General features: G+C 39.6%; 1 protein-coding gene and 1 long non-coding RNA gene across 3 annotated transcripts, besides 10 other annotated features; one reads left to right on the top strand and one right to left on the bottom strand.

Annotated features, from left to right (window-relative positions):
* Nucleotides 1–32,994: 32,994 nt before the first annotated feature.
* LOC105377144 (uncharacterized) lies at nt 32,995–225,336 on the bottom strand. The gene is made up of 4 exons (XR_940939.2): nt 225,263–225,336; nt 132,429–132,512; nt 33,755–34,063; nt 32,995–33,601 (listed from the first exon to the last, which is right to left on the bottom strand). It is a non-coding gene; the product is annotated as an uncharacterized LOC105377144 (long non-coding RNA).
* Nucleotides 51,199–51,749: an enhancer, noted in NCBI's record as "OCT4-NANOG-H3K27ac-H3K4me1 hESC enhancer chr3:66848705-66849255 (GRCh37/hg19 assembly coordinates)". NCBI's record gives its function as "activates a minimal SCP1, AML or CMV promoter by ChIP-STARR-seq in naive H9 embryonic stem cells {active_cell/tissue: H9 hESC(naive)}" and the evidence as "EXISTENCE:reporter gene assay evidence [ECO:0000049][PMID:30033119]".
* Nucleotides 95,598–96,136: an enhancer, noted in NCBI's record as "NANOG-H3K4me1 hESC enhancer chr3:66893104-66893642 (GRCh37/hg19 assembly coordinates)". NCBI's record gives its function as "activates a minimal SCP1, AML or CMV promoter by ChIP-STARR-seq in naive H9 embryonic stem cells {active_cell/tissue: H9 hESC(naive)}" and the evidence as "EXISTENCE:reporter gene assay evidence [ECO:0000049][PMID:30033119]".
* Nucleotides 96,137–96,673: an enhancer, noted in NCBI's record as "NANOG-H3K4me1 hESC enhancer chr3:66893643-66894179 (GRCh37/hg19 assembly coordinates)". NCBI's record gives its function as "activates a minimal SCP1, AML or CMV promoter by ChIP-STARR-seq in naive H9 embryonic stem cells {active_cell/tissue: H9 hESC(naive)}" and the evidence as "EXISTENCE:reporter gene assay evidence [ECO:0000049][PMID:30033119]".
* Nucleotides 240,869–241,618: an enhancer, noted in NCBI's record as "OCT4-NANOG-H3K27ac-H3K4me1 hESC enhancer chr3:67038375-67039124 (GRCh37/hg19 assembly coordinates)". NCBI's record gives its function as "activates a minimal SCP1, AML or CMV promoter by ChIP-STARR-seq in primed H9 embryonic stem cells {active_cell/tissue: H9 hESC(primed)}" and the evidence as "EXISTENCE:reporter gene assay evidence [ECO:0000049][PMID:30033119]".
* Nucleotides 241,619–242,368: an enhancer, noted in NCBI's record as "OCT4-NANOG-H3K27ac-H3K4me1 hESC enhancer chr3:67039125-67039874 (GRCh37/hg19 assembly coordinates)". NCBI's record gives its function as "activates a minimal SCP1, AML or CMV promoter by ChIP-STARR-seq in primed H9 embryonic stem cells {active_cell/tissue: H9 hESC(primed)}" and the evidence as "EXISTENCE:reporter gene assay evidence [ECO:0000049][PMID:30033119]".
* Nucleotides 242,369–243,118: an enhancer, noted in NCBI's record as "OCT4-NANOG-H3K27ac hESC enhancer chr3:67039875-67040624 (GRCh37/hg19 assembly coordinates)". NCBI's record gives its function as "activates a minimal SCP1, AML or CMV promoter by ChIP-STARR-seq in naive H9 embryonic stem cells {active_cell/tissue: H9 hESC(naive)}" and the evidence as "EXISTENCE:reporter gene assay evidence [ECO:0000049][PMID:30033119]".
* Nucleotides 243,124–243,183: an enhancer, noted in NCBI's record as "active region_20044". NCBI's record gives its function as "activates an Ori minimal core promoter by ATAC-STARR-seq in GM12878 lymphoblastoid cells {active_cell/tissue: GM12878}" and the evidence as "EXISTENCE:reporter gene assay evidence [ECO:0000049][PMID:35858748]".
* Nucleotides 250,883–250,982: an enhancer, noted in NCBI's record as "active region_20045". NCBI's record gives its function as "activates an Ori minimal core promoter by ATAC-STARR-seq in GM12878 lymphoblastoid cells {active_cell/tissue: GM12878}" and the evidence as "EXISTENCE:reporter gene assay evidence [ECO:0000049][PMID:35858748]".
* Nucleotides 251,225–264,128, top strand: KBTBD8 (kelch repeat and BTB domain containing 8). Of its 2 annotated transcripts, NM_032505.3 has the most exons (4): nt 251,225–251,289; nt 251,899–252,109; nt 256,113–257,227; nt 260,840–264,128. In NM_032505.3, the coding sequence occupies exons 1-4, from the start codon at nt 251,274–251,276 to the stop codon at nt 261,301–261,303; spliced, it is 1,806 nt and encodes a 601-aa protein (NP_115894.2). In that variant the 5' UTR covers nt 251,225–251,273; the 3' UTR covers nt 261,304–264,128. The 2 variants fall into 2 exon arrangements, with proteins under 2 accessions (NP_115894.2, XP_005264828.1); XM_005264771.4 differs by lacking the exon at nt 251,899–252,109.
* Nucleotides 251,323–251,642: a silencer, noted in NCBI's record as "silent region_14509". NCBI's record gives its function as "represses an Ori minimal core promoter by ATAC-STARR-seq in GM12878 lymphoblastoid cells {active_cell/tissue: GM12878}" and the evidence as "EXISTENCE:reporter gene assay evidence [ECO:0000049][PMID:35858748]".
* Nucleotides 252,946–253,045: an enhancer, noted in NCBI's record as "active region_20046". NCBI's record gives its function as "activates an Ori minimal core promoter by ATAC-STARR-seq in GM12878 lymphoblastoid cells {active_cell/tissue: GM12878}" and the evidence as "EXISTENCE:reporter gene assay evidence [ECO:0000049][PMID:35858748]".
* Nucleotides 264,129–270,890: the final 6,762 nt, after the last annotated feature.

Below are 270,890 nucleotides of genomic sequence, written 5' to 3' on the forward strand. Positions count from 1 at the left end.
AGATATCATATGTACACGTTTTATTGTATTATGATGAGTTGTTCACTGTTACGGCCCTTTTGATGGGTCACAAACTCTCTGAAGGCAAAGATCATGGTCTCTTCAGCATCAGACTTCCTACATCCCATGGTGCAGTGTCTGGCCATGTGGTAGGTGCTCAATAGACATTTGTTAAATTGTGCAAAAACGCTAGGCTTAGAGACAAAGGGAATGCTCCCATTTTTATGCCCAAATGAAGATGGGAATGTAGAGAATGTTATTCTTTGAAAAAAGAAATCTCAGGGGCTTACTTGAAAACAGGCTTGAGTGCTTACAAAAATGAGTGCCAAAAGCAATGTATAAGCAACTCAGGCCTAATGCAGCCCCAATGCGAGAAAACATCCCAGCCTCTTTCTTTGACTCAGCAGCTGCACAACAGATGGGAACGACCGTGGCTCAGTCACGCTGCCATGGGACTAGGGAAAAGGGACCAGGCTGCAAAAGGAAGAGAACATTTTCTCCCATTTGTTCATTTGAAAATACAATGTCCTTTAAAGTTCACCAGCACTATACCAACATAACTTGACGTGAGTTTTGGTGCTCACGGGGAAAAGGGGGTCTAAAATGAAATCCATGTAACCCTCATGGCCCTCATGAGGATGAGATGTGAGCCATCTTGTCTAAAGATGTCCTTTCTTCTTCCCCAAGGTCTTGCATTTTTTTCAACCCACAGAGTGACGTGATTGGGACAAATGTAGCCAGAGTGGCGGGAAGGATCTGAGCAGAGAGCTTTGGTCCAGAAAATGTCTGTTTATGGGGCTGAGTTTGCAAAAAGTGCAATACTTTGGCCCAAAGCCACTGCCACACAAGCAAAATTCCAAGCGTCTGTGTATCCTCCACCACCCCTTCCCACCCCCCGACTGGGAGAATGGTCTCCACCTCTCCTGCCTGGCTGCAAGAGAATTCTCCCAGTTAGCTGGCTTACCCACTTCATCCTGGGCCCTATCCCTGTTCCCCCAAACAAAAAGCAGCTTTTCTTCTTTCTCTGATAATAAACTCATTGATGTATCCATTTAACATCAACCAGGACGGGTACCAGGCATGGCGTGAAGTGAGGTGACAAAGTTGCAGAAGTGATTGTCCTCAAAGAGCTCCCAGTTTTGCTGGGGACAGGGACTGTAGACATGCAATTATAACACAATTTTGATAAGTCCTCAAAGAAAAATATGTTCAAATAATTATCAACAAGGGTACCAGAAAGGTAGTTATGTTTAACTTTCCTGGGAAATTGGTAAGATGAGGGTCTTTTGCCTTTCAAGTTAGAAAGATAAGGAGCTAGCACCACCTATGGATTCTAGAAAAGGAACTTGGTATCAGAGTAGAGGCCATTTCTTTATAAACTGTTCAAAGAGTTCTCAATTATACGATAGATCTTGGGGAAATAGCTTGTTTGCACTGAGCTGTCCCTTATAAAAAGGGGTGAGTGGTTTGCAGAATTTTAATGCTTTTTGTCTAGAACTATCACAGTCTTAATTGCCTCCAGGTATTAAATCCTTGCACACATGGTTCCAATCCATAAATTTTTTTGCCATTATGATAAACATGTGCCTGAGCCTCCCATTCCTGGCATAGCTCAGCAGAAAGCACTTCTAAGCTTGATATTACATTTCCATGCATTCTGAACGGCCACTTGTTCTAACTCTGTGAAGGTACTTCAGGCCCTGTAAAAGATCTATATCCCTTGAGAAACAAGTGGCCAGGGCAGAGCAGATTCAAGGCAATTGATAGGAAGAATGAGTTGTTTTGCCCTCCAAGCACAAACCCTGCTGGCATAACACACAGGGAGGGAGGGGAATAGAAGCTGGTCCATGAACAGAAGAGTTTGAGGACCTAGCTTAACCTCTGGGGCAGGTGCCAACTATAATAGGTTTGTGGAAATTGTAGATTCTTGGGCCCACCCAAGACATTCCAGATGCACACAGCTCTGTGTCTTTCAGAGTCTTTAGACTGAGTCTTCTAAGACAGATATATCTGTGGTCAGTAAGAATCATTTTTTACTGAAACATGCTGATGTACTGTGATGTTGCCATGTCTTCATTTTGTTTTTCTGTCTTATCAAAAAACCCTTTCTCTTGGCTGGGCATGATGGCTCACACCTGTAAACCCAGCACTTTGGGAGGTTGAGGCTGGAAGATCACTTGAAGTCAGGAGTTCAAGACCAGCCTGGCCAACATGGTGAAACCCTGTCTCTGTTAAAAATACAAAAATTAGCCAGGCATGGTGGCACGCACCTATAATCACAGCTACTGGGGAGGCTGAGGCGGAAGAATCACTTGAACCCGGGAGATGGCAGTTGCAGTGATAGATCATGCCACTGCACTCAAGCCTGGGTGACAGGGTGAGACGCTGCTTCGGGAAAAAAAAAAGTTTTGTCTTTACTGGGGATGTAGAGTGGTAGGCAGAAAGGGGTAGGATATTGGAAAAGAGAGAATGAAGTGGGACAAGAAAGAGAGGCAGAGGGAAAGAGGGAGGGAGGGAGACAGAGAGGAAGATAAAGTCATGAGAGGGGACAAAAATTCCACACTGCCACAAATGTATTACATGAGGAAATTTACCAGCAGCAGATATATCTCAGGAGGTTTTATTCTTTTCTTTTTTTGAGATGGAGTTTCACTCTTGTTGCCCAGACTGGAGTGCAGTGGCACGATCTCGGCTCACTGCAACCTCCACCTCTCGGGTTCAAGTGATTCTCCCGCCTCAGCCTCCTAAGTAGCTGGCACTACAGGCACCTGCCACCACGCCTGGCTAATTTTTGTATTTTTAGTAGAGACGGGGTTTCACCATGTTGGCCAGGCTGGTCTCGAACTCCTGACCTCAGGTGATCCATCCACTTTACTCTTTAAAAGTAAAAACTAAAAGTGAAGATGACAAAATTCTGACAACTAAACATTAATACAACTTATAGGTAAAATAAAATTTCACAGGGTTGGCAAACTTTCTCTGTACAAGACCAAATATCCACAGACAATATATAAATGAATGAGCATGGATGGATTTGGCCGTCTTGGCAGTAGTTTGCGAACCCATGCTAAAAGATAGGTTAACAGCTGCAATCTCACTAGTGCAATGCATCTTTTGATCCAAAGGAGGAAGGTGTCTTGGGATACATTTCCCATCACTTTTCTGCTCTTTGTAGGCCACAATTTTGTGTTAAGTCAGAAAATATCATGTTTTCTCTTTGGGATAGAAACTCTGGGGCATGAATCTTTCACCCAACTTCCCACTAGTTCCATAAATTTGGATCTCTTTTGTCTTTAAAAAAGAGGTAAGTAGTATTCCGTGGTGTACGTATAACACATAAGGGACTTAGGGACTTGTGGGGAAGGATGGGAAGGGGAGTGAGGGATAAAAGCCTACACATTGGGTACTGTGTACACTCGGGTGACAGGTGCACCAAAAATCTCAGAAATTACCACCTAAAGAACTCATCCATGTAACCAAAAACCACCTGTTTCCCCAAAACAATTGAAATTAACAAAAGGGAGACAGCTTTATGCCTCAAGAAAAAAAAAAAAAAGACCAGATTTTACACCACTTCCTAGAAGCCCAGAGCAAGACACTGTGGCCATGTTGATGGTTCTTTTCCAGAAACACAGCTAAGAACTTGGGGCACATTAGATATAATGGGTTCAGAAGATGGACGGTCTAGTTTCTGTCTCTGCAAGAATAACTTATACTGTGGCTTTTCATCAACTAATTAAAACTGTTAACCTTCAAAGTACATTGGTTCATACATTTCTGTTCATGTACATCTTGGAGCTCATTGAAATCCTGGGTCAGGCACCAAGTTACAGAACCAAGTTTGCAAATGAATAAAATAAAGGGTGGGAAAGTTAAGAGAATTTCCCTTTAGGGAATTCCAGAAAAATAATGTCCCAAGTATATTCCAAACCATTCAGCACCGTGTCTTTGGTCTTTGCTTTTCCCTTAGCAGAGATGTTAAAATAGAATGACTTAGATGTCAGATAGGTTAAGTTACAATCACCACTTTGCAAAGATAATTCCCAAAGAGCTAAAATGTTTCTAAGCTCCAGCCACTGGTCTATTTATTTAAAAAGATGTTAGATAAAGCAAAATTCCTGCTCAAGGAAAGAACCCAATGAGGCCCTCAGAGGTCATTTCAATAGGATTTTTGGGCCCTGACAAGTTTAAAGGGTCCCAGTGTATCTAGAGACATTTCAGAGAAGGATATGTGTGTGTGTGTATGTGTGTGTGTGTGTGTGTGTGTGTGTGTGTGTGTGCAGTCACAGCAATGACTCACTGGGAGAACAGTGGGACAACAGCAGCCCAAAACCTGACAGTTACCATAGCAAGGAAGGGGACTTTGACAAACGGAACCCTTTCATGATAATCTCAACAATGTAATCTGTAAATGTGTTTGAAACTCCACCTTAGGGGCTGGCTGCCAAGTTTAGGGGCTGGCCAGAGGACGTGTGGGTCCAGAACTTTGTAGAACACTCACTTCTATTTTTCCATGACTTTTCTCTCTAAAGATGAGCTGAGAAATTTCTTGTCTAAGCTACATTTTGTAAAATCTTACAAAAACTTCAGAAACAGCAACAAGTGTTGAGACATAAACCTATATTATTGGAAAATGTTGGAATAGTGTACAAATTCTTTTACCAGCCCAAAACCCTTTGCCCCATCAGCTGTTGAAATTTCTTTTCCCTGTTTTTAGAGCTCTGTTCTTTTTCTTCCAAATAAACTTTATGCACACAGAGAAGCGCACAGAATGTATTTTACTCAATAAAATTTTAACTAAGTGAAAACACAAATTAGCTAGCACCAAGATATAAATGTATTACTAGTACTCTGGAAATTCCCCTTGGGCTCCTTCTCTGGCACTATCCACTCTTCTGACACCATAGGTTATTTTGTATGAGGGGTACTTAACCCAGAGTCATCTCACCCTGCCCCTGGGCATTTGGCAATCTCTGGAGACAGTGTTGGCTGTCACTACTGTAGAGTGGGTGCTACTAGCCTCTTAGTGAGGCCAGGAGTGCCAGTAAACATACTGCGATGCACAGACAGCCCTTTACAACAAAGAATTTTCTGATCCCAAATACCACTAATGCCAACCTCAAGAAACCCTGCTTTACGTAAATGTAGCCATGCAATATGTTTTCTTTCTTTCTTTTCTTTCTTTTTTTTTTTTTTGTTGATATGGAGTCTCACTCTGTTGCCCAGGCTGGAATGCAGTGGCGAGATCTCAGCTCACTGCAAGCTCCGCCTCCTGGGTTCACGACATTCTTCCGCCTCAGCCTCCCGAGTAGCTGGGACTACAGGCGCCCACCACCACGCCCGGCTAATTTTTTGTATTTTTAGTAGAGACGGGGTTTCACCATGTTAGCCAGGATGTTCTCGATCTCCTGACCTTGTGATCCACCCGCCTCAGCTTCCCAAAGTGCTGGGACCCATGCAATGTGTTTTATTTTGTGTTTGTCTCCGTTTGCTCACCATGATATCTGTGAAATTCATCCACATTGTTGTATGAATCAGTACATTTATTCTCATTGCTGCAAGGTATTTCCCCAATAAAAGCTGGGATTTTTTTTTTTTCAGAATTTTACTTGAAGATATTTATCAAATCATATTTAGTCTTTTTCAAAATTTCAAATCTTAATTCTATGCTTTTGCTTTAGGTTTCCCTTAAAAATTGAAGTGCTGGTTTGTTATGACAAAAATTAATACATTATTTGCTTGCTCATTTGGCTGAGTGACTGGTTAACCTATTCCTTTGCTTTTTCATTCATTCAATAGCCAATAACCATCCAGTTTCCTGCCAGGATCTTGGAGGTGCTGGAGGATTCTGGCATTTTCTTTGGGTGCTTACAGAAGTACACTCAGCTTCTAGCATGCAGCAGGATGGTCACTCCTGGGAGCAGAATCAGGCTGGGTTGGGGGGCAGCAAGTTCATGAAAGGGGTGCCACCTTTGGTTACCATCTCCACCTGTTGCCTGGATTTGTTTTCACACTGTTTTCCCCAAATTTCATCATCGTCTAACAAACCATCTTAAAATTATTGAAAAGACAGCACTTTTGGAGTATGTGCTTAATTGGAAGCAGCTACCTCCCACAATACAACTCCTATGCCCTCCCCCATGCTTCTGAGTCCACACAAAGGATTTTGCCTGATAGGCAAAGTCCATTTGGTCCTTCAGTCACTAAATGGCTAGAGGGGATTCCAAGTTAGCCTGTCCTCACTCAATTTTATGTCAGTTTCTAAGCAAATTGCATCACCATGATGTCCTAGACTAGGGTTTTTCAACATTGGCACTGTTGACATTTTGGGCCACTGAATTCTCTGTTGTTGGGGGCTGTTCTGTGCAGTGTAAGATGCTTTGTGGCATTCCTGCCCTCTACCTACTAAGTGCTGGTAGTACCACCCCCTCTCCCCAGTTGGGACAACCAAAAATCTTTTACACTGCCAAATTTCCTCTGCAAGGGGAGGGGTTGTGTGTGCAAACATCATCTTCTGTTGAGAACTACTAGTGTGTAGGACATATTTCTTTACCAGGAAAACATTTCTAGTATAATATTTAATAAATAGCCCAGCTTAATTAAATCACTGGGCCTTGAATGCAAGCAGAGAGAGAGTATCTTTGGTATTCATTCTATTTAAGACACAAAGCAGATTTAAGAACTGGAATAAACATGCCAATCAATGAAATGACCATGTGAAGGTCAGATTCAAAACAGCTATGGCCTGGCTTCTTGGTTCTGTTTTCACACAGGCCTTCAGAATGTTTAAAGGTTTGCTTTCAAAGATAAACCTTTCAATTCATAGCCTCTGTTTTGGCTTGGACACAGGTTGAGTCTGGGATGGCTGGAAGACTGATATCTGAGGGCATTTCCCTTTTGCTTAACATTTGGTAGATAATGTTTTATTATGCTTGAATATTCCATCCCAGGATCATGGTTCTCAAGGTTGAGGTTATGCAGCCTCATAACATTGGAGGACATTCTGCTCTTGAGATAGGGAAGGAAACGGTTAGGATTTGCTGAACACTGACTATCTTACTGGCACTGAGCTAATCACTTTACATGCTTATCTTATTTAATCCTTACAACAATCTAATAGGGGTAAATATTATAACTTGCATCTTGCTAATGAGAGAACTGAGGTTAAACAATTTGTCTAAGACAAAATACTTATTATGTAGTGGAGCTGGGGTTTGAACCCAAGGGTGGTGGAACAGAGGGCTATAGATTCTTTGCCTCCCTTTGAGAGCTGGGACAGGTTTCCCCGACCTTGAATCTTGGCTGGCTCTGTGACTAGTTTTGATCAAGAGAATGAGGCAGGTCTTAAGAGATCTACAGTCCCCACTTTTTCTTCTTTAGCAATGCTCCCTCACACTCGAGGGAGCTTAATGCCATGTGAGATGCTGGATTATCCTGAAGCTTCTATATTGGGAGTGATAATAGGAGTTAAGAAGAAATTACTTAGGCAGATAGTGAGGGTACTGGAGTCCTCCGTAACAAAGAGCAGCCTGTGAAATCAAGCTGCAGATGAAGATGCTGGCAGTTATGCCAATCATGTTCAAAATGGCAGCTCCATCGTCCCTTCTCTCTCTGCCAGCCACATGTACAGCAAAAAGCAAACAAGATGGCCCTGGTCAAAGCGGAAAGTCCATTTGCATAATAAGATCAGGGTGGGGTGGCCAGCCTTCCCCACGTGCTATGTAAATGTCACATGTGGTAGAACCAATCTGTGGGCCCTACGTAAATCAGACACTGCCTCCTCAAGCCTGCCTGTAAAATCCAGGGCATCCGTCGCAGGCCAGCCTTTTCCTCTTGGAAACCCCTCTCTCTCACTAGAGAGAGAGCTGTTTTCCTTTCTTTTTCTTTCTCTTTCTATTGTCTATAAGCCCCCACTCCTAAACTCCTCGTGTGTGTCCATGTCCTAAATTTTCTTGGCACAAGATCATGAGTCCTGGGTATTTACCCCAGACAACGAAGCCTCTTTAGGAGGAAGCCTAAGCTAGCCATGTGGAGAGAGAGAGGCCATGTTGAGCGGCAGGCATGTGCCAGGAATGTGAATGAAGCTTTCATGGACCTCCAGCCCAACCTGGTCTCTAGCTGAATGAGGCTGGATGACTCTAGTTGATTCCATGTGGGGCAATAGCATCATCCCACCAAGCCCTGCACCCTTTCCTCACCCATAGAATCGTGAGGAAAAAAAATGGAGGCTGTTTAAAGCCGCTGAGTTCTGGGGTGGTTTGTTACAGAGCAGTAGAGGAGTAAAACACTAGGCCTGCTTGACTCCAACATACCTGGTAGGTTATAGGAAGACTAGAGGGCAAAGGTCAGTAAAACTGACTTTGTTCTATTGCCATCTACCTATGAGGGGAACAGGCCACACTGTCTTTCTCCAGGCACTCAAGTTCTATGGTGAGGTTAGATTACATTGTGTTCACAGCTCTAAGAGTCTACTGTTCTAAATGTGTGCACATCTAGATCTACAGACTACCAAGCATTGTCAGTGTGTTGGGTCAATTTCTCTGTTCCACCAAACTGTAGTTCGGGGAGCCTAGCAAAGCCTGCACTTTTGACAACTTTCTTTAAAGCTTATCTCTCTGGTGGATATCTTCAGAATCCAGAGATCCCACTAATAATTGAACACTGTGGAATCTCTAGACAATTAAAGCAATATTTCCCAAACTAGGAAAAATATGTTATTTAACACACTTAAATAATTAATAGTTATTATTTATTTTTACAATACCTTCTAGTTATAGCAAGTGATGGTGGCTTTTCATTTATGTCACTGATAGAAGTTTTAAGGCAACTTTAAGTTAAAACAGTGAATTGACTTAAAAAATAGTAAATAATAGTAGCTGTGGCATGAAAACATGGCTAAAATAGTGAAGGTAATAGATAAATGACTGAAGTTTGGGAAACACTCGAGACATAGGAAGATAAAATGCCACTGTAGACCGTCTTTCTGTTTCTCCCTTTTTGGCCGGGTTATTCACACCTAGGGCTGGCATATTTTGCTGATCATGCAAAAGGAAGGCTCTGGCTGCGCAAATCAATACTCGCCATGGCAGAAATACATGCATCACTACATTTAGCTCAACAAAATTCAGAGGAAGAAGAAGTAGCATACGAAGACCAAAGAGAGAGACAGAGAGAGATTATGGAATATTAGAAATTGGCCTGTTGTGGGGTGGGGGGAGGGGGGAGGGATAGCATTAGGAGATATACCTAATGTTAAATGATGAGTTAATGGGTGCAGCACACCAACATGGCACATGTATACATATGTAACTAACCTGCACGTTGTGCACATGTACCCTAAAACTTAAAGTATAATAAAAAAAAAGATTAATAATAAAACCACAAAGCACACACACAAAAAAAAGAAGTTCAACTTGGAAAGCGATATGTTTTAATAGTAGTCTTATGTTTCACTTGGAAGGCTTGAATAATAATGAATATGACAGGTCTTGGCTACAGGGGTAGAGAGAGACATGGAGAAGCATTGAGTCAGAAGTCAGGTAGCAATCAGGCTCCGATGACATGCGGGCATGAACAGGCTGCTCTCTAGGACTGGTTTGTAGACACCGTTTTGTTACCACTCTTGGGTAATCTCAGTGTGGATACTACAGCTGCTAACCTGCAGTTGCATGGTGATTCAGGCTCTTTAAATTTATGGTAATATAAGCATAGAAATGAATCTGCATATATAGGCATCGAACTCTTCACAGTAGTTACCCTAGGGGTGGGAACAGGTAGGACGTTCGCCTCCTAACGTTTGACTTCTTTAGAGTGAGAATGCATTGTGTGTCTAGAGAGAAAAATTTTAAAAGATAAATACTAAAGAAAAAATTAGGAAGATAAAAAATCAAAAAGGTTAAGAGTTGAGTTCTAAGATCAGGATTCAATCCAGGATTGAATTCCAGCTCTGCTACTTACTAACTGGCTGACTTTGGGCCACTTAATTAACCTGTCTAACATTTAGTTTTCTTGTCTCTGACATAGGGACAGTAACAGTCCCCACCTGATACAGGTGTTGTAAGGATTGAATGAAACATTTCACAGTAGTCATTCAGCACAGTAGTAAGGTAGGAAGGAGCCAATAAACAGTGATTGCTATTAAATTAGTAAATTATTATTTAATACTTAGAATTATACAAATAATGGCTATTAATCATAATGATAGTAAGAATTGATATGTTTCAGTAATGTTTGACTTTTTACTATAAGTGTGCATTACTTTTGTAAGACAGAAAATGCTAATGATCAGTTTTAAAAAATAGTTTATACAGTTAGTTATAGTTGACCCTTGAACCACATGGGGGTTGGGGTCCCAGCCCACCCTGTAGTCAAAAATCCAAGTACAACTTTTGACTACCCTAAAAACTTAACTAGCCTTCTGTTGACTGGAAGCCTTACTGATATCAGAAACAATTAACATATATTTTGTATGTTATATGTATCATATAGTGTATTCTTACAATAAATAAGCTAGCCAAAAGAAAATGCTATTAAGAAAATCATAAGGAAGAGAAAATATATTTACTATTCATTAAGTGGAAGTGGATCATCAAAAGTCTTTATCTTCCTTGCTTTCATGTTGAGGAGGAAGTAGAAGAGTTCGTCTTGCTGTCTTAGGGGTAGCAGAGGTGGAAGAAAATCCACACGTAAGGGGACCCACGCAGCTCAAACCTGTTTTCTTCAAAGGTCAACTATATTTTCACAACTGTGATGGTTAACCTCATGTGTCAACTTGGCTAGGCTATGGTGCCCAGCTGTTCGGTCAAACATCCATCTAGATGTTGCCGTGAAGGTATATGTCAGATGTGATAAGAAATTAAATCAGTAGATTTAAATCTACATTGAGTAAAGCAAACTACCATCCATAATGTAAGTGGGCCTCCAACAATCAATTATTTGAAGGTCTTAGGAGAAAAGACTGAGATTCTCCGAGAAACAAGGAATTTTGCTTCTAGATTGCTTTCAAACACAGGACTGCCATAACAACTCTTCCTAGAATTTTGAGCCTGTCCCACAGATTTCAGCATTGCCAGTTCCCACTGTTACATGAGCTAATTCCTTAAATTTCTCTCTCACTCTCTTTACACACACACACACACACACACACACACACCCCATACAACCACATCCTACTGGTTCTGTTTCTCTGGAGATCTCTAATAGAACAACCAATTACAAGTGCTAAAAAAAATGCTAAGTTCTTCACTGAATTTGCCCTTCACTCCAAGTTAGACAGGATCACCAATATTATTCCCCTTTTTTGGGTGAGAAACTTGAGGCCTACAAAAGCCAAGTGCCTTACCCATAGCCAAAAAAAATTGTTCATAGCACAATTGAGGTACGAACCCTTAGGGCAGCTGATTCTAGTTCCTGTAGAACTGGTAACGTGGTACCACAATCACCTTCCAGCTCATTAATATCTAGCTCCAGGTAACTCTGGGGGCATCAATGGCCAAGTGTTATGAGGTGGGCTTCCTAAGGAAGGCTCCTGTACATCTTCTGAGAGCATCCCACTCATACGCAGGTGTAACCTATATATCCTCTCTCCTTTCTCTTGAAACCTGGCCTCTGGATGTTCTTCATCTACTCTCTATCGTTATTCTGGACTCTCTAAGAAGTGGATGGGTGGCTGGACTCTCTAAGAAGTGGATCACGCCTGTAATCCCAGCACTTTGGGAGGCCGAGGCGGGCATCATGAGGTCAGGAGATCGAGATCATCCTGGCTAACATGGTAAAACCCCATCTCTACTAAAAAAATACAAAAAAAATTAGCTGGGCGTGGTGGTGGGTGCCTGTAGTCCCAGCTACTCGGGAGGCTGAGGCAGAAGAATGGCGTGAACCTGGGAGGTGGAGCTTGCAGTGAGCCGAGATTGCGCCACTGCACTCCAGCCTGGGCGACAGAGCAAGACTCCGTCTCAAAAAAAAAAAAAAAAAAAAAAAAGAAGTGGATTGGTGATGTGTTTAGGCCTCCAGCAAAACTGGCTACTTAAGAGGGAAAATGAGAATACAGGCAAATTTTGTGTTTATACATGCACATACACACATACACATAATTTTTCTCTCACTTTGTCTGTAAGGTAAAGGAGTAGGGAAACCATAGTCTTGTAGCGTGAAAGGTTCTTAATGCCTACCTACTACTGTGCCATCTTGCTTAGGAACACATTATTTTCCTCTAGGTTACTATAGAACAGTCTATGTTGTGCAAAGAAATCACAAACAGGCATGTGTCACAACTCAGTCATAACACATCCCTCTGGTTTTCTGGAGCTGTTAGATCTAGCTCCATTTCCTTCCTCTGTCCTTACCTTACTTCAAGGTCAAACAGTCTGGGTTAGAGCGCTTGGTGACAGAGTAAGAAAGAACCGTGTTTGAGGTGGACTTGGGTTTTAGTCTCAAATTCAGCATCTACTCCAAGGCATTTGTCCTCCATTATATTTCAGATCTGAAGGTCATTTCACAGTTTCTGAACATCGTCACACAAATTCGTGTTTGAAATTCACAAGATAGTAAAGTTAAGGTAAAGATTATTTTCTCCAATATGTATTATTGTCTTCAATACGTATTACTCTAAGATTATTTCTCCAATATGCTAAGATTCAAAGAGATAAAGTGGTCTTGACAAACAGCACAGCTAGGGGAGTGGCAGTCGATGTCCGAGGATTCTAAATCCAAGGCTTTCCCTTCGACACCACATTGTGTCTTTCAATCAACAAATGCTTTTTCTAAAAAACATCTAACATGTGCTTGATACAGCGATGAACAAAGCCGACAGTTCCTGCTCTCCTGGAGCTTACATTCTACCGGGGTCACTTTCTGAATGAGTTACATCAGTGGTTCTTTTTTTTTTTTTTTTTTTTTTTTTTTTTTTGACAGGGTCTGGCTCTATCGCCCAGGCTGTAGTGCAGTGGCATAATCTTGGTTCACTGCAACCTCTGCTTACTGGGCTCAAGCCATCCTCTTACTTCAGCCTCCTGAGTAGCTGGGACTACAGGCACACACCACCATGCCCAACTAATGTTTTGGTATGTTTTGTAGAGATGGGGTCTCACTATGTTGCCCAGGCTGGTCTCAAACTCGTGAGCTCAAGCGATCTGCCTGCCTTGGCCTTCCAAAGTGCTGGGATTTCAGGAATAAGCCACCACACTCAGCCAGTGGTTCTTAACTAGGGGTGATTCTGCACCCTAGAAGACACATGGAATGTCTGGAGGCATTTTTGGTTGTCACAGTGGGAGGGGAGGTGCTACTGGCATCCAATGGGTGGAGGGCAAGAATGCCACTGAAAATCTTACAATCCACAGGACAGTCCCATTCAACAAAGAATTATCCAACCCCAAATGTCAACAGTGCTGAGGCTGAGGAATTCTGAAGTGAATCAACGATTCTCTTCAATCTACGTATAAAGAATAGAATCTAAAATTCAGTTTAAAGTAAGAAACACCAAATATACATGATGTTGGTTCTGTCATGTAGAAACTGTATGGTGAATTGAAATAGGAAGTTGAAGAGATTTCTCCAAAGGAAAAGTTTTAAAAACACTAATTCAGGCAATGTGAAAGAAGATTTGTCCAGCTACAAGCGAGACTGATAAATTGCTGTAATAACAACAATACGCTACTTGTAAATACTGTTTTCACGTTATTGTGGCCTCTGAATTTCCCAGTAGTCCAGTCAAGGAAAATGAGAACCACATACTCAGATAACTAAAGACCTGCTCTTTGCATGAAATTAAAACATCACCATTGCATATTCCGGGAACCGACTTTTTTTTTTCTCACTTTGTGGCCCAGGCTGGAGTGCAGTAGTATGATCTCGGCTCACTGCAACCTCCACCTCCTGGATTCAAGAGATTCTCCCACCTCAACCTCCAGAGCAGCTGGGATTACAGGTGTGAACCACTGCACCTGACTAATTTTTTTGTATTTTTAGTAGAGGTAGGGTTTCCCCATTGGGGCCTGATTTTTTAACTTAAATGTCTAACTTCTGCAAAAGCAAGGAATCCTTGCAGGTAAAAAAAAAAAAAAAAATAATACAAGTCTTAGTAAGACAGTGGGATAGCTAATTCTAGAGTTTTCTTTTCCAAGCCGAGAGAGTAAAGTGGAAGTGAGGTTACTGTCCTGAGCCTTGCAACTATGACCCTCAGGGCTATCTGGTTACCCGAGGTGGCACTGTTTACCAGGGCTTGGAGCAACAGCTTTCTCAGGCCTTGACAGATAGAAAATGGCTTGTCCAATTGAGTCTTCCCTTCTTTTTGGTAGTAACGAGCCAGGCTTTTCCTTAAACACAAATTTTTGGACGCTAATCAACTCTCATGGAAAGAATGAACAGGAAATTGAATAATAATAAGCTAACCAGTAGCTAGGAATAAGTTTTAACATTATATTTGCACCCATAAACATGTGTGACCTTAGACAAGTTATTTTGGCCCTCAATTTCCTCATATGTAAAATGAGAAGGGTGGATTAGATGTCTTATGAAATCCTATGAATCACAAGTTGAGAAAATAAATGATGCTCGTTGCGATTAAGAAGTGTTCACGATGATTCCATTCTCCTCTTCTTGCTCCGTCTCTCTCTTCTGCTTGATTTTCAATACAAAGTTTTGCTTTGTTTTGAGACAGGGTCTCACTCTGTTGCCCAGGCTGGAATGCAGCATTGCGATCTCGGCTCACTGCAACCTCCACCTCCCAGGTTCAAGCAATTCTCCTGCCTCAGCCTCCTGAGTGGCTGGGATTACAGGTGCATGCCATCATGCCCAGATGATTTTTGTATATTTAGTAGAGACAGGGGTTCACCATGTTGTCCAGGCTGGTCGTGAACTCCCGACCTCAGGTGATCTGCCCACCTCGGCCTCCCAAAGTGCTGGGATTACAAGCATGAGCCACTGCGCCCGGCCAATATAAAGTTTTAAATAAAATAAACAGAATGCCATTTTTTTTCTGAAAAAAAGTGAACTGATAACACTAGGCTGCATGAGCTCTTATCTTGGAGTCAAGTGCTAAAAATCTAAATCAGCAATAAAAATACATAAATAAAAAGCTGGGAGTTTACAGAGCAAGGGCAGAGGTTGTGCCCCTGTCTGATTTTACTCTGCTTGTGGTCAAGGTTGCCTTTTGTTACAAGTGAGCCCAATTACAATCTCTGGAGGGCCCTGCGCAACCCACTTATTGTGATTAAAAGGTCACTTGAAGCCCTGTCTGAGTTGTTTATCTTACCAAAGGTGGTAGAGGTTGCAGTTAAATGTACAGGTATTCTCAGGATCTGGAATCTTTATTTTCTTTGGGTGTTTGTGTTTTGGGGGCTGGTGGCTAGGTTGATCCTGTCAGTTTAGGAGGGTGTGTGTGTTTGGCACAGGCCTCAAATCAAAACCAGCAACTTTGGTTTACAGACTTTCAATCTGCAAAGTTTTTCTGAAGACACTCAGCTTTCCAATTTATCCTAAGTTCTAGGGGGATTCCAATAAATGACTAGCAAATCCAAGAGCGATGCTGTCACTCTCTCCGGTGAAGACGATGACAGGGCCCTCCTTGGTTGTCTGGCAACCTGATGACTTCCCTTGGCCCTGAAACTCTCCCACCAACTTGAATGAAAGAGGTAACTTTCGGGAAATCCTTGGACCCTGGGTCTGTTGCACCCCAGCTGGCTTCCAGAGCCTTGGTTTTCATACCTCACTGTGGTCTGGGAAATTCCTCAGAAAAATTTGTTAAGACAATGTTTTTATCAGTGGATCGTATCAGAAAGTAGGCAATTTTCATTTCAGGGATGAACAAGACAAATGGAGCGTTCCTTACCCACGGCAGGAATAAAATATGCAACTTATTATCCAGTAATAAGGCTCAGATTAGAAAAATTGGTTATTATTTTATGGCCCTTAATGAACCAGGTCAAGCAAACTCGATGCTCCCAAGTAACCCTGAAACCAGGTGGTTCTAGCTCTTTAGGCTCCCTTCCCAAAAATCTGTACAGCAGCTTCCTGGAGCTGGCTGGAAGGAGTTGAGACTGTTGGAATTTGGCCTGGGTCTGTAAGTCTTTAGCTAACAGGGGCCTAATTCAACACTTCTTCAAAAAATCAAAAAGACAACGAGTGTACTTTTAAATCACCCTGAGGTTTGCAATCTTTTTGATGTCTTACTCTCTCTGCAGAAGAAGACCTCCATTTTTCTTATCATCTGCAGCACCTCTCTAGGTGAGCTATAGAATGTGTCGTGCCTTAAAAAAAAGTCTCATTGTCTGAGCCTCTCATACTTGTCTTTCAGCATGCTGATTTGCTCTGGCTACACTTCTGGAAACTGGCAGCCTTAGGGAGGATTTTGTGACCAGTATTATGATTTTGTTGTGAGCTTGCCAGTCCTCTTCTGATTCCGGTTGAGTCAGTCTTGTTGAGTCTTGATGCTTATTCTCTCTTTGTTTACTCCACAGGAGATTTCATCACAGTGCCTCCGGCAATGGACTGCATACAATTTTCTGTATAGATGATGGGACTCGATCTTAAAATGTATTCCAAGTATTGGGCAATCCCTTTTCAACCTCCTTCCCAAATAGTACTTTTTAAAAATTATTATACTTTAAGTTCTGGGATACATGGGCAGAACGTGCAGGTTTGTTACATAGGTATACATGTGCTATGGTGGTTTGTTGCACCCTTCAATCAGTCATCTAGATTAGGTATTTCTCCTAATGCTATCCCTCCCCTAGCCTCCCACCCCCTGACAGGCCCCACTGTGTGATGTTCCCCTCCCTGTGTCCACGTGTTCTCATTGTTCAACTCCCACTTATGAGTGAGAACATGCAGTGTTTGGTTTTCTGTTCCTGTGTTACTTTGCTGAGAATCATGGTTTCCAGCTTCATCTATGTCCCTACAAAGGATATGAACTCATCCTTTTTTATGGCTGCATAGAATTCCATGGTGTGTATGTGCCACATTTTCTTTATCCAGTCTATCATTGATGGGCATTTGGGTTGGTTCCAAGTCTTTGCTATTGTGAATAGTGCTGCAATAAACATACATGTGCATGTGTCTTTATAGTAGAATGATTTATAATCCTCTGGGTATAAACCCAGTAATGGGATTGCTGGGTCAAATGGTATTTCTGGTTCTAGATCCTTCAGAAATTGCCACACTGTCTTCAACAATGGTTCAACTAATTTACACTCCCACCAACAGTGTAAAAGCGTTCCTATTTCTCTACATCCTTTCCAGCATCTGTTGTTTCCTGACTTTTTAATGATCATCATTCTAACTGGCATGAGATGGTATCTCATTGTGGTTTTGATTTGCATTTTTCTAATCACCAGTGACGATTAGCTTTTTTTTTCATGTTTGTTGGCTGCATAAAGGTATTCTTTTCAGAAGTGTCAGTTCATATCCTTTGCCCATTTTTTGATGGGGTTGTTTTTTTTCTTGTAAATTTGTTTAATTTTCTTGTCGATTCTGGATATTAGCCCTTTGTCAGATGGATAAATTGCAAAACTTTTCTCTCATTCGGTAGGTTGCCTGTTCACTCTGATGATAGTTTCTTGTGCTGTGCAGAAGCTCTTTAGTTTAATTAGATCCCATTTGTCAATTTTGGCTTTTGTTGCCATTGCTTTTGGTGTTTTAGTCATGAAGTCTTTGCCCATGCCTATGTCCTGAATGATACTGCCTATGTTTTCTTCTAGGGTTTTTATGGTTTTAGGTCTTACATTTAAGTCTTTAATCCATCTTGAGTTAATTTTTGTATAAGGTGTAAGGAAGGGATCCAGCTTCAGTTTTCTGCATATGGCTAGCCAGTTTTCCCAGCACCATTTATTAAATAGGGAATCCTTTCTCTATTGCTTGTTTTCGTCAGGTTTGTCAAAGATTAGATGGTTGTAGATGTCTGGCGTTATTTCTGAGGCCTCTGTTCTGTTCCAATAGTCTACATATCTGTTTTGGTACCAGTACCATGCTGTTTTGGTTACTGTAGCCTTGTAGTATAGTTTGAAGTCAGGTAGCATGATGCCTCCAGCTTTGTTCTTTTTGCTTAGGATTATTTTGGCTATATGGGCTCTTTTTTGGTTCCATATGAGATTTAAAGTAATTTTTTCTAATTCTGTGAAGAAAGTCAAAGGTAGCTTGATGGGGATAGAGTTGAATCTATAAATTACTTTGGGCAGTATGGCCATTTTCATGATACATGGATACCTATCCATGAGCATGGAATGTTTTTCCATTTGTTGGTGTCCTCTCATTTCCTTGAGCAGTGGTTTGTAGTTCTCCTTGAAGAGGTCCTTCATATCCCTTGTAAGCTGTATTCCTAGGCATGTTATTTTCTTTGCAGCAATTGTGAATGGGAGTTCACTCATGATTTGGCTCTCTGTTTGTCTATTATTGATGTATAGCAATTCTTGTGATTTTTGCACATTGATTTTGTATCCTGAGACTTGGCTGAATTTGCTTATCAGCTTAAGGAGTTTTTGGGCTGAGATGATGGGGTTTTCTAAATATACAATCATGTCATGTGCAAACAGAGACAATCTGACTTCCTCTCTTCCTATGTGAATACCGTTTATTTACTCCTTTCGCCTGATTGCCCTGGCCAGAACTTCCAATACTACGTTGAATAGGAGTGGTGAGAGAGGGTATCCTTGTGTTGTGTCAGTTTTGAAAGGGAATGCTTCCAGCTTTTGCCCATTCAGTATGATATTGGCTGTGGATTTGTCATAAATAGCTCTTATTATTTTGAGATATGTTCCATCAATATCTAGTTTTATTCAGAGTTTTTAGCACGAAGCGGTGCTGAATTTTATCAAAGGCCTTTTATGCATCTATTGAGATAACCATGTGGTTTTTGTCACTGGTTCTGTTTATGTGATGGATTAAGTTCATTCATTTGTGTATGTTGAACCAGCCTTGCATCCCAGGGATGAAGCTGACTTGATCATGGTGGATACACGTCTTGATGTGCTGCTGGATTCGGTTTGCTAGTATTTTATTGAGGATTTCTGCACTGATGTTCATCGGGGATATTGGTCTAAAATTCTCTTTTTTTGTTGTGTCTCTGCCAGGCTTTGGTGTCAGGATGATGCTGGCCTCACAAAATGAGTTAGGGAGGATTCCCTCTTTTTCTATTGATTGGAATAGTTTCAGAAGGAATGGTACCAGCTCCTCCTTGTACCTCTGGTAGAATTTGGCTGTGAATCCATCTGGTCCTGGACTTTTTTTGGTTGGTAAGCTATTAATTATTGCCTCAATTTCAGAGCCTGTTATTGGTCTATTCAGAGATTCAACTTCTTCCTGGTTTAGTCTTGGGAGGGTGTATGTGTTGAGGAATTTATCCATTTCTACATTTTCTAGTTTATTTGTGTAGAGGTGTTTATAGTATTCTCTGATGGTAGTTTGTATTTCTGTGGGATCGGTGGTGATCTCCCCTTTATCATTTTTTATTGTGTCTATTTGATTCTTCTCTCTTTTCTTCTTTATTAGTCTTGCTAGCAGTCTATCAATTTTGTTGATCTTTTAAAAAAACCAGCTCCTGGATTCATTCATTTTTTGAAGGGTTTTTTGTGTCTCCATCTCCTTCAGTTCTGCTCTGATCTTAGTTATTTCTTGCCTTCTGCTAGCTTTTGAACGTGTTTGCTCTTGCTTCTCTAGTTCTTTTAATTGTGATGTTAGGGTGTCAATTTTACATCTTTCCTGCTTTCTCTTGTGGGCATTTAGTGCTATATATTTTCCTTTACACACTGCCTTAAATGTGTCCCAGAGATTCTGGTATGTTGTGTCTTTGTTCTCATTGGTTTCAAAGAACATCTTTATTTCTGCCTTCATTTTGTTATGTACCCAGTAGTCATTCAGGAGCAGGTTGTTCAGTTTCCATGTAGTTGAGCAGTTTTGAGTGAGTTTCTTAATCCTGAGTTCTAGTTTGATTGCACTGTGGTCTGAGTGCAATTATAACAGTTTGTTATAATTTCTGTCCTTTTACATTTACTTAGGAGTGCTTTACTTCCAACTATATGGTCAATTTTGGAATAGGCATGGTGTGGTGCTGAAAAGAGTATGTACTCTGTTGATTTGGGGTGGAGAGTTCTGTAGATGTCTATTAGGTCTGCTTGGTGCAGAGCTGAATTCAATTCCTGGATATCCTTGTTAATTTTCTGTCTCGATCTGTCTAATGTTGACAGCAGGGTGTTAAAGTCTCCCATTATTATTGTGTGGGAGTCTAAGTCTCTTTGTAGGTCTCTAAGGACTTGCTTTATGAATCTGGGTGCTCCTGTATTGGGTGCATATATATTTAGGATAGTTGGCTCTTCTTGTTGAATTGATCCCTTTACCATTATGTAATGGCCTTCTTTGTCTCTTTTGATCTCTGTTGATTTAAAGTCTGTTTTATCAGAGACTAGGATTGCAACCCCTGCCTTTTTTTGTTCTCCATTTGCTTGGTAGATCTTCCTCCATCCCTTTATTTTGAGCCTATGTGTGTTTCTGCACATGAGATGGGTTTCCTGAATACAGCACACTGATGGGTCTTGACTCTTGATCCAGTTTGCCAGTCTGTGTCTTTTAATTGGAGCATTTAGCCCATTTACATGTAAGGTTAATATTGTTATGTGTGAATTTGATCCTGTCATTATGATGTTAGCTGGTTATTTTGCTCGTTAGTTGATGCAGTTTTTTCCTAGCATCGATAGTCTTTACAATTTGGCATGTTTTTGCAGTGGCTGGTACCAGTTGCTCCTTTCCATGTTTAGTGCTTCTTTCAGGAGCTCTTTTAGGGCAGGCCTGGTGGTGACAAAATTTCTCAGCGTTTGCTTGTTTGTAAAGGATTTTATTTCTCCTTCACTTATAAAGCTTAGTTTGGCTGGATATGAAATTCTGGGTTGAAAATTCTTTTCTTTAAGAATGTTGAATATTGGCCCCCACTCTCTTCTGGCTTGTAGATTTTCTGCCAAGAGATCAGCTGTTAGTCTGATGGGCTTCCCTTTTGGGTAACCGGACCTTTCTCTCTGGCTGCCCTTAACATTTTTTCCTTCATTTCAACTTTGGTGAATCTGACAATTATGTGTCTTGGAGTTGCTCTTCTCGAGGAGTATCTCTGTGGAGTTCTCTGTATTTCCTGAATTTGAATGTTGGCCTGCCTTGCTAGGTTGGGGAAGTTCTCCTGGATAATATCCTGCAGAGTGTTTTCCAACTTGGTTCCATTCTCCCCATCACTTTCAGGTACACCAATCAGACATAGATTTGGTCTTTTCACATAGTCCCATATTTCTTGGAGGCTTTGTTCATTTCTTTTTATTCTTTTTTCTCTAAACTTCTCTTCTCACTTCATTTCATTCATTTGATCTTCAATCACTGATATCCTTTCTTCCAGTTGATCAAATTGGATACTGAGGCTTGTGCATTTGTCACGTAGTTCTTGTGCCTTGGTTTTCAGCTCCATCAAGTCCTTTAAGGACTTCTCTGCATTGGGTATTCTAGCTAGCCATTCGTCTAATCTTTTTTCAAGGTTTTTAACTTCTTTGCTATGGGTTCGAACTTCCTCCTTTAGCTGGGAGAAGTTTGATCATCTGAAACCTTCTTCTCTCAGCTCGTCAAAGTCATTCTCCATCCAGCTTTGTTCCATTGCTGGTGAGGAGCTGTGTTCCTTTGGAGGAGGAGAGGCACTCTGATTTTTAGAATTTTCAGTTTTTCTGTTCTGTTTTTTCCCCGTCTTTGTGGTTTTATCTACCTTTGGTCTTTGATGATGGTGACGTACAGATGGGGTTTTGGTGTGGATGTCCTTTCTGTTAGTTTTCCTTCTAAGACTCAGGATCCTCAGCTGTAGGTCTGTTGGAGTTTGCTGGAGGTCCACTCCAGACCTTGTTTGGCTGGGTATCAGCAGCAGAGGCTGCAGTACAGCAAATATTGCTGAACAGTGAATGTTGCTGCCTGATTGTTCCTCTGTAAGTTTCGTCTCAGAGGGGTACCCAGCTGTGTGAGGTGTCAGTCTGCCCCTACTGAGGGGGTGCCTCCCAGTTAGGCTACTCGGGGGTCAGGGACCCACTTGAGGAGGCAGTCTGTCCGTTCTCAGATCTCAAACTCCGTGCTGGGAGAACCACTACTCTCTTCAAAGCTGTCAGATGGGGACATTTGTCTGCAGAGGTTTCTGCTGCCTTTTGCTCAGCTATGCCCTGCCCCCAGAGGTGGAGTCTACAGAGGCAGGCTGGCCTCCTTGAGCTGTGGTGGGCTCCACCCAGATTGAGCTTCCAGGCCACTTTGTTTACCTACTCAAGCCTCGGCAATGGCGGGTGCCTGTCCCCCAGCCTCGCTGCCACCTTGCAGTTTGATCTCAGACTGCTGTGCTAGCAATGAGCGAGGCTCTGTGGGTGTGGGACCCTCTAAGCCATGCACGGGATATAATCTCCTGGTGTGCCGTTTGCTAAGACCATTGGAAAAGTGCAGTATTGGGGTGGGAGGGACCCGATTTTCCAGGTGCCTTCTGTCACAGCTTTGCTTGGCTAGGAAAGGGAATTCCCTGACCCCTTGTACTTCCCAGGTGAGGCAATGCCTCACCCTGCTTCAGCTCATGCTTGGTGCGCTGCTCCCACTGTCCTGCACCCACTGTCCAACAAGCCCCAGCGAGATGAACCCGGTACCTCAGTTGGAAATGCAGAAATCACCAGTCTTCTGCGTTGCTCATGCTGGGAGCTGTAGACTGGAGCCGTTCCTATTTGGCCATCTTGGAACCGCCCCCCCGAAAATTCTTTTATGAATGTTGAATATTGGTCCCCACCTCTTCTTGCTTGTAGGGTTTCTGCAGAGAGATCCGCTGTTAGTCTGATGGGCTTCCCTTTGTGGGTAACCCAACCTTTCTGGCTGCCCTTAACATGTTTTTTGTCATTTCAACCTTGGTGAATCTGAGGATTATGTGTTTTGGGGTTGCTTTTATCGAGGAGTATCTTTGTGGTGTTCTCTGTATTTCCTGAATTTGAATATTGTCCTGTCTTGCTAGGTTGGGGAAATTCTCCTGAATAATATCCTGAAGAATGTTTTCCCACTTGGTTCTATTCTCCCTGTCACTTTCAGGTACACAAATCAAATGTAGGTTTGGTCTTTTCACATAGTCCCATATTTCTTGGAGGCTTTGTTTGTTCCTTTTCATACTTTTTTCTCTAATCATGTATTCATGCTTTATTTCATTAAGTTGATCTTCAATCTCTGATACCCTTTCTTCCACTTGATCAGTTCTGCTATTGGTACTTGTGTATGCTTCATGGAGTTCTCACGCTGTGTTTTTCAGCTCTATCAGGTCATTTATGTTCTTCTCTAAACTGGCAATTCCTCTAAACTTTCTTCAAGGTTTTTATCTTCCTTGCATTGGGTTAGAACATGCTCCTTTAGCTCAGAGGAGTTTGTTATTAACCACTTTCTGAAGGCTACTTTGGTCCGTTTGTCAAACTTCTTCTCAGTTTTGTTCCCTTCCTGGCGAGGAGTTGTGATCCTTTGGAGGAGAAAAGCCATTCCAGTTTTTGGAATTTTCAGCCTTTTTGCACTGGTTTTTCCTTATGTTCATGGATTTATCTGCCTTTGGTCTTTGATGTTGGTAACCTTCGGATGGGGTTTTTGTGTGGATGTCCTTTTTGTTGATGTTGATGCTATTCCTTTCCATTTGTTAATTTTCCTTCTAACATTCAGGCCCCTCTGCTGAAGGTCTGCTGGAGTTTGCTGGAGGTCCACTCCAGACCCTGTTTGCCTGGGTATCACCAGCAGAAGCTGCAGAACAGCAAAGATTGGCCAGGCGCAGTGGCTCACGTCTGTAATCCAAGCACTTTGGGAGGCCAAGGTAGGAGGATCACCAGGTCAGGAGATGAAGACCATCCTGGCTAACACAGTGAAACCCCATCTCTACTAAAAATACAAAAAAAAAAAAAAATTAGCCAGGTATGGTGGTGGGTGCCTGTAGTCCCAGCTACTCGGGAGGCTGAGGCAGGAGAATGGCGTGAACCCAGGAGGTGGAGCTTGCAGTGAGCTGAGATCGCGTCACTGCACTCCAGCCTGGGCGACTGAGTAAGACTCTGTCTCAAAAAAAAAAAAAAAAAAAGAACAGCAAAGATTGCTGCCTGTTCCTTCCTCGGGAAGCTTAGCTTTGTCCCAGAGTGGCACCTGCCAGATGCCAGTCAGAGCTCTTCTGTGTGAGGTGTCCGTTGACCCCTGCTGGGCGGTGTCTCCAAGTTAGGAAGCATGGGGGTCAGGGACCCACTTCAGGGGGCAGTCTGTCCCCAGCAGAGCTTGAGTGCTATGCTGGGAGATCTGTTGCTTTCTTCAGAGCTGGCAGGCAGGAACATTTAAGTCTGCTGAAGCTGTGCCCAGAGCTGCCTCTTCCTGTAGGTGCTCTGTGCCAGGGAGATGGGAATTTTATCTGTAAGCCCCTGACTGGAGCTGCTGCCTTTCTCTCAGGGATGCCCTGCCCAGAGAGGAGAAATCTAGAGAGGCAGTCTGGCTACAGCAGCTTTGCCAAGCTGCGGTGGGCTCTGCCCAGTTCGAACTTCCCAATGGCTTTGTTTACACTGTGAGGGGAAAACCACCTACTCAAGCCTCAGTAATGGCAGACGCCCCTGCCCCCACCAAGGTCGAGCATCCCAGGTTGACTTCAAACTGCTATGCTGGCAGCGAGAATTTCAAGCCAGTGGATCTTAGCTTGCTGGGCTCCGTGGGGGTGGGTTCCGCTGAGCTAGACCACTTGGCTCCCTGGCTTCCGACTCCTTTCCAAGGGAGTGAACAGTTTTGTTTTGCTGGCATTCCAGGCGCCACTGGGGTATGAAAACAAACTCCTGCAGCTAGCTTGGTGTCTACCCAAATGGCCACCCAGTTTTGTGCTTGAAATCCAGGGCACTGGTGGTGTAGGCACTGAGGGAATCTCCTGGTCTGTGGGTTGCGAAGATTGTGAGGAAAGCATAGTATCTGGGCTGGAATGCACCATTCCTTACAACGCAGTCCCTCACGGCTTCCCTTGGCTAGGAGAGGGAGTTCCCCGACCCCTTGCACTTTCCAGCTGAGGCGATGCCCCACCCTGCTTCAGCTCGCCCTCCGTGGGCTGCACCGACTGTCTAACCAGTCCCAGTGAGATGAGCTGGGCACCTCAGTTGGAAATGCAGAAATCACCTGCCTTCTGTGTTGATCTCCCTGGGAGCTACAGACCAGAGCTGTTCCTATTCAGCCATCTTGCCAGTCCAGTAATCCAAAATAGTACTTACATTCTCTCTCTTTTTTTTTTTTTAACCTGCTTTCGATGTCAGGTTTTGCCTCCCCTGCATATAAAAGAAGTTTGTGCTGGATTTTCTGGCCCTGAATTAAGAGTGACGTGGTTGGAGGGGTAGAGAGTGCCTTTCTTGGGAAGTTTGTTTCCCATCCTTTGGGTGAGTTGATTCCATCATGAAGACGGTAGTCTTGTGACCAATATGAGAAGGAACCATTCCAATTTAACAGCTGGACTCAAACAGTACGGATGTGGTGACGTGAGTGCCATTGGCTAGCCCTTGGGTTAGATTCTCCAATCTAGGTCTCCATGAGAGCTGGAATCTTTTACCACTTGAGGGTCTCCAGTATAATAAAGAATAACTCTTCCAGCCAGCAGATCAGATCTCCAGAGACAGGGGTTTTCCTATACTCAAAGGAAGAGAACAGGGAGGCCTCTTACCATTAATCAACATCAAGTGTATTCTGGGAAGTCCCAGTTAGTGTTTCGGGGCCTACAAATCCCAGTTCTGGGCTAATTCCAAACCCCAAGGGATCTTGGAGCAAGGTTGCTTCAGTCCATTTGAAATATTTTCCAAGAACATGAAGAACGTCTTCAGGTGAGTCTAGTCCCCCTTTCTTGAGCTGCAGTTGTGAAGATTGATATCTTGGACTTGGCTCATGCTCCCATTTTTCTTTTCTGCTGTTATTATTCTTCTAGGAGAGATTCAAGTTCTCTTTTCTGGTTTTGGAAACAATGATGAGTTCAGGCTATCTCTGCATTTTAGTTTAAAAATACAGTATCTGAGAATGAATTTACAGGGTAAAAATTCCTAGCATGTGTCAACAAAGGGGAGATGCACTGTTATTTCTCGGTTCTAAATTCTGTGACTCTGTGATGGTTTCCTACTCCACTCAGGGTAAAAGCTAAAGTCCTTACAGGGAGTTCAAGCTCAATACTCCTGACCTTGTGCATTCTGACCTCATCGATGGATTCCCGCCCCTGTACCCCCGCTTATCCTTGCTGTTTCTTGACCATACCAGGGATGTGCTTGCCTCAGAGCCTTTGCTTTAGCAGTTCCCTCTGCCCCCAGATATCCACATGGCCCACTCCTTCATCTCTAACAGCTCACTTTTCAATGAGGCCTTCCCTGACTCTGTTTAACACTGCCACCTGCCTTTCCAGTCCTCCCAGCACTCCTGACTGCCCTACTGTGGTGTGCTTACTTTTTTCCAAAGCACTTAGAAATATAATGTAACTTAATTATTTTTATGTTGTTGTTTTTCTCCATTATGCCAGAATGTAAACTCCATAGAAGAAGCAATTTTTGTCTGCTGTGTTCACTGATAAATCCCACATGCCTAGAACAGTGTCATTGTGCAGGGTACACAGAAGGGTCTCAACAAATATATGGTAGGTCTTCCCTTAACATCACTGATAATAGGTTCTTAGGAAATGACTTGATATAATTTTATCATAGGCCAATTGATAAACAAGAATTAAGTTTCTACAGCTTATTTCTGGTCGCAAAAACATCACCAGATTTATAAATAAAGACCAAGACACCTCTGATATTAAACATTGAAATAAATGTGAGTTATACATACATTTAGGAAAGATTCATAAAAACAAGTAAGATAATGATTTACCCACTTATTCCAATTGAGGGTCTTGGGTGGCCAGAGCCCATCCTGACAGCTCAGAGCAAATGACAGGAACCCACTCTGGACAGGCTGCCTTCCCATCATGGGGCACACTCACACACCCATAGTCACACACCCACATTCACTCACACTGGGACTATGTAGATATACCACTTAAGCTAACATGCACAGGTTTGGGAGGAAACTGGAGGGCTCGGATAAAACCCACACAGACCCCACACAGTGGCCCTGGCTGGGATGTGATATTTTCTCATTGACATCCTAGCTAAATGACATTGAACGGAATGACATTCGAGGATTTGGTGTGTGCATATATGTATGTGTATGTAAATACACAGATATGTGTGTATATTTACATACATGTAAGTGTATATTTACATATGTACAAATATATGTGAATATATTCACATAAATATTCACATAAATATATGTGACTATGTATATATATATGTGCATATAGATTTATGTGTATAAATATAAATATATTTAAAATAATTCAGTTTCTTCAAGCTAGGTCTTTTACCTTAAAGAAACCTCTTCAGTGGTAGGAAAATTCAGAACCCTGGAGATTTTAAGGGCAGAGTTGTGTGGTTCAGATTGGGGCTAGCCTGGCTAAAAAAGAGAAAGAAAAAGAAAAGCCTTCTGCATTTGTTAAGAGGATAATGTGTCAAGAACACATAGTAAATACTGTTCTTAATAATGGAATTGGCATTAGGGGCACCCACTGAAGACCCAGTCCATTTTAGGGATAGTGTGGATTATGGTAGTTCATCTTGGGAGCGTGTATTGGGATATAAGCAACAGAAAACTCAACTCACACTAGTCTTTAGAAATAAAAAGATTTAACCACTGGCCCATTTAATCTGTAGGTATTTACCCAAGAGCAATAAAAACACATGTCCACAAAAGACTTGTACAAGAATCTTCATAGCAGTTTTCTTCATAAAAGGCAAAAACTGGAAACATCCCAGGTATCTATCAGTAGAAGAACAGCTGAACTGTAGTCTCCTCATAAATGGAATACTTCTCAGCAACAAAGAGGAATAAGTTACATGTAACAGAATGAATGTATCTAAAAACTACTATGCTAAGAGAAACCTTACACAAAAAATACATACTATGTGATTCCACACATATGAAATTTTAGAACAGACAAAACTATGGAAAAATATCAGAAAAGTAGTTGCCTCTGGAGGTTTGGGATGGGGGATGATCAAGAGGAAACGTTCCAAGGTGATGGTAATGTTCTGTATCTTTGTAGGGGTTTGGGTTACATAGATGTACACATTTGTCAAAACGTAGCAACTTGTAGGCCAGGTGTAGTGGCTCATGCCTGTAATCTAAGCACTTTGGGAAGCCACGGTGGGAGGACTGCTTGAGCCCAGGAGTTCAAGACCAGTTTGGGCACTAGACCCTGTCTCTACAAAAAAAAGTTTAAAAAATTAGCCAAGCATGGGCCGGGCATGGTGGCTCACACCTTTAATCCCAGCACTTTGGGAGCCCGAGGCAGGCAGAGCACGAGGTCAGGAGATCGAGACCATCTTGGCTAACACAGTGAAACCCCGTCTCTACTAAAAATACAAAAAATTAGCCAGGCGTGGTGGTGGGCACCTGTAGTCCCAGCTACTCGGGAGGCTGAGGTAGGAGAATGGCGTGAACCTGGGAGGCAGAACTGGCAGTGAGCCGAGATTGCGCCACTGCATTCCAGCCTGGGCGACAGAGCAAGACTCCGTCTCAAAAAAAAAAGAAAAAAAAAATTAGCCAACCATGATGGTGCACACCTGTAATCTCAGCTACTCAGGAGGCTGAGGCAGGAGGATCACTTGAGCCTGGGAGGCTAATGATGCAGTGAGCTGTGATCACGCCACTGCACTCCAGCCTGGGCAACAGAGACACTGACTCAAAAACAAAAACAAGAACATTAGCAAATTGCAACTAAGTTTTGTGCATTTCGTGGCATATAAATTTTACTTCAAAAGATAAAATTATAAATAAATATTGATCTCCACTGAATCATATGGATGCTAAAGTATTTAGTTAGTGATGTGGATGCTGTAGTATTCCTGTCAGACACACCGTCTGAAGCACAATAGCATATAGCATAATAATTTTCAGATGCATCCACGCTGTTACATGGAGCTCATTCCTTTTTATTGCTGAGAAGGGTTCCATTTTATATATGGTAAACTGTATGCAATTTACTTTGAAATGTATCAAAAATAAGTTGGATTGATGGATTGAGAGAAGGATGGACATGTGGACAGATATATGATCATGAAAGTATGGCAAAATATAAAAGATAGCCTCTAAGTATTCACTGAAAACGTCTTTAGACTGCTGTACGTTGAAACGATTCATAATATAATACTGAAAAAAAGATAAAGTAAAATTACTTGCTCTTGTAACCAAGAAGCTGAGAGGATAACCAGGCTGCTGGCAGGAATGAAAACCACACCCTTTTCACAGAGCTATAGGTGCCCCCAGCAAGCCCCAATTTCTCCCAACAATATTAACAAGCTCACCACTGCGACAGCCTGAAGAACCATCAGGACTAATTGCATCCTATCCCGTATCTCAGTTTCTGTCAGACACACCATATGAAGCTGACTAACTGCAGAAAAGCTCTCACCATGCGGGTCCTGCCCACCCCTCCCCTACACGTAAACTCTTCTGCGCCCCTGGAACTCATGCTGCATTCTCAGCAAAGCCCCCGCATCTTCCACCTCTTCCCTGAATGTCCTTTCACCTTCTTGCTCCAACTGAAAACTGACTCTCCCTTAAGGATGCCACTTCCTGGGCAACCCTCTCGAATGTGGCTTGTTTTTTCACAGCTGCTGGACCTGGAGGGCACAGATATCCTCCTTGCTTGTTGCCTCTTCCTGGTCATTCTTCTCTCCCCAAGCTTTGCAGCTCATGCCATCACACCAGACCATTTTCCCCCAAGAGGAGTAGCCTAGATAACTAGTTAATACCTTCCTCTCTTGCTAACATGCATCCCATGCTTGTCACTGTTGGCTGAAGACTGTGAGTCCAGTTTGACTGAGAAAATATCTACTCACCTATCTTTTTGCTCTGTGCTATTACTTTTGTGCTGTTACTATGGATAAACCATTCCCGTTCTTTTCTAGGATGGATTTTTCCACTTTGTACTGAATCCCACGTACTCTCATCATTCACAAACATTGCTCAAGAAATTGCTCCCTGTCTATTGCTCCCCCTCCCCACACTTGGCTCTCTCTATCCCCCTTTGTGTTATTTTCCTATATTACATTTACCAACGCCTTGTACATTATTTATTTACTACCAGCTTTTCCACAAGGGGCATTTACCTGGAGTTAACCTGGGATTTCAGGAGGTCTTTGGCTAGGAAAATAATCGTATCATTATTTTGACTATCTTCTAACTGAAATTGAGCATTTCCTTTAATTATGAGAAGAGATGGAAAACCCCATGACTTAGCAGTGTCTGTGACTTGTTATCAACAAGAAGTTACAGATGTGTTTCCTGATAGGAATTGTCACATTACAGTTGTTGACAATACCTTGAAATATAATTTGTGCTGATTGCTTTGAAATTGTGGTAGTCATTAGGCACATGCAGGTAGATGGCGTGTGACTGCAGCTTTCCTTTTTAGAGATCCTCACGAGGTGCAGCTGGCAGATTAGAGAGCGGCTCTATGCCTGGTTGTCATTCAGTCACCAAATCGTGTTGGTGACCCAGACACCTCATTGCTTTTTAATATTTCCTACTTACAATGTTTATCAATACATTGAAGGAATGAGTTGTTTCTATTGTTTGTTTAAACTGAAGTAAGACTGGGCATTCAAATGAGAATTCTTAATTCTCTATAAGGGCACATGGCATTTTACAACAAGGATAGGTGTGCAGGCTAAGAATAAAAACCAGACACATTCAAATACATTTGATGGTTGAAATAATTACTGAAGTATGCTCTTTAAAATAACATTGCTAACACACTGCACAGTAACACCGGTCAAGCACAGTGTGGCAAGTTACTGAATTTGAATATAATTTGTTTTCTGTGAATTCTACATATTTTATTTTACACATGTGAAAATATTGTTTTAAGAAAGGATCTATAGACTTTATGAAACTGCCATGGGAGTCCATGGCGCAAGAAGAGGTTAAAATCCCGTACTAAAACGCAAGCTCCAAGACTTTTTCTCTTATGTTCTTTGCAATTGCTCATCTCTTCTGCTCAAGAGTCTACCACGTGGTGGGATTTGATTAATTTCAAGAATAACCTAAGGCCAGATAGGACTTGGTTATTTACATCCTCTCCTCACCCTGGCATTCAGCTCCTCACTTTCCCTGAGGGCCACCTTTCCTTTATTCACCATAGGTGGCATATTCATTAAAGGAATTGCATCCCTTCGAATGACTGAAGATAACATTCCGGAAAATCCTGCCAACAGGTAAGGGCTTTTCTAGACACAATGCCAAACCTTCAATACGTCCCTGTTAGGAGGAAACAGCATTAAAAAGCAAAAACCCCAAACTGAAACATTCTAACAAGAAACAAACCTGACAATAACAACTCATGCTTTGGAGACTTCCATGTTGTTTTTATACCCCCCCTCCCCCAATGAAAGAAACATCACATTGCATTCTGAATTGACATTTTCGCCGTTTAAAGAACACTGAGACAAACTACCTTCTCAGAACAGATCTCAAGACTTCCAAAATGACGAATTTTTCTCTACTGAAAAGTCCACCCTTCTGGCACCAGAGGAAGGCTGGAAAACCTCTGGCACCAGAGGAAGGCTCTTAGGGCGCCCCTTGCTCTACTAGTTGGATTTTAAAAAATGTGACTACTTCCTCTATTGAGAGAAAAAGTCATAGAAAAAAACATAGTTTTATACAGTGTGGTTCATTTCAAGAATTGCAACCAAAATAAATGAATTAACATGCTGCAGCAAGTCTTAAGTGGTGACCACACCACTACTCCAGCTATGTGTAGGCTTTCTAATGTACATGTCATCTTCCCAACCTCTAGAAAAGGCACAATAAGCACTTCCAAACAGACCAAAAGGACCCAGTAATGGCAGTACTCTTTTTCTTTCTTTTTGAGTCACAGTTTCACTCTATCGTCCAGACTGGAGTGCAGTGGTATGATCTTGGCTCACTGCTGCAACCTCTGCCTCCCGGGTTCAAGCGATTCTCCTGCCTCAGCCTCCTGAGTAGCTTACAGGTGCTTGCCACCACGCCTGGCTAATTTTTGTATTTTTAGTAGAGACAGGGTTTTACCATGTTGGCCAGGCTGGTCTCAAACTCCTGACTTCAAGTGATCTGCCTGCCTCGGCCTCCCAAAGTGCTGGGATTACAGGCGTGAGCCACTATGCCCAGCTGGCAGTACCTAGTTCCTTATGATGGGAAAAAATGATGGGAAAGGGGCTTTTCTAAAGAAAATCACATTAAACCTGATAAATATCTGATTAATAGTGTCCTGATATCTGATTAATAAATTCCCTAGGGTCTATTTTTTAAAATACCTATATTTTCTTATAAACATTTCAAGAAAAGAGAACTAACATCTACTGATTTTGTATTACTTCCAGGTGGAGGGCTTGTTGCCTGACAAATATCCCATTTGAATTTTCCCAACAACCCAATGAAGGGTTGCAATATTAGGGAGGGTCAAGCTTAGAGGGGTTAGGTGATCTCCCCAAAGTCACATCCTTTCCATCATAATATGCAGCTCGTGAGCTCATGGAATTTCCCCAATTTTAGCATTTCATACCATCTTTATGATTCTATTATTTGCTCAATATTATTCTTTAAATTGGCTGACTTAAAAGATGAAATAAATTTATTCAAAAAGCAAACTTTGCATTGTTGCTAGTAATGAAGAAATAATACCACTTGCCATGGATTGAAGGTAATTGGAAATGTAAATACAATGAAAAGAGGAACATGTCAGCACATTTTGGCCAAATGTGGTTGTCAGTAAATATCTGGGGCCCAAGGCTGACTCTCTGCTTAAACTGGAAGCTTGCAAGGATTGGAGGTATAATAAAGCCATAATTAGTACCAAAAAGAGAGGTTGTCTTTGGATAGTCAGAAGGATTGAGAGAGAAGTGAAAAGAAAAGAACTCCCCAACCATGTAATTCAATGTTATTTAATTCCATGACCCAGAACCACCTAAAATCATCTCCTGAACCACTGGTGGTACTTGTCTCATGCTTGGGAAAACATGATACAACGTACTGTATTGTAGATAGCTTTGACAGATGTTGTTGGCAGATTCCTTTGGCCTATGCAGGATGTCATCTGAAGTTTTTGTACCATTCCCTTGCATGCAGCTGGCTTCTGAACTCTTGAGGTCTTTCTGTGGCCCATAAGAGCCTGCGTGGCTAACATGACGGAGGGCCAGGCCTGAAGTGGAGAGTTAAATCCCCAAGAACAGCCATCACATCATGAGTTGGTGGATAAATACCCTGCTTCCTTATGCTTTGTTGGGCCGATTGTAAGGATTGTTCTATGTAGTCTCTCAAAGAGTCTTCTGCAAAAATGAGACCCCGATGCCCACAGCAGCAACCTGCTCATTCACATTTTCTATATTACCTTTCCTCATTTCCTAGTCTCATTCTCTGACTTCTTCATTGTCTTGCCTGGGATTTCCTCCCCAGATGAATTGCTTTCACCTGAACCCTTTCCTAAGGGTTTGCTTTTAGAGAATACAACCAAAGAGCATATCTTCCGGTTTTGTATCTAAAAATGAAAAAAACAAAGAAAGAAATAACATAAAACAAAGCTATCTACTTGCTATTGTTTCCAGATAATCACATCCAATCCTGTACTACTCTTATTCTTAAAATGGTAAGGTGAATCCAGATGTAGAAGCAGCCAGGGAGAAGGACTAACCTCTTAGAAACTTTCCAATAATGAAGACTTTGTAGACTCTTAGTGCAAGCCCCCATAGTCATCTTTGATGATTCAACCTTTCTTCTCATTCCGGAAAATCAAAAATTGATGTTTAATATGGCCTAGTAGCCACAGTGGATATGCTGAGATCTTCTTTTCATTCTGGTCTTTAGACAATTTGGGGGGTAGTTTGATTACATCTTATCTTTCTTATGTAGATTGAACTGGTTGTTGAGTGGATTTTCTGATGATAAATTTCAAAGAAACTCCTCTGCCAGGAAAGGGAGAATAACCGATTGTTCATTTTACCTAAAATGGGAGAGCTTTCGTGACAATGTGTAGACTTGACTTCAGAGTAAAATATGAACAGAATTTCATACATACCTTTAGAATATTGTCTGCAGAAGTTATATAACAAGTGTATTACTAGATCCACAAATAAGACCACAAGCCATATGAGCTCACGGAAGCTTATGACTCCCATTAAGCTTTTTAAAAAAGTATGTCAGCAGAAAAGCATAATGATATATGGACTGCTCACTTACCCACAGCAAAACTTGATGAAATCGTAACATTTTGACATAGCACCCCTTTTCCTTTTAAAGAAACAAAACATCACAAATATGCTTGAAACTCTCTTTTACTTCCTTCATTCCTATTCCCTTTCTTTCCCAGATGGACTTCGTTTTTCTCCTGGATTTTATTTTTGTCATTCTTAAGGATGTTTTAATACTTTTACTACACAGATGGTATCACAGACTATAGTATTGCTTTGAATGTCTTTAAACTTTATAGAAGTGGATTATTCTGTTTACATCAGTCTGCAACTTGATTTTTGACTCGATATTATAGAGACTTACCCATGTTTATATGTAGAATTTAGCTCCCTTATTTTAACTGCTATAAAACATTCCATTGTATGAACAAACCAAAATTTATTTTTCCATTCTCCAGCCGATGAACATTTAGATTGTTTCCAGTGTTTTCTTATAATAAAAAATGCCTCTACAAAATATTCTTGAACATGATGCTTTGTGCATATATGCAGAAATTTCTTGTAAGGTACATGCTTAGAAGTAGAAATGCTAGGTATATACCGTGTGCTGCTTCAACTTTATTAGAGACTGCCCAGTTGCTCTGTAAAGAACTATTTATAATCCATCAACATATTTGAAATTTCTCTTTCTCCCACATTCTTGCCTACATTTGGTGTGGACAGACTAAAATTTTTTGCCAACCTGAGGGCTCTGAATAGTATTTTATCTTTGTTTCAATTTGCATTTTCCTAATTCCTAGTGATGAAAAGGGATTATTTATATATCTTGGATGATAATTATTTGTGGGTTTCATATACATTGCAAATATTTCCTCCTAGTCAGTGAGCTTCTTTGCATCTTATTTTTGGTGTCCTTGGAGGAGTGGAAGTTCTGAATTTTAGTGTAGTCAATTTAATCAACCTATTTATAGTTAGTGCATTTTGTGTATTATTTAGGAAATCCTTCCATATCCCGAAGGCATTCATACATCCTTCTACATAATATCCTGAAAATTTTATAGTTTTACCTACAGTTAGGTCTAAAATCCACCTGGAATTAGAATGGAGAACTTGTATTTAATTTTTTTCCTTACGGATACCCAAATGTCCCAACACTGTTTATTGAAAAGATTGTCATTCCCCACTGCTCCGTATGGCCACATTTATCATAAATCAAGTGTGCATATGTCCAAGGGGATATCTCCAGATTCTCAAGTCTGTTTTGTTGGTCTATCTATCTGTGTCTTAATTACACAATGTTTTTATTACTTTAGCTCTATAATCTTATTATTTGCCAGTGCAAATACCTCCTTCCCTGCCTTGACTTTACATAGCGGTTTCCTCATCCACATGAACTTTAGGATAAGCTTGGTTTGTTCTATGAAAAGTCCCTATTAAAACGGTACTTAAAATTTTTGAATTTATAAATTAATTTGGGGATAATATACATTTTGATGACATTGAGGCATCCTATCCATAAATATTTCTTCATTTATTTCAGTATTCTTTTAAGCATTTCAACAACAGTTTATCATTGCTTTTATATGGGTGTCATGTTTCTCAAGTTCTGTCCAAAGGGAGGAGAAATAGACCCCACCTCTTGATGGCAAGTGGCAGGCTTCTGGAAAATTATGTGGCTCCGGAAATACTTTTGTTGCTATTCTTGGAAAATACACTTTGCTATTGTCTATCCTCTGGCCACAATAATTTATGTCCTTGTCATATGCAAAAGAAAACCCCCACCTTCTTCCCTAGAATCTGCAAAGCTCAGGCTCACAGTCTAAGATCTTGCCATTAAGATCACGTTCACGTGCAACTGAAGCTCCTTAAGCTTGGCTCCTCAAAGAGAGCGTCTGGAGATAGTTCCTGCTTATCTTAAGATTTGTCACCTCAAGAAACAATTTGCAGCCAGGCGTGGTGGCTCATGCCTGTGATCCCAGCATTTTGGGAGGCTGAGGTGGGTGGATCACCTGAGGTCAGGAGTTCGACCTCAGGAGTTGGTCAGGAGTCTGGCCAACGTGGTGAAACCCTGTCTCTACTAAAAATAAAAAATAAAAAAATTAGCTGGGCGTGATGGCGGGCACCTGTAATCCCAGCTACTTGGGAGCCTGAGGCAGGAGAATCACTTGCACCTGGGAGGCGGAGGTTGCAGTGAGCCGAGATCTCGCCACTGCACTCCAGCCTGGGGGACAAGAGTGAAACTCTACCTCAAAAAAAGAAACAATTTGCTTTCTCCCTAGAGATGCAACATGTAATGGTGAAACAGGCATAGGGTAACTACCACCCAGCCTCCTCTTCAAAAACAGGAGGCACTCAGGAATCTGTAACCATTTTGAAATCCAGCAGGGTTCCCGTTGCCAGTTCCTTGGTGAGGGTGCAGTCCTACTGCCTGGATATAATTCACTGTGGCTCTGCGTTATGCCCTCCATATCCTCTTTCCTTTTCAATAAAAAGTGGCCCATTTTGCAGTTGAATAGTTTTCTCAGTCAGCTTCCTGCATGTAAAATGTTGATTAAATCATCTTTCCATGTAAGCTGATATAATTCTTTTAAAAACCCTGTGGGTTTCTTATGAATTGATTTCTGATACACTCCATCAGACAAAAGCTACATCCACAAATCTCGCCAAGATTTTCCACCTTGGGCTTGCTATAAAGCTGCAGAAGGACAGTGCTCCTTAAATTCTTAAGAGTTCTAGTAGTTAACAGAGAGAATCTAGAAGCACTTCTTGAAGATCTTTAGAGGTCCCTTGGTCTCAACAAAACAGTTCTTGAGGCAGTGTCCTAGGTATTTCTGAGGTTTTAACAAATAATATTATGGGCATAGTCTTTAATCTTTGCTCTGAAGCCCTCTCTTAATTTCAGAATATTAGAGAGGATGGGATTAAAAAAGAGTTTTATTTTTGAACACTGCAAGTCCTGGCTCCTAAATTTTCTCTAAATTTTACTTGAAGAGTAAATAATTCCTTTTTAAAAAGGTCATCTTTTTCCTCTTGTATTTATTACAGACAATGTGAAGAAGCCAAGAGGCACTTTTAGTATTCTGCCTGAAACTTCTTTAGCTAGATCATCTGATTAATTAGGAATGTCTTCGATTTTCTAAATTATTGTGGGAACAATGTTGCTAAACTTTCTCTCACTACTAACAAGGATTTCCTTTCTCCCAGTTTCCAATAACATTTTCCTCACTTTTAATTAAGCCCTAATTAACAGCTTCATCAAGGGTTATGAGGCTTCCTCTAATAGCCTCTTTAAGATCCTTTAGACTTTCACTAACATTCTCCTTAGAGTCCTTTTCTGCCCACTACTTGGTCCCAAAGCCACTCTCACATGGTTTTTTATTGCCACCACATCTTATTTGACACAAAAAATACGACACAAAAAATATGGTTACAGCTATGGCTGTAAAGCAATTACTCCAGAAAACGTGGCATAAATAATCATTTATTTTACTCATGAATCTATAACATAGATAGGTCTTGGTAGAGATAGCTTCTGTCTACTCCATTGGCCTTGGCTGGGGTAGCTTGAAGGCTGTGGGCTGGAACCACTTGATGTCTCACTCACTTCCATGTCTGCTGGTTGATGATGGCTATTCCTGAGACCTCAGCTAGGGTTGCTGAATGAAACATCTATATGTGGTCTATTCATGTGGCCTTGGCGTCTTTACAAAATGGTGGGTGAGTTCCAAGAGCCAATTTCCCAAAAAAAGAGAGCATCAGAAGGAAGCCATATCACCTTTTATGACCTAGTTTTGTAAGTCCACAGCATTATTTATACTACATTCTATTTGCTGAGATAGTTGCAAGTCTTTCCCAAGGGGAGGGAAAACAGACTCCACCTGTTAATGGCAAGTGGCAATTTCCAGAAGATCATGTGGGACTGGAAATATTGGTATGGCCATTTTTGGAAAGACGTTTGTTATAGTTACTATTTTACACAGTGTTGTCAGACAGGCTTCTCCAAAGGTGGCATCTGAATACCCATAAAAGTGAGGGAGTGAGTCACATTGTATTCGGGAAAGAGTGGTGAAAACAAGTGCAAAGGCCCTGGGGCAGATTATAATGGATGTGTTTGAACTCGTTTGGCTGGAGTCAAGAAGACAAGAGAGAGAATAGCAGTAGTGGTTAAGTACAGAGAAGTAGCCAGGGGCTTATCATCGAGCGTCTTGTAAGCCATTGTAAAGACTATAGTTTTTATTCCAAGCCATGAGGGAGGGTGGTTAAGAGAAAAGAAATTTTATTGGACTTATATCTTAAAATGATCACTTACTGAGGCACAATGCCCAGGAGTTTATAGTGTAGTTGCTATCACTGTGAAGATCAACCACATGGAGATAAATCGGAATGGTGTTTATTGCTACACACCCAGAGTACTCAATTATATTTGAGCCAAGGGATGAGTGATAAACCTTGGGCTCTTGTAAATGTCTTTCTAGAATCTGTATTTGGTTTAAAGTTGCATTTGTACTTTTTAGGCATTCTTAATAATGTTTAGCACTGTCTCCAAGCAAGCATTCTCTGCTTTTGAAAAAACTTTTCTATGTGTGGGATGGCAATTGTGATGGATTGTTCCCTTTTAACCCCCAGGCTCTACTCTCCTTCCATATCCTGCTATGTGCCCCAGGAACTATTTCTATATGCTAGTTCCATAACCTCCTGGACCTCTGGCTTTCAGGTAGGTGGCCAATGGAAAGTTCCAGCAGATAAAACAGAGGGAGGAGAGTAAGATCAGGGTACTCATTCCCCTGGTCCCCTCTTTTCACAACTATCTCATGACAGAAGGTCAAAGCAGCCTGTTCTACATGACTCTAAGTTCCAGTAGCCTCTGTGTCCCCATTAGGCCTATGGGTGATGACAACTTCACTAGTGCGAGTCCCCAATTTATGCACTATCCCCTGTGGTTCCCTACACTCATACCACTGTAAACAGACTCTTTGCAAATAAAACCTCCTCCTCAATCTCATTTTGCATGTGCCATCTGCCCCTGTTGGGACCCTGAGCCAGTACAGTGATACTGAATCTTTAAAAACTTAAACCAGGGTATTCACGCATTTAATTTTGGTCTACTTGCCTTTTCTAGTTGTCCTCTTCCCTTCCCCTCCAGTCTTATGACCTGTGAGGGTGTAAGAATATGTATAAAGAGACATACACAGGATTTCAGGAGGTAATTTATCCAGGAGTACAACTCTCCAACCTGGGATATAAAATAAACGAATAGAGTAAACCTAGAGGTGCCTATTTGGGCATTAAAATCCATGTGAAACTGGCACACAGATTTGCCTTATATTAGTGGGAGAAGATTATCTGCTAACATCTTTACTCCCTATTTCCCCACAAAACCATTGAAAGTGTATCATCACCTATCAACATTTTATAAAGAAATCTGAGCAGAGGGCTAAAAGAAGCGAACCTTACTTATATCTGATGACGAAACTCTAAAGATGTACAAAAGCTCTGGAAGTGGGGTGGGGGTTGGGGAACAAGCTTAGAGTCCAAAGCCTTGCAAATAAACATTCTGAATCTCCTGCAATCCAGTTTAACATCAGCAGATTGCTCTCACTTGGTTCTTGGGCCTTTATATTTTTCTTTTGGTTAGCTAATTCCCCACCTACCACCTCCATCTTTCTTTTTCTTTTTTCAGAACAGAGCAGTATAGAGAAGATCTAATGGTCAAGTTTTTAAGCACATGGCACATTTCTACTTTTTATAAAAAGAATATTATTGTACAGTTTCTCTTGCCTGAAAAACGCACTTGGACAAAGCCCAGCACTGGTCTCAGCAAGTCCTTACTCAACAATTATTGAAGGAAGGGCTACACTTTCCTATTAGAGGCCAATTTAACATCTGGCTTAAAATGGCATTTGGCTTACAGGCTCTGAGGCAACCTCTTCTCATTCCCCAAGAAAAGACCTGTGAAGACTGAGGAAAATGTAAAGACTTAAACAATAGAAAGTCTAATGGGACTAATTCCCTGGAAGGAGTTGGACCAAGAAAAATCTATGCAAAATTTCTCCCATGGCAACCTTAAGCTTGGTGCTGCCTGAGTCAGTCAGGATAAAGATGGGGATGGAGAGCTGCTGAAAGCATATGCTAGTCTTACTGTAATAGTTAGGAGCACCATTCCCATGCTCTGGCTATGTAACAAATTAGCCCAAAACCTAGTGGTTTCGAGCAATGGTAATCATTTATTATCTCTCAAAATTTTTGTGGATCAGGAATTCGAACAGGGCACAGTAAGTTCAGCTTGTGTCTGCTCACTGGTGTCTACAGCCTCAGGGGAAAGACTCAAAACCTAGAGCCTGGAATAATCTAAAAGCCCATTTACTCACGTTTCTGGTGGTTGATGCTGGCTCTTGATTGGAAGCCTTATTGGGGCTGTCAGCCAGAACAAACCATGTAGGGCCTTTCCATGTGGCATGAGCTTCCTTACAACATGGTGGCTGGATTCTAAGGGGAAGTGTTTCAAGAAAGAAGGAGAGCTGGGCCGAAATTATATTGCCTTTTATAATCTGTCCTTGGAAGTCACACAGCATCACTTCCTTCAGTTTCTCTTGGTCAAGACACTTAGCAGAGTCTACCCAGGTTCAAAGAGAGGAAACATAGACCCCCCTGCCGGATGAAGGGGTATCACAATACATTGTAAAATGTCATGTGGGATGAGATATCTATTTTGATGCTGCCATCTTTGGAAAAGACAACATGACAAGATAGGGCCTCCCAGGGTGAGATGGCTTGGGTTGGAACTCTTGCTGTGCTACTTGCTAACCTTGGGCGAGTATGACCTTGGGCTAGTAAATGACTTGAACTCCCTGGACCTCAATTTCCTCATAGTATTGATGTGAAGATTCAGTGAGTTACATATCAAGCAATTAGAATAGTACTTAGCACATGTTAACTGCCTAAAAAGTCAGGTTTTATTACATAATGTAGCTGGGGGATGCTCTGTCCTCACCACCCACTTCCATCTTTTCCTTTCTCTAGCAGGAAGGAAGGGTCTTTTAGCATAACAAGTTAGGTTAGTGAGAGATGACTGATACTGCAATAAGAGGCAGGGGTTTATTAGTCTCATACCTTTTCTCATCCAAAGAATCTGAAACCCTTAGCCTGGTCCTGGTCCCTTGGAGGCAACTGCTGACTACAGGGAAAATATGGTCTGCTGCAGATAAGGGCTCCCAAATTAGAGGATCTAGATTAGAATTTATGTTCTAAGTCTCTGGTAGTAGCAGTTTGAAGGATAGAAGATGAAGCTGAGAAGCTATGGAGAGGTGAACAGAGGAAGAGAAGGGTAACAGAAAGAAGGAAGACCTCTCAATACATCTGTGAACCTGGCCGGGAGCGGTTGCTCATGCCTGTAATCTAACACTTTGGGGGGCCGAGGTGGGTGGATCACCTGAGGTCAGGAGTTCGAGACCAGCCTGGCCAACATGGTGAAACCCCATCTCTACTAAAAATACAAAAATCAGCCGGGTGTGTGGCATGCGCCTGTAATGCCAGCTACTTGGGAGGCTGAGGCAGGAGAATCAGCTTGAACCCAGGAGGTGGAGGTTTCAGTGAGCTGAGACTGCACCACTGCACTCCAGCCTAGGCGACAGAGTGAGACGCCGTCTCAAAATAAAATAAAATAAAATAAAATAAAATAAAATAAAATAAAATAAAATAAAAATCTGTCACCTGATTTTGTCTGGCATAAAAGGCAACATAGTAGGACTCTGTGTTCATTATAGCCTACTAATGAGATTTTTTTTTTAAATAGACCTAATGGTTGTACTTGCCTGCTTTCTAAACATAATGGGCATAGGGAAGTTGCCTCTCTTCTTACCTGTCCAGAAAAAAATGCACCAAAATAGTAATACTGGCTTTTCTGGGTAAGATTAAAAGTGATTTTTGTCTTTGTTTTTTTTTTTTAAACTTTCCCAAATCTTCTATCATTTCATAATTCAAAAAAATGTTAGGGAAAACAATGACCTCCTGATCCACAGCAGCTGTGCCTCCACATCAATAACGCTTCTGAATATCAATTACCAACATGCTCTCGCCAGCATTTCAATGGGAAGAAATGAACTGAACCAACCCTGTAGGTTGCTTGCTTTCTTCAAGAGAAAGGAAAGTTTGCAGAATTGCTCATGAACTGGAATCTGCAGAACCACCGCGATGGGGTGACTTACAGAGTGGGGAAGAGGTCTGCTCATGGCCCAGATTAGAGTGACCCTACTGAAATGGCTGCCTCAAAAACCCAAGGCCCACCATGTCCACCTATTGAAATTAACTAAAGAATTCAATGAGTTTCCCAGTGACCCAGCTCCCTGTGAGTTGAACATGGTTTCTGCTATTTCATTTGAAACTACCATAGCTCACAGAGCTGGAGGAGGGTTGCATGACAGATTGCAGAGCCCAGCCCAGCCACACCCCCACCTCTCCTCTCTGTTGCTAACTGCACACACAGAGGTCCTTAGGGAGGGGGAAATGCAATAAGAAAACACCTGTGATTTCCTTGCAGAACTCCCCCATGGCTACAATCCACCCTTTCCTCTCTTATAAAAGATTCCATTTGCTCCATTTCTGACCCCAGGGCATGGACAAATGGATGGTGGCCTGGTGTGGCTTCTCTGCTCTTGGCTGTGTTCCCCCGCACCAATTAATCACCATACCCCAATGTGACAGGCCCAGCTCTTTGCGGCAGCTCATCCTCCGGCTGTTCCAGTGATTACTCTAAAGCCTTCCCCAGATGCAAGAATTTCTCAATGTTTTTTTCTTCACTATTGCTCCATGTGCTGGCTACTGCACCGAAAGGGGCTGTGGTTCTCCCCCACATTGCTGACTGGTCAGTAAGGAACCCCGAGGACCTAATTTGAGTTCAGGCCCTGTCACCCACTAGTTTTGCCATCTTGGACATGTCAATTGAGATTTCCCTAAGCTTCCTCATCTTTGGAGAGAGGATAATAGTAACTACTTGGCCATCTTCGAGAAGTAATTGTAATAATCTGATGAGGGATTTTAAATCATTTTTTAAAAATCCCTTCTTGGAATTGTGTTTTTAAAAAAATAAAATATATGGGACTGCCAACAAAACCAATTGTATTAAAATACAATTTTCAAAGTATTAAATCAATTAATATAAAAATAAATTTATGTTAGTGCATTAAATAACAAGATTTAGCAGTGGGTCTAAAAACCACAGTGTTTTCAAGCTAGTGATGAGCCTAAATGATACTTTGAGATATCTACAATAGTAGTGATGTAATATGAAAGTATCTGATTTCATTTGGTGACAAAGTCACAGGTACTGCCGGGACTGTGACTTGTTACTTACATTCATAATTTTAAAAAATGCTAAGTTTTAGTTAGAGTTTAGTGGAAAAAAAATTTATCATCCAAGTTTAGTCTCCCTAAAATTGATTCACATATTCCTGTGGGTCCACAGACTCCAGGAATCAAGAAACTCTAATAAAAATGAGATAATGTATGTGAAAATGCTTTGTAAACTCTGTGGTTTGATGAATTTGAAAGATAGAGAAAGATTCTCAAATAAGCCATCTGGTTCAAGTTTCTTTGTATCTTTAGATTCCTCCTATGTCAGTTTCCTTGAGAAATTTTTGGGAGTTGTTAGGTTTCGGCAAGAACCATCCTTACAACACAGGTCATTAATATCCACTTGAGGTCTGAAGAATCAGGTCTCAGAGTTAGCCCATCATTTTCCCTATCCTCAGGTAAAGCAAGCACGTCTCTAGCTGTGGTTCCTAACTCACCACATTAGGATGACCTAGGTGGGTGAGAGGGTGGACAGAGTGCATGTTGAACATGGGGTTCCTTAGGTTCTCCCCCAGTCCTAGGGAATCAAAGGTGGGCCCAGTGACTTTCTTTTGTCTGTCTTTCTTCTATTCCAGATACATTCTGGATTATTCTAACACACACTCAAGTCTGAAAACTTCTTGATAATGGAAAATTGCTTCTAGTATTATCATTCTTGTGTGCAGAAGCAGAGCTTTTGTCTGCGCAGCCCAGAGGGTGGGCATATAATTTTCTGGAAATTTCATAGCTTGATTATTACCTGAGCCCACATCAAATAAACCAGAATCCGTGCTCCCATGGGGACCCGTAATCTTTTAATCAAACATCTATCCCAGTTAGGAGAGTTGGAAAATAAGCATCTCCACTCAAGGCGGAATCCCAGTTCTATTATCAGCTTGGTACCACAGGGACCCTTCCAAGAGTCACACATAAGTAAGCAAACCACCAAGAGCCTGTGCCCTGCATGCCACCACAGAGATACCTTCTGGAGTGTCAGAAGAGTGACACCAAAAACCTGAGCTATGCCAGATGTTGAGGGTTAGTGGGGGAGATCAACGGGACCAAAGGTGGGGGGGAGGTAGAGAAGCCTTACTTCATTTTGGAGAGCCTTCCCCAAACATGAAGATCCCAATTCAGGGATCTGTGACACACCAGGCAATCAGTGCTTCCAGATGTTTTCTGGTCTCAAAGGCAGGGCAGATGAAAAGAAGAGAAGAACATTGGAGATAGTGCCACTTCTGAGGAGAAGCTCCCTGGTTCATCCTGCGAAAGTATTTCTTTCTCTACTCAAGAGCTTGAAGGGGGCGGGTTGTGGGGGGCAGCGAGAAAAGACTTTTCTCCTTCCAGAGAAAAATGGAGACAGAGCAGGCATAAATGATTTCCATCATGGGGAACTGATGATTTGAGAAGATATTTGCCCTATGCAGATAATGTCAGAGGAAGTCAAAGGTATAGGGTTGTTAGAGAGGGACACAACCAGGTACTAGGAAGTATTTTTTTCAAATGCCCATTTCTTAAAGATTTCAGCAGGCTTCTGGGAATGTCTGGCACCTTCTCCATATAGCAAAACCAAGAGCATTTTGAGGGGATTGTTCTGGAACCCTTTCAAAGCTCCTGTTGTTGCAGACATTTGCAGATGTCTCCTCCATCTGCCAGGGATTTTGAACACTGGGGACTGTAGCACCATGTGCTAGGAGCATGGATCCCTGTGAGCAGAGTCTAAGAGTTTGGTGTCTGATGTGCACCAAACACCACTTCCACTTTCCCCACCCCAGTGGCCCCTGTCTTTCCACTTCTAGACTGTTCTGCTCTGCAGAGAGAGTCTAGGTGACTTTTTTGCTGGGAGAGAGGTCTCAATTTCTCCCTTTAAAAAAAACCACACAAGTTACTCTCATTTCCCTGGTTCCTTTGGAAGAAAATGTGCTGAACACTTGGTTCTCGCAAGTGGCCTCCTGCCTGCTTTTTGCACATTTAAGGGAGAAACAGAGCTTAAATCAGGAGGCAGCAAACTTTGGCCTGTGGGCCAAATCCTACTGCTACCTATTTTAGTAAATAAAGTTTTATTAGAACATAGCCATACCCATTAATTTACTTGTTGACCCTAGCTACTTTTTAGCTACAAAGGCAGAGTTGAGTAGCTGCAACAGGGATTGTATGGAATACAAAGGTGAAAGCATTTTCTATTCGGCCCCTTATGGAAAAAGTTTTCTAACTCCCTGCTTAAATAAAGGAGACAGAGCAGCTAAATAAATGGATCAAAGCTGCTGAAACATGGGTCAGAGCAGCTGAAAAATAGGAACTTCAAAAATTAAAGGAGGACAACTAGATTTCTGATCCTGAGAGCAAAAAAGCAAGAGAAATGGCTGGTTTGCAATACATGAAGGAATACATACTGGGTACTTTTCATGTGCCTGACTACTGTGCCAAGCACTTTACATACATTCTCTCTTTTAAATTCTACAAGTGAGGTATATTACTGTCATCATTTTACAGCTGTGAAAACTGAGGCCTGGAGATGTTGAGTCACTTGCTCTGGTCATCCAGCTGATAAGTGGTAGGGTGAGAATTGGAACACAGGGGTGACTTTAGAGCCCAAAGTCTTGACCATGAGGCTATCCTGTTGACAGGCTCCATGTCATAGGAAACACGGAATGGCTGCTTTTTCAACTGCTCAAATCAGTGACACCCAAAGTCTTAGCATGGGCTGCAGCTACAGCAGGATCCCCAGAAACTGGGATTCCTTAAGTCTTTGGGAGGCCCCTGAAGTTGCACTGAAAATGTTCTGGTGCGAGGTGGGGAGGGGAAGACTTCACTGCCCAGTCATAATTGCTTCCCTTGGCCTCATTACTAGGTTTTAAGAGGAGGAAAACCTAATATTGCCAGTCACATTGCTGCTTGCTATTTTGAAAATGTGGTAGGGGATAAGGTTGAAACATCCAACATTTAACCCTGAAACTGGCATACTAAATAACACTTTTTCACGTTTCTGCATGGTCTTTCATCCAAAACTCTCAGACGACTTCACAAGCAGTTACTATTTACTATTATATTACTCCCTTGGGAACTATAATGGAGTGTGGCTGCTTCGAGACTTGAAGAGTCCCTTTAAATTGTATAATTTTCTCCTGGCTCTTTCTGGCTAACGCATGCACTTCACTAATATTTGAAAGAAAAAATGTTGTGAACCTATTTTTTGTTTGTTTGTTTAGATTGGCGTTTGCCTAAATTAGTATTTCACGCACAGCCTGGGTTCAAAAGACTATTGTTTATGCTACTGGGCATAGTTAAAAGAAAGAAAAAATACCCTCCAGGGCAAACTAAAAGCTAAATAGCACTCGATCCACAATCTCCGTGTAAGGACTGATGAGTGCCAAAACACAAGATCCACATTCAGTGTCAGCAGTAGGGGTGGTGGTTGCATGCTCAGCTTTTCATTTTCATGGGGAAGGTGGACATCTTCAGGTCCCATGAACCAAGAATTACATGTAAGTATAATCATTAAATGAGCACCAACTCTGTATGAGGAGCTGTATCGGTGGCCTCTAAAGGGTTAAGTGTGAAGACTAAAACTTCTGATTTGTACTTATTTTTAATCTCATCTTGTTAAATTATGCTTGGTTAAATTATTCTTTATAATGTACATATCATGTTCAATAATGCATGACTAAGATATAATAAGCAGATATTCAACAATATTTAAATGCAGGGGTGTGTAGATAAAACTCACCCTTTTTTGTTTTTTTGAGACAGGTTCTCACTCTGTCACCCAGGCTAGGGTGCAGTGGTACGATCTTGGCTTGCTGCAACCTCTGCCTCCCGGGCTCAAGCAATCCTTCCACATCGGCCTCCTGAGTAGCTAGGACTACAGGCATGTGCCACCATGCCTGGCACATTTTTGTATTTTTTATAGAGATGGGGTCTCACCATGTTGCCCAGGCTGGTCGCGAACTCCTGAGCTCAAGGAATTCACCCGACTCGGCCTCCCAAAGTGCTGGGATTACAGACATGAACCACCGCACCAGGCCAAAACTAACTCTTTTACATGTCTTATCTCAGCATTTAAGCAGCACTAGACCCTCAAGAGTGGCAAACTGGATGCCTGGGTGGACCACCCACTCTGGTTAAGTGTCACCATGTGAAAATGAGGACCCAGTTTGTCCTAATCTTTAGGTTTTTTCAAGAGAAGCTGAAAGTTAATTTTTATGTGAAATCTTGTGATGTATGTGTGAAATCTCACTATATTTAAATACGGGAAACTTTGAAAGGCAAAACTGTGCTGGCCAAAAAACTCTACATCTGTGGGCCAGATTTGGCCCATGGACCGCTAGCTTTCAGTCTCTACGCTGGATGTTATATCAAGATTTCTGTGGTTAAATAGATTTGCAAAATGCAACAGAATGGGATCTTTCTTCAATATTCTTGATGAAGATCAATACATTAAATGCTCGGAGAAGTCGTGTCAGAATGGAAACTATTTAGCTTGATTTAAATGACTGCTCCCCCAAATCACCAGTCTGTGTGTGCTCCTCACATTACAATAACCTGTAGAAGTGTGGTTGCTAAGTACACTGGGGAAAGCTGCATAAGTCCATTTGATCCTGCACCAGAAACTGTGAAAGGCAGGTACTGCTGTTATTATTCCCATTTTATGTGTGAAAACAACTGAGGGTCTGCAAGGTTAAGAAAATTGCTCAGGCTCATATAGCCAGATGGGGGACAGGTGCTTCACTGACTTTAAAACTGAAATGGTTTCTACTACATTTCATGACTAGGTCCGCACCACCCCCACACCAAAAAAAAAGTGGATTTTGCTTTTTCTATGACTGGTACAATAACAATTTTAGGATTCAGGATGTTTATGGTAGGATTGTTTTTTAAAAACCCCATGCTCTGTTGAAATATATCAAACGGCACTGGTTTCATCAGCCACATAGGCACAGAGGTCTCATTTTATAACCATGAGCTCGGATGAACAACATCTCCCCTGGGGAGGCATTGTGGGTTCTCTCCCGATGCCCTGCCCTGCCCTGGGTAATCTGAGGCTCCTGGGCCCTTTTGGGACCTTCCCCCAATCCTTCCCTCCCTCCCTGCACTGCATCACCTTTCTCCCCCACCAACACCCAACCCCAGCCCTGGTTTAGCTAGGCTTTGGCCATCTCCCTTTGTTGCCTCCACAGTGGGAGGGAACTGGAACAGGACAGGTCAGGGCTCCAGCCGTATGGGGAGGAGGTTTAGGGGACCTCGTGTGGAGACAAGACCCTGGAAACAGGCTTGGGGGGCTGGGGTGGGGTCAGGGTGAGAAGCAGTGAGAGAGGCCTGAAATGCGGCCTGGCCCCTCTCATACCATTTGGGCACCTGACGCAGAATGAGGGCTGCCATTTGGACAGGCTTGAGCCAAACCCCATTCCTGGGAGTGAGGCATCCCTGCTGTGTCTGAAAGACCCCACAGAGGATCTTTCATCCCCAAAAGGGAATTCACTGCTTTCTTGGCAATCACTTCCAGGCTTAACTAACTACCCTTAACAGGAGAAAGTTCATTCTCAGCTGCAACAGAAACTCTTCCTGCTTTGTTTTTCTTCAGTACCTCTCCAGAGACCCAGGAGGGATGGGTGTCTCTGCCCTCCATATTTTAACCTCTGATGAAATGGAGTGCAACAGAGCAGAGTAACTAAGAGCATTACACAGAGCTAAGTTTGACTCTCAGAGCATTCACAGGCTGTGTGACCTTGGGCAAGTTATGTAGCATCTCTGAACCTCAATTTCCTCATCTGTAAAATGGGGTGAAACACAGAATGTCTAAGAGAAACAGAAGCATACATCCATATAAAAACTTGCACATAAGTATTCATAGCAGCGTTATTTGTAATAGCCCCAAAGTGGAAACAACTCAAATATCTATTAAGTGATGAGTGGATAAACAAAATGTGGTATGTCCATACAATGACTACTATGCAGCTATCAAAAAGAATGAAGTACTGATACATGTTCCAACATAGATGAATTTTGGAAACATGCTCAGTGAAAGAAGTCAGATGCAAAGGATGACATATTGTGTAATTCTGTTTATATAAAATGCCCAGAACAGGCAAATCTATAGATAGGAAACAGATCAGAGTTGTCTAGGGTTGTAGGGAGGGGGAAACGGGGAAATGACTGCTAATGCATATGGGATTTCCTTTTGGGTGATGAAATGTTCTAACATTGACTATGGTGATGACTACAAACTCTGTGATATACTTCAATATATTCACTGAATATAATCCACTGAATTGTATATTTTAAATTGGTGAATTGTATGGTATGTGAATTATATCTCAATAAAACTATATTTTTTTAAAGGGATACAAAACCCATAGTACCTACATCATAGAGGCTATTGTGAAAATTCAATAATATAATGCCTCGAAAGTGTCTAGCATAGCATCTGACAAGCAATCGATGTTATCTTCAACAACAATATTAGTAATAATAAAAATATGTAGTTATATCTTATAGTATCATATAAAACAATAATTATATGATACACAATATTCCGTGTAACTATATGTTAAGTCTATATTATCATAAAATAATTATAAAAATAATATTTTTTTTCACCCTCTGTCTCTTCCTCCTCTTAAAACTTTGATTCTGGGTTGATCCTCCAATTTTTTTTAACATTATCAAAATTACTTTTGAACATTTTGAATGTTATATATATTACCTAATATATACAACGTATCTATCATAGTATATTATATATTATGTATAGACACATTATGTATAATGTGTCTATACATAATATAGACAGGACCCGATCCCCACAGCTTGAGACAATCAATGTGGTGTTCAGAAACAGAACTAAAAGGGCATATTTTCCTGGAGACACGTTGGCTCAACGTGAAATTCCCCTGTAGCCTCAGTTTCCCTCAAGGCCTGCTAACCAGAGACCTGAAGGTGGATTACTATCCAATTTTACTTGCTATTGGCTGGACAAATCTCCCTGTTCATTTGTTGTATCAATAAATTAGGGTGGAATGTTAGACACATTATGTGTCTATACATAAATATATAATACTATGATAACTGTGATATATCTTTATGGGATTATTACTATACATTGTCATATGTAATAATATATATTACGTGCCATATAATACATTCAGTTGTATAATATACAATTATTATGAAATATGATAGTAGTAGTAGTGTTCACCCTATGACTGGTCTTTCTTTTAACCTTTCTGAATTTGGAATGGTTTCTCCAATTCTTTGAACCTTTGCTGGCCCCTGATATATTTGGAAAGAAAATTGCTCTGAATTTGGAGAAATTAAATTACAGTAATGACTCTAATTCAACTGCCTCGTGTAGCTCAGGCTGGAAGATAGAAAAAATATCCCAGGCCGCTCCTACGGCTGCTCCTGGGAGCCCTGTGAGGGGGCCAGGAGGAGGTGGGGGACACGCCGCTGAGGGTCCCGGCGACACGCCAGGGGGCCCCCCGATGCGGATAAAGGGCTGTTTCTTCCCAGCCTCTTTGGAATGCCCGGCTGCCTTTTGAAAGGGGATCCCCAGGACTCCGGTCCAGATCTGGGGTTTCTCCCTCCTTGCTGTTGATCGGGAGCGCTGCCGCAGGTGTCCCATTTTCATTAAAATGCACATCAGAGCGCCTACTGGAGCTGGTAACAAAGACAACATTGAAACCGGGTGTCCGCCTTCCGCGGCCAAGCAGGGGGCAGGACAATGATTTCCCCAGGATGTGTTCGCTGCCTGGCTTCCCCACAGAGCGCTCCGTCAGGACTCAGTCATGGGTGAATGCCGGGCTTCTGAGAAACTCCAGCTGAGCGGAGTTGTTGCAACTTCAGAACTGTTTCTCCAAGTGAGGGAGGAGGCCTTCTGGAAGGAGGCAATCAACAGTTTCCCGATCCCCACAGCTTGAGACAGTCAGTGTGGTTTTCAGAAACAGAACTAAAAGGGCATATTTTCCTGGAGACACGTTGGCTGGATCTGAAATTCCCCTGTAGCCTCAGTTTCCCTCAAGGCCTGCTACCCAGAAACCTGAAGGTGGATTACTATCCAATTTCATTTGCTATTGGCTGGACAAATCTCCCTGTTCATTTGTTGTATCAATAAATTAGGGTGGAAAAAAAGGAAATAGTCTTACTTTGCAGATATCTTTGGGGTGCTTGGAGGTTGTACCTGATATGGTAAAAACTTTCTTATAATGAAATTTATGTACGTGTGTGTTTGGGGGGAAAAGGAATATATTTATGAAAGTTTTTTTTTTTTTTTTTTTCAGAGAGACTGCTAGAAATAGTCATTTAGAGGGGAAAAAATTCAAATTACACAATATCAAAGCTGTATTGTGCAGCTACAGTGAAGGCCATGGGTAGCCCACGCTACTTTCTCTACGTGGGCCAGGAAAGCAATGACCCAACGCTGTCCCAGGACTCAGGGCTGATGAGTGGAGGAAAGGCTGGACTTCTGGACTTGTTTTTTTCTGTGCCCCCTTGGCAGGGCATTCTTTTTTTTTTTTTTTTTTTGAGACAGAGTCTCACTCTGTTACCCAGGCTGGGGTGCAGTGGTGCCATCTCGGCTCATTGCAACCTCTGCCTCCCGGGTTCAGGTGATTCTTCTGCCTCAGCCTCCCAAGTAGCTGGGATTACAATCATATGCGACCACGCCTGGCTAATTTTTGTATTTTTAGTAGAGATAGGGTTTCACCATGTTGGCCAGGCTGGTCTTGAACTCCTGACCTCAAGTGCTCTGCCTGCCTCGGCCTCCCAAAGTGCTGGGAATACAGGTGTGAGCTACCATGCTTGCAAAGTATGGTTTGCCCAACCATTCATGGTAGCTCCGGGTGTAAGGTTCACCTCCTCCTCTCCACTGATTTTGGAAACTGAGGCTTAGAGATATTAAGTGACTTTTTCCAAGGTCACACAGCCAGATAGCCACAAAGCTTTACCATTGTCATCATCCACGGAGGCTGGTTCCAAAGATGGTGGCTTCTTCGGTGTGAAGTTTGGGGACTAGAACTCCTTTGCTGTGCTGCCTGAGATGCTCCATGGAGCCATTTTTCTCTGGGATTCTACCATCTTCTCAGAGTGCTGCCAGGAAGTTGAACCCTGGTCCTTCTTCCTGCTGGCCCCATAGGACCCTTCTTCATGCCTCTCCAAGCCCACTCTCAACTGCTACCCTCTTTGCCTCTGCCCTTAAAAAGACAGGCTAACTCTGCTTTCTGCTCTGCCACAAAATTTAGTTGGGGCTCAGAAGCCCAGAACCTGCTACCTGCTTAAATGAGGGGAAGAGTAAGGGGAAAATGTATATATAGAGAAAAAAATAATGAATATGTCAAACTATTCTTCCCTAGGAGAGGAATAGCTAGGTCATATGGTTAGTGTATGTGTAACTTTCTAGGAAACTGCCAAAGTGTTTTCCAAAGTGGCTGTGCGATTTTGCATTCCGATCTGCAATATATGAGAGTTCCAGTTGCTCTGTATCCTTGTCAGCAGTATTGTCAGTTTTTTAAAAACGCACTTCAGTACCCGTGTGGTGGAATCTCATTGTGGTTTTTATTTCATTTCCCTAATGTCTAACAGGGTTTTGTCTCTTTTTATGGGCTTATTTGCCATCTGTAGATCTGCTTTAATGCAGTGTCTGTTCAAACCTTTTGCCCATTTTTAAACTGGATTGTTTTCTTATGATTGAGTTTTGACAGTTCTTTATATATAGTCATGTGCCACATGACAACATTTTAGTCAATGACGGACTGCCTATACGACGGTGGTCCCGTAAGAATATAATGAAGCTGAAAAATTCCTATTGCCTAGTTAGGTCATGGCCATCCTAGCATTGTAGTGCAATGCATTATTCACATGTTTGTGTCGAGGCTGGTGTAAACAAAGCTACTGGGCTGCCCCTTGTATAAAGTCTAGCACATAAAATTATGTGCAGTACATAATACTTGATAATAAATGACTATATTACTGGTTTATATATTTAATATACTATACTTATTATTATCATTTTAGAGTATACTCCTACTTTAAAACAAATTTAACTGTGAAACACTTTCAGGCAGGTCCTTCAGGAGGTATTCCGAAGGCATTGTCAGCATAGGAGATGACAGCTCCCTGCATGTTATTGCCACTGAAGACCTTCCAGTGGGACAAGATGTGGAGGTGGAAGACAGTGATATTGATGATCTTGACCCTGTGTAGGCCTAGGGTGTGTTTGTGTCTTAGTTTTTAATAAGAAACGTTTAAGGACTACAAATGTAGTTTTTAAAATAGGAAAAAAGCTTATAGAATAAGGATATAAAGAAAATATTTTTGTACAGCTTTACAAAAAGCCAAAAGGTTACAGTATGCTAAAGTTAATTTATTAGTGAAGAATGAAAAACATTTTTAATAAGTTTAGTGTAGCCTTAGTGTACAGTGTTTATAAAGTCTACAGTGTATAAAGCATACAGTCATGTCCTAGGCCTTCACATTCATTCACCACTCACTCACTGACTCACCCAGAGAAACTTCCAGTCCTGCAAGCTCCTTTCATGGTAAGTGCACGACACAGGTGTACCACTGTTTCTCCTTTATACTATAGTTTTACTGTGTCTTTTCTATATTTAGGTGTGTTCAGATACACAAATGCTTACCATTGTGTTACAATTGTCTAGGGTATTCAGGATAGTAACATGCTGTACAGGTTTGAGCCAAGGAACAATGGGCTGTAGCATATAGCCTTGGTGTGTAGTAGGCTATACCATCTAGGTTTGTGGAGGTACACTCTATGATGCCTGCACATTGACAAAATCACCTAGCAACATGTTTCTCAGATGTAGCCCCACTATTAAGTGGCACATGACTGTATTCTGGTTACAAGTCCTTTATCAGATATGTGTTTCATATACGGTTTCTCCCAGTCTGTGGCTTGTCTTTTCATTGTTGTTCGAAGTGTAGCTACTTTCTTCTCTGCATCTCAAAGCTGCCGGACTGTTTTATTCTCTCCTCACCACCGATCACTTTCTGAAATGATTTTGTTTACTACAGACACCCCCTTACCAGATTGCAAGTTCCACAAGGCCAGTGACCTCACCTATCTGAATCACCACTGTATTCTCAAGACTTAGATCTGTGCCTGGCACGTAGTAGGCACACAAGAAATAATTGTTGAATAAACAGTGATAACATCCACTAACAGGAAAACAGTTTGGAGATTTCTCAAAGGACTAAAACTAGAACCACCATTCGACCCAGCAATCCCATTACTGGGTATATGCCCAAAGGAAAAGAAATCATTCTACAAGAAAGATACATGCACTCATATGTTAATCACAGCACTATTGACAATAACAAAGACATGGAATCAACCTGGGTGCCCATCAGTGGTGGACTGGATAAAGAAAATGTGGTACATATACACCATGGAATACCTCATAGCCATAAAAATACACCATGGAATACCTCATAGCCATAAAAAAGGATGAAACCATGTCATTTGCAGCAACGTGGATGCAAGCTGGAGGCCATTATCCTAAGATATTAATGCAGAAACAGAAAACCAAATATAGCATGTTCTCATAAGTGGAAGCTAAACATTGGGTACACAGGGACATACAGATGGGAACAATTGATAGTGGGGACTACAGGTGTCTATTGACAGGAGAGAGGGAGGGAGACAAGGACTGAAAAACTTGTCTACTGGGTACTATGTTCACTATCTGAGTGACCCAAACCTTAGCATCATGCAATATTATACCTAGGTAACAAACCTGTATATGTACCCCTGAATCTAAAATAAAAGTTGAAATTTTCGAAAGGATGCAGTTTAAAAAAAAATAGTGTAAAAGTAATACGAGAACTTTTAGCACTACCTCTTCAATTTTTATGTTAATTCAAATCTGTTCTACACAATGTCTATTAATTTTTTTAAACCTGGCAGCGCTGTTTCAGAAAAAGATCCATGTTAGCTAACGTCTAACAGTTAGATAAATTTCTGAACATTGGGCCGGGCGCGGTGTCTCATGCCTGTAATCCCAGCACTTTGGGAGGCCAAGGCGGGCGGATCACGAGGTCAGGAGATCGAGACCATCCTGGCTAACATGGTGAAACCCCGTGTCTACTAAAAAAAAAAAAATACCAAAAATTAGCTGGGCGTGGTGGCGGGCACCTGTATTCCCAGCTACTCAGGAGGCTGAGGCAGGAGAATGGTGTGAACCCAGGAGGCAGAGCTTGCATTGAGCTGAGATCGCGCCACTGCACTCCAGCTTGGGTGACAGAGCGAGACTCAATCTCAAAAAAAAAAAAAAAAGAAAAAAAAATTCTGAACATTATACTGAGATGTTGTTTACTATTAAAAGTGAACTAAATATTAAAAATTGTCAGTATAGCTATATGTCTGTAGTTGTAGCACTACTGATTGACTTAAATTTGCACACATGAAATAAAAGAATACAGTATAGCAAAAAACAAAAGAAAACAACAAAACCAAAACATCTGCTAATACCTCCTGAGGGCTTATTAGGCTCTAGGTACTCTGCTGTTTACTTCTCATGGTTTACATCATCTAACCCTCAGAGTAACACTATTAGGTAGCTTCTATTATTACTTCTACTTAATAAGGATGTGATAATAATAACAAAGGCTGTGCTGTTTGGAGCTCTTAGCTCCAAATCTACCATCCTCTGCCATCATGTGATGCTGGAGCTGATACTCTACAAACCTAATTTCTGTTTTGCCAGCTGCTCTTTGTTAGGTCACCAGTAAGGGGCACTAGAGGGAGCTTGCAGGATGGAGAGAAAAGGGACTTGTTCTTCTTGGTCTGGCTTGCTATTACTGTCGGGATCTCTCTAGCATCAGGGGTTTAAAGCTGGCAAGTCCTTGGTTCCAGGAGTAGTAGCTCGTTCCAAGTTGCAGTTTTTCCCACTATCAGAACCAGGTGCATCAAACTCTCTCAGAGATGCCAACACCAGCAGGTATCCCCTCCTCAAAAGCCTAAGATCCAGCATTGTGGGGTCCCTCTCCCAAGTCTTTTACCTTCTCTTCCCGTTTCTACCCCCATCTCTCTCTTTTAAGGTTTTCTGTTACGTTTTAACAATCCTGACCTCTTTGTCCCTCCAACAGCTGGGGTGGTAGCAGCTTCCTGCGATTACTTCCTGTGGGATACTCTGGGCTCCTTTTTTGCCTTTTCAGTTTTCTAAGACATGTTTAATAATACTTGGTGTTAAACTCTAATACAATAAGTGGGATCTTGACTAACACAGGAAACTGAGCGCAGAGAATTAACAATGTCAAACCGACAGCAGAGCAGGAATTAGATGCTTACACAATTAGCTTCAATAGAAGGAAGAAAGTGAGAAATGCCCCTAGAGGGGAACAAACAAAAGAAAAGGGTAATTTGGCAGGATCTATTAAAACCTATTACAATGTATCCCCAGAGAATGGGAAAAGACTATATGGCTTGGGCAGCTCCTACTTACACTGGGGAGACAATCTAATAAATGTCCTTTTCATTACTGTTTAAGACCCAACCCAGCTATGGCTTCCTCCCCATAAGCTGCGGTGGCAGACACTCTTGGATGCTTCCCAGTACCAAGAAGCTCTTTCTTCCTAGCTGGTGTTTTCTTACAGAGGGTAGGAAAGCCAGAATCCTGCTCTCACTGTCAGTGTCCCGTCAGGAAGTATACAGGGGAGAGCCAGGACTTATGACCTAGTTCTGGCCAAAGAAATATAAAAGGAAACTTCTGGAGGAGGCATCTGAGAAAAAGTTATTTTCAGACTTGCAGAGTGTCCTTCATTAAGCTCCCCAACCTTTTTTGCTTCCCTGGCTACCTTCTGCTTCCTGCCCTTGAATGTGGTTGAGACACCGGAAGCTGTGGCTGCCATGTTGGACTATGACAAGATGAAGGATGACTGGAAAGGACAGGGGTAATCTGTATTAGTCACAGTGCTTCAGAGAAACAGAACCATCAGGAGATTATCTATCTATCTATCTATCTATCTATCTATCTATCTATATTTTTTTCAGAGATGGGGTCTCACTCTGTCACCCAGGCTGAAGTGCAGTAACTTGAGCATAGCTCCCATCAGCCTCAAACTCCTGGACTCAAGCGATCCTCCCATCTCAGCCTCCCAAGTAGCTAGGACTACAGGTGTGTGCCACCATGCCTAGCTAATTTATTTTAATTTTAATTTTTGTAGAGATGGGGTGTCGCTATGTTGCCCAGGCTGGCCTCAAACTCTTGGCCTCAAGCAATCCTCCTCCTCTGCCTCCCAAAGTGCTGGGATTACAGGTGTAAGCCACTGCCCCTGACCTGAGAGATATTTATTAAAAGGCATTGGCTCACATGATTATGGTGGCTGAGAAGTCCCAAGATCTGCCATCTGTAAGGTGGAGACCTAGGAAAGCCAGTAGTGTATGTAGTTCAAAGTCATGAGGAGCAGGTAGCTGATGGTGTAGATTCCAGTCTGAATCTGAAGGCTGAGAACCAGCACACCAAGGGCAGGAGATGATTCTTGTCCCAGCTCAAGTAGTCAATTAGTTAGATTAATTTTTTACATAAGTATGATCATTCTATATGTATTCTGCTATTTGATTTTTTTTCCACTTAACAGAAGGGGCAAATCTAGCCTTTGTCTGCCTTTTTATTCTAGTCAGGCCCTCAGCAGATTGGTGACACCCATTCACACTGGGGAGGGCCACCTGCTTTACTCAGTCCAATACAAATGCTTATTTCTCAAAGACATGCCCCAAAATAACATTTAATCATATATCTGGGCATCCCGTGGCCTACCCAAGGTGACACATAAAATTAACCATCACAGAACTTATGTCCTCAGTGACATTGTTGAGATGAATGTGGTACACAATTGTACCATTTGATTTCTTGCTAAGAAACTAAACCTTATGGTTTAAATCACTATTACTTCATTTATTTCTTGTAGCTGAATACATTATACTTGGTACATCTTCCAGCCCCTCAGCTGGGAGTATGTTTCTTTTCTCTAGGTTTACCAATCATTTTTTGAATTTCCCTATGATTTTGCTTTAGAGCCTGGCTAACTTTCTTTCATATATTAAAAAGATTTGTAAACGCATCTTCTTTGCTCTACTAGACTTGAAGCTATTAAGGCCAGGTGCTCTAATTCATCTGGGTATTCCACAGGATTTCTAGGAGAGTACCTACCATACCTAAAAAATCCACGTGCATATCGTGTACCTACATATGTGAGTTATAGCTACCTCTTATATTCAGTTTACAATTGTGTTGTGAGAAGAATCTTAGTTAAAAGCACCAACTCTGGATTCAGACAGAACTGAGTTCATATGTTGACTCCACCCCTTATTAGCGAGGTAGCCTAGGGTAAATCCTGACCATATCTACATTTCACCATCCTCCAAGGCCCAATTGAAATATTTTCTCTACGTGAAACCACCTGTGCTCTCTCCCTCCCAAATTTGAAAGCATTATTTCCCTCTTAACTCTTCACTCCCTTTTCTGAAATGTAGACTTTTAAATTAATTTTTTACGTAAGTATGATCATTCTATATGTATTCTGCTACTTGATTTTTTTCCACTTAATATATCTTGAAAATCCTTTTTCAGTTCAACATATATGGACCTACCTTATCTCCATAGTATTCAATACTACAGATTTATCAAAATTTATTTAATTATTCCATTAATGAATATTTCTGTTGTTTCTAATTTGTGCACATTAGGTACAATTTCACTATTAGTGTGCATGCTTCTTTCTACCAATGTGCAAGTATCTCTCTCAGGGAGACACCAAGATGTAGAATGACTGGTAAAGATAAGCACATCTAGAAATCTAACAGATTGTACCAATGCCTTCTAATTTGGTTGTTAACAATAGTCAAAAGTTAAAATCATTTCACTACTCTTTCTTTGACTTTACTTAACTTTTCAGATTCTGTAAGAGTAAGAATAAGAGGCCTTTCAACTGGTCAGAGCCACTTGTTCTGGTTTTTCACCCATCATCCTCCACACTCCACTCCCCATCTGTGGGGCAGTTTGGTAGATGAGATGGAAGAGGCTGGGCACAGTGGCTCACGCCTGTAATCCCAGCACTTTGGGAGGCCAAGGCGGGCAGATCACTTGAGCCCAGGAGTTCAAGACCAGCCTGGGCAATATGGTGACACCTCGTCTCTACTGAAAATACAAAAATTAGCGGGGCATGGTGGCGCACACCTGTAATCCAGGCTACTCAGGAGGCTGAGGCAAGAGAATCACTTGAACCCAGGAGGCGGGGGTTGCAGTGAGCCAAGATCAGGCCACTGCACTCCAGCCTGGGCAACAGAGTTAGACTTGGTCTCAAAAAAAAAAAAAAAAAAAAAAAAAAAAAAGATGAGATGAGATGTAAGAGCATAGGCTTTGCAGTTCACCAAGTGGCTCGGACACTGTAGCTGTGTGACCAGGGAAATGTTGCCAGACTTCTTTAAGCTGATGTTTCTATTATCTGTGAAATTGCATGAGAAGAATTCCAGAGGACTGAGGAGACTGAAATAATGCTTAACCAGCCTCTTTGCCTTACGACCATCTTCTCTTTTCCCTCCTTTCCTCCACCCTTTCCTGTCACCTTGGAGACCTTGGGACACTTATATTTATACTCAAAATCATGACTGGTAAAGTGAGTCTGAAATAAAAATGATCTTCTATAGATAATTTTATTCTCTTGAGCTTCTACAACAGGGGTGGACACACTACATTTGTCTCTAAATCAGTCTAACATCTGAGTAAATCCTACCCATGGTAAGCCCCCAATTAACAACTCTTGAAAGATGAGTGGATTCTATTTTAACTACAGCAGTTCCTGGGTAAAGCTTTTGGTGGGGATCCAGGACTTTTTAAACACTAAAAACAAAACTAATTCCTATTTGCCACTTTGACAATATTATATTCGAGGTTAATCTAGGGATGCAAATTTCTGACCAAATCCAAAAAAATTGATGTCAGTATTAAAAACAAACAGAGCTGGTCGCGGTGGCTCATGCCTATAATCCCAGCACTTGGGGAGGCCGAGGCAGGCAGATCACAAGGTCAGGAGATCGAGACCATCCTGGCTAACACAGTGAAACCCCATCTCTACTAAAAATACAAAAAAAAAAAAAATAGCTGGATGTGGTGGCACGCACCTGTAGTCCCAGCTACTCGGGAGGCTGAGGCAGAAGAATTGCTCAAACCCGGGAGGCAGAGGTTGCAGTGACCTGAGATCGCACCACTGCACTCCAGCCTGGGTGACAGAGTGAGACTCTGTCTCCAAAAAAAAAAAAAAAAAAAAAAAAGAGAACAGACAGGATGAGATTCAAAAGAATCCGGTGCAATACCAAGGAGGAGGAAGTGCTGAGAAAACATAACGCCATGTATTGGAGAGGTCAGACTTGGGAATCAAACTGATTAATGGGTCTGCTGAAGAGCAGATAGAGTTCTTTAGAAATTCAACTAGAGTAGAATAATCTCAGTGTCAACTGCCATATTAACGTCAAGTAAAAGGGTCTGGATAAAAATGTGACTTTATAGCTCTTCCAATTCTGTGCACAAGGTAGCTGGTCTGGGAAGGATTACATTCAAGTAGGTGAAATGCACAGACTCTTCATGAAAGAAACCATGACATAAAAAAAAATCAACATTTCAGTTAAGTAAAGATTGCTTAGGTAGAGGTAAAACAATTTAGCATATTATGAAAAACTCCTTGTTGGCATTTTAATAGCCTTCATATTAAAAATTATTACTTCCCCTAAGGAGAAAGTTTTTAGCATGTCTTATGAACCTGGAACTGTAAGAGGTTTCTGGATTTTGGACAGAGGCAAAGCCAAGGATAGGTGAAAGGGATCAATATAGCTCTCAAAAGAATTTAAGTGCCACTAAGTCTCCTTGACTTTACCAAACTTCTAGCAAATGCCTCACAGTGATGTTAGTAAATACAGAACAAGTCTATCATTTTGGGAAAGTTTTCTTTTTAAAGACTATTATGGCACCAGAATTAATGCTTATGAAATTTTAGATGATGATTCAGGCAGAATGATAATGTTGGGTAAACGATTTTCCTCCCAACTTTGAGTCTCTGCCACGCTGGCCATCACACATATTGTATGGATCTGCCAACAGTACCTTCCTTTTCTTTCAGAGTAGAAAGATTAAATGAACTTCTTCCTAGCACACACAGATGGCTTATCAGTTGGCGGTTTTCTTCAAGTCCCTACTTGCAACTCCTCAAAACTTATCTAAAAATCATTACCAAAGCTGCAAATACAGATTTTCAGATCAGGAAATATTACCTGATTTATGAATCGTACACATGGGGTATAACTGACAAAGCCTCATCACTCATGATAGGCTCACCCGCTCTCCTTCCCTGTTCACAGCTCAAAAACCTCATTTAAGATGAGATTAGAACAACACAGCTTCATTAACCTTGGCAGCCTGGCAGATGGCATTGGCCTTCAACCCGGGACCAGCCAGTGAGCCTGGTGCTGGCTGCTGTATTGATCCATGTGTCATTCTCCTGAAAGCAAAGCTGCAGACTGAATTCCTTTTGGTGAAATTCCATTCCAGGCAAACACCTGGATTCACCCCAGTGATTGGACCTGTGCAGGCTTTTGTCTATCTTCTGAGAATTACTCTGCAAATGCTGGAAGAATCAGGGTTTAGGAAGCTCCAAATCCAAAATGAAAAATGAGATCTGGCATATGTGCTACAAATTGGAAAGACCTTACTGCTTGTGATATCCGTGGGCCCTTAATCAGAAAACTTTAATTTCCCGCTTCCCTTTTCTCTTGTTTGACTTTGGATTCTGTTTCAAAGTTTCTAAGTCAACAATATAATCAACTGAACTTAGAACAACTTCCTGCTCCTGACAGGAAGAAAAAAAGAAATCTCTTTGTTTCTCCAGTGGTTGGGGAGTAAACGAACCTCCCAGGGAAAGAAAAATCCTTTGGCTATATTTCTCTTGCTTGAGAAAGAGCAGAACAAGGAGGGTCTTCTGATTTTGAATCCGTTGCATACACTGGAGTTAAAAGTCGAGTTGTCTATAGCAGCCAGGCAGATAAGTGGTTACTGTTCACCAATCTATATGCTCCCCTGTATTTCCCAGTCTCCGTTGCAGTTAGCTTAGGACCATGTGACTAGTTCTGGCCAATGGGCTGTTAGGGGAAGCTTCTCGTATCACTTTCAGGTCAAGGTTGCTAACAGGGGGCCTGCCTTCTCCATCTCCTTCCTCTGCTGTAGTGACTTTGGAGGCCACATCTTCCATATAAGAGAGAGCTATCTGGCCTTTGACCTATAGTCCACATTACATAAAGTAGAAATAAATCTTCAGCATGAGGCCACTGAGATTTTCAAGATTTGTCTAGAGCAGCTGCTACTCAAATGCAACATCTTCAGTTGTATATTTTAGGATAAGACACACTTTATCAAATATAAAGACATGTTCTTCACTGTCCCAAGAGAATATTCTGTCTGCTATTATTTCTTAAATAAATTAACAATGATAGTAGTTAATATTTATTTTATACTCACAATGTTCCTTTATTATCCCCAGTTTACTTATGAGGAAACTGAGACACAGAGAGGCTAACTCATTTGCCTGATGTCACATAGTAAGTAGAAGTAGGGTTCTCAGATTTGGCAAATAAAAATACATGAGATACAATTATACTAAAAATTATTCATTATTTATCTGAAATTCATATTTAACTGTGTTTTCTATATTTTATCTGGCAACTCAACTAGAAGAGGCTACCAGATTTGGGTCCAGATAGTCTGACTTTTGAATCCACAAGCTTAATTATATGTTACCAGCTGCTTCTCAGACTATTTTTAGTTTTATATTTTTATTAAAAATATGGGTAAAAATTTTTCTTTCAATTCTATTTTTGAAAACAGACTGACATAAACAGAGCAAGCACAAAGATAAATAGCTACTGTGTTGGAGCTACAACATCAGACATACAACAGGGATTGGTGGGGACTGTGGCAAGTTGGAGATCATATACTTCATATACAGAGAGCAGTCACTACTATGCTACTATAGATAGTTGCCACGTGGGAACCCAGGCTTCTTCTAAAAGAAGTCAGAAATCTAGATTTTTGTACGAAATCTTCCCATTTTAAAATGCTGGTAACTTAAAAAAAAAAAAAAAAAAAATATATATATATATATATATATATATATATATATATATATATATATATATATATATCCCTTCATGGGTCTATACAGTTCTAGAGAAAAAGAAGAGCTCTGGAGGCCGAAATAAACTTGTAGATCATCAGGTTGTCATCTCTGTATTCACATGAAGAATCTTTTGAAGACACTGTTGTTATTTGTCTTTAGGTTGCTGGGAAGCCTCTATTTCTGCATAGCCTTCCTATGGAGGAACCAGTCCTAGGATTGCAATTTAAAACTCCAAATCATGATTAGGTATATATTTGATTTCAGTCAATGACTTATCTTTGTGGTTTGGATTGTGTTTTCAAGTCCCTACTTGCAACTCAAAGCTTCTGCTAGGACAAGACATTGCGCTAAGCACTATAGGACTATAGATAAGAGCAAGTTTCGATGCTCATCTTCTCTCCTATCTCATAAGTCAGAACAAGACAAATAGTACAATGCCATAACAGAATGGGGATAGGCAGTTAAGAAAGGGACAGACAGACTTAGTACGAAGTGTATATGAACAAAGGAGAGGCATCTGGGTGAGTCCATTTGGAAAGTCTTCATTAAGAAGGTGACACTTATGAAAGACCATGGTAGGGCAGGATTTTAGTAAACTTAAGGAAGGGGAGGCGAGAGAAAAGGGAACAGTATAAATGAGGGCCTACACTTGAGACAGTTTTCAGCTTGGCTGCTGTAGAAAATACTTTTAGAAGGTGGAGCAGTATCAGGTTGGAAAAGTAGGTTGAGGGCCTCAAATGCTAGAAAAAAGGAAGATTAAAATCAAAATAGCATACTCTCATAATATACCTTGACACCATCTATTAGCATGTTACTTTTTTTTTTTTTGAGGCGGAGTCTCGCTGTGTGGCCCAGGCTGGAGTACAGTGGCGAGATCTCGGCTCACTGCAAGCTCTGCTTCCCGGGTTCACACCATTCTCCTGCCTTAGCCTCCCGAGTAGCTGGGACTGCAGGTGCCTGCCACCACGCCCGGCTAATTTTTTGTATTTTTAGTAGAGACAGGGTTTCACCGTGTTAGCCGGGATGGTCTCGATCTTCTGACCTCGTGATCCACCCACCTCGGCCTCCCAAAGTGCCAGAATTACAGGTGTGAGCCATCGCACCCAGCCTAGCATGTTAGTTTTTTATATTCCAAAGCCCTCACTGATATTTTCTCAATTTGTTCACATGGACAAATAACATAGCTATTACTAGCTCTATTTTACATCTAGGAAAATTGAGTCAGAGAGGTTACCCAGTTTTCCCAAGTTAGCAGGAAATCAGAGTGAAAGATAAGATTAACATGTAGATTATCTAAGTTAAAGGTTCACAAACTGTCTGTAAAGGTCCAGACAGTAAATGCTTTCGTCTTTGTGGGTCATGCAGTCTCCACTGCAACTTCTTAACTCTGACATTTCCAGGAGAAAGTAGTCATAAACAATATGTGAATGAATGGGCATGGCTGTGTTCCAATAAAACTTTACTTACAAAAACAGGCAGCAGGCCAAGTTTGGCCCTGACTGTAGTTCACTGACATCTGGTCTAAGTTTTGTCATAATGTGGTTTCATAGGTGCTATGGGAATTTGCTTTGTTCACTGTAGTATTTTCTGTGCCTAAAATAGGGCCTGAATTATAACAAGGGCTTAATATGTGTTTCTTGACTTTACAAAGTCACATTCCTGAAACTTTACACATGAACAACCAGATTTAATACGTTTGGCCTGGAAGTCATCCTTTCTACAGCCATCCCCCTCTACATATATTCAATTGCACCCAGTCCTAGTGATGTTATTTTAAATACCATTCTCCACATCCACTTCTGCCACTGTGACTTCTTGTCTGAATTATTTCAGCAGACTCTCGGTCTCCACATATAGTCACTCTGTCACCATCTAATTCAGACTCATCAGGGAAGCCCGATCTGAACAGCAGGCACTCCCTACTTAAAACTCCTCAATGGACTCTCACTTTATTTTGAATAAAAGCCAAAGTGTTAGTCTAAGGAGTCCACTTACAATCCAAAGAGCTCCTGATAACTCTCTAGTGTCATCTGTGACATACCCTGTACCCATCATCACTCTAATCTCTGTGGTCTGTTCTCAGAGAATATGGATCGCTTTCCTGCCACAGGGCCTTTGCACAGACCATTTCTCTCCTTCATTTCACCTTCCTCCATTTATCTAGTTGATTCTCCTGTAGTGTTCAAAGCTCAGCTGCCTTGTTCCCTCTACCAGATAGGACACCTTGTCTATCACAACAATCTCACAATAACCTCACTGACTACATTATAACCAATTATGAATTATCTGATGCATTATTTAATGCCTCTCTTCCTGCCACTTGCTCACTGGTATATAGGCTATTACCAGCACAGTGTCTTCCATGTAGTAGGTGCCCAATACATACTTGTTGAATGGAAGTATAACATGACAAAATTTTAGTTTTGGAGAAGATCTTAGAAGCCATCTACTTGAATCTTCTGCCTCATGCAACATTCTCAACGATTTAAGTGAATCGATAAGGTGCAGGGCTTGTCCTGGGCTTCAGCAATCTAAAGCAGCCTTATTTTTCTGTATTTGCTACACCCTCACAAGCACTGTTCTGAAAAATGCTACTCACAATTCCCAAAAGTATTCAAGGTTATGGTAACTGTGTATATCTCTCCTATGGTGAGTGATTCCCCCCACCCCATCTTCCACTTCATCATTTCCCAAATTTCTTATAATTATCAGGTGTCACTTTTATGAATAAAAGTTTCATAAAGTTACTTTGAATTCATATAGGGTCTTTTCAGTGATTTCTATATTGTCTTCCCGTGATGCTTATTAAAAATTAATGATTGGCCAGGTGCGGTGGCTCATGCCTGTCATCCCAGAACTTTGGGAGGCTAAGGCGGGTGGATCACTTGAAGTCAAAAGTTCGAGACCAGCCTGGCCAACATGATGAAACCTCATCTCTACTAAAAATATAAAAATTAGCTGGGCATGGTGGTGCATGCTTGTAATCCCAGCTACTTGTGAGACTGAGGCAGGAGAACCTGGGAGGTTGAACCTGGGAGGTGGAGGTTGCAGTAAGCCAAGATCACGCCATTCCACTCCAGCCTGGGGGACAAGAGAGAAACTTCATCTCAAAAAAAAAAAAAAAATTGGCCCGGCGTGGTGGCTCACGCCTGTAATCCCAGCACTTTGGGAGGCCGAGGCAGGCGGATCATGAGGTCAGGAGATCGAGACCATCCTGGCTAACACAGTGAAACCCCGTCTCTACTAAAAATACAAAAAATTAGCCAGGCGAGGTGGTGGGCACCTGTAGTCCCAGCTACTCAGGAGGCTGAGGCAGAAGAATGGTGTGAACCCGGGTGGCGGAGTTTGCAGTGAGCCGAGATCATGCCACTGAACTCCAGCCTGGGCGACAGAGCGAGACTCTGTCTCAAAAAAAAAAGAAAAAAAAATTAATGATTTAATGTTTGATTATGAAATACATCAAATATAAAAAACCAGTATTTTAAAGAGATATTGGAGAAAAACAATCCCACCAAAGTATTTTCTCTACTCTCACATAGCCAACACACAAGACTTCATCTCTGGTCACCAAAATGTGTTCTCCCCACCAGAACCAATTAGTTCTCCAGTGGACTCTGTGGGAAATCTCTTGTAGACACCAGTGGGATGTTCTCCAATTCAATTCAATTCTGACACTATCTACCTGGAGACAGCATCAGATCCCATTGGTTGAGGGCTCAGTCCACAAGACTGCCCCCAACTTCCGTGCCAATGGCAAACCCCAAGTTGTTTTTACCTGTGATAACCTCTGACCAATTGGCTATCAGTCAGTGTTCCCATTACCCTATCTATGGATTCCATTAATTTGCTAGAGCAGCTTACAGAACTCAGGAAAACACTTAGATGTATTGGTTTATTATAACAGATTTCACAAAGGATATAGATGAAGAGACGCATAGGTCAAGGCATACCGGAAGGGGCATGGAGTTTTCATCCCCTCCCACGGCGAGCCACTTTTTAGGAATTCCCAGGTATTAGCTATCCAGAAGCTCTCTGAACCCTGTCCTTTTGGGTTTTTAAGGAGACTTCATTACATAGTCAGGATTGATTAAACCACTGGACAATTTAACCTTCAGCCCTTTTCTCTCCCTGGAGATTGGGGGGTGGGGCTGACCCTCTAAGGGTGGCTTGTTCTTCCTGATGACCAGCCCCCATCCTGAAGCTACCCAGCAAGCCCCAGGCTGCCAGTCATCTCATTAGCATACAAAAGACGCTCATCACTCTGGAGAGTCCAAGGATTTTAGGAGCTACAGGACAGAAAACTGGGCGAAGACCAGATATATATTTCACAATATTATATCTATGAAAAAACAACACCGTATCCACAACTCAAGCCTGACGCTTTGTAAAGACCTGGCTTTTTGTTTTACTCTTAATAACAAAAGGAGGCTGGGCGCGGTGGCTCATGCCTGTAATCCCAGCATTTTGGGAGGCCGAGGCGAGTGGACCATGAGGTCAGGAGTTTGAGACCACTCTGGCCAAGACGGTGTAACCCTGTCTCTACTAAAAATACAAAAATTAGCCGGGCACGGTGGCAGGTGCCTGTAATCCCAGCTACATAGGAGGCTGAGGCAGGAGAACTGCTTGGACCCAGGAGGCAGAGGCTGCAGTGAGCCGACATCATGCCACTGAACTCTAGCCTGGGTGACAGAGCAAGACTCCATCTCAAAATAATAATAATAATAATAATAATAGAAGTTATTATATTGAATTCCATTTTTCAGATGGATAATAAGCAAAGAGTTTAGATGACTCTTCCATGGTGATACAGTCAGAAAAGGGAAGAAACTGGGATCGTACTCAACACAATTCAAGCACCCACACAGCGTATCGTCTTATATTCTCCCAGACTCTGTGATGCACAGAGTAGCTCTAATTTTCCCTTTACAATATTGCTGAAAGGTGGTGAAGGCTAAAGTCTTTTGGACAGCATTATATAAATTGACCTTGAATGGAGTGCATTCTTGATGTCTTCTCTTGAGACATCATCAAATACAATGATTCTTTGGGGAAAGACACTATTACGTTTTTCTCACAAATGGAAAATCTGAAACAGAAGCAAAGTGCATGGCTGTCTTTGGATGTTCGTGTTAAGTAGCTGACTTTTAGGCCTGCTAGTCTTTTACTGTTTCATCGGTGTTTAGTTGTATGTACAAGGAAAATGTCAATTCCGGACTTTAAATTTCAGATATTATATTTCCTTAAATGAACTAAAGGGCAAAGGGAATATTCTTCAGTGGCGATCCATTCTCCCCTTTCTGTAATCTATTTTTCATTAGCCACAAGTCAAGGGCCAGTTTCTGAAATGCTTGTCTGGGTATCTTGCAATCTCATTCGAAGTGCTGAGAAGTCAAGACAGCCTCTAGGAGTGTAGGGGGAACGTGTTGATAAGTGCTAAGTGCTGCTACTTTGAACTGCACAATTCCCCTCAATGGGCACATATTAACTCTAGCTAAACACACTAGTGCCACCTACTGGAAAAAAATATATTTTAATTAAAATTAAGTTGCAGGCTTTAAGTCTGCAATACTGAAAAATGCCTCTCTAGGACGGCAATTTCCTCTGCCAAAGAAAAACAGAGTTAAACCAGCTCACTGAAGGAAACTTAGGTGATCTCTAGGTATTTTGTTTTGGAAAGAAAGGCTTTCATTTTTCATCCTGATAGCAAAGAAAATATTAAATAATAATGAAATATTAGACCAACTAACACCATAGTTCAGGAATGGGCTTTTCTAGAGTTGTTGCAGGATTACCCCTGATGGGGCTGAGTTTCCTGGGGTCTGAGCACAGAGGGTCCATTGCATGGTTTGAGGGGGCTTTCTTTTCTCATGTCTGTTATAGAGGAACCCAGAAATCTGGAGAAGAGAAAGGAATTGCCACAGGGAACTTAGTTTACTTTTTTTTTTTTTGAAACAGGATCTTGCTCTGTTGCCCAGGCTGGAGAGCAGTAGGGTGATAGTAGCACATTGCAGCCTCAAGCCATCCTCTCACTTCAGCTTCCCAAGTAGCTGGGGCTACAGGTGTGCACCACCACGCCTAGCTAATTTTTAAATTTTTTTTGTAGAGATGAGGTCTTGCTGCATTGTCCAGGCTGGTCTCAAACCCTGGCCTCAAGCAATCCTCCCACCTCAGCCTCCTGAAGTACTGAGATTACAGGTGTGAGCCACTGTTTGCCTTTTTACAGAAGGAGACAAAAAGGTATCTTTAAAAAATTTTCTTCTTTCTACTATTCAAGAACATAATTTATTTTGGTTATAAAACATGAAATGTCCCTCCTCCTTGTCTCCCAAACTCCCTACTGAAGTATTATTATCAGACTAGTATACGATCTGTACAAATAGCCTTTGATGAGGAAAAAATGGTACAAATAAGGTAAGCAACTAATAGGACAATACATATATATGATGTGCTGTGTGTAAAGTAAAAGAACAAGAAGGAGGAGGAGGAGGAAGGGGAAGGAGAGGGAAGAGGAGGGCAGGAGGAGAAAAAGAAGAAAACATAATAATGTTAGCAAACAGCATACACATTTCCCTGAAAAAAGGCAAAAATAAAACAGAAACAAAAAGTCTATTAATGGAAGTTGCATTGAGGGACAAGGAGGTAAGAAGAAAGGGAGGGCTTTGCTTTCAAGTTTGTATTTCTGTATTTCTAAGTTCCTCTGATTACACAGAACTGTATTATTTGTGTCAATTAAGGAAAAAATGCCAAGGCAAAACTAATCTATGCTGCGAGAAGTTCAGCTCAAGATTGCCCTTGGATGTGGGTCATGCCTAGAAGAAGTCTCCACCAAGGAGACTTGGAGGAGGGTTGATGATGTTTTCTCTTGATCTGGGAGCTTGTACCAGCAACAAAGGTGTGTTTAGTGTGTGAAAATTCATCAAGCTCTATGCTTTTGATTTGTACATATTTCTGCACGTGTTAAGCTGGGAAAAAAGTTCCAAAAGTGATGCCAAGAGAAATTATTGGGCAGTAAGATTATAGACCATTTGTTTTCCCTTTCCCTGTATTAAATTAACACATCTTGTAAAGATAAATAAAAACAGAATAAACTCCATATTTTTTTTCTCCAAATGTGTGTTTCAAATACGTCTGTTTTTACATTGTTGTAGTCAACGGAGTTAGAAAAACTAAATAACATCTGTGCCAAAGGTTTCCTTTGCAAGAGCAGAAGGAGGTCTCCTCCTAGGAAGCCTGGGATCCAGCTTTGGTGGCTTAGCCTGGTCTCAGATGCCCTTGCAGGAAGATACCTCAGGCCCCGGCTGGGCTCAGTGCCCACATGCCCAAGCTTTCGATACCAATGCAAAAGCTTCTGTGCTCTTTAATGGGAGGCTATTCAGCAGCCAGCAGGCCCAGCATCTACATTCTGAATCAGACAAATTCTTCTCTCCCTCTCTGGCAAGGGGACCTCAATTGCTCCCTGTCTGCAGGAATCCACCAGTTCAGATTAACTGTTTACCAGCGAACATTTGATGGGCTGGCAGATACCTTGGTAGATAAGTATTCAAATGACTATGCCTGTCATTACCTTTATTCGGAGGAGCCACAGTATCCCCCTGCAGGTTGTGAACAAGGGCCCTGTATTTCTCATCAGCTTCTGATAAGGTTGCGGGATCACTGAAGACCCAGGTAGGGTTACAAGGCAACCGTCGTGCTTGACAAATAGCACGCTCCCACTAGATTTTTTGCATTCACAAAATTATCAGTTGTGCTAAATGCATAGATGAGAACTTTAATCTCGTTTCACTTAGATGGCAGATAAAGTTTGTGTGAAACCAGTAAGGGCTTTTTCTGTCACCTCAAAGAAAGGGGTATTAGGGGCTAAGGGCTTTGCTTTTGTAATTTTCCATTATGTTATCCTTTTCTTTCAAAAACCAGCTGAATCAAGAACACATGATTACATTATCATGTGTCCTTATTGATGTCAATGAGCATTCCACAGTGGGTTTAAAGATTTACATATCTGAAAACCTGGGGTAGAAAAGGAAAAAAAAAAAAGAAGCTAGAATTTAAAAAGAATAATGATCTATTTCCTGGGATGGTTTCCTAATTTTCTCTTGAAAACCACGTGGAAAATTGACTTTATTTTAATAACAGAAAGGAGTCATAGTAGAGACTATAACAATAGTAATTATAGCAGCTGTCATTTATTGAACACCTACTATGCTCCATGTGTTAAGTTCTACTTTAGTATGTGTTAGTTCAATTTCTACCATGTGTCGTTCTTACTATACAAGAGAGAAATAAGTCCTGAGACATTTCTTTGCAATATCACACAGGTCATATGTAAGTAGCAGAAGAAGAATGCAACCTCAGATCTTTTTTAGTCTGACACCTGCTTTCTTTCTCTGTATGTTATGTTGATGTATTGATATGTCCGTTGCACTTGCAGATAAACAATTTGGGGCTAACAATGGGCTTATCAGCTACACACTTTTGGTAAATATAAGGACTGACTACTTCACAGCCAACTGTAGGAGGTTAACAACCTAGGAGACAGAGTCTAGCTCTAGTTCAAGGAGTCTTGATCAATCTTGGTTGTTAGTTAAGTCATTCTAGATTCTCATGGGCACAAAGAGACTGAAAAATGGATTCTAACAGTCTGATGATGGTCTTTGTGATGATGGCGGTGGGGCTGTTTTATAGAATACAAATCTACTAGCTAAGATGGGAAGAGCTGGCTCAAGCCATATCAGAGAGGTTAGGGAAACCGTATGAGGAGAGAATTCCACCTTTAGAGGGACTGGGGAGATGGTGATTTTGGTGGGAACCTACCTAAATATCCAATCTAAAAGCACACAATCCCAGGACAAACTATTTATGTTCTCCAAGGGACTAAATTTATTCATTTTATACATTTAGAGAGACAGAGATCTAAAGTGAACAGAAGTGTGTTAATCTAGAAATGGTGTATTTTTAGGGTTGTGGTCATTTTTGATACAGGCTGGCTATTTATGAAAAGGTGAAATGGGAAAACAAATACTCATTCCACTTAATCAATTCTTGGGGAATGGGACTTGTGTGTGTACATATTTTACCGTATTTTCATCTTTGCTTAGCTTGGCATCCAACACAGCAGCGGGACAGATTTTGAATTCAAGTAGTAATGTAGTCCCATAAGTTGCCACAGGAATACTGCTGTCCACAGAAAGATGACAGTTTTGAACACTGGATTCCCCAAATGCAAGAGGTCATATGAGGTGGACTTTACAAAGTTTACATAACAAAGAGCAATTCTGTTAACTAAAATGATTAATTCCCGTCAGTACACATCAAACAGAACTGTTACAAAACATTATTGTCTGAGTTCCCATTGCATAGTAAGGGTTTTTCACAAGTTCTATTTCCAATAACTCTTTTGACAAAGCCAGAGCTTTTTTTTTTTTTTTTCTTTTTGAGGGGGTGGAGGTAGCAGACATTAATTTCCAGAGGAATCTATGAATGGGGACTGAGTAGGCTGCCGTCTTAAATGTGAGATATGTTGCACTGATGTTGTGGCAGGAAAAAGACAACAGCCCTTCTGAGGAATGGGGCCTTCCAGGGATCCGGGATGGATGAAAAATGCCCTGGCAGTACAAAGGCTGATTGTCCTTCTCTTCAGAGACAATGGGGTATTTAAAAGGCTCACAGCATCAAAATGCTAACTTAGTCCTTTAAGACATTTTCAGTTTTATGTCTCACCACTGACAGTAAGCATGAGTAGAAAAAGCCCTTTTTTTGTGAAATCTCTTGCAAAGAAGTAGGCAGCTTTATTGTGAAGACACTATTTGCCTGCAAGTATAGTTACCTTGAAAGGTCTCACAATCAAATGAGCCTGTTTTCTGCTTCTTAGAAAGTAGCAGCAAGAATACAAAAAAAAGCAGTGAACTTTCAAATTCAGAAGGTCTGGACTTGAGGGCTGATTCTGCCAGTTATTTGGGTGACTGTGAGCCTGACATCTAGAATTTCCTTATTTGTAAAGAATAATAACTGCCCTCAAGCCAGTTTCTCAGGGTTGCTGTGAAAATTCAAAGTAACAACGTACGCCGAGATGGTTTACTGTGAAGAGTTTCAGAAATACAAATGACCAATATCAGGAATGTTCCTATATGGCCTATTCTTTCCCTTAGAAGTTTTGAACAGAGTTTCAACACGTAAGTTAGGACCTTTTTCCTTTGAATAATTCCCTTCTCAGGCTACGGAGTCTCTTCAGTTTCCTGGTCATTGGGTTAAATTTTCTGCTCCAATGAAACTGCAATAATAGGAATAACAGTGAGTTTTAGGTTGGGAGACCTGTAAATTCTAACCAGATCCTTAAACTGTTCTCATTTTCCAAAGCTAGTATATTGCACACCAATATACTTTCTTTTTATTTCCTCTTTGGCCAAAAAGTGAATTGTCAAGTGCAAGTGAATTGTCAACATTAGTGTAACTTTCTACACAAAAATGACCTGCACCGTCTTAGCACCTAGGGTCTAAGGCCTCAGTTACAAAAATAAATTGTAAAGCCAGAAGAAAATATGTCACAATAACAATTAGAGGCCAGGCACGGTGGCTCACACCTGTAATCCCAGCACTTTGGGAAGCCGAGGTGGGAGGATCACCTGAGGTTGGGAGTTCGAGACCAGCCTGACCAACATGGAGAAACCCCATCTCTACTAAAAATACAAAAATTAGCTGTGCATAGTGGCACATGCCTGTAATCCCAGCTACTTGGGAGACTCAGGCAGGAGAATCACTTGAACCCGGGATGCGGAGGTTGCAGTGAGCCGAGATTGAGCCATTGTACTCCAGCCTGGGCAATAAGAGTGAAATTCCGTGTCAAACAAAACAAAATGGAACAAAACAATTAGAAGCTGCACAGTTTTCTTTAGGTGGCAAAATATGTATGAACAGTTACATGGCAAGCAAACTGCACATTAAATTTGGGTGTATTTTCCATATATGTTGTGTTCTTTACATTTACAGAGCTTTGGGGGAGGGGGACAAACAGTTATTTATGAGTTTTCCACGAATTGTTTTCTTTTCTCTTTCACTTTCTTTGGTCAGTCATTTGTAAGAATCAACTGGAGATAACACGCCAGACCCCAAACTTATTTTTGGCAGAAATGCACCATCCTTGCATGGACACTAGATGGAAAAATAGAGTTTTCTATTTAGATTTCTAGAATGGGTTATAGCAGGTACCTGGGAAAGGTTACGCAAATTGTTCAACATTCTTGCTGAAGTGGAAATGTTCTTGGGGAGTCCCCGTGGTCAGCATTAGGAAGAGGAATTACCCGCAGGGCCCAAAAGACAGATCCTCCCCTTTCTAAGAAGGATTGCAGACATTTGAATTGAGCTTTCTCGGGAGGTTTACGCAGCACACTCCCAATGTTCAGAACAGGGAGTAAAGAAAACATTTTGCTTGAGAAGCTTCCAGACCCCTGGGGTGACTTGTAGGATAAGAGTTTGGTTGGGATCCTAAAAGGTGGTAGATGTTCAGCTCACACGGACTAAGTGTTACAGGGCTGGCTTCCAGCTTGGGTAATGGCTGAACCTGTGAATGTTGCAAGTTGGCTTCATGAGGTGCCCTAAAAGTCCAGACTATAGACTCCACCTGACTCGCCAGGTCAATGCTCCCCCTTGTGGTGATTTCTGGAGCTGTTATCAGCTGTCTCCTAGGTGGCCCTTAGACAAGTAAGGGTGCTTGAAAACACATGGTCTGGGAATGCATATTGGTGCCTCTCAAACTCAAGAAAGGGGTGGCGACATTCCAGTTATGTGTCTGTTCCAAAGACCGCATATGGCCTTCTCTAATTTTTAGGGTTTTTTGAGAAAAAGTTCACACTAGCTGCTTTTAAATTCTCTTGCCTCTGAAATCCTTACCTGAACATCTCCCACCTAGAAAATATTTTTCACTGGCGACATCTCTTGTTTTGGGTGAGCAGAGATGAAATGACGCATGGCCTGTGTGATTACGGTGTGATGTCTGCACCAGGTGTAATGTGGGCTGAACAGCTTGACGTGTTTTCGTGAAACCAAAGTATAACCTTCCCAAATTAACCTCTTTGTTTCTGTTAATGCAGTCTTACCTACCAAAGTATTTTAAATGGTTCTTATGTATAGTTTAAAAGACTATAGGTTATAGCTATGCAGGGGGCACCTATCTTATGGGTATTTAACAACAGAAGCAGCTTCCTTTAAAAGTGGAATCAGTTATGAAATATATCATTTATGGGGCCAACTCCTCCAAGTACTCATTCTGTTTGCCTTTAAGCAATATCTTCCAGTATTTGTAACAGTTGTTCTCAGCAGCACAAAGACCTTAGCAGTTGAGAGATAAAGCATGAGTTTGGTCTGTGACCTTGATTACAACATGTTGTGATGTGACGATATGGCTTTGCCTTGACTGACATTTGTTTGGCCACTGCCATGGGTACTGTTTCAAGTCAGAAGAAATTTACATGGAGAAAAACATCCCATGAGCTTAAGTTAATACATTGGGAACTTGCCCTAAAACTAGGTGGCTTTTTTTTTTTTTTTTTTTTTTTTTTTTGGAAATCAAATAGTAACAAGTCCTATGTAACAAACATCTAGTATCAGGGTTACTAGGTGTATTATACGTTTATTTAAATCAAGATCATTACTAAGCACCTACTATGTGCAGGACAAGTGTAAGTGCCTTAGTAAACATTGTTTTTTATGCTATACACCATTTTAAAAGTTCCAATCAATATTTGCTTTCCATTCATTAAACATTGAAAGTTCTTTCAGCATGCCATCTAATCACACGTAAGTATTTGCCTTTTTCCAGGCTTAACAAAACATTTTAGACACAGACTATCAAAGAGCGAGGACTGTACAAATGTCTCCTTCTGATAATAGAACTCGGTGGCGACTTCAGTGGCCCAGGTCCTGGGAAAGTTTCCACGGCCTCCCTGGTGCCCTCCTTCCCACATGACTGCAGGAACATGAAGTAGTTCTAAAGACGGAGACCAAGGTGACCGGCCTTGCCCCTCCAACACAAGTCCCTCAAGAATCTTTGTGCCAGGGACATGAGGTGGGGGCTTTATGTTCCTCTACTCTCCACTGTCTCCTAGGCCAATCCCTTTGTATTACAGATGAGGAAATTGAGGCCCCAAGAGAAGTGACTTGTGTAAGGTCACACTGCTAGTACATCACTGTGCCAGTCCCAGAGCCGTGGACCTGGGACTCCCATCTCTATGTTATTTTCTTTTCATTAATCTAAATCATCTTAATCTTTCAGATTTCTGGATGAACTAGAAATCCTTTCTCGCCTCTGAGCTTTAGTTTACAAACCGTTTCCTCTATGTGCAATTCCACCATCTTATATCACCCTTGTACCTTCACCTTTGACAAGTGACTGGATTACTCTTAAGATCCTGGTTAAAAAATCACTTATTCTAAGATGCCCTTCCTGACCCTCCAAGACTGGGTTAGGTGCTCTTCCAGTGCATTATCCTGTCATTCTCTACTGATGCCAATCCCAGCATTTGTTACCTGTGGTGCAGTCATCGAGATCTCCAGCACACTGCAGGCTCATTGCGGACAGGAACATATGTCATGTCATGGTTGCATCCCTGATGTTTAGCACAGTGTCTGGGACTCACTAAATAAATAGTGAATGGATAAATGGATTACTGGACAAGTATTCTGTCTTAAAAAAATGAGAGTTAAAGAAGACCCAGTTTGCGCAGGTGGAGAACTGGTAGAAGAGGGGATGGGGGAGCCAGGTGTGGCAGCATGTGCCCGTAATTCCAGCAACTCAGGAAGCTGACGTGGGAGGATCGCTTGAGACCAGGAGTTCAAGGTTACAGTGAACCATAATCATGCCACTGCAGTCAAGCCTGGGCGGCAGAGTGAGACTAGTCTCTTAAAAAAAAAAAAAAGCTGGTGGAGTGGGTCTGTGATGCCTAGACCCCAACTGACCCTCTCTGTGTGCTTATCCTCCTGTGAACCTTACGATGTCTGTTCTTCAAATTCGTATGATTTTGAATTTCTGCAGAGGCCTGCAACAAAGCCATGAGTAGTTTAGTACGGAAATGCTTAAGAGAACCCCCCACACAATTTCTCTCTGGGTCTGCTGGAGGACTCTTCCCAGAATAGGCCGAGCAAGGGCCTTCCGTTTTTTTTTTGTTTTTTTCTTTTTAGATGGAATCTCACTCTGTTGCCCAGGCTGGAGTGTGGTGGCACGATCTTGGCTCACTGCAACCTCCCATGTTCAAGTGATTCTCCTGCCTCAGCCTCCCCAGTAGCTAGGATTACAGGCATGTGCCACCATGCCTGGCTAATTTTTATAATTTTAGTAGAGACAGGGTTTCACCATGTTGGCCAGGCTGGTCTCAAACTCCTGACCTCAAGTGATCTGCCCACCTAGGCCTCCCGAAGTGCTGAAATTATAGGCGTGAGCCACTGTGCCTGGCCCAAGCAGGGGCCTTTTTGAAGATTCCCCTGGGATCAGGGAGGAGTTGGACTTTTTATCTGCAAGTGTGATTAGCTGAAGTCTTTTTTACCCCTTGCAGATGGCTGCCAAGGGTTTGTTTCACGCCAACTCACTGCCACGGTGCGGCTCACATGGGAAAGGAAAGAGAAGTATATTCTTGTGCTAACATAACCCAGGGGCCCAGGGGCCCAGAGGCTTCTAATAGTGGACAGCTTAGTGTGTTACCAGAGGCATTGACTTCCCAGGACACCTCTTGGGGCCAATTGACTGGCACTGCAGTCACAAGCAGCTTTTCTAGCAGAACTCTGGACTTAGGGTTGAAGGGTGGTGTTTCCCACTATGCCTGGAGTAGGTGCCTTGCTCTGGAGATCAATGACTGTGGGCTTAGATATCTCCAGGGCAACAAGGCTCTTTCCCCAGTCATGGACTTTGTATTAATCGCATTGGCTGCTCTATATGCTGCACAGTGGTCTACCACCAGGCTCAGAGCCCAGCTTGAAATGTCAGGGCCATGGCAGGATTCACTGAAATAGAACCATCACTTAATACTATGGTTTTGAGGAAAAAGCAATTATTCCTTCCCCTAACTAAATGACCTTCCATCCTTCCTTTTTTGCATCAGTTTCCTCATCTGTAAAATAACAGATTTGAATGAAATCACCTTCAAAGTCCATCTTACAACTGAGATTATTCAATTTTTATAACCAGAGTCTGTAGTTCCTCTCTCAGAACATTTATTCTAAAACGCTAGTTTCCCAATCCACATAGACATGCCCAAGATATCCCAAAGGAGGAGGTCCTTAAAGCCCAAACTTACTGGCTATCAAGGTCTTGTCATCCTAAAGTCAACTTCTTATTTTGCAATGAAACAACCCAATCCCTGACCCCTACCTGTGCCTGTGCACATACAAGATGTCCACCTTCCCACAGAGTCCTCCCCACAAGTATCTGTGGGAACAAGTTTACCCCATGGTATCTGAGAGGCTTCAAGCACCAGTCTTTGCTCTACTGAGCAGGGAGCTCTTTGCAGGTGGTGGCTGCCCGGCCTCCAGGCACTATAAAGAACTTGGTCTGTTTCTCAAGGAAGGAAGCACTCCTTCTGATGTGTCAAAAACTGCAGCTCCCTGCCGAGAGAGCCACATTGAGCTCTCCATGCACAAAAATTGTGCATGAGCCTGGGGGAAGGAGAAAAGAATGACTTTTTCATTTTTGTGATGCTCTGTTAAAGGGGCCTGATATGGTTTGGCTGTGCCCCTACCCAAATCTCATCTTGAATTGTTACTCCCATAATTCCCACATATTGTGGGAGGGACCTAGTGGGAGATAATTGAATCGTGGGGGCTAATTCCATACTGATAATTGAATCGGTATGGAACCTCCCATACTGTTCTCAGGGTAGTGAATAAGTCTCACGAGATCTGATGGTTTTATAAGGGGAATCCCCTTTTGCTTGTCTCTCATTCTCTCGTTTGCTGCCATGTAAGACGTGCCTTTCACCTTCCACCATGATTGTGAGGCCTCCCCAACCGCATGGAACTGTGAGTATTCTAAACCTCCTTTTCTTCATAAATTGCCCAGTCTTGGGTATGTCTTTATCAGCAGCATGAAAATGAACTAATACAAGGCCCCAAACAGGGATTCACAACTAATTTGACCTAAAATGCAGGGAAATGGCACTTCCAGTGTTTACCAGAGTCCCTCTCTCTTGAACCTAAACATGTCCTCAGAGGGCTCCTCTGGAGATGAGTCCCTGGAGTAATGGTCAACAAGCTTTCCCTGGAATCTTTTCAGTCCTCTGATTACTAGGTTTATTATTTAGTTTATTGTGCCACTTATCTTTTTATTTTGAGGGGAGTCCTCTTGGAGGAAGCAAAAAAGCCCAGAATCAGAGAAAATGTGGAGCTCCTTCATCAGTTTGCCAGACATGCCCCAGCATATTTGGGTGGACATGGGCATGACATAGGTTCAAGAGAGAGCCTGGCTGCATAAAGACCTTTGCACTCTTGGCAGCCCAGTGGTCATTTCTCCAATCTGGACTTTATTTCTCCTTTATCCTGTTCTAATAAATCACTGAATTTGCTTAGTGATTTTCCTTTAGTGATGGATGGAACAAGAACCAGTTTTATTCATTTGACTGCAAGCATTGGTTTTGTACACTCACTCAGTACTCTAGGGGCCTTCAGACAGGATCTTAAGGACACCACCCCCACCCTAAGGCAACAAGAGCTGTGGAAGTGGAAGGAGTGTATGGAAGATGGCCACAAGTTTCAGGAGGTTTGCCCATCCTAAGGGAATAGGTATGATTTTGATGGGTCAGCCCCAGAGATGCTCCAGAGCAGCAGTCCCCAGCTTTTTTGGCACAAGGGACAGGTTTTGTGGAAGGCAATTTTTTCTACGGATTGAAGTCAGGGGGCATGGTTTCAGGATAAACTGTTCCACCTCAGATCATCAGCCATTAGTTAGAGTCTCGTAAGGAGCACGCAACCTAGATCCCTCGCATGCACAGTTCACAATAGGGTTTGTGCTCCTATGAGAATCTACTGCTGCTGCAAATCTGACAGGAGGTGGAGCTCAGGTGGTAATGCTCGCTCAACTGCTGCTCACCTCCTGCTGGGCAGCCCAGTTCCAGTTCCTAACAGGCCACAGACCGGTACTGGTCCATAGCCAGGGGTGTGGGGAGAGCGGGGGGGTTAGGGATCCCTGCTCTAGATTAAGAGTCTTTCTGCTTAATTCATTATTTCAACAAATATTCATCCAATGTCCACTGTATGCCAATTACAGGCTACATTACTGTTCTAGGCATCAGGGATAGTGGTGAACAAGATGTGCTGACAAAAACTGGAAATCCAATGGGCTATGGGTAGGGGGAAGTTCTTGCTGTTGGACCCCAGAGCTAGACAGATCATTTAAGAAGTATTAAACTGCAAAGTTGAAAGACTACCCACGTGTAGTATTTCACAACTCAGCTATTCCAGAACTGCTAATACAGGGCCTTGGAACGTATGGCCCTAGGTGACCACATTGACCACATGTAATTTGGAGCTTATTAGACAGAAATCTCTGATTTCTGAGAGAAATGAGATACATCCTTTAGGAAGGGAGCCTAGGAAATCACCTTTTTGGGAGTCCTTAAAGAGGTCTAGATATCAGCCTAGAGCCACAATGCTGACACCTTGTCCTGCTTGTGCCAGGCTGTGTCATTGGTAAACAGGGCACAGGCTTCCAGCCTGCTTTCTGGCAGTGGGAATGTGGGTGCTTTGGAGGTTCCTGCCACTAATGACCAGTGGCCTGGATTTAAAAGATGAGGGGGAAGGGTAAAGTCTCTGCCTGTGGAACAGGATTTATCCAACTGACACGTACAGAAATGAAATTTAACCCCACAGCCCTGACTCAACAGACACATTCAGAGCTGCTTACCGCAACCTCAAAGTACCCTTGCTCTGTAGAAATGTTCACAAAGTGATATAAGCAATTTAAAATAAGGGGGGTTTGGGGACAAATAAGCTTGAAAAATGCTTGCCTGATCAAAATTCACCAAGTTGCTTTACTGTGGGACTTTACAGAGATGATCATGTGAACAGGTACTTTTGTGAAGCACTGTGGTGGTGGACAGGAGAGAGAGTTTGGCACAATTTGCAAACATATTTGGGCACAAGGACCCTTCCCTAGAGGTGCACCCCTTGGGGCCAGTGTTCTTGGAAACTGCTTTGGAAAGCATTGGTTTAGGATGAGGTTGTCACCAGACTTGAGCTGTCATTCAGCGAAATTAAGGGTGATAGTTGCCCTTTCTCTTTTTACTAAGACTTGCATTTTAACTGGAGTCACTGATTTTTTTTAGCATTTTAATCTTTTTAAAACTACCACACTGCTCATGAGAGAAAATGCCTTAAGTCAAACAAAAGAAAATAAAAAACAAATAACAACAACTAACAACAATCCCCTTAGTCTCTTAAATTTCAAAAATACACGTTCTTATCAGGCTTAATAAGGGTCGCCAAAAAAAACTTACTTTTGGGTAATGTACTTGTTATTTTTTCTTTTAAAAAGTATTTACTATTTGCACTGTAGGGAATTTAATTTTTAGAGTTAGCTAAAGTTCTCTATATAGCCATCTAAATTTATAGCTATTTATTACTATCTATCTATCTACAGTGTTTATATGGTCTAGACGGTAAAGTATATAACTCTAAGAAAGAATTAACAATAACAAATTCTGAGCCTCTAACAAAGAAATTCAGAAAGGACCTACTCACCTTATTAAAAAATAAATCTACTTTTCTCCCCGTGTGAATTCAGGCTCTGCTACTTATTAATTATGTGACTTTGAGCATATTATACCAGCTGTCTCTGAGCTTTAGTTTCTTCATCTGTGAAACGGGTTTGTTGAGAAGATTGAAAGAGATGATGTATGCAAAAGAATTAACAAGGCACACGGAGACATGAAATGGTAAAAACCAAAACGGCATTTTTTAAAGGAGGAAATGTAGTACAAATTTATCTATTTAAAACATTTAAAATTATATTTAAATTATAACTATTAATATATTATTAAATATTTGGTGGGCTTGCAGCAATTCCAAGATGACGTTTCCTGGGCCCCAATCCCAGAGATTCTGATTCAGAAGGCCTGGGACCCTGCGTCTTTAACAAGCTTCCCCAGTTATTCAGCTGTGTGGGCTATACTTTGAGAGAAACTAGGTTGGAGGTGAAGAAATAATAGCAGGTAATGGGAAACATCTGACTAGAGCTTTAGATCTGGTGCACTTGACTACATGCAGATTTAAAGTAGCCAATGTAATTTTGAAAAAACATTTAAAAACCATGCTTTATTATAAAATGTTTCCAGGCAGCTTGGGCCATAACGGCCATTACTGAATAAGTGGATGTGGTGGGTGAAACAGTCCAACTGTGACTTTCTCTATTATTCTCCTTTGATGACAGAAAATATATTTCTCATGTCACACATTTATCTGCTTGGGGAGGAAAAGAGATTGGTCAATATTTGCAATTTCAGGGACATTTTGCATCTGCTTTATGTGTTGAGTTTTATGATATATAATGTTATAAAACATTTTATTCCATAAACACAGTTAACAAGGCAGATTAGATTGGCCCTTCTGACAGATTAGATAGGCTTTTTTTTTAGCCTTTGAGGAAATGCAGCAAGAGCACAGGGGACACAGTTGTTAAAATGTCATCTGAATAAAAGGTTCCGGGACTAGCCTCCAACTCCACCAGCAGCCATGAGGAAGTGAAGGAGTCCTCGGGGCGTTTCCAGAGAATTTCTACCTATGAACAGGTGTTACTCCTTTGCACCATGACAGAGAAACAGCAGTCCCTTTTCTCCCAGAATAAAGATGGTCATTCCTGCCTTGTGCAAAGGTGACATACCATTAACCAAAAAAAGGAGTTACTTTTGTGAACTCTGAGATTATTCACCGCCCAGAGTGAATCCTAGGTTTCCTTAATTAAAAAACAAAAAAAGTTCTAAAATGAGCTCCTTTCTATTCAGCTATACACCTTTGCTTTTCTCACCACCTAAAACTGGAGTTCTTAAATTTTGAGAGAACTGTACCATTATGTATGAGTGAATTTGTATGTTTTCCGAATATTTGTCTATTTGATCAGTGAGAGGAGAAAGGGACATCATGTCTTGTGTGGCTGATGCTGTTTCCCTGGTATTTGGTGCAAAATATAAACCCAAATTAATCTCATAACAGCCAGTTTTCTAGATGAGGAAATTGAGACATAGAGAGGTTAAGTAACCTGCTCTGGGTCACATAGCTAATAAATGACAAAAGTGCATTCAAACCCAGGTGGTGAGGCTGCAGAATCAATCTTAACCACTGTTCTATATTCCTTCTTACCATATTAATATTACTAACATACCAAGATTCATAGGGTTTCAGAGAGATTGCACTGGATGTGTGAGAGTATAAGAATCAAGGTTTAAGAGGAGTGAATAATAGTTAAATCAAATTATTTATAATTGGATGTCCTTCAACTTCCAGCATGCCTCTCCCTTTTTCTCCTTCAATATTAAGTCTTGGGTTCTAATTGCTTCCTGGAAGGGGAAGTGATAGTGCAGACAACTAATAACAAAATAATGATAGCAAAATAGTAATGGTAACAGTAACTGCTAACATGTATTGTGTATTTACTGTTTGAATGCCTCCCTGCAGACTGCACACTGAGCATTTTGCATATATCATCTCCTTTAATCTTCCCCACAAGCCCATTTCACAGATGAAGAAACTAAAGGTCAGAGGCACCTGGTGTATGTAATATGCTCAAAGTCACATCGCTAATAAGAAGTGAAACCTGAATTCACCTAGGGGGAAAAATTGGTTTATTTTCTAATAAGGTGAGTAGGTCCTTTCTTAATTTCTTTTTTAGGGACTCAGAATTTATATTTAGAACAGGGACAGCTTGTTTTTCAGCTTGTCGCTTGATTCAGTGTGTTCATACTTTGTGCCATCCACCAAATATTCTCAGGTTTTTACCTTCTGAGCACTTAGAAAGATTACATAATTCCCTCCTCCTTCCCCCTTCTGCCCACCCTTGTGACTAGGAGATCAGGCAACAAGTGGTGAGAAATGGTTTTGCGTGTTGCTTCTGGCCAGGGCTGGATACTTCTAAGCTTGCTTTCCCTGGGCAACATTTCAGATGGGAACTGTCCTCTCAGCCTCAGCCTAGAGAACACTTGGCCCCATTGCAGAGGGAGAATTGTGTGAGTGAGAAGGAAACCCTGGCATGTTTTATCTGGGATCATTATAGATTTCCAGAAAGTTGCAAAAATAGTATGCAGTGTTCCAGGAACCCTTCATCCAGCTTCCCCCAGTGGTGACATGGTATATGGCTGTAGTACGATATCAACCAGGAAACTGACATTAGTATAGCACTATTAGCTAAAGACTTTATGCAATTTTTTCCAGTTTTACCAGGAGTCCTTTGTGTGGGGGGGGGAGTGGGGGAGAGGGAGGTACTATGTGATTTGATCCCATGTACAGCTTAACCCTGTCATTGTAAGATTTTGATGTTATTATCACAGCAGAGATTCCCTACCCTGCCTGATCCACCCAACCTCTTCCACATTTAGGTGTGATCTTAAAGGCCACCTGACTCCTGGAAAGTCATATTTTGGCCAGAAATTACTGATTAAAGTGTTTCTTCTGGTCATTTGGGAGATCAGAAGTGATTCCGGGATGGTAGGAGGGGTTGGGGGAAACATGTATACTTTTTCCTTTGCTTTTAGGTATTTAGGAAACAATTTATGTTACTTGAATTGGTTTGGGAAAATGAGGCCTCTCGAGAAGTGAATGCCTGGGAAATTCAGTGTTTAACAGACCTGATAATAATGTGAGAAGAAGGGTGGCGACAGAAGCATAGATGGGCTTATTATGTGGAAGGCGAGAAAAAAAAAAGATTTTAATGCCAACACTCCCCACATGACGTGAATGAACATGCCAATTCGAGACTCCATTTCTCGTTCTCATCTACACAGCCTGGCAAAATATTCTGAAAGCATAAGCGAGGAAATATTTGTGCTGCCACAACATTACCACTTTCCTTCTCTAGTACTGTAATTTTGGTGGCAATTCTTCAAATGACCAATCTACTTGGAAAATTACTTTTTTTTCTTTTGCCTTAGAGAACTGTCATCTCAGATTATTTTGATCAACACTTTAGCAGTAATCTCAGGACATGGAAACAACCAATTTGCAGATAATGTCATACAGAATTTAAGTCTGAACAAGCAGAAAAAATTGGTTAAGAGTCTGAAGCCATATTTAAATCTCCATTCATCGACTGGCTGCATTGATTGAATTATTTAACCATTGTTTTATACATACTTTTAATTGAAATTTTTTCTGGCTATAATTGAAGGTTCACATTTAGGCATAAGAAATAATAGAGAGAGACTGATTCTGTATCCCTGTTACCCAGTTTCCCCCAATGCTGACATTTTGCAGAACTATAGTGTAATTTTACAACCACGCAATTGACATAGATATAATCCACCAATCATATTCAGATTTTCCCAGTTTTACTTGGACTCATTTGTGCTGCTGTGTTTGTATTTAGTTCTATATAATTTTTCACATTGCAGGTTCATATATTCGCCACAACAATCAAGGCAGAGAACATTTCCATCACCACAAGGATCCCCAATGTTGACTTTTTACAACCACATCCAACTCCCTCCCTCTCTTTGTCCTCCTCCCATGGTTTCTTATCTCCCTAGCAACCACTAATCTGTTCTCGGTTTCTAAAATTTTTATCATTTCATAAATGTTCTATAAATGGAGGCACCAGTGTGTAATCTTTTGGGCTTTTTTTTTTTTTTTCACTTAGCATGACTCCCTGGAGACTCATCCAAGTTGTTGCAATATTGATAGTCTGTTCTTCTTTACTACTAAGTAGTATTCCCTGGTGTATTAATCCATTCTTGCACTGCTATAAAGAAATATCTGAGACTGGGGAATTAATAAAGAAAAGGGGTTTAATTGGTTCATGATTCCACAGGCTGTCCAGGAAGCATGATTCTGGCATCTGCTCAGCTTCTGGGGAAGCCTCAGGAAACTTACAGTCATGGTGGAAGGCGAAAGGGGAGCCAGAATGTCTCATGGCTGCAGCAGAAAGAGGGAGAGTGGGGAGATGCTACACGCTTTTAAACAACCAGATCTCTCTCGGTCTCACTCACTCACTATCGTGACAACAGCACCAAGGAGATGATGCTAACCCATTCGTGTAGGATCACCCCCATGATCCAATTGCCTCCCACCAGGTCCCACCTCCAACACTGGGGATTACAATTTGATATGAGATTTGGGTGGGGACACAGACCCAAGCCATATCACCTGGTATGGATGCACCACAGCTTGTTTAACTATCCACTTGGTGAAGGACATCTGGGTTGTTTCCAGTTTGAGACTGTATCAATAAAGCTGCTATGTCGGTTCCTGTTTAGGTTTTCACGCGGATATAAGTTTTTATTTCTCTAGAATAAATACTTAAAAGTATGATTGCTGGGCTTTCTGGTAACTATATTTAGTTAATGAGAAACTGCCAAACAGTTTACCAGAGTAAGGGCACCACGTTACATTGTCATTAGCAATATTTGAGTGATCCAGTTTTTCCTCATGCTCCCTAGCATTTGGTGCTGTTGCTCTTTTTGTTTTAGCTATTCCGACAGGTGGGTAGTGATAACTCATTAACTCGCATTTCTCTGATGGCTAATGAGCTTGGACATGTTTTCATATTCTGTCTGTACATCCTTTTCGTGAAAATGTCTATTTCTGTGTTTTATTCATTTTCTAATTGGATTGTTTTTTTTTCCTGTTGAGTTTTGAGAGCTCCTCATATATTTATTTGCCTCCCAATCTATAGCTTGTCTTCCCACACACTTTAACTAGGCTTTCTCTCAGGAAACATTTGCCTTATAGTTTAAAGGTATGTTTCTGAGGCATTAAAATAACTATGTTCATTTTTTCTTAGTAATTTAACTTTTTTTTTTTTTTTTTTGAGATGGAGTTTCGCTCTTGTTGCCCAGGCTGGAGTGCAATGGCGCGATCTCGGCTCACTGAAACCTCCGCCTCCTGGGTTCAAGTGATTCTTCTGCCTCAGCTTTCTGAGTAACTGGGATTACAGGCATGCGCCACCATGCCTGGCTAGTTTTTTGTACTTTTAGTAGAGATGAGGTTTCTCCATGTTGGTCAGGCTGGTCTTGAACTACTGACCTCAGGTGATCTGCCTGCCTCGGCCTCCCAAAGTGCTGGGATTACAGGCGTGAGCCACCGCGCCCAGCCTATTTTTTTTTTTTTTTTTTTTTTTTTTAAGATAGGATCTAACCCTGTTGCCCAGGCTTGAGTACAGTGGTGTAATCACAGCTCACAGCAGCCTTGAACTTTTGGGCTCAAGCAATCCTCCTACCAAAGTCTCCTGAGTAGCTGAGACTACAGGTATGCACCACCATGCCTGGCTAATACTTTTGTATTTTGCTGTAGAGATGGGGTTTCACCATGTCGCCCAGGCTGGTTTCAAACTGGTGGGCTCAAGCAATCTGCCTGCCTCAGCCTTCCAAAGTGCTGGGATTAAACTTGTGAGCCACCACACCTGGCTAGTAATTTAACATTTATTGCCTTTTAAAGTGCTTTTTGTTTCTCTTTCAGATCTGTAAATATAGAATGAAGAGTTTTTTTTTCCTCTTAGGAGATTATTAGGGACATAGTTTCATAAGAGAATGAGAAATTACTTTGTGTGAATTTAACATGCTGTCTCAGCATCAGCAGAGTTAACAATGAAGACTCTTTAGTACAGAAAAAGAAGATGGACAGAATTTCAGCAGAGAAAATATGCTAGTGTCTAAGACTTTGGTAGATATAGTCTGTGTAAAGGGAAGAAAATGGGGCATTTGAAGAGAGAAGAATCTGGTAGCCTTAAACAACTGGTAAAGTTCTGGTTATCTGGAAGCTGAGGAACTGAGGGCCCCGGGTCCGTCCCAGCCACTACCTGGGAAGGAAAACTGGTTCAAACGAAGCAGTGACAGAAGCCAGTCTCTGCTGAAGCATTTAAACTGCTCTGGATTTTACAGTGTACATTTGCAGAGAGTTTATTTAACCTGTCTGGCTTTGCATTTCAATTTTCCATCTTCTAATTTAGGCTTAAGATTCTTAAAATAGGCCTGGCATGGTGGTTCACGCCTGTAATCCCAGCACTTTGGGAGGCCAAGGTGGGTGGATCATGAGGTCAAGATATCGAGACCATCCTGGCCAACATGGTGAAACCCTGTCTCTACTAAAAATACAAAAATTAGCTGTATGTGATGGCGCACGCCTGTAGTCCCAGCTACTTGGAGGCTGAGGCAGGAGAATCGCTTGAACCCAGGAGGCGGAGGTTGCAGTGAGCAAAGATGGCACCACTGCACTCCAGCCTGGCGACAGAATGAGACTCTGTCTCAAAAAAAAAAAAAAAAAAAAAAAAAGATTCTTAACCTATGTTGTATTAGACTAAATGCTGAAAAAAACATCCAATTTGTGATATAATACTTCCCATATACTCTATGAAAATGTAAACACATATACATTTATATACTGTGTATCTAAATGATTTTATTACCTCTAAACTGTATTAATAATGAAAGTTGCATGATATTTGTGAAGGTTATTCTAACATAATTTTCTCACTATTTAAAAGACTCAAAGAGATTATGTTATCTTTCTTCTCCTCACTTTCTGTATTTTCCATTCTTTCTCAATGTGAAGACTGACCTCTAGTGTTCTGTTCTTTTAAGAATTAATAGACTAAGTCTAGTAGTGATTAGATATCTGTATACAAATTGTTTCAAAGATCAGTTCTACAAATATTTGTTACGTATCTACCAAGTGCTACAACCTGGTGATTAAGATCTTCCTCATTCTACGACTGCCTCAAACCATGCTCCTTCTTTTGAAGGACCTCTGTTGGGTATGCATTACATATTACGGAACTAAGACAATATCACGGAACTAAGGAGGTAAAATAAGGGGTGGCACATCACTAAGTTAAATCAAGAGACAGAGAAAAACATGCACGATCCTGTTTATATACATCCATGTGTTGCTTAATGATGGGGGTATGTTCTGAGGTATGCATTCTGAAATGCATCATTAGGTCATTTTGTCATTGTGCAAACATCACAGAGTGTATTTACACAAACCTAGATGGTCTACTACACACCTAAGCTATGTAGTATAGCCTATTGCTCCTAGGCTACAGACCTGTACAGCATATAACAGTCCTGAATACTAGAGGCAATTGTAATACAATAGTATTTGTGTATCTAGACATACCTAAATGTAGAAAAGGTACAGTAAAAATGCAGTATAAAAGATAAACAATGATACAGCTCTATAAGGCACTTATCATGAATGGAGCTTGCAGGATTACAAGTTGCCCTGGGTGAGGGGAACATCACACACTAGGGCCTGTCGGGGAGTGTGGGGGCTAGGGGAGGGATCGCATTAGAAGAAATACCTAATGTAGATGACGGGTTGATGGATGCAGCAAACCATCATGGCATGTGTGCACCTATGTAACAAACCTGCATGTTCTGCACATGTATCCCAGAACTTAAAGTATAATTTTTTAAAAATTGAGAAAAAAAAAAAAGAAGTTGCCCTGGGTGAGTCAGTGAGTTGTGAGTGAATGCGAAGGCTTAGGACATTACTGCACACTACTGTAGACTTTACAAGCACTGTACACTTAGGTTACTCTAGATTTATTAAAAATATTTTTTCTTTCTTCAACAGTAAATTGATCTTAGTTTTCTAGATGACCATTTCTGTATATGTGCTCTGTTGCTAACTGAAACATCATCATACGGCTCATGACTGTATTTAAAATGGTTATTTCCTGAAATGTTTGCTCTTATGAACCACTGCATTCAGAGATTGATCCCCACAAAAAGGCTTTCAGAAGTATAATTTCTAAAACATGCCAAGCCTTTAATGTTATGGATTGCAGTTTTTCATGAGAATGACCTAATGAGTTTTAAAAACATTTTATTGGAGAAAATTTCAAACATTCACAAAAGTAGATAGACCGACATACCTATCTACTTTGGAGAATGTTTGAAAGACATATGGGAAGATGGCGAGAGGGAAGAAGGAAGAGAGAGAGGAAGTGAGGACTTAAAGAATGAGAAGGAAAAAATAGTCACCTCCTCCAAGAAGGTGTCCTTCATGTTTGAAATTAACCATCCTTTCCTCAGCAGGCTTTCTATTATTTCATTGTTATTTCTTTCTGCCTCATTTAAAATAAAATGTTACAAATGTCCGTTTCTGCCTGTTGAGGGGTGGAATATGTCTTTCTCCCCTTGTGTTATTTCTCAAGGAGCACCCTGAGGTGATCCTGTTAAAACCTCACTTGGATCACACTACTCCTTTGTCCAAACCCCATGAAGGTTTTCCACTTAGAGTGAAGCTGAAGTCCTCACAATGGCTTCAAACATGCCGGTATTCTCTGCCCTGGGGCCTTTGCACAGGTTTTTTGCCCTGTCAGGAACATTTCCGCCACCCAAATATCCACTTAGCTAGTTCACTCACCTTTTTCAAGTTTTTGCTCAAATATTACCTTCTATTTCCCTACTCCAGCACTTCCTACCCTTTTTGTTTTTTGTTTGTTTTTGTTTTGTTTTGTTTTGAGACAGAGTCTTGCTCTGTTGCCCAGGCTGGAGTGAGGTGGTGCAATCTTGGCTCACTGCAAGCTCCGCCTCCTGGGTTCACGCCTTTCTCCTGCCTCAGCCTCCCAAGTAGCTGGGACTACAGGCTCCTGCCACCACGCCCCACTAATTCTGTTTTCATATTTTTAGTAGAGACGGGGTTTCACCGTATTAGCCAGGATGGTCTCAATCTCCTGACCTCATGATTCGCCCACCTCGGCCTCCCAAAGTGCTGGGATTTCATGCGTGAGCGACCGCACCCGGCCCCCTTTCTTTACTTGACTTAATTTTTCTCCAAAGCAAGTATCATCAGAAGTTTCCATGAGCCGCATTGAACGTAAGCTCCAAGTGCAGACTGTGTCTCCAGTGCTTGGCTTGGTGAGGGTGTGTCACACAGCCGATGCTGCAGAAGCATCTCTGAGATGAATATTGAATGAACTGTGTCTCACAGAGTGGATTTAATATAGTTGGCACACTTGATGAATGTTTGTGGAATGAGCCAATGAATAAATTCTGACCCAAACTTGCTCTAAGTAACCAAACTGCCTGTGAAAGCAGGGGAGGCCAATTGAAACTAAACTGTAGAATGCAGAGCCAGGTAGTGGCTCCATCAACTTTGAAAAAGGTGTCTGTGAACCCAGAGTATGAGTTGTGAGAAATCAAGTGAAATGTTCCTCCTACTTCTGTTTCAGAATCCACTTCTAATTCTGAAAGTCACATTCTACGATTTTCCTTAAATATCTGGCTCTGGTACAAATCCTTTGAAAAAAAATAGTTAGCAATCCTCATCACCCCTAAACTGTTATACCCTAAGCTGGGTATTTCAAAGCAGGCTTCTCACTTACATTAATACAAGATTTCTGTTCCTCCTGTTAAGTGACAGTGTACATCCTTTGCAAAAAAAAAAAAAAAAAAAAAATTTTTTTTTTGCTTTTGGTCACCCTGTAGCAATTTCCTTGGGAACAAAATAACAAGTGTAGAAATATCAAGGGAAAAGCACAAAGGCCCTTCTTCAGTGGGTGGTCAATATCACTTTAATTCTTCATTGTAATCCTCACAAACACACAGCCCTGCGAACTATTAAATTACTATGGGGATTTCTTCTGGGCTCCTCGCCCCAGCTGGTCTCAGGATGTTCTCGGCAACAGGCAGCTTGGGTAATGTTCTCCAAACACCTGTCACCTGCTCCATACAATAATCTAAATAGAATGTGAATACAAAAGGCCTATTAACAATTATGCAATGATCAGTTTGGCTCAGGCGGCATGTCTGTGTGGCCTCCTTGAGAACGTGTTGAACATTCCCTTAGCAGGCACATCAAAACACATGAGACAAGAAAGGGCATGAGGAGATGGTTGCTAACTCACTACTCCCAGGCTCAGCCAAATGAGTCTGCGCATATGGAGGTGATCAGTGGGTAGAGACAGACATTTGTGTGAGGCTAAAGGCAGGGGATCTGGCGAAGCCTATGTGAGCCAAGCTCTGAAACTTATGTATCTGTGTGTGTGCACGTGTGCGCACATGCATGCACACATTTAGTGAGTAGTTCTTTCTCCTTTGTTGTTATACAAATGACATTCAAACTCTTGGTGTTTGAACCCAGGCTTCTTATCTTCCCCACCATCTTTACTTAATGCATGACAGGTCCAGGGTAACCAACTGTCCCCATTGCACAGGACTGAGGGAACACGGGACTCTCAGTGCTCGATGTGAGAAAGTCTCAGGCATACTGGTACACGCTGGTCACCTTATGTCCTAAGTTCTTAGTCTACGTTTGCATGACACCTATATTCAACTCACCAGTATATACACAACAGACTGATGATTCCAAGGGGGACCAACCTACACCAGCAATTCTAAATAAAGTCACTGAAAAAATACCCCTCCTGGCTGGGGCAGATAACCCCCATCACAGCCTGCCCTTAGTATGCAACTGTGTGGAGCAGAGACTAGTCTATTAACTGGAAATGTCTTCTTTATTGAGGGCTTCTTATGGTTATGCTAAGCCCTTTACACAATTTTCTCATTTAATCTACTCACTAATTTATAAGGAAGGCACTCTTAGTTTTCCCTATTTGTAGATGAGTGACTAAGAAGTAAAGATGTCTCTCGCTTAAGGCCACATAGATAGTACATGTGCAATCTGAATCTCAGGCCTGTTTGAGGCCAAAGATAATGTTCTTAGCCTCGGTGCTCTGTTGCCTTTGTATCTAGTTCCTCCAGGAAAACCAGGCTGAAAGCTGACTCTGTGACCATTCAGATCCATGTGGTGGGCTCGGAGATGGCTCTGGTGATTCAGAAGGGCTGCTTAAAAAAATATGTGTTTAATCAATGAAGGAACGAGTAAATACACTGGCGGGAACTCTGGTAGCTTAATAGTTTCCAGTTAGCTTCATGTTTAAAACAAGACAAATCTTTTTTATTTTTCCATCAATTGGGAGTTAGTTGCCTTCAAGTCCTAAGGATTTCCAAAATGGAGGTCTGACCTAGTTACTGTCCCTGTCACTCTCCTCTTTGGGGGACATGCTGACATCAGCAGACACTCACTGTTGGGGATTACCTGGACCAGGAAGCACTAATGTCTTTGCAAGATTCTTCTAAGACTAGCTGATTTCAGGAGGTCCCAGGACTGAGATAGCTTCTGAAGGTTTGCTGTAGGCAGTGAGGTCAATATTAATGCAGTTCCCAAATCTGGCCTCATGTGTAACAAGATTGATGCTCCCTGCTTTTCCCTAGGACAGTCTAATTTGAAGACTTTTCCGTGATTTCAGGGGAAGGTTCCAAAATAAAGGATGCATGCTGATGTTCTGCGGCCTACGTTTGGTTAGTAAATATATTTTGTTTGACCTGCACTGTGTTCCAAATTTTTTTTAGTTATTTGATACTTGAAAGAATAGGGAAACCTTGCATGAAAACATGCATTTCTAGCTGCTTCTCAAACATTAGAAAACTGGACCTATACCTACCTAGCAGCACTGGCTGAGGCTAAGAACAGCTGACTCCCTTAGACAAGATGTGTGTGTGTAACTTACACAAGTCCCACGGGCTCTATTATCTACTGAACACATTGCATGTATTTATGCTACTTGTCTTCTCTTGTCATGCACCGGAGCTTGTGATTCTTGCTCTAGATTTACGTTGTCCAATATGGTAGCCACTAGCTACATGTAGCTAGTTGCATTTATATTTAAATTAATTAAATTCATAAAATTTAAAATGTAGCTCTTCAGTTGCACTAGCCACACTTCAAGTGCTCCTTAGCCACATGTGGTTAGTGGCTACCATATTGGGCAACCCAGATTAGAACATTTCCATCATCACAGGGAGTCTGTTGGACAATGCTGCTCTAGACATTATTCTAGAATTAAGGCTGGCATCTAGTATGAAATTATTCCTACCTCCATATCACTTACCACCCACTGAACAGATTTTACATTCTGAAAATCTTATGGCAAGAGCAGAGGGAGGAGGATGAGACAGAGGAGAAGGAGGAGGAGGAGAAACCACTCATAGAGTGCTGACTCGTGTCAAGCACTATAATAATATAATAACGACATTCCATGAATTGTCTCATTGAATTCTTTCAACAGTCCTATGAGATAAGGGAGATTATAACTCCTCCCCATTCTAAAGATAAATGGAGGTTTAAGAGTTCACTACATCGTACTCAGGAGGCTAAGGCAGGAGGATTGTTTGAACCCAGGAGTTTGAGGTTATAGTGAGCTATAATTATGCCACTGTACTCAATTATCAATTCTCTGGGTGATAGAGAAAGACCTTGTCTTAAACAAACAACCAATAGTTCATTACATTGCAGAAGGTCACATCGTTAATAGACGGTGGAGCCAGTTTAAACTGTCTGACCCTAGAACTCATGCTCCTAACTCATGATCTTTCAATAACAGAAAATCCACAGAAATGGACCCCCAGTCTCCATTAGCAGTGAGCCCACTGAAAGTCAAGGGGAAGGGATTCTGTGCCCTCAGTCCACTGGGATCTGGCTGAAACTTCCAACAAATTAGTGCAATTAGCTAAAAGTTATATTCTTGGCCAATCCTAATGCCCACTTTGATTAAAAACTGAAAACTGTCCATTTTAATGTCGATAACTTATTTCTTCATTTCTGTTGTCATTCCATTGCTTCTCCTTTTCTAGAATTTGAGAATTCATGGCTACTAAGTATTAGCTGATTGCAAATATTGATACCTATTTCAAATATTTATTAAGAAAGGAATTTACTTTGACATTCAAATGGAAATGACATTTTTTTTATCTTGAACAGAGTTTATTATTAAATGTGTTGTTCCAGAGGAGCCAAGATGGCCAAATAGGAACAGCTCCGGTCTACAGCTCCCAGTGTGAGCGACGCAGAAGATGGGTGATTTCTGCATTTCCAACTGAGGTACCGGGTTCATCTCACTGGGGTTGCCAGACTGTGGATGCAGGACAGTGGGTGCAGTGCACCGTGCGCAAGCCAAAGCAGGGCGAGGCATCGCCTCACCCGGGAAGCGCAAGGGGTCAGGGAATTCCCTTTCCTAGTCAAAGAAATGAGTGACAGACACCACTTGGAAAATCGGGTCACTCCCACCCTAATACTGCGCTTTCCCAATTGGCTTAAAAAGCGGCACACCAGGAGATTACATCCCTCACCTGGCTCAGAGGGTCCTACGCCCACTGAATCTCATTCGTTGCTAGCACAGCAGTCTGAGATCAAACTGCAAGGTGGCAGCGAGGCTGGGGGAGGGGCGCCTGCCATTGCCCAGACTTGATTAGGTAAACAAAGCTGCCGGGAAGCTCAAACTGGGTGGAGCCCACCACAGCTCAAGGAGGCCTGCTTGCCTCTGTAGGCTCCACCTCTGGGGGCAGGACACAGACAAACAAAAAGGCAGCAGTAAACTCTGCAGACTTAAATGTCCCTGTCTGACAGCTTTGAAGAGAGTAGTGGTTCTCCCAGCATGCAGCTTGAGATCTGAGAATGGGCAGACTGCCTCCTCAAGTGGGTCCCTGACCCCCGAGTAGCCTAACTGGGAGGCAACCCCCAGTAGGGGCGGAATGACACCTCACACGGCCGGGTACTCCTCTGAGACAAAACTTCCAGAGGAACGATCAGGCAGCAGCATTTGCAGTTCACCAACGTCCGCTATTCTGTAGCCACTGCTGCTGATACCCAGGCAAACAGGGTCTGGAGTGGACCTCTAGCAAACTCCAACAGACCTGCAGCTGAGGGTCCTGTTTGTTAGAAGGAAAACTAACAAACGGGAAGGACATCCACACCAAAAACCCATCTGTACATCACCATCATCAAAGACCAAAGGTAGATAAAACCACAAAGATGGGGTAAAAACAGAGCAGAAAAACTGGAAACTCTAAAAATCAGAGCACCTCTCCTCCTCCAAAGGAACGCAGCTCCTCACCAGCAATGGAACAAAGCTGGACGGAGAATGACTTTGAGGAGTTGAGAGAAGAAGGCTTCAGACGATCAAACTACTCTGAGCTACAGGAGGAAGTTCGAACCAATGGCAAAGAAGTTAAAAACTTTGAAAAAAAATTAGACGAATGGATAACTAGAATAACCAATGCAGAGAAGTCCTTAAAGGACCTGATGGAGCTGAAAACCAAGGCAAGAGAACTAAGTGACGAATGCGGAAGCCTCAGTAGCCTATGCGATCAACTGGAAGAAAGGGTAACAGTGATAGAAGACGAAATGAATGAAATGAAGTGAGAAGAGAAGTTTAGAGAAAAAAGAATAAAAAGAACGAACAAAGCCTCCAAGAAACATGGGACTATGTGAAAAGACCAAATCTACATCTGATTTGTGTACCTGAAAGTGACAGGGAGAATGGAACCAAGTTGGAAAACACTCTGCAGCATATTATCCAGGAGAACTTCCCCAACCCAGCAAGGCAGGCCAACTTTCAAATTCAGGAAATACAGAGAACGCCACAAAGATACTCCTCGAGAAGAACAACTCCAAGACACATAATTGTCAGATTCACCAAAGTTCAGATGAAGGAAAAAAATATTAAGGGCAGCCAGAGAGAAAGGTCGGGTTACCCACAAAGGGAAGCCCATCAGACTAACAGCTGATCTCTCGGCAGAAACTCTACAAGCCAGAAGAGAGTGGGGGCCAATATTCAACATTGTTAAAGAAAAGAATTTTCAACCCAGAATTTCACATCCAGCCAAACTAAGCTTCATAAGTGAAGGAGAAATAAAATCCTTTACAGACAAGCAAATGCTGAGAGATTTTGTCACCACCAGGCCTGCCCTACAAGACCTCCTGAAGGAAGCACTAAACATGAAAAGGAACAACTGGTACCAGCCACTGCAAAAACATGCCAAATTGTAAAGACCATCAAGGCTACGAAGAAACTGCATCAACTAATGAGCAAAATACCCAGCTGACATCATAATGACAGGATCGAATTCACAGATAACGATATTAACTTTGAATGTAAATGGGCTAAATGCTCCAATTAAAAGACACAGACTGGCAAATTGGATCAAGAGTGAAGACCCATCCATGTGCTGTATTCAGGAAACCCATCTCATGTGCAGAGACACACATAGGCTCAAAATAAAGGGATGGAGGAAGATCTACCAAGCAAATGGAAAACAGAAAAAGGCAGGGGTTGCAATCCTAGTCTCTAATGAAACAGACTTTAAACCAACAAAGATCAAAAGAGACAAAGAAGGCCATTACATAATGGTAAAGGGATCAATTCAACAAGAAGAGCTAACTATCCTAAATATATACGCACCCAACACAGAAGCACCCAGATTCATAAAGTAAGTCCTTAGTGACCTACAAAGAGACTTAGACTCCCACACAATAATAATGGGAGACTTTAACACCCCACTGTCAACATTAGACAAATCAACGCGAGAGAAAGTTAGCAAGGATACCCAGGAATTGAACTCAGCTCTGGACCAAGCGGACCTAATAGACATCTACAGAACTCTCCACCCCAAATCAACAGAATATACATTCTTTTCAGCACCACACCACACATATTCCAAAATTGACCATATAGTTGGAAGTAAAGCACTCCTCAGCAAATATGAAAGAACAGAAATAATAACAAACTGTCTCTCGGACCACAGTGCAATCAAGCTAGAACTCAGGATTAAGAAACTCACTCAAAACTGCTCAACTACGTGGGAACTGAACAACCTGCTCCTGAATGACTACTGGGTACATAACAAAATGAAGGCAGAAATAAAGATGTTCTTTGAAACCAACGAGAACAAAGACACAACATACCAGAATCTCTGGGACACATTCAAAGCAGTGTGTAGAGGGAAATTTATAGCACTAAATGCCTACAAGAGAAAGCAGGAAAGATCTAAAATTGACACCCTAACATCACAATTCAAAGAACTAGAAAAGCAAGAGCAAACACACTCAAAAGCTAGCAGAAGGCAAGAAATAACTAAGATCAGAGCAGAACTGAAGGACATAGAGACACAAAAAACCCTTCAAAAAATTAATGAATCTAGGAGCTGGTTTTTTGAAAAGATCAACAAGATTGATAGACCACTAGCAAGACTAATAAAGAAGAAAAGAGAGAAGAATCAAATAGGGGCAATAAAAAATGATAAAGGGGATATCACCAATGATCCCACAGAAATACAAACTACCATCAGAGAATACTATAAACACCTCTACGCAAATAAACTAGAAAATCTAGAAGAAATGGATAAATTCCTCGACACATACATCCTCCCAAGACTAAACCAGGAAAAAGTTGAATCTCTGAATAGACCAATAACAGGCTCTGAAATTGAGTCAATAATCAATAGCTTACCAACCAAAAAAAGTCCAGGACCGATGGATTCACAGCGGAATTCTACCTGAGGTACAAGGAGGAGCTGGTACCATTCCTTCTGAAACTATTCCAATCAATAGAAAAAGAGGGAATCCTTCCTAACTCATTTTATGAGGCCAGCATCATCCTGATACCAAAGCCTGGCAGAGACACAACAAAAAAAGAGAATTTTAGACCAATATCCCTGATGAACATTGATGCAAAAATCCTCAATAAAATACTGGCAAACTGAATCCAGCAGCACATCAAAAAGCTTATCCACCATGATCAAGTGGGCTTCATCCCTGGGATGCAAGGATGGTTCAACATACGCAAATCAATAAATGTAACCCAGCATATAAACAGAACCAAAGACAAAAACCACATGATTATCTCAATAGATGCAGAAAAGGCCTTTGACAAAATTCAACAACTCTTCATGCTAAAAACTCTCAATAAATTAGGTTTTGATGGGACGTATCTCAAAATAATAAGATCTATCTATGACAAACCCACAGCCAATATCATACTGAATGGGAAAAAACTGGAAGCATTGCCTTTGAAAACTGGCACAAGACAGGGATGCCCTGTCTCACCACTCCTATTCAACATAGCGTTGAAAGTTCTAGCCAGGGCAATCAGGCAGGAGAAGGAAATAAAGGGTATTCAATTAGGAAAAGAGGAAGTCAAATTGTCCCTGTTTGCAGATGACATGATTGTATATCTAGAAAACCCCATCGTCTCAGCCCAAAATCTCCTTAAGCTGATAAGGAACTTCAGCAAAGTCTCAGGATACAAAATCAATGTGCAAAAATCAAAATCATTGTTATACACCAAAAACAGACAAACAGAGAGCCAAATCATGAGTGAACTCCCATTCACAATTGCTTCAAAGAGAATACCTAGGAATCCAGCTTACAAGGGACGTGAAGGACCTCTTCAAGGAGAACTACAAACCACTGCTCAATGAAATAAAAGAGGATACAAACAAATGGAAGAACATTCCATGCTCATGGGTAGGAAGAATCAATATCGTGAAAATGGCCATACTGCCCAAGGTAATTTATAGATTCAATGCAATCCCCATCAAGCTACCAATGACTTTCTTCACAGAATTGGAAAAAACTACTTTAAAGTTCATATGGAACCCAAAAAGAGCCTGCATCGCCAAGTCAATCCTAAGGCAAAAGAACAAAGCTGGAGGCATCACACTAGTTGACTTCAAACTATACTACAAGGCTACAGTAACCAAAACAGCATGGTACTGGTACGAAAACAGAGATATAGACCAATGGAACAGAACAGGGCCCTCAGAAATAATGCTGGATATCTACAACTCTCTGATCTTTGACAAACCTGACAAAAACAAGAAATGGGGAAAGGATTCCCTATTTAATAAATGGTGCTGGGAAAACTGGCTAGCCATATGTAGAAAGCTGAAACTGGATCCCTTCCTCACACCTTATACAAAAATTAATTCAAGATGGATTAAAGACTTAAATGTTAGACCTAAAACCATAAAATCCCTAGAAGAAAACCTAGGCAACACCATTCAGGACATAGGCATGGGCAAGGACTTCATGTCTAAAACACCAAAAGCAATGGCAACAATAGCCAAAATTGACAAATGGGATCTAATTAAACTAAAGAGCTTCTGCACAGCAAAAGAAACTACCATCAGAGTGAACAGGCAACCTACAAAATGGGAGAAAATTTTCACAACCTACTCATCTGACAAAGGGCTAATACCCAGAATCTACAATGAACTCAAACAGATTTACAAGAAAAAAACAAACAACCCCATCAAAAAGTGGGCGAAGAACATGAACAGACACTTCTCAAAAGAAGACATTTATGCAGCCAAAAAAACACATGAAAAAATGCTCACCATCACTGGCCATCAGAGAAATGCAAATCAAAACCACAATGAGATACCATCTCACACCAGTTAGAATGGCAATCATTAAAAAGTCAGGAAACAACAGGTGCTGGAGAGGATGTGGAGAAATAGGAACACTTTTACACTGTTGGTGGGACTGTAAACTAGTTCAACCCTTGTGGAAGTCAGTGTGGCGATTCCTCAGGGATCTAGAACTAGAAATACCATTTGACCCAGCCATCCAATTACTGGGTATATACCCAAAGGACTATAAATCGTGCTGCTATAAAGACACATGCACACGTATGTTTATTGTGGCATTATTCATAATAGCAAAGACTTGGAACCAACCCAAATGTCCAACAATGATAGACTGGATTAAGAAAATGTGGCACATATACACCATGGAATACTATGCAGCCACAAAAAATGATGAGTTCATGTCCTTTGTAGGGACATGGATGAAATTGGAAATCATCATTCTCAGTAAACTATCGCAAGAACAAAAAACCAAACACCTCATGTTCTCACTCATAGGTGGGAATTGAACAATGAGAACACATGGACACAGGAGGGGGAACATCACACACTGGGGACTGTTGTGGGGTGGGGGGAGGGGGGAGGGATAGCATTAGGAGATATACCTAGTGCTAAATGACGAGTTAATGGGTGCAGCACACCAACATGGCACATGTATACATATGTAACAAACCTGCACGTTGTGCACATGTACCCTAAAACTTAAAGTATAATAATAATAAAATTAAAAACAAAAACAAAAAACAAAAAACAAACAAAAAAAGTATTGTTCCATTCTTATTTAGAAGCATCATTTTTACAAATCATTCTTACATAATAACATTATATGCCCAGGAAAAAAAAAGATAAGTACTTTAGCTTATCCCTACTATGTAGTAATAGGAATTACAGATCACTTTGAAAGGGAGGAATGTCAGACTAATTAATTTCATTATGGGTAAGAATTTTGACATTGTCGTCTTGTTCGTGGGCCAAACAGTGAGCAAGGTTCAGATGCAGAAACATGTTTTTGTTGCTTCTTTGTATATATTTTACAAATTCTTCCTGATAAGTCTCTTTTGTCTGCTTTCTCTGTAACTTTTCACTATTTGTTGGTTCTTTTTGTTCACTGCCATGGCTTTTCATTTGGATGCTCCTAAATTATAATTTTCCTTTAAAGAAGGCAACACATAAAATCACATCAAGGATACCATTAGATGAAGGCCAGTGAAGAAAATTTTAACTGGGTAGGATCATTTTTAAATGTAAAGGGAGTATACTCAACTGGTTTGTGTCAAGCTTTTTCTGTGTTCTATATTTGCAAATTATTTTGTAGTTTCCTAAACTATAAACATATATCAGAAATATTTTTATGACAGGGTTTGCTTTGCCAGAGACCATAATTATCATCAGCTTTGCTTGCCAATGAAGAAGAATGCTTTTATCTGGGTGAATTTATGCATTGAGTGGGGGTGGAAGATTCTTTTTTGAGAGAGATTTTCATCTCCAGCCTAGAGGTTGGGGGAAAAGCTTTTTAGAAAAGTAGATGGAAAAATTGATCCATAAAGTTTCTCATTTCAATTATAACCACACACGATCTTGGCACCACTCTAAACAAAGTGGCCGGCATTGGTCACATTTTCCGTGTTTAGACAGAACTTTAAATTAGTTCTGCTTTATTGTTTACACCCATATTTACCAATCAAAATTTCTCACCTGTTTAGGAAGGGTTTTCTGATGAGGAAGACATATTGGAATTAGATGTTGACGTTGAAATCTGAAAGGGAAATGATTTCTTAATGCAAGCATGCCTTACTTAGTCATAAATGGTGACCTGAGATCCTCAGAAGATATGAGCCGTTCAGAAGAGGCATTTCCATGGCTTAGTCAACAATCTCCAAAATAATTAGCAAATTATTTAATTTATTCAAAATGTATTTTTTATTTTTCTTTGGAATCAAAAAACTTTCATTCCAGGAGACCTTGCTTGGTATATTTAGCTTTTTTTTTTTTTTTTTTGGAGATGGAGCCTTGCTCTGTCACCCAGGCTGGAGTGCAGTGGCATGATCTCGGCTCACTGCAACCTCCACCTCCTGGATTCAAGCGATTCTCCTGCCTCAGCCTCTGGAGTAGCTGGAACTACAGGTGTGCGCCACCCCGCCTGGCTAATTTTTATATTTTTAGTAGAGATGGGATTTCATCATGTTAGCCAGGCTGGTCTCGAGCTCCTGACCTCAGGCAGTCTGCCTGCCTCAGCCCCCTAAAGCGCTGGGATTATAGGCGTGAGCCACCACGCCCGGCCGCACATGATTTTTTAAAGAAGACAAAAGGTCCTCAAGGAACTATTATCCAGGATTTTAATGTCTATTCCCTGAGGAGCCAGGTACTAATTCTTGATTATGATTTGAGAAAAAGTTATTCTTCTACCCAACTCTCATACAGTGTTGGTGGACACGTATGATGATACAACCACTTTTGAAAACAACTGGGCAGCTTGTAAGTAGTTGAACATAGACTTACTGTATGACCCAGTGAATTCTATTCCTAGATATACCACATATTCAGACAAAAACTTACAGCAGTTTTTCTTGCAAAAGTCAAAAACTAGAAACAACCTGAATGTCCATCAACTGGTGGACGGATAAAACAAACTGTGATGTATCCCCATAATGAAATACCACACAACGATAAAAGTTTACCATTGAAATATACTACTACAAGATGAATCTTAAATGTCTATGCTGAATAAAAGAAGCCAGACAGAAAAGAGTGTATACTACACAATTAAATTCATATCAACATCTATGAAATGGAAACTAATACACAATCTCAGAAAGCAGATCAGTAGTTGCCTGGAACGGGATGTGCAATGGGACAGAAAGATAACAAAGATTAAATGTAAACTTTTGGACGTATACAAATGCTTATTATTTTGATTACTTGATGGTTTCACAGAACAAACATGTCAAAAATCTCTAAGCTTTATACTTCAGGTATGTGTAATTTATTGCATGTCAATAATACCTTAATAAAACTATAAAAAATGAAAAAAGATGTTGAGCTGAGGAATTTATTTACTTTTATAATAAACATTTTCAAAGTGGCCATGATGTGGCCCTTAGTGTGCCCTGTGTCTGTGCTTATGAAATTTTAATGTGCAAAGATATCACCTGGGACATTGTTATAGCACAGATTCTGGTTTAGTAGTTCTCGGATGGAGCCTGAGACTTTGCATTTCTAATAAGCTCCCAGGTGAAGCCAGTGCTTCTAGTCCAGGGATCACAGAGTGAGTGGCAAGACTCTTGGCATCATAAATACAGATGAACAAAATACAGCCTCGTAAAGGGCTCTCCAATGAATGGAACATATATGAGTAACTGAAGAATTATAAAAAGAGTGGGAGGGTTCTGTTTTGGGCATTTTTTGAGTATTTTTAATTTGACCAGCATTCCTGGTGATAACAACTATAAACTCTAGACAAAATGCAACAAAACAACTATCTAAAGGCATGGGATAAAAATCAGAAGAAAGCAAATACTGCATTGGAGTTGACACTCGAAAAAAGGGAATGGTACTTGGCAAGTTTCCCATATTTTTAGATTTTTTTTTTTTGTCTGAGGGCAGTCTCTAGTCTACTATGTAGGGCAACTCAAACTCAGAATACGTGCAGTTATACTAGCTTGAAAAATCAGATGTCAGGGTCCAAGCAGATTGTGGCAGCTGGAAAATGGCAGGGTTGGGGGTAAGAGTGTGGTATATAGTAGGAAGGAGAGAGCCACAGAGAGGGAGCTGCAAATTTTGTGTATAAATTCTGTCCTAATCTGTGGCTGGTCCCGAGTCATATACGCATGGGTCAGATGCCCAGAAATCCAGCTAAGGCTAAATGAACTGTACTAAGAGTCCAGCTGCTGTTCACAGCAGGGGAGAAATAGTTTGCAGTTTTGTGTTCAGCAAAGTTAACTTGCTGCTTACAAAAATAACCAATAGTTTTCAAAGGGGCATAACAGAATCCAGAGCTTCTTTGTAGTAGTCAGGGTTCTCTAGAGGGACAGAACTAATAGGATAGATGTATACATGAAAGGGAGTTTATTAAGGAGAATTGACTCACACAATCACAAGGTAGAGTCCAAAATAGGCCATGTGCAAGTTGAGGAGAAAGGAAGCCAGTGGTGGATCAATCCAAGGTCCAAAACCTCAAAAGCAGGAAAGCCGACAGTGCAGCCTTTAGTCTGTGGCCAAAGGCCCGAAAGCCCCTGCCAAAACTTGTTTAAGTCCAAGAGTCCAAAAACTGAAGAGCTTAGAGTCTGATGTACGAGGGCAGGAAGCTTCCAGCATGGGAGAAAGATGGAGACCAGAAGACTCAGCAAGTCTGCTCTCCAGCTTCTCCTGCCTGCTTTATTCTAGCCAGGCTGGCAGCTGATTAGATGGTGCCCACACAGATTGAGAGTGGGTCTGCCTCTCCCAGTCCACTGACTCAAATGTTAATTTCCTTTGGCAACACCCTCACAGATACATCCAGGAACAATACTTTGCATCCTTCAATCCAGTCCAGTTGACACTAAATATTCACCATCACACTCTTCAACGTATCATTCTCAATACCCATGGTATTACCAAAGGTTAGCAACTTGTTTCTGTAACGAGTCAGATAGCACATATTTTATACTTTGCAGGCCACATATTGTCTCTGCTGCATAGTTTTCTTTCTTTCTTTTTTAAAACAACAGCTTAAAAATGTAAAACAATAACAACAACATTCTAAGCTTGGAGGACCTTAAAAAAACAGGCAGCCCATAGGTCATAGTTCGCTGATCCCAGGGTAAGGGAAGGATTCCATGATCACTGTGCAAGTGGAATAAAAGCTTAAAGAAGTTGTTTGGGTAAAAATAAATGTAAATCTCTCACACAATGACATGGCAGATTGAGGTTCAAATCACCTAGAGTAGCCTCAGGCCAAGTAGGATATGATCTTTTTGCTCAAGTGACCAGGAAGAAGTACGGTCAACTTCTTCTCTGGCTCCATGTTGGCCCAAGGGAAAAACTATGTTCCTTCAAGAGTACCTCTAGGCCCACCAGTTCATGGTCAAGTTTGGTGGCATTAAAGAAAGGTATGATAGTTATAAACGGCTAGGTAACAAATTACTCCAAAACATAATGTCTCAAAACAACCATTTTATTATGTTCCAGAATTCTGTGGGTCAGAAATTTGGGTATGGCTTGACAGGGTGCTTCCTCTGCCCCCTATGGCATTAACTGGAAGTTCCTGGGTGGTATTCAGCTGACGGATGGACTGGTCTGGAGCTCATGATAGCTTCACTTGTGTGTTTGGAGCCTTGCATAGAAGGCTGGGCTCAGCTGGGGCGACTGAGTGGAACATCTACACATGGCTTCTCCAGCACCATCAAGTGGAGTTGGACTTTTTTTCGCCGTGACTTAGGGCTTTAAGAGTGAGTGTCCCAACAGAGAGGATGCAGAGCTGTCAGTCTCTTAGGCCTGAGCCCTCATGCTGTCAAACTATTGGTTGAGCACAGTCAAACTTCTACCAAATTTTATGGGTCAAAGAAGTCACAGTCCATCCCAATTCAGGAGGAGATCCCATTTCTAAATGGGAGATCAAACATTTTTGGTCATCTTTAATTTGCTATCAAGATAAATTAGTGATATTTCATGAAGAATAAGATTATGGTGAGTTTGGTTTGATGGAATTTTATCTTCCTTATGCTACCAGCACACAGGAGGAATGTTATCCTTACAAGAATCACATACACTTAAATTTCTTGGTAAACAAATGAGTCAAATATTTTGTTATTCTACACTATAATATAATTCGTAACAACTAACAGTGGGATAAAAGCAAGATTTGGTTTGGATTCTGAGAGAAATTGGAAAGAAAAAGGCAAAGAATAAATAAGAACTTGGAAATAGGGTTAGACAGGAAAGGGGCATAGAACAAAACAATATTTAAAAGAAGAGATACATTGAAATGTTTCCAAAAAAGGAAGGAAGGAAGACAACAAACTCTAGAGGACTGATGGCAATAGAAAGCTGCAGAGATAGACAATTTCAAAGTCTGTTGAATATGGGGAAAGACAAAATCAGGGGGTTCAATAACAACAAATGTGTGCTTGAAGCCAAAGAATAAAAATAAGATTGAAGTTTAGCTCTAAAGATTACAAGGACTTCAGAGACTATAGGAGAGTAAATTACTGTAGAACACACAACTAAATGTAATGTTCCTTTTAGCATGAGTTTTTAGGGAAAATGTTCCCTTTTACAACAGTAGCTATTATTGATCCAAACTTGATAAAGAACAACTTAGAAGTACCTAGATTTCCAATCGAGTTCCGAAACACACACAAAAAAAGGACCAAATGCAAAAAAACAAAATCCCCAAAACTCCACCAATATTTTGTGCTGTCTGCTACTTTAAAGTCTGTCCTCACAGACTTCCACCCACTGTGAAAGGATGAGAAAAATCTATTTTCTTTCTGCCCTGTAGCAAGAAAGCAGTTGCCTCTGCATTTCCTTGTAGATGGAAGTGCTTTTTGTTCTCTGGGACTCCTGAATATGCATTTGAGCTGTGAACCCGGAGAAGGTTGGGACAAAAGGGGCTTCCCTCTGAATTAGCGGCTCACTGAAACAGGAGGTCCAAGATAATTAATCTAGGAGCAGCAGGGATGGAGGCTGCAGTGGCTGGAACAGCCCCAGAGAGGACAAACCATAAATAGACAATGAGAAAGCAAATATTAGGTGGTGCAAAAGTAATTGCGGTTTTTGCTTAAAAGTAATGACAAAACCACATTTACTTTTGCACTAACCAAATACATTCTGTTTTCAGAAGAACTCTGAAAAGATGAAGCAAGTTGGGAGGATATATTCATTTCATGAACAATATACCATCTGAAATAATCACTGCACTATTCCTACGTGCCCCTCCTCACCCTAATTTCTCCCTTCCCCCAGTTCAATCCCCTGAGTTTTCCCTCAGATCAGTATTCAGAGCTCAGCGTTTTTAAGACGGAGTCTCACTCTGTTGCCCAGGCTGGAGTGCAGTGGCGCGATCTTGGCTCACTGCAAGCTCTGCCTCTGGGGTCCAAGAAATTCTCCTGCCCCAGCCTCCCAAGTAGCTGGGACTACAGGCACCCGCCAGCACGCCCCGTTATTTTTTTTGTATTTTTATAGGAGATGGGGTGTCACCATATTGGCCAGGCTGGTCTTGAACTCCTGAGCTTGTGATCTGCCCGCCTTGGCCTCCCAAAGTGCTGGGATTACAGGCGTGAGCCACCGCGCCTGGCCGAGAGCTCAGCGTTTTAAAACCTATAGTAGGCTGTTTTTTTCACGTCAATGTCAAATGTTTGTGTCTGTTTTTCAAAGGTAAATAAGAAGTCTGTTGTCTGTTGCAGTCTGAACTCTAGAGTGTAAGATCTGACATATCAAAGGCAAGAGTAAAAAGAGAAGGTGGTGCATGCATGTATGGAATGAGGAGGAAAGACTCAATGTCATGGCAATAGCATTGGAAACAAAAGGAGGATTTGGAGAGGAAGACTTGAAGACCCCCAAATCAATCTATATACAAGTAATTTACTAAGTAGCAACCTGCAGCTCAAAGGTGTCAGGGTCAATATAGCTCCTAAAATTTGAGCGAGAATACATTTCTCAGCTGCAATCTACCTTGATCTCCTGTATTCAAGTTGAAGATTGGATATGGTTAAATCTAGATGGAAAGTCATCCATTTAGTGGTAGCAAAAATAGCTCAGTTTCATATTAGTTTTGTTTTTGGGCGGACCACTCAATGTGACAATAATGGCTCCTTTAGACTCCGTTGTGTATCAGGCAGATGAATAAGTCAGGCAAATATAAGGCATGGCCTTGTAAATATAGCTTATATAACTATAAAACTTTCTCCACAGAAAATATACTGTATTTTTACAGGCACCAACAGATTCCATGACTCTTTACAGAGAATATCCTTGTAGAATTTGCATAGTGTATACACTTGCATGTATACATGCAATGACTTAATCATTTCCAATAAAAGTGTGTAGGGAGTAGCTTTAGTCTAAAAGAGAAAACATGGTTTGGGGTTTTAAAGAATCACAGAATGCTAGAGTTGGGGAAGAAGGGATCTTAGAGATTTGTAACTCAATCTAACTTTACTTAAGTCCAGAGACTGTTAATGGTGTTCTTAATGTCACACACTTGGTAAGTGCTGGAGCTGAGACTTGAATCTGTGTCTTCTGACTCCAAATCCACCACTCTTAGGCATCTTAATATTTTAGCCAACAAAATTCCATGGTCTTGATTGCTAATGTTGTAATAAACGGTAAGGAACTGCGAGATTGTACCATAGACAAACTGAATCTCAGTGGCTCAGCAAAGAAAATTATTCACTCATGCAAAGTCAAGCGCAGGTCAGTGAGAAGGCACTCCCTCTGTCCTGTGAAATAGAGAACCAGATCCTCTCCAACTTGAATCACTATCATATCAACAGATGGCTTCAGTCGCCACAGCAGTGAGAAAGAGGATGTGGGCTAGCACACCGATTCTTAGATGCGTCCGTCCAGAAAGGTTTATGTGTTACTTCCACTCACATTTCATTGGCCAGGCGTCACATGGGTGTGTCTAAACTAAAAGGGTCTAGAAAATCTACTCTCCAGGGAGTAAGTGAGAAATGAGATGGATGGGCGCTTGTCACCTCTTCTGTGTGTTTATGCCTGGTTTATAAGAAGCACAAAGTTAAAGCATTATCACTATAAGATGTATGCAAATGTCAGCAATGTAGGATCTTGGGGGAAAAGGAAGTTTGGAGGCATTCTGGGTGGTTAAAAAGTAAGAATATCACAAATAACCTTTCCACTAAATTCTTATTAAAGTATAAAGGCCTGGCAAAAATTACTGATAACTTATGAATTCACCTCTTTTAGTATGACCGTTCTAAATCCCTAGGCCAGACCTTACAAACATTATGATCCAAAATACTGGCCATCTGCTTTGGCTGTAAAAATTCCCCTGATCAGAACTCTAAATTGGATCTTTCTTTCCAGGGCATTTTGTAGCTTTCGGTTGGCCCCATGTCAGGGAGAAGCTCTGCCCCCAATAAAATGAATACAAATATTTGTGAAGCTCATCGACCACCACTCTAAAGCCAGGTCAGACCCAGGCCCTGGAGAGCATGTGTTTTGCTGGCACATGCCACGTCCTACTCATATGGTTCAGTGAGCTCTGGTAAACTCTGCAAAGTTTAGCCACGGATCCCTGTTAAAGCTTGTTATCTGGTTCTTGTTTTCTAATTTGTTGTTTTTAAGACACAATATTTGTTGCCTCCTTATCCATTTTGTTGAAGGGAATGCTACAGGTGTGGTTTACCAAATACTGGAATACGGAAATAAGAGGTATTTTCTGATAGAAATGTTTTTTGAGTTGGCTGTGATACTGAAGATTTTTATCCATGTGCATGTGTGTACACACACGCGCACACACACACACACACACACACACTATGTAAAGTTCTTTGAAAAAGAGTTTCTCAATCCTTAACGAGCAAACCTCTGGGGATCTTGGTAAACCAGACTGACCCAGAAGGTCTGGGATGGATCCTGAAATTGTGTTTCCAACAAACTCAAAGTGATACAGGAAGGGGGCAGGGAGGTGCTGGGTAGAGAAAGGTGGGGTCCCTGGCTAGGGCTCCACCCTCAGGCCTGTGCCCCTGGACCTAGGTGAGGACAGGCACTCCTGATTTTGCGCCCAAATGTTGCATTTTCCAAGACCACCCTGGCCCACCATGCCCCATCCTGTGCCTATAAAAACCCCGAGACTTGGCTGGGTGTGGTGGCTCATGCCTGCAATCCCAGCATTTTGGGAAGCCGAGGTAGGCGGATCACGAGGTCAAGAGATTGAGACCATCCTGGACAACATGGTGAAACACCCTCTCTACTAAAAATACAAAAACTAGCTGGGCGTGGTGGCACATGCCTGTAGTCCCAGCTACTCGGGAGGCTGAGGCAGAAGAATTGCTTGAACCTGGGAGTCAGAGGTTGCAGTGAGCCAAGATCGTGCCACTGCACTCAAGCCTGGTGACAGAGCAAGACTCCATCTCAAAAAAACACAAAAAAACAAAAACCCGAGACCCTAACGGGCACAGACACAAGCGGCTGGATGTCGAGATGGACACACTAGCAGAGGAACACACAAGCAGCTGGACATCGAGAGGAACACACGGGCACACGTCGACAGGCCATCCAGGGCAGAACAACATGGACGCCGAGGAGAATTCGGTTGGAGGAGAGTCCCATTGCTGGGTGGTCTGACTCCAGGGGAAGACCACCTTCCCATCCCATTCCCTTTCTGACCTCCATATCCACCTCACTGAGAGCTATCACCACTCAATAAAAAACCTTGCACTCATTCTCCAAGCCCACACGTGATCGGATTTTTCTGGTACATTAAGGCAAGAACGTGGGATACAGAAAGGCCTCTGTCCTTGCAATAAGGCAGAGGGTCTAATTGAGCTGACTAACACAAGCCACCGGCAGATGATAAAATTGAAAGCGCGCACTGTAACACACACTCACTGGGGCCTCCAGAGCTGTAAACGCTCAAGCCTAGACGCTGCTGCGGGATCAGCACTCCCCACAATCGTACCGTCTGCATGCTCCCCCTAGAGGTAGGAGCAGGGGGGCACCAGCGAAGCGAGCCACACCCCCATCGCTTGCCCTGCAAGGGGGATAAGGAAACTTTCTCTGTTTCAAAAGGTGATGCCAATGCCACGGATTCCCGCAGTGGAGGAGTCTAGCTGTTGGTGCCTTACATGGGTCCACTGGGATTCCTTTTACCAGGTTCAGTGTGCCCATTCCCCAGTGGTTATCTGTTTTGCTGCTAAAGTCTCTGAAGGACTGACCTTGGGCTATTGTTAATGTCTTGCCCCTCTCCACCACCTCATTCTCTGCAGTTGGTATCCAGTGACTCATAGATACAGAGGCACAAAAGCCCAGCCCCCTTGCCGCAAAGAGGGCCAAACTCAGGGTATAGTTTCTGCTTCGGAGCTCCTCAGCAGAGTGGGAGCAGGCTGGAGATAACCTCATCTGAAACCACATACCTTACTCTATCTTGCTTCCCTCACTTCCTGAAAGATTTCTCCAGAGGGCATTGCCTTGTACTTCCATATGAAACCCTATCTCAAGCCAGGCTTCCAGGAAACCCACTACAGACATTTGCAGGCCATACCCTGACAAGCAAGTCTAGAGTGCTCTAGAGGGAGCTAAAGCTGAATAGTGGACTTGGGGTCAAGAAAATTGGGTTTTTAAAAATTTAACCAACATTTTAGGCCAGGAGCTGTTACATGTTCTTTTAAAATATTAATCGAATCTTCACTCAGTGAAGTAGGAAACTGAAGTAGAAGCTGTAATTAGCGCCATTTTGCAAATGAAGAAACCAAGAGAACAAAATAAAAACATCCAAGGTTATCCACTAGAAAGTGGCAGAGCTGGGAAATGAACGCAGACAGACTGGTTCCATAGTCTGTGCTTCCAGTGCTAAATGCCCACTTCTTGCTTCAGTGACTGTGGGATGAACTTTTCAGACCCTCTAATGCTCCTCTGTGAAATAGGGTATATTATCTACTTTTCGGATTATTCAAGGATTAAGTGAGATACTTTATATAAAGTGCCCAGTACAGAGCTGGGCACATTTTAGGTACATCGTTGACCTCATTAAACTAGTTTCTTTGTTATTCACCTGGGATATCTGTCTCATCTCTGCCAACCAAGACCCACAACAGGTTTTAAAGACTATTGGCCAGCCTGATGTAGTATGTATGTTCTTTTGGTGAACAGCCTTCAGTTTCAGGCCTGTTTGCTTCTCATAGAGGTTGAACTTTTTGACCATACTTGTCAAAAGCCCTACCAGATTAGGTTCCCAGTGCTTTACTAGAGAACATAAAATCCAAGTTGAGTTCTGACATGCTGAGATTTCACTCTTCAGAAAGCTGATGGAAAATGTCTCTTATTTGGAGTGGGGAGATGGTTCCTGAGGGGCAACATGCAGGCCCTAGAAACATGTCAGGGTCTTTACATGGACCAAAGCCTGATTCAAAATGGCATGTGGGAAACTACGTTGATGGATGTTAACTTCCCAGTACACTAAGAGGAGAGTTCTCCTAGAAGCCATAGAAAAGAAAGGCTCATAGGCCTACTTAAGAATCAGGAAGCACCTGGTTTGAATTAATCTAGAATGCTTAACAAAGAGTAAGAAGAGAGAGATGAGGACACTAACACTTAGATTAGGCTGGAAGGACACCTAGAATATGCAATTTTTTTTTTTCTGGAACAGTGTCTCCCTGTGTCATTAGCATCTCCCTGTGTCATTAGCAATAATGGTTCACTGCAGCCTTGACCTCCTGGGTTCAAGTGATCCTCCCACTTCAGCCTCCTGAGTAGCGGGACTACAGGCAGGTGCCACCACACCCAGCTAATTTTTTTGGTAGAGATGGAGTTTTGCCATGTTGTCTAGGCTGGTATCGAACTCCTGAGCTTGAGCATTCTGCCTGCCTCAGCCTCCCAAAGTGCTGGGACTACAGGCGTGAGCCACTGCACCTGACCATGGACATGCCACGTTTATATGTCCTACTCTAGGCTAGGAGCTGTGTTGCATCAGCCTTGCCCACTGGCCAGAAGGACCAGAGTTAAAGTTTGAGTGAAGGGCCTGGCAGGTGGAAGGAGCTCAGAGCCAACATGCTCGCTCTGTGGGAGAGGTGCACGGTCAAGTGCACCGGGCTATAGATGTGACTCATCAATCAGCCAGTGCTTTGTGGGCAGAGGAGATGAGGGGCCAGAATGCGTGTCACCAATTTCAGCATCACAGATATTGAGAGCTTCCAGAGCCTCACGTTTATTTGGTGTAGTGTGAATATTTGGTGCTTCAGAGACATTTAAGGTTTTCTTGGTCCTTCTATGCCTTCTTATATAGGTTAAGCACACTTGTGCTCAGCTTACATTTTCTATGACAGGGGTGTCCGGTCTTTTGGCTTCCCTGGGCCACACTGGAAGAATTGTCTTGGGCCACACATAAAATACACTAACACTAATAATAGCTAAATCGCAAAAAAAACCACTCACAATGTTTTTAGAAAGTTTACAAATTTGTGTTGGGCCGCACTCAAAGCCATCTTGGCCTGCATGTGGGCCATAGGCCACAGGTTGGACAACGTCGTTCTATGCCTAACACATCGTAAGATATTTGTTTCTGTACCTAATTCTATCTATCCTTTTTTACTTGTTTCCTATTGCAGAATCAAATATTCTCTAATATAACATATATAATGAGGATATTCAACATGGAAAAATTAGTTTATAAAATAAATGCTGGCAAAAAGAGATGCTGGAAGATCTCAAATGGGATGGTGAGACAACTCAGGGATTAATAAAATGGAAGTATCTACCATCCTTCGGGCTGAGGGACAAGGTGAAGAGATGCTTGATACCAGAATCCAGCAATCAGGGCCACCTAGCTGGAGGTGGGACCATGGAGAGGTGATTTTTGAAGCAGAGAGAGAGACAGAAAGACGTCTCCCTGGCTTCTTGCCTTCTCCTGTTTTGTCTCCCATCAGTGGCTGTCATGGGTTAATGTAGTCAGAGGTCAGTTAGCAAGGGAGCGTAGAGAGTGTAATAGGTAGAGAGAGACCCCTGTAATAGAGAGGAGAGGAGAAAAGATGAAGGGTGGCGAACGGTAACTGGACAGTACCCAAGCCAGATGTACTGGTAATCACTGGGAGTGACTTGTAGTGAGGCCTACCGGGCAGGGCACCCATGGAAACTCTGCCTTCTCTCTCTTCCAACCTATGTGTGAGAACCAGTAAGCTAAGAAGTCAACTAAAAGAGCTATTGCTCTATTATAATCATGGAATAATTATTTTAAACCCAACGGAGTTCTGCTTTGTGTGTTAGATCAGACCCAATGACATCTAAGAGTTATATCATCCTGTGACATGCCTCCAAGAGTCTATGAGTCAAAGAAAGATTTGTCCTTGAAAGACTGAATGAGATTTTAAAAGCTGATCTATGTATTCACGCATGGTAGACAACTTTAAAACTGAAAAATCACTATCTCAATCACTATTTTGAGATCATTTAAAGAAACTATTGCTAGTAGAGAGAAAAAGCCCTATTTCATTTATTAAGAAAAAAATTCTAATATTATCTACAGATAGAATATTTCTTTCTTTTATTGATGATGTATTAATAGCAATTAGCTAAGGGGAGAGAGAGGGAATTTTTATTTGTGGTGGGAGTGGCTTTATTTAAATCAAACAAATCAAAATACTAATAGTAATGATTCACTGAATGTTTCTTCTATATCAAGAACTGTGCTAAGTGCTTTAGAGCAGAGCTTCTCAACTCCTACACTATTGGCATTTGGGGTTGGGTAATTCTTTGTAATGAGGGCTGTCCTGTGCACTGTAAAATGTTTAGAATCATCCCTGGTCCCTACCCACTTGATATACCCCTCATCCAGCTGTGACTACCAAAAATGTCTCCAGACATTGCAAAATGTCCCCTGGAGGGCAAAATAACCGCTGGTTAAACACTTCTTTTTCTTTTTGAGACAGAGTCTTGCTCTGTCGCCCAGGCTGGAATGCAATGGTGGGATCTCGGCTTGCTGCAAGCTTTGCCTCCTGGGTTCATGCCATTCTCCTGTCTCAACCTCCCGAGTAGCTGGGACTACAGGCACCCGCCACCACGCCCGGCTAATTTTTTGTATTTTTAGTAGAGATGGGTTTCAGCGTGTTAGCCAGGATGGTCTTGATCTCCTGACCTCGTGATCTGCCTGCCTTGGCCTCCCAAAGTGCTGGGATTACAGGCGTGAGCCACCTCGCCCGCTGGTTAACCACTTTTTTAGAGGCACGAACCCATTACCACACCCAGTGCACAAATGAGGCAAATGAAGCATACACAGGTTAAATTACTTGCTCTGCTTCATGCAGATAGTGAGTGGTGCAACAGGAATAGAACCCAGGTCCAACTCTAAACCGTATACTAAATCTCAATGTTGAAACTTCTTCTCCCGCCTGTCTCCTTTCTTTTGATTTTCTGAGAAGTATTTGTGGATGACTTTTAAGAAAATTTACATAAAAGTAGCAGAAAAAGAAGCAGTCATTTTTGGATTTGAATTTACAGTGAGACTGAAATTGGATTTCTGCTGAGGTGGTAGTTTTATGCTGCTTAGATAACGATTTCAGAAGTGTAAAAGCCTCAACACTCATCTGTTTCAGAAAATACTACTGCGGACGTACAAACCTTTAAAAACAACATCTGACGGCACCTGGTTCATTTCAGGTGAAGAAAGGATGTGCTGAAAAGCTTATTTTTTTTCTTTTTTTCTTTTGTGCTATGATTCTTATTGAAGCTCCTTTCTGTATAACATTGTACCACTGCAGTAAATGATCAATTTCAACTTCACGCAGCCAAGGTCAGGTGTGAGGGAATAACAGGCTGTCTACGACACCATGTAGGCATGATTTATTGCATTTCCAGAAGAGGATTCTTGACATTTTGAAAATGTAATGTAGTGCAACAGTAATTAAGCCAAAGGTAGACTGCTGAACAATTGATTAGCATTGTCAGAGAAGCCTGATTAGCTTAGATACTTCCAGAACTGATCTTGCCAGCTATGAATTAAAGGTTAGTAATTAAATTTATGGGCCATAGCCACTGTCTCCAGGTGGCATTTCACATAGGAGTATTTGTGTTCTGAGAGGACAGGCAAATAAAGCAAACGTCAGTTGCCTTTTCACTAACAGCCTTTGGTTAAAAATATCTTTTCAGAGACAAAAGAAAAACGATACTGAGTCAAAACTTGTCTGTAAGTTAAAATGTTGCTTATATTATCCAGTAATGTTTTTAACAAGTTCTAGCTACCCTGCAATGGACTAAATAAAAAAGAGGGGAAGGTAAGTTTAAATAACGTATTCATATTCATCGTACTAATCTACTAACTTGCTGTTAGAGAGAATATTTAGCTCTGAGTCATCTGATGTGTTACTTATCTATCTAGGCAGCTTCTTTTTGAAAATTACCCCTTCCTCCCCTGCATCCTTCTGTCCACATATTTATGGAAGCAGACATATTCACTAAACATCTTTCTGGCCATAGCTGATGGGTCTAGGGGTAGATATATAGCCCAAACCAGGTCATTCAGATTCTATCCCTAGGGTTTTTTTTCCCAATTCAATGACTTTTAGTATATTCCCAGAGTTGTACGACCATCCTCACAATCAATTTTAGGACATTTATATCACCCAGAAATAAACCTTATACCAATTAGAAATCAGTCTTCATTCTGCCTCCTCCTCATCCCCAGCCCCCCGCAATGTCTCCCATCCCCAGGCCTAGGCAACCACTATTTCTCCTTTCTGTCTCTATACATTTGTCTATTCTGGGTATTTCACGAAAATGTAGCCATACAATATGTGGTCTTCTGTGACTGCCTTCTTTCACTTAGTATAATGTTTGTAAGGTGCATCCACGATGTAGCACATATTAATTTTATTCTTTTTTATGGCTGAATAATATCCCATTATATGGATATATCGTAGTTCATTTATCAGTTGATGAACCTTTGGGTTGTGCTTGCCATGAACATTTGTGTATAAGTTTTTGTGTGGACATGTTTTTATTTGTCTTGGTTATTTACCCAAGGAGGAAAATTGGTAAGTCATGTGATTACTCTATGCTTACATTTTGAGGAAATGCCAAACTGTTTTTCAAAATGGCTGCATCAGTTTGCATTCCTAGCTACAAAGAATGAGGGTGTTAATTTCTCCACATCTTCACCAACACTTGTGGGTCCATCTTTTTTATTGCAGCTATCCTAGTGGGTATGCAGTGACATCTTATGTGGTTTTGATTTGCATTTCCTTAACTACTAATGATGTTGAGCATCTTTTCATGTGCTTATTCGTCACTTGTATATCTTCTTTATATAGATGTCTATTGAAATCTTTGCTCATTTTTTATTGAGTTGTAAGTTATAGATATCATATATCTATATAGATATATCTACAACTTATATAACTTATGCATTGTATTAATATATAACATATTACATATATAACTTATATAAATATAGAATTTATTATATATATATCTTACAACTCAATAAAAAATATATTTTTTCTTAAACAGCAATACCAGCCTGAGATTTATATATTTTTGATACAAGTCTCTTATTAGGTATGTAATTTGCAAATATTTTCTCTCATTCATTAGATTGTATTTTCATTTCTTTATTTCACTTACCTTTTAGAGAAAGGGTCTCAGTCTGTCAGGCTAACATGTAGTGGTGCAATCCTAGCTTACCACAGCTTTGAATTCCTGGGCTCAAGCAATTTTTCCTGCCTCAGCCTCCTGAGTAGCCAGGACTACAGCCGTGCATCATCATGCCCAGTTAATTTTTTTCTTTTATTTTTTTTAAAGACAGAATCTTGCTATGTTGCTCAGGTTGGTCTCAAACTCCTGGCCTCAAGTGATCCTCCTGCTTTAGCCGCCCAAAGCACTGGGATTACAGGAGTTAGCCACTGTGTTCAGCCTCTTTTCATTTTCTTACAATAGGAACGTTTTTTGAAGTTTTGATGTAGTTCAATTTATCTACTCTTTCTTTTGTCACTTGTGGCTTTTCATGTCTCATGAAGAAGGTATTGCATAATTCAAAGTCATGAAGATACATTTATGTGTTTTATTTTAATAGTTTTATCGTTTTAGGTCTATGGTCCATTTTGAGTTAATTTTTGTGTTTGAAATAAGGTAGGAGTCCAACTTCATTCTTCTGCATGTGGATAAACAGTTGCCACAGTACCATTTATTGGAAAGCTACTCTTCCTTCATTCAGTTGTTTTGGCACCTTTGTAGAAAGTCAAATGACCGTAAATGCCAGGGTTTATTTTTGAATAGAATTTTCAATTCTATTCCACTGATCTATGATACCACACTTCCTTGATTACTGTAGCTTTATAGAAAGTTTTGAAATGGGGAAGTGTGAGCCCTCTGACTTTGTTTCTTTAAGATAGTTTTGGCTATATTGAGTTTGTTGCGTTTCCATATAAATTTTAGGATGAGCTTATCAATTTCTGCCAAACTGGCATCTGGAATTTTGATAGGGATTGTTTTGGATCTGTAGTTCCACTTGGGGAGTATTACCATCTTAACAAATACCATGCTTTTGTATCCATGAAGACTTGGGAGAAAGATATTATATGTTACCATTTATTTAGATCTCTAATTTATTGCAACAATGTTTTGTAGTATTCAGAGAACGTTTGTATATCTTTTGTTAAATTTATTCCTAAGTATTTTATTCTTTTTGATGCTATTGTAAATTTCATCTTGGAAATTTAAAATAAAGATGAAACAATCTCAGCTTCAGTTTACCTAGTCTCTTGAATGGCTAAAATGTAAATTTAGCTATTGTTGGTGGCCATTTTCTGCTTTGTGGTAGAAGTATAAAAAAGCCACAATGTAGTCTTAAAACACAAAGGAATCACAGAAATGAAAGATGTAGAAGACTCCCAGGATTTCTCCTTGTGCTCAAGGCACTGATTTTAGCTCAGTTTTCAGGCCAACTGCATCTCTATCCTTTATAACAATCCTTTGCTTTTGTTTGTGTTACCTGCACTGGATTTCTGCTCTGCTTGACTAAAAGTCCCAGCTAACACACTACTGCCATGCAGAAAACAAAACCTGTTATTGCTGTCATGGAAGAAATGGGTCACTTCAATGACATTTCCATCTCTCAGCTCTTAATCACTCATTTTTATCTCAAGTGAAATAAACAACATAATATTTTAATGATCATCATCTATCCTGTGAAATCACCTAGGCACATTAAGCTTTTTGGCACTCTGATCATATTAAACTACTCAAATTATAGCAGAAGTGCCAAAGCTATGAAAACCGGCATTAGATGTATGTAATTGAGCAGAGGGTTTAATGCTGACTTCTATTGGACAGATAGTTTACTGAACTTGATAGCTGTTAAAAATTAGCAATATAAAGTGAAATAGTTTTAGAAACCTTTTAGCAAAGTCACCAGCCTAAATAAATCCTTTGGAGCTACGTGGGCTTTAGACCACTAATTCTCAACCCTGATTTTGATATATATTTGTCATCAATTATCACAGGGGATATTATGAAATTTTAAAAACACATCTAGGTTGAATTTAGTCATTTTAATATACATTTATAGTGTTTAAATCATATTTTGGGAAATATGACATGTAAGTCTTTTTCCTGCAAGGTGACTCATATCCAGAAAGCCAGCATTCCAGGGCATTTTGTAAAAGCTCAAAAAGCAATATCTTTTAGTGAGTGAAGCCTTCAAATCTTTGTCTATTAATTAAACCATATCAGTAATATAGTATTTAAAATTGTATAGGTCATCCTTTGTTTTGGTAGCCTTACTTCTATAAAAATGTCCTAATAAAATTATCAGAGATGTGCATTGAGGATGCTTGATGCCATATTATCAATAATAGTATGAAAAGTAGAGAGAAACTAAAAGTACAATTGGGATTGCATTAATTTTGGCCTGTTCACATGGTGGAAAATTAAAGAGCTATTAAGAGCCATGTTGCAGAAAAACTTTTCATGACATGGAAAAGTTTTCCAACACAGTAAAGCAAAAAAAAAAAAAAAAAAAAAAAAGGAGTATTACACAATATTCCAATTCGGTAAAATAAATTTTATGTAAGTCTCCATGTTTATGCACAGAAAACAAACATCGAGGAATAATAAATTATCTTGGGTAATAGGAAGGCGATTTGATTCTTGTATTCTTTTGTACTTTCCACATAGCATTTATTACCATTCTCATAAGAAAAAGTAAATGATATCCTATCATATTTATTTTCATATGAGTAACAAATGATGTAAATGGCAATTATCTCTTCAGGAGACAGAACACTGTGTTTCATTCTATCTGAATTGAAGGAGACAGTGTCCTAGACCTGACTCAGCTATTGAATTCTCTCTAAGGATAAGAAAAAAAAATAATTGTGTTTCCCTATGTGCCAGCTTTCTGTCCTAATAATACCTGTCCTATCTACCTTTCAAGGTTGTACTGTAACAAGGAGCTGGTGTAATAAGCTACTTTGAAAAACATAAGAAAAGTGAAAGATATTATTATTAATGATCATTTATGAAGAGGTAGTAATTAACATGTAATATTATTATGTAGTAGACATTTAGCCTATAATAATGGCATAAGTTAGTATCAGAAATTATTTTATAATAGAAGTTAGATTTTAATAAATGTTTTGGCTGAATGGCTTCTATTTTCCTAAGATTTCTAAAGTTACAAGAATTAAGAGATCCTAGTCTTCCATGTTCTCTTTGATTCCTTTTAAAAGAGACAATGCGTGATGTGTAGTAATGAAGTACTATACCACTGACAGAATTTAGTTATTTAATTTAGTACTTAAATATTTTTATTAAATTTTAAGCCAGAATGTGGGAAAGCATATAGGAAAACCTTAGGTATTCTGCTTTCTGTAATAACCCCAATAGCTTTCTCTAGCTTCTAGAAAGGCCCAACTTGTCACACTTAAACTTCCAAGTCCAGTGTGTTCTTGTTCTCCAGCTTTCCAAAACTGCTCTGGGCTCCACGTCCCAGAACACAGAGAACTTCTTCACCTTCTATTTTTGGTCCTGAACCAATGAGCGAGGAGACATCAAAGAGCCTATAAATCCCTTCCTCTTGGTCCCCAATGACAGATGACAGTAAATCACTTTTGTTCTCCCCCTCAAGACGGAGTCTTGCCCTGTCACCCTGGCTGGAGTGCAGTGGCACGATCTCTGCTCACTGCAATGTCCGCCTTCTGGGTTTAAGCAATTCTTCTGCCTCAGCCTCTGGAGTAGCTGGGGTTACAGGCCCACGCCATCACACCTGGCTAATTTTTTTTTTTTTCTGTATTTTTATTAGAGACGGGGTTTCACCATGTTAGCCAGGCTGGTCTCAAAATCCTGACCTTGTGATCCACCCACCTTGGCCTCCCAAAGTGCTGGGATTACAGGCATGAGCCACCACATCTGACCCAGTAAGTCACTTCTAAAGGGAAGAAACAATTTATTTTGTTTTGTTTTTTTTCAGTAAGAACATATTATCATATTATATCATGATATAATATAAAATCCCTTCCAATAAACCAATAGCCAAAATTCCATCATATGGCAGAGTCTGAAATCAAGTCTTCATATAATTCAATTCACCACTGTGATGGTTAATATTAGATGTCAACTTGATTGGATTGAAGAGTGCCTAGATAGCTGGTAAAGTATTATTCTGGGTGTGGCTGTGACGGTGTTGCCAGAGGAGACTGACATTTGAGTCAGTGGACTGGAGAGGAAGACTCCCCCTCAGTGTGGGTAGGCACCATCCAATCAAAACAACTAGAACAAAGCAGGTAGAAGAAGGTGGGTTAAGCTGGCTTGCTGAGTCTTCTGGCTTTCTTCTTTCTCCTGTGCTGAATGCTTCCTTCCGCTCCTCCTGCCTTTGGACATCAGAATCCAGGTTCTTCAGCCTTTGGACTCTTGGAGTTACACCACTGGTTTGCCAGGGGCTCTTGGGTCTTCAGCCACAGACTGAAGGCTGTACTGTCAGCTTCCCTGCTTTTGAGGCTTTTGGACTTGGACTGAGCCACTACTCTTCCCCAGCTTGCAGACAGCTTATTGTGGGACTTTGTCTTGTGATGGTGTGAGCCAGTTCTCCCTAAAAGACTCCCCATCATATATGCATATATCCTATTAGTTCTGTCCCTCTGGAGAACCCTGACTGATAAACCAACTACATCAAATGTATCAGTGTAATCAATCTACATAAATGCAAAATATATATACAGCAAACATTTAGTAATGGTTTACTAGGTGTCAAAAACTATTTTTTTTTTTAAAGTTTTGCAGATGATGAAACTGAGGCCCAGGACCACTTGCCCAAAGTCACACAACTTACAAGTTGCAGAGATGGAACTCAAATAAAGATTAGCTTAATCCTTACGTATGTTTCATACTAGTTTTTAACTCTGATTTGGGAAACTGATTGCCTGACACGGAAAGATATTTATTTCTACCGTAAGTAGATTATATCCTCCACCTTGCCAACAGAGCAAGGACACAGGCACTGAATAAACTGTCTGAACCAAAAAGCTGTCTGAATATCCACTTCTAAGTTTTAATTGGTGAGAGTATCAGTATTTCATTGAGCTGTCGGGAATCTGGCAGTTATTCCATAGGATTTTGAGACTGTCAGAAAGATAACAGTAAAGGCTATTCCACAACAAGGAGAAAAATGTGAGTACATTATGTAGGTTCTCAATACAATAATAAGTGAATACACAAGAGAAGGTAAAAAAACAGGCACCAAGAATACATACATGGATTCTGATTCTAGTGATGACCATGTAGCTCCTAACAGGCAATGCCCTTACGTAAATAGAAATATAAAAACAAGTATCTAGAGGCACTGGAAAGTGATGAAGGTGATACTGGAGGAGAATTATCCCTTGCAAGAAGGGAAGGGTACTGGATGAATTTCCTGATCTTTTACAACCTTCAGCCTGATGCTAAGTTTTGGTCTGTTCCTTGCTGGCTAAATTCAGACAGAACACCTGTAGTCTTATTGGCTTGAGGTACCAGAGGACAAAGTTTAGAGAAACGAGAGATGTGGGAAAACAATGGAGAAAATTCCAAAAAGAAGAGATTCAGAAAATGGAAGCACCCATTTCTGCGTATACATTCTGCCCAATAAGGCAGGAACCGAAAACCAAATATGCATGTTCTCACTTATAAGTGGGAGCTAAATGACGAGAACCCATGGGCACACAGAGGGGAACAACACACACTAAGGCCTATTGGAGAATGAAGGGAGAAGATCAGGAAAAATAACTAATGGGTACTAGGCTTAATGCCTGGGTGATGAAATAATCTCTACGACAAACCCCCATGACACAAGCTTACCTATATAACAAACCTGCACATGTACCCCTGAACTTAAAATGAAAGTTTAAAAACAAAACAAAACAAAAAAACTTCTGCCCAAATTGATACCTGAACTGTGCACGAGTAGGGAAGACTCCAAGTAGCCCACGTGAGGCTAAAAAAAGGCGCAAATTAACATTTTAGCTGTAAGCCACTGCAGAGAGGACAAACTTATCAAGTTGAGTTTAGTCAAGTTAAGCACTACTTGAAAAAAAAAAAAACAAAAAAACTAATACTCTTCAGAGAGAGACAACAGAATGCAGAATCTCTATGATATTATTCACAACGTTTCCAATCCTATCTTAAATTACTCAACATATGAAGAAATTAAAAACATTATCCAGGAAGAGAAAAAAAACAATCTACAGGGACCAACCTCAAGATGACCCAGATGTCAAGGTTTATTTTTTAAATGCTTATAATGAGTAAAAAGAAAGAAAATCTCAGCAGAGAAATAGAACTTTAAAAATGAACCCAGGCTGGGCATGATGGCTCACGCCTGTAATTCCCTTGCAAGAAGGGAGGCCCACGCAGGCAGATCACTTGGGCTCAGGAGTTAGAGACCAGCCTGGGCAACATGGTGAAACCCCATCTCTACAAAAAATACAAAAAAAATAGCCGGGCATGGTGGCATGAGCCTGTGGTCTCAGCTAATTGGGAGAATTGCTCGAACCCTGGAGGTGGAGGTTGCGGTGGGCCAAGATGGCGCCACTGCACTCCAGCCTGCACAAAGAGCAAAACCCTGTCTCAAAATAAGAATAAAAATGAACCTAACATAAAGTCCATAACTGTGTTAGGCCATTCTTGCATTACTATAAAGAAATATCTGGGACTGGGTAATTTATTTAAAAAAGAGGTTTGACTGGCTCTTGTTTCCGCAGGATTTACAGGAAGCATGGTGCCAGCATCAGCTTCTGCTAAGGGCTTCAGGAAGCTTACAATCATGAAGCTGGAGGAGGCATCTCACCTGGCAAGAGCGGGAGAGAGAGAGAGGGAGGTGCCAGACACTTTTAAACAACCAGATCTCCCTTGAACTTACTCATCACCAAGGGCATGGCACTAAGCCTTTCATGAGTGATATGTCCTCACGATGCAAACACCTCCCACCAGGCCCCACTGCCAACACTGCAGATTACATTTCAAAATAAGATTTGGCAGGTACACAGGTCCAAACCATATCAATAACTGAAAAACATAATATCTGAAATAAACTGTTAGAGCCTAGCATATTGGAGATGACAGAACAAAGAGTAAGTAAATTTTAAATTGATTAATAGAAATTTTCCAAGCTGAAGAACACAGATGAAAACTACTAGAAAAAAAATTAAAATACAGAGCCTCGGGGACCTGTGGGACAATATAAAACTATTTAACATACATGTGATTTGAGTCCCCGAATGAAAGAAAAGAACAGAGAAAACATCTTTAGGGTAATAATAACTAAAATTTCTCCAAATTTTATAAAAGACAAATAAACAGATTCAGAAATGCCAGCAAACCAAAAGCCATATTCGATGAAAACCACACCTAGGCAGATCATTGCTGAAGACCAAGATTAAAGAGAAAATCTTTAAAGCAGCTAGAGCAAGATGATATATTACCTATAGGAAAACAATTTGAATTATTGCTGACTTCTAATCAGAAACAATGGAGGCCATAAGACATTATCTTTAAAGTGCTAAAAGCTTTTGTAAAAAAATCCAGGGCTAGGTGCATTGTCTCAAGCCTGTAATCCCAGCATTTTGGGAGGCGGTGGTGGAAGGATTGCTTGAGTCCTTCCACCTCAAGGATTGCTTGAGGAGTTTGAGACCAGCCCTGGCAACATAGGGAGACTGTGTTTCAAAAAAAAAAAAAAAATTAGCTGAGCATGGTTGCACACATCTGTGGTCCTAGCTACTTGGGAAGCTGAGGTGGGGGAATCACCTGAGCCTGGGAAGCCAATGCTACAGTGAGCCATGACCACACTACTGTACTCCAGCCTGAGTGACACAGCAAGACTGTCTCAAAAAAAAAGAATTTCAGAATTTGAATCCAGCAAAAGATTATTTAAGACAAGTGGTGGGCCGGGCGCGGTGGCTAATGCCTGTAATCCCAGCACTTTGGGAGGCCGGGGCAGGTGGATCACGAGGTCAGGAGATCAAGATCATCCTGGCTAACACGGTGAAACCCCGTCTCTACTAAAAATACAAAAAATTAGCCGGGCGTGGTGGCGGGTGCCTGTAGTCCCAGCTACTGGGAAGGCTGAGGCAGGAGAATGGCGTGAACCTGTGGGGCGGAGCTTGCAGCAAGCCGAGATCGCGCCACTGCACTCCAGCCTGGGCGACAGAGCGGGACTCTGTCTCAGGAAAAAAAAAAAAAAAGAAAAAAGACAAGTGGTGAAATAAAGACATTTCAAATAGATGAAAAAATTTCCAAAGAAATATAGAAACTTTGACACATGATCAAACCTAAGAACTTGTCTCTAAAAGAACCATTCGGTTAAAAAAAGATAAAACTTAAGAACTAAAGTCAATTCTTTGTTTGTTTTTCGTTTTGAGATGGAGTCGCGCTCTGTTGCCCAGGCTGGAGTGCTGTGGCATGATCTCTGGTCAGGCTTGTAATCCCAGCACTTTTGGAGGTTGAGGCAGGCAGATCACTTGAGGTCAGGAGTTTGGATTAGCCTGGCCAACATGGTGAAACCCCGTCTCTACTAAAAATACAAAGATTAGCCAGCAGTGGTGACAAGTGCCTGTAACCCCAGCTGTGTGGGAGGCTGAGGCAGGAGAATCGCTTGAACCTGGGAGGCAGAGTTTGCAGTGAGCCGAGATTGTGCCACTGCACTCCAGCCATATATATATATGCACTCCATATACATATATAAATATATATGCACTCCATATATATATATAAATATATATGCACTCCATATATATATATAAATATATATGCACTCCATATATATATATAAATATATATGCACTCCATATATATATATGCACTCCATATATATATAAATATATATGCACTCCATATATATATGTAAATATATATGCACTCCATATATATATATGTAAATATATGTGCACTCCATATATATATGTAAATATATATGCACTCCATATATATATGTAAATATATATGCACTCCATATATATGTAAATATATATGCACTCCATATATATGTAAATATATATGCACTCCATATATATGTAAATATATATGCACTCCATATATATATGTAAATATATATGCACTCCATATATATATGTAAATATATATGCACTCCATATATATATGTAAATATATATGCACTCCATATATATGTAAATATATATGCACTCCATATATATGTAAATATATATGCACTCCATATATATGTAAATATATATGCACTCCATATATATGTAAATATATATGCACTCCATATATATGTAAATATATATGCACTCCATATATATGTAAATATATATGCACTCCATATATATGTAAATATATATGCACTCCATATATATGTAAATATATATGCACTCCATATATATGTAAATATATATGCACTCCATATATATGTAAATATATATGCACTCCATATATATGTAAATATATATGCACTCCATATATATGTAAATATATATGCACTCCATATATATGTAAATATATATGCACTCCATATATATGTAAATATATATGCACTCCATATATATGTAAATATATATGCACTCCATATATATGTAAATATATATGCACTCCATATATATGTAAATATATATGCACTCCATATATATGTAAATATATATGCACTCCATATATATGTAAATATATATGCACTCCATATATATGTATATATATATGTAATAATATGATGATAGCAAAAATAATGGCGATAGAGTGATAAATGTTACACTGGTCTTCCCATACATTTTACATAAAATGAAACAATATAAAGTCTAAGTAGATTGTGAAAAGTTAAGAATGTCACATTGTAATCCCTGAAGAAACTCTAAGAAATGGAAAGAGATAGCTAATAAGTCAACAGATAGATTGAGATGGAATTTAAAAAATATCCAGTTAATTCAATAAAAGGCAAGAAAGAAAATCCAGAGGAACGAAAATCAGAGTGGGCAAAGAGAAAAGAAATGGCAGAACAGTAGACCTGAATTGAACTATATTAGTTAACTAAATGTAAATGGATGAAATAATCCGATTAAAAGGCAGAGCTTGTCAGAATGGATTAAAAAAATATATCCAACCATATGCTGTCTATAGTAGACACATTTTAAATAATAATAAGAGAGAGATAAGGTAAAATTAACAGATCAGAAAGCTACATCCTGCAAACTGTAAGCCTTTTAAAAGGTTGGAGTAAGTATATTAACATTAGACAAAGTAGACATCAAGGCAAAAAGTATTATCAGAGATAAATAGGAATATTTCATGATGGTAAAGGGTCCATTCATCAGGAAGGCATAACAAATGTAAATGTAAATATGTCTAATAATAGTACATCAAAATACATGAAGTAAAAATTAACAGGATTAAAGAGGGAAATAGAGAAATCCACAATTCTTATTTTAATTTTCCTCTTGCAGCAATTGATAAAACAACTACACACACACAAAAAATCAGTAAAGATATGGAAGATTTGAACATAGTATCAACTCTTGACCCAGTTGACATTTATAGAACACTTCACCCAACAAGGGCAGAATATACATTCTTTTCAAGTATGCATGATCATTATTAATACATGCACCCACAGCCATTTGGTGGCCCAGAGCATGAATCTCAACAAATTTAAAAGAATTAAAATCATTCATAGTGTGTTCTCTGACCAAACAGAAATCAAATCAGAAATAAGTTTAAAAAAAAATATATATATATATAACTCAAATCCTTGGAAATGAAACAGCACACTTCTAGATAAGTTAATGATCAAAGAAAAAGTTATAAAGAAAATTGAAACATAATTTTAACTAAATGATAAAGATACAATATGTCAAAATATGTGGGGGGCGGGCAGCAAAAGCAATGAATGCTTCACGGAAGATTTATAGCTTCAAAATATTACATGAGAAGAAATAAAGGCTTAAAATCAATGATCTAAGTTTTCAGTTAATAAATTAGAAAAAGAAGAACAAAGTAATGTCAAAGTAAGTAAGATGAAGAAAATCATAAAAGTTGGAAGTCAATGAAACAGAAAACATACACGTAATTGGGAAAATCAACAAACCCAAATCTTTAACTAGAAAGATATGTGTATGTATAAAGAGAGAATATGAATTACCAGTACCAGGAATATTATTCTAGAATAACCAGGAGAAGTTATTCTATAGACATTGAAAGGATAATCAAGAAATTATAAATAACTTAATCCATGAAATTAAAAAAAATTAAGTAAAATAGACAAGTTCTTTGAAAAACGTAACTTACTAGAACTGAAAAAATATGAAACAGAAAATTTGAATATCTCTATTTCTATTAAAGACATTGATTAGTTGTGAGAAAACTTTCTATACAGAAAACTCCAAACCCAGATAGTTTTATTAGTAAATTCTATCTATTAAAGAAATAATACCAATAATGCACAAATTCTTTTAGAAAATAAAGTAGAAAGAATATTTTTAAACACATAAGGCTAGTATAATCCTGTCATCAAAATCTGACAAAGATATTACAAAGAGAAAAACATATCTCATGAACATAGATTTAAAGTCCTTAACAAAATCTTAGCAAAGTGAATCCAGCAGCATATAAAATAAATGCTCTATCTTGACCTAGCAGGGATTATTCTAGGAAGTCAAGGTTGGCTTAACATTTAAAAAAATCAATTACTGTCATTTGTCAAATAGACAGAATTAAGTGAACTGGCTTTTCTATATGACAAAACATTATATACTAATTTAAAAATATCATATTTTCTCTCAGTTTATTATCCTGAAGAGATTTGGGATGGTGGGGGGAGGGCAAAAAGGGGAAAAGGGGGAAAAACTAATAAAGTAAAATATATACTGCTATAGTTCGGATGTGTGTCCCTGCCAAAATCTCATATTGAAATGTAATCCCCAGTGTTGGAGGTGGGGCCTGGTAGGAGGTAATTGGATACTGGGGGTGGATTTCTCATGAATGGCTTAGCGCCATCGCTCATAGTACTGTCCTCGTGATAGTGAGTTCTTGTGAGATCTGGTCGCTTAAACTTGTGTGGCTGTCCCCCTCACTCTGTTGCTCCTGCTCTGACCATGTGAAATGTCTGTTCCTCTTTTGACTTCTGCCATGATTATCAGTTTCCTGAGGCCTCCCCAGAAGCTCAGCAGATGCTGGTACCATGCTTCCTATACAGCCTGCAGAACCATGAGCCGATTAAACCTCTTTTGTTTATAAATTACCTAGTCTCAGGTATTTCTTTATAGCAGGGTGAGAATAGACTAACATACATATGGAATAAAGGCTTATGAGTTACTGGTTTATTATTATTACTGTTGTTAACCTTTCAATAATTTGTGCTTGGAGGAGCTGCCCCTCTATGTAGCTCAGGTACATTTTTTTTTTTTTTGGCAATTCTGGGAACAATCATTTCTAAAGAATCTGAAATGGTTTGCACATAATTGCTTGAATGTCACCACTGAAATCAGTATTTTTAAAAAATATTTATTTTCATTGAAGTTCACAAAGAAGGAATTTAAATGTTCCAAAATTAAGGGCTGATGTTGATACAGAGAAAGACAGCAACATTTCCATAGTATTGTATGAACAAATGAGATTCAATTCTCAGAGGATTTCATCCTGTCTTATCAGGTACTACTGGTTAATAGACCAGAGAAAATAATGATACCTGTTAATTTATTCAGGGCTTATTATTCACTGGGCACTAATCTGAGTGCTAGATATGCACTACCTAATTTCATTTTGCTATATTCTGATAACCCTAATGCTATTACATAAGCATTGCACATAAGTATTGTACAACACATTGTACATAGGAAGAAACTGAGGCACAAAGAAGTTTAATACCTTACCCACAGTCACACAGCAAGTAAGACGGCAGAGCCAGGATTTGAATCTAGGTAGCTGGCTGCAAGCCTGTAGTGAAAATTGTTTAGATGTGACTCTCAAAAACTTTTTTTAAATCTGATATTCATATGTCTGTGGGTACATTTAATATGCTTCACCCCAAATATCTGATATTCATATGTCTTTGGTACATTTAATATGTTTCACCCCAAATTGTAAAGACTAAAGTACTTTTTTTTTTTTTTTTTTTGAGATGGAGTCTTGCTCTGTCACCCAGGCTGTAGTGCAGTGGCGCGATCCTGGCTCACTGCAACCTCTGCCTCCTGGGTTCAAGGCATTCTCCTGCCTCTGCCTCCTGAGTAGCTGGGACTACAGGCTCCCGCCACCATGTCTGGCTAATTTTTGTATTTTTTGGTAGAGACGGGGTTTCATCATGTTGGCCAGGCTGGTCACGAACTCCTGACCTCAAGGGATCTGCCTGCCTCGACCTCCCAAAGTGCTGGGATTACACAGGTGAGCCACTGTGCCCAGCCTGAAGTACATTTTTATAATTACAAGAGTCTATAAAACAAATAATTTAAACCTATTCATCCAAATATGTACTAGAGAATGAAATTAGCTCACACATTCCACAAAGGGTGTGGATAAAAGAATACTAAATGTAAGGTGAAATGCTTGAAGGAGGCAGAAATGATTGGAGACAGCCTCCTTGGGATGAAACTCAAAGAAATTCCATGAGAGGCATGGGTATATTAGAGCAGACACTCAATTTGCACGAGAGATAGGGGCTGAAACCTCCCAAACACTTCTGAAAGCTATCTTACTCTATAATGCAGTAAAGATGACCAACATTTAAGGGTTCCTTCAGACACTTAAGGAGGGTTGCCAGACTCACGATATACTCATTGCTAAGGCAGGGCTGGGGATACAGAAGAAAACAGAATCAGGACTTCAGCTCATGAGCAAGTTCCTTTCAAAGGCGTTCTGCTGCTTCCCAAAGCATCTCTAAAATGTTTACTTAGAGTCTTTTAGGCATCTGGGACATAATAGCTGGAATAAAAACACTAGGCGCATTCTAGTTTTTAGAACTACGGAGTATGAGTCAAGATTAAATATTAATATTACATTGTGTTTGTATCCAAATAAAATATTGAGATATGTTGTCAAGAGTTACTCTTCACCTATGATTTCTGCTCCTTCAGGTTTCAGGATGAATACAACTTCCTATTATTTTCCTTTGTAATCTTTGTTGAGGCTTGCAATTGCAGCATTATTTGCCTGCCTTATTAACTATTTATTTATTGTTTACCTCCTCTGCACCAGATGTCAGGAACTTTGCCAGTCTTACTCAGCACTGCATCCTCATAATGGTGTCTGAATCCCAGGGTAGTGCCTGGTGAAAAACAAGAGCTTAATGACTAAATGAATGAATATACAAATGAATGAATGAATGACGCAGAATTTAAATGTGGATGTAGGGTGATCAGTAAGCCTCAGTCACTAGGTAATTGACTCATACTCAAGTATTTGTTTTATAGCCTGTAGTATAATTCCACTAAGTGGCTCAGCAAAATTATAAGCATTTATATTCATATGCCCGCTATCTCTTGAATTGCTGAAACTAGAATTACCAAGTGTGCAAATTCTGAGAATCTCATGTGCAGCAAGTCAAATCCTAGTGCATATAAGAATTACCTGCCTGGGGAGCTTTCAAAATGTCATTTCCTAGCTTCCATCCTACCTGTGCTAAAATGACCAGTAGACAGAGAATTAGGGAATCTAGAACAAATCCTGACTCTGTAAAGACTATATGAACCCGGGCATGGTATTTATCATTTTTTTGCCTTTCTGCAAAATGAGAAGAATAGATTAAATAAAGTTTGACTTTCTTTCTGTGTATGCAGGTCTGTATGCATTTGAGCCATGTGTTAGGCCTTATATTGAGTATAAAGAAATGAAATTTATAGTTAAAGTCTAACTGGCACAAATAAAAGTATGTATTTACAGAGTGCAATGTGATATTTGATATATGTGTATACTGTAAAATGATTAAATCAAACTAACATATCTATCCACTTACATATATACATATAATGTTTTGTGGTGAGAAAAATTAAGATCTACTTTTTTGGCAATTTTCAAGTATCCAATTCGTTATTATTAACTATAATCCCCATGCTGTATAATTGATCTCCAGAGCATATTCATCATGTCTAAATGAGGCTTTGTACCCTTTGACCAACATCTCCCCATTGGAAGAAAATCATTTAAACGAAACAAAAATGAAATAAGAGTACCAAATGACAGTTGAGAGTTACCACCTTTCTTGGGCCCTAAGATGCACATCTTTCCTTCCATATTTAATGTTTTTGAAATTGAGATGCATCTAACAATTGAAATTAAAAAAAAAAAACTTTCAAAGAAGAGAAATAAATTGTGACATCATCATCTTCCCCTGCATATTAAGTAAATGGACCCATTTCTAGAAGGGACACCTCACGGTAGTCCTGTGAATCTTAACTGAACCTGGGGACACCTGACAGTTGCTTTATGCATTTGGAAAACATTTCAGGTGTTTTCTAAAATGATAATACTGTGAGGCAATCCTGAAACAAAAATATATCTGGTAAGCAGAGGACTGCTGGTAACACAGCAGGCAACACAAATAACATCAGGAGAATCTGCGAAATTTGTCAGGATAACTCATGGAAATTCAAAGTGAAGAGAGGTTGGCCTTTTTGATTTATGTATCTTGAAAGGCTATTATGTATCTTGAAAGGCTACGTTGCTGAACACCTGCCCATCAGAAACCCTTGTCACTTTTAAGAGAAGCTAAATATGTAATTATGTTTAAGGAGAAGGCAAAATGATATGCTCAGTCAAATACAAAATGCAGAGGAAGCCTCAGTATGCTTTAATATATCTCAAGAGGAATCTGTCAGAGAGCAGATCAGTGGTTGCCTGGGGTTGGTGTTGGGAGAGGGAGGGAGGGATAACAAAGGGGGTACAAAGAAACTATTGGGGGTGATGGATATGTTCATTATCTTGATTGTGGTGATAGTTTCACAGGCAAATACAAACATCAACACATCAACTTATTCATTTTAAATATGTGCATTTTTGTGTCCTTCAATTATTCTTCAAAAAATGGAAAAGGTGTTTATTTTGTCAATAATGAAAATCCACAGAGGTCAAGGTCACAGGGATGGATTATTGAAGGAAGTAAGTCATGAGAAGACATGCTGAATGATTCAGGAGACTCTTCAGAATCTGAATAACGATATCATCATCCCCTTCTCACCAACACTATTATTTGTTAAGCACTCACTCTTCGTGGACCTGGCATTCTACAAGAAATTTTACTGTATCATCACATTTAATCATCACAACCACCCTGGAAGGCTTATCTCACTATTACCTCCATTTTACTGATAAGGAAATGAAGCCATATAAAGGGTAAAACTTGCCCCAGATTGCAGAACTAATAATGCAGGATTTGAACCAGTCGGAATCCACGCTCTTAAACTACTCCTCTAGCTGGCCCTTAACACTGGGAATAAAACACTTAAACACTGCTATTCGACAGGATTTCTCATATTGCTAGCTAAGGATAGAATAAAGAGCAATGATATCCCTTTAAAAGTTCTATAACTTGATCAAATTGGAGATCTAGCAGCACAATTCACAACTGCAAAAATATAGAACCAGCCCAAATGCTCATCAAGCAATGAGTGGATAAGGAAAATGTGATATATATATCGCATATTTATATACCATGGCATACTTCTCAGCCATATATATAAAATATATCAAACATATATACAATATATAAAATATAAAACATATATATTATATATATAAAATATATATATACTCACCATGGAATACTACTCAGCCATAAAAAAGAACAAGATAATGTTATTTACAGCAGCCTGGATGGAATTGGAGACCATTATTCTAACTGAAGTAACTCAGGAATGGAAAATCAAACATCATATGTTCTTACTCATAAGTGGAAGCTAGGCTGTGAGGATGCAAAGGCATAAGAATGATGCAGTGGACTTTGGGGATTTGGGGAAAGGGGTGGGAGGGGTGAGGGATAAAAGAATACACATTGGGTACAGTGTACACTGCTTGGGTTGTGGGTGCACCAAAATCTAAGAAATCACCACTAAAGAACTTATTCATGTAACCAAATACCACCTGTTCCCGAAAACCAATTGAAATAAAAAAAAAATTCTATAACTTGAAAGACCTACATGAATATATCAAATATCTGGCATATTCGAGGGTAACCATAAGTTGAAAGTCTATCCTATAAACAGTACTTGAGGACTTTAGATGGGTCTGTAGTTTGATCATTCTGTAGTTACGGTTTTCAGTTGCGGTGAGCAAGGGACAGAGGTGCCTAAATTTAGGTTTGGTATTTCTTTTTTTCTTTTTTTTTTTTTTTTTTTGAGACGGAGTTTCGCTCTTGTTGCCCATGCTGGAGTGCAATGGTGCTATCTCAGCTCACTGCAACCTCCACCTCCCAGGTTCAAGCGATTCTCCTGCCTCAGCCTCCCCAGTAGCTGGGATTACAGGCATGCACCACCACGCCCGGCTAATTTTGTATTTTTAGTAGAGATGGAGTTTCTCCATTTTGGTCAGGCTGGTCTCGAACTCCCGACCTCAGGTGATCCACCTGCCTCGGCCTCCCAAAGTGCTGGGATTACAGGCGTGAGCCACCGCACCTGGCTGGTATTTCATTACTTTTTAAGAAAAAGGGTGGTGAATCAAGGAGTCTAGAGGGACTTGGAAACACTGAACATTTCCAAGCATCATGCTCTGTGAGGTGTATATTCTTGGTTGTTGCCTTATTTATATAACATAAAATATATTATTGTAGCCACTTTTAAGTATACAGCTCAATGACATTACATATATTTGTTGCCTTTTTTTCAAAGGTAGTATTTCTTCCTGAGGAGACAGTTGTGTGGTAAAGTTGCATGTGTGCTGCAGTCTAATAGACTGGTGTTTGATTTCCACTTCTGTCTTTTTGTAGGGTATGACCTTGGTCAATTTGAAAACCTCTCTATCCTTCAGTTTCCTCATCTGTAAAATGATGTTGATACAGGCCTACCAGACAGTACTGTTGCAGGCATTAATCAATATAATGTTTGGAAATTGCTCAGTATAATTTCTGGCATGGAGTAAAAGCTTTCAATATGCTGTAGAAAATGTAGCTATTATAAATCCATCAAACGTTTCTGCAAGTCAGTGATTCTTAACCTCCTGGAGAAAGCTGAACCTAAGGGGGTCCTGAATTGGATTTGAGGGGTCCTATAAGTGTCCTAAAGGATGCGTAAATTCATGTATCTTCTCTCTGTAAGTGTTTCGGAAAAAGACACACAACTTTCACCAGATTTTCAAAGAAGTATTAGAAGTACAAGGGTGAAAACAGAAAACTTATTAGAGAAATATATATGACCAGATCAACCTCACTTAATCTGCTATTCGGGGCTTTGACCTTTGACCTAAGTTTTTCCCTTCCCTCTGTAGGTATTGTGGGTAAGTAGAAGAGCAAAAGGCTTACTCTTTGTCTTAGGGATACCTAATGGTGTTGCATATAAGGGGGTATAAGTCACACCCCCTGGAGTTGTGGCCTGCAGTCTGCAGAGTTTGGCCTACTTTTCCCCCACACCCTTGGCACAGTGCAGCTGCATGGTCCTGGGGACACAGTGCTAACTGGACAGCAGGGTTGCTATGAGATTGTGCATGGGAAGACAAGGAACTCATAGAGTTAAGATGGCTTCACAGCCTGTGCCCTCACTTGGCTGTCTGGACCCTAGCCTTTCATAGTACAGCACTTTGCACATACGTCTAACAAGATCACCTGGGAAACTTGCAAATACGTGGTAGGTCTGGAGTGGGGCTGAGATTGTGTATTTCTAACAAGTTCCTAGGGGATCACACTTGGAATAGTGAGGCTCTAACCTTTTCATGTTAGTTTATTTGTCTGTTTCCCCAGTTGTCTCTGGGCAAAATGAAGGCAGGGGACAGGACCTTGTCTTATTCTCTTTCTGAGGGGTTTAGTACAGAGGTGACATATAGGTTGAAAGTAAATGCTTAAGAAGTGTAAGGAAGGAAAAAGGAAGGAAGGAGAGACGGAAGGAAGCAAGGAGGAAACAAAAGAAGGAAGGTCCGGGCATGGTGGCTCACACCTGTAATCCCAGTACTTTGGGAGGCTGAAATGGGTGGATCTCTTGGGCCCAAGAGTTTGATGCCAGCCTAGGCAAAGGACAAAACCCCATCTCTACAAAAAATACAAAAAATTAGCTGGGCATGGTGGCACTCACCTGGGGTCTCACCTACTCGGGAGGCTGAGTTGGGAGGATCACCTGAGCGTGGGGAGGTTGAGGGTGTCGTGACCTGTGATCATGCCACTGTACTACAGCCTGGGTGACAGAGCAAGATGCTGAGAAAAAGAAGGAAGGAAGAAAGGAAGGAAGGAAGGAAGGAAGGAAGGAAGGAAGGAAAGGGAAGAGAAGGAGGGAGGTGAGGGGAGGGACAGAAGGGAGGGAGGGAGGGAGGGAAAGGAGGGGAGGGGAGGGGACAGAGGAAAGAGGAGAGTGGGGAGAGGGAAGGAGGGGAAGGAGAGAATGGAAAGAAAGGAGAGAAAAGAAAGGTATGTAGTTTTGAGCAGAAAGGGGTTGTACACTGAAGGCGTGTAAGCATGTAGTTGTCATAACTGGACAGATTTTCCAGATACATTTCTGCCTCTAAGATCAAAGTTTCTTCCCTCTCTGAGACTCAAGGAAGGCACTCCGCCAGAAAAAGGAGAGGAAATAGAAGTCACCAAGCTGACCACTAATCAAGAGACTGAAGTTTGTCTCCAAGAGACAATTCTCTAATTTCTACAAAATGAGAACATTTACTGTATAATGAAATTCATTGTGCAGAACATCTCCTGAGCATAAAAATCTACAAGACGTAGACAGCTGCTCATAGGGCCATTTTTAAACACCTTCTTTTGGAGTAGGCTGTTCTTTGACATGGACTGCAAAGTTTTACTTATGCAGTTATTTTATCACCTTTATCGCAAATGCATAAAAAGTAAAGACTCAAGGAAAGAAGGAAGGTTCTAAAAATATTCTTCATAGAGGCAGACACAAACTGGGGTTGAAAAGCCCAATTATCTTCTGTCACTTATATCACTCTAGTTGGAAACAGCTTTAACATCGGGAGTGACCACATATTACCTATCCTGCTCAGAGTCACCACTGCATTTACTTTCTAGTAGATGATTTAACAGACAGACAGAGAATGTGAGTGCCACTGGTTAGAACATGGTTTCTAGGTGTCACACTATTTCATCAGGCAATGATGAATCACACTGCGGCTCTCACATCGACTTTCCCACGACCTCTGAGCAACTAGAGAAAGCCAAAGAACAATTCTGGGAGTTTGATTTCCCTAACAAAGCAACAGAAGGCCCAGATTAAACTGGCCTCTTTGAAACTTAAAAGGAACCACCATTTTGTCACCTTTTAGGGGGGCAAGCTGATTAATGGGCAGCGAATAATCACAAGAGAATTCACTGATTAAATGTGTAGCCATTGTAAATGCAGATCCAAACCCTTAGAAAGAAATAAATGCAGACCCTTCTTGAGTTTCGCTGATTCTGCTCATATGTTTTGTATTTACAAAGAAAATAAAAATTGTCAAGGCAATTTTTAAGGAAGAGCTTAAGAGGAAAAAGCAAACCTTTAGCACAAGTTGCAAATGCAGTTAGCTTATTAAACATTATCTTATTCAACCCATCTTATGCCACATCCCAAAAAGGGCACAGAAACTGGAAAAAAAGCAACCCATCCTGACTCAAATGTCAACTAAAATGTCTGAAAGTTTCCATGATGATGTTGATAATGGTGATGATGACAGCAACTAAGTTGTCATCAACTGGATACTCTAAGTATTCTTCATATATTAAGTTGTCTACTCCTCAACAAAATATAAAATAGATGCTTATTAACTCCATTTTTACAGATGAGGAATCTGAGACATACAGAGTTTAAGTAACTTGTCTAAAATTACATAGGCGGTTAATGGCACAATTTACTCAACTTTGGGTAATGTGGCCTTGGTACATGTGCTTTTGAGTCCTCCTAGCATTGATATTGATGATATGAATAAACTAAATGATGTGCTCCCATGACACTGCAGTTTCCATGGTATTTACTTCAACTGTCTATGAAGTAGCTCTCCTGGCTCTAATAGTCCATAAGACTGTAAACCTCATGGAATAGTCCCATTCCATGAGCAATGGTTCAATAGGCAAATGACTTTAGTTGAGTGGTTCAGTCCATATCAATCTAATAATAAGTGCCTATTAAGTCCTGGTTGTGGCACAAGAGAGGAGAGAGGATGGTGAGGGGAGAACATTAAAGAAACATAGAAAGATGGCCCTGTCCTTATGTCACATCTTCTAAAAGATGTGCTTGAATTAAAGATGCTTGGATTTTGAGAGGTTTTGCCAAAGAGTACTGTATTACCACTATAAAGGGAAGCCAAGAGTGATAGAGGTAATTTTCACCATCCAGCATCCTCTCACTCTTCCATTGGTAACTGCATCCTGAACTTCTTTCAAAGTACCTAATCTCCTGTTTCCCCAAGATGCACAGTCTTGCTTTGATGTCAGAGGATAGGTAAGTGCCCTGAATCCTGCCAGAGTCATCCTCTTGGAAATTCAAATTTTGAGCAGAGTCATACATGGACAAAAAAACTTCAACATCAATGAACATTTCATACATTCATCCTCGGTATCTGCCCCTTGCAGGTACTAGAGTCCAGAGATGCTCAAGTCCCTGCTATAAAATGGCATAATAGTTGCATATAACCTACCTACATCCTCCCATGTACATGAAATCATTTCTAGATTACTTATAATACCTAGTACAATGGAAACGCTACATAACAGTTGTTATGCTGTATTATCTTTTTTTATTGTTGTATTGTTATTTTTATTGGCTTTTCCTGAACATTTTCAATCTGTAGTTGGTTGAATCTGTAGATGCTGAATCTACAGATATGAAGGGCCAATTGCACTGAGTTGGAGAAGCTTAATCCAATTCTGCTGCCTGGAAAACCAGACCCCAGTACTACCCTGCTTTGTGCCCTTCTGGATCTTGTTCTTTAAGTGTTGCTTTGATTCTGTGTGATCCCTCATGTCCTTCAACATATTCATTTTTGGCTTAAGTTGTCCAGTTTTTGTTCCTTGTAACCATGTAACCCTAACTGGTACACCACAATTACACATTCAGTTATTCTATGTTCCTGTTAACATTTAATTACATGTATCTCAAGTCACTTTATAGAAGCATTGTTGGTAATAAAGGGGAACAATTAGGTAGGGTTTAAATAAGCCTGCTGATGAAAGTCAATGTGACTGTATTATTCCAGAAAGAAAATACATTGAAAATGTCCCCCAAACTCTTTCTGCATTTATTTCATTAACTGAATGGAATAGTGAATCAAGAATCAGAAGACCTAACTGCTAGATCCAGCCCAATGACAAAAAGTTTGTGTGAGCTTGGGTAAGTCACTTTCCCTCTCTGAACTTATTTCAAATGTGTAAGATGAAGTAGAGAGGGTCTTTGAGTGTTCCTCTCATAAGTCATAAGGTTCTAAATGGAAAAAATGTGCCTTAGAAATTACTGAGGAATTGAGTAGATGCATCTTGAGGCCTCTTTTTTTTCTGAAAATGAAGACATTTTCCTCATACAGATTAGTAAACAGAGTTGAGTTCTAAATGGACTTCTTGAAGTAGAAATGTAACAGTGAGCGTGTTATGAAAGACCCAGGCTATTTCTCATGCCTGTAATTATCTTATATTCAAGGGGAGAACTCCAAAGGTCAGGATTATCAAATAGCTCTTCCGTTACCTGACTGGAAGCTAGTTATGGACCAATCCCAAGAAGGTGAGCAATTTGTATCATTTAATTTTTAGCTATTAATAAGTGAATTTCAGATTAATTTGGATCTTCAAAGGAAATGAAGCAAAATGAATCATAAAGCTTATTGGGTTATTTCCTTGGCAACTATTCAAACTTTATAGTTTCAAGTTCAGATATATTGCCAAAGAGGAACAAATAAAAAAATACAACTGTCATTTGAAATAAACAGTTTGAATCCTGAAAACTATTTATCTTTTCTTTTCTTTTTTTTTTTTTCCTGGGACAGAATTTTGCTCTTGTTGCCCAGGCTGGAGTGCAGTGGCATGATCTTGGCTCACTGCAACCTCCGCCTCCCGGGTTCAAGCAATTCTCCTGCCTTAGCCTCCCGAGTAGCTGGGATTACAGGTGCCTGCTACAACGCCTGGCTAATTTTTGGTATTTTTAGTAGAGATGGGGTTTTACCATGTTGGCCAGGCTGGTCTCGAACTCCTGACCTCAGGTGGTCAACCCACCTCTGCCTCCCAAAGTGCTGGGATTACAGGCATGACCCACCGTGCCCCGGCCTATCTTTTCATCTCATTTCCTCATCTTATACTTCTCTGACTTCCAAAGGCCACCCAAACCACAAGTCTCCTAAAGTAACTCCTGCTCTGTTTCTGCTTATTCTGGGGTTCATTCCTTTTGCAACTTAATGAGATCACCTCCCAGCCCTGTAGTCAGTGGCCCTGTGCTGAGCAAAATGGTCTGTTCATTCAGTGAAAGGCTAAATATCAAAGTACTCTGATGAATTTTACCTGGAGCTAAACTCATCAGACAGGATAAAAGAACATTATCGATGGGAAAATTTACTTCTTTCAAATATCACAGAAACTTACACACACAAAATGATAAAGGTATAAGAAATACTAAGATATGTTTTCCTATACCAATGGGGTTTTTCTTTCAAAAACAATTTCAGAACACATTTTTTTCCCAATCATTAATTTTTCTTATTTCATCAGTTAACATGATTAAGATGAAATGAGATATGTGAAAAGCCATCAACACCACTTTGAGGCTTTACAATACCTGCCAACCCTTGAGCTCTGACATTGAACTAGGCACTGTTGTGAACTATATACAAATAATATTATTTACTTCTCACTGTCCTTCAAAACAGATACTATTACTCTTGCTATTTTCCTGATAAGGAAACTAAAGCTCAGAGTGAGAGAGCGCTGTGCCCAAGGTCACACAGCTAGGGAGCAGCAGAGCTAGAGGTCACAGCTAGGCCTCCACTTAAGATTCAAGCTTTTAACTACTCTGTTCATATTAAGAAATTCAAGGTGAATCCTAAAGAAAAAGAAAGTGGATTGTGGTTTCTTGCAAATGTTGAAATATTAACTGAATGTTATGCCAAAAGGAGAAAAAAAAAGCCATTTTCCCCCTTTGAAATGGCACTGTCAGGAATGACTGAGGCTACTGTGTGTGTATGACATCTGACATCTGGACCATGAGCCACCAGCATGTCCCATGATTTTGCATTTGACTTAATGATCTGGGGTCTTCCCAGTGGTATGATTTAGTGGGGCGGGGGTCGTTGTCCTTAATGTTGGTTTCTCATCATTGAGAGGTAAAAGCTAGAGTTCTTGTGACCTAAGCAAAGAGTGGCTTTGACTGGAGATTGGATTTACAAGAAGATCCATCTGTGCAGCCTCCATGGGAAGGGGTCGCATATTTATCTCCCAAGAATTTGACACAAGCCATTTGTCAGCCACAGTCACACATGCTTGCTGTTTCCATGCTTGCTCCTTTTAGTCAAAGCAATAATTCCTGGTTTTGAGAGCACAACTGTGGGGTGCCAGGTGTTGATATTTTAGAAACAAACAGCGGTAAGGGACAGCTGTGGTGGTGGATTTCAATTTTTTTTTTCCGCCAAGCTGGCGATAGTATACTATGCAGATGAAATTAAAGCGTTTCAGACACTAAGTCTTTGCATCTCCACAATAATGTGCGATTTGTGATGACCTTTCTCTGAGGGACTCCCCCCGGAATTTACCTTCATTCTGAGGCCAGAGCTTCAAAGGACTGTGCTGCCGCACTTATACCTTGTGAATGCCATGAGCGATCTTTCAGATTTTCCTGTACTTTCTGTATTGTTCCAGCCTCTCCACCACTATGCCTGTTCTCATCATTATCATTCATCAATATGCCCATTTTCATGTCAATTCAAATTCAGTGTGACATTTGCTTTCACTTTCCTTTGTGGGTCAACGTCCTTCTGAGCCTCACAAGCGCTGGTTATGGCATAATGATTACTGCTCTGGGTAATACTCATTTGTGTGTTCTCATTTATTAAGGGAGAAATAATTTAATGAGGTTTCTATGAATTCTTTTTGTTTCTCAGGTAAAAGCAGCGCAGTGCTAACAAAAATCACTCCTCCAGATTCTTTAATAGGTAGTGAAATCAGACCCTCAAATAAAGTAAAATTTTAATTTGATACAGGATTAGTGGGACATTACTTTGATTTTTTTAAATAGTTCAGGTTAGTGGTTATAGAAAATGCTGTGTTCACCCTAGCACTTAACTCCTTTGAGAATCTTATGAAAGCTATATACCTCTGCCCAGAAAAAAATGCAAATGTGTTCAAGGTTTCAGATACACTTCCAGGTTTTCGTGGATCCAGTGAACACTTTACCACGTATATTCTAGGCTTTTGCTAAGAGAACTTTTCTGTGATGAAATGTTCATATCCACACTGTTCAGTATGGCAGCCATGGAATACATGTGGCTATTGAGCATTTGAAATATGGCAGATGCAAATGAGGCACTGAATTTTTAACCTAATTTACATTTAAAGAGCCACATGTGGCTAGGAGGTACTATATTGGGTGATTAGCTCTAGACAAGAGGTTCACAGACATGAGACTAAGACCCCTATACATATATATTTATTTTTTAAAAGCAGCTTTATTAAGATCCAAGTCACATATCATACAATTTGGCCATTTAAAGTATGTAATTTAATGATTTTTAGTATATTTACACTTATGCAAACCATCACCACAATTAATCTTAGAAGATTTCTCTCACCCAAAAAGAAACCCTAAATTCCACTAATGGTGGAATTTCCCATTTTCCCTCAGTTTCTGCTAGATCTAGGTAACCATGAATCTACTTTTTTTTCTCCAAGATTTGTCAATTCTGAACATTCTAGATAAATGGAATCACGATTTTTTTCTTCGTGACTGGCTTCTTTACATCATTCTTTGAAATGTTCTTTTGGATGTTGTTAATCCATGATGTCATATCAATGATACTGATCATGATGTATCAGTGACCGTGATGAACAATACTTCATTCCTTTATGTTGTTGAATAATATTTTATTGTATGAATATATCACATTTTGTTTATCCATTCATGAATTGATAACCATTTGGGTTGCTTCCACTTTTTGGCTATGATGAATAATGCTGCTATGAATATCCATGGGTATCTGTATGGATGCATGTTTCAAATTCTCTTGGGTATATATCTAGGAGTGGAATTGCTGGATCATGTGGTAACTCATCTGTAACATGTTTGGCACTGCCAAACTGTTTTTCTAAGTGCTTGCACTGTTTTATATTCCCTCCAGCAATGCATGGTAGCTTCAATTTCTCTACATCCTCACGAATGCTTGCTATATATACTTATTAATTTAAGCATTCTAGCAGGGGACAAAATGGTATCTTATTATGGTTTTGGCTTGTATTTTCCTAATGGCTAAGGATGTGGAGCATCTCTTCATGTGATTATTGACCATTTGTGTATTTTTTTTTTGGAAAATGTCTGTTAAAATTCTTTGTCAATTTTTTGATTGGGTAATTGGTCTTTTTATTGTTGAGTTGTAAGCATTCTTTATATATTCTGGATAAGTCCCTATCATACATATATGATATACATCAATTTGTATTTTATGTACAAAAGATTTACAAATACATTCTTTCATTCTCTGGGTTGTCTTTTTACTTTCTTAATGGTGTCCTTTAAGATGTAAATTTTTTAATTTAGTAAAGTCCAGTTTATCTATTTTTTTGGGTCAATTAGGCTTTTGATGTCATAGGAAAGAAACCATAGCCTGATCGAATGTCATGAAGATTTACCCTATGTTTTCTACTAACAGTTATAGATTTAGCTCTTATATTTTGGCCTATGATGTATTGTGAGTTCATTTTTTTTTGTTTATGCCATGAGAACGGGATCCAACTCTGTTCTTTTGTAGGTGGATAACCAATAGTTCTAGCATCCTTTCTTTTTGAAAAAGTTTAATTAAAAATTTAAGATCCATAAATTAAGAAATCAACACTTTAGCATTTCCCTTTCAATGCAGTTACATGATTGCCTTTTCCATTTGTTCAAATATTTTTTTCCTTTTCTTAGTTGACATGTAATAATTGTACATGTTAATGGGATATAGTGTGATATTTCCATACATGTATACAATGTGTAATAATCAAATCAGAGTAGTTAGCATATCCATTATCTCAAACACTTAACATTTCTTCATGTCATGAACATTTAAAATCCTCTTTTCTACCATTTTGAAAATATACACTAGACTGACAGGGATCTGGCAAGACAGCCAAATAGAAACAGCTCCAGTCTGCAGCTCCCAGCAAGACCAACACAGAAGATGGGTGATTTCTGCATTTCCAACTGAGGTACATGGTTCATCTCATTGGTACTGGTTAGTCAGTGGGTGCAGCCCACGGAGGGTGAGCAGAAGCCAGGTGGGGTGTTGGCTTACCTGAGAAGTGCAGGGGGCTGGGGAACACTCTCCCCTAGCCAAGGGAAGCCATGAGGGACTGTGCTGTGAGGGACGGTGCTATCCGGCCCAGATACTACGCTTTTCCCACAGTTTTTGCAACCCACAGACCGGGAGATTCCTTCGGGTGCCTACACAACCAGGGACTTGGGTTTCAAGCACAAAACTGGGCGACTGTTTGGGCAAACACTGAGCTAGCTGCAGGAGTTTTTTTCTGTACCCCAGTGGTGCCTGAACGCCAGAGAAACAGAACCGTTCACTCCCCTGGAAAGGGAGCTGAAGCCAGGGAGCCAAGTGGTCTTGCTCAGCGGGTCCCACCCCCATGGAGCCCAGCAAGCTAAGATCCATTGGCTTGAAATTTTCACTGCCAGCACAGCAGTCTGAAGTCAACCTGGGACGCTGGAGCTTGGTGGGGGGAGGGGTGTCCGCCATTACTGAGGCTTGAGTAGGTAGTTTTCCCCTCACAGTGTAAACAAAGCCACTGGGAAATTCAGACTGGGTGGAACCCACCGCAGCTCGGCAAGGCCGTTGTAGCCAGACTGCCTCTCTAGATTCCTCCTCACTGGGCAGGGCATCTCTGAAAGAAAGGCAGCAGCCCCAGTCAGGGGCTTATAGTTAAAACTCACATCTCCCTGTGACAGAGCACTTTGGGGAAGGGGTGGCTGTGGGCACAGCTTCAGCAGACTTAAACATTCCTGCCTGCTAGCTCTGAAGAGAGCAGCAGATCTCCCAACACAGCACTTGAGCTCTGCTAAGGGACAGTCTGCCTCCTCAAGTGGGTCCCTGACACCTGTGCCTCCTGACTGGGAGACACCTCCCAGCAGGGGTTGACAGACACCTCATACAGAAGAGCTCTGGCTGGCATCTGGCAGGTGCCCCTCTGGGAGGAAGTTTCCACAGAAAGGAGCAGGCAGCAATCTTTGCTGTTTTGCAGCCCCGCTGGTGATATCCATGCAAATAGGGTTTGGAGTGGACCTCTAGAAAACTCCAGCAGATCTGAAGCAGAGGGTCCAGACTGTTACAAGGAAAACTAAGAAACAGAAAGCAATAACATTAACATCAACAAAAAGGATGCCCAAGAAAAACCCCATCCAAACATCATTAGCATCAAAGATCAAAAGTAGATAAATCCATGAAGGTGAGGAAAAAACAGCGCAAAAATGCTGAAAATTCCAAAAACCAGAACACCTGTTCTCCTCCAAAGGATCACAACTCCTTGCCAGCAAGGGAACAAAACTGGACGGAGAATGAGTTTGACAAATTGACAGAAGTAGGCTGCAGAAGGTGGGTAATAACAAACTCTTCCAAACTAAAGGAGCATGTTCTAACCCAATGCAAGGAAGCTAAGAACCTTGAAAAAAGGTTACAAGAACTGCTAAGTAGAATAACCAGTTTAGAGAAGAACATAAATGACCTGATGAAGATGAAAAACACAGCATGAGAACTTTGTGAAGCATACACAAGTATCAACAGCTGAATCAATCAAGTGGAAGAAAGGATATCAGACATTGAAGATCAACTTAGTGAAATAAAGCATGAAGACAAGATTAGAGAAAAAAGAATGAAAAGGAATGAACAAAGCCTCCAAAACATATGGGATTATGTGAAAAGACCAAACCTATGATTGACTGGTGTACCTGAAAGTGACAGGGAGAATGGAGCCAAGTTGGAAAACACACTTCAGGATACCACCCAAGAGAACTTCCCCAGCCTAGCAAGACAGGCCAACATTCAAATTCAGGAAATACAGAGACCACCACAAAGACACTCCTTGAGAAGAGCAACCCAAAGACACATAATTGTCAGATTCACCAAGGTTAAAAGGAAGGAAAAAATGTTAAGGGCAGCCAGAAAGGTCAGGTTACCTACAAAGGGAAGCCCATCAGACTAACAGTGATCTTTCTGCAGAAGTTCTACAAGCCAGAAGAGAATGCAGGCCAACATTCAATATTCCTAAAGAAAAGAATTTTCAACCCAGAATTTCATATCCAGCCAAACGAAGCTTCATAAGCAAAGGAGAAATAAAATCCCTTACAGACAAGCAAATGCTGAGAGTTTTTGTCACCTGCCTTACAAGAGCTCCTGAAGGAAGCACTAAATATGGAAAGGAAAAACTGGTACCAGCCACTGCAAAAACATACCAAAAGACAAAGACAATGATGCTACGAAGAAACTGCATCAACTAATGTGCAAAATAACCAGCTAGCATCATGATGACAGAATCAAATTCACACATAACAATATTAACCTTAAATGTAAATGGGCTAATTAAAAGACACAGCATAGCAAATTGGATAAAGAGTCAAGACCTATCGATGTGCTGTATTCAGGAGACCCATCTCATGTGCAAAGACACAAATAGGCTCAGAATAAACGGATATAGGAATATTTACCAAGCAAATGAAGAGTGAAAAAAAAGCAGGGTTTCAATCCTAGTCTCTGATAAACAGACTTTAAACCAACAAAGATCAAAAAAGACAAAGAGGCCATGACATAATGGTAAAGGGATCAATGCAAGAAGAAGAACTAACTATCCTAAATATATATGCACCCAATACAGGAGCACCCAGATTCATAAAGCAAGTTCTTACAGACCTACAAAGAGAGTTAGACTCCCACACAATAATAATGGGAGACTTTAACACCTCACTGTTAATATTTGATCAACAAGACAGAAAATTACCAAGGATATTCAGGACTCGAACTCAGCTCTGGACCAAGCAAACCTAATAGACATCTACAGAACTCTCCACCCCAAATCAACAGAACATACATTCTTCTGAGCAACACATCACACTTATTCTAAAATTGACCACATAATTGGAAGTAAAACACTTCTCACCAAATGCAAAAGAACGGAAGTCATAACAATCTCTCAGACCACAGTGCAATCAAATTACAACTCAAGATTAAGAAACTCACTCAAAACTGCATGACTACATGGAAACTGAAAAACCTGCTCCTGAATGACTACTGGGTAAATAACCAAATTAAGGCAGAAATAAATAAGTTCTTTGAATCCAGTGAGAACAAAGATACAACATACCAGAATCTCTGGAACACAGCTAAAGCAGTGTGTAGGGGGAAATTTAAAGCACTCAGTGACCACATTAGAAAGCAGGAAAGATCGAAAATCAACACCCTAACATCACAATTAAAAGAACTAGAGAAGCAAAGCAAACAAATTCGAAAGCTAACAGAAGACAAGAAATAACTAAGATCAGAGCAGAACTGAAGCAGATAGAGACACAAAAAACCCTTCAAAAAATGAATAAATCCAGGAGCTGGTTTTTTGAAGAGATAGACTACTAGCCAGACTAACAAAGAAGAAAAGAGAGAACAATCAAATAGACACAATAAAAAATGATAAAGGGGAGATCACCACTGATCCCACAGAAATACAAACTACCATGAGAGAATACTATAAACACCTCTACACAAATAAACTAGAAAATCCAGAAGAAATGGATAAATTCCTGGACACATATGCCCTCCCAAGACTAAACCAGCAAGAAGTCAAATCCCTGAATAGACCAATAACAAGTTATGAAATTGAGGCAGTAATTAATAGCCTACCAAACAAAAAAAGCCCAGGACCAGATGGATTCGCAGCCAAATTCTACCAGAGGTACAAAGAGGATCTGGTACCATTCCTTCTGAAACTATTCCAAACAATAGAAAAAGATGGACTCCACCCTAACTCATTTTATGAGGCCAGCATCATCCTGATACCAAAACCTGGCAGAGACACAACAAAAAAAGAAAATTTCAGGCCAATATCCCCGATGAACATCAATGCAAAAATCCTCAATATAATATTGGGTAAAGGAATCCAGCAGCACATCAAAAAGCTTATGCACCAAAAATCAAATTGGCTTCATCCCTGGGATGCAAGGCTGGTTCAACATATACAAATCAATAAACATAATCCATCACATAAACAGAACCAATGACCAAAAGCACATGATTATCTCAATAGATGCAGAAAAGGCCTTCAATGAATTTCAACACCCCTTCATACTAAAAACTCTCAATAAACTAGGTACTGATGGAGCATATCTCAAAATAATAAGAGCTATTTATGATAAACCTATACCTAATATCATATCAAATGGGCAAAAGCTGGAAGCATTCCCTTTGAAAACCAGCACAAGACAAGGATGCCCTCTCTTACCACTCCTATTCAACACAGTATTGGAATTTCTAGCCAGGGCAGTCAGGCAAGAGAAAGAAATAAAGAGTATTCAAATAGGAAGAGAGGAAGTCAAATTGTCTCTGTTTGCAGATGACATGATTGTATATTTAGAAAACCCCATCATCTCAACCCCAAAACTCCTTAAGCTGATAAGCAACTTCAGCAAATTCTCAGGATAAAAAAATCAATGTGCAAAAACCACAAGTATTCCTATACACCAATAATAGACAAACAGCCAAATCATGAGTTAACTCCCATTCGCAATTGTTACAAAGAGAATAAAATACCTAGGAATACAACTGACAAGGCACATGAAGGACTTCTTCCAGGAGAACTACAAACCACTGCTCAAGAATATAAGAGAGGACACAAACAAATGGAAAAACATTCCATGTTCATGGATAGGAAGAATCAATATCATGAAAATAGCCATACTGCCCAAAGTAATATGTAGATTAAATGCTATTCCCATCAAGCTACCATTGGCTTTCTTCACAGAATTAGAAAAAACTACTTTAAATTTCATACGGAACCAAAAATGAGCCTGTATAGCCAAGAAAATCCTAAGCAAAAAGAACAAAGCTGGAGGCATCATGCTGCCTTGTTGCGGGAAGTCAGGGACCCAGAACGGAGGAACCAGCTGGAGCTGCGGCAGAGGAATATAAATTGTGAAGATTTCATTTTAATATGGACATATATCAGCTCCCAAAAGTAATACTTTTATAATTTCTTAAGCCTGTCTTTACTGCAATCTCTGAAAATAAATTGTGAAGATTTCGTGGACATTTATCAGTTCCCAAAATTAATACTTTTACAATTTCTTATGCCTGTCTTTAATCTCTTAATCCTGTTATTTTCATCAGCTGAGAATGTACATCACCTCAGGACCTCTATTGTGTTAAACTGTACAAATTGATTGTAAAACATGTATGTTTGAACAATATGAAATCAGTGCACCTTGAAAAAGAACAGAAAAACAGTCATTTTCAGGGAACAAGGGAAGACAACCATAAGGTCTGACTGCCTGCAGGGTCGGGCAGAATACAGTCATATTTTTCTTCTTGCAAAGAGCCTATAAACGGACGTGCAAGTAGGGAAGAAATCACTGAATTCTTTTGCTAGAAGGAATATTAATAATTAAGACCCTGTGAAAGGAATGCATTCCTGGGGGGAGGTCTATAAACAGCTGCTCTGGGAGTGTCTATCTTATGCATTGAGATAAGGACTGAAATACGCCCTGGTACGCTGCAGTACCCTTAGGCTTATTAGGGTGGGGAAAAAAACCCCACCCTGGTAAATTTGAGGTCGGACCAGTTCTCTGCTCTTGAACCCTGTTTTCTGTTGTTTAAGATGTTTATCAAGATAATACATGCACAGCTGAACGTAGACCCTTATGGGGAGTTTTTGATTTTGCCATTTGCCTTGTGGTCTTTGCTTTGCCCTTTGCCTTGTGATCTTTACTGGCCTCAGAAACATGTGATCTTTGCTCTCCTTTTTGCCCTTTGATGCATGTGATCTTTGTGACCTACTCCCTGTTCGTACACCCCCTCCCCTTTTAAAGCCCTTAATAAAAACCTTCTGGTTTTTCAGCTCAAGTGGGCCTCAAGGTCCTACCTATATGTGATGTCACCCCGGAGGCCCAGCTGTAAAATTCCTCTCTTTGTACTCTTTCTCCCTATTTCTCAGCTGGCCGACACTTAAGGAAAATAGAAAGAACCTATGTTGAAATATTGGGGGCTGGTTCCCCTGATACTACCTGACTTCAAACTATACTACAAGGCTACAGAAACCAAAACAGCATGGTACTGGTACCAAAACAAATATATAGACCAATGGAACAGAATAGAGGCCTCAGAAATAATACCACACAGCCAGAACCATCTAATCTTTGACAAACCTGATAAAAACAAGAAATGGGGAAAGGATTCTCTATCTGATAAATGATGTTGGGAAAACTGGCTAGCCATATGTAGAAAACCGAAACTGTACCACTTCCTTACACCTTATACAAAAATTAACTCAAGATGGATTAAAGACTTAAACGTAAGACCTAAAACCCTAGAAGAAAACCTAAGCAATACCATTCAGGACATAGGCATGGGCAAAGACTTCATGACTAAAACACAAAAAGCAATGGCAACAAAAGTCAAAATCAACAAATGGGATCTAATTAAACTAAAGAGCTTGTGCACAGCAAAAGAAACTATCATCAGAGTGAACAAGCAACCTATAAAATGGGAGAAAATTTTGCAATCTATTCATCTGACAAAGGGCTAATATCCAGAATCTACAAGGAATTTAAACAAATTTACAAGAAAAAAACAAAAGCCCTGTCAAAAAATGGGCAAAGGATATGAAAAGACACTTCTCCAGAGAAGACATTTATGTGGCCAACAAACACATAAAAAAAGCTCATCATCACTGGTCATTAGAGAAATGCAAACCAAAACTACAATGAGATACCATCTCCTACCAGTTAGAATGGCAATCATCAAAAAGTCAGGAAACAACAGATGCTGGAAAGGATGTGAAGAAATAGGAATGCTTTCACACTGTTGGTGGGAGTGTAAATTAGTTTATCCATTGTGGAAGACAGTGTGGAGATTCCTCAAAAATCTAGAACCGGAAATACCATTTGACCAAGCAATCCCATTACTGGGTATATACCCAAAGGATTATACATCATTCTACTATAAAGACACATGCACACGTATGTGTATCGCAGTACTATTCACAATAGCAAACAGTTGGAACTAAGTCAAATGCCCATCAATGATAGAGTGGATAAAGAAAATGTGGCACAAATACACCATGGGATACCATACAGGCATAAAAAGAATGAGTTCATGTCCTTTGCAGGGATACGGATGAAGCTGGAAACCATGATTCTCAGCAAAGTAACACAGGAACAGAAAATCAAACATTGCGTGTTCTCACTTATAAGTTGGAGCTGAACAATGAGAACACATGGACATGGGGAGGGAAACATCACACACCGGGGCGTTTCAGGGGGTAGGGGGCAAGAGGAGGGATAGCATTAGGAGAAATTCCTAATGTATGAAGGGCTTAAAACCTAGATGATGGGTTGATGGGTGTAGAAATCACCATGGCACATGTATAGCTATGTAACAAACCTGAACATCCTGCACATGTATCCCAGAACTTAAAGTATAATAAAAAAAGAATAAAAAAATAAAAAACACAAATGAACAAACAAAAAAAGAAAATGTAAACTAAATTGTCATTAACCATATTCACCTAACAGTGCTACAGAACACTAGAACTTATTCCTTCTCTCTAGCTATCATTTTATATCCATTAACCAACCTCTCCCTAGCCTCCTCCCTCTCTAAACCTTCTTAGCCTCTAATAACCACTATTCTACTCTCTACTTCTACAAGCTCAATTTAACTCTTTCTTGAAAAGACCACTCTTTGCTCATTGAATTGTCTTGATTCCTTTGTCAAAAATCAATTAACCATAAATGTAAAGGTTTATTTCTGAACTCTCAATTCTATTCTATTGATCTATGTCTATCCTCAGGCAAGTATCACACTGTCTTGATTACTATAGCTTTGTAGTAAGTTTTGAAGTTGAAAAATGTAAGTTCTGTAATTTTTGTTCTTCTTTTTCAAGATTGTTTTGAAGCTCTTCTGGGTCTCCTTCATTCCTATATGAATATTTGGATAAGTTTGCCAATTTCTGTAAAAAAAAAAAAAACCATCTGGGGTTTTGATCAAGATTTTGTTGAGTCCAAGATCAATTTGGGAAGTATTGCCATTTTAACAATAGTAAGCCTACTGATCTAGGTACATGCATTGCTTTGTTGAATATATTCATTGGAAATTCTTTTACAGCAATTCTGTCCCACAGCTTATTTTCTTTCATTCACTTCAAATTATTTCATATCCATCTACTGATTATTTTAAAACTAATATTTTGAGAAAAATCATATGTATTTTCATGACACAACCACTTATATATTTTTCATTTTTATTGAGTGTCTACTATGTTCTCTGCATGTTGTTAAGCATTCCTGATTTTAGTAATGAGTCTTCTCATTCTTCTGGTCAGTATAGCTAAAGGTTTGTTGATTTTGTTGATCTTTTAAAAGAACCAACTTTTAGTTTCATATATTTTTTTTGTATTTCCTATTCTCTAGTTCATTAATTTCTGCTCTAATCTTTATTATTTCCTTCCTTCTGCCTACTCTAGGTTTAGTTGGCTCTTTTTTCCCCAGTGTCTTAAGGTGGAAAGTAAGGCTATTGACTTGAGATCTTTCTTCTCTTTTCATGTAGGCATTTATAGCTATAAATTTTCCTCTAATAGCTGCTTTAGCTGCATCCCATCAGTTTATAGACTGTGTTTCGTTTTCATCCATCTCAAATTATTTTCTAATTTCCTTGTAATTTCTTCTTTGATCCACTGGTTATTTAGGCATATAAGTTCATTTAAGTGTTAAGTTCAATAATTTAATTATGGAAGGGAAAAATTCCAATTTCTCTTGCAAATCAAAACCACAATGTAATACTATCTCACACCAGTCAGAACAGCTATTACTGGAAAGTCAAAAAATAACAGACGCTGGCAAGGTTGCTATATGGTTTGGCTGTGGCCCCACCCAAATTTCATCTTGAATTGTAACTCCCACAATTCCCACATGTTGTGGGAGAAACTCAGTGGGAGGGAATTAAATTATGGGGGTGGGTCCTTCCTGTGCTGTTCTTGTGATAGTGAATGAGTCTCACGAGATCTGATGGTTTTAAATACGGGAGTTTCTCTTCACAAGCTCTCTCTTTGCCTGCCACTATTCACATAAGATGTAACATGCTCCTCCTTGCCTTCCACCATGATTGTGAGGCTTCCCCAGCCACATGCAACTGTGAGTTCTCCATTAAACTTCTTTCCTTTGTAAATCTCCCTGTCTTGAGTATGCCTTTATTAGCAGGGGGAAAATGGACTAATACAGTTGTGGAGGAAAGAGAACACTTAAACACTGTTATGGGGAGTATAAATTAGCTCAACCATTGTGGAAAGCAGTGTGGTGATTCCTCAAACAGCTAGAAACAGAAATACAACTTAAAGTAGCCATCCCATTACTGGGTATATATCCAAAGGAATATAAATCATCCTATCATAAAGACAGATGTACATGTAAGTTCATTGTAGCACTATACACAATAGCAAAGACGTGGAATCAACCTACATGCCCATTAATGACTGATCGAATAAAGAAAATGTGGTAAATATGGCCAGGTGTGGTGGCTCACACCTGTAATCCCAGCACTTTGGGAGGCCTAGGTGGGTACATCACCTGAGGTCAGGAGTTTGAGATCAGCCTGGCCAACATGGTGAAACCCTGTTTCAACTAAAAATACAAAAATTAGCTGGGCATGGTGGCACACACCTGTAATCAAAGCTACTTGGGAGGCTGAGGCAGGATAATCACTTGAACTTGAGACGTGGAGATTGCAGTGAGCCAAGATTGTGCCACTGCACTCCAGCCTGGGTGACAGAGTGAGACTCTGCCAAAAAAAAAAAAATATGGTAAATATACACCATGGAATATTATGCAGCCACACAAAGAATGAGACCATGTTCTTTGTAGGAACATGGATGGAGCAAGAGGCCATTATTCTTAGCAAACTAACACAGGAACAAAAAACCAAATACTGCATGTTCTCACTTATAAGTGGGAGCTAAATGGTGAGAACCTATGGACAGCAAGAGGGTACAACAGACACTAGGGCCTACCTGAGGTAAGAGGGTGAGAGAAGGGAGAGGATTAGAAGAAAAAACTATTGGGTACCAGGCTTAGTATCTGGGTGTTGAAATAATTTGTACAACAAACTCTCGTGACACAAGTTTACCTACATAACAAACCTGCACATGTACCCCTGAACCTAAAATAAACTTTTTTTAAAAAGAAAAACATCAATTTGTCACCTGCTAGGTTCTGATTTTTTTAAATGAGTCATTTGCATTCAGCAAATAAACATACTTTCTGTACTTATTTAGTTCATTTCCACTTCTACATCTTTGTACCTGCTTCTCCAGCTTTAATATGCACACAGGTCATCTGGGAATTTTGCTAAAATGCAGATTCTGTCGGTCTGGTGCAGGCCCTGAGATTTCACATTTAATACAAATTCCCAAGTGCTGCTGATTCTGATGTTGCTAGTTTGGTGAATCGGTTTTGAGTAGGAAGCCTTTATGCAACTACTTGGAATGTCCTTCTCAATTATTCTTTGTGATTAGGCTCAAAATGGTCCTTTGCCCAAAAGCTCCTATACTTTGTCCCTCTAGTCAGAGGTGAATATATCCTTTTCTAGAACCTCTAACATCCTTCTCATACCCTTTATTTGTACTTGCCCCATTCTTTTAATCATTTCTTTATATAGTGTTTTCTGCCAAAGGACTATGAAACTAAGGAGAGCAGGGTTTTGTTCTCTTCATGACTTTGTGCTTCAGTGTCTGAGGGTTCAGACTAGATGTTTATTAACTATCCAGTGAATGGATTATAATAGCTAACACTTTTTTTTTCTACAAAAGAAAGAGATTTATTGGACTTACAGTTCCACACGGCTGGGGAGACCTCACAATCATGGCAGAAGGCAAGGAGAAGCAAGTCACATCTTACATGGATGGCAGCAGGCAAAGAGAGGTCTTGTGCAGAGAAACTCCCATTTTTAAAACCATCAGATCTCATGACACCCATTCATATAAAGGCTAACATGTTTTGTGTGTCAACTACGTGCCAGGACAGCGTCAAGTGCTCTGCAGATGTCATCTCATTTAATCATCACACCAGCCCCATGAGGAAGGTTTCATTATTATCCTCATTTTGCATACAGGCGCTGAAAATCTTATTTGTGTTCATGATTAGCTGAATTTGTTTCTGGTTCTTTTAGAAAATTAACAGTCTAATTTAACTACACAGAACAAAGCTCTGGGGGAATCTAATACATGCTGCATTTTATTTGCATGTATTATGATAGCCAAATCAAAAACAGAGAAACAGCAAAATACTGTTTCCTTTTATGCCTACATGGGGTACTGAAACAGGTGGACAGCAACAATGATGCTGCTTCTCTAGTCCTGCCCTCACCTGTGGTCAGTGTATTCCTATGTGGTCAGTGCATTTGTCTCCAGCTCGGTCTCCTGCCTTCAGCTTCCTCTCTTCTATGCATCCTCTAAAATATGAATTAGATCATGCCACTGCCTACAATATTCTCTGACTTATAGGTTCCCTATAAGATAATGTCTAAACTCCCTAGGGCAGTTTAAAATTTTCCTTTCGGCAAACTGTCTAGCATCTCCTCCTTCTATCTCCTTTACACACACTATACTTCCTAAGTCTAGAATGACTAGTCATTCCCCAGGCATGGCAAGCTTTTACTTCTTTGAGTCTTGCACGTTTTTCTTCCCACTGCCTTCAGTATCCTTCCTCCCTGAACTGACCTGTCCCTTGCCAACTCATCCTTTAGTACCCAGCTCCTACCAGCTCCACTGAAAAAATGGTCTCAGCTCCACCCTGTGCTCCAGGCTTTTCCCTCTGTGCTTTCTTAGAATTATACACATAACTCTGATATCATATGAATAGTTGCCACATTTTATCATACTAAAATATATATCTATTCATATATTTTCATCAAAGGCTGTGAGCTCCTCCAGGGCTAGAAATGCCTTATCCTTTTACTAAACACAAAAATTAGGACTCAATGGGTATTGTTGAGTAAAAAATTTGGTTAAAATATAAGTAGATTGGGACTAAGACACCAACTTTATCTACAACTAGAGCTCTTTCCCATTCATTACCAAAGCTCTTCAAGTGTCTAATTTCTATAGCAAGTATCACATCTGCTTTGAATTAGAGTTATGTTTGTGCATGAAATTCTGAGTTCCTCTAAAGGGCTGGAGTTACAGCACATTCATCTTTGTATCTCTCGGCTCACATAGGGAGTGTCTTGCACATAGAAACCATTCCATGAAGGTCTGCAGAACTGAAATAAGCTTAACTAGATTCACAGGTTTTAGCCAAGTTATTATAAAGCCTCCCACTACTCTGGGGAAACAATTATCTTCAACCCAGGAGTGAGGGATCTATTGCAATGCTGTTTGATGTTTCACACTCTCACATTCCCATGGCAAGAGACATCTTTGAAACACATGGGTGTACTGTCTACTCTGATTACATCAGTCAACACCCGAACCAGATAACAGCTATGCAATGAATGTGAAAAGAGAAGGAGTCATTTTAGAATGCAGAAGTCAATTGCAGAAGTAGAAATGACTCAGACAGCAATGCACTTGAATTTGAAACAGTGTTCATAGCTCCACTCTTTTTATATTTTGTTGTATCACAAATGAATTTGTAGATGAACATAGTAGCATGGCTCTCTTGATGATTTCTTCACATTGCAGCCTCAAACTCACTCTTTTTCTCACTATTCTGCAAGCATTTATTGAGCATCAACTAAGCATGAAGCACTATGCTAGGTACCACTACAATAAAAGATTTGGTAGGGGAAATATAGAATCAAAAAACTTTACTGGGTACTTAAAAATAATATTTTCAATTGCAAATGCAAGAAAAATCATATGCAGTCAGTATAACACCTGTAATTGCTTTAGTCCATATATGGTTTTAAATTCAAATTTGCTGTTGGATACTGCAAAATCAATAGCTTAATGATTCTAATGGTTATATATTAGCAACATTTGCAGCTCTAAGACAGTGATAATTGATATTAATGTAACTGTTCCTAGGATGAAGACAAATATTAATATGGCCACTGCTTTCTTCACCAATTCATCTCCTTCCACGCTTCTGATTTTTTCCACATACCTCAGCCACAATGGCTTTTCTTTTTTTTTTTAATTATTATACTTTAAGTTCTGGGATACATGTGCAGAATGTGCAGCTTTATTATATAGGTATACACGTGCCATGGCGAATGGTGGTTTGCTGCACCCATCAACATGTCCTCTACATTAGGTATTTCTCCTAGCCACACTGGCCTTTCTCCAGAGTCTTGGAGACTTTCAGCTCCTATGACAAAGCTTGCACATGCTGTTCCCTCTGCCTGGGACATCTTATCTCCCCTTCCCCATTCACATAAGTAACCCTATTTATCCTTCATGTCCCAGGGCAGTGTCACTTTCTCAGAAAAGGTTTCCCTGACCAGGTCATATCCTCCTCTCATACATCATCCCAGCACCAAAGACCTTTCCTTCAGAGCATTTACAGTAGTTACAATTTTGTAGTTGCTTTAAAAAATCTTGTCCTTATTGCTTTTCTGGTACCTCTACTGGACTGTAAGTTCATGAAGATAGCGAGGCAATTTATTTTTGTTTACTACTGGCTCAGCAGAGTGAAGGAAACACAGGAGGTACTCAATTTTAAAACACTACTGAATAAATTAATCTTAGCTCACTGCAACCTCCGCCTCCTGGGTTCAAGAGATTCTCGTGCCTCAGTCCTCCCAGGAGCTGGGATTACAGGTACATTCCACCGTGCCTAGCTAATTTTTTGTATTTTCAGTAGAGATGAAGTTTCACCAAGTTGCCCAGGCTGGTCCCGAACTCCTGAGCTAAGGAAATCTGCCCACTTCAGCCTCCCAAAGTGTTAGGATTACAGGTGTGAGCCACTGCACCTGGCCTGATCTGCCATTTCAATATTAGTAGTTGGAAATTATTCCATGTTTGCAGATGGATATAAAAACAGTTGAATTGAATGAAAGAAAAAAGCTGCAGAACAGGATTGCAGGAGGAGACTCTCAAATGAATATATTCAAAGATGTAGAGTCAAAGTGGATTCTGAAAACATTAAAAATTATAAACAAGATACCCTACATTCAAAGATACTATGGATAAATTATAGGAACTTTCCCCAAAAGCTGTGATGGCAAGAAAAATATAACGCTCAGACTTTTGAAACGTTAAAAAAAAGAAAGCAGTGGTATAAGGCAACCATCTTCTCATTTATGGCAGAAATGTAGACTCCTCCTAAAATGAATCTGAAAGCCACATGAGCATGTAACTACTTTAGAGGTCAGTCAGTCAAAATTCTAACTGAATCTACCCTGGAGATTACACCTACCGATATAAACTATGAACTAAGTGCATCAGTTATGTATGCAAGAGTGAAATGAGGGTGTGGGCATGTGTAAATGAAACATTGTGATTAATACACCTGTCAGAAATTAGAATGCTATGCCAGTTGGTGATTTGCCTTAAGCTTCTCTCCCGGAGAGCTCATATTGCAAAAGATGCCAGTTGTTCTACTTGACACCACCATTTGTTTTTGGTGGACCACGTAGAATTGGGTCTTAGACTCAGCTCTGCATTGAAATAAGTAAGAAAATTCTTCCTTTTTTAGGCTCAAAGGGGCCTGTGGGCCAGCATATGATGTGTATTGTCAGGTGGAATACTTAGATCTACGACAAAATTCTCCTTTATGAAAGCTTGTTGAGAACTCTTGGCTAGGGGTGGGTGTTTTCCAAATGTGACTTCGGAAGTCTGCAGGGACTTGGCACAAAGGAACCTGGTTCCCTCAGCAATTACAGAACTTTTATAAAGAGTAGGCCTCAGAAAATAAGCTTGTACTCTGATGATTTCAATGCTCAGACAGGAAGCCGTATAGGGTATTGCCATGAAGTGAAGTCTCCATGCCCATGGGAACAGAATCTTGCCCTGAAATGACAGTCCGATCTGTTTTCCTTGCTCAACCTTATCCTCTATCCTTTCCTAATTCCTGGTATAATGTGCCTTCCTTGCTCTATAAGTGATGGGCTCCTCTGCAACATGATTCTTATAAAGAGCTTTTGATTAATTAAAGAAGAGACAGAGAGGCTTGGGTAATCAGTCATGCAATTCACCTGTTCATAACCAATTTCATGCCTGCTCTCACCCACTCAATGGCACATGGTCAACTTCTCAAAGGTCTGGGGTGAATTTTCACAGATGGGGTCTGCAGAAAATCCTCTGCATATTATGTTAGTGGTAATGTAGTTACTCAACTATGTAATACTTAGTGGAATGCGTTTCATCCTAAAGGATAAAATAGAAAAACTCCTTTGGAATAAAATTTGGCAATATTAATCAAGCATCAGGAAATGATCAAAAACGTTCACACAGCATTAACATTTTGCTCTTTAAAATCTCTAAGGAAATAACTGATAAAAACTATGTGCACAAAGATACTTATGATTGCGTTTTTTATTATAGCAAAGAAATGGAAAGAAATCAAGTAACAAATAGAGGAACAGTTAAATAAAATGTGGTACATCCCCTTGTGGAAATAAAGTGATTATTGTTGAAGATAGTTAGCAAGACTAGGAAGCAGACTGAAAAAAAATGCTTAGGACTAACGTGAAATAAAAAAAATCAGAACACAAAGTTAAATTTATATGATGATAATAAATAATAAAATATACACACCATAAAATACAAGAAGGAAGTATATTAAATTGTTCCCGGGGTGGGGGGTTTAAATTGTGGGATTGTTGTCTGTTTTTATCCTCACCTTTAACACAGTCTAGTGAGTATGATTTTTTTTTTAAAAAAAGAGGTTTATAGAGATATAATTCACATACCAAAAGGTTCACTCTTTTCAAATGTACAGCCCAGTGGTTTTTAGCATATTCAAAGAGCTGTGCAAACATCACCACTCTCTAATCCCAGGATGTTTTCATCATCCCTCAAAGAAACTTGGTACCCTTTAGTTGTCACTCCCTGTTTGGTCCTCGCCCTAGCCCATGGCAACCACTAGTTTATTTTCAGTCTGTACAGACTTGCCTATTCTGAAGATTCCAAATAAGTGGAATCATACAATATGGCCTTTGGGGTTGGCTTCTTTCATTTAGCATAAGGTTTTCAAGGTTCATTCATACCGTAGCATCTATCAATGCTTAATTCCTTTTATGTCAAATAATATCCCATTTATTGGATATACCACATTTTATTGATCCGTTTACCAGGTGACGGACATTTGGGGTTATTTCCACTTACAGGCTATTATAAATAATGCTGCTATAAACATTCAGTTACAGGTGATCGTTTTCGTTTACTACAGGTATACATCTAGGAGCAGAATTGCTGGGTCATAAGGAAACCCTGTGTTTAACTTTTTAAGTATTGCCAACCTCTTTTTCAAAGTGGTGGCACCATTTTATGATCCTGTCAGCAATGTGTGAAATTTCTGTACCTTGGCTTTGCATGGGAAACAGTTAAATGAAAATTTCCTGAGAAAGTACAGTGATAGTTGGCAAAGGTTTGGGAGGGTAGTGGGGAGAGGGGGATACAGAGAGGATGGTTAATGGGTACAAAAATACAGTTAGATAGAAGGAATAAGATCTAGTGTTAGGCAGGACAATAGAGTGACTGTAGTTAGCAATAATTTATTGTATATTTCAAAATAACTCAAAGAGTGAAACTGCAATGTTCCTAACACAAAGAAATAATAAATACTTGAGGTGATGGATATCCCAATTTACCTTGATTTGATCATTACACACTGTATGTTTGTATCAAAATATCACATATACCCCATAAATATGGACAACTATTATGTATCCATAACTAAAAATGCAAAATTATATTTAAAAAATCATTTCATAACACAAATCAAAGCTTTGAACTTGTACCCTTTGTAGACTTATAGTCAAATTGTAACTACTCAAGTGGAACAGAACCCATAACCCCCTGTCTTTCCCTCCTCCCACCTGATAAGAAAATAACAGAAACTCTTATGGCCCAGTGGTACACTTGGATTGCCTGGGAAGGGAACATAAAACCCACCATGGAAGGACACTCCAGTTACCCAGGCAACGTGGAATTTACATGCATATGCACAAAACAAGCCCTATTTAAAATAAATACACAATCACACATCCACCTTGGAGCAAGAATCAGCAAACAGATAAACAAAACAACAAAAATAAGACTGTAGGATTAGAACCATAAGGACTTCTGATAAACCTATGACTGAGACAGTAAATTGAATATATTTAAAATTATTAAAGGGATAAAAGGAGTAGAAAACAAAAGGAGAGAACACAATGCACAAATCAACATCTAGCATATGTGAAAAATAATCCGGTAGAAAGACAGGTTCCCAGCAATGTGAAGAGAATAGGGGGGTGAAAAGAGAGGAAAAAGCCATCTGGACTTATAAAAATGTGTCTGTTTCTCAGCGGCTGTGTTTTAGTTTCATGGCATTAAGAAACACAATATACTTCTTGGTAAATGGCATTGTACTTAAATACTTATGCTCTTATTCTAAATAACTCCAACAGCTGTATTTCTTCAACCTTTGGCAATGAGTTCTATAATTAGAGTATGGTAATAGATCCCGGATCAGAAGCCAGAAAAGCGTAACCAGGTGTCCTCGCCACTTAGTCCCTCATGCTTTGGGGACCACATGTCTCTGATGATGCCGCTTCATTTCTTATAATGGTCCACTTTATCTTAGCTCTGAATACTATCAGCTGAATTCAACTTATTCCTTCCTTTCTATTTTCTATAACAACCAAAAATAAATAAATAAGGCATAGATGCTGCTCTGTTCTTAAATGTTTTCCTCTTTCAGAAGCTGGCACCCATTTTCCCAACTGAGAAATGTATTACTCAGCTTTCTATTTCAGAAATTTTCACATTTTGCAATCGATGGATTCTTCAGTGACAGTGATCTGTGTATAGTAATTTATAGACCTTTCTGGCTATTCAGGTCTTTGTCATGCATTCCAATAGATCTATTCTACTATTTCTTTTTTGCACTGTGAATGCTCCCACTTTGTGTCTTACTCCCTTCTCCCCCAAGAGTCATTCTGGCCATTTGCTTTGTCTTCCCCTAGAAAACAGAATGCTGGCTATTCTTTAATAAACTTGTGGTTGCTTGTGAATGCATGACATGTATTTTTACCTTAGAGAAAACCTAAATGTCTCATATGTTAATTTTTGGACAAACTTTAAAGTTGACTCATGAAGAGGATTCTCAGTATTCACATCTTTACTTTATGTTCTTTACAAATGTCTCCAATTTAAATTAACAGCTCCTCAGAATCACTGTCCTTAAACTCTGGGGACAAAATTCTTACTTTTCAAAAATGTCAGATTCTTCAAGAGTTATAATTCATACCTTTGCCCCAGATACTTGAGAAAAAGAATTTCTTTTTATTTTTTAAAACAAAAATTCTTATTAGAAACCCAGGCACAGAAACTCATCATGTGTCAGTGATAGAACACTTAGGGTGTTGAAATACTTGCTATCTGTATTTAAGTTTGTTGAAGAATGCTTTGCACATGGGGACAGTCAGATCTGGTATTAGGAGGCCTTTGGAAACTCCCCCCTGCTATAAAATCAGTGGAAGTCATGAAGCTTTCTACTCACAACTGAGTCTTTTCTGAATCCAATAAGAAGTGATCCTATTCTGTCAGATCAGGGTCTGGGTCCTCATGAATCACTTCCTTTGTTGGTGCTGTGAATGCATGTGTTGGGCCAACTGGACTGAGACCAAATTAGGGGCACCTGCATAACATACTATAATCAAACATAGTTACTTCAGTCCTCTGTGTAAAAATAACTATGCGAAGAACTTCCAGATCAGTGAAGAGCAAGGGCCTCTGAAAATCTGCTTATCCACAAAAGCAATGAGAACACTGACAAAAAGTTGTCAAAATCAACTTTCTCAAAACTGAACTCTGGAAATTAATTAGTGAAGTTAATTACTGCTCCTTTGCAACAACCCAAGGAGAATTTATGCAGAAGAATGGCCGACACTCAGTAAGAACAGTGAGTTTTGTGGTATTTTAACTTTCTATAACTCATCACGTTTGCCCCAGTTTTGCGGCAGCCTTGAGAACCAACAACATCACAATTAGGGTAGCAGCCACTAGAGGGGACATAATGAGTTTAGAGGTCCCCAAAAGCATCATTCCTAGAGGATTTTCCAATTTTACCTGTTTGGCAACTCTTTGGAAATCCCTCACTTACAGAGGTTATATTTATTTGACCTGACTGAGAGCTTTCTCAGTCCAAACAGCCTTTTCCATAGGGCATTTGCTGAAAACAATCAGTAGTAATTGTTTAACATCATAGCTGCCAGAGTGAGGATATCAGTTGGGGCAAACAAAAAGCTAACTAAAAAACTGAGAAGGAAAAGCAGTAGAATGAAACCCCACTGGGAGTTTTGAACAGCTTTAATATACTCCAGGGAATCTAGCAGTCCACATGCATGTACAGGGCTGTATGCATGCTCATAAAAGACCAGAGAAGGCCCTAATCTCTTACCTCTAGCTGATCCTGAGTCCCAAAGCAAGCAGGAAGTGAAAGCTAAAGCAGGAGTAAAATGTCATAGAATATTGAAGGCATGCCCAAATAGGTTGACAAAGCTAATCAGCAAGGGCTGGGAGATTTAATTGTTCAAGGCATTTAAGGAACTCTCTAGCCAATCATTAACTGACTACAAAGTTAACCAAACAGACTTCAGTAGCCATATGCAACAAAGAATACAAACTGTAAAGTAGTCATTTAGGAAAGTCACTGAACAAACAAATGGCAACAACAGCAAGAACAACAATACTAACAAGAAACCCTTAAAAATGTGAATCTGATTATAAGGGTTGTCATATTACATTATTTAAAATACCTAGTTTATAGAAAAAATTATGAGAAATATAAAGAAACAGAAAAATATGACCTTTACACAGAGAAAAAAAATAAGTCAAAAAAGACTGTCTCTGAAGGGGCCTATACATTGGATTTAATAGGCAAAAACTAAATTAGCTCATCTGAGGAACTAAAGAACACAACAACTAAAGACTTTTAAGAAAATATGAGGCTGGGCGTGGTGGCTCATGCCTGTAATCCCAGCACTTTGGGAGGCCGAGGCGGGTGGATCACGAGGTCAGGAGATCAAGACCATCCTGGCTAACACGGTGAAACCCCGCCTTGACTTAAAAAAAAAAAAAAAAATTAGTCGGGCATGGTGGTGGGTGCCTGTAGTCCCAGCTACTCGGGAGGCCGAGGCAGGGAACGGCGTGAACCCAGGAGGTGGAGCTTGCAGTGACCCGAGATCGCGCCACTGCACTCCAGCCTGGGAGACAGCAAGACTCTGTCTCAAAAAAAAAAAAAAAGAAAAGAAAAGAAAACACGTGTATAATGTCTAACAGATTGTCAACAGGGAAATCAGAAAATATAAACAAAAAACAAATAGAAATTCTGGATTTGAAAAGTACATTAGTGGAAATGAAAAATTCACTGGAAGAGCTCAACAGCAGATACATGCTATCAGAATAAAGAATCAAAAACTGGGAGATAAGTCAAAGTCAATTGAGATTATCCAGTCAAAAAAGGGAGGCAGAAAAGAATAAAATAAGACTAACAAAGCCATAGAGAACCATAGCACACCACCATATAGTATCAATATATGCACAATGGGAGTCCCTAAAAGAGAGAAGAGAAAGTAGAAGAAAATTTTTGAAGAAATAATGGCTGAAAACTTCCATACTTGATGAAGAATGTTAATCTATATATCCTAGAAACTCAACAAACTCTGTAGGGTAAACTCAAACAGATCTGCACTTGGTGCATTATAACCAATGATAACTGTCTTTTATACTTATACACTTGGCACATTATAACCAAACTGTCAAAAGTCAAAGCCAAAGAAAATCTTGAAAGTTGCAAGAAAGAAGTGATTCATCACGTGCAATAATCTTCAATAAGATTAATAGCTACTTTCGGCTGGGCGTGGTGGCTCACACCTGTAATCCCAGCATTTTGGGAGGCCAAGGCAGACGGATCACGAGGTCAGGAGATCGAGACCATCCTGGCTAAAACAGTGAAACCCTGTCTCTACTGAAAATACAATAAATTAGCCGGGCTTCGTGGTGGGCACCTGTAGTCCCAGCTACTCGGGAGGCTGAGGCAGGAGAATGGTGTGAACCTAGGAGGCGGAGCTTACAGTGAGCTGAGATCGCACCACTACACTCCAGCCTGGCTGACAGAGCAAGACTCCGTCTCAAAAAAAGAAAAAAAAAAATTAATAGCTGCTTTCTTAGGAACTATGGAGGTCAGAAGGCAGCAGGATGACATACCCAAAGTGCAAAAAGAAAAAACACTGTCAACCAAGAATTCTATGTCTTTCAAAATTATTCTTGAAAAACAAAGAAATTGGCCAGTCATAGTGGCTAATGCCTGAAATCCCAGCACTTTGGGAAGCTGAGGCAGGTGGATCACTTGAGGTCCGAAGTTCTAGACCAGCCTGGCCAACATGGTGAAACCCCGTTTCTACTAAAAATACAAAAATGAGCTGGGCATGGTGGTGTGTGCTTATAATCCCAGCTACTGGGGAGGTTGAGGCAGGAGAATTGCTTGAACCCAGGAGGTAGAGGTTGCAGTGAGCTGAGATCACGTCACTGCACTCCAGCCTAGGCAACAGAGTGAGATTCCATCAAAAAATAAAAAATAAAAGAAAGAGAAAAGAAAAGAAAAAAGAAGAAATTAAAATGCTATTACATTTTGTGAAAAAGTGAGTTTCTTGCTAGCAGACCTCTCCTACAAGAAATACTAAAGGGAGCACTGCAGGCTGAAATGATGTAATACCAGACAGGAACTTAAAACCACATGAAGATATAGAGAACACAAGAAAAAGTATCTACACAGGTAAGCATAAAAGACAGTAAGAATAAATTTTTTATTTGTGACACTTTTATCTCCTGATTTGAAAGATAACTGAAGGCCAGGTGCAGTGGCTCACACCTGTAACCCCAGCACTTCGGAAGGCTGAGGTGGGCAGATCATCCTACCCAACATGGTGAAATCCCATCTCTACTAAAATACAAAAATTAGCCTGGCATGGTGGTGTGTGCCTGTAATCCCAGCTGCTTGGGAAGTGGAGGCAGGCAAATCACCTGAACCTGGGAGGCAGAGGCTGCAGGAAGCCAAAATTGCAGCACTGCACTCCAGCCTGGGCAACAGAGTGAGACTCCATCTCAATTATAAAACTGTGTTTATGGTTTATAATGTATAAAAAGTACCATTTGTATTATAATAATAGCACAAAGGAAAGGAGAGCAATTGGGATTATATTTGAGCAAAATTTTATATACTTTTGAGATTAAATTAGTATTATGCAAACTAGCTTTTATACATGAAGATGTTAACTGTAATTCTTAGAGCAACCACTATGAAAATAACTAAAAAATACAACATAAAAGAAACAATGGAATTAAAATAGTAAAGTAGAAAATATCTACTTAACATAAAAAAAATCAGTAAGGGAGGAATAGACGGCAAAAAAGAATAGGAGACATATGGAAAGTAAATAGCAAAATGGTAGATATAAAGTCCTACCTTATCAGTAATTATACTAATTACTAAGTATAATTATCAGTAATTATACTAATTATAAATAAATTCAACACTTCAATCAAAAGGCAGATTCTGGCAGAATGAATTAAAAATATGTTTCAGCTTGAAAGCAAAAGGATGCAAAAAGATACCAAGAAAAGGGTAACGAAAAGAGCCCCGGAGGCGTGAAACCAAGATGGCCGAATAGGAACAGCTCCAGTCTACAGCTCCCAGCATGAGCGACACAGAAGACGGGTGATTTCTGCATTTCCAGCTGAGGTACTGGGTTCATCTCACTGGGGAGTGTCGGACAGTGGCTGCAGGACTGAGTGGAGCCCACCGCAGCTCAAGGAGGCCTGCCTGCCTCTGTAGACTCCACCTCTAGGGGCAGGGCATAGCCAAACAAAAGGCAGCAGAAACCTCTGCAGACTTAAATGTCCCTGTCCGACAGCTTTGAAGAGAGTAGTGGTTCTCCCAGCATGCAGTTGGAGATCTGAGAACAGACACACTGCCTCCTCAAATGGGTCCCTGACCTCCAAGTAGCCTAACTGGGAGGCACCCCCGAGTAGGGGCAGATTGACACCTCTCACGGCCGGGTACTCCTCTGAGACAAAACTTCCAGAGGAACGATCAGGCAGCAACATTTGCTGTTCACCAATATCTGCTGTTCTGCAGCCTCAGCTGCTGATACCCAGGCGAACAGGGTCTGGAGTGGACCTCCAGCAAACTCCAACAGACCTGCAGCTGAGGGTCCTGACTGTTAGAAGGAAAACTAACAAACAGAAAGGACATCCACACCAAAACCCCATCTGTACGTCACCATCATCAAAGACCAAAGGTAGATAAAACCACAAAGATGAGGAAAAAACAGAGCAGAAAAACTGGAAACTCTAAAAAGCAGAGCGCCTCTCCTCCTCCAAAGGAATGCAACTCCTCACCAGCAATGGAACAAAGCTGGATGGAGAATGACTTTGACGAGTCGAGAGAAGAAGGCTTCAGACAAACTACTCCGAGCTAAAGAAGGAAGTTCAAACCCATGTCAAAGAAGTTAAAAACCTTGAAAAAAAATTAGATGAATGGCTAACTAGAATAACCAATGCAGAGAAGTCCTTAAAGGACCTGATGGAGCTGAAAAACAAGGCATAAGAACTATGTGATGAATGCACCAGCCTCAGTAGCCGATTTGATCAACTGGAAGAAAGGGTATCAGTGATGGAAGATCAAATGAATGAAATGAAGCAAGAAGAGAAGTTTAGAGAAAAAAGAATAAAAAGAAACGAACAAAGCCTCCAAGAAATACGGGACTATGTGCAAAGACCAAATCTACGTCTGATTGGTGTACCTGAAAGTGATGGGGAGAATGGAACCAAGCAAGAGCAAACACATTCAAAAGCTAGCAGAAGGCAAGAAATAACTAAGATCAGAGCAGAACTGAAGGAAATAGAGACACAAAATATCCTTCAAAAAATCAATTAATCCAGGAGCTGGTTTTTTGAAAAGATAAACAAAATTGATAGACCGCTAGCAAGACTAATAAAGAAGAAAAGAGAGAAGAATCAAATAGACACAATAAAAAATGATAACGGGGATATCACCACTGATCCCACAGAAATAAAAACTACCATGAGAGAATAGTATAAACACCTCTACGCAAATAAACGAGAAAATGTGGAAGAAATGGATAAATTCTTTGACACATACACCCTCCCAAGACTAAACCAGGAAGAAGTTAAATCTCTGAATAGACCAATAACAGGCTCTGAAATTGAGGCAATAATTAATAGCTTACCAACCAAAAAAAGTCCAGGACCAGATGGATTCACAGCCGAATTCTACCAGAGGTACAAGGAACAGCTGGTACCATTCCTTCTGGAACTATTCCAATCAATAGAAAAAGAGGGAATCCTCCCTAACTCATTTTATGAGGCCAGTATCATCCTGATACCAAAGCCTGGCAGAGACACAACAAAAAAAGAGATTTTTAGACCAATATCCCTGATGAACATCAATGCAGAAATCCTCAACAAAATACTGGCAAACCGAATCCAGCAGCACATCAAAAAGCTTGTCCACCATGAGCAAGTGGGCTTCATCCCTGGGATGCAAGGCTGGTTCAACATATGCAAATCAATAAACGTAATCCAGCATATAAACAGAACCAACGACAAAAACCACATGATTATCTCAATAGATGCAGAAAAGGCCTTTGACAAAATTCAACGACCTTCATGCTAAAAACTCTCAATAAATTAGGTATTGCTGGGACATATCTCAAAATAATAACAGCTATCTATGACAAACCCACAGCCAATATCATACTGAATGGGCAAAAACTGGAAGCATTCCCTTTGTAAACTGGTACAAGACAGGGATGCCCTCTCTCACCACTCCTATTCAACATAGTGTTGGAAGTTCTGGCCAGGGCAATCAGGCAGGAGAAGGAAATAAAGGGTATTCAATTAGGAAAAGAAGAAGTCAAATTGTCCCTATTTGCAGATGACATGATTGTATATCTAGAAAACCCCATTGTCTCAGCCCAAAATCTCCTTAAGGTAATAGGCAACTTCAGCAAAGTCTCAGGATACAAAATCAATGTGCAAAAATCACAATCATTCTTATACACCAATAGCAGACAAACAGAGAGCCAAATCATGAGTGAACTCCCATTCACAATTGCTTCAAAGAGAATAAAATACCTAGGAATCCAACTTACAAGGGATGCGAAGGACCTCTTCAAGGAGAACTACAAACCACTGCTCAATGAAATAAAAGAGGATACAAACAAATGGAAGAACATTCCATGCTGTTGTGTAGGAAGAATCAATATTGTCAAAATGGCCATACTGCCCAAGGTAATTTATAGATTCAATGCCATCCCCATCAAGCTACCAATGACTTTCTTCACAGAATTGGAAAAAACTACTTTAAAGTTCATATGGAACCAAAAAAGAGCCCGCATCACCAAGTCAATCCTAAGCCAAAAGAACAAAGCTGGAGGCATCACGCTACCTGACTTCAAACTATACTACGAGGCTACAGTAACCAAAACAGCATGGTACTGGTACCAATACTGTTGTATTGGTCTATACCAGAGAGATAGACCAATGGAACAGAACAGAGCCCTCAGAAATAATGCCACATATCTACAACTATCTGATCTTTGACAAACCTGACAAAAACAAGAAATGGGGAAAGGATTCCCTATTTAATAAATGGTGCTGGGAAAACTGGCTAGCCATATGTAGAAAGCTGAAACTGGATCCCTTCTTTACACCTTATACAAAAATTAATTCAAGATGGATTAAAGACTTAAATGTTAGACTTAAAACCATAAAAACCCTAGAAGAAAACCTAGGCATTACCATTCAGGACATAGGCATGGGCAAGGACTTCATGTCTAAAACACCAAAAGCAATGGCAACAAAAGACAAAATTGACAAATGGGACCTCATTAAACTAAAGAGCTTCTGCACATCAAAGGAAACTACCATCAGAGTGAAAAGGCAACCTACAGAATGGAAGAAAATTTTTGCAATCTACTCATCTGACAAAGGGCTAATATCCAGAATCTACAATGAACTCAAACAAATTTACAAGAAAAAAACAAACAACCCCATCAAAAAGTGGGCGAAGGATATGAATGGACACTTCTCAAAAGAAGACATTTATGCAGCCAAAAAACACATGAAAAAAATGCTCATCATCACTGGCCATCAGAGAAATGCAAATCAAAACCACAATGAGATACCATCTTACACCAGTTAGAATGGTGATCATTAAAAACTCAGGAAACAACAGGTGCTGGAGAGGATGTGGAGAAATGGGAACACTTTTACACTGTTGGTGGGACTGTAAACTAGTTCAACCATTGTGGAAGTCAGTGTGGTGATTCCTCAGGGATCTAGAGCTAGAAATACCATTTGACCCAGCCATCCCATTATTGGGTATATACCCAAAGGATTATAAATTGTGCTGCTATAAAGACACATGCACACGTATGTTTATTGCGGCACTATTCACAATAGCAAAGACTTGGAACTAACCCAAATGTCCAACAATGATAGACTGGATTAAGAAAATGTGGCACATATACACCATGGAATACTATGCAGCCATAAAAAATGATGAGTTCATGTCCTTTGTAGGGACATGGATGAAGGTGGAAACCACCATTCTCAGCAAACTATTGCAAGGACAAAAAACCAAACACCGCATGTTCTCACTCACAGGTGGAAATTGAACAATGAGAACACGTGGACATAGGAAGGGGAACATCACACACAGGGGCCTGTGGTGGGGTCACTGGGTGGGGAGGGATAGCATTAGGAGATACACCTAATGTTAAATGATGAGTTAATGGGTGCAGCACACAAACATGGCACATGTATACATATGTAACAAACCTGCACGTTGTGCACATGTACCGTAAAACTTAAAGTATAATTAAAAAAATAAAAAAATAATAAAATAAAACCCTAGTGGCTTAAAAAAAGAAAGAGCCCTGGAGTAGCTATAGTATCAGACAAAATACCAGTGACGATTTTAAGAAAACAATATTTTATAACAAAAACATTAGCAGAGACAAAGAAGGGTATTTTACAGTAATTAAATGGTAAATCTATCAAGAACAGAAAATATTTTTAAACATATATGCATCTAACAACAGAGAGCCACAACACATGAAGCAAAAACTAACAGAAAGAAAGGAAGAAATAAACAATGCAACAATAATAGTTGGAGACTTCAATATTGTACTTTTGATAATGGATAAAACAACTAGGCAGAAGACTGAAAAGTAGATCGAAGACATGAACAACACTATAAACTAAGCTAAACTAGAACTAACAGATATCTATAGAACACTTCACCCAAGAACAGCAGAGCACACATTCTTCTCAAGTGCATATGAAACATTTTCCAGAATTAACTGTGTGTTAGGCCATAAAGCGAACCTTAATATATTTAAAAGGGTTAGAATTATACAAAGTATATTCTCTAACCACAAGGAAATAAAATTAGAGTCAATAATAGAAGAAAATTTGAGAGTTTATAAATATGTAAAGATTAAACAACACACTTTTTTTTTGTTTTTTTGGGTTTTTTTGAGATGGTGTTTTGCTCTTGTTGCTGAGGCTGGAGTGCAATGGCGCAATCTCAGCTCACTGCAACCTCTGCCTCCCAGGTTCAAGAGATTCTCCTGCCTCAGCCTCCCGAGTAGCTAGGATTACAGGCGCCCATCACCACACCTGGATAATTTTTGCATTTTTAGTAGAGACAGAGTTTTGGCATCCTCGAATTCCTGACCTCAGGTGATCTGCTCACTTAGGCCTCCCAAACTGCTGGGATTACAGGCGTGAGCCACCATGCCCAGCCCACACTGTTTTTTTAAAACTTTCATTTTAGGTTCAGGGTACCTGTGCAGGTTTGTTATATAGATAAACTTGTCTCACAGGGGTTTGTTGTACAGATCATTTCAACAACACACTAAAATAGCCAATGGGTCAAAGAATAAATCAAACGGAAATTAGTAAATACTTTGATAAGAATGACAATGAAAAGACAACATACCAAAATTTATGGGATATAGCCAGATAGACCAAGAGGGGAAAAAAGGCCTCAAATTACTACATTAGAAATAAGTGAGAAGCCTTCACTACCACTGTCAAAGAAATAAAAGGAATTATAAAGGAATGCTATAAATAATTGTAGATCAAAACGTTAGATAACTTAGAGAAAAAGGATAGATTCCTAGAGAAACACACACTACTGAAATTGACTCAAGAAGGCCGGGCGTGGTGGCTCACGCCTGTAATCCCAGCACTTTGGGAAGCTGAGGTGGGAGGATCACAAGGTCAGGAGATCGAGACCATCCTGGATAACATGGTGAAACCCCGTCTCTACTAAAAATACAAAAAAATAGCCGGGCGTGGTGGCAGGCGCCTGTAGTCCCAGCTACTTGGGAGGCTGAGGCAGGAGAATGGCATGAACCCGGGAGGTAGAGTTTGCAGTGAGCCGAGATGGCGCCACTGCACTCCAGCCTGGGCGACAGAGCGAGACTCTGTCTCAAAAAAAAAAAAAAAGAAATTGATTCAAGAAGAATTAGAAAGTCTGAATTACATGTAAAGAGATTGAATTACTAATAAAAATCTTCCACAAAAAAAGTCTCAGGGAAGGCTGGGACAATATGGCAGAATAGAAGCTATATTAGTCTGTTCTCACACAGCTATAAAGAACTACCTGAAACTGGGTAATTTATGAAAAAAAAAAAAAAAAAAGAAGTTTAACTGACTCACAGTTCCACAGGCTGTACAGGAAGCATGGTTGGGAGACCTCAGGAAACTTACAATCATGGCAGAAGGGCAAAGTGGAAGCAAGCATGTATTCACATGGCAGCAGGAGAGAGAGAGTGAAGGGGGAAGTGCTACACACTTGCAAACAACAAGATCTCATGAGACCTCTGTCACCAGAACTGCAAGGAGAAATTCCACTCTCATTATTCAATCACCTTCCATCAGGTCCTTTCCCCAACACTGGGAATTACAATTCAACCTGAGATTTGGGTGGAGACACAAAGCTATACCATTCAACCCCCAACTGGAACACCAAATTTTAACAACTATTTGCACACAGAAAAGCACACATCACAAGAACCAAAAATCAGGTGAGCAATCATAGTGCCTGGTTTTAACTTCATATCATAGAAGCATTGAGGAGGGCAGAAGAAAGAGTCTTGAATTGCTAATGCCACCCCACCCTCACACCCAGGCAGCTGCTGTCTGGCACAGAGAGAGAATCAGTGCACTTTGGGGAGGGAGAGTGCAGCAGCTGGGGAACTTTACATTGAACTCAGTGCTGCTCTGTCACAGCGGAGAACAAAGCTGTGCTGGGCTTAGGTAGCACCTATGCATGAAGGGAACATTTGGACCAGTCCTAGCCAGAGGGGAATTGCCCATCCCAGTGGTCGGAACTTAAGTTTCTTGGCAAGCCTTGTCACCGAGGGCAAAAGTGCTATGGGGTCCTAGGTAAATTTGAAAGGCAGTCTAGGACACAAGGATTGCAATTCCTATGCAACTCTTAGGCAGCTTCTGGGAGCTCTCTGGCTCCCAGACAGCATTTCTTGATACACCCAGGGCCTGGGGGATCTCCTTACCCTGAAGGGAAGGATCTTGGGCAAGGCCCAGTCCTGTGCTGGATTCAGGTCTGACACAGTGCACCCAGTGGTGATGGCCACAGAAGTGCTTGTATCACCATTGCTCAGTTTCAGGTGGCTCAGCACAGAGAGAGAGAGACTCTATTTGTTTGGGAAAAAGTAAAGAAAAGGAACAAGAGTCTCTGCCTGGTAATCCAGGAGTTGCCTAGGAATTGCAATCGTAGGAGTTCATTGGCTGGGTGTAACTCCAATGAACTAGGGTGACACATGACTAGAGAGATACCAGCTGGCGCCATCTCTCCCTCAACACTAGGCAGTACAGCTTGACAAAAGTGACTCCTTCCTGGCCGGGTGCAGTAGCTCACGCCTGTAATCCCAGCACTTTGGGAGGCTGAGGTGGGTGGATCACTTGAGGTCAGGAGTTCAAGACCAGCCTGGCCAACATGGTGAAATCCTGTCTCTACTAAAAATAAAAACATTAGCCAGGTGTGGTGGCACACACTTGTAATCCCAGCTACTTGAGAGGCTGAGCCAAGAGGATAGCTTGAACCCAGTAGGCAGAGGTTGCAGTGAGCCCAGATCACACCACTGCACTACAGCTTGGGTGACAGAGGGAAACTCTGGCTCTTTAAAAAAAAAACCAAAAAACAAACAACAACAACAAACAAACTTCTTCCTTCTCCTTAAGGAAAGGAAAGCAAAAAAGTAAAGAGAACTTTGTCTTGGATTTTGGATACCAGTTCAGCCACGGTAGGATAGGGCACCAGCCAGAGTCATGAGGTCCCTGTTCCAGGCCCTAACTCCCGGGTGACACTTCTAGACACACACCTTGAGCCAACCTGCTGCCTTGAGGGAAGGACCCAGTCCCAGCAGGATTCATCATCGACTGACTAAAGAGCCCTTGGGCCCTGAATAACCACCAGTGATATCCAGGGAATACGCAATGGTCCTTGGGCTCTGAGATGAGCTGGCTTCAGGGGTAACCCAGCACATTCCCAGCTGGGGTGGCTACAGTGAAAGACTCCTGTTTGAGAAAAGCAGAGGCAAAGGAAGGTGAAATTTGTCTTGTACCCTAGGTACCAGCTTGGCCACAGTGAGGTAGAGCAACAAGCAGGCTCTTGGGGTCCCTGAGGCTAGGTCTAGGCTCTAGACAGCATTTCTAGACCTGCCCTGGGCCAGAGAGGAGCCCACTGCCCTGGAGGGCGAGTCCCAAGCCTGGCAGCGTTCAATGCAAGCTGATGAAAGAATCCTTATGCTCTAAGTGAATATTGGCAGTGGCCTGGCAGAAGCCCATATGGACAGGCGGCGGTGGTGGCCATAGGGAGAGGTTCCTCTGCCCGTGGAAAGGGGAGGGAAGAGTGAAAACATTTTGTGTTGTGGTTTGAGTGCCAGCTTAGCTGCAGTACAACAGAATAGCATGTAACTTGCTAAGGTTTTTGACTCCAATCTCTGGCTCTGAGACAGCATTTCTGGATACACCCAGGGCCTGGGGGAATTCATCACCCTGAAGGGAAGGATCTTGGGCAAGGCCCAGTGCTATGCTGGATTCAGGTCTGACACTGACACAGTGCACCCAGTGGTGGTGACCACAGAGGTGCTTGCATCACCACACCCCCAGTTTCAGATGGCTAAGCACAGAGACAGAGACAGAGAGAGAGAGAGAGAGAGAGAGGCAGAGAGAAACTGACTCCATTTGTTTGTTTGGGAAAAAGTAAAGAAAATGAACAAGAGTCTCTGCCTGGTAATCCAGAGAGATTTTCTTGATCTAATCTGAGACCACCAGAGTAATACCTCTCAAGTCTGCAAAAACCACAGTGTTATTGGGCTTAGGGCCCACGTCCCTTTGAATACCTAAAAAGCCTTCCCAAGAAGGACAGGCACAAACACGCCCAGACTGTGAAGACTACAACAAATACCTAACTCTGCAATGCCCAGACACTAACAGAACATCTGCAAGCATCACCACCATGCAGGAAAACGCAACCTCACCAAATAAAAGGCACCAGGGACCAATCCTGGAGAAACGGGGACATGACACTTCAGACAAAAAAATTCAAAACAGCTGTTTTGAGAAAACTCAAAGAAATTAAAGACAACACAGAGAAAGAATTCAGAGTGCTATCAGATAAATTTAACAAAGAGATTACGGTAATTTAAAAAATCAAGTAGAAATTCTAGAGTTGAAAAATGCAATTGTCATGCTGAAGAATGCACCGAATCTCTTAGTAACAGAAATGACCAAGCAGAAGAAAGAATTTGTGAGCTTGAAGACAGCCTACTTGAAAATACACAGTCAGAAGAGTTAAAAGAAAAAAGAATACAAAAGAATGAAGCAAGCCTACAAGATCTGGGAAACAGCCTCAAAAGGGGGCAAATTTAACAGTTACTGACCTCAAAGAAGAGGTGGAGAAAGAGATGGCATAGAAACTTGATTCAAAGGGATAAAATCAGAGAAATTCCCAAACCTAGAGAAAGTTATCAACATTGAAGTACAAGAGGGTTATAGAACACCAAGCTGATTTAACCCAAAGACTACCTATAGGCATTTAATAATCAAACTACCAAAGGTTAAGGCTAAAGGATTCTAAATGCAGCAAGAGAAAAGAAACAAATAACATATAATGGAGCTCCAATACATTTGGCAGTAGGTTTTTCAGGGGAAACCTCACAGGCCAGGAGAGAGTAGCATGACATATTTAAAGAGCTGAAGGAAAAAAACTTTTACCCTAGGATAGTATCCTTTAAGCATGAAGGAGAAATAAAGACTTTCCAGAGAAACAAAATCTGAGGGATTTTATCAACACCAGACCTGTCCTACAGGAAATGCTGAAGGGAGTTCTTCAATCTGAAAGAAAAGGACATTAATGAGCAAGGAGAAATCATCTGAAGGTACAAAACTCATTGGTAATAGTAAGCACACAGAAAAACAGAATATTATAACACTGTAATTGTGGTGTGTAAACTTTTCTTAAGTAGAAAGATTAAATGGTGAACCAATCAAAAATAACTACGGCAATTTTTCAAGGCATAGACAGTACAATAAGACATAGAGAAACAACAAAATGTTAAAAAGCAGGGGACAATGAAGTTAAACTAACGGTTTTCTTTTTGCCTGTTTATTTATTTATGCAATCAGTGCTAAGTTGTAATCAGTTTAAAATAATGGGTTATAAGATAGTATTTGCCTGGCTCATGGTAACCTCAAATCAAAAAACATAAAATGGATATACAAAAAATGAAAAGCAAGAAATTAAAGCATACCACTAGAGAAAATCGCCTTCACTAAAAGGAAGACAGGAAGGGAGGAAAGAAGGAAAGAAGAAAGAGAAGACCGCAAAACAACCAGAAAACAAATAACAAAATGGCAGGGGTAAGTTTATACTTAAAAATAATAACATTGAATGTAAAAGGAATAAACTCTCCAATCAAAAGACATAGACTGGATGAATGGATGAAGAAACAAGACCCAATGATCCACTGCCTACAAGAAACACATGTCACCTATTAAAGACACACATAGACTAAAAATAAAGGAATGGAAAAAGATATTTCATGCCAATGGAAACTAAAAAGAGCAGGAGTAGCTATACTTATATAAGACAAAATAGATTTCAAGACAAAAACCGTAAGAAGAGACAAAGAAGGTCTTTATATAATAATGAAGGAGTCAATTCAACAAAAGGATATAACAATGGTAAATATATATGCTTCCAACACTAGAGCAGCCAGATATATAAAGCAAATATTATTAGAACTAAAGAGAGAGATAGACCCCAATACAATAATAAGTGGAGACTTTAACACCCCACTTCAAGCATTGGACAGATCTCGCAGCCAGATAACCAACAAAGAAACATTGAACCTAGTCTGTACTATAGAATAAATGGAATTAATAGCTTTTTACATACATTGGGGAAGAGCCAGTGTCTTCAGTAAGTGATGCTGAGAAAATTGGATATCCATATGCAGAAGAATGAAATGTGATCCTTATCTCTTGCCTTATACAAAAGTCAAATCATAACGGATTAAAGAGTCAAATCTATGAACTCCAGCTATTGAAACTGCTACAAGAAAACATTGGGAAAACTCTCCAGGACATTTGTCTGGGCAAAAATTTCTTGAGTAATATCCCACAAGCCCAGGCAACCCAAGCAGAAATGGACAAACGGGATCAAATTAAATTGACAATCTTCTTCACAGTAAAGCAAACAATCAACAAAGTGAAGAGACAAGCCATAGAATGAGATAAAATATTTGCAAACTGTTTATCCAACAAGGAATTAATAACTAGAATATATTAGGAGCTCAAACAACTATGTAGGAAAAAATTTAATAATCTGATTAAAAATGGGCAAAATATTTAAATAGGTATTTCTCAAAAGAAGACATACAAATGGCAAACAGGCATATGAAAAAGTGCTCAATGTCACTGATCATCAGATAAGTGCAAATCAAAGCTACAATGGGACATCATCCCATCCCAGTGAAAATGGCTTTTGTCTAAAAGTCAGGCAATAACAATGCTGGCAAGGATGTGGAGAAAAGGGAACTTTTGTACACTATTGGTGGGAATGTAAATTAGTGAAACCGCAATGGAGAACTGTTTGAAGGTTCCTCAAGAAACTAAAAATAAAGCTACCATACAATCCAGCAATCCCACTGTTGGGTATATACCCAAAATAAAGGAAATCAGTATATAAAAGAAATATCTGCACTCCTATGTCTGTTGCAGCAGCATTCACAATAGCCAAGATGTGCAAGCAACCTAAGGTCCATCCACAGGTGAATGGACAAAGAAAATGTGGCATATATATACAATGAAGTATTCAGCATGAAAAATAATGAGATTCTATCATTTGCAAGAACACGAATGGAAGTGGAGTTCATTATGTTAAGTGAAATAAGCCAAGTACAGAAAGACAAACATCACATGTTCTTATTTATAGAATCTAAAAATCAAAACAATTGAACTCATGGAGATATGGAATAGAAGGATGGTTACCAGAGCCTGGGAAAGATAGTGGGGGGCTGGGGAGTGCAGTGGGGATGGTTAATGGGTACAAAAATATTATTGGAAAGAATAAGACCTAGCCTTTGATTACCCAACAGGGGGACTATAGTCGATAATAATTTAGTTGTACATTTTAAAACAACTAAAAGAGTAAAACTGGACTGTTTGTAACACAAAGGATAAATATCTGAGGGAAGGGATACCCAAGTTTCCATGATGTGATTATTATGCATTGCATACCTGTACCAAAATACGTACTTCATGTCTGTACCAAAATATATACACCTACTACATAGCCACAAAAATTAAAAATAAAATTATTTTTAAAAAGCCCAGACTCATATAGCTTCAGTGGTGAACTCTATCAAATGTTAAGGAATAATTATTACCAAGTATTCATAAGCTATTCCAAAAAAGTAGAAGAGGAGGGAACACTTCCCAACTCATTCTATGTGGTCAGTATTATCCTTATACCAAAATCAGATAAAGATATGACAAGAAAACTACAGAACATTATCTCTTATGATTATACCTGCAAAAATAATCAACAAAATACTAGCAAACTAAATCCAGAAACATAAAGGGATTATAAGCCACAACAAAGTATGATTTGTCTCAGGTATAGAAGGTTAATTTAACATAGAAAAATCAAAACACGCTGCATTAATAGAAGAAGGACACAACCTACATAATCGTCTTAAGGGATGAAAAAAAAAATCACTTGACAAAACCTGACACCCTTTCATGATAAAACATTTGATAAGCTAGAAACAGAGGGACTTTCCCCAACCTCCTCAATGCTATCTATAAAAAACCCACACCTGACATTATACTTAATGGTAAAAGACAGAATGAGTTCCTCTAAGATTAGGAACAAGATAAGGGTGTCTGCTCTTGATGGCTTTATTCAGCATTGTATTGGAGGTTCCAGTAGGGGCAATTAGGCAACAAGAAGATATAAAAGACATCTAAACTGGAAAGAAAAAATAAAAGATATCTACATTTGGAGATCACATGATCTTACATATAGAAAACCACAAGGAATTCACTAAAAATTATTAGATCTAGTGAGGTCAGGAAGATTGAAGGATACAAGGTCAATAAAAAAATCAATTGTATTTTTATACACTAGCAATGAATAATTTTAAAATAAAGTTAAGAAAACAATTACCTTTACAATAGTATCAAAAAGAACAAAATACTTCAGAATAAATGTAATGAAAGAAATGTAAAACCTATCACCGAAAACTGTGAAACATTTTTGAAAGCAATTAAGACGTAAATTAATGAGATGACATCCCATTAAGTCACAAGTAGACTTAATATTAAGATGGCAATATTTGCCAAATTGATATACAAATTCAACCTAAGCAATATCAAAATTCCAGCTGCTATTTATGTAGAAATGGACATGGTGATCCTAAAATTTATATGAAAATGTAAGGGACCCAAAATAGTCAAAACAATTTTAAAAATAACACTGTTTTTGAGGTGATGAAAATGTTCTAAAATTAGATAGTGGTGAAAGTTGCATAACTCCATGACCATGTTAAAAATCACCAAATTGTACACTCCTATAAGGGTGAACTCTTTGGTATGTGAATTTATCTCAATGATTTTTTTAAAAAGTCCCCAAAACCTGTGGCAGACATGTCAGGGCAAATGTATTGATGGGCATGCAGTTTATTTTAGTTTCTTCCTATTTCTTTCACATTGGACGTTGGAGTATTTGTGCTATGTTTAGAATCATTGATCCAGAGTTATTTTCTAGAATAGTCCATGTCTGAGTTCAGAATTATTAGTTACTGCAGAAATTGGTGTTTCTAAGAATTTTTTAGTTTGGCCATAAAGAGCAACACTTACCAGTTGTGATCAATTCTTGTTCTGTAAATGTTCTTCAATGAAACAATAATTCTTAGGATCTTTTTTAAGACATATAAGAGCTCTATTTTGCATAGTCTTCAACATATAATAAAAGTGCCTAGATGGAAAGAATTGTTAAAAACAGACCAGATATTACAGTTTTTCACTCTCTTGGTTAAAATCAAGGAAACACAATCAAGTAGTTTTCCTATTCTTCTATGCCAGATGTTGGTCTTTGTAAGATCAGCTCATCTGGACTCCTAAATTATGGATTTCTGAGTTTCACAAACACTAGGTTAACAAGCTTCCAAGGATAAGTAATGAAATAAATACTTCATGGAGAGCTGCAGGCCTAGATCTCCAAATCTAATTTCAGATTCCATCTCCCTGCTTTCTTCCTTTTTGACTTCTTGAATTTAGTAGACAAAGATAAGGAAAAAAAGCCTAAGGCGATTTGAAGAAACCAGTTATCACATACTGAAAGATTCTTTTAAGGCATCTTATGTCTTCTGGAGAGAATATTAAAGGAAACGGGCTTTGCATATGAAAGTTTGTGGCAGAGATAAACCAGTAATTAGGAGCTAGTTATTTTAGCTCCTCTCCTGGAAAATTAGCCCCAGTATTAGAGTCTCTTTATAGGGAAAAGTCACTTCATGACACATAAAACTGTGACAGGCAGAGCCATCTATATCAGTTGAGGTTAGTGCTGTGGTACATACAGCAGAGAAGAGGACCTATAAGCAATGTCAATGGAAAGAAGATGCCCTTGTGTTAAGATTGACAGAAAACAGACATATAAATGCAGATATTTAAAGGCATGGCCCAGAAGATGGTGGAGCTAAAGATGAAGGAAGTTGTACAGAGAACTTACATGGAATTATCCATAAAATTAAAAAACAATTTAGCTGCCTTTTACTGAACACTTCCTAAGTCCTCATTCTTCATATATGTTGTCTTAAGGGTAGATGCAATTATTTCTATTTTAAAGAGATAGAGACTAAAGTTAAGGGAGATTTATTAACTAACCCAAGGTACCCAAGTTGGTAAGATTTATCTGGGGTTTGCACCAAGGTGTGAGATTCAAAAGCCTATCCACTTGACTATAATCTTGTATTCCCGCCCTAAATAAAAAATGGATCTCACCTAGTGAAGGCCTCTATTAGAAAGACAAAGGCAGAACATTCTTTGTTTGCTTCCCATTCCCAAACAACTATCAATAGTGTCCTATTTCTTTCATTCTGCAAATATCTGTTAAATGCCTATTTGTGCTATGTGCTTGAAACAGTCTTTAAAAGGCTATACTTGGATTGAATGGAAAAACACTAGGGTGAGAAATCCAAAGGAGAATTGCACTGTATCATTTTAACTATTCTGATTCAGCACTTTAGCTGGGCTTCATGCTAAAGATCTCTTTACAAACAGGTTTATTAATTACCAGCTATCAGCTTACATATCAGCTTATTATCAGCTATCAGCTTACTCTAAAAGAGAGGAAAAATAATTATATTTCTGTACTTATAATGATTTCCCATATAAACATCCTTACATTCACTTGGATTGTTATATAATAAACAAATCTTTCTTAGCTAACACTTCAAAGACAGTTATTGGTCTTCTAATTACATTTTAAAGAATGAAACTGAAAAAGGATTGATAGCTTTGTAACCAGTTCTCCTGTAACAACTACGGAAGGCAAATTAGATGGTTTGATGTTTATGTTACCATGTTGCTTTTTTCCATCATCCCAATCTCTAATACATATAAGATGAAAAATTATTGATCCAAACCCAGGCCTGAAAAGATAGAAAATAATATGTGCTGAAACATGGGACAAAAATACTTTGTTTGTCCTCCTTAAAACCCTCTGCAGCTTGAAAAACCTCCCACGTGCACAGCAGAAGAAATCCAGCTTTTATCTGACAGGCTGTTTAAAGAAGTTTGACATCTGGCTTCTTTACATTGCTGGAACTTAACTATTCAAGTAGTCAGTGTCCAGCACACCTTTTTTTCATGCAAATTTCCGTGTCGAAACTACAAACGGATATTTGATCAAAGGTCAGCTCTCCTTTGTCTTCTTGTTCGATAAAGAAATTTCTATTTCATCTTTGGCTTTCAGGCTAGTTTGGAAAAGTGTTGTCTGACAGAAATTACTGATGCATTTCTTCCTTGTCCTCTAAAGTTTTTCCACCTTCTTCCTTTTTCTTCTTTTAAATCTTCAGGGGCTTTAAATTAGAATGTTTTCACTTTTTAATGGAATATTTAAATTATCTGAGGAAGAAACTTGAACTTTGTCTGCTTGTTAACTGAGGCTGAACTGCTGGTAGATAGATAATATCCCAGCAACTGATACAATATCATCAACCTTTTTTTTATCAGCAGTTTTATCTCATGCTTAACTTGTGAAACTTGTGTACAGATATGGCTACAAAGGAAGGTTGTCATCAAGGACCAAATAAGGACATTTTTCTCTCCTGATGCTCCTTTTTCTTTCTGAAAAGAATAAGGACAGGAGCAACAAAGAAATTCCTAAATTAGTTTGTATAAATATACGATTATTCCACAGTTAGTTGACTCCCATTGAAAATCCAAGTTGAATTTAAGAAAAGTCAATTGTTGACTGAGTATATTTTCAGGTATGAAATGCTATAAAATGGGTAAAGCTCCATCTGAATTTTCATCAGAACTGTCTTAGCTAGTTGTAGATTGTATAGAGCCTTGAAAAATTCAGTAAGATGTTAAAGCTCAGCTATTGGAAAATATATTGCAAATGGAACACTGTAATAATTGTGTTTAAAGAGACAGTACTCCTGATTATAACACCAAACTTCCACTAGACAAAGAAGAAATTGTCAAGTGAAGATCTGCTGAACTATAGAACTAGACTACTTCACTGCTTAATAAAAGGGACACTGACCACTAGAAGAAAGACACTTTGAAAGCAGACAGACTGGGTTTGAACCCTAGCCCTCCCACTTCCTAGGTATTTGACCTCGTATAAGTTTTCTGAGACCCAACTTATGTATCTATAAAATGAGGATAATTAAAATTCCTTACTTAGGCATACTCAATAGATGCTACTTTTTCTTTTTTCTTTTATGTATAATAGGTACTCATATATAGTAAATACATATAATAAATAAATTAAACGTAGAAATAATACTACAAGAAAGGCAGGTAATATCTTTTTCTTTTTCGCCCACGAATAGCCCCACAGCTAGGAAGTGAGTGAAGGATCTGTACGCAGACCTTCTCTCTCCCCAAGTTCTGAGCTCTTTCCTCTATTTTCTTAATGGAAAATCTAACAAAAGGACAGAAAATGTAACAGAATTCATATGTAATGAAGAATCTGAAACTCTTCTCCAACAAAATATCTCCTTCCACTTATCCCACCTCCATCCTAAAAGTTTTACCAATTTAGTTAGCATTTTAGGAAGCAAGCTGTTACTAGTCTGGTCTGATCTAGAAAGTCAGATTCTTGCACACCAGTGAGAATATTTGCTTCCCTTTAAGTAAACTGGAATGGCTCTTTGGATGTTCTCTTTGCTTAACTCATGCTTATACTTTATCCTCAGGATTGGAAAACACTCTGCTTACCATCTAAATGTACCACCAGCTACATTTTAAAATAGATCTATGATGTCCTCTTAGTGGGCACGTCCAGGGAGAATCTACATGTCCATGATATCCCTGAGCCATGTGGTTCATCCCAGGTCAGGGTGTCATGCAAAGACATAACAGACTCATGACCCAAGGAAATACAGTGAACTCAAACCCCTTGTTCATATATGTGAAAGCTCAGGAATATAGGAGAGGCTCAGTAATACTACACAGCCTCCCTTCAATTCCTTGTCCCTTCTGCTTACCTTGCCCCATCCTCCCCCTGCAGTCCCTTGTCCTCCCTCCTCCCCTAGAATATCAGGCTTTTCCCTCCCCAAATGTCCCCTCTATCCCTTTCTCTGGCCCTTTATGATGTAGATTTACAAGGCATTCTTTCCCTATTTAGAGAGGCTTTCTCCCTGGAGTGGGTAAGAAGAGAAAAAAAAACCCCTATAATTCTGGGATTCTCTTCTGTGAGGTGAAGAGAAGAGGGGGCTGGGCAAAAGCTAAATTCCCAATCAATCACACAAGATTGACATGAGCCTCTCTGCACTGTTGTATGCCCTTGTTTTGTGGGCAAAAGGGAAAATTGTTATACAGGGAAGTAGTTTAGGATAGAGAGGTACCTCTGAGCAATCACGAGTTAATAAGGTCACAGGTGGGGAGAATTAGGCAATTCACCTGTGGTCTGATGTTTAGGGAGAAATTAATCAAGTTCCTGAAGTAATAGGGTCAGCAGAAACATATAGTTAATGGTCTTGCCCAGCTGGTCATCTTTCTTTTCTTGATGCCCCTCCCCTAGTGAACCAAGGTTCATTTTGAATCCAAATTTTTCAAACCTCAAAGCCATCTTCCCCAACATGTGGTTTCACAACAGTCAACATCTACTGTCAGGGAAAGAACAGCATTCTGGTGGTGAAACAAAACAGCACTTCAACTCCTTTTTTAAAAATTAATAATAATAATAATTTAGGACAATAAGCTTATGTCGGGAGGTAGTGTGGTCATCAAAATAGCCTAAGACATCTGGATGTGGTCCCCTAATTAATGCCATCAATGTCACTGGTAGGCATTCAAATGATCTGGTGCTACTTTCAGGGTGTTCATGATCTTTCTTCCCTTTTTTAAAAAAAAATCAGAAGAGTCTGGTTGCACCTGCAGTTGCTTGCATGCTTTCTAGCTAATGGCTTTCAGTGACCCTGTGCCTGATAGGCAATGGTCTGAAAGGGAACACCTCTTGGAACCCCAAATCCTGCATCCCACAAGTACATGCAAGTGAAAATCAAGCATCACTTTTTGAACAATAGCTGACTGTGAATTTGATAAATAGCAGGGTGTTATCCACTGCTTCCTGCACTGCATATGTGTTGTATTTGGTTGTCAGATAAGCTAAATACCTCTAATAGGATCTCCTCCCGCTTTTAGTAACAGCTTTATTGAGGTGTAATTCACATACTATGCAATTCATCTGTTTGAAGTGTACAGTTCAGTGGTGTTTAGCATATACATACAGTTACAGGTGTGCAACTAACACCATAATCAATTTTGGAATACTTTCATAACCCCAAAATGAAACCCTATACCCATTAGCAGTCACTTTCCATTTTCCCCTCACTCCTTAAGCCCTAGGCAACCTCTAATTTACTTTCTGTCACTACATGATACGATTCTTTTAACTTCTGTTTTTAATGAAAGAAAATCTGTATCTCACGGTGGGGGTCTACAGTGTTAGTGCTGGGGTCAAGCACATAGAGTCAGAGTTAAAGAGGGTTTTAGTGAGCTCAGTAAGCGCTTAGCATCTCAGGAGACAGACCCAGATTTAAGTCCTGGCTCTGCACTAGCTAGCTGTGTGTTTTCAGATGATTTACTCTCAATCTATTTTCTCAACTACAAAGTGGGAATAATAATAATTCATGCTTCATGGGCTTGTTTTGAAGATTAAATAAGAATGCATGTAAAGCACTTAGTATCATTCCTAGACTATTATAAGTGCTCATTACATGTTAATTAATGTTACCATATTTATTACTGTCATTCACAAAGCTCTCTGCAGAATACATTCCACAATATTGAATAACTTGCCTGCCACAGCTTGGCAGTTCTACTTTACTTCTTCTAAGGTAACTGGAATTGTAACTTAACAGGTCAATCACAAGAATGGCTTCAGAGGCAAAGGATGCCAGACCACAGTGGGTGATGGAGTGAATGAGCACTGAAGGCAGTGAGTGCAGGCTCCTCTTTCAAGAAACTGGGCTGTGACTTCATGGAGAAGGTCTCTGTAGGACACAGAGAGTTTGCAGATGTTTGTAGACTACCAGGGAAGGAACCAATAAAAGGAATGAAATTGGAGATACCATAGATAAGGACAAGTAAAGGGACAAGACCATACTGTAATGGATATATTATATGAATAACTGCGCAGGCATTTCTCAAAGACACAGCAAAGAAAATAAAAAAAAAAAACAGTGTCTTATCTTGGGTTCCTCTGAAAGCAGAGCCTGAGATGAAGGCTGGATTCCATGTAGTTTATTTGGGAATGTGATCCCAGAAAGCAGAAGTACAGGATAGCAGGAGAGAAACAGGAAGGAAGGAAAGTTTATACAAGGTGTTGGCCTCATCTGTAGGTAATTGGTGCTTAATACCACTGGACCTTCTGAGAACCTCATAAAACCCACTTCAGAACTGCCTATCTACTGGCACAAGGGGAGACATTTGTCTTTTGTCTCCTTTTCCACTAGGTCAAAGATGGTCTATTGGATTAAATCCTTTGTATTTCTAGCATGAGAAACTGTGAGTGCCAAGCCGGTTCCCGAGGGTATCCCATGCTGTGGCTTCTACAGAGCCACAAGACTGAAAGCAAAAGGTACAGGGCTCTGGCCCAAGTGGAAGGCTGTGCAAGTGTACCTGGGTAAAGCCTACTGAAGCCTTCAGTAGGATCGTCACCAAGTGGTGGTTGGGTTGAGAGGTAGGCCCCAGAAGATTTTACAGTGGTGGACAACAGATACTCCACAGGAAGAGCTAACATTATTGCACATTGATTAAACACCGGGCACTGTTCTGAACACTTGACATTAATTCACTTAATCCTCACAGCTACTTTGCATTGCAAATGAGAAAATTGAGGCACAAAAGCTGGAGAACGCTGCTTGAGGTCACATAGCTGTTGAGTGTCAAAGCCAGGAATCAGGTTCCGGCACACAAGCTCCTAACGACTGCACCGCACAGCCTCTGAGAATGGGGCTGGCTGAAGCAGGGGCAGCAGTGTTTGTGTTGTGTCCATGTTGGTGGGGACCCCACTCATTCACATTTGACCTCCGGCCCCCTCCCCTCAGCATTCCATAAATGCCCTCTACTAAGCTCTAGGTGGAATTAATTCCTATCTAGACCTTCCAAGGTCATATTTAACTTAACTCCACTCACTTTATTCCCCAAAGTAAAACAAAACCCAACTTGCTGACTGCAAGTGAACTTGGAGCCTCCCCTCCTTTTTTTTTTTTTTTTTTTGAGAAGGAGTCTCACACTGTTGCCCGGGCTGGAGTGCAGTGGCGCAACCTCGGCTCACTGCAGCCTCTGCCTCCCCGGTTCAAGTGATTCTTCTGCCTCAGCCTCCCAAGTAGTTGGAATGACAGGCGCCTGCCACCATGCCCAGCTAATTTTTTGTATTTTTAGTAGAGATGGGGTTTCACTATGTTGGCCAGGCTGGTCTCAAACTCCTGACTTCGTGATCTGCCTGCCTCAGCCTCCCAAAGTGCTGGGATTACAGGAGTGAGCCACCGTGCCCAGCTGGAGCCTCCTTTGAGCTGCTTGGTCTCTTGCTCATTTATTCTTCACTAAAATTCAATTGAAATCATTTGGTGATCACCACTAAGAGTCACTTCCAAAGTATGTGTTGTTAAAAGAAAAACTTCAGCCAAATTACATTTAAAGGAGTTTAATTGAGCAATGATTGATTTGTGAATCGGGCAGCCCCCAGAATCACAGCAGATTCAGAGAGACTCCAGGGATGCCTCGTGGTCAGAACAAATTTACAGACAAGAAAAACGGAAGTGACGAACAGAAATTGGAGGTGAGGTACAGAAACAGCTGGATTGGTTACAGCTTAGGATTTGCCTTATTTGATCACAGTTTGAACACTCAGCAGTGTATGAGTGGTTGAAGTACGGCTGCTGGGATTGGCCAAGACTCAGCAATTGTTAGAGGAGCATACTGATAAGTTAGAGTTTCAATCTTGTCTATCTATTAAGTTAGGTTGCAGTTTGTCCACAAGGACTCAAACATAGAAGTACGGAGGCCATGTTTAGTTTGTTTTAACAGTGTAATAAAATTGACTTAAACTACAAAAGAACTGAAATATTCAACTGCACCTAGGACAAAAATTTTTTTTAAAAAATGTAACCATAGCTACATTTGACTGTCGAGCGCTTTGCAAGTGGTCAAACTGAGGTGTGCTATAAGTGTAAGATACATTGCAAATTTGAAAGATTTAGTACAGAAAAAAAGTAAACTACCTCATTAGTATTTCTTATATTGGCTACATATTCATATGACAACCATTTTGGATATATTGGGTTAAATAAAATGTGTTATTAAAATTAATGTCACTGATTTCTTTTTACTTTTTAAAATGTGGCTACTAGAAAGTTTAAAATTGTATATGTGACTCATAGTATATGTCTATTGGACATAATTTGACCTTTTCCAGCCTCATTCTTACTTTCCCAGTCACTACACTTCAGTTACCAACTTTACTCTTCCTAAAACAGCCCCAACGTGTTCCTAACACAGGGCCTTTGCAGTTGCTCTTCCTCTGCCAGGAATGTCCTTTCTCAGGATTATTTATTCCTTTCCTTCTTGATCTCTTCAGAGGAACATCCCCTATCCAATCTATGTAGACAGTGTCTCTATCTTTCTTGTGCTTTATTTTTCTTTGGAGCAGTTAAATTGGGGACGGGTGGAGTGGTGCACATTTGTCATCAGAGGCTGAGGCTGGAGGATTGCTTGAGCCCAGGGGTTCGAGGCTGCAGTGAGCTAAGGTTTAAACAAACTAACAAAAAACAAACTGGTATCATGTCCTCTGTCTCTGTCAATGCCCTCTTTATATTATAGTGGAAATAAATGAAGAGATGAATGGAGTAGATTTTTGTGTTTTCCTGTAACCAACCTTTTGGGTAATGAATGAATAACCAATTAGAAAAAAAAAAAAAAAGTCCACTTTGATGGACTGTTTCATCTCTTGGCCTTGGAATTTCAAAACCTGCCTTAGCACCTCCACATTGGGACTGCATCTGGCAGCTAAGTTGAGGATTCGCTTGCAGCTTAAGGATCCTTTCAAGGGCCTTCTCCCTAGGAAGGGATGTTGACTTGTCTAGCCTTCCTGGGAGCTGGGACTCCAATTGTCTCATGCACAGATGCTGAAGTCAGTTCTGTTTGTGGCTTCTGTTTTTATTGACAGTAGAGGGCAGCAGAGTCCTTTCCACAGGAGCATTTGAGCCGAGAAGACCAACTAAGACTTTGGGCTGTGCACAGTTAAAGTCAAGCTCCTTTCAGAGAGAAATAGCTAACGAGACCCGTAATGTCTAGGGTAAGAACTATAGCAATGGCATATTTTCTTCTATCTCTAATTATATAGATGGTTCAAACTTCTGATGCAATCTCCTTATTAAATATTTATTTTATCTGAGTTTTTATTTTCTTGCCTCCGTTTTGTTTGTAGTTTAAGGGTTGGCTAGGGGGTGTAGGACTGGAGAAAGTTGATATTAGTGGATTCATTTACATTCATTTGGTTTACATCTCATCCTGGATTTTCAGGAATGAAAACTGGCTTCTTGTGGCATACAATTTCTGTATTTATCTGCAAAGATTACTCTGGAGGGCAGACAGTGTTGGCTCTAACTTTATGCATGACCCAGAAATAAGCATCTCCATTAACCCATTATCATTATAGCACTGAGAGTTTTCAACAAAACATATGCATGAGAATTGATTAATAATCCCTAAGAGTGATGTGGATAATAAAAAGCTTATAGGTCCCTCAGCTATGACAGACAGTCGTGCAGATATGCTTCCTAAGAACACAAGGAAAAAAGGTATGATTCTCCAAAAAAGTATTTTTAAAATCCAGTAGGTAGTGAGAGTGCTTCTAAGAAATTATACAAAGTGCCTTGATCAGTTAGTAACTTTAGAATGAGCTCTTAGCTAGAAAATTCAGGAAATCAGCAGCATAAGGGTGTTTTACATACTTCATTAAAAAAAATTTCCAATATATTTACCAAAAAAGAAATCATGATTATTTCCTCATCTCCATATTTCACGGACAATAGAATGGTTTAGGTTAAAACAACAACAACAGCTGACCTTGGCATGTTGGTCAAGTTAGCTAGCAGCTAGTGACTCAAAGTTTCCCCTATTAGCTGTACTGTCTCAGTAACAGAGTTTTGAATTGCAACTTAATTTCTCCTAATATTGTGTCCTACAGTTTTGATACCTAATAGTTGCATGGATATCTGCTATCATTCTTTGGTTGCTTTAGTTGTGAGGACTGTTACATTCTCTAAAAATTCTGTTTTAGCCTCCAAATGCTTAGAGCCAGAGGAGTGGGATGAATTTGCTAACCCATAATCACAGTTAGTATATTGATAGCCACTGGAAGATTTTGTTGCTGTTTATGGCCACACAAATCAGTCTCAGGCTGGATTGTTTGGGCTTTGTTTGAATTTGCTACTTAACTTTGAACTCTAGGTTTTGAAAATTTCCACTCAGTTGCAGGCATATAACCTTAGGAAATTGGATTCTCAAGAGATAGCTGAAGATAGTGTTGAGCATGCCGTTTAGATACAAAATAGGACTAAAGAGCCTCATCCTGCTGAAATTATTTACCATTGGAGCCTCTGAATATAAATGTACTCCTAAAGGCAGTGAAGCTTCAGGAAGCCATATGAAGGTGAATAAGAAAAGATTTCTATTATTATACATATGGGACGCTGAGAAAGAGATGAGAAAAGAACCACAAGGAAAACATAAAATGGATGTAAGATCGACATTGCATTTTGAATATATGAAGATATTGTCAGAGGAAAATTCTATTTTCACGTACGATAATTCTATGCAACACACATAAACCAACAAATTCTTATTCAAAAGCCTAATCCAGGTTTAAGAAGTGGGAAAACAATCTTTGCATTTTGAATCTGTCCTTGTAGTGAGAAAGAGCTGAATTATGATTTGAACTCTTACTGATAGATAGGAACTCAGAAACTGCACAGAACATTTGAAGTATGTATTTGATAAAAATTCAGTGAGCCCTCTTTTGTGCCAAGTACGGTACTAGATACTATCGATACGGACAGAGTTTAGGACATGCCATTCCAAAATATGGCCTCTTGATGTTTCAGAAAAAAGCAGAAGCAGGAAGTTCTCTTTGACCTCCTCCCAAAGTTCTCCTCTGAAGCAGGTCGTAAAAGAATTATCTGATCTTTCTTTAAAGTAGGTCATAAGACCCTCATTCCAGAGACATCTTTCCTGTATCTGGAGGAAGGAATGAAGACATAGAGATGCCAAGAAGAATCTGAACAAATAGGCCTTACAAGTTGCCCCCAGTTAATTCCGATTAGATCATACCTTTGTCCAATCATACTTCTGTATGGCTGTCTACTCTTCATTAAACCTAAGTATAAAAATACACAAGTTTTCCTGTTTCTTTGGTTCTTCATTTCTGAAAACTCTCACGTCATATAAAACTTGCTCATATGTATTTTTTTTTTTTTTTGTAGAAGTCTCAGCCATGAACCTAGCAGTGAAGGAGGAAAACATCTTATGTCTTGTTCTCTACAACACAAAGATGAACATAAAGAAGAAACACAGACTCTGGCCTGGAGAAGTTCAGTGTCTGGTGGGGGAGACTGGATAAATAATTTAAAACATTTATTTAACAAATAATTACAGTGCAATATGATAAGTACAATAGCTAAAGTGTGGGCAAAGTGTCGCAGGAACAGGAATAAAGAGGAGACAACTTCCAAAAAAATCTTACATACTTAACCTTTTCCCGACATTTTGACCTGAAAATAAATCAGCATAACAACTCACAAATACAAGGGTTACATAATTTGCTTTATAAGAAGTACAGATTAGTTTTAAGTAAGATGATTTCTTTATAATGATAGCCCTGATAATTTAGTTTTTATGGACTTTTGGGATTCCATATTTATTAAGTCATCATTTGAGTCTCTCTTAGTAGATAGGATTCTCATCACACTTATTTTGGGGGATGTCATCTTACTTATTTGCCACCTAACACTGGTCATGGGCTGGTATTCAACAAAAATTTTTGAGCTAAATTAAATTTGAATATGTTATTATGGGTTAGATGAAGTAAAAAAAAATTGGGGCTGTTAATTGGTAAAATCTGAATTAGGATATTTATCTGGATAAAGTACTAAGAAAAAGGAAACCTTTACATATCTCCTTTATATAGTTAACTCCCAACACTCTACACTAAATATACTGTTTAGTATTAAAGGCTAAACTTATAATTTCTATCATTTAATATAGATATAATTATCTATTATATAGATATCTAGATATCTAGATATCATATCTAGATATCTAGATATCTATATCATATCTAGATATCTATATCATATCTAGATATCTATATCATATCTAGATATAGATAATATAGATATCTATATCATATCTATATATAGATAATATAGATATCTATATCATTTAATATAGATAATTTGTTTTTGGCAGAAAATATATATCAGATAACTACAAGCAGAAAATTCTATTTGATACAAGAAATGAATTTGGCATTTGCTCAAGATACACACACACACACACACACACAGATATGAGTATAAGCAAGGACTAAATTACAAAGCATGAATTTATCTAGAATACTGTGGTCTCAGGTATGAAGGAAGTCTTTAAAGTGCCCTATCTAAAGGATCAGCATGCAGATGGGGAATTTATTTTGGATGGTAATGGTGGCCTTCCCTTGGAACTCTTTCCTCAAATCACAGCTCATAGATAGCCAATTAGGTCAAATTGAGGTTTGAGCTTTCCAAATGGTTCTCTGTTTTTCCTAAGCAGCACCTCTTAGACCAAGAGTTCTCCATGAAAGGAGTTACCTGAACCGCCATGTAACCACTGGCTTTTCCATGCTCAAAGCCATCTGCTCATGATAATCACAGCACATTGTGTTTTCATGAAGTACTTTCACAAGGTGTTATCTCATATGACATGAATAGCTTCATCGCCAGGTTGTTAAATATCCACTTTTCAGATACAGAACTGGCTTATAACTTCTATTCAACATAGTATTGGAAGTTCTAGCCAGAACAATTAGGCAAGAGAAAGACATAAAACGCATCCAAATTAGAAGGGAAGAAGTTACATTGTCCCTGTTTTCAGAAAACAGGATTTTATATGTAAAAAAACCCCTAAAGACTCCACAAAAAACTATTAGAACTAATAAATGAATTCAGTAAAGTTGCAGGATGCAAAACCAACATATGAAAATCAGTCGTATTTCTATATGCTAATAACTAACATCCAAAATATAAATCAAGAAAACAATATTTTTTGTGGAATAACTACAAAAAGATACTTAGGAATAAATTTAGCCAAGGATGTGAAAGACCTGTGCACTGAAAACTATAAAACATTCAGGAAGGAAATTGAAAAAGACACAAATAAATGGAAAGATACCCTGTGTTTATGGACTAGAAGAATTAACATTGTTAAAATGTTCATATTCCCCAAATGACTTATGGATTTAATGCAATCCCTATCAAAATTTCAATGACATTTTTCGCAGACACAGAAAAAAATTCTAACTTTTATAGGGAACCACAAAAGACTCTGAACAGCCAAAGCAATTGTGAGCAAAAACAACACAGCTGGAGACATCACATTATCTGACTTCGAAAAATACTATAAAGCTATAATAAACAAAACATCATGGTACTGGCATAAAAACAGATACATAGACCAATCATACATGAGCCCAGAAATAAATGATTTTTGACAAAGGTGCCAAGAACATGTAATGGGGAAAGAACAGTCTCTTCAATAAATGGTATTTGGACAACTGGATATCCACATGCATGCAAAAGACAAAAATTGGACCCTTATTTCATACGTTATACAACAATCAACTAAAAGTTGATAGGAGACTTAAATGTAAAACATGAAACTAGAAAACTACCAAAAAATAGGAGAAAAGCTTTGTGACTTTGGACTGGGCATGATTTGTTTGTATATGACCACAATCACAGGCAACAAAAGCATACATGAGGTTACATCAAACTAGAAATCTTCTGCACAGTCAGGGAAACAATCAACAGAGTGAAGAGACAACCTATAGAAAGGGAGAAACTATTTTAATATCATACATCTGATAAGGGGTTAATATCCAAAATATATAAAGACTTACACATAAATTCGATAGTAAGAAAACAAGTAACCTGATTTTAAGCTAGGCAAAGGATCTGAATAGATGTTTCTCAAAAGACACACAAATGACCAACAGGTATATGAAAAAATGCTTAATATCACTAATCATCTGCTAAATGCAAATTAAAGCCAAAATGAAATATCACATCACACCTGTTAGAATGGTTATTAACAATAAGACAAAACATAACAAATATTGGTGAGGACGTGGAGAAAAGGGAATGCTTGCATACTCTTGGTAGGAATGTAAATTAGTACAGGGATTATGGAAAACAGCATGAAGGTTACTAAAAAAATTATAAATAGAACTATCACATGATCTGGCAATCCCACTACTGACAACATATACAAAGGAAATGAAATCAGTACGTCAAAGAGATACCTGCACTCCCATTTTTATTGCAGCACTATTCACAAATGCTAAGATATGGAATCAATCTAAGTGTCCATCAGTGGATAAATGGACTTAAAAGTGTGGTATATACAATTTACAATTGTAAAAGTATGGAATCAGCCCAAATGCCCCTCAGTCAATGAGTGGATAAAGAAAATGTGGTACATATATACTATGGAATACTACTCAGCCATGAAAAGGATTGAAATAATGTCATTCACAGCGACCTGGATAGAGTTAGAAACCATTATTCTAAGTGAGGTAACTCAGAAATGGAAAATCAAACATATCTTCTCATTCAAAAGTGGGAGCTAAGCTATGAGGACGCAAAGGCACAAAAATGATACAACGGACTTTGGGGACTTGGGGGAAAGGGTGGGAAGTGGGTGAGGGATGAAAGACTATACACTGGATGCAGTGTACACTGCTCAAGTCATGGGTGCATCAAAACCTCAGAAATCACCACCAAAGAATCTATGCATGTAGCCAAACACCACCTGTTCCCCTCAAACTATTGAAATATAAAATAAATTTTAAAAGTTTAAAAAATGTGGTATATATTCACAATGGAGTACTATTTGGCCTTAAAAAATTAGGAAATCCTGTCATTTGCAACAACATGGATGAACCTGGAGGACATTGTGTTAGGTGAAATAAGCCAGGCGCAGAAAGACAAATATTGTGTAATTTCACTCATGTGGAACCTTAAAAAGTTGAACTCGTAGATTTATAGAAGAATGGTTTTTACTGGAGGCTGGGGGAAGTGGGGAGAGGGTTGGGAGATGTTGATTAAAGGATACAAAGCTTCTGTTAAGAGGAAAAAATTCAAGAGGTCTATTGAACAACGTGATGATTATATTTTATAACAACACATTTGTTATTCTTGAAAATTGCTAAAAGTGTAGATTTTAAGTGTTCTCACCTCCAAAAAAATAAGTATGTGAGGTAATGCATATGTTAATTAGCTCTATTGAGGCGTTCCACTATATATATATATACTTCAAAATAATGTGCTATACACAATAGATTTACATAATTTTTATTTGTCAAAGAAATTAAAAAATAGAACCAGTTTATAGAAGTTACAAGAAATGAGGACACGACAATGAGCACAAACATAGATCTTCCATTAACTAGTGACTTGTAATATTTCCCATCTAGGCACAGTATTTTCTCATGCTTGAGAAGGTGCGGTTTATTTTGTGACCCCATCATTTGTGAATGCTTTAAGTTGCTAACTACAGTGGCAATCATCACCTATCCAGATCGGGCACCACTAAAAATAACTGCCAATGAATGTATTATTGGCAGGATTTGAGAACGCTTCTGTTCTCAAATTCTGAAATGTTTAAAAAGCTCCTACTATTCAGAAGACATATTATTCAAAGCACAGGGTACCAAAAACAAAACAAAACAACAACAACAACAACAAAAAAGAAAAATCCCAAAACTGTAACCACAGAATAAGTCTCTGCTTTAAAAAAATATACAATTTACTTGCAGAGACAAATGATATACACAAAAATTTAACCAGTGTTTGGAACCATTTTTAATATGTACCAATGATAGACTAGAACTTCAGCTTTAAAGGACCGGCATTTTTGCCTTCCCACAAAGACAGCAGTATTTTGTCATTGCTGTATCCTCAGCTCCTCTAACACTGGCAGGTATATATTTAGTGCACAATAAAATTTTTTTCTGAATGAATGAGCAGCACATGCTATAGGTATGATGGGATTCAGAGGGAGGGACTTGTGTGAATGGAGCAGTCCTCAAAGATCCCACGGAGGGGGTGAGATGGGAACTAAGCCTTCAAGTAGATACAGTATTGGTAGACTTATTAAATTTAGTGCCTTATTAATTCATTGTCTACTATATGCCAGGTATGGCTAAAAGGGGAGTGCAAAAACCAAATCAATCACCGACCTAAAATGATCATGGGAATTTAACATGTGCTCTAAAACTCAGCCCTGTCTGCCCAGTATTTCCTATAATTCAAAACATGTATAGCAAAATAAAACCAGAGTGAAATAATTAAGAAATAGTCACTAATCTGAAAACATATAGTATAGCGGCAAAAAAAGGAGAGCATCCAATATTCTTTTTCTTGCCTGCTATTTCCTTTCATTTCTCTCTAAACATAGTTCAAAAGTCCTGGCAAGGAGTGCAAATTCAGATGGATAGAAATGCTGCCCCTTTGTCACTGCGGAAGGGGTCCCTTCCCCTTTGTCTTTCAGCCTGGAGGCTGATGGCACATTAGGCATGGTCCTCTGTCTCATGCAGGCCTCACTGCTTCCCTCTCTTCCAACCACTTTCTAGCCCCCACCCCAAAGTCAACAAGCAGCAACACAGGCATGCATGGGCTGTGTATCTGAGTTCCTAGAAGATCAGCTCTGGTTTGTTCTTAAATCATTTCTCTTGCAAATCTGGAAATTACACAAGTGTCTGTAGGCTTTGGGGAGTAAGTGGAGACCAGAAAAATATAGACACTGGAAGGAGCTCTAAAATCCCTCTGCTACCCACTCCCCAAATAGGTCAACCAGATGCAAGATGCCATATCTTTGGTGTCAGGAATCTCTCGCCATTTTTACTGTTCTAGGAAGTTAAGTGTTGAAGCAATTCAGCAGATTATTTTTCCATGTTGCTAGACTTGTGTTTGGGAAAAAAAAGTAAAAGGAAAATACATATTAAAATATAAAGACATACATATTTATATGTGTATATATGTATATATATATATAATGATATACATATACATCTGTTGCTTACATTGTCTCTATTGTTTGGCTTTCCTTGGCAACACAGTGAATTCGGAAGACTGCATGGCGCACTGTTGAGGCCCTGAGCTTCAGAGTCCAACAGATCTTAGTTTAATCCAAGTTTCCTTGTGTACTGCCAGTGGTTAAACCATCTATGTTCCTTCCTACATATCAGGAGGCCAAAACATGCCACATAGTACTGTTATGACAATTAGCTGGGATTATCCAATGTGCTCAGCAGAGTCCCTGAGGCAGTGTGAATATTAATAAAATTTATATTGGAACCACTTTTAATATGTACCAATGATAGACTAGAACTTCAGCTTTAAAGGACAGGCATTTTTGCCCTCCTACAAAATACAGCAGTGGTTTGTCATTGCTGTATCCTCAGCTCCTCGAACAGTGGCAGGTATGTATTTGGTGCACAATATTTATTCTCCTTTGTTTCTCAATCTTAAGCCTGACCTCAAATTAATCACCTTAGTCTGGCTTTCTCTGTTGTTTATCCTTCTATTTATTTATGCCAAACACCTTAAAGCAGGCTTTCTCAGCTCAGCACTATTGACATTTTGGGCAGGACAGTTCCCTGTTGTGAGGGGTGTTCTGTGCCTTCTGGTCTCTTTAGTAGCATCCCTGGCCTCTGCCCACCAGATGCCAGTAGCAGACTGCTCCCTTCCCTGACTGTGACAATCCAAACTGTCTCTAAGATGTTGACATGTGTGCCGTGGGGTGCAAAATCACCTCTGTCTTGGAGTCATTCTTGACTCCTCTCTGTTTTGCACTCTTCCACCTAATCCATCAACACACCCTGTTCACTTACTTTGAGGATGACTCTCTCTTCACAGCTACCACCTTAATCGAAGCCACCAACATTTCTTTTCAGTATTACTGCATGGGTCTCCTTGCTGGTCTCCTAATCCCCTAGCCTCACCTGCACCCTCCATCACCTCCAGCCTCATTGGCCTCCTTGCAGCTCCTGAAACACAGTGGAAGGCTCCCACCTTTGCAGTGCTGTTCCTTCTGTGTGAACCCCTCTCTCTGCCATCACCTTCATGCCTCACTCCCTCACTTTCAGACCTCTGCTCAATGTCGCCTTTGAGGTGGGGCCTTCCTGACCACCCCAAATTCTGGCAACTCTGGATCTTCCTTCCCTTCCACTTTCTGCTTCATTTTCTCCATAGCACTTTCTTCCATTGAATATAGTTTATTCTACTCATTTTGTTTGTCTTATTTCACTAGAATGTCGACTTCATGAAGGTAAGGTTTTTTTGTATATTGAGTTTTTGCTAGTGCTCCCCAACAGCAGAACAGTGTTTGGCACTTAGTGGGCACTAAAAGATTTGTCAAATGAATGAATACATGTATTATCATCATTTTTTAAAATGTCAAAATTGTGGTAAATTATACATGACATAAAGTTCACCATCTTCGACACTTGTTTAAGTATACAGTTCAGTAGAAATAGGTACATTCACACTGTTGTGCAACCAGTCTCCAGAACTCTTCTGATTCTGTGAAACTGAAACTCTATACCCATTAAGCGCAACTCCCATTCTCACCTTCTTGGCCCCTGCTCCTCTGCTTTCTGTCTTTATGAGTTTGACTACTCCAGGTACCTCATGTAAGTGGAATCATAACTGTATTTGTCTTTGTGTGTCTGGCTTATTTCACTTAGCATAATGTCCTCAGGGTTCATCCATGTTGTAGTATGTGCCAGGATTTCCTTCCTTTTTAAGCTGAATGATATTCCATTGTATGCATATACTGCATTTTGTTTATCCATTTGTTTGTCAGTGGATGGAAGTGAAATTGCTGGATCATATGGTAAATCTATTTTTAATCTTTTGAGGAACCGTCATTTCTGTTTTCCATAGCAGCTGCAACATTTTATATTTCCACCAACAGTGCACAAGGGTTCCAATTTTTCTACATCCTTGCAAACACTTGTTCTTTTATTTATTTTTGATAGTAGACATCTTACTGGGTGTGAGGTGGTATCTCATTGTGGGGCTGATTTGCATTTTTTAGGTGATCAATGATGCTAAGCATCTTTCCATGTGTCTCATCACTGTTTTTAACATCTAGGTCCCTCTTCTTCTCAAGGGTTTGTGGCTTGTCCAAGCAGTGTCATCTAAATCTCCATCTTTCATACCTGCTGCCCAATCCACTCTATTCCCTTTTGGGACTTTGTACATCTGTCTCGGTCTTTTCTCAGTGAGCCTTTCCTGGTTAATGAGGGAGAAGGCTAGTTTTTCTCATTTAAGAACACACTAGAAGCCTGTGGTTCAAAGTCCATTTTTGTCCTTCTCTCACAGACATCAATCTTTATCTTCTACGGGCAATTATCTCACATGAGTTACAAGAGTAAACAATTAAACATTCAAATTAGCACATTTGCTGCTATGACTTCCAGAAGCTCTCTGAGCAGATGATTTAGTCAGTTGACTCACTTATATAAATTCCAATACAACACTTGTCAATCAGATGTTTAACCTGAGAATGAAGTTTCTTTCATCTCTCTTTCCTTTTTCTCGCCTCTTTTTGATCTTGCAGCATCTCAACTTTGAGGAGTTATTTGGAGTCACTGGATATACTTTAACCGTATCTTGTACATATTATCCATGGTAATTAGTAAAGTCCTTTTAAAAAATCTGGAACATGTTTATTTGTGTCACTAGAAACCTAGCATGGATAAAGAACTAATAAAGGAATTTCATATTGTCATGTTAATTTTTTTCCCCTTAGTATTGATGATTTCCTCTTACAAACTCCAAAATGCTTCCTTCAAAAAATATTAACTTGTGTACACAAAGTTCTACACTGATCTGCCTGTGAGAGCCCATTCCAGTCAACACTTGCTCTCTCCTCACTATGGCCTTGAGGTTGTGTTGCACCCATGACCTGAGGATGACTATGCTGTGGTATGACAATAGAAATGTGTATGTCCTAAGTTTCAAGGACACCAGGTGACTGGAGTCCAGATAGTAGATATATAGTCATCTTTGCTTTTTTTTTTTTCTATCTTCCTTTTTTTCTAACTTCTGTAATTCCCTTTTGCGTTTCCCTATAAACTCCAGGTTTTAAAAAATTCTACCTGGCAGACAGCTCCTTCCTCATCTCATTTATGATTTCTTCTCCCTCTTTTAGTCTTTAAACATGGGCACTCTTCAGTTCTCATTGCTGTGTCTCCTGCTTTTTCTCTTTCTTGTCAGGCCCATTCATTTCAACTCTGTTTGCACGTCTCTGCATAAGACCCAAATCCATGCCACTGACCATGGCCTTTCCTGAGCTTGAGACAGGCACCCCTGGTCCCAGCCAGCATTCTGTCAAAGTAAACACATCAACCTAAACCCAGTCCTTCCTTCACACCTCCTTTTTGCTTATTGACTTAACCATCTGACATATCTCGGTTTGCAAAACTCAAATATCATTTCCACTTTCATTTTGCTGTCAACAGAAAGTAGGCAGTACTTAAAGAAGGAAAATATTTGAAGATTTAAAACATTTAAAGGAAGGAAAGATTGTTTGGGACTAGGGACCAAGGGAAGGTCCCAAGGAAGAAGTGGCATTGGGCTGGCTCGGCTTTAAAGCATATGGAGAAGATTGAGTAAGGCACAGATGAGGGGTGGAAGAGAGTTTTTCAGACAAAGGCTATGTTTTGCGAAGAGGAGAGTTATTTGCAGTGGCTAGAAAGGATTGCAGAGAGAAAGAGGAGTTTAAGGTAAAAATGATGGAGAATCAAGAGTTTATTGTAAGGAGTTGGACTTGAAGTGAGAATCCCTGAGAACCCAGTAAAGACTTTCTAGGAGGGTGTCTTAGTCCATTCAGGCTGCTTTAAGAGAATGCCATAGACTGGGTGGTTCATAAACAACATGAAGTTATTTCTCACAGTTCTGGAGCCTGCAAAGCCCATGATCAAAGCACTGGCAGATTTGGTGTCTGGTAAAATCCTGCTTCCTAGATGGCCATCTTCTTGCCCATGTGATAGAAGGGGCAAGATAACCCTCTGGGATCTTTTTTCTATAAGTTACTAATCCCATTCACAAGGCCTCTATCCTTATGACATAACAACCTCTCAAAGGGCCCATCTCCAAATATCATCACATTGGGGCTTAGGTTTCAACATACTAATTTTAAGGGGAAAACAAACATTCAGTCTATAGCATAAGGGCAACATCATTTGAACTCGTAATTTCTGTCATGCATCCCATGTCTGATTTCCCCTGGTAAACTTTAAAGTCTTTGGGTAAAAGTGTACACTTAACATTCTAGCTTTTTCTCTAATTCTTCTCTGAACCCCTCAGCATGTTGCTGAGCACACTGGAATTCAGTGTTTGATGACTAGATGAACAAGATAGTAATTTAAGTATAATGGTAGAATGAACACAAACAAACTAATATAAAAATACATGTTCCATTAGTATATGAACTTCTGAAGCTTTTAGGCTTCCCATATAACTATCCAATTCCTTATTTACCCAGCCTCCCTCCTCTCTCTTGCGTGTATCAGATACTTTGGATATAAAAGAGGAAAGTCTCAAGAAATTGCCTGTGGGAACCAGAATGACATGTAAACAAATTCTGAAATACATTACAAAGAGTGCTATAAGAGACAAATGTCTAGCATTACATGGAAACACACTAAAAAGGACAGCTAGATACCTGGATTGACATCTGAGCCAGATAGACCATTCATTCAAAAATTATTTCCTAGGTGCAAGGAGCTGATGGTATCCTGTGTGGGATATACATACTCAGTCAGGACCCCTACTCCTAAGACCTCTTGGTCTAACTGATAGCAAAATACTCTCATTTATTCAGCTGCTACTATATCTCATGGACTCTCACAGAAAGCTTTTATACAGACAAAGAAACTCAGAGTCAGAGAAGATAGGTGGCTTGCTCGAAAGGATTTGGGTTAGTTGCAAAACTCATGCTTTCTTCACTACACAATGCCTCTTAGAAACAGCAAATGGAAGGATATACAAAGTGTTATTAGTACTTAGAAGCAGGGTTAACTAGAGAGGGTCAGGGAAGTCTTTCTGAAAGAGATGGGGTTTTATAGCAGAAGAGCAACAGGATGACTGTCACTTGTTCTTTGGTCTAATAAACACATTTTGATAACAAGAGCTAGTGGTAGAATGTTTTAAAAAGAGTTGGGGGTCTTTGTTACCCAGGCCGGTCTCAAACTCTTGGTCTCAAGCAATCTTTCAGCCTCAGCCTCCAAGTTTCTGGGATTACTGGTACAAGTTACCATGCCCAGCATCTAGTGATAGAATATTTTTCACCAATTCTGCCATGACCTTGAAGAAACACAAAGGTACAATTTTACTATTGTGTTCTATTTGGATACCTGAGGTTGTATGTAGACGTGATTTAGGGGTGACATTTCCAGAAGAGTTTATTTGCCCCAACAAAAGTCTGTTGCCTGAGGCCCCTTCTCTGCTAACAATAACAAAAAGGTTTGGGACTCAAAGTTCACTATACTTTGTTACAGAAAACAAAGCCAGGGCACTAGGGAAGACAGGCTCATCTTTTTTCCTCTCCCAAGCATCACTCAACTGATATACATCAATATATTTGCACTGGGTTTGTGATCAGACATTTGAGCCTTTATGTATAAAAGGCAAGTCACAATATCCCTAGCCTGAATAATTCATGTTGTTTTTCATGGGTCTTTTAAGCCTTTTTGTTAAACTTGAAGATTAGCTTTTTCTTTTTCTTTTTTACTTCCTTAATCAAAGGTTATTTGGAGTCAACTTTGAACAATTCCTCAAGCTGTACTGTTCAACCATTTGATTCAGTATTTTCAGGATTTGGAAGCAGGTTGCTGCTGGTTCTTAGGTCTGCTGTATTATTCAACGCTTTAGTAAATGATGAATAGGCTGAAAGCCATGAAGGCTATTTTATAATTTCTCAAGGGTCTCTTTACCACCTAATTTTCTTTTCATCAAATGTTATTTACTGAGTACCTCCAATCAACTTCTTTGGTATTGTAGCTTGCTGTGATTCTGGCAGATAATAAATGTCAGCATGGGGAGGGTAAAAGAACCAAGCCTTACATTTAATAATATTGTTTGTTAGAAATTGGCTTCACTTTCATCATAGAGAGTCTCACAGGGGGCAAAACCTTTACTCTGCCATCTTGATAAGATCCCTGGGGTCCCTCTGTGGGTCTCCCTAGGATTTTCCACGTGTACAAGAGATGAAAAGGTTTTTAAGATCTAAGAAACAAAGCAATCTATTATTTATCTTGAAAATCATATTATGTCTTGTGTTGTATAGGCACAGTAGGCATAGTAATGTGCAGTCTATCAAAGACACAAGAACAAAGATGTTAAATTGATATCATATAGCACCTAGCAGGAAAGAATCATTTCTACTTGGAAGGTAGGGAGATGAAAGTGGGAAGTTAGAGAGGACAAACATGTGGAAGGCAAATCATAGCCCTCTCTACACCACAGGAATGTTTACACATCAGACCAAGCACTCTCGTGTTGAGCTCAGATGCAGCTCAGGATCCTTCTCAACACAGTCCACTGGGAAGCCATTGTCAATCTCAAGTTGCCATGCCAGAGGAAAATTTTATTCATTTCTGATGTCTTGGGTGATTTGTATCCAATGCAGGGATAATTATGGGCTGATCCAAGAGGCCACTCTAGAGATATTCCCTATTAAACCCTGTATTTAAAAAATCTAATAAGATGGGAGGTGTTCTTGTAATTATTTCATCATCGTAGTATGCCATGTTTTCTGTTGCAGTGGAGTTTTCATGACAGCTCAGTGTTAGTATTTTATCCCGTTAATTGCAAGTTTACTGCATTGTCAGCTAGTTTATTTCATTAATAGCTGTTTTATCTCATTAGTAGTAGGCTCCCATCTGCTTTGAAGCCTTTGACTAAGATCTCTGTGTTGTCTCTCCTGACTTTCAGTAGTGCATCCCTGACCTCTCCTCTCCAGAGTTTCTAAATTTTGAATAAGCTCTAATTTGCCTCAAATCTTTCATACCTGAAATACAAAGAGTGGTTTCTGTTTCTCTGTCTGAACTCCAGGCAAAAAAGAGATGTTATATTTTATAGTCAAAGCAGTGCAAATGTTTTTCTATTTTGAGCTCTAAATATAGTAGCTTTTTCATCCACATGTTCCTTTCTCTGTGTCCCTAAGCAGGAAATTTCATGCTGTTTATATATTATGCTAAACACTAGTTGTTTCACCTGTGTTTAGTTATATCCACAAAGGAAGGTTTTTTATCTCTTTGAGAGTTGAAGACTAGGCAGTATTCCTATTTTCCTTCTGACATTGTGGCTTTAAAAATTTTTGAACAGCCAATTGAGAGAAAACCACAACTTATTTCAAATTAGTGCTATAAAATATTTCTGTCATTCAAGTTAATGATAGCAAAGGTCAACTTTACGGCCTCACTCAAAAAGGAGTGTAATGGAGATATAGACATACACATTACCTTCAGCACTATGGGTTTCTTCTATTTGCCCCCTGAAAATAAGTAAGTATGCCAGCTTGTCTATTGCCAACTTGGCCTTACCACCAGCCTTCTAAGGTCTCTTCCACTTTGCGGAGGAGATGTTAGGGACTACATTCCTGAATCCGCTGTCCTGTATGTGTAATTCTGGCTTAGAGTTGGCCAAGAAGAAGCACGTGTGTAAGATCTGGATGATGAAAGAGAAGGAGAAGCCTTTATTCCCTTGAGGTAGTTGCAGCCAGACATGTGGGCAGAGATTTCACAGCAGGCTCCTGGTGAGCCCATGAGAAACGTGCTTTATGAATGCAGACAGAGAGAGTTGGTGGGAATTTTCCAGAGACTTTGAAGAATGGCAGTAGGCTCTGGGCAAGCTCTCCAGGAACACCTGCCTCAAAGCTTTCAGCAGAGATCTCTTTGTGCCATCCCCAACCTTAACTTTCCCAGAGCTTCATTTGTATAAACCTCTCCTATCTTAACTTTGTCACACCTGAAATAAAGAGCAGTGGTTCTGTCCCTGCCTGAACACTGCCTGATATGATAAGTAAATGAATAAATGAATGAGTGCCCAGAATACCCATTATAGCATTATTCTAGAGTATTCATCATAGTATCAAAGCAATTGACACAGACATTTGCTGCTGACCAAATGTTTGTGACTTTCCCATATATCCTATCCTCCCTTCTAGTTGGTTGAGGTCATGTGACTACTTCAGGCCACTGGGCCTATTAAAAGCAGCAATGAGCAGCTCCAAGGCATTTAAAATGCTTCTTGTGCTACCTCCACACTCTATGACCCTTTGTAGAGGTCCTGTGTTATCATGGCACAGCTACAAGATGGTAGAGCTTCCAGAAGCCTGGGCCTTTGCATGCTATAGCAGAGCTACCTTGCTGATCTATGCTGAACAAGTAACATGAACAAGAAACAAAACTTTGTTGTATGAAAGCTGTGGGAGTTTGGTTCAACTTGTCTCCATAGCTGATACTAGCCCAATCCGACAATTTTGAGAGTATAAGATCTACTTTTTAAGGTGCAATAGACAGGATTCCCTAGTTTGAAACTACAAATGCACTTTCTGAATGAAATGTATTATTAAAAGTACCCTGCCGATATTGTCTCAAATTCACATAAATATGTTACAAAAAGAGTAAGAAGAAAATAAGTAGTGTGTCAATACATATATATATGTAAAGTGCTTCATTTTTAAGAACTACAAAATGACTAATAAATGGACAAAAGGCAAAATTATAATTCACACAGTGAGAATATAAATTCCAGACAAACGAGAAAAAGTATTCTCATTTATTAGTAATAAATATGCTAACCGAATCAAGGTATCACTTTAAAGTTATGAGATTATCAGTTAAATTATTCATGTTAAAAGGATACTACCTCAAGATGGTTGGGTTATAGGAAAACTTCTTTGCCTATATTTTGGGAGAGGCATATAAACATGTGTGTTTAGAAAGAAATTTGACAGAAAAGGTGACGTAGAAATGGTCATAATCTTTGCCCTAATCATTCTACTCTAAAGAATAATTGAAAAGTGGAAGAAAGCCCCATATATATGAACAATTTTATTGCCAACATTGTATGTAACATAAAAAGGGAATGTAATGTCAAAATGTAATGTAAAAAACATACATATTTAGATAACTATGATTTTAACTATGATTAAAAACATACATATTTAGATAACTTTTGCAATGTTACATAGCTATTAAAAAGTTATTATAAAGCAGGTTCTCAACTTGAGTGTGCATCAGAATCACCTGGAGAGCTTATAAAAACACAGCTTACTCAGCCCAAGTCCAAGTTCTTGATTCAGTAGGTCTGGAATGGGAATCTAGAATTTGCATTTCTGACAATTTCCAGGTAATGCTGGTCCAAGGACCACACTTTGAGAACTCCTGGCATCAAGGATTGCAAAATATTAGTTAACATATATAATACAGCATTAAGTAAGAAAAAGAAACATTGAAATCATAAGCTAAGATACACTTACTCAATAGTGCAAAGAGATATTTTAGTGAAATCATGGTTAAAAGCATGGGGTAAGGAAGACAGTCAGACTCATTGGAATTCCAGCTTTAAAGCTATCATGGGCCCAAAGCTCTAGAGTTTCTACAAACTCTTCAGGGATCTCTGAAAAGGCTTGAGACCTGAAAGAGAAAGAAAAGGAGTAGCAAAATATACAGAGAAAACTGTAACATAGGAATTAGTAAGTATTTAATTAAGCATTCCAAAAACATAACACTGGGCATATTAGACAATTGAAAGACAGCTCTTAATTATATGTACATGTTTATAGAGATGTTTGTGCAACTAAATATATTTCCTATAATGTAGCATGGGGCCTCTAAAAGTAAGCAAATTGGTGTGTGTGTGTGTGTGTGTGTGTGTGTGTGTGTGGTGACGGGTCAGTAGTATTTATACACCAATCTCAACCAGGTCTAACACTAATCAATAACAAAGGAAGAATCCAGTGTTACCTTCATCTTACCGCTGTCCATCAATAGGCTTCACTCACCCCATCTCCAACTAACTGATGTTAGTTACTCTATTGTAGGGTCTACTCTCCACACAACAGTCACAGGAGATTAAATATGATATATCACCCATTAAAATTCTCCAATAACTTCCTCCAGAAATTCAAACTCCATAAGTACAATGATCACACAGCCTGGTTTGCCAGAATCAAATCCAGGCAAAGCCACTGTCCTAGATGAGCTGTCAACAACACACCCTTCACTGAGAAGTGTTCCACTTTGGATGATAAGAATAAGAACAGAAGGGAAACTGTCATTCTCAGCAAACTGACACACGAACAGAAAACCAAACACCGCATGTTCTCATTCATAAGTGGGAGCTGAACAATGAGAACACATGGACACAGGGAGGGGAACATCACACACCGGGGCCTGTCAGGCGGTGGGAGGCTAGGGGAGGAACAGCATTAGGAGAAACACCTAATGTAGATGATGGGTTGATGGGTGCAGCAAACCACCACGGCACATGTATACCTATGTAACAAACCTGCGTGTTCTGCATGTGTATCCCAGAATTTAAAGTATAATAATTTTAAAAAAAGAATAGAATTGCCAGATCCAATACCAAATACCAAGTATTGCTGTAGAAATACTTACACTAAATTTTTTTCATTGTTGATCTGAAATTCAATTTTCACAAGGTATCCCATATCGTTATTTGCTAAATCTGGCAACCCTATTGCCCCTACATAAAGAGCCCTAAACGTTACGCCCCTGCCTACCACCTTGCTGCAGTCACCGCTCCTACTCCCTCCTGCTCCAGCCCCAGTGTAATTCACATGCCTTGAACATCCATGCTCATTCCCTCCTCTGGACCGTGGCACTGCTCTTTGATCTCCCTGGATTACTCATTGTAGCTTCACTCAGCTGACTCCTTCTGATCAACTAGGTCTCAGCAGATGTCAATGCAGAAAGACATTGTCTGATTACCCAGCAAAAAAAGCCTCATACTCTTCCCTCTTTTGTCACTATCTAAAACAGGGTGTCCAATCTTTTGGCTTTCTTGGGCCACATTAGAAAAGGAAGAATTTTCTTGGGCTGTATATAAAAAACACTAATGATAGCTGGCAAGCTAAAAAGAATTGCAAATAAAAATTTCATAATGTTTTAAGAAACTTTATGAATTTGTGTTGGGATGCATTCAAAGCTGTTCTGGGCTGCATGCGGGCCGTGAGTTGGACAAGCTGGATCTAAAATAATAGCCTTTAATCTCATGGCTGTCTTTCTCTCCCCATTCAGATAGAGATGCTGACTGCTGGGGTGGTATATACATGCTTAGAGCAGGCTTGAAACATAGTTAATACTCAACACTTAATTGTTGAATGTTAGATGGAAGAATACAAGTGTATCAAAATACAGCATCTTGAGTTCCTTGTCACAGGAGTACACACACACATACTTTTTCCTTCTAAGAGTTCACATTTCTTTAGAAAGACCTTAGACTTGAAGCTGAGCTATTTCCAAATGTGCAGCGGTAGTGCATATGGTAATGGTTTCATAAAGTATGTTAATCAAGGAACCACAAAAATCATTTAATCTAGGAGGTTTCCTCACCACCATCAAATACTGATTATATTTACATAGAAACTGACTCCTTATCATGCAGCTGATAAACATTGCTGAAGGGAGAGCCTGCAGAAGCCTATTTGCCAGACACAATCTCCAATCCCAACTGCTCACAGAAAATAATCATTTTAAAGATTGCCACACAAAAAGGTGACATTCCTGTGTCATTATATTTCCTTTCCCTATAGCAGAAGCCAGGATTAATAAAGTTAATAAAAAAATTAAGTCACCATATGTTTTTTAAAATGTTTAGAAATGTACGATGATCAACGTTACAATAGTAAGATAAGGACTTAAACTGACTATTTGAGGTTCTAAAAATCCATTTAGGGTGTTAAGCTGTTAAAAATGGTTTAAACTTAAGGTAAAGAATCATGACAGGATTCCAGTTTGATTTGTTCAAGAATAACCGTTTAGATGACTTTGTGTGTATCACATACCGCTCTCTAATTGCATATGTAAATAAAATCAAAGATGCACACACTTAAAGTAAAATCTTGCTTTTCACCCTATGAATTTAAACAAAAGGTATAAAATGTATATTTAAACATTCAAGCACCATCTTTTGCAAGTCTGATTTGCATTCTTCCATGTATTTAAAATAAGCCTCCTCTTCATTGATGTTGCAGATATTTCTATGGGTTACAAACAGCTCCCCATCCGAGCTCTTGTATCGACTTACTGTTGAAACTGCCACATACCAGTGCCTGGACTTGGAAAGAGTTTCCCTGGTCTGTTCCACTTTCAGGGTTCAGGCCCTCTGGTTCAAGAGGTGCCATGTAGCATAGTGGGTCAGGCTTGCTCTGCACTAGTCTCAGGGTAGAACTAATTCTACAGCCCTCTATTGTTCTAGAGAGCATTTTGTGTTGAGGAGCCAACCTAATTCATATGATGCAAAATGTAGATGTTATCTGATAAGATTTTAAGACTTAGGCAAAATGAATATAGTGATTAATTTTTCTTCCTTCCGATTTACCTCTCAGTTTCACTCAGATACATGTAAAATTAACAACGTAAGTGATAAATTTAACAAATCATTTGCTCGTTATAAATATTTAGTTTATGATTATATAGAGAAGGTTTCTATGAGCTCTGACTTCAGTTATGTTAAAAACTGCAGTGATAAAAGGCCCAAAATAATGTACTGAAGATGAATTCAAAACCATTCAGAGGCAAGCAGGGAAGAACATTCTACAATTTAATGCATTGCTCTTCTATTTCAATATCCACTCTGGGATAATCACTGGTTACTTCAAAAAGACCTTTAGATTAAATATAGGGTGCAGCAGCTGAGGATCTGGGGTATTGAAAACAGGGTACAGCATACAGCACCTGAGGATTTGGGGTGATCTTCATTTGACTCTGGAAAATGAAATATATTTTTGTTAACTTCACTCTTTCATCAAGGCAAACCACCAGCTGACGTTGTTGACAATGACTACATACACCTTTAGGACAGAGACTGTGTCATATACATTTTTATTCTCAAGCTGCTCAATAATGTAGTTACATTCAATTCAAGGAAAATATCCTGCATGTTCTCACATTTAGCAGAAACAACCTTGTCTTCATTCATCTGGGTTCTATTTAATTTGGCCGGGGATTGGGGCGCAAGGTAGAGAGTATTAGGTGGAGATGGGGAAAGAGTAGGTAGGATCCTTGGCAGATTCAGCTGGGAAAGCAGCTATTTTAGAATTTTATAAACATACAAATCTCATATGTGTATATGAATTTGATATTAAGATATTCTGTTAGAATTTGCTCTATAAAAATGTAATATTGTATATAAAGGTAAGCTATATAAGGGGAACATTTTTCCAAAATGACTAAGTATATTACAGTCTTGTTTTAAAGCCAAATAATGAGAGCCTTTAGTTATTTTTATATATGAAGTGACAATTTAACATTTATTTTTCTAGACTTTAATCATTAATATCATTAAAATAACAAAAGATAGTCAGTAGAAATGTTTTTCTTTCTTTAAAACCTCTCTAGACTTACACAAAGTCCTATTTAATGAAAATTTCCAAAGCTTACAGAAATAAAAATTGTCTTTTCATGCAATATTACACATTATAAATTTTAGTTTTTGTTATGAAACTATCTCAAACTTCTTTTCTTAAACCATTTGAGAATAAATCGCCAACCCGAGACCCATGACCCCAGATTGTATTTCCCATAAACAAGGACTTTCTTCTACATAATTATAATACATACACTAGAACAGGCAAATGAATATTGATATATTACTATGCAATATCTAATTATCAGACACTACTCAAGTTTCCCTAGTTGCTTCAGTAATGTCCTTCATAGTGAAAAGATCCAGTTACGAACCAAACTTACATCTAGTTGTAATGTCTCTTCAGTTTCCTTCAGTCTGGGACAGTTCTCTGCAGTTTTAAAACTTTCATGACCTTGATACTTTTAAGATAAAAAACAGTTACTGTGTTAACTCTTCCTTAATTTGTGTTTGTCTGATGTTTCTTCACATCTAGATTCAGGTGTTGAATCTTTAGCAAGAAAATCACAGAAGGGATGCTGTGTTCCCATTGCATCCAATCAGGTGGCACATGATTTCTCTGTGTCCCATTACCAATGATATTCACTTTGATTACTAGCATGAGGTGCCATCTACCAGATGTCTCTACTATAATTTTGCTTTTTTTCCCTTTTGTAATTTATAAGTATGTGAGAGAGACACTTTGAAACCATGTAACTGTCCAACTCTTCATCAAACCATCAACTTATTCATTAATTTACTTATATCATCATGGTCGCGCATTTCCTGTTTTATTCAGTGACTTAAAATCTGTCACTAACATGATTGACTTTGATGTTTAACTTGTCCCAGATGTGGGCAGAAATGCCTTTGTGCTGCCATGTGCCAATCATTATCTGAGCACTTCCTTGCTTTCTGGCACAAGATGTTCCAGGCTCACCTTCTTCTTTCACTGCCCTAGCCCAGATATCAGTCAATCCTCCAAGAAACCCTGAACCTTCTAGTGGAGACTATATATAGAAGCCAAGATTTGGGTGCTAGATGTGCTCATTGATATTGGTGTGTTGTTGCTCACAAGCCTTCTCAGTGGATACTGTGTGTTCTAGGGAACACATACACAAAACTGCACACATATACACACACACATATATCTATATGTGTACCAATTTAAGTCTGTGTATACATATAATACATAACCACATAATTATACCTATCTACATATATCCAGACAACTATAATTATCTCTACATATATTGATTGCTATATCTATCTATAGAAATAGATATTGATTTCTATCTATATATTGAAATTCATGAATTCATACCAATATATCTGATTTTTAATCCAACATCACAGAATCCATCCTAGTCCTTTCCCTTTCTGTATTTGTATTGTCTTTCTAAGACTAAGGAACCAGGCCCCCATAATAATTATATTTACTCATCACTGTAACCAATTTCCCAACCCATCTCTCCCATGTTGATGTCTTCTCAGCCCGCTTGGGCTCTGATTCCCCTTGTTGAGCAACCCTCTTGTGTGAAAATCCTTTTCACCCAGCTTGGGCTCTGACACCCCATGCCTGGCCACTCCCATGTATGGACATCTTCCTTACCCCACCTAGGCTCTTGCTTCCCATAGAGCCATCTCCTCTTTTATATGGGCTCTGACACCAAGCTGACTCTCTGTAAGGATGCCCTCCCCATTCTGCTTGGGCTGTGAGTCCCCATGCCTTCCCACACTCACTCGGATGCCCTCTTTGCCCTGCTTGGTCTTCAACACCCTACATCAGGCTACTCCTTCATGCAAAGCCTACCTTGCTGTGCCCTACCTAACTGCTTGTTCAAGATTGTTCAGGAAGGAAAGTAAAGGGAAACAAAGATAAACATTTCAGTTGTAATCAAGGAAATATTAAGGAAGTCTTCATTATGCTTTTGTAAAAAACAAAGTAATGCATGCAACTAATGAAAATTCAGGCAGTTCCAAAGAGCTTACTTTCCCCAGCCCACCCCTAGTTCGATTTGTCTGCATATTCAAGCGTATGTAAGTATAGCCCTTTTTTCCCCCTTTGAACACAGATGGGCTTATGTTAACTGGCCTGCCACTTTTTTCTTTTCCCATTAAATGTACTTCGGAGGTCTTCATATGGCAGCACAATGCATCTACTTTAATATTTGCATAGCTTTGTTGTTTGAATTATAAATGGATATCTGTCTTCCGCTGATAGTCATTTAGGCTTCTGTTTCTGACATTTTCTTTTTATAAGCAACGCTGTAATGTATGCCCTTGAAGAAATATCTTTGGGTATGTTTCTCATCACATTTTCAACTTTTAGAAACTTATTTAATCTCAAAATCAAGTAGTTCAAATAAATAAGGATATAAAAGGCAGACTACTTAAAAGGCATTGTATTTTATCTTAACTGCGAATTTGTTTTGTGTCATAAAATGTAGGGTTCAAAGAGCAAAATCAGATGATTCTGTCCATACACTAGAGTCTATCTAAAATCCTTTTTATAGCAGATGAGGTAACTTAAAGAACAAAGTCCAAGCAATTTAATAACAAAACCAGAGCTAGCACCCATGAGTCGAGCGAGGGCCCACACAGAAGTGAATGCCACAGGAGCAAACTTCCAACCTCCAGGAGGCAATCCTCTTCCTAATATCATTTGCAGTTCTACCTGGAACTGCATCACTTACATGCCCAGAAGCAATTGAATTCCATGTGTCTTTTACTCTTTGATACAAGTAGTGCCCTGGAGGTGGAGTCAGGTTAAACATTTTGCCCCTGTTCTATTTGTCTTCCCATGCTAAATTAATCATTCTGTTTTCAACCCTTAATTATCTTCATCATCCCCATATACATCACACTTAATGAAAGACAAGATCAATAAGGAAGAAGAAGATTGATAAAGATAAAACTGAAAACGAGACCTTAAAGATGAAGCCACCCAGAGAAGAGGATAATAAAATAAAAGAAAAAGCAAAAGCGGTTCAAAGGGGGAAAATTGCCTTCTGAGAATTGAGAAAAGGCTACCAGGGTACAGAAGATACAATAGATAAATTGGGGGCTTAAAGAGGCATACAATTTCCCCAAATAAAATATGGAATAAGAAAAACTAAGGCATATCAGGGGAAAAAGAAAAAGCAAAATCACTGGCTTATTCTTCTCCTCTAACTTAAATATTTCTTTGAGGTGTCAAGTTATTTCCCAGTAAATCTCTTAAATCATAGACTGAGTAGTCATATTCAGATTGCAGTAATCATTAAGCGGTTGTTCATCATATGATTGTCTCAACTAAATATAGAAGGAAAAATAACATAGGAATATAAGGCACATCCTCACAAGAAAGAAATCCCTATCACAACAAAACTATTTAACAAATTAACATAAATTAAAATGGTCCTCATCTTATGAAAAAAGATACATGACAATTTTTAAAAAGTATTTAATACACATCTGAAGTGGATCCTTCCTGTGTCACATCATAGAAATAGCAACCTGGAGACATTTTAAAGTTAATTTTTTACAATCCTAAAATATACCAACTCAAGTTTCCGATGATTCTTAAGGTGATAGCAGCCCCAAGGGGTTGCACTATTCTTTGTGGTTTCCGTGTGCCTTGCCTCCATGTTTATAAATAGTTTCTTTGCTAAACCATCCTTGAATTATCCTAATTCCAGTGTACTGTCTGTTTCCTGCTAGTGGGCTTGCTAATACAGAGAGTAAATGTAGAATGATCTTCCAGGGAGATTAGAAAGGCAGTGGTAGGCATAATTAAGAGAAAGTAATGATCTTCCAGGGAGATTAGAAAGGCAGTAGTAGGCATAATTAAGAGAAAGAGACAAGGTGAAGCCATCTCTGTTCTTTAAATCTTTTTGAACATGTTTGCATCATATCATGTCACTCAGAGTGCAAAAACATAAAGCCATATTTAAAAAATATTATTGCAATGACATCTAACTGTAGCTGTACTTGTCAAGGTTGAGAGTAGCTCTCTTGCGCTATTCTGGTCTTGCAAGGTCCAGGAGAATGGGACAATTCCCTGATCTTCAGTCTCTAGGCATTACTGAGGCAGTTGCTCCTTCCCTAGAGCATTATGGACCTTTTGGAAATAGGCATCCTTCTTTCTTACTTCAGCCAAGAGCTCCTTTGCTAAGGCTCCTTAGGCCTCAGAGACCATCCCACAGCTATTCGCAGCTCTGGGGATACACTGTGCCTCAGGTCACCACCACAGGCAGACCTGGCATCGTTTCTTAACTTTCCAGTAGCTAGAATCCATTTCTCATCCTCTCTGGCCCAGACAACCAAAATGAGTTTTCAATAGATTCCAGATGGACTGGAAGGACATGCAGTATTCTCTTCCAGTCCATCTTCCGGAATGCCCCAAGAAATCCAATTGTAACTGTGGATTTGATCATGTCACTCTTCTGCTACTTCCTTGGCTTTCTATTGATTATGAGATAAAACACAAGTATGAAATAGAAGAGTCTTCACAATCTTGTCCCCAGCCTATCTTTCTGACTTTACCTTTGGTCACTCGCTGTCCTTCCTCTCCAGTAATCTCCTTATATTCTAACTTCATGGAGCTATTGTTCATCCCTGAACACTCAAGTAATAGAAGAAACTAATGTTAATGAGCATCTATGCTGTATCCCCTACTGTACTAAGCTTGGCATTGATCTCATTTAATCCATCCAGCCGATAAGGAGGCTGATGCTCAAGCACCTTAAGAGGCTTAAGCAAGGGTTAGAACCACTAAGTGGTGGAGAGGAAGCTGACCTGGGCCCTGTCTTCCTGACATGATCTGATCTCCAAGCCTCAGAGTTATTGGTGGTGAAGAGCTCCCAACCTGAATGTTCTTTTCCACCTTCACCACCTGGTTAGAACCTTCTGCTTCCTTAAAGAAAAACCTGGATTTTCATTTCCTCTGAACTCTTCCATGGCTACAGTATACAGGGTTGGTCCCTTCTTGCCCCTGGACCCCATAGCACTTTCAACACCTTTCTGTCACTGCTTTTATCACATGGTCTCCTCATTACCTGCATTTGTGCCCATCCATCATTACTAATTGCAGTCGGTTTTTTTGAGAACCAGGACCAAAGGGATATTATTCACCTCTGGTCCTTAGTTGTTACACAGAGTCTGGTAAATATATGACGCTCTACCAATATGAGATACAGTAAAAAGGAAGGAAGGAATAAAAATAAATCTTAGAACTATAGATTGTCCCACCACTACCTTTTGATATACCTGAAATGTAAAGATTTATGCTTTGCCTGGCAGGAAAGTTTCTAACCATATACAATTCTATCTAAGAATGCCAAATAATGAGGTATGCCATATGTATATAAAACTGAGAATAAAAGATTTGCTAAAATGTCAATGAAAAATAAACATTTAATGGCAACAGTATCTTAAAAAGTGACCCAAATGTGCATCATGTCTTATGGTTCTCCACGAGATCTGAACTCAATTTTCCAAAATTAACTCAGAACATAGAATTAAAGTTAAAAAGGACTTAGCAGCAATGATGAATTACTTTTATATAAGTAAAAGGATAAGAGAAAATAAATACGGTAGACTTATGAAAACAAAATACTAAAAGAAAGATTAACCATTTAAGATCAAAGGTGACTCGAAAACTCTAAAGCTCTAACAGGAATTCTCAAAGTGGATTCTAGTGTCTTTAGTGTATAATATCTGAATAGTGACTGAAAGTAATAAAATCAGCAAAAAGGAACACAATTATGGTCTGGAATTGTTATTTTCAGTGTTCTAATTTAGGATTAAAAAGGAAAAATGAAAATAAACTATTTTAACAGCTATGTATTAGAAATATGAAGTTTAGGAAGATCTCACTTGAGAGATGTGAAATATAATTTTCTTTCTTCTGAGGAATAGAGTAAAACATATTTACTCTCCTCAATACAACAAGAACAACAGTTTTAATAAAATTCCTCAGTTTTCTCTGTGTACATTTGTATGAAACACTATGACAGTGAAAAGCTATTTAATATCAAATGAAGACATTAAGTGGTAACAGAAGGATATTATATTTGAAATTCAGTACTGTTTTTCCACTGATTAAGCATGAAATAGAAATCAACAATTCTCAGAAAAGACTGAATTGTCTATTTCAGAAGTTTGTGGTCAATGGTCTAAAAGTTAGAACAAGGGAATGCTGTTGATCACAAAATAAGTTCTATTTACAAAAGAACTTCAAAGTAATCATTTGTAAAGTTATTCTGCACTTAATCAGTAAAGAGTACAGGAGGATTATTTTAACTTGCATATATTTAAGTAGTTCATTTCAAGACTTTTTTTTCTTAAAAGTAACCAAGTATAAAAAAGGCATACTTTTACTGAGACACGAAGTCCCCAAGCTAATTACCATAAAATGAATGAGCTTGGAATATATAAAAGAAGATGTGAAAGTGTTTTATCCAAAGACAGTTCAAGAACCTTTGTGTAAAGAACAGTTTCTGACTCTAAGGCATTGGCATATGTGCAAAGATTTTAAAATAAATGTGTTCAAGACAGGGAGTAATCACTGGTTGCTGATTTTGATCGCTAAGACTAAACTGGAGACTTTGTTTTTCGGGATAATGCAAACAAAACTGTCATCATGTAGTTAATGCTCTATTTTGGGAAGACAGTCTATTGCAAATTACTTTATTAGGAGTTTACTTGACATCCATCTAGAACAGACTGTGGTTCAAAATATCTTATTTGCAATTCTTTTAAATAGATGTTGTAACATGTGTTTTCCACTTTCACAATAAAGGATCTAAAAGTAAGATAATTATTTTAAATGCAAGTCACAAGTCACATATTCCTTTCAGTATATTCACTAACATCAGTCTTGAACTTAACACCAAACTTCTCCAACCATCCTCTTTAGTAGCCTGAAAATAAGTGTTTCAAAACATGGAAAGTGAAATAAGTTTCCATTTCATTGTATCTAGTTTCAATTATTTATGTTTCTAGTTCATTATTTCATTGGTTTGTTCACGCAGGTCATATTTCTGGAGTAGTTAGTATCCAAGAAACCTGCTAGGACAGAGAGCAGAGTAGCCAACAGGGCAAATTCAATCTCTGCTCTCACAGGGCTTACAGTCTAACAGGGAAGACAAGTAGGAAACAATACTTGCACGGAAATCTTTTCTTTTCTTTTTTTTTTTCTTTCTTTCTTTCTTTTTTTTTTTTGAGATGGAAGTCTCGCTCTGTTGTCAGGCTGGAGTGCAGTGGCGCGATCTTGGCTCACTGCAACCTCCGCCTCCTGGGTTCAAGTGATTTTTCTGCCTCAGCCTCTCAAGTAGCTGGGATTACAGGCGCACACAACCCTACCTAGCTAATTTTTGTATTTTTAGTAAAGATGGGGTTTCACCATGTTGCCCAGGCTGGTCTCAAACTCCTGGGCTCAAGTGATCTGCCTGCCTCAGCCTCCCAAAGTGCTGGGATTACAGGCGTGAGCCACAGTGCACAGGCAGAAATATATTTCCTATATACACGATGATAAAATAGAAAGCTCTCAAGCTTTAGAAACATGCAAACCTAAAATCAGATCCTGCCTAGATGTGAGGTAGTGATCACATTTTGGTCTCCTCATTTCAGCAAAATAGGGACTGTGATACCTACCATACTTACCATTACCTGGGATGATGTCTGGAGGAGGCCTGACAATTAATAGGTATTCAAATAATTCCTTTTTTCTCCCTTATTTGCATTCCCTATCCCTTATTTTCCATTAATATAAAACAAGATAACAAAAACTTGGCAGTGAAAAGCTCTTTTCCTCTATTAAATTTAAGAAAATGTAATAAAAATTCAGTTGAAAGCTAAAGCTAAAATAATTTTCTTAGTTAATGAAAGGGTTATCTATACTGAGAATAAGTATATATTGAATTTTGTTATCAAGTTCCTAATCTATTCTGGATGTTCATCCAATTTTCTCACAATAGAAAGCATTTTTTTTAAAAGAATAATATTTTCATTATCTTAGGGACAATGAGATTTTATATTCAAAACAACAAAACCCACAGAAAGCTAAGAATAAAGCAAATATATTCTGCACTTTTTCCTCTTAAGTATAAGAAAATCAAGTTTATGAAATTAAAATTATTTAGGTCTATGCAATCAATTTAAATTTGAACAAAGCTAATACAGTTAAGGAAATTACAAGTAGTTTACAACAACTTTTTTTTTTTTTTGCTTACTAGGGTTGTTGGGTAAAACAAAATGTTAATCTTCATTAGAAGGTTCATGTATATTCAAAATTTTCCAGAGTTTTCTTTCAACTATATTTTTAAGACGTTAAGTAGAAGACTTAATCTTGTGGGTAACATTATGGACCATGACAACCCTATTCCTTATATTTCTTCAGGTACTGCTGGTGCTCATTTAAACCCTATAGGCTTAACTCTGAGCACTTTAATTTGTTATATTTCAATTTAATCTGACTTTCCTTGGAAGAAGGTTTAGGATTTTTGCTTGTGATCTAAAATTCTGATAAGAAAGAGGATTCTGCTACCTTTTCTTCTTGAGATGTAAAGAAAGAGAACAGATAGTGTAACTTCAGAATAATAGGATCTTGGAGCAAGAAGGAGACTTAAAAAAAAGTAACTTAGACCAATTCCCTTATTATATTAATGAGAAAAGTTGGGAGACTTAAGGTTCTATTTCAAGTCAATATCAGAGTCAGGACCGGGGCTCAGTCTGTGGTTCAGATGTGGGGGTGGCTCTTAAGGTGTGGGAAAAGTCTAGGGGTAGCTGGGTGAGTTGGGGTCTGCACCTGTGCATACAATCTTGTGTTTCTCTATTTCTTCTGGAAATTGCATGCAAACAAAACACTTGAGAATATCTGCTTTACTGAGGGGTGTGAGGGAGAACTTTATTATTTATTTCAAAATTTTGAATCCATGTTTTAGGGTTCATGCATCTGTTTTCAGCATTCCATGCAAACTTTTAAAATATCTTATTCTATATCCTTTTAACTGTTTTAAAGACAACAAAGCAATAAACCACACAAACAACTAAACGTGTTATATACCAAATGTTAACACATTGGAGACTTCCAATTCATAGTTCTTTGCTGCTAAATTAACTTACTTTTCTGCAGGTCTTTAAATAAAGCAGGAGTCCCAAAGCAAGCGACAACAGGGACCAAGGAGGTAAGACAGCTGAAGACAGTGAGGACTTCTATGAACTGGAGAGCACAGCCCCATCTAATCCAGGGAGCTGATTGTTGCCTGAGGAAATTCAGCACCAGTGTTGCCAGGTCTTAATTAATTCTTTCAAGAAAAGCATAAAACTCTGTATCTTGATAAACTCATGAAAACAGAAATTTAAAAAACTACTTAGGGATTCAGTCAGTGACTGGCTCATTATCACTTGCTCTAATTAACTGCATTTACTAACCACAGGGTGAAAATAGAAAGTCGCATGAAGGTGGAATAGCACAGCTTTAGAAGCCAGAAAGTGCGGGTCAGAATGTTCTCTCTAGACCTTCAGAGTTTCAAGACCATATGCAAGTACTTAACTCAGAAAGACTCAGTCTTCGTCTGTGAAATAGAGAACAACAGTACCACCTTATAGAATTGGGTGCAATTCAAATGAGATAATACATGTACACACTGTGGGATAGTGCCATGCATCTAAAAAACTTTTTATCATCATCATCATCATCATCATTTCTTCATTCATTTTGAAGTTGTTTCTTTATGGCTATACTACAAATAGAGTCAATGTACCATAATCCCATAGAGCAAACAGACAAACACATTTTATGTTCATAAACATTGTCTTTTAATACAAGCATATTGAATGATTTTTTTTTTTTTTTTGAGAAGGAGTCTTGCTCAGTTGCCCAGGCTGGAGTGCAGTGGCCCCATCTCAGCTCACTGCAAACTCCGCCTCCTGGGTTCAGGCCATTCTCCTGCCTCAGCCTCCAGAGTAGCTGGGACTACAGGTGCTCGCCACCACGCCCGGCTAATTTTTTTTGTATTTTTAGTAGAGACGGGGTTTCACCATGCCAGCCAGGATGGTCTGTATCTCCTGACCTCGTGATCCGCCCGCCTCGGCCTCCCAAAGTGCTGGGATTACAGGCGTGAGCCACCGCGCCTGGCCCATATTGAATGATTTTAAAAAACAATTTAATTCTTTAAATGTACATAGAAATTTAAAATTATTGTTTTCACAATTCCTATATGCACATAATATACAAAAACAATATAGCTATAGGAAAAGAAATAGAATGTGGTTTCCCCTGACATAGAAGATTGAATATCATTTCCAGTTTTAGCCATTTATGTAGTAGTTAGCATAACCTGCCTGAATTCTTCTTGAAACTGTGATTGTTGCCGGCCCTAGTAGAATCTGCAAAGGCTATCATTTTAAAATTAACCTTTCTGGACAGGCATCTGCATGTGATTTAAAATTTTTCTTCAACATCAAAATGTAATAATTTGAAAAGCTTTTCTTCTCCCCGATAAACAGCAGATAATCATCTATTTCAACAAAGTTGTTCAATAAAATTTTGTGAATATTAGAAGATCCATAGCCTATCATGGTTTTTTGTTTCAACCGTCATCCACATAGCTACGCCAAATCCACTGAGCTCTACGGGATAATAAGAAAAGGCCCCACCATATCTCACGGAGTTTAGTGTCAATACAAGAAAATGAGTTTAAAAGTTCCAAAGATAACTTCTTTTTAGCGCTTCTGTACATGTAGGTTTGTGCAGAAGACAGTTATAGTAGTTAGTGATTTAATTTTACCAATTTAAAATTACTATCTGAAAAATGGATTCAAAAGGTAGGGATTTACACAGGGTTTTTGCTGTTTTTATTTGGTTTCAACACATTTATAACATTTTTAGGTGAGCTAAAAACTTAGCGCACCTAAAATAAATAAAATTTATTTCCCAAATAAATTTCAGGTGTGCTAAAGATTTAGCACACCTAGGATAAATAAAATTTAGTTCCCAAATAAATATAAATATGTAACACGAATCATCATAATAATTACATAGACATAAACTCTTTCCTTTGCAAGGCTCGGAGGTCAAGGAAACAAGACTTTAGAGACTTAAGTGACACCCACAACATTCAGAAGCTCAAGGGCACTGCAGTAAGATGGAAAGGGCAAGTCAGGGGCTGTTCTGCATCTGTAAACAGGAAGAGCAATAGTCTCCTTATTTCCCCTAAGGAAGTTCTGAAGTACAGCATGTCATCTTTCCCCTAAAAAGGCTCACTAAACTTAGATTTCTAAACTAAACGTCACAGTTCAAAAATTGCTCTGGAGCTTTCAGACTTCATTTTTGTCCAACCTCATGCTTATTGTATAAAAGGACCAATTTCTGAAAAGCCAGACGATAGGGAGCACGGGTGAGAAGAAACCTGCATTATATTGTCAAAGGGCCGACTCTGAGATTGAAATTGATTCCATGAAGTGCACATTCACATAAATATACAAGATCCACCTCGGTTTAGTTTTATTTCCCCACACATCAAAATATCAAAACTCATTTTCCAAAAGATCAAGATGCTCCAAATTTCAAAAAAAGAGAAAAGCAGCCGAGGATGAATAACCTTTTCTATACCACAAAATTACCCCTTGCAAAGGACAACTAGATTCCTTGTCCACACAAGAGAAACGGTTGTTGAGAATGTCAGAAAGAGGAGACCTTTCTTTTCAGCGCTAGGTGGCAGAGGAGAGTCGCCTATGCGTCCAGGCTGTCCTGGACAGCTGTGGTTGACGCTAACGCCTGGCTGCTCTCACTTTCACCTTCTCTCTGGTGTCAAAGAGAAGCCTTGAGGCCGTCCCGACGGCCTCTTCCTTACAGGGGAAACTGCTGTGAGCTGAACACATACCGCTCTTTCAAACCTTTAAGTGCAGCTTAGTTAACTGGTGGAATTAAGCCCACATTGAAGGGGCCTAAATATACAACCCTGTTCTTCAGGTTAGGAGATCACATGTCAAAATATAACCCCAAATTAATATAAGAAACACGCTGGGGGTGCCAAGTGTTGAACTACTTACAGATGCTGAGTCCTGCAGGAAGCTCTGAGATGGCGCCTGTCTTTCTGGCGCGCCCGCAGGAAGAGGTTTCAGCTGAAACAGCCCGCGAGCTTCATTCGAGCTCCACGTGGGGGCGAGACTCCGAGGAGATGTCTGGTCGGATGCTATTGCCATGATCAACTCTCCTTAGTGTTTGCAAACCTCAAAGAAGAGGTTTTGAAGAAGTCTAGCTTCAGTATCCACCCATGCCCATTAAGCCTCATTTTCTGTTACAAAAATGAGGTTAATAACAGCATCTATTTAAAGGGTTGTGAGGAGTGAATGAGATTGCTGACCCATGAAAAGTGCTCTGTATGGTGCTTTCTCAAAAAAATACTCAAATGTTAGCTATCATTATTACCCCTGCCGAATGAGACAGGGAATGGGAAGGTTCTGTAAAATAAAGAGCAGCCTCATGCCCACTCTCCTCGCACCCTCTATGCTTCCTCTCAGCCGGTAGACTCGGTGTTTCTGCAAGCACATCCTGGAATTTCTCCCGTTTCTTCAGTATGTAAAGCATAGCGTCCACAGCTTTATGCTATGCAATCAGATAAAGGTGGGTCTGAAAACTGCCTCTTAGCCATTTACCAGCTATGCAATTTTAGGCAAATTGCCACCTTTCTGAGCCTCTGTTTCTCCATCTGAAAAACTAGGAAAGTAATAAGACTTTTCTCCACAGGTAATTTATGAAAATGAGATGGTGTACTGTCAGGTGCAGAGGAAGAATTCACCAAATGTTAGCTGCAATTAGTAGTATTCGTATCACTATTAACTTTGCCTGGCGTAACCTCCCCATCTAAAGCTGCTTTCTTTAAAGGCTCACTTTAAAAATGTCTATCTGTCTATATGTCCGTTCTCTCATGCAACACATATTCTTGTGTCTCCTTCATACTCTGGGGGATTAAGAAATGAATTTGACATAGTTCCTGAAATCAAGGAGCTGAGTGTCTGGCAGCAGAAATAAGTCAGTCAGGTGTATAAAGTTTTTAATGCAGTGTAGAGTGCTAAGTGGCCTAACAGGCATTTATTTTAAAGATGGTGTTAATTTGGCCAGGCGCGGTGGCTCACGCCTATAATCCCAGCACTTTGGGAGGCTGAGGTGGGCGGGTCACCTGAGGTCAGGAGTTTCAGAGACCAGCCTGGCCAACATGGTGAAACCCGTCTCTACTAAAAATACAAAAATTAGCTGGGTGTGGTGGTGCATGCCTGTAATCCCAGCTACTCAGGAAGCTGAGACGGGAGAATCGCTTGAACCCAGGTGGTGGAGGTTGCAGTGAGCCAAGATCACGCCACTACACTCTCGCCTGGGCGACAGAGCAAGACTCCATCTCTAAAAAAAAAAAAAAAAAAGGTGTTAATTTAACATGAGGAGAATCTAGGAAGGGAGACAATGTGTACCATATACTATTACAGTTAGCAGCATGAAGTTTTGGGTTACGGAGATCTGGGGTTAAATCTCAGCTTTACCTCTTGCTTTTTAAATATCTTTGGATAATTCATTTGTTTATTTTTTTGAGATGGAGTCTCGCTCTGTTGCCCAGGCTGGAGTGCAGTGGCGCAATCTCGGCTCACTGCAAGCTCCGCCTCCCGGGTTCACGCCATTCTCCTGCCTCAGCCTCCCGAGTAGCTGGGACTACAGGCGCCCACCAGCATGCCTGGCTAATTTTTTGTATTTTTAGTAGAGACGGGGTTTCACCGTGTTGGCCAGGCTGGTCTCTGAAACTCCTGACCTCAGGTGACCGGCCCACCTCAGCTTCCCAAAGTGCTGGGATTATAGGCTTGAGCCACCGTGCCTGGCGCGTTAGCCAGGATGGTCTTGATCTCTTGACCTCGTGATCTGTCCGCCTCGGCCTCCCAAAGTGCTGGGATTACAGGCTTGAGCCACCGCACCCGGCCTGGATAATTTATAATATTCTCTCTGAGCCTCAGTTTCTACATCTGTAAAACAGAGATAATTGTAGAGTGTACATGATGGAGGGTGAAGTGATCGTTACATACAGAAATCCACTTAAAATGTGACAGAAGTTTCAATAAAGGTTAGCTCTTATTCATAGTAATAATGTTAATATAGCTAATCTTGTCACCAAGTCTTGGTGCTGGTGGCATTGAATGGTTCTTGAGTTATGAGTAGGATTTCAATACAGGGCTGGGGGAAGGAGATGAGGCAGGAAGGACAGCTCAGAAGTGAGAAAGAAGGCAAAGTCAGAATGAACAGAGGGTGGCTTACTCTGGCTAGGCTCAGTCTGGCCTCATCACACACTAAAATGTGTAGTTAGAACAATCACTTGTCTTGCTTTACCTGGGACTGAAGGGTTTTCTGGGGAAGCAGAACTTCCGGTCAGCAAAAACTGGGGAAGTCTTGGGAAAAGGAGGATAAGATGATCACCCTACATGCATTAGGCCTTTCTTGTGTTGCTATAAAGAAATACCCGAGACTGGATAATTTATTTTAAAAAAAGAAGAAGTAGTTTAATTGGCCCACAGTTCTGCAAGCTGTAAAAGCATAGCACCAAAATTGCTTAGCTTCTGGGGAGACCTCAGGGCACTAGTATTCATGGCGGAAGGCAAAGTGGGGGCAGGCACATTACACGGTGAGAAAAGGAGAGAGTGGGGTGGGGGAGGTGCCACACACTTTTAAATGACCTGATCTCCTGAGAACTCACTATCACTACCATGAGGACAGCACTAAGCCATTCATGAGGGATCTGCCCCCATGACCCAATCACTTCCCACCAGGCCCCACCTCCAACACTGGGGATTACATTTTAACATAAAATTTGGGCGGGGACAAATATACAAACTATATCACTATGCTTCAAGAATTGTGGCTCAACAGACAAGGGTCTTGAAGGCCATGTGAGGGGGTTGAGGCTGTATTTGTAGGCAATAGGAAGCTCTTGAAAGTTTTTGAGGTGAGGAGTGACTATTCAGAAGTGTGTTTCAGGCAATCAGCCTACAAAACAAAGGTTTTGTCTCTCATCCTTGCCCAATAAGTCTCTTCTGCATTGTTCCTTCCACAGTCCTTGGTTTATATCTGCCCTCTCTGTTTATCACACTGTATCTGTGTTAAAAATATATGTGAGTGTCCTCATCATCTTACAATATAATCTCCTCAATGTCAAGATTGGGTCTTCACCATCTTATCTCCATTATGTCTTATATAAGCTCAATATGTATTGAATTAAGTTGAAAGCTTGTGATTCTATACAATACAATATTAATTGACATTTACAATTCATCTCGGTTCAAAATTGAACATCAGGTGTCAGTGTGTCTAGTAATTATTCTTCTGATGACATGGAAAGTCAATCTTTAAAATATTGATTGGGAAATCTACACACAAAATAATCCTCTGTAAATGTAAGAAAGTGTTCTTCTCTTTTCCATGAACATTTCTAATTGAAAAAACTGTTCTTACCCACTCAATTGACCAGTAAATGCTTTGTAGTATGATGTTCTCTTCCCTTTCTGGGCCTGAGATACAGGTTCCCATGGAACCTCGACTGTACCTGTATCTCAGGTAAAGGAGAGCAATTGGTAGAGTTTCCATGCAGGGTTCCAGTTGGCCTAAGGTCATTTTTGAATGCTTACGGGAAAAGTTTGTTTTAGGCACTGATATGGTTTGGATCAGTATGCCAACCAAATCTCATGTTGAATTATAATCCCCAATGTTGGAGATGGGGCCTGGAGGGAGGTGATTCGATCATGGATGCGTTTTTCATGAATGGTTTAGCACCCTCCACGTGGTGCTGTTCTCATAATAGTGACTGAGTTCTCGTGAGATCTGGCTGTTAAAAAGTGTGTTGCACCGCCCATTGGCTCTCCCTCTTGATCCTGCTGCAGCCATGTGACTTGCCTGCTTCTCGTCACCTTCCACCATGATTGTAAGCTTCCTGAGGCTGAGCAGATGCCAGCACCATGCTTCCTATCCAGCCTGCAGAACCATGAGCCAATTAAACCTCTTTTCATTATACGTTACCCAGTCTCAGGTATTTCTTTATAGCAACGTGTGAATGAACTTATACAGGCACTGTCAAGTCAATGAATCAAGTAAAAAGCATTTACACACAGACCCTAACTTATAATGGTTTGGCTTACAATTTTTTGACTTTACAACGGTGTAAAAGTCAGCAACATTATGTATAAACTATACTTTGTGTACCCACACAACCATTCTGACTTTTTACATCATTGCTGTAGTCAATAAATTATATGAGATATTCAATATTTTATTATAAAATTGGCTTTGTCTTAGATGATTTTGCCCAACTGTAGGCTACTGTAAGGGTTCTGAGCATGTTTAAGGTAAGCTATGCTATGCTATGATGTTCAGTAGGTTAGGTGTATTTAATGCATTTTTGATTTACAATATTTTTTTTGATGGGTTTGTCAGGACGTAACCCCATCATAAGTCAAGGAGCATGTATATTTATTTCTATATGTACAGGATTGTGGAAGAAGCCAGGATATATTAATCTGTGAGATAACATAGCATGGTGGGTTTTTTGGTTTGCTTTTGTTGTTTTGCTTGTTTGTTTGTTTTATTTGAGATAGGGTCTAGCTTTGTTGCTCAGGATGGAGTGCAGTGGTGCAATTATGGATTGCTTCAGCCTCAGACTCCTGGGCTCAAGTAATTCTCCTGCCTCAGCCTCCCAAATAGCTGGAACTATAAGTGTGTGCCACCACACCTGGCTAATTTTAAAAAAAATTATACAGACAGGGTCTTTCTATGTTGCCCAGGCTGGCCTTGAACTCCTGGCCTCAAGCAATCCTCCTGTCTTGGTCTCCCAAAATGCCGGGATTACAGGTGTGAGCTACCACACTGGGCCTAGCATGGTGGTTTTAAAGCAAGGATTGTAAGGCCAAAATGACTAGAGTTCAAATTCCAGCTCTGGATTTCACTTTCTTATCTTTGATAAGATATTAACCTCTCTTAGCCTCAGTTTCTTTACGTGCAAAATGGAGGAAAAACAGTACCTTCCTCATAGGATTGTTATAAGAATAAAATGAGATAATGTATGTAAACTCCTAACACTGTGAACACATTTTATGCAAGAAGTATGTTCCTAAAGCCCTTAGATACTCTAAGACTGACCCAGGCAAAGGATGAAATATGTTTCATTTACTGGCTAAAGACAGACTTCCTTGTAGACAGTTCACTGATTCAATCACTCATTCATTCACATAGTTTATAAACACTTAGCTAACCAAGCTTTGAAATTACATGATTCTTGACAAATTTTGGATTCCTGGCTGGGTTTGCTTGGGTTCCTGGGAAGCAGATACTACGTAGAGATGAGCATTCAAGAGGCTTAAGGGCTGGGCACGTGGCTCACTCCTGTAATCTTCGCACTTTGGGAGGAAGAGGCTGGTGGATCACTTGAGGTCAGGAATTTGAGACGAGCCTGGCCAACATGGTGAAACCCTGTCTCTACTAAAAATACAAAAAATTAGCTGGGTGTGGTGGCGTGCACCTGTAATCCCAGCTACTTGGGAGGATGAAGCAGGAGAATCACCTGAACCCGGGAGGCAGAGGTTGCAGTGAGCAGAGATTGCCCCACTGCACTCCAGCCTGGGTGACTGAGTGAGATTCCCTCTTTAAAAAAAAAAAAAAAAAAAAAGCTTATTAAGGAGTGGTGTTGGGATATTTACAGGTAGGGAAAAGGATGCAGTTAAAACAAAGGCTCCAGTCAACCCTGAAGGATGCTCTGAAGCTGAGATATCTCTTTTAGGATGTCCAATGTTAAGGCAAAGGCACTGGGTTTTCATACCCATTTTGACCAGTTCTTCCAGTTCTTGAAGGGAAGGAGGTATGGTCTGCAGCAGGGCAGCTCTCTTCAGCTGATGCAAAATCTGGAGAGACACTGACCTGAGATCAGTCAGCCCATTTTACTCCCAGCAAGTGGGTAAATAAGGCCTGAAGGAGGGCATCTTAGCAGAATGATACCCTGTCTACTGCAAGCCAGGTTGTTGTGACTTCAGATGTACATAAAGTGAAACTTTATATTTTATTGTTACATAATTTCAAAATGATAGACTTTGCCACCTCCCTGGGTATGTGCCCTATTACTATTGTCATGCTGCCCTAGACAATGAATTTCCCATTTATTTAATGGTGCCTCCTTCTTAGTAATTTGGTAAGGATTACAAGTTACGTAATGTATAGAAGGTGCTTTACGAAGATCCTGGCATGCAGCAAACGTCTGGCACGTGTTAGCTGTTTTTATTAAGAGAAGGTCTATGAATACAGAAGGACTCAGTAATAAATGAAGGAAAGGAAACTATGTTAGGATTTAAAAATTTGCAGACTGATTTAAAGCACTGGCAAAGTTTACATTATGGTATTTGACTAGTGGGTGTCTCGGTCTAGTTTTATGTCAACATTAATTGAAGGTTTGGGTTTTGGCACCTGGTGGGAAGCCTAGGCGAGACTGTGAACATTCTTCTCTCCCTCTTATTACAAGGGAATTTAAGAATCTTAGAATTACACTCTGTCCATTTGGGGAATAAAAACGTAAACAATCATAGCAAAAAAAGGACAGAGACCAACCAAGATGTAATAAAGGATTCAAATATGAGACACAGGAAATTTATCCCCCAACTAGGTCCTCATCCCTACACATGTAAAAATATTCATTATTTCACTCAAATTCTTATGAGTTCTTGTAGACAGATACTATATTTCTCTAAATGATTTTTTTTTTTGAGACATAGTCTTACTCTGTCACCCAGGCTGGAGTTCAGTGGTGCGATCTCGGCTCACTGCAACCTCCGCCTCCTGGGTTCAAGCGATTCTCCTGCTTCAGCCTCCTGAGTAGCTGGGATTACAGGCACACACCACCATGCCTGGCTAATTTTTGTATTATTAGTAGAGACGAGGTTTCATCATGTTGGCTAGGCTGGTCTCAAACTCCTGACCTCAAGTGATCCGCCTGCCTCGGCCTTCCAAATTGCTGGGATTACAGGCATGAACCACTGCGCCCGGCCTCTCTAACTGCTTTTTAATGTGCTAAACATAGTATGAGCACAATGAATAAAGTGATAATATTCCTTTTGGCTGTCTTAGGTGAAAGGTGATTTTAACACACACACACAGACACACACACACACACACACACACACACACATTTATATACCTATTTGTAAAGGTAGATTCAAAACAAAGGCTTCCTTAACAGTGTCCTGCTCCTACCCCTTCCTCATCCCCAATAGGATTCAGATGTTTATTTTCAGATGAGGAACTATGTCCTACTCTGATTTTGTTTCGTTTTTATTAATACCTCTACAAGTACTTAGCACAGTGTCTGGAATGCAGTGAGCGCTCAATAAATATGTGCTGAATAAATGACTGAATAAAGTTGAGAGCTGGAAAGGAGGTTAGAGATTATACTGCCCTCATTCTAGAACAGTATTCAGAGAGATTGAAGTATATGTGGGAAGTTGCAGAGCTCTGAGTCAGAGTAAGGATCCAAGTCTCCGAACTCTCCCGCAAGGACCCTTCCCACCAAAGGAGCCCTGCCAACTGCTGCACTTTAAGGACCCAGGCAAATGTGCTCAGAGCATTGCATGGCAGTCATTCCTTCCCAAAAAGTTTGTTCTCCTAAAGACATTTGTTTCTCCAAGCCTGGAAGTAAAACAGAGCACTTAGAACCCATAAAATAATGTTAATGTGGCCTACTCTTCTCCACATTTTTTTCCTTTCATGTCTTTGTGAAACTTCCTTTTATTTGTAGGACGTATAGCATTTCTTCAGTAATCATTAATCATTCCTTATGGTTCCAAGGTTACTCTAATTATCTATTAATTCCACAAATATGAAGTAGGTGTACATCATGCACTAGACAGAGAAATGAGGACAAGAGCAAGTCTGAGGGCTGGAAATCTCTAAATTCCATTTTATTTTAAAAAATATTATTCATTATTTGAAAGACAAGATTTTTTTAAAGCATCTATGATCTCACGATTGTCACATGATAATGGCAGGATAATAGCATGATAATAGGATTCTGGGGAAATTTCTTTCTAGTCTTTTCTCTCAGGCATATTTTTTCATAGTTATTACAAAAATGCACCAACATCTGCAAATTCTTTCTCTCTTAATATTATATGATAAGCATTTCTTTCTTTTTTTTTTCTTGAGATGGAATCTCATTCACTCTATTGTGCAGGCTGGTGTGCAGTGGTGTGATCTTGGCTCACTGCAACTTCCACTTCCTGGGTTCAAGTGATTCTCCTGCCTCAGCCTCCTGAGTAGCTGGGATTACAGGCGTGAGCCACCACACCCAGCTAATTTTTTTATTTTTAGTAGAGATGGGGTTTTATCATGTTGGCCAGGCTGGTCTTGAGCTCCTGACCTCAAGTGCTGCTTCCCAAAGTGCTGGGATTATAGGCATGAGCCACCATGCCTGGCCTATATGATGAACATTTCTATGTTTCAACATAGCTTTCATAACTATAATGTTTGTTGATTGTACAATATTCTATTGAATGCATACACCACAACTGACAACCATTTTCCTAAAGGTGAACCAGAAGTCAAAGAAATGGACTTTTTGTGGCTCTTTAAGTGCATATTGCCAAATTCCTGGGTCAAGGGATAGAATTCTGAATTTAATTAAATCAAATAAGGAAGTAGCAATGGGGATGTTACTGTGACCGCTACTGCCAGCAATAGCTGAGCCTAGTGTGCAAACATAAAGAGTTGTTCTGAGCTAGGGCCCACCTTTTTGGCTCAATGAAGACTCATTAGAATTCTGCTGGATCAAGAAGTTATATCTTAGAGATCTGCATTAGAAATGCTAGCTAAACTGTATTGTTGCCACTTCTTACACCTGACTGATCTGTGACAGTTTTCTAATAAACAAGAGAAAGAAAACTTTTTGGGGAAACACATTTTCACGTCATTTTTTTTTTTCTAACGAGGTCAAACAGGTTCTGAAGCCAAGGCTTAAAGAGATAGAGTATTACAGCATTGAACATTTCTGCAACATTAAATTTTATTGTCAGAAACCACTATGGCTTAGAAAGAGGCCACTAATCAAATTAGTGTCCTTAGGGGCCTGAGTTTACCACTGAGTACATAGCGACGTGGGACTGAGGGTTTCTTTGCTGTACTCATGTGGTCATGCTGAGATGGAACCCTCAGGAACACATCTGGATAAGTTAAGCAAACACATTTTGATGCTTCATTCAGTAGAAAGGGACCCCCATCTGTTCTTCACCACACAACCTAATTATCGGGTAAATAGACACTTTCTTTCCTGCATGTTTATTCCTCAAAGCAATGTCTCCAAGGGTGGCTGAAAATGAAGAATTAAAAACACCACCTAGGACTTGAGCATGCTTCTGTTTTCATACGAATTAACTTTAGAAGATCCTTGAGAGTTAAGTACTATTTTTATCCCCATTTTACAGATAAAACAATGAAGGCTCAGAAGCATCAGGTGATTTCAGTCACCAGGTCAGCAAGGGGTTGTATCAGAACTAAAATTCTCATTTTGGATCTCAAATCCCATATGCTTATTAACCTCAGTGCCATAAAGATGAATCACAGAAATATGTAAGGTGACTGTTAAAAATCTTAGTGCCATTTCAAAGATTCTCTAGACATGAGAGTTACAATAGATGGAAGACGCAAAGAAATGACAAAAACTATGTCAGAACTGTCACAGACTCCAAGGCACCAGAAAAAAATTGGAGGAACAGAATAAACAAGTTCCCAAACACAGGTGCAGTTCCCACTTCAGCCGGGGAAGACACTGTGCCTAGAAAAGCTCAGAATCATGCCCTAAAATACCCATATCTTTTCGATTCACACTGGAAACAAACAGCCTTACCCCATGCCCAATTTCTAATCATTCAGAAGACTGAGATTATACACTTGACCTCACAATCAAGATTTCATAAATGCATACATTTTGTGCTGTCTTTAAACCATCAGTGTGACCTTTGGAATATTCTTAAGATTTTAAGAGACTTCCATAGATTATCTGAGCCAGGCCTCAGCCTTCTGACAAATCTGAATCATTATCCACATGAGGGAACTGAGGCCTGGAGAGGTTGTGACCTGCTCAGGGTCCTACATTTGGGAAAGTTAGAAGAGGAAGGGAAAGGAGCCTCCTGCAGGGAAGGGGCTTTTTCCACTATGACTGAGGGAGAACCAACATTTCCTTTTGTCAATAGACCTTTCAGCCAATAAAATAGAAATTCCATTCTGTTTGAAAGGTTGCAACTATCACCTCTTCAACACTTCTCAGAGAAAGAGAAAAGAATTATCTGGCTGATGAGATGGCAAAAACTCTGATCTGTATTTCTCTATTAGAAGCTATTGATAGGTTTAACATTGCTTTGCTCCCATGGCTCTGTTCTCTCCACATACCTGAACTTCTGTTTGTGCTGGGCGGACACAGTTCTTTCTACACCCAGATTTGGGGGAAAGCATTTAGAATTCCCCTTTGGCCATTTGTCCATATCATTCTTTCCAATCAGGCTTGGCCAGATATAAAGCTATTGTATTGATCCCTGTTTACTTTCTACGCCTAATATTCAGTTGGTTTAGGATCCAGACAGGGGGCGAGTAACTGAATTAATTTGCTTCCTTAGAAACCTCCACAATTTCCAAGACTTCTTTTAAAGTTTCGCCGAACTTAATTCTTACATACATGTATTAGAAGCTCCCTTAACAAACCTCAGACTTAGCAACTTGCCAGATGAATGATCACCCCCTATTGCAGGTTTTCCTATTAATAGCACTATTGACATTTAGAGCCAGATAATTCTTTGTTGTGGGGGCTGTCCTGTGTAATGTAGGTTGTTTAGCAGCATACCTGGCCTCTACCTATAATATACCAGCAGCATTTGCCTAGTTGTGACAAGCAAACTTGTTTGCAGATTTTGCCAAATGTCCCTCGGAGGGCAAAATTGCCCCTAGTGGAGAACCATTGCTCTCATCCATCAGGAACACAGAATGCCTGATAACCACAGCCTGCTGAACCCTCCAAGATGCCCATGCTCTCCTGATCCCATTAGTTGAGCTATGGGCTTATCAAGTGTCAAGTTGTACATCAAAGCTATTAATGTCGCTTGCACTTGTAATTATGTAGTTCACATAAATATCATGCCATCCAATGAAATGTGACACAAAGAAAGACAGTATTTGTTTGCTTTTTTTTTTGAAGTCAGATGATTGGAAGAGACTCTATATGGCAGAGACAAATTATTTCTTCAGCATATCTTTTTTTTCTTCTGGATATACAATGAAACAATTCCTAGCCTCCCCTGCAGTTAGGGGAAATCTATTTGATTGAATTCTGGGCAATGGAAAGTGGGCAAAAATGAATACCATTTTGAGGTTTAGCACTTAAAATTCTCCTTGTTCTCTCTTGCTGCTTCTGTAAAGGATCCAGAAGAGGTCTCTGATGGCCTAAGGCAGGGATTGACAGACTTTCTTTAAAGGGTCGGATAGTAGACATTTTCAGCTTCCCATCTTATTGTTGAAAAAACAGCCTTTGGCTTATGGGCAGTAGATTGCCAACCCCTGCTGGCATGATAGGTGTGATGGTGCAACAGCATTTCCCACAAAGATGCTTAAAAAAAAACCCTGTCACATTAAGTATAGGTAAAACAAATATATAATATTATGGGAGACTAAAAATCTAGACTGATTCTATACACAGATCATTTCAAAACTCTTTAAATTCTCATTCTACTTTAAAGATATTAAAAGTAGAAAGCATAGACTGTGCAATCACAGACACTATATAAATAAGGAAAATAGTGCAGGATTCTGGTCAGCAGATTCAGTCCAAGGTGACGTCTTGGTCTTACACCAAAATACTGGTGAGAATGATCGTTTATGTTTTGAATTCAAATTAAAAGTCCAAGCTCTGTATCTTTTTTTTAATAATCATTCTTGATTTTAACAGGTTTTTTTCCTTCTCTTTTTTTTTTTGCTCTTCTTAAATTTTTTCATAGGTTTAGGGCATACGAGTCTAATTTTCCTACACAGATGTATTGAGTAGTGGTGAAGTCTGGGCTTTCAGTGTACCCACTACCTGAATAATGAATATTGCACTAAATAGGAAAAATTTCAACCCTCGTCCCCCATCCTGCCCTCACACCCTTTGGAGTCTCCAATGTCCATTGCTTCATTGTGTTTTAACAGACTTTTTACTAAAGTAAGAGGGCTCTATTTCGACTCTCTTTTGTGTGAAAATAGACTGAAATGGTACGGCAGAAGGGCCTTAAAGAAATGGGAGAGTCCCACAATACTGATTCCTCTGTCCTGGGTCTTGGCTGGGACATCACCTTTCCCAGATATTTATAATACAATTGTGGCAACATTCTAGATGCAGAAATGTTAGACTCCCTAAATTTTGCCATATAAAGATGTACAAAAACAGCAGTTAGTACAGTTTATTTAATATAAATGGACATGGGCTAGGCATAAGAACAAGGTAAGGAAAATTAAAAAAAAAAAAAAAAAAAAGAAACAGAGAACTTCTCTCCTGTAGTTCCTATCAGCTCTCCCTCGTAACAAAATGTTTGACAATTGTTTCAGGCCTCTTGGGCTGCCATGACAAAATACTGTATACTGAGTGGCTTAAACAACAGAAATGTATTTTCTCACAATCCCAGAGGCTAGAGATCCAAGATTAATGGATTTTAATGAATGTTAATGCATTCATTAACAAAGATCTAAGGTGTCAGCACTGTCGGGTTCTGTTGAGAGCTCTCTCCATGGCTTGTAGACAGTTCCTTTCTTGCTGTGTCCTCCTATGGCAAGGAAAGAGAGAAAGGAAGAGAAGGAGGGAGAAAAAGAGAAAAGGAGGGAGGGAGAGCTGTCTAGTATCTCTTATTGGGGGTGGGGGTTATTTTACAGTATTTTATTTTATTAATTTTATTGTTTACATTGACAGGTAAAATTGTACGTATTTACTGTGTACAACATGATGTTTTGAAGTATACATACATTGTGAAAGAACTAAATGTGGCCAATTAACATATGCCGTACCTCGAAGTTATCATTTTTGTGGTGAGAACACTTTATATTCACTCTCTTAGCATTTTTCAAGAATGCAGTATATTATTAGCCATAGTCAACATGTTGTGTAATAGATTTCTTGAACTTATTCCTCCTGCGTAACTGAAACTTTGTATCCTTTGAGCAACATCTTCTTACCCTGCCCCACCCAAATACCCCAGTCCCTGATGACTACCAGTCTGCTATGTCTATGAGATCAACATTTTTAGATTCACATTTGAGTGAGAACATGTGATATTTGTCTTTCTGTGTCTGGCTTATTTCACTAAATGTTTTCCAGGTTCATCCATGTTGTTGAAAATGACAGGATTTCCTCCTTTTCTATGGCTGAATAGTTTCCATTGCGTATATATACCACATTTTTCTTTCTTTTTTTTTCAGATTAGTCCACTGAAGCAGTGAGAGTATACTGCATTTTTTTTTTTTAATCCACTCATCTGTTGACGGACACATAGGTTGATTCCGTATCTTGGCAATTGTGAATAGCGTTGCAATAAACATGGAAGTGCAGATATCTGTTTGACGTACTGATTTCAATTCCTTAGGATATATACACAGTAGTGAGACTGATGGGTCATATGGTAGTTCTATTTTTAATTTTTTGAGGAACTGCCATACTGTTTTCCATAATGGTTGTACAAATTTACATTCCTACTGACAGTGTGCAAGTTTCCCTTTTCTCCATATCCTCGCCAACACTATATTTTGTCTTTTTGCTAATAGATATCCTAAAAGGTATGAAGCTAGTCCAGTGAAAAAATGTGGAATTTAGCTATAAAGTTATATCCCAGATGGCAAGTTTTGTTTCCTAGTCTGAGCCTCAAGCCTTGTGGAACAACTGACTCCAGAATGTCAGCTATGATGCCTGGCAAAAGGATATTTGTGGGTTGTTAACTTGTGAATCAAAAGGCAAACCCTGGCCCAGCAGTATGTTATACCTCATTTTGGTTTTAATTTGCCTTGATATCTCTTCTTATGAGGGTACCAATCCGACAATAAGGGCCTCACCTTTATGACCTCATGCAAACCTAACTATCTCCCAAAGGCCCATCCCCAAATATTACATGGGGGTTTAGGGTTTCAACATATGAATTTGGGAGAGATACAATTCAGTACACAGTAGCAATCAACAAGGAAGTCACCAAGGGTGCAATCTGGTACAACGAAGTGTTAGGCCTCATATGCACCCAAGTGCTAATTCAGCACTTTTTCTCTCAGCATAATGTATAGCGAGTGAGCCAGGCAGCCTAGGGCCTGGTGCTGATAAATCAAAGTCATTTCAGACTAAATCATCATAAAAAAGCATACCTTTGCCGGGCATGGTGGCTCATGCCTGTAATCCCAGCACTTTGGAAGGCTGAGGCGGGTAGATCACAAGGTCAGGAGTTCGAGACCAGCCTGACCAACATGGTGAAACCTTGTCTCTACTAAAAATACAAAAATTAGCCGGGTGTGGTGGTGCACACCTATAGTCCCAGCTACTCAGAAGGCTGAGGCTGAGGCTGAGGCTGAGGCAGGAGAATTACTTGAACCCAGGAGGCGGAGGTTGTGGTGAGCCGAGATTGTGCCACTCCACCCTCTCCATCCAGTCTGAATGACAGAGTGAGACTCCGTCTCCAAAAAGAAAAAAAAGCCTACCTTTATTTTCACCTTCATCCATATGCCTTTTTTTTTTTCCGTTAAGGAGAGAAACCAGTTGACACTGTGTGGCAAAATCTGGAATCATCTATCATCACTATTGGAAAAATACCCAGGAGAGCAGCAGCATCAACTTCTATTCATTAACAAAGATCTCAATACAGTTGAGCATCCTTAGTCTGAAATCCTTCAAAATACCAAATTTTTTGAGTGCCAACATGATGCCACAAGTAGAAAGTTCCATATCTGTTGAGGTGTGGGGAGCTAGGGAAGGGATAGCATTAGGAGAAATACCTAACGTAGATGACGGGTTGATGGGTGCAGCAAACCACCATGGCATGTGTATATCTATGTAACAAACCTGCACGTTCTGCACATGTATCCCAAAACTTAAAGTATAATTAAAAAAAAGTAAAAAAAAAAAAAATTCCACATCTGAAGTCATGTTCCAAGTTGCAGTCAAACACACAGTTGTACCTTTGTTTCACGAACAAAATTATTAAAAGTATTATATGAAATTATCTTCAGCTTATGTATATAAGGTATATGTGAAACATAAATGAATTCTGTGTTTAGACTTGGGTCACATCCCCAAGATATCTCATTATATATGTTCAAGTTTTCTAAAATCCAAAACATTTCAAAGTCAGATACATGGGTCCCAAGCATTTGTGATAAGGAATACTCAACTTGTACTGCTTTCCATCATATCCAAACACTCACTCTGGCCAGGTGGGGTGACTCACACCTGTAATCCCAGCACTTTGGGAGGCCGAGGGTCCAGCATTGCTTGAACCCAGTAGTTCGAGGCCAGCCTGGGCAACATAGTGAGACCCTGTGTCTACAAATGATTTAAAAATTATCTGGGCATGGTGGCACATGTCTCTAATCCCAGCTACTTGGGAGGCTGGGGTGGGAGGATCAGTTGAGCCTAGAAGGTTGAGGCTGCAGTGAACTGTGCTCTCACCATTGCACTCCAGCGTGGGCAACAGAGTAAGACCCTGTCTCAAAACAAACAAAAAACCAAACATTCATAGTTCTGCCATATTTTCTTTAAGGAAAAAACAAAATAATTTTTATTGTCATCTCATTGCAACAGTTCAAGCTTAGTAGAACCTCCTTTCTACTACTTTTGTTTCTTTACTTTTTCTTTTGAAAATGTTTAAACCTGCAAGAGTACAGTGAATTCCCACAAAGTCTTTAATTTACCAAAAGGTTGACATTTTACCACGTTTGCTATATTATTTTCTGCATATGTACTTTTATACTTATTATTAGTGCCATACCACTTGACAATAAGTAGTAGAAATCATGGCCCTTCACTTTAGCTTGTATTCCTTTTTTTTTTTTTTTTTTGAGACGGAGTCTCGCTCTGTCGCCCAGGCCGGACTGCGGACTGCAGTGGCGCAATCTCGGCTCACTGCAAGCTCTGCTTCCCGGGTTCACGCCATTCTCCTGCCTCAGCCTCCCGAGTAGCTGGGACTACAGGCGCCCGCCACCGCGCCCGGCTAATTTTTTGTATTTTTAGTAGAGACGGGGTTTCACCTTGTTAGTCAGGATGGTCTCGATCTCCTGACCTCATGATCCACCCGCCTCGGCCTCCCAAAGTGCTGGGATTACAGGCGTGAGCCACCGCACCCGGCCTTTAGCTTGTATTCTTTTAGAACAAAGGCATTTACCTAATAAACAGGGCCTAGAGGGTGAAAGGAAGAAATGGCTGGTATTCACCAAGGACAGATACAAAAGGGACCAATTTTTTGACGAAGAATTTGCACAGCAATTAAATTTCCCCTGTGACTGCAGGAACCTTGTAAGTAAAAGAATTTCAAACTGAGCTTAGGCATGCTCCTTTGACCTGTTTTAGCCTGAGCAATTAATAAAGTGTTTGGATTGTATTTGCACTACAAGCCTCAACTCCCTGAAGAGTAAGTAGGCTAACACACAGGTGGAAAAATTAGCAATTTATTGATTCGGTACATTCCAAACATAGTTGAAGCTTTCTTAAGCTGTTTCTAAGACCCCAAGCTGTGTGCATTCTTGTGATCATATTGGCTCCCTCTCAGCCATCGGGATTAACATACTGCTGGGCCAGGGTTTGCCTTCTGATTCACAAATTAACAACCCACAAATATCCTTTTGCCAGGTAGTCAGTTCCGGAGTCAGTTCTTCTGCAAGGCTTGAGGCTCAGACTAGGAAACAAAACTTACCCTCTGGGAAATAACATTAAACCTAAATTCTAACACAATTTGATGCTGAAAGATCAAAGATTCCTCAGTGTAGTTTACTAATAGTTCCCCACCGTTAAGTATAAAAAATTCCTTCCACATGCCTTTCGCCTCTGCATTCAACTGTGTTTGACAAAGCCTGTCTCACAAACTCAATTAGAACCACTGAGCTTAAACACACCCCTTTCCTTGGTCACTTACAGTAGATCTTTTCCTGACTGCTCCTATCGTGGCAGGGACTGCTCTTAGAAAAATGTGCTCTTGTAAAAAAGATCTCACAATAGCTCTCACATGAAGCTTATCGTCAATGGTCAGTGTCCGATTATGTCATGCCGTGTTGTTTTTCCAATGGGACAGACTGCTGCTTTCATCAAGTTGGAGGATATATTTATGGTACTGTTTTGAAGGGCAGTGTTTTAAGTTTGAATTACAAGATATTTTTGAAAATATAGTCAACTCTTTCATTTGGAGCTCAAAATGAATATACTAAATCTGCACTTCTGAATAGAAGTCCATATGCCTGGACATAAAATGTGCAGTGATAGAGCACAGTGGGACTTCATGAGTATTGGTGTATATAGTCTCAACTATAGACATTTCGAAGGCATAATTTTCATTTCAATAGATTAAGGCATGTGTGTGAGAAAAGCGTGAAAATTATAAGAGCCCAGAGTTCTTAACTATTGACATTTGGGGCCAGATAATTCTTTGCTGAGGTATAGCCATCCTAGCCTCTATCCACTAGGTGCCAGTATCAACATTCACACCCCAAAAGGAGACAACCAAAAATGTCTCTAGAGATTCCCAAATATTCCCTGAGGGACAAAAATCACCCTTGGGGAGAATCCCTGCAATAAATTGTTTTGGTTTATTTTCCCATGTGGCCAAAGTAAACCAATCTTAGAAAGTGCTGGTTTGTCTTAGTCATATGTGAATATGCTACGGAGTGTCTACTTACCTGCACGGTCACAAGGTTTTCTTTATCTCTGCATCACTAAGAGTGTCTAGCACAGTCCTCTTATAATATGTCTGTGATTGGTGCTGATTCCCAGATGTTTCTAGCTTTTCTCCTTCCGGGAATGGTAGAATAGGACTTCCTATTATACTTCCACTTTAGATGGTCACATGACTTGTTATGGCCAATGAAATGGGACTGGAAGTGATGCGTGTTTCTCCAGGTGGAAACATTAAGATCCAATGCACAATTTACCACGTTTCCTTTTTTTCTGGCATGGTGACCAAGCACATTTGCCAAGATGGCTGCTCTCTCAGTCTGGCCTCTCAGTTACTGCAAAGAGTAGAGCCCCCTGCTGATCTGACTTGGATATAAGCATGAGTGAAAAACAAAATTTTGTTGATATAAGCTGCTGAAAGTGTGGGGTTGTTTGTTACAAGTAACAGTATGTGTTAGTTACAACTAACAGTATGATAGGCTAAGATATGTTTTCAGTGTCACAGACATTTGAATTCAGAGCGCCTATGAGTGGTTTGGTTCCTTTTCTTCCATACTTTAGAAAGGTTAGGAATCACCAGTGATGATGAGCCTATGCCACCACATTGAGCTGAGAAGACAGCTGCATCTTGGGTTCCTGCTCCAGCTTAACTGTGATTAATCTGTAAACTGGTTAATTTACCATGAAGAACAACAAATTAATTGCTATATAATAAGCTGAAAAATTAAATGGAATTTTCATTTTACTATTCAAGTACTACCACAAGTAGTAATAACTAATATTTACTGAGTACTTTCTCTGTACCAGTGGCTGAGCTAAACACTCTGCATATATTTGCATAGATTATCTCCTTTACTCCTCATAATAGTTCTGTAAGGTTAATGCTCTTTTAGCCCAATTTTAAAGCTGGGAAACCTGAGGCATGAAGAAATTATTAGCTTCCTCTGCGTCATAGCTAGAAAGTGTTTCAGTGAGATTTGAACTTGGGTAGTCTGATTCCAGAGTGTGTGCCTCTTCACAGTTACGGGAATCTACCTCCTAAAGAGTGATTTTCACTCTGATACCCCAGAAAACCAGGTACGTATGTATTGTGCAGACATAGACACAAGTTAGAGCTATGTGTTCTCTAACAAAGAGGTCTTGAGAAACATTGGAGAAAGCAGCCATATATTTGAATTGGCACAAGATCAGTTAAAGGCTGGTTCTTCTCCATGGATTATGGTAAACCGAGTCGCTCAAATCTACTGTAATTAAGTGAATATAATTCTTTCTTAGGGATTAAACTGGGTATGCAAGAGAACAACATGTAAAACATCTGTTCTTAAGATGCTTCTTTGGCCCTGTGTCACAACTAATCTACTTAGTGTTATAATTTTGTTTCCAGATATATATATACAGCATTCAGCCACAATTATGACTAAGGCTTAAAGTCTCTATTATATTAACCTGCCATCTTTAAGTCTTACAGCCAGTAAGGTGGCTTATCTCCAAATATGACTCACACGCAACCATACTTCCTGGTATTCAGGACATTTTGCAATTCCCTCCCATGTTGAATCTCACTCTTCTCACAAGATGACCCAGGGAGCCCCTCCTGCAACAAAAATACATACTTTACAGATAGATTTGGGGTGATTGTTTACCTTGCAATTTTCTGTTTAAAGTATTATTTATTTGAGTTCTTTTAAATGTTAAGATTCTCTCCATTTTTATTAGTATTAAACATTTGATGGAGAGACCTGGAGGAGAGAGCAGAGAGAAGTAAAACTGAGGCCATGAAACTTAGCGTTCAACTATTGGAAAGCTCAGTAAACTCTTCATGCAGTAATTCATCCATTGTAATAGTACAATGAATGAATGACTCTTCATGCAGTAATACAGTACTACTATGATGGATGAATTACTGCATAAGAGTTTACTGTTTATCCATTGTACTACTTTCCTTTTGCTGCTGTAACAAATTACCACAATCTTAGTGGTTTAATACAGCACAAATTATCCTACAGTATTGGATGTTAGAAGTCCAAAACCATGATGGCGGCAGGACTGCCTTCCTCACGCAAGATCTAGGGCAGAATCCATTCCCTTGCCTTTTCTAGCATTTAGAGGCTGCCTACATTCCTTGTCTCATGACCTCTTATTTCATCTTCAAAGCATGTCACTCAGCCTCTGCTTCTGTGATCACATCTCTTCTTATAAGGACCATGTGATCACAATGAGCCCACTTGGATAACCCCTACATCTTGAAATCCTTAATTTAATCACATCTTCAAAGTCTCATTTGCCATGTGAGATAACATAGTCACAGGTTCTGGGGATTAGAGTGTGACCTTCTTTGGGCAGCCATTATTCTGTTCACTACATCCATTCCCATTCAATATATTCATTTATGCAATTAATTATGTAAGCATTTATTGATACATAACATATCAAACAGTGAGCTAGTTGATAGAAATGTAAAGAATATAAAGAATTGACTACATGCGTTCAAAGCAGCATGCATAGACCTTACTTAAATACATGGTACCAAGTGAAAAAGTTAGAAACAAATTGAGATCCATAGCATGATACCATTATATAAACCATAAGAGCACATAATCAACACATATTCAATACATTAATACATATTTTACAAGAACAGAAACACAGGATCCACATCAAACCCATTATAATGGTTGTATTTGAAGTTGGAAGAGGATGGAAGTAAAGAATGGGGATTGAAGGCAACAGTACATATGTAGCAAAAGAGATGGGGCATATGGACCAAAGATAATATTGTGTTGTGAACCAAGAAGTATAACTCTACGCTGTGAAATGGATATTTAAAAGGAAAACAAACAAACTACCTTTAAATAATAAACAAAGTACACTTATGTAAACTTTAATAGTGCTGTTAACAAAGTGGGAGAACATACAGCACAGAGGACCACAGAGCAGGTAGAAGGAGGATGTTGTAGAACACTTGTTCTCAACTGCGATGATTTTCCCCCAGAAGACATTAGACAATGTCTGGGGCCATTTTAATTTTCGTAACTGAGAGGTGGGTGCTACTGGCACCTAGTGGGTGGAGGACAGAGATGCTGCTAAGTATCTGACGATGCACAGGGCAGCCCCTACAACAAAGAATTGTCTAGCTGAAAATGCCAAGAGTGCTGAGATAAAGAAAAACCATGTGTAGAACAACCAGAAAAAAATCCCTGAAATTATTGTGACATGTCAATAGATTTGATTTATAAATATTTGATTATTTGGGGGATTAAAATATAATCAACTACTCATCCTCTATGTTCTCTCTGCTGGGTTTAAGGAATTCCTTTCCAAACACCTGATGCCTATTCTTCATGAATTTCAGTTCCTGTGTCTACACACTGATGATTACTGATCCCTGATTCTCCTTACACTTAGAGTTTTTAGTGATTCCATGGACTTAAAAAAAATCAAATCATAATTGGGGTTAGAAAGAATCAACAATCATTGTTTAATTCCATTAGTTCTATTTGGGTTATAAGCCAATCTTCAAACAGAGAAGAGTGCTGATGTCTCACATTTTGACAGTGGCTTTGGCTCATGCAATCATTCTAAGTTTGAATATTACTGAATAAATTAAGGGTAAAGTAGAGTAATTCTATTCAGGATCTCCAATCTGGTACAATAATTCAATCTTTCAGTAGAACAGTGAAGCAGTGTCTACTTAATAAATATGGATGGCTAATCACACACATATATATTTTAGCCACTTCTTTTCATTATTTAGTGAACAGACAAAACATGCTAAATCACTATACCTCTAAAATTATAAATTTGGTTTGACAAAGTCAAATTAGTTTAATGGTATGACATATATCCCTCTAGTCTTTCCTTTTTTTTTTTTTTCAATTTCTTGGGGCGTGAAACCATCTCAAACCTATACCAATAATTCTGTCCATTCATGACAGATATTGATTGACCTTGTGTTAGACAAAGAACCAGACATGTTCAATAGGGAGAAAATCCTACACTTCAATTTCAATACTCCATTTATTCCCAGACCTTTACATGCTGTTATCAAAAGACAGTTGGCTTTGGAGCCAAAGACCCCTAAAAGACTACGGGCAGGTTATTGAAATTCTCAAGGCTTTGGTCACTTCATTGTAACTTTGTTCTTAGAAAATTTAATTAAAAGGTGAAATTAAGTGCAATAAAGTAGGTAACACAACCATTAATTCCTTTTCCTTGTTCTATTCCTAAATTAAGCCCTATCAATATTAAAGTGAATGCTTTACCTTCTGGGTCAAGCCAAGATAAAGCAATTAGGCAAGAAAGTACTCCACATCACTTTTGCAAATAGTTCTATGGTGTATCCTCTTTGGATGCTCAGCTTAAATCCCACACCAGCTGAACAGAATTTCTTATCTCTTTCGAAATCCTTAATATTAATTGTTGGAAATACTTATTTTATGCTAACTAGGGGTTGCCCTTAGTTCTCATTTTCTAGTTGATTTTCATGGGAATAAGTTTTATTTTCACAGATAAACCATAAGATCCTTGAGATTAGGAATCTCATATCTCTACATCCATCTAATCTTTATCTATCTATCTATCTATCTATCTATCTATCTATCTATCTATCTAGTTTTGTATAGGAAACATTGATTCAGACAGTGCCTTCTTAGAATGCAGGTTGTGGGAGGAGGCAATCAATATTTCTGAGGAACTGAATATTACTGCCACTAGCTTCAAAGTCTTTTTTTCATGTATATGCTAAATTCCAAATACTTAAAAATTAATGCACATTAATATCCTCCAGTATGATCAAATTCAGTGATTCATGAAATGCAATCTTCTAGTTATTACCATGTTGAATCCTCATATAACCTCAAAGGGAATAAAAAACTAAAAATACAACAAAGCCCAGTGGTGCCCAATCAGTAAACCTAATGTTAGTATCTATTTAGAGTTTTGTATTTAAAGAAACTAAATCATGGGCAATATATAAAGTTTTAGAAATTTTAAAAAACTTTGTGTATCTGATGTCATATTAAATTTATATTGAATAATCACTTTTGTTGTTTCATTTATCTAGCCAATGCAGAAGTTTTAAGCAAGAAAAAAAAGTCACATTGAAAATATCAAGAAGGTTGTAGCTGTAGGCTGAGAAGTATAAATATATAAGGATGTCAGTTGCTAAAAGGTATGAGTTTCAAGTATTCTGTCTTTACTTTCATTTTATATAGCTCTGGTCAATTTCACAGCCCCAACCAGTACTGAACAGGGAAATTGGAAAACTGCAGAATTGATTTGCAGAAGTGAAGTTCTATTTTCTTTTACACCTTCTTCATCAGAGTTGCTATCATTCTTGTGTTGTGTGGTATTATTGAGAGTAGCCTGGGTATAGCTGATAATTGCTAAAAGTCATTCTCTTGAAATGAAAGCAGAAAAAAACAAGGAGCCTTCAATTTCTCATTTTCCAAATTTGATGCTTTCATAATCCTTCATTTTTGCTAGAATTTAAACGTAAAAACTTTTCTTCTCTCAAGCAACCATGATTATAGCAATTCTCTTTGCTTGTGATTCCTAGGTAAAAAAAAATATTAAAATAATAAAGCTCTAAGTGTCTAATTTGAACTAAATATAGGACCTTCAAATATTCTGGTTCAGTTTTTCAGTTTCCATCCTTAATTGATTTTACTTTAAACTTTAAATATAGGAGTAAATTGCAATATAGTACTTAATACCTTAAGATGAAAACTGGTTTACTTTTGCTGCTCTTTCCAGATGTGCAGTAGATTCAGGAGGTTTTTACTAAAATTCAAATTAGAGGTGTTTGAAAACAAAGCTGTAACCTTTGGCTATTTAGTATCAATCCTGAAAAGGAATCTCCCCAGTATTCTTACAGATCATTGAGAAAGAATTGTTGTGGTACAACTGACTGAATTTCGAGATCCTCCTACATATTCTGTGTTTTTTAAAAATGCATTTTAGTGATGATTAAATCTTTACTATGTAATGCCATCTGCCCAGTAGAATGGAGTCCATTTACAGTGTCATATAAATGGCAACTTTTTACCTATAATTTTTTTTCTATTTATTTTTAGATTGGCTTTTGTTCTTTGTATTCTGCTGCATCTCCAATTTATAAATCTTTGTGGGTCAAAGAATCAGAACACTGTCTTCTCACTAATCAAACAATATTGTCAAGTCTGTTTGTTACTAAGTTGAGAATTGAATTTTTAAAAAATTGGCCAAGTTTCTTAAGGCTTAAATAGATAGATGGCTACAAAACAACAACAAAGCACAAACAAAACTCCTCTATTTTAACAGATTTGAAAAGGTTGCCAGATAAAATACAGAACACCCAATTAAATTTAAATTTCAGATAAACAACAAATGATATTTCAGTTTAAATATTTCTCAAATAATGCATGCCCTGTATTTTTATTTGCAATATCGTCAGATGTTGTCAAACCCTAAGGATTAACGCCATTTTTTTCCTCAATACTAACCATATTGTCATAAAGTGCTACCATTTTAATAAATTAGAAAGCAACATCATAAAAACGAAAAAATAAAGTTATGAGTAACCAAAATTAAGTCAATTTCATCTATCCAGAAACGTGCATACAGGACATTCACAAAGAAGAAATTATAAGTGCATATGTATATGCAGAAACCCCAGTCATGAGGAAACACCACTTCCTGTTAACTTGCATGGGATTATAGTATTTTAAGTTCTAAATTTCTCAGCAGACCTAGAAGACAGAACTGAATTGTTTTTCATAATTATTTCTCTTTCTCAATCACAATTTAAATTCCAAGATCCTTTCTTTATCAAGAAGTTCAACGGTTTGATCTTTTCAGTGCTAGAAAAGTTATGCACACGGGCTAACTATATGTCTACTAGAAATTCTTCCCATTCGCTGATACTTCCTTACATTTTAACATCTAGAAATAGCATTCCCAATGTTAGCTCATTTGCACCTTACATTTATTTTTAAAATATGAAACATCTATAATGTGCCAGGCACCCCGTTAGATGTTAGAAACACAAGATGAGTAAATAAAAATTCGTCAACAGTAAAATTTTGATTTTCTTTCCAAAAGGTTGCAGCCTATGAAATCCATGGAGTACGGATTACTATTACTTCACGTTACAGATGAAGGATCTAAGCGCTCAGGGGTTGAAAGGTCTTATGTCAGTTCTCACATATAGTGACTAAAGAGCCAGGGCTTCAGTAATCATCCCTGGCTCCGGGCTCAGGGCATTCCGGTATTTTTTCAAAGGAAATTCCGGAATACTTAGTATTGTATCCCCTCCATTTCCCAAGAGCAAAAAGTAAAGCATCTTGGATCCCCTTGTAATGTTCACGTGAGGAACAGGTGTTCTCTGGGTGTGCTAGAAAAGCAAGGCACCAGTGGGAGTTGAAGATCCTAAGCAGCCGCTGTAACCAGACCAAGTTAATCTGTGGAAACCAGAGCACCCGGCCAAGGCGATGCTATTTCAATTGGGTGTCATAGGTGACTCATCAGAGACGCCTTGCTTTTGGGCCTTGTGATATTTTTCTTCAGGGTGGGACGTCAGATTTCCTTTGCATTTTTGGACAACAGCCCTCCTGTCCATTTCCACATTTTTCTGGTTTTACAGCTCTCACGCAGAGCTTGATTTCATACCGGAAGCTAGTCACTGGCAGGAAGTTTACGGAAGAAGAAAAAGGTAAAAAAATGTGCCGGGGGCCAGGAGAGAGGCCTAAAATGGGGAAATTCGCACTTGAAGAGCTTTCCCTACCCCAGCCCCTCAGAATGACAGTTCTCCTCCGCCAGAAGACTACCTCTCCCGGCAGGCACTGCGCGCTCGACGGCCACAGGCTGGCCAGCTCCCTGCTCTCCACCTCCATCCGAATCAGCCAATAGGAATTCCCGGCTTGGGCCTCCGCCCGACCCGGACCACGCGGGAGCCGGGGCAATCAAACTACATTTCCCGACACGCATGTGCTCGCGTCGTGGCCAATCAGCGCCAGGAATTCGGAGGCTAGGGGTGGAGCCAGATGCACAGGACACCCCATTGGCCAGGGGAAGCTTAGAAGAGCCGGAACCCGGGAGCTAGAGAAGCGAAATGACATTTCCTTTTTAAATAGCTGGAGTCGGGGCCCCATCGAGAAATGGCCGCGTCGGCAGGTGGGTCGTGTGGTGGCCAGGGCGGCGTGGAGGGAGGTGAGGGGGAAGGTGGGCCGGGGCCGGCCACAGGCAGTGGGATGAGGACGTAGCGGTGCGGAGCTAGAGGGAAGGATGAAGCGGTGGAGGGGAATGAGAAGAGGGAGGATGAATGGTGCGGAGGGCGGTGGGCGGTCCGGCGGGACCGGGATGGGGAGGCTGGGTACCCGCCGGCGCTGCGCCCCAGGAGGCAGCGGGAGGCGGCTTGAGGGGGCACCGGCGGCCGCCGTTGTTCGAGCTTCCCTCGTGAGGCTCTGCCCTCGGCTCTCGGCGGAGTCCGCGCAGACGCCTCTCCTGGGCTGCGAGCGCGTTTCCTCCGCGAGCACGGGTGCCGGGCTCGCCGGGCTCCGCAGGAGCAGGCTGGCCTTTGAACTTGTTCCGCCGATCGCGCTCCGCCCTCTGTCTCCCAGATCCTTAACTCGCGGTCCCACGAGGTCGTGCGTATATCCACAGACATTTGTATATATCTTGTAGGGGGAAAAAGCCTAGCAAGCAGACACACAAACAGAAAAATCCCGCGATGCCGTAACTGGCTCGGCACTTCTTGTAGTTGTACGATTTTTCTCCTCCTAGATTTAAGTAAGTCTTCCCCAACACCGAATGGGATTCCATCTTCAGACCCAGCCAGCGATGCCATGGACCCCTTCCATGCTTGCAGTATTCTTAAGCAACTCAAAACAATGTACGATGAAGGACAGTTGACAGACATTGTAGTGGAAGTGGATCACGGGAAAACATTTTCCTGTCATAGAAACGTTCTTGCTGCAATCAGCCCTTACTTCAGGTATGATGATGGTAGGAACTTCTGTTGGTATCTGCACCAAGCTCCCTTTCCCCCTCAGTATTGTCCACTTGATGTTTATATTGAGATGCGATAATGAAATGAAACCAATGACTTTGTTTCTTGAGACTAGAAAACAAGTCCTCTCTTAACTAAGACCTTCTTTTGACTTGAGGGATTCTTCTAGATTTCGGGTGATTGCTTTTTAAGTTAGTGGGCCTGTGTGTGTGTGTTTGAGGTAAATGACCAGAAAATCTAGACTTGTGCTGGTCAGTATGGAAGCCAGTAGCCATGTGTGGCTGTTTAAACTTAAATTATAAGTTAAATAAAATAAAACATTTAGTTCCCCAGGTACACTAAATACTTTTTGAGTGCTTGCTGGTCACCTGCAGCTAGTGGCTGCCATATTGGGCAGCACAGAAATACAGCATTTTCATCATTGACAATTTTATTGGACAGTGCTGATCTAGAATTTCTTTCAAAAAGTTATCCATAATGCATGTTTCTTTAGTGTATGGGACTCTTTTATAAAATAGTTTAAAACATGTAGCATGTTCCTTCAAAAACAAATTACCACTCAATAGATTGTTTAAATGCTATGGGGGTCAAAGCAAGAATGAATATAGTTTCTTTGTGCCTAAGGCCCCAAATTAATAATATCCAAGATTTCTAGAAGTATGTTAAACGAAGTTTTTGTTTTTACTTATATTGTCTACTATAAAACTTTTAAAAGTAAAATTTAAAAACTTGGGTCTGAAAAATAACTTCCTACTTTAAGATGAGTGGAAAAGGCAGTTTTCTGCATGGGCTTAACTTCTTTTGTGTCAAATGCTCACTTTAAGCCTTTCAGTATTCACAAGTGGTGCATAAATAATAGTAAAGTTATCAACCACACTCTGAATGTGATTTTTCCTTTTGAAGGTGCTTACCTTTATAGGGCACATAACCATATAATGTTCCAACAGTAGTTTCTGGTTCCTCTTTCTCAGAATACTGGGTTAAATATAGTCACTTCAGTCTGATGCTTGTGATGTAACCGTTTAGACTTGCCTAGGGTAGGTCATTGGACTACTAAGTATTAATCATCGCAAGACAGTGAGCTGGAAAGAAAAAAAAACTCACATATGCAGAAGGTATGAAGTTTGGCCTGGTAATGGAAACTTCTAGTGAGATTCACTTACCCAGATTATCTATTAGATATGGTTAGGTCATTTGTATGTTTAAATATATGTCACAGTTACTACTTATCAAGCTCTAGGCTAAGCTTACTTTACATGTATTGCCTTATATAATCTTTATAATCCTATCTCTGCATAGTTGTTGTTCCATTTTACTTATGAAGAAGCTGAGGCTCAGTGAGATTGAGTTTTAATAACCTGCCTAAATCATCTATCCAACAAGTAAATGGCAGAGGCTACATTTGATTACAGAGCCAGGCTTCTTAGTAGCCATATGACTCTTAAGGAACAAGAGTTGGTACAGTTTCCTTTAAAACATTTTTATTGTATATTGCATTTGAATAGTAAAAACAAAAACAAAACAAAACAAAACAAAAACTGCAAAGTAAAAATGTCTATATCTTACTGAAATTTAATAATCTGGATTATATCATTTAAATGTCATACTTATGTATGCTTACTAAGTATACTTATTAAGTATAATACTTAGTAAGCATACATAATAAATATGATATATGTATACATATTAAGTATACTTATTAAGTATAATACTTAGTAAGTATACTTATTAGTAACTTTACATAAGTATGACATTTTCACCTTGCAGTTTCATTTTTTATTTTTGAAGACCTGGAAAAAAATTTTACTTTAAAAGAAGTATGCTATGATAGATTTCTAATTTTCTTGATTCCTTAAAATCTTAAATTCTTTAATTTTGTTAAGTCAATTTTTAAAAGGAGTAAAAAATACTTGAGAAATTTTCTGGGGATACGATATGTGCATTGAAATAAAGATATTTGGCTAGAAACCTCAAGGATTAGAATTTGATCTCTTGCTAGAGGTTTTTGTACTGAAGTTTCTTGGTACCAGCGCTGCTTCCTGTGTGGGATGTAGAAAATCGTACTTAATGTTTCTACGTCTTGCATCACTAGTGGAAGAATTAGAACGGCTGGAAATCTGGAATGGCTGTTTCATGATACCAGTAACTCATCAGAATTGAAATTTGTATGATTATTAGAAATTTTTTGCTGCTCTGGATTTTGTGTGAGGAAGTGCCCTGGCTTCATTTATGTTGAGTTTACATGAAGAACTTACTAGAACAGAGGAAAACTCATGAAGTGTGAGACCACTCCTGTGTGTAAGATGAGCCTATTCAAGTCAGCAGTAGTTCCCATGATAAAGGGATATGTGGTAATGTCTTCCTTTGGGAGTTAATGTCTCCCTAATGCAGGGCTTTATTTTTCTTTTTAATTGGTAGCTGTATCGGTGAGTCTTTCAGCACCTGAATTGAAAACCAGCACATACGTAGGAACATCTAGTTTTTAGTCATCAAAAAAGCCAGTGTGATACTAAATTAAAATGTACATTGTAGAAGTAAAAACAGGACTCGAAGATGATTAACCTGGGCAGCAAGTTGAGTCCTTGTACCTCCAGTGTTTCTCATACTGCATTTTAAAATTAATTCCATGAATTTGAGAGATATTTTTTAAGTGACTGGAAATCTTTGCAATTCATTTTTCATAAGATCACAAAAATTAAATAGGATGAGTCTGGATCATCTAGAATGAAACTTTAAAGGAGCGAAAAGAAAGGCAAATGATGTTTGCAAGTGACTAATACTTAAAGAGCCAGGCTGCTTAATGTTTCGGTCAAGAAAATCCCATAAATGCAACAATATTTTAATAATAGAAAAAACCAACTTGGTCTCGAAGGTAAAAGTTTGGGGTTTTAAAAACCATTATCTTCAAAGAATCAGTTAACTATTAAACTCTGTTTAAAACAGGCATTATGTATTGACTCTACCATAATCTTTATTTATGTCTAGATTTAGGTAGGTAAAATATGGTATCTTTGAGAAAATGAAGTATTTCCTTTTAAGCAAATGTTCTCAAAATTTCCAAGGGTAAGTGAAGTGATTATTATATTACTTATAATGGTTAAGGCAGCATTCAAAAGATGACAGTTTTAAAAAGGAGTAGGTGGAGAATATGTACTTTTAAAGAACTTCTTGCTTTTCTAAGATGAACATTTTAAAGATATATTTTGGATACAAGTTGCCTTGTAATTTTCACCAGGACATGAAAAGTTTTTATTAGGTTGTTTCTTTGTATGCTAATGTATCATGTTGATACCTTTATAGGTATTCTTTTTTTTTTTTTTTTTTTTTTGAGATGGAGTCTCACTCTGTCTTCCAGGCTGGCACTCAGCTCACTGCAACCTCCGCCTTCCGGGTTCAAGCGATTCTCCTGCCTCAGCCTCCTGAGTAGCTGGGATTACAGGGATGTGCCACCACGCCCAGCTAATTTTTTATTTTAGTAGAGATGGGGTTTCACCGTCTTGGCCAGGCAGATTTTGAACTCCTGACCTTATGTGATCCACCCACTTTGGCCTCCTAAAGTGCTGGAATTACAGGCATGAGCCACCACACCGGGCCAGTATTCTTAAGCTTTCTGACTGGCATGGCCCAATTTAAGATCTGATGTCCCTAAGGCAACTTGACCAGAACTCTGGATAGGGGCTTCTAGGAAAATAAAGTGACCTGGAATATGTGTGTCACCTTTTGATTTGCATTTACTTAGGTGTACTCTCCTTTTTTCATAGTTGGCACACAGCGAGCTAGCCCTGAGAATATGGGTTTTGAGGTTAGCCAGACTAAATCCTTCTGATACATTATCAATTTTTACTCCTATTCAGAATATCAGGGACTATTTTAGGAAATATTCTGTTTCAAAAGGTTATCTTTGTGGTAACTTTGTACTTTTAAAATCTTGCCACAATAATTTTGATTTATAGCACACGTGTAATATTAACCACTCTTTCCTTCTTAGATCCATGTTCACTAGCGGCCTTACAGAAAGTACTCAAAAAGAAGTTCGAATAGTTGGTGTTGAAGCTGAATCGATGGATTTAGTGTTGAACTATGCCTACACTTCCAGAGTTATTCTTACAGAGGCCAATGTTCAAGCCTTGTTCACTGCAGCTAGCATCTTCCAGATTCCTTCCATCCAAGACCAATGTGCTAAGTATATGATCAGTCATTTGGACCCACAGAATTCTATTGGGGTCTTTATCTTTGCTGATCATTATGGTCATCAGGAACTCGGAGATCGATCAAAAGAATACATTCGTAAAAAGTTTCTGTGTGTCACCAAAGAACAAGAGTTTCTCCAGTTGACAAAAGACCAACTGATAAGTATACTAGACAGTGACGATTTAAATGTAGACCGAGAAGAGCATGTTTATGAAAGCATTATAAGGTGGTTTGAGCATGAACAGAATGAAAGAGAAGTGCACCTTCCAGAAATTTTTGCTAAATGCATACGTTTTCCTCTGATGGAAGATACCTTTATAGAGAAAATTCCACCTCAGTTTGCACAGGCTATAGCCAAAAGCTGTGTAGAAAAGGGACCATCCAACACCAATGGCTGTACACAGAGGCTTGGAATGACTGCTTCTGAAATGATCATATGTTTTGATGCTGCCCACAAACACTCAGGAAAGAAGCAAACAGTGCCTTGTCTAGATATAGTCACAGGAAGGGTGTTTAAACTATGCAAACCACCAAATGACCTGAGAGAAGTTGGGATTCTTGTATCACCAGATAATGACATTTACATTGCAGGAGGGTACAGGCCAAGCAGCAGTGAGGTCTCCATCGACCATAAGGCAGAAAATGATTTCTGGATGTATGATCATTCCACCAATAGATGGCTATCCAAACCATCCTTGCTTCGAGCCAGAATAGGCTGCAAACTTGTCTATTGCTGTGGTAAAATGTATGCAATCGGAGGTCGTGTTTATGAAGGTGATGGGAGAAACTCACTAAAATCTGTTGAGTGCTACGACAGTAGAGAGAATTGTTGGACGACTGTTTGCGCGATGCCAGTTGCAATGGAATTTCATAATGCTGTGGAGTACAAAGAGAAGATCTATGTTTTACAGGGTAGGTGCCTAAGTGATTTAGTTTTTCATGGAAGGGTAACACATCAAGTGGTGGTTTACTTAATTATACTGAAACAGTTGTGTTCCCGTTAATTGAGGAATACCTCCAGCTTCCTTATCAAACTATTGGAACAGTCTGTTCTGTAAAGAGCTATAAAGAAAATAAACTCTTGAATTAAAAAAAGGCAGGTATTGTTAAATTACTAAAATAATCCTATAATTTTTAATGATTTTGTGTCTTGATATCATGTAGAATAACTATTTTTGAAAACATTCTTTAATAAATAATAGTTCGGCATTTTGGGATAACTATTTCAGAGTAGTTTGTAGGACTTGAAATAAATAGCAAGGTTGTTACATGGCTGTTTTTGCTCTTGAGTAAAATTGAGATGTTGTAGCAACTGGTATTCTGTGGAATTTACTGGATTAGTTTAAAAGAGAAAAGAACAAAGCATTAATTAAGTTATACTATTTAGTTACCAAAGAGTTTTATATAAGCCTTATTATTGCAAAAATTATGAAATTTAATTACAAAGAGTTTGGAAGTATGGTCTTCAAGTTTCACCTTCACTGCTGTTTATGTTGCCTTTCATAATACATTTTCAATTTTTTTCACCGGAAAACTTTGAGATGTCCCTTTTTTTTGGTTTGCCATTTTAAGTGGGACTATCTGATATATGTAGTGTTTGTTTTGTTTTGTTTTCTGTTTGTTTTTTTAACTGTTAAGGACTACTACTTTGGCAAAAATACAGTAGAGGTAGAGTGACTGAGTCAGAGTAAATAAGACATTTGATTCAAGGCTCTGATTTGTGATAACTATTTTCCTTTTATTTGGTTTCTTACACATTTTAGTTGCTTGAATGTTTAATGCAGTGTAGATAATAGCAACATCCTTATTCCTCGTATGTGTCTCTTAATTGATGTTTTTCTCACACTACTACTTAAGGAAAAGGAGCAGCTTCTATGAAGATATACAGTCATGTGCCATGTAATGTTTTGGTCAATGATGGATCACATACACAATGGTGGTCCTATAAGATTATGATAGCATATTTTTACTGTACTTGTTCCATGTTTAGATATGTTTAGATACAAAAATGCTTCCCATTGTGTTACAGTTGCCTAGAGTACTCAGTACAGTCACATGCTGTACAGTTTTGTAGCCTAGGTGTGTAGTAAGCTCCCATCTAGGTTTGTGTAAGTATGCTCTATGATGTTCTTCCCACAAGGACAACTATCACTTAATGATGCATTTCTCAGAATATGTCCCTGTCATTAATTGATGCATGACTGCCCTTATCCCATTGTTTTCTTTCTTTCTTCTTTCCCCTCCCCCTTCCCCTTCCCTTCTTTTCTTTCATTTCTTTCTTTCTCTTTTTTTTTTTGAGGCAGGGTCTCACTCTGTCACCCAGGCTGGAGTGCAGTGGCATGATCTTGGCTGACTTCAACCTCCGCCTCCTGGGTTCACATGATTCTTCCACCTCAGTCTCAGGCATCTGCCACCATGCCTGGCTAATTTTTTTATTTTTGGTAGAGTCGGCGTTTCACTATGTTGACCAGGCTGGTCTTGAACTCCTGACCTGCAGTGATCCACCCACCTTGGCCTCCCACCATTGTTTTCTTTTAAAAATTGTGTTCCTTGCTCTAATCCTTTATTTAACTAAAAATTTCCTAGTAATATCTGAGCTCATTTGTTTAAGTTCAGTGTCAAGTTAATTCCTCAGAAGGAGTTGTACTCTCTGGTTCCTTATTTTAGTTAAATAGAAGCACAGGCCATGATTTGGGTTTGCTGTCTTGTGGAAAAATGGAATATAAGAATGGATGTATGATCCGTCCAGTATACTTGGATAGGTTATGTCATCCAGTATGATGAAGCTGTCTGTGTATGTGTGTATTTTGGTCTTACTGCCTAACTGTTAGTTGGTAGAGGTAGAATTAGATTCCTATTTGGAATGTGAAGTTTGTATATTAATGCAAATACTAAAGCAAACTAGCAATGAATTAATAGAATTTCAGGGCTGGAATTATTAACATCATTTAATTTGAGGTTATATTTTATATAAGAGGACTCTGAAGCCCTAAGGGTTTCTTAATTGCATATTATTAGCTTTAACTTTTATTAAAGAGTACTTTAGATTTTAACATTCAACTTCTTTGGTGTGTCGTCTTTACTTTCTTATCTATAAGAAATTTATAGAGAAGTAGCACACATTACAAAGTTTAAATTTCCTACCTTATTTATCGAGAATCCTGTTACAAGTTAGGCAATAAGGGCAGATGATGTGCGAGCAAATCTGGGAGCTTTACAAGCTATTTTAAGTTAGTTGAAGGCAAAGCATCACTGTTACGAAGTACGTAGTTGAATTTGTAGATAAGAGTAACCCTAGTTCAAAACAGTTTTCAAGGGGAAGCTCAATTTAGAATCTGGTATTTCTAATCTAAACAAAGCCTCTTTACATAAATAAACCTGACATGCATAGTCAGAAGCTTATGTTGTACTATCTGTGGCTATTGAAGTATCATTTAATCTGTTCATAAAGTGTTCAGATTTTTATTACAAAGATTTTAAACAAATGCTATAATTAGCAAAACTATTGTAAATCTTCACTACTTTAATTCTTTCAGACATTTTCATATTGGCAGTCTGACTCAGCATACCTTTTTATTATCAAATCAAAATAGAAACTGACTCAAAGTCAACATCACAAACCATGTATGTGTTTTCTATCTTATTAAAGTCATGTTTTCTCCTGCTGAATATTTCTCTTTGCATTATAGCAACATTCAGGTAAGCACATCAGTGACCCATAAGCATAAATCTGCACAATTCCATCTGCTGTCTTCTAATTAAATAGCATACACATTTATCATGGCATATTTATGATGATGTTACATGTATGCATTTTGGTCTTACTGGCTGAACGTTACTAATAATGCTTTTTTAGAGCTAGAGTAAAATGAATTTTCTATAAACACACAAATTGGATAGAGCAAATAGAATCAAGTTTGTGTTTTTTTTTTTTTTTTTGAGATGGAGTCTCACATTGTTACCCAGGCTGGAGTGCAGTGGCGTGATCTTGGCTCACTGCATCCTTCACCTCCTGGGTTCAAGTGATTCTCCTGCCTTAGCCTCCTGAGTAGCTGGAATTACAGGTGCCTGCCACCACACCTGGCTAATTTTTGTATTTTTAATGGAGATGGGGTTTCACCATGTTGGCCAGGCTGGTCTCAAACTCCTGACCTCAAGTAATCCACCCGTCTCAGCCTCCCAAAGTGCTGGGATTACAGGCGTGAGCCACTGTGCCTGGCCAGAATCAAGCTCTTAACAATTCTGCCATCAAGCCCAAGTAACTCCTTGTACCTTCCCAATACAAACCTCCCAATTCAGGTTGATTATAATATTATCTGTTATATTGTGTCATGGAATGACAAAGTTTTAAGGTATTTTGTAACCCATATGAATGTATCTCTGGAGATTATAAAAGAAATGTTTTAGAAAGTGAAATATATAGCAAATTATGCCCTTTAATCTTTAGAGGTTGTAGTTACAACATATAACCAAAAACCAAACATAAAAATTTACATATTCTTGTTTTCTTTTTTTTTTTTTTAGGAGAATTTTTTCTCTTCTATGAGCCTCAAAAAGACTACTGGGGTTTCTTAACCCCCATGACTGTGCCTAGAATCCAGGGCTTAGCAGCTGTATACAAGGACTCTATCTACTACATAGCTGGAACCTGTGGAAATCATCAACGTATGTTTACTGTAGAAGCCTATGATATTGAGCTAAATAAATGGACTCGTAAGAAAGACTTTCCATGTGATCAGTCCATAAATCCATACCTTAAACTGGTACTTTTCCAGAACAAACTCCATTTATTTGTTCGAGCTACTCAAGTGACTGTTGAAGAACACGTCTTCAGAACCAGCAGAAAAAATTCCCTTTACCAATATGATGACATTGCTGACCAGTGGATGAAAGTGTATGAGACCCCAGATCGGCTCTGGGACCTTGGCCGGCATTTTGAATGTGCTGTTGCTAAACTGTATCCTCAGTGTCTTCAGAAAGTACTCTAAATGAGTAGCAGGCCTTAGTGCATCACTGGCATCTCATTCTTAGGAAACTTGTCTTTGATACAAAAGAGTGCTGACAGTATTTCAGAAAGCTGAGAGAGTTTTATACATGGAAAATGGGTATGCTTAAAGATTGCAGGGTAGGGAGGGATTTTCCTTCATCCTTGTGACATTTCATTTCAGTAAGGAAAAGATAACAAAGTGCAATTATCAGCATTTTTTTTTCCTGGCATAAAATTAATCATTTCATTTTATAATTTTGTGATAAATAGTAACTGAGGTACCAGATGAATCAGGACAACTATGCACTCTTATAAGAGCATTTAGGGTATTATTGGGTAAAGACGTCTAAACTTGTTTGATGTGACTTTTAATTTTAAATACGGGTAACAATCTGAGGCAATATCACTAGGACTTTAGCTGTGACCTCTCTAACACAGAGAAGCACTAACTTAGATCCTCATTCTTAATATTTATATGTATCTATTTTTGTGTACTGTTTTCAAGTGTACTGAGATTTAAATGTGTTCTATTATTAGAGTAGATCGAAGAAAAAATTAGTCTCAGAAAGAGCTTTTAGTCTGATTGTTTCCATTTCCCATGTAATTTTAAGTTAAGCTAAAGTTTTAAAGTGGCAGTTTTCTGTCGATGACTTTTTCAAGTGCTAACACTGTCTCTTTTGTGAAAATCTGGAAAAGTGCTCATATTCACAGGTGGCTGGTGCTAGTCTAACTTAATTCATGTGTATAACTAGATGGATTTAAATGGTCTGAGCCTATGCCTATCTTTCAAATTGGTGTGGATTTCATGGCCATAGTACTTTACCTGTTGAACTCTTGTGATTTCACAAGATTCTCTACTTATGTGATAGGAGGGTATGGCCAGTTATTCATCTAACTGGACTCAATCTTAGAATAGTAGGAACATTATACCCAGTTTGCACTAACATGGGCCATTTGTAGCCCAACCTTCTCTTCCATCTACCTGTCCATTCATTATTGGTACAAGGAAAGGTAACTTATTTCTCTTCTGCACAGAGCATAATGTGAAGTTTTATACCTACTTTTAAAATTCTGCTTTCCAGAAACAAAATTCCTGCAGTGGTCTAATTTAATGTCTTTAAGTTTCATATTACAATTAAAACCTCATTTTTTTTTTCCATTTTTGCACTTAACAGTGATGAATACTTTTACGTTGGAATCCTCCTTCTAGCTGAAGGTGATTGAAAAGGAAAAGAGTGAGTGAACAGAACCATAGCTTTCTAGGTACTAAAGCATTTTTTGCATTTAACTGATGAAATTTCTAACAATCATCAGTTAGGAATATTAACATGAAGGATAAACCAACTTATTTGTATACCTAAGGCAGGCATTTGGATCAGTAACATGTTTTACTAAGCCTAGAGTAATTCGTAAAGGGTATAAGCATAGGACAGATTTTGCCCTCAATCACAATATTTGTATTCACTTGAAAGCAAACTGGCATGGTTCGTATTTTAAAAATCTTGCACAAATTGTAATGTGATACTGTGAAACAAATTGAAAACATTGCCTCTTTGCATCACATACCTCGTTTTTCAGAAACTTTCCAAACTGCTTTACATAGACCTCTACAAGTAGGGAATGTTTTCTGAAGCAGAAGTTAAAATGGACAGCATTTCTAGAATTAACATTTTAAAATCTAGTCTTAGCTAGATATGTGGTTTCTTCTTATTGGTGTTGATAGTATGTCTGTAATCTCTGTATAAACTTTGTCAACATTTTTACCTCCCCAGTTTTATCTTCTGTTTTGTTTTTGTTTTTATCATCATGATGTTTTGGAGTTATTACTGTGTATTTTAGAAATCATTCTTTACAGTTTTGCATTGCTGAGGAGAGAGAAAAAACAATTTTTTTGCAAGAGATGTTCATGTAATTTATTTTTGAAAGCTTTGTTGAATAAGATTTCCTGCCGCTTTTTGACAATCTTGTGTATTTAGAAAAATGTATTACTTGAAAACATGACATAGAACATTGAGTTAGCAATTTACATGGGCTGTATGTTATATAAGAGAATGACATACTGTGGCTAATTCAACAGTAGATTTATTCTTTTAGCCTGCACAACAGTTGATCTTTTGGCTATGACAATTTGTATGGAGGGTACGATCTAAGTTAAGTGTGTCAAAAGCAAGGCTTAGGATTTGTTATGGGAGTAGAATATATATTGAATTTTGTATGAAGAACTATTTGTTTAAATTATATAGCTGGGATATTTTGCCACTGTTAAAATGGATTCAGAAGAGGTCCTAGAAAAGTAAGATTAGTGACATGTGTGGGTTTATATTTAGATATTTAAGGTGCATTTTCATAGTGTGGTAAGACCTTAAGTAAAAGGCACAATGGGTACTACAGAATTAAAATGTAGGTCTAACATAATGCCAGTTCCACTTTAACTTTGTTTTTGCATTTGAAGAATGTATGTAGCACTTTCCTATATATTTGTCACACATTGAAAACTGGACTGGGTATAACTATGTTATAGGAAAGTAGAAATTGTATTCTTTATTTTCCATCTTTGTTTTCTGTTCTACAAAGTTGATGCTTAAGCATCAAGCTGATTTTATTGGTCATGAGAACAAATGGATGTGATCATGAAGGAATCAGATTCCCTATGTAAAGCAGTTTAAAATGGAATTCAATGTTCAGTGCTCAGGTATGTAGTAAGTACTGTAGTCCTGTGGGGGCAAATGTGTAGATATTTTTAAACATTTTGCCATAATTGCACAATTTTTTGCATTTTTACCTGATGTCATTGTTTCTTATAATAAAACCTTTTCTGATTGAAAACTTCCAGTGTTGCAAAGTGATATCTGACTAGTGAGTGTTGCAGAATTAAAATCTGGTAAAAAATCATGAAATACCTTATGTCATGATAGAATGGAATGAGATTTTAATCTATTGAATACCTGTCCTCTGGTAAAAAATGAACTACTTTATGTATATAATACTTTTTAAATTCTAAAGCAAGTTAGTTCACTTATATTGGTAAATTCTTTGTTCTGTTTGTTCTGGCCTAAAATCTTGTTATGTTTGACTCTTTTGTGTTGGTCCACTTTGCATTACCGTAAAGGAATACCTGAGATTGAGGCCTCAGGAGGCTTTAGCTCATGGCAGAGGGTGAAGCGGGAGCAGGAAAGAGAGGGAGCCAGAGAAAGTTGGGGGAGGTTCCTGTCTCTTTAACAATGGGATCTCACATGCGCTCATTACCATAGGGAGGGCACCAAGCCATTGATGAAGAATCCACCCCCATGATCCAAATACCTTCCACTAGGCCCCACTTCTTCCAACACTGGGGATCACATTTCGACATGAGATTTGGAGGGGACAAATGCCCACACTATATAATCTCTTACGTATTTCATGTTTAATTCATCAGAAAGTCCCGTTGCTTCTTCCTTCATAATACATCCAGACTCAGACCACATACCATTTGCACCACTGTCACCCTAGTCTAAGCCAGCTTATCTTATCTGACTTAATGCAGTTTCCACTGACTGGTCTTCCTTCTATCACCCTTGACCCCTCATAACCTATTCTTTTCTCCACACAGTACTCAGAGTGATCCTCTTAAAACACAAGTCAGATCATGTTTCTCTTCTGCTCAGATCCTTCCAATGGCTTCCCATCTCCCTTCATATGACAGCCAAACTCCATACTTACATGATCCACCCCTCTCAAACTTGTTGCCATTTACTTGGCTTGCTCTATTTTAGCCACACTGACCTTGCTTGTTGCTCAAACCTGCTGAGCACCTCCACAGCGACTTTGCCCTTGCTGTCTCTTTTGCTGGATAGATCTTGACAACTCACTCACTTTCTTTTTTATTAAAACATCACCTTACTGGAGAGGCCTTCTCTGATCACATTTTGTAAAATAAGATCATCCAACCCCACCCCCATCATACCTCCTGCTTTATTTTTCTGCTTTATTTTCCATATGTGTCTTCCCCCATTGAAATGTACACTCCACAAAGGCAACGAATTTATTTTAATTCACTGTTGCACTTTAGATTGATGCCTAGCACATAGTAGGCACTCAATGAATGCTTGTGGGAAGAAATGAATTTTCAGTTAAGTCTTGGAGCCTAAAGGATTACCAATTTTATTGGTCTTTTCAAAAAAAAAAAAAACCAGGTTTAGTTCTAATGAATTTTCTCTATTGTTTTGTGTTTTCGGTTTCATTGATTTCTGTTCTAATTTTTATAGTTTTTTTTCTTCTGGTTGCTTTAAGTATTAATAACTCATCTTTCTATTTCTTTTCTTTTTTTTGAGACAGGGCCTTACTCTGCCCAGGCTGGAGTGCAGTGACGCAATCTTGGCTCACTGCAGTCACCTCCACGGCTCAAGAGATCCTCCCACCTCAGCCTCCTGAGTAGCTGGGACTACAGGCGCACGCCACTGTGACCAGCTAATTTTCATTTTTTTTTTTTTTTTTTTTTTTTTTTTTTGTTAATACGGGGTTTCACCATGTTGCCCAAGCTGATCTCAAACTCCTGGGCTCAAGTGTTCTGCCTGCCTCAGTCTTCCAAAGTGCTGGGATTATAGGCATGAGCCACTGTGACTGGCCTTCTTTTCCTAATATATGCATTTAATGCTATAAATTTTCCTTTAAGTATTTCTTTTGTAGAATCCCACAAATTTTATTTAGTATTTTCATTTTCTTAGTACAAAATATTTTTATCATGTCTTCTTGGGGAATATACCCTTTCATAATTATGTAATTGCTTCTCTTTATCCTTGATAATCTTTTTTCTGAAGTCTTCTCTGTTTGAAATTAACATAGCCACTCAAGTTTTCTTTTAATTACTGTTTGCTTCATTTATCTTTCTCCATCCCTTCTCTTTTAACCTATCCTAATCTTTATACTTAAAAGGGCTTTCTTGTAGACAACTTACAGTTGGGACTTATTTTAATATCCATTGTGAGAATACTGGTATGTTTAGACCAGCATTGCATTTAAAGTGAGTACTGATATAGTTGGGTTAATATTTAACATATTGGTTATTGTTTTCTATTTGTTGCCCTTCTTCTTTGTTTCTTTTTTTCACCTATTTTCCTGCTTTCTCTGGTTTTGACTGAGCATTTTATATAGGATTCTATTTTATCTCCTCTTAGCACTTCAATTATACTTTAATTTTTTTTTCAGTGGTTGCATTAGACTTACAATATACATTTCAAAACTAATCTAAGTCCACCTTTAAATAACACTATACTGCTTCGTGTGTAGTGTAGGTATCTTAGAACAAAGTTCCCAATTTTCCCCTCTGATCCCTCATGACATTGCTGTCATTCATTTTAGTTATCCATATGCTATAACCATGCAATACATTGTTATGATTAAAGTCATACTTTTAGATCAATTGATATTTAAAAAATAAGATATTTTACTTCATCTTCACTTATTCCTTCAGTATTCATTTATTTAGGCAGATCTAAGTTTCTGTTCTGTTTCAATTTTCTTCTGCCCAAATAACTTCTTTTATTGGGCATTGCTTGCAAGACAGATCTGCAGGTCATGAATTCCTTCAGATTTTTGTTTGAAAAAGTCTTTATTTCTCATGTTTCAAGGATAATTTTGCTGGATCTAGAATGCTAGGTTAGTGGGTGTTTTGCTTCAACTTTGTAAAGTGAGTAGCTTCTAATTAAATATCAGTGGTTTGGTGGGCCTGTGTCTTGGGGCTGTGATCTTCACAGGTGTTTCTCTAGTGGTACAGCTTTTGGTTTTCCCCTCTCCATCCTCTTTCTGGCTGTGCCATTCCCAATTTTATTTCTTTGAAGCCCTGACCCATGTTGATTAAATCCTTTTTCCTTTAGGTGAGAAGAGAAGGTTAGAGAGGTTTGGGATGGGAGGAATGCTCTTCCCCCTGCTTTTGTTGAACTCTGCCAAAATGTTTTTCCGTGGAGAGTATGCTTTTTAAATGGAAAAGGTTCTGGGTGTATTTCATGATCATTACTCTTCCTGTCCCCTAGTCAGAGCCACTAGGAGGTTTGTCTCAGATCTTTGCCATGAGAACCTGGTAGAGTGCCTGTTGGTAAAATCCACAGAAGCGTAGGGGCCCCAAAAGACTGAAGTTCCCAGGAGTTTTCCACTTTCATGGGAGTCCATGTTCAGCCTCAGCGATTCATCAAAAATGACCATTTAAGTGTTCTTACAGTTTACGGCTCTGGTTACTTCTGGTCAAGGTTAGCAGATCTGGACTGTGACTCTGAATTCACCTCTAATCCAGGGTAACATTTGCCCTGCAGCCTAATTTCTCTGATGGATCTAATAAAAGTCATTGATTGTCAGTTTGAATACCTTTTTCTTCCAAGGTTAGGAATGACAACATCCAGGATCTTTACATTTTCAGTGCTAAATGTGGAATCCCCTATAATAAGCTTCTAATACATATTTTTGATTGAATGATTCTTCAGTTATGCATAAATATCTTATGCCATCTTTTATATGTATAATGTTTTTTAACAATTAAAAAATAAGCTAAAAAGTCTCACTTTTAAAAACCTATATACTTAATCATATTTAGGTATCTTTTATTTATAATTTATACGGCCATGGGATTATTTGACATGTAGTTCAGTGAATGTTGACTCTTGAGTACCTAATAATCCATATTTCTTGCACCAAATTAAAATTATATAAGTTAAAAAAATCAATCATTTTAAGACTTTTTTTCCCAGGCTACTAAAACTAAATAGAAAATTACAATGTAATAATTTTAAATTATCCTTATCATGGATAGACAGAACATTTTCTATTGGCTAGTTTTTTAGAAATGAGATTTAATAGATCCTTTTTCTCCTTTCTTTCCTCTTCCATAAGGATATGCACAATTATATGATTTGGTGAATCAAACACTATAATATTAAGTAAAACGTGGAATATATTTTCTAAATATTTTATATTGGTCTGGTCAACATGAATTATAGTGTTTTCCGTGACCGCAGGTAGATTACTTACCTTTTCTAGCTTTACTTTTTCATGCATAAAACAGGTTAATAATCTACCACGTTATCGAGTTTTTTTGAGGATCAAATAAGCATGTGAAACACTTATCACAGTGCCTTATCACAGCACATAATGAACACTTCCTAAATATTAATTTGTTGAAATTATTAACGACTATTCTGCAGTCTTTTAGATATACTTAACCATTGTAGAACAATATTCCTTAATAGCTAATATAAAGTATATATTAAAGTGTAGCCATTTGGACTCTGATTGTGCTCATAAGCCATGCATGAAAACAATTTTTACAGTTTTACAGTCACACAGTTCTCACTTTCATTTCTGGACTGTGCATTTCTAAAGGACTGAAATTAAACCAATGGTATTTAAAATAATTTAAACAAGGCTTGTAACCTCTGTCTGCAAAATAAAAATAATGCTTTTTGGCTTGTCTATTTTTACAAACTGACAAGGGCCTGTCCTTAGAGTTTATCTTGTTCTCTGTTCCCATTCAGAGATAAGGACCTGTCCTAGTCAGTTCAGGCTGCCATAACAAATTGCCATAGGCTGCATGGCTTAAATAACAAACATCTATTTCTCCCAGTCCCGGAGTCTGGAAGTTTAAGATCAAGGTGCTGGCAGATCCTGTGTCTGGTGAGGGCCCTCTTCTCATCGCATCCTCTCATGGTGAAGAGCAGAGAAAGAGAAAGATAAAGCAAGCTCTCTAGTGTCTTTTTATAAAGGTACTAATCCCAGATCCCTCATGACCTAACCACCCGCAACGGCCCTACCTCCTAATACCATCACATTGGGGGTTAGGATTCCAGCACATGAATTTGGCGGAATTGGCAGAAACATTCAGTTCACAGCAGGATTTAACAGAGTTGCGGTCACATAGTTCAGTTCTTGAAACACATGCTTGCAAAATCCTTTAAGGATAAGAAGATAAGGTCAAAACATCTTATCCCAACACTTAGATTACGATGTCAAGTAGCCAAAGTTAAGTCTTGAGGAGCAAATGCCAACAGGAACCCACACAACGCAGGGGAGTATTTCCTTGTAATCAGTGAGAACCTGAGATAGTAAGAAATCCATGGTGCTCTCTGACAACTGTTCTTAAAGCTCAAGAGCTTGGTCAAGGTTAGCGATGGAACTTAGGAGTCTGGCATATCCACAGAGCTGGTTTTAGTTGAATTTGAGTTAATGGATGAGTTAGTGCAAAGATAAATTGTAAAATGAGAAGCGAAAGTAGCTAAGAATAAAATTTAAGAAATTCAGCTGAAGGAACAGAAGAAAGGCAACTGAAAAGTTATCAGAGAAGAAGGGAGAATCACAAAGGAGTAGTAATGCATGAGAAAACTTCAGGAATGAGATCCAAAGAGAAGAAATGAAATGCAGAGAGTAAGAGGCTCCTGGTCTAGCCATGTGAAGATCTGAAATGAGAAAGTGGTTTTAGCCAAGTGCAAGAGATGAAAACCAATTGCTGTGAATTAAGGTGCAGGTGGAGGATGTGAGTGGGTGTCAGTGGGTGAGAGTGCAGGTGCTTCCCCAGGAAGCCTGCAGGTGAGGAGATTCTGAGACGTGGAGGTGCTGGAGAAATAATATTTTTTTAAAAATCAGAACATTTAGGCCTTTTCAATAAAAATGGGAAATGAGAAATATCCTTGCAAAAAGTCAAAATCTTTTCCATTTCTAGACTATTCCCGGTTGAGAGTTCTGCAGTATACCCGTTAACCCCAAAAGTTAAAGAGATTAGGGATATGCAAAAACATGCAAAGAGGCAGGACTGATGAAAGACAAACCCCTAGAAATAGGAGCAGAGTGAAAAAAGAGAAAATCCTGACCCAGAGAGAGGTAGACACACTTTCTATAGCCTCTTACATTTCTGAAAAAGAATGAAAATAGTAAGAGTTTTTGCAACTTCTTGCTACTTTGCCCCAGAGCCAAATATGGTTCCCACCCCTGACCCAAAACATCTGGTTTGTGATAAGGGCTCAATTATCCTGTGCTTTCTAAAGTATGTGGTGGGTGTGGTGATGGCAGGAGTCAACAGGCAGAAGAATGGATGAGCTAATCAGAGCATGCATACGTGAAAGTAAAGAGGACAAGGGTCCTCTCACTTGGTGTTTGTGTAGCTGGAGATGACAGGGAGATGACACCTATCACTCAGGGGCCTGCCCCAGTGAGTGGGGAGTTTCATGGATCTCACCTCAAGTTGTACAAGTATATGTCCTGGGGCAATTTTGATTCACAATTTATAAAATCATGGTAGGATTTTATAATTTTATTTTATAACTTTACCCTATAGCTGCAGGCAGAAAAAAGAGGAGAGTAATTTTGATATGTGTATATAGGCTTTTTTTTCACTTTATATGAATTGTTTATTCATATCTTTTCCTCATTTTTCCTTTTTAAAATTTCATTTAAGTTCCGGGATACACGAGGTTTTTATATTCATATATAAATGTGATACACAGCAAAATACTTGCATCAGTATCTGTGTATCCTTCTTGAAGGTTTCTAAGAAATTGGTTATAATTTTCTTTTTAATCTACATTTTACTATTCCAAAAATTAAAATGCTATCCACACTTTACTGGGCACT

This window comes from Homo sapiens, chromosome 3, assembly GCF_000001405.40.
Source record: "Homo sapiens chromosome 3, GRCh38.p14 Primary Assembly".
Taxonomy (NCBI): domain Eukaryota; kingdom Metazoa; phylum Chordata; class Mammalia; order Primates; family Hominidae; genus Homo; species Homo sapiens.

Excerpts from the sequence above, each read along its gene's own strand:
- KBTBD8 (NM_032505.3), top strand. Across the intron at positions 252,110-256,112 it reads GCAATCAGCCCTTACTTCAG|ATCCATGTTCACTAGCGGCC; the intron begins GTATGATGATGG and ends TTTCCTTCTTAG. Across the intron at positions 257,228-260,839 it reads GAAGATCTATGTTTTACAGG|GAGAATTTTTTCTCTTCTAT; the intron begins GTAGGTGCCTAA and ends TTTTTTTTTTAG.